Below are 258018 nucleotides of genomic sequence, written 5' to 3'. Positions count from 1 at the left end.
ATTAAGAGAAGAAAACATAGCTGCAGACATGAAAGTCTCAAGCAATATAATTATATTCCTTATCTACCATCCACCTGAACCATATTCCTCTCTTCTCAAGGAATTTAGTAACTTTATAACTGATTTAATCATGACTCATGACAAAATCCTTTTCATGGGTGATTTTAATATTCATATAGACGTGTTGTTGGATACTCTTGCTAATAGTTAAATGTCTCTCTTAAACTCCGTTGGTTTTACTCAAGTTGTTAACGGTCCTACTCATTCACATAACCTCATCTTAACCTTCGGCCTCGATGTTCATCTTGTAAATATGATTTCTTTAAATGAGACTATTTCCAATCATTGCTTATTAGCCTTTGATCTATACCTGCAGGTGCCGTCTGACAACAGTAAGCCCAAAACCAGGTGGTACGGTGGCACCGTGAGTAGCGCTGCTGTCTCACAGCACCTGGGTGGTGTGAGAGAATGTGAGTTCAACCCCTGCTCAGTCTGTGTGTAGTTTGCATGTTGTCTGTGTGGGTTTCCTCCTGCAGTCCAAAGACATGCTGTTCAGGTGTGTGAGTGACACAGAGGTAGTATGTTTCACTAATGTATGGATGTGTGACCCCTTGTAAGTAGTGTATCTAGCAGCGTAAGTCACCTTGGTGAATAAGGTGTGTGGGCTGATTACACTACATAGTATCCTTTGTAAGTTGCTTTGGAAAAAAGTGTCTGCTAAGAGAATAAATGTAAATTGTGTGACATGTTGATGAAAATTATTGATTACATTAGAAACTCTGGTAGGGGGTGCAGTGGCGCAGCGGCTTTGATCGGGTCCTGCTCTCCGGTGGGTCTGGGGTTCGAGTCCCGCTTGGGGTGCCTTGCGATGGACTGGCATCCTGTCCTGGGTGTGTCCCCTCCCTCTCCAGCCTTACGCCCTGTGCTGCTGGGTTAGGCTCTGACTCCCCGTGACCCTGCATGGGACAAGTGGTTTCAGATAATGTGTGTGTGTGTGTGTGTGTGATTAGAAACTCTGATTTTGGAACTAGCACAAATATTGATCAGATGGCTTTTGAGTATAATTCAGTGGTGAAATTCACCTTAAATTCTTCAGCTCCACCAAAAACTAAACTTATCTGAACTGTAAGAAACTCGCCGTGGTTTAATGCATCAACTCGTGCAATAAAGTTAGAATGTCATAAATTAGCGCGTAAATGGCATTCAACTAAACTGAAAGTTTATTATATAGCCTGGTTTGATTATAGAAAACCACTTTTTCATGCCAGATCCGAATATTAGGCAAAATTAATTGATGAAAATCAGAAAAAGCTTTGTTTCGTGCTTAATACGCTTACTTAACTGGTAAACACAAAGATAAACAATGCATTTCTGTTCCCATTACTGATGATGACTTTGTCATTTTCCAATAACAAAATTACAGAATGTACAATCATCCATAGTGCCCTCTAGTTCAGTCTTAGCTAGTGTAAGCACTTCTGACGATGATAATATTAGTTGTCCGTACCATCTCAGTAGCTTCAACGGAATGACTGTAGAGGAAATTATCATGGTAATTCGCTCTATGAAAGGTACAAGCTGTCCTTTAGACTCAATCCCCGCTAAATTACTGAAAGCCACAGTTTCCGTGATTGCAGAACCTATTGTTAATATTGTTAATATGTCGTTACTTAATGGCTGTGTTCCAAAAGCTTCTAAAGTCGCCGTTATTAGCCCCCTACTAAAGAAATCAGATCTGGATCGTTATAAGCCAAGTAATTATCGACCCATCTCCAATGTACCCTTTTTTTCCTAAATTGTGAAAAAACTTAATCATCATAATATATTTGAAAATTTTCACTCTGGTTTCTGCACTGGTCACAGCACTGAAATGACGCTCACACGTGTTAATGATATTTCTGTCTTCTCTGATGCTGGTAATAGCTTTGTTGTTATGTTGTTGAACTTGAGTCCTGCATTCGATACTATAGACCATCATATCCTACTGAGTTAACTTGAAAACCTGGTTAGGCTAAGAGGTACCGTTCTGAAGTGGTTTGACTCGTATTTAGCTAACCGTGAACAATATGTACTGAAACCTGATGACTGCACCCCCTCCATCTCAACTACGGTTCAATATGGTGTGCTACAGGGCTCTGTGTTGGGGCCATTACTGTTCTCACTCTATATGTTACCATCCATCCATCCATCTTCCTCCGCTTTTTTCCGGGGCCGGGTCGCGGGGGCAGCAGTCCGAGCAGAGTCCTCCAGACTTCACTCTCCCTGCACACCTCCTCCAGTTCCTCTGGGGGAACCCCAAGGCGTTCCCAGGCCAGCCGAGAGACATAGTCTCTCCAACGTGTCCTGGGTCTGCCCCGAGGCCTCCTCCCAGTGGGACAAGCCCGGAACACCTCCCCAGGGAGACGTCCAGGAGGCATCCGGAACAGATGCCCGAGCCACCTCAACTGGCTCCTCTCAATGCGGAGGAGCAGCGACTCTACTCCGAGCTCCTCCCGGGTGACTGAGCTCCTCACCCTATCCCTAAGGGTGCGCCCAGCCACTCTGCGGAGGAAACTCATTTCTGCCGCTTGTATCCGCGATCTCATTCTTTCGGTCATGATCCAGAGTTCACGAGCATAGGTGAGGGTAGGAACGTAGATCGACCGGTAAATTGAGAGCTTCGCCTTACGACTCAGCTCCCTCTTCACCACAACAGACCGGTACAATGACCGCATTACTGCGGACGCCGCACTGATCCGTCCGTCAACCTGCCGCTCCATTTTTCCCTCACTCGTGAACAAGACCCCAAGATACTTAAACTCCTCCACTTGAGGGAGCAACTCCCCCCTAACCCGGAGGGGGCAATCCACCTTTTTCCGACTGAGAACCATGGCCTCGGATTTGAAGGTGCTGATTCTCATCCCCACCGCTTCGCACTCGGCTGCAAACCTCCCCAGTGCACGCTGCAAGTCTTGACTTGATGCAGCCAACAGGACCACATCGTCCGCAAAAAGCAGAGATGAGATCTCGCGGCCACCAAAACAGACACTCTCCGTTCCCTGGTTGCGCCTAGAAATTCTGTCCATAAAGATAATGAACAGAATCGGTGACAAAGGGCAGCCCTGGTGGAGTCCAACATGCACCGGGAACAGGTTTGACTTACTGCCAGCAATGCGAACCAAGCTCCTGCTCCGTTCATACAGGGAACGAACAGCCCGTAGCAACGAGCCCCGAACCCCATAATCCCAAAGTACCCCCCACAGGATCCCACGAGGGACACGATTGAATGCCTTCTCCAGGTCCACAAAACACATATGGACTGGTTGGGCAAACTCCCACGAACCCTCCAACACCCTAGTGAGGGTATAGAGCTGGTCCAGTGTTCCACGGCCAGGGCGAAAACCACATTGCTCCTCCTGAATCTGAGGTTCAACTATCGGTCGGATTCTCCTTTCCAGTACCCTGGCATAGACTTTCCCAGGGAGGCTAAGGAGTGTGATCCCCCTGTAGTTGGAACACAATCTCCGGTCCCCCTTCTTAAAAAGAGGGACCACCACCCCGGTCTGCCAGTCCAGAGGCACCGTTCCCGAACTCCACGCGATGCTGCAGAGGCGTGTCAGCCAAGACAGCCCCACAACATCCAGAGACTTGAGAAACTCGGGGCGGATCTCATCCACCCCCGGAGCCTTGCCACCGAGAAGTTTTTTGACTACCTCAGCAACTTCAGCCAGGGTAATGGACGAGTCCCCCTCCAAGTCCGCAGCCTCAGCTTCCTCTACGGAAGGCGTGTCGGAGGGATTGAGGAGATCCTCAAAGTACTCCTTCCACCGCCCGAGGACATCCTCAGCTGAGGTCAGCAGCGCACCACTTCCACTGTAAACAGTGTTTGTGGAACACCGCTTCCCCCCTCCGAGTCGCCGGACGGTTTGCCAGAATCTCTTTGAGGCCGACCGAAAGTCTTCCTCCATGGCCTCACCGAACTCCTCCCAAGCCCGAGTTTTTGCCGCGGCGACTGCCAGAGCCGCGCTCCGTTTGGCCCGTCGGTACCCGTCAGCTGCTTCAGGAGTCCCATGAGCCAGCCAGGCCCGATAGAACACCTTCTTCAGCTTGACGGCATCCCTTACCTCCGGTGTCCACCACCGTGTTCAGGGATTGCCGCCGCAACAGGCGCCGGAGACTTTATGGCCGCAGCTCCGAACCGCCGCCCCGACCCGACAATGGAGGTGTGGAACATAGTCCATTCGGACTCAATGTCCCCAGTCTCCTTCGGGACCTGGTTGAAGCTCTGTCGGAGATGGGAGTTGAAGACCTCTCTGACAGGGGCCTCCGCCAAACGTTCCCAACAGACCCTCACTATGCGTTCGGGCCTGCCAGGTCTGTCCAGCTTTTTCCCCCGCCATCGAATCCAACTCACCACCAGGTGGTGATCAGTTGACAGCTCAGCCCCTCTCTTCACCCGAGTGTCCAAGACATATGGCCGAAGGTCAGAAGAAACGACTACAAAGTCGATCATCGACCTCCAACCTAGGGTGTCCTGGTGCCACGTGCGCTGATGAACACCCTTATGCATGAACATGGTGTTCGTTATGGATAAACCGTGACTAGCACAGAAATCCAATAACAACTCACCACTCAGGTTCAGATCAGGAAGGCCGTTCCTCCCAATCACGCCCCTCCAGGTGTCACTGTCGCTGCCCACGTGGGCGTTGAAGTCCCCCAGTAGAACGACAGAGTCCCCAGTGGGAGCGTTTTCCAGCACGCCCCCCAGGGACTCTAAAAAGGCCGGGTACTCTACACTGCCACTAGGCGCACAAGCACAAACGACAGTGAGAGACCGTTCCCTGACCCGAAGGCGTAGGGAGACGACCTGGCGCCCGAGGTTTGGGTCGGCCGGGCACTCGGCCCCGACCAACGCCCAAATCACAATGCACCGGCTCCTTACGGTCTCTCCGGCAGGTGGTGAGCCCACCGAAGAGCGGCTCCACGTTATCGTTTTCGGCTGAGCCCGGCCAGGCCCCGTGGGCATAGACCTGGCCACCAGGCGCTCGCATGCGAGCCCCCCCCGGGGCCTGACTCCAGGGTGGGGCCCCGGTGACCCCATACCGGGCGGGGTAAACGAAAGCCTTGATTTTATTTTCTTCATAAGGGGTTTTTGAACCGCACTTTGTCTCGTCTGTCATCCGGTTATTGACCTGGATGTGTGGTTCCCAATTCTAACAGACTGGGGTCTGCCCGTTAGAAAGTCCAGGACTCAGTTGCAGAGGGTGGGTGGCACACCAAGATTGTGAAGCCTGTTGACAAGCTTCGATGGTATCACTGTTTTGAATGCTGAGCTATAATCAATAAACAGCATTGGAACATAGCTGTCCTTGTTTTCCAGGTGGGTAAGGGCAGTGTGTATTGTTGTGCTCTGTTATTTGTCTGTGTGGATCTGTTACGTCTGTATATGAACTGGAGAGGGTCCAGAGTGTCCGGAATGATGGTCTGGATATAACTCATGACAGTTCTCTCGAAGCACTTCATCACTATTGGAGTCAGTGGAACGGGTCGGTGGTCATAGAGGCAGGATCCTTTATTGTCTTTTGGCAGCGTAGGATGGTGGTCCTCTTTAAGCAGGTGGGGATTGGGAATGCAAAAACAGCCTTACAAGACCCAAAAATTGAAGACACTCAGCATGATGAGTTGCTTTGGGGAGGAGTGTCAGGAAACAAATGTTTATAAATTGTACTTGTGTGTCCACAGTAACACTGCACACAGCCTTTCTCTAAATGAGTTGCCTTCAGGTCGAGTGTACTAAGTAACCTGATGTTTTCAGTAATGAAAAATTAATTTTGTCAACCTGGATATTTTAAATTAGTGCAAATCAGTCTTATTAGTCACGTAAGGAGATGAACAGTTTTGAGTTTAATGTTCCTTCTGCTTGTGATCAGTTTTTGTAAACAAGTTTTAGGTCAATCCTGCAGTAGTGGGCTTGCCAGAAAAGATAAGCATGCTTCTGGGAAGACAGTTGGCGTCAGGTACGGGAAATGCCATGAACCCACATTAACCCTTGCGTTTTGGGATCCCTGACAAAACTCTTGTCAAAGTGCACAGCGGGGCGGTAAGATGGCGATTTGAACAGCGCAGCCCCAGTGTCATCTTCCTGTGAAAGTCGCTCTTCTTCCTGCAAGCTGGTCAAGTTCACAGAAGAAATCCCACCTTGTATGCCCACATCTCACTTTATCAAACCCCTGTCACTAGGAGACCTTGTTCTCTCAGAGCAGTTCTGAGGGTCCAGGATGTTTCGGGAGAGATCAGATGTGTTGACACTGGATCTGCACTCTGACTGAAATGTATATGTAAGTCCATATTGTGTCTAAGAGCTGCCAGGTTCTTCTTAGAGGAGGCCACGGAGACAGGATCACCGAACTCACACTTTGTCCCACTCAGATGGGGCCCAAAATCAAAACTGTGTAGGTTCTCACTTTTGACCTCCAAGTGGTGGAATGAGCTCCCTGTATTCCTCAAAGCTGCTGAATCCCTCCCAGCATTCAAGAAGGGCCAATCTCTTTCAAACCCATTTCTCCTCAAATCTCCTGACAGCTCCATCAATGAGTCCAACACCATCTGCTGTGATTATCTATGTATTTGCTATTTGAATGTCACTTCTGTAGGAGCTACGGAGGGATGTGAACCAGCAACATGGTGGTGTCACACACACACAAGCTGTGCATCAATAATCCCAAGGCTCTTTGTTGTGAAATCGCTTCTGTCTGCTCCAAGTTGTACATCACTTTGGAGAAACGAGTCTGCCGAAAGACTAAATGTATGGTCAGCATAATGGAAGCAGAACTCTGTGTCTCGTGTAGAATGGCTGTCGCTCTATTAGCTACATGTGTCACCAAAAAAAATCTCGGCATTGTGCTGCATGATTGATGAACAGCTTTTGCCCTGGAAAAAATCACCGGGTTGTTGAACAAGAGCCTGGCTGTCTGCTCACTTTCAAGTTTTGCACAGGCGTAGTTTGCAGGCCCAGACGATCCAGGACTAAATAGATAGATAGATAGATAGATAGATAGATAGATAGATAGATAGATAGATAGATAGATAGATATACTTTATTGATCCCACAAGGGAAATTATTATGTTACAGCAGCAGAATACAAGTCTGAAAATACTTGCAATATAAAAAATATAAAAACAAGTGGAAAAATACAGGATAAAAGTATGTACAATTATAATGCAGTAGTACAATGCAATTAAATTCGGGAATTCGGCCTCTTTCACAATTTCTAGTGGGATAGGGCACATCGGGGGTGGGGCTGTTTGCCCAGTGAGGTGGTCATATGGAGGGTCTCGGGGAGGGGAGCACGGTGATAAAAGAGTGCGCTCGGCGAGGACGAGCACTTCGACGCCATCGGGGAGCCGAGATGTGCCTGAAGATGGAGTTCCTTTGGCTGGCAGCCCTGGTGCTATCGCTCCCTGCGCTTTCTCTGTGCAGCCCACTGTGAGTACGTCGCACTGTCCGCAAACACACACTGATTCACGCAGGAAGACGAGGGCCTTAAACTCGCCAGCTGAGTCTTTATTTGTTTGCATCATTTCTTTCTCACCTCGAGCGCGGATGAGAAATTGCATGAGGAATGTGTTTAATGCTTCGTTCGCCATGCGGAGCGGAGCTGGGCGTTCATGTACTTGGGAAGGTCCACCACCTTTGAGTCTGTGGCTAAAACACAAAGCAACTGAAAGAAGCCAGTTATCGATGTGTGTTGTGCAGTTTTGAAAAGTGACGCAGTGCTTTGGAGCACAGGACCAGAGCAAGAGCAAAGTTCAGTGCTCAAAACGCTGAGGCGCCCTCCACGCTGATGGACTGGTCAAGAACTCCAAACACAGTCAGTAAAGGAGTGCAGTCTTCACCAAAAAGAGTTAGTGGTTTCATGAATGCAGTCTGGATATGGAAAGCAATTTAGTCACAGCTTATGTCACAGAGCTTTCGTGAATCTCCACGCATGTTTGACTGGATAAGAACTTATTTCTGCAGTCACTGAAACCAAAATCCTTCAATGTACATGTGCAGTGGACTGTAATACTACTGTGCAACTCAGGATTTCTCCTCACACCTTGGCTTTCTGACACTCTTCTATTAAGAACAAAACAGTGGAGATGACAAAAAAAATTAGCATTGCTCCTCATCAGTCCTCCCTCTGTCCTCGCGCTTTGACGGCTTTTCGATCGTCTTTCGCACTCTTCCTTCGGTCAGTCGGCACCCTCTACTCCACCGTGAGCGTGTCTCTCGTTTCTTTCCACAGCTACATCATGAGTGCGCCGAACGCGCTGCGAGTGGGCAGCAAGGAGAACGTGTTTGTGGAGGCACAGGAGTACACTGGCGCACCCGTTGAAGTTACCATCACGGCAAAAGAATTCCCGGCAAAACTACGGGAGTTTCTGAACCACAAAGTCACACTGAACTCTGACAACAGCTACCAGGCCCTGCAGGAGATCATGGTACACATTCCCACTTTTACCACACTTTCACTACATGGAAGGAGACATGTCCAGTTAATTCTCCAGCTTCCAGTTTGTCATCACATGGTTTGTTTTGTAGTGATTTCCCATATAGCACTTTTAGTGAGGCTTCTGTGTTCAAGTGCGCTCCTTCCCGTTTTTCTTAACACTTCTCGCTCTCTCTTTAGCTCAAAGAAGATTTCTTTGACAAGGATTCCAATAAAAAGCAGTTTGTCTACCTGGAAGCAAAGTTCCCGCAACATACGCTGCAGAAAGTTGCTCTCCTCTCTTTCCAATCGGGATTCATTTTTGTTCAGACTGATAAGACCATCTACACACCCACCAGCAAAGGTTGGACTGTCTGCTAAATAGACCTCAATAAACAGAAATCACTGACATGTTTGTGTGCGGAAGCATTAATCTGAATGTGTGTGTGTTCCAGTTCATTACAGACTCTTCACCACAAACCCCAGCATTGAGCCTATTGAAAATGGTGTTTCTGTCGAGATGATGGTAAGAGATCCATATTCTGTGTTATGGACGTGACACGAGTCCAGGTTACGTTACTGATGATGAGTCCAGAAGAATCGCAAGCATGATATAAACCTGGATTCATCTGAACCTTAATAAAAGGGATCATTAGTGATTTGAATTTTCGCATTAATGATTTACAATATGTGCTTGTAAACTGGGTGTCACAGAAAACAAATGTAATGTAGAGAGAAGGAGATGGTGAGTTGGATGGATTCCACATGTATTTACTGGGACAAGCCAACTGAGGCTCCTCATGACAGAAAGAATGGCAAAAGTTGGATCTGCGACCTTTTAGCACACGTCCCCGAACGCAAAATGATCCAGTAGCTTTTCTCTGTGGACTTTTTCCTTTTTCTGTCCTGAAAAACCCTCTTCTTGTTGTCATTTAGACCCCAGATGGAATAATAGTTTTCAGAGACCAAGTGTTTCCAAATAAAGGAGTTCAGTCTGGAGTGTATGAGCTGCCGGAGGTCGTCAGGTCTGTTCTGGAAGCCACAGACGCATTTTATTTATAAGGATGAATCACAACAATTTTGATTATCGTCATTTTAATTAAATTTTTCAAGCAAAATGAATTCCTTCATCATCTGCTTGTGCTGCCTACTGCAGTGACACCTGACCTCTGTCCTGTTGTAGTGTGGGAACATGGAAGGTGGTGGCCAAATTCCAAAAAACACCACAAGAAACTTCACTTATGAATTTGAAGTCAAGGAATATGGTGAGACTGTAGTCATTCCCATGTGCTGTACATTTATTCAGCTCTCACCTTTGCTCATTTAAAATGTTAGGTTTGTACACTTGTATCTTACTTGCAATGATTTACCTATTTATACTGCAAGGCCGTTTTCATCGTACCTGTTCAAGATATGTACCTTGGCCAAGGGGTCTACAGTAGAAGCAGAGATTCCTCCGATTTTACTGTAAAGACTACACTACCTGATGACCCCAGCTGGTGCATGAAACACAAGAGTGCATAATATAAGAAAAGATTTTTAAAAAGTAAATACAAAATACTTTTAGTAATTGGTGGTAAACAGTGGCTGCTTTAGTCACATGAGCTCTGTCTTTCTCTAAATATTGTAGTGCTGCCAACCTTTGAAATCAAACTGATACCAAGACAGTCCTTCTTCTACGTAGACGACAGAGAACTGACTGTCGACATCACTGCCAAGTAAGCTAAGATTGTACATTTTTTCCTTTTCTGTCAGTTAGTCTATACCCTCGCGCTATTATGACAACTTGCTTTCAATCTCCTCATGTGTCCGAAGGTACCTGTATGGGAAGGACGTGACTGGGAAAGCATTTGTGGTGTTCGGTGTGATGACTCAAGAAGGCAAGAAGAGTTTCCCAGGTTCTCTTCAGAGAGTGGATGTGAGTTTTTCTCTTCCTCCCATTATCCGTATCCATCCACAGCCGTACAGTCCCCAGTAACACCCCCTGCCAGTTGCCTTGAACATACTGTACTTGGTCATGCAAGAGGACAAACTGGAGGAGGGGAAAATCTTTCTGAGCTAACTGCTGAAAGCTTGCAGACAAACTGGAGGTGCCTGTGAGAAGACTGCGTATTGGTCAGCTAAGGAAGCTGGGTCGCCTGCAGCCCACCCTCCTTGGTAAATCAAGGTTAGTTGTGAAATGTCAGCCCTGTTGAGAATCTTGAGTTTCCTTTCTTATGTATGCAGATCATCGAAGGGAAGGGCACGGCTACCCTGAAACGAGAGCACATTGTGCAGATCAGTCCAGACATCAACCAGCTTCTAGGGCTACCCATCTATGTGACAGTCAACGTTTTGACAAGAACCGGTAAGACCGCAGTTCCCCCACACAGTAGGTTCTTTTTCTAAATAGCATTACTTCTGTTGTGAAATCTAAATGAAGAGCGACATTACTACACTAGAAATAATGGGCTTTGAGAGGAAGGCAGCCACTGGTCTGAACCGCTTGTCCAATATGGGGTCGCGGAGAGCCGGAGCCTAATCCGGCAACAGAGGGCGTAAGGGGACACATCAAGGACAGGACGCCAGTCCGTCTCAATGCACCCCAAGCGGGACTTGAACCCCAGACCCACCGGAGAGCAGGACCCAGTCCAACCCACTGCGCCAGCAGCCACTGGCGAACCGCAACGTTTATTTGTTCTCTCAGCTTCTTTCCATGGGGTTTTTTTCTTTTGTTTTCCTCTCCTCAGCTGACACATGGCTTACCTGAGAAAATTGCCTTAGCAAACTTCCTTTTTCATTTTGACTTTGCTCTCAACTGTATTTGCTTCATTGTTCAGCACTTTCTGTCACTTAGTGGAGAAGAACATGTTATAAAAAATGAGTTCAACTGAATTGACTGATGTTGCATTTTGATTGCACAGTTGACCAGGTCCTGACTGTAATTTGAAAGCATGCAGTCTCCATCCATGTCGGTTGTTGTCACATGATGACTATGTAGGGAGCTCTGCCATTGGAGCCTGCTATGAGAAGGGATTGTACTTTACCCGTATTGTGGGTCACGTGATGAAAGACATCTTCCTTCTGTGTCAAAGGCACTGAAATGGTGGAGGGGGAGAAGACAGGAATCCTTATAGTGACCTCACCCTACACCATTCACTTCAAGAAAACTCCCAAGTTCTTCAAACCAGGGATGCCATTTGACATTACGGTACTCTTGCCATGATATCCGTAATAGCTTGAAGTTTCTAGCTCTTATAATAATTCTAGCAGCTGTAATTTACCTAATACCGGACAATGAGATGGTTTTGCACAGGGTAATGACCTCTCCTCTTGTTTGCCTTGAAAGGTCTATGTGACAAATCCAGATGACAGTCCTGCTGCAGGCATCAGACTAAAGGCAACGCCTGGACCTGTGCATGGTGTTACTAAGGCCAATGGTATGGCCAGGCTAACTGTAAATACTGGTGGCCAGGTTGCAGACCTGCAAATCACAGTGAGTCTGAGACGCTTTAATCCAGGTTAACAGTTAGATTCAAAACTAGCCAACACAACTATCGATAACCACATAAGGATTGATGCTGATAATATTAATGAGTTGAGGACCACTTACAACACTCATTGTTTTTGCAGTTGTTACACAGCACTTGAGACCAGAGGTGAAAATTGTAATAAAATCTTATAGGAAGTATTTTCTATTTTTTTCAGATTCAAACTGAGATGCCAGCTCTGTCACCCAATCGTCAAGCTCAGCAGACAATGGTTGCCAAACCCTACCAGACATACAAGAACACAAAGAACTACCTGCACATTGGGATCCAGGCAACTGAGCTGGAAATTGGAGACAATTTGCAGGTCAATCTGAATTTGGCAAATGACAATCCAGGGGTCCAGAATGAAATCACCCAGTTCACATACCTGGTACGTAGTTGAGTTGTTTCCTTCACTGAGCTATACATGAGACATGTGCATGTTCATTTTTCCATCTAAATTCTGTGACCCACATACACACGTCTACACATTTCTTACCCATGCATTTATGACTATCCCAACAGAGCTGGTCTTCTGCACGTACACTGACTGGATAATGATGTTTGTCCTTACATGAACAGGTTGTGAACAAAGGGCAGATTGTCCTTGCAAACAGACAAGAAAGGAAGCAAGGTCAGTCCCTGGTGACCTTGACACTGCCGGTGACAAAGGACATGGTTCCTTCATTCCGCTTTGTGGCGTATTACCATCTGGGAGCTGACCAAGTGGTCTCCGACGCAGTCTGGGTGGATGTGAAGGATACCTGCATGGGGAAGGTAATCTTTACATTAACATTTATTAAAATTAATTTAGCAGATGCTTTTCTCCAAAGAAGCACACATCTTTGAGAACAATACATAAAGTGAATCACATCAACAGAAGGAGAAATTTGAATGTAGAGAGCTGATTCTCAGAGTCGTTTATTTGTCATTTGCACAGTTATACTGGGTACGCTGGCAATTCAAGTGCTTGTGAAGAGACTCCTATTAGACAGGAACAGACATGAACAAACACATATTTGAACAAACACTTATTTATACAAGGATGTGATGATGGCATTCTTGAGTACAATTTGTCACATACCACAGTATAAACCATTGTGTATTACACAAATAGCTGCATGTAAGGTTTTTTTAATTTTTATACAGATACAACATAGTATGCATCTATGGAGCACATTGGAGATCAGGGGAGAAAGAGTCTGAAAAAGGTTGCAAAGTTATGGGAAAATGATGTACATTTGTGAACTGACTCAACCTCAGTTCAGGCATTTCAGTTGCATCACTAATTTCTCATTTCTGCCATTAATTCTCATTTATTGCTTCTTTCACAGCTCAAAGTCACATCCACCAGGTCTCAGTATGAGCCACGTAAGAGCTTCACGCTGAGTATCGAAGGTGACCCTGGAGCGAAGGTGGGGTTGGTCGCTGTGGACAAGGGTGTCTATGTGCTGAACAGCAAACACAGACTGAGTCAGTCCAAGGTAAGGAGGGACGTTTCTCTGTGTCTCCGAAATGCAGAGGTGAAGGGAATGTCCTCAGAGTCCAGAAGCTGCAGTGCTGACATCAGATGCACTGTGTCACTGCACATACAGATCTGGGACATAGTTGAGAAGCACGATGTCGGCTGCACAGCTGGAAGCGGACAAAACAGCATGGAGGTGTTCTACGATGCTGGGCTCATGTTTCTGTCCAATGGAAATGTGGAGACCAGATCCCGATCAGGTATGAAGCGTTAAAGTTAACGTGCATTCAGTAATCATTTATTGGACTAGTGCTCTGGTGATCCAGGGGGCCAGAACCAATCCGCACGGCACTTCGGACGAGCGATGACCCGAGTCCATTGCAGAGCACTTACATTCAACGAACCACCATATGTATTTTATATTCATATTAGACTTGAACTCCATATTTAATTCTTCCCATCTCATGAATAATAAAATATAACACACTGATCTTCCACATTTGTTTTTGTTCTCTGTTCACTTCCAGAGCCCGAGTGCCCAGCAGTTGCAAAGAGACGACGACGCTCGCTGACCTTGATTGACATCAAAAACTCACTGGGTAGGGAGGCTAAGCCCCCCTCTTTCAGCCATGTCCCACATCTTCATGTACTGTACGTCTTTACAGTATAAATGACAACAGCAATATAGAGAACTGCCTGTACCTGTAACTGGGCACCATTTAACAAATGATTGTGTTCATGTTAATGTTGGCTGCTTCCCTACTGCTCTGCATTTTGGACAGCCAGAAGTCACTGTAAGTGGGAATGTAAGACTCAGGAAAGCTGTAGGATTACTAACATGGTAAAATTGTTTCAATCCCCCCAGAAAGCCAATACTCGGTGCCCCTCATGAAAGAGTGCTGTATGGACGGCATGAGGGACAATCTGATGGACCTCTCCTGCGAACGGCGCTCCCAGTACATCATCGATGGAGCGGACTGTGTGAAGGCCTTCCTGCACTGCTGCTCTGAGGTGACCAAGAAGCGCGAGGAAGCAGCCAAAGAAACCGATGTATTCAGTCGCTGTAAGACCCCCCCTTCCCTTTAACTAATGGCTCATGAGAATGGTGTTCTTTATTCTTACTTGTTGTAGTGGCTGGATGTGCGCATAAACAAGTTCTGAACATTCTTGGGGTCCCACTTGTGTTGTTAACATGACGAGCCGGAGGCGCGCGCTGTGCGAACTGCTTGATCAGCATGGCCAGACGCATGGCGAATGCCAGCGTCATTCTTACTGAGTTCCAGAGTGCTGTGAAACATCGCAATTTGGAGATCGGATGTAAAGAGACTCCATTTTATTTCATGAGTCATGCTGAGGTATTAGTACAAGTACACGTTTTTGGCATGACTTCCACAGTATTTCAATCTGCCTTCCGTGTGTGTGCGCGTGTTTGTGTGTCCGCAGCGAGCGACGACGACAACTACATCTCGGACAGAGACATTGTGTCCCGCACTCAGTTCCCCGAGAGCTGGCTGTGGCAGGAGTTGATGCTGCCAAACTGCCCCCCACAGAACCCACGCTGGTAGGAGCTGTGTGACATTCGGACCCATACACCCCTTGTGCAGCTTGTGTAGTTCCTCCACACGGTTGTCTACACGCTGTGTATCCAGCCTGTCTTCTCATGTCTCCTGTCATTCTCCAGCACCTCCACATCACACGAGATCAAAAGTTTCCAGAAGGACACCATCACCACCTGGGAGGTCACCGCTATCGGCCTCTCCGGAACTCACGGTGCTTGTCCCTGCGTCGCTCTCTTTCTCACCCGACCCAGAATCACTGTGTTCCGTGCGTTTCCCATTAACTGGAATACAGGGAGGGGGAAGCAGCCTGTATGTTGGGGAAAGAGCCAAAGAGCTGGACCTGCCAACAACTCATCACTGCTTTTTTTGCTGTTCTATCTGCAACACGCTGAATGCAGTTTGATTAGAAGAAAAGTCCAAAGACATGCTGTTCAGGTTCACCTATAATGTATGAATGACAGAGAGTGTATGTTCCACTGGTGTATAAATGAGTGACCCATTGTAAGTAGTGTGTCTAACAGTGTAAGTCACCACGGTGAATAAGGTGTGTGGGCTGATAACACTACATAGAGTTCATTGGAAGTCCTTTTGGAGAAAAGCATCTGATAAAAAATTAATGTAAATGTAAGCAACTAATGCCATGGCAGTGTGTGAGCCCTGGCCCACAGTCCAATTACATTTACTATCATGAAGGTCTGTGGTTTCTACCACCCTGGAGAGCTGTGTTTGTCCTGCAGTTTTACCTTTAAATGCACCCTTGGAGCACACACTGAACACTCATTATTAGCAAAACCCAGGAGGATCTAACCCTCACCCTAAGGTTCTGACTGATCCTATGAAACACTCATCGTGAAGCTGAAAAAAACTGCAAGTCTTTGAATGAAAGGATCATCTAAGCAGCTTTGTTATTCTTAATTGTTTACGTGGCACTTTTCTCCAGAGCAACTTACAACGTTAGGTTTGTACATGAACCAACTTACGATTATTTACCCATTTATCCAGCCTGGTAATTTACCTCGTTCGAGGGTCCTACAGTAGGAGTAGGGGATTTGAACCCAGATCCTTTGAGTGCAAGACAGCGGCTGTAACTACTATGCCACCTGCTGTTTCAGCAAAAGTAGTGAAATTGTAATAGTGGAACAGGGGTGAACATTATATTATTTACTATGTAGTTATGGGTGCAGCACCCTTATTCCCAAATTTCATTTCATTGTGTTTTTGAGGTGTCCCGGGGACATGGCTCTCCCCCCAACCTCTGGCCTTTTACTGCAACCCTTTGTCACAACTCACTGTCTTTTCCAACAACACTACTGTCTCTCAATTCATGGATACAGACGCAGATAAAAATGTGTAGAGACGCGTGTCCTTCAGCAAGTGCAACACCTAAAGTCTCTTCCCTTCTCCTGTCTGTGTGCAGGAATCTGCATGGCTGATCCCTTTGAAATGACCGTGATGAAGAACTTCTTCATCGACCTCAAGTTGCCGTACTCTGCGGTGCGGAACGAGCAGCTTGAGATCAAAGCTGTGCTTTACAACTACGTAGAAGATAATTTGAAGGTATGAGGTCTTGCGGTTCCCGTGGATCTTCTGCTGCTCCATCCTCCTGGCCTTGAGTGTAACATCCTCCCGTCACATTCTCCTCTACAGGTGCGTGTAGACTTGATGGAGACAGAGAGTGTGTGTAGTGCAGCCAGCAAGAAGAGAAGGTACCGGGAGGAGGTGGAGGTACCTCCCATGTCCTCAGTGTCCGTCCCTTTTGTCATCATCCCCATGGCTACTGGAGAACACTCTATTGAGGTGAAGGCTGCTGTCTACGATTCTTTCCTCACCGACGGTGTGAAGAAGAACCTGCGGGTAGTGGTCAGTGTCTTTCTTCTTCTCTGCATATTTACATTCCAATGCATTTGAAGAACTTGAGAAACTGACAAAGAAAAAGACCGTTTTTCAGGGGTTTCTTTGTTAAAAAAAAGATGTCACCAACCTCTGTTCCCATGTTTTACCTCAGTCTGAAGGAATGCAGGTCAAAAAGGAGATCAAAACAATTGTTCTGGATCCAACGAAACACAGTAAGTCTCTCAAATGGCCAAATAATCATCCGTGCAAACTCTCAAACTCAACTGTCAGTTGCATTACGAGATGCGATATTACTGTGTTGCTCTGTCCTGTCAGATGGAAAACAGTTTGAGACGATCAAGGGTGTAGAGCCAAAGAACAGAGTGCCAGGTTCACCTGCTGAGACCTACATCAGTGTCACTGGTCAGTACTCCAGAAGCTGCACAAAGCAATTTTCTCTGAACTTTCAAGGGAATGTATGAGGAATGATACCGTTGGGTATGCTGTATGCTACAGTCATTTGGCGTGGACGGAGTGCCCTGAGAGTCTCTGTTCACCTTATTGTGCTTGTTGGATTAGTTTACGATCATTGTATGTGATTTTTGACTTTGTAAGACACAACTGAATACTTTATCTAACACTCTGAGATGTGAAATAGGGCTGAAAAGTGTGCTACGTTGATGTACACCATACAATAACTTATACATACAACTTTGTCCACTCAGGTGAGCAGCTGAGTCAGACCATCCAGGCAGCCATCAGTGGCTCACCACTAGGGAACCTGATCACGCAACCATCTGGCTGTGGTGAGCAGAACATGGTTGGCCTCACAGGACCTGTAATCGCCACACACTATCTGGACAACACAGGCCAATGGGAGAAAGCTGGGGTGGAGAAGCGAGAGACGGCCATCAAGTACATTCACCAAGGTGAGAACCCACAACCAGATGCACTATAGTGTATACAGAGCATTGGCGTGGGTCGATGACCAACTGGAATGAATGCAGTATTCCAACAAACTACCCTACAAAGATAGCCTGAACATCAAAAAACAACCAGAAAAATGTCCACACCATGCAACCATTTTTTCTGCTACCTTGATGTGCAGGGTACACCCAGGAGCTGACATTTCGCAAAACTGATGGTTCATACGCTGCCTGGCTAAAGAGACCTAGCAGCACCTGGTAAGTGGTTTCTCATTGAAGGCAGACCTTGTGTCTTCAACTTGACATCTAAGGCTTCCTGTAAAAGTTCTGCTTTATGATACTACACCCCTCCAGGTTAACTGCCTACGTGACGAAGGTGTTTTCAATGGCGTACAAACTCATCAGCATTGAGGAGGATGTGATCTGTAGTGCTGCCAAGTGGTTGATCCTGAACGCACAGCAGCCTGATGGCATCTTCAGAGAAGATGCTCCAGTCTCTCATGCAGGGATGGTGGTATGTGTTCATGAGTCCCTTCTCTCAGTCCAGACATCTATGTGAAGAAAAGTCTGGGAGAAAAATAAAAAAGGACTGGAAATTACTCTTAAGCTAATTACAAAAAAACTTCTGGCGCTCCAAGCTCAGCTGTTCACCGACCCCAGAACTTGACTCCTCCCTTATAATGCTAATTATGCAGTGCACTGACAATAAAGTGTGTGTGAGGCAGTGTGCTTATATGTAAGCACTACAGAGATACTACACTGTGCTCTGGAGAAGAAAGACATCCACTGGGTTCTGTCTCTCACTCACAGGGCAATGTGAGAGGGAAGGACGCCGATGCTTCCCTGACTGCCTTCGTCCTCATCGCGCTGCAGGAAGCGCAGCCCATCTGCGGAGTGGAGAGAGTCGCTGTAAGTACATTTTCCTGGATTAAAGTAATTAAATGAACCCCCGGCTCATCAGAACACTTTTTGTAAATCAGTTTATTCACCAAGACATGTTCAGTTTCAGCACAAAGTCATAATGAATCAAAGGTCAATAATGTCGACCCCTTCAGCTTATTTACAAATGTCATTTTTAGCAATGAAAATAACAGCATTCTTTTTAGTTTTATATTTTTTATTTACGTGATGCTACATTAAAATAAATACAAATTTAAAATGACTGAAAATAAAAATGTGCCCTTTGCAAGCTTTTATTCATTGCCAATCATTAAACACCAACATGCAGTTTACTTTCTGTAAAAATCTCAGGTGTTGTTATTACAAATAGTAAACACTCTGTGAAATTTTTTGTTCACTATTTGCTTAATAGTGTGAATGTTTAGCGGGAGGAAATGAAATCTAAAGAAAATGTTTGAAAACAAAAACATACCGTCTCCACAAACTCGAATTCAGTATGCCATAAACGTGCTTCATCTCTCACCTGGTTTGCGAGTGTTGTGATCAGTGACACCAGACCGGATCTTCTGAACAAGGTAGAACTGAGATGAATGAAGGCGGTCCCAGAATCCTGCTCTGTTTGGGTGCTCTTTACCGCAGTCTATGAGCTTTGTGGCAAGGACCAGTAACGTTTGCTCTGTTACTGTCAGAAATTTTAGAAAACTTTGAGGGATGAAAATGCAATTGAAATAATCACATTAAGTAGAAAACATTTCTACTTTCAAACATTTATATCTCGATTGCTTGAAGCACAAGGAGCCTACTGTATGTCCAGTGTCACGGCGACTGTATGTCCAGGCACACGTTTGGACACTCTTGGGACGCTGCTTTCTTCTTTGTAGAGCCTTCCAGACAGCATAAAGAAAGCCCGGGAGTTCCTGTCACGCAGGATCAACAGCCTCACTGACTCCTATGCCGTGGCAATAACATCTTACGCGCTGGCCAACGAGGGGCAGCACAAGCTGGATATCTTGCTCAGGTTCGCCTCCCCAGGTAAGAGAGCTCATCGGAGCAACGCTGCCATTTTAACTTTGTGTTTTTACAGCAGCTGGTGGGGAGCCTTTCAACTCACACACACACACACACACACACACACACACACACACACAATTTGAAACCGCTTTCCCCAAACGGGGTCGCGGTGAGCCAGAGCCTAACCCCACAACACAGGGCGAAAGGCTGGAGGAGGAGGGGACACACCCTGGACAGAATGCCAGTCTGTTGCAAGGCACCCTAAACAGGACTTGGACCCCAGGCCCACCGGAGAGCAGGACCCGGTGCAACCCACTGTGCCACCATGCTACCGCACCCCCTGCCTTTCAACTCTACATTTACATTTATTCATTTAGCAGACACTTTTGTCCAAAGTGACATACATCTCAGCAAAAGTACAATTTATGCATTACATTAAGAGAAAGAGACATCGCTGCAGACATGTGATTCAAGTAAACCTAGTTTGTTACCTACCACTTACTGCACCGAGGTTCATTGTTTAAGTAGATGCGTAAAACACAGGATAGATAAATCCTGAGGGGGTCCCGTGGGAATGCTTTGGCAAATCAAACACAGCTCATGCAGCAGCATTTTGTAGAAGCTGCAGAGGTTTGATGGCAGTAGCAGGAAGGCCACACAGGAGACAGTTTCAGTAGTCCAGACGGGAAGTCACCATGGCCTGGACAAGTAGTTGGGCAGAGTCAATTGTGAGGTAGAGATGGATTCTACAAATATTATGCAGGATGAATCTGCAGGAGCGTGTTGTGGCTTCGATGTGCTGAGAGAAAGACAGACTCGCGTCAGTCGTTACTCCCAGACTCTTAGCCAAAGATTTAGGCGAGATGAGTGAGTTGTCCATGAAGATGGGCCAGCTGGGAGGTAAAGAACCTCTGTTTTGGAGAGGTTGAGTTGGAGGTGGTGATCATACATCCATGAAGAGATGTCCGACAGGCAGGCGGCAGTGTGTGCGGAGATGTCTGACGCACCAGGTGGAAAGTAGAGGAAGAGCTGAGTATCATCAGCATAGCAGTGGTATTTGGGAGGCTATGACTGGACTGAGGGAAGAGGTGTAGATCGAGAAAAGAAGAGGACCCAATACCGAGCCCTGTGGGACACCGGTTGAGAGAGGCAGAGGAGAAGAACGAGAGCTCCTCCAGACCACTTGATAGGATCTGTCAGATAGGTAGGACTCAAACCATCTTAGTACCCCACCTTTGATCCCAAGCTGGTTAAGAGAAGAGAGTAAAATCCGGTGGTTGACTGTGTCGAATGCCGCAGACAGATCAAGGAGGATGAGGACTGAGGAGAGGGAGGTGGCTCTAGTGGCTTGGAGAGCATCAGACACTGCCAGAAGGGCCATCTCAGTGGAGTAACCAACTTTGAAACCAGACTGAACCATCAAAGAGACAGTTCCGAGTGAGGAAATCAGACAGTTGATCACAGGCTGCCCGCTCAAGTGTTTTGGACAGGAAGGAGAGGAGAGAGACCAGTCTGTAATTTTCAACCAGATTGGGATCCAGGGAGGGTTTTTATTAACCGAGGTGAAACTAGAATGGTTTTGAAGGCAGCTGGGAAACAGCCAGAGGAGAGCGAGGAGTTGGTGATCTTAGAGATGAAGGTGGAGAGTTGCGGGGAAATGTTCTGTAGGAGTAACAATGGGATTGGGTCAAGCGAGCAGGTGGTGGCTCTGTGCAGTATCATGAGGTCAGAGATTTCAGATTCAGAGAGCGGCTTGAATTTGAAGAGGATAGCTTCACAGGGAGGTCTGGCGTGAACCAGGCAGGTTGATGCTGAGAACTTGTCATTGATTACTTTGACTTTGTTTCGGAAAAACAAAGCAAAGTCGTCAGCAATGAGAGAAGAGGGAGGAGGAGGAGGAGGCGGGGGACACAGAAGGGATGAGAAGGTCACAAAGAGTCTGTGTGGTTTTTTTTAGATGCAGACTGTATTTTGTTGTGGAAGAAGGATGTTTTAGCTGAAGAGACAGCGGATTGAAAAGCAGCTAACAGAGACTGGTAGGCATCCAGGTCCGATGGAGTTTTGGATTTGTGCCATCTTCACTCTGCAGCCCACAGTTTGGTCCTGTTAGCACGTAATGTATTAAACAGCCATGGGGTAGCAGTGGGGCGTGCTGGTCTAGAAGACAGAGGACAGAGAGAATCAAAGGAGGAGGATAGGGTAGAAAGGAAAGTGTTAGTGGCATCATCTGTAGATAGATTTGAGAACTGCGCAGCAGAAGGAAGAGTGGCCAGAGTAGCAGAAGCAAAGCAGGAAGGTAAGAGAGATTTTAAGTTGCGGTGAAAGGTGACAACGGGAGCAGAAAGAGGCAAGGAGTTAGTGGTGAGGCAAGGTTGAAAGGAAATGAAGAAGTGGTCAGAGACATGCAGCGGAGTGACAGAGAGGACGGGACAGCCACAGTTGTGGGAAAATACAAGATCAAGACAGTTGCCCGCTTTGTGAGTAGCAGGGAATTGGGACAGGGAGAGATCAAAGGACTGCAGGAGTAACAGAAGGCCGCTTGCATAAATGTCATCGACATGCAGGTTGAAGTCACCCAGGAGAATCAACGGAGCATTGTCCCCTGGCAGAGAGCTCAACAAGATGTCAAGGTCATCCAAGAAACGGCCAAGAAGGCCAGGAGAGCGATAAAGAACAACCACAACAAGAGTGATTGGAGCAGTGATAGAGACAGCATGCCATTCAAATGAGAACAAATCATGCAAGTGAAGAGGAAGAATAGAGAATTCCCACTGGGGAGAGATGAGCAGGCCTGTGCCTCCACCTCTGCTGGAGGAATGAGAGGTGTGAGAGAAGAAATAGTTAGTGGAGAGTGCTGCAGGTGTGGCTGAGTTGTCTGGGGTGATCCAGGTTTCAGTTAGGGCCAGGAGGTCCAGTGAGGGATGAGAGGCGTAGGCTGGTATGAAGTCAGCCTTTCTCACAGCAGACTGGTAGTTCCAGAGTCCCATGGAGAAAGTAAAGCAAGATGGAAGGTTTGACAGGTGAGGATAGACCAGGTTACTGTAGCAGCGAAAGCGCCCAGGTCTCCAGCGGTGGCAAAATTGCACAGCTCGCTTACCATAGAAGACCTTGATGGTTGACATGTTGGGCGCATGATCCCTTGTGGATGAATGTGCCGGTGGCCTTCCTCGGTGGACTCCCACAGGTAGACTTCTTTGTCTTAGCACCCCGAGTCCTTGCACCAAGAGGCAGCCGCTACCGCTGCGCTAAGGATCACCAGTCCCTATTTAAACCAGACTACTGCCTATCAGCTGAGGTTCGTAGTCGAAACCGAAACTACTCCAACAATGGCAACTAAAACAAACAACCAACCAGACGCGATTAATCGAAGTCACGGAGTCACGCCCACTCCCGCTACAGGACATAGAAATGATCCGGAGAACGTTCGCCCAACAAACCACTACATATTATTTAACAAACTAATTAATTACAGTTCCACACAACACTATACACACAACTGCTTGTGTCTATCCGGACAGCTAAACAATACGAATGCACGTTGGGAAAAAAGCAGTAGCAAAACAGCTACACTTACCTGAAACACCACAAACAGCAGCAACGTACCTCCAACACAGAATATAATGCACAATAACTCTATACTGCATGCTTTTCACTAACATTGACATCATCACACATATTCTAGCAGGTTACTAAAAATTACTCTGGAAAGTAACATTGCCACAGAAATTTACTTAAAATAAAGGTAACAGTTTATGTGACTCAGTTCTTCTCACCTCTGAATAATCATGATATTGAAGATGGGACAGGGACAGCTGCTAGCATAGTGGTTAAAGTTACTGCCTTTCGGTTCAAAGATTGCAGGTTTGATCTTCACCTCTGGCTGTTGTACTCTTGAGCAAGGTGTTTAACCTGAAAATTGTTCTAATGAAAAGAAAAGAAACCTTGTGTATAAATGGGTAGATAGTTGTAAGCTTGTAACTGTAATGATTGTAACCTTAACATTGTAAGTTGCTTTGGAGAAACATATCAGCTAGATGAATTCATTTAAGTTACTCAAGAGATTTTTTAGAAATCAAGTTTTTCTGATATTACAAGTCTTTTTGTTTTCTTGCAGACAAATCCCACTGGCCGGTCACAGGCAGCCATCTCTTCACCCTGGAGGCCACAGGGTATGCACTGCTGGCCCTGGTCAAGGCTAAGGAGTTTGACAAGGCAGGCAAAGTGGTGGAGTGGCTGACACAACAGCGCTTCTACGGTGGTGGATACGGCTCTACCCAGGTACGGAGGACAGGGGACCTGGCCTTGGAGCTGTTGGGATTGGAGCAGGTCAAAGTTCGACATAAAGACCAGATTTTTGCAACATACAGCAAAGACAAAAAGAATAAGAAGAATAAGACTTTGAATGTAATCAGCTACCAAAAAATTAAATTTTATTCTCTGCTGATGCCTACAGGCCACCATCATAGTTTTCCAGGCAGTGGCTCAGTACCACATGGATGTGGGTCCTGTAAAGGACATCGACCTTCTTGTGGATATCAGTGTGGCCGGTCGCAGCAGACCCATTGCGTACACTTTCAACAAGAACAACGCCTTCCTCACCCGTTCTCTCAAGGTGAGCTGCAGATGCTGGAGCAGTTGAGGAAGCTGGATTTAACAAGTTGTCAAATAGCGTGCTGCCTCATGACACATTTATTATTTGCTAGTGAGAAGGTTAAACTGTCTGAGCAAAGGTGAAAAAGAGTGTGCCAGGTACATAGAATTCAACGTGCAACCAGACAGTGCACAAAAAAATTGTCCAAATTTGTTCCAACAGACCCGAGTGGATCAGGACCTCAACGTCACAGCCACAGGAGTGGGCCAGGGGACCGTTTCGGTGAGCGAAAATACCCTTCTGGTTCATCAGGGGGCACAAAGATTCTCCAATTAGCTTTATGACACAAAAACCTTACTGAGTGAACTAAAGGGGTTCATTTGTTCAATGAAGGTGTCATTGGGAGGAGATGAAATCCTCATTGTTTCTTATGGGGAAACAAGTAGTAAAGACCAAGGGTCTACAGAAGAGTGAATCATTTCAGGCCATCAGTGACGCCCTCCAATTTGGACACGAGCAGTTTCTGAGCTCTGCGGTGGAAGGTTCAGGGGCAAGAGCAGTTGCAGAGACGGCTTTACGTCATTTTCCGTGGGGCTCTTTTCCTTGTGTGTCCTTTCTTGTAATTTTTCTTCATAATAAAAAGCTTTATCAGTAGCAGAACTAGCTAAACGTTCAATAATGTCTTTCTGCTTTTAACCATGTGTAATGCATATGATGATTTCCAACTTGTATTTTATATGCCAATGTTTTCTTATTTTGCAAAAATGTACTGAGTAAAGAGGATGTTGACAGGAGACTTGGAGGTCTGTCCCAGGTGGAGCAGGTGGTCTCCCTGAAATGCATCAAACCCTCTAATATTCAGAGAAGATGCATCTGTTCAGAGAATATTTTAAGGTGTAAACATCTGTTATTAAAAGCAATGCAGCAAAATTAAAGAGACATTTTCTTGCAGGTCATGACCCTGTACAACGCCATTCCTACTGAAGAGAAGCAAGACTGTAAAAACTTTGAACTGGCTGTGAAACTGACAAGAATCCCAGGTATCTATTAATGTCCTGGCAAGGAAGTGAAAACAGTTCTGCATATCACACATATCATACACACAGAACAAAACAGACTTTCCGTCAACCTGGAGTTTTGATCAACCACAATTATACACATTATTTTCCACTTGCTTTTACAGCTAAAAATGAGGATGTCTTAGAAACATACAAACTTGAGATTGACGTTGGGTAAGTAATTAACTTTTAAAAAGAGCAAAAATTAAAAATGGCACATTTATACTTTCAATGTTGTGAACAATTTTGGGAATTAAAATTGGTTTGCCTTGTTTGTGCATCACTCAGTTTATGTGGTGTTTATTGAGTCATGTTTGCTTTCTTACCAGGTTCCTGTCCACTGAGAGGGACGCCACCATGTCGATTCTGGACATCACTCTCCTCACAGGCTTTGTGGCAGATGAGGAAGACCTGAGAGCGGTAACGTGCTCGTCTGCTTGAAACTGAACTCCAAAAGACGTCAGTACAGTGACACAGAAGACGAGACAAGGAGGCGAAATAGGAGCTAAGAAAGAATTCAGATTGACAAGTGCTTTGGCCTGGGATTTAACAGTCTTGCTTTCCACACCTCTCCAACAGTTAACCAGAGGAAAGGACAGGTACGTTCAGAAGTTTGAGATGGACAAGCAGCTGTCTGAGAAGGGCTCCCTCATCCTCTACATGGACAAGGTACCTTTTAACAGCGGTTACTCCTTAGCTGTTGCTCGCTTCTGCTTAGTCCTACAGAGTGACAGTCTCCTCTCCTCAAATTCTTATCCTTCTCAGGTCTCTCGCAACTTACCTGACAGAGTGGTCTTCAGAATGCACAAGATGCAGAAAATTGGCCTGATCCAGCCTGCAGCAGTTACTGTATATGAGTACTACGCCATGGGTCAGTTACAGCCTTGTATGTTTGGAGTCAAATGAACCACAGAGTTTCTTCTGTTCGTGGACTCTGCTTTCACACAGATAGATATTTAAGTAATTTAAGGTCCTCAATATAACTTTCAACAATGATGGCAGTCATTAACCAACGCAGTGTCTACCACACATTTTGTGTTTCGGGAAGCGATACGTAGTTGATGTCACACCTTGCAAAGAAAAAAAAAAAAAGATCAGGCCTGAATCACACTCCTCCTGTAGCACCTGTGAGGACGTTTCTTTCTCACAAAGTGATACAACAGAAATGACCAGGCCACAGAAATGGATACATCATTATCAGGAGTTTAATACACAAGCTAACATTCTAGAAAAATGTCAGAGAAATGAAGGAAGGTACAACCTGCTGTTTTTGTTGCAGAAAATCGCTGCACAAAGTTCTACCATCCAGAGAAGAAGGATGGAGCCCTCAACCGCATTTGCCACGATGATGTCTGTCGTTGTGCCGAAGGTGAGGCAGAGGCCTCCTTGTGCCCGGAAGATCAAAATACAGAATTGAATCGCATCAGACCTGCCATATTTCTCAAAACAATATTTGCTTTTTTTACCTGCACAGAGAACTGCAGCATGCAGAAGAAGCTTGGGAAGGAAGGGGACCTGGACCGCTTTACAGAAGCCTGCACAGCAGAAGTGGACTACGGTACAGGCCTTCTTTCTTATCAAAACCCTAAGAGTTGTTGTTGAAATAGTCATCAATGTTTTTTGTAGAATAATGCGAAAAGAAGCTGAAACAGAGGTGCCAACAACTGTGTTTGACCTTCTTCCTTTTTCTTCAGTTTACAAAGTTCAGGTGGTTCATGCAGACCTGAGTCCCACTTTGGATCGGTTTACCATCAAGATAGTGGAACTGATTAAAGAAGGTACAGTCCACCCATATCCACATATCCTGTGGAGGTGCTTCTTTATCCAAAAAATCCACCACCATCTCATTCTCTCACTGTGTTTCTGGCAGGCACTGACACTGGAGTGCAGGGAAAGGAGCGCATGTTCATATCCCATCCCTACTGTAGGGAGGCAATCAATCTGCTTGAGAAGAAAACGTACCTACTTATGGGCAAGTCTGCTCACCTCATCAAGGAAGAGGGCAAGAGGTAAGTACTCCATGCTGCTTTGGCCTTGTGGTCAGCATGTTATGAAATGAGCTGATTTGGTCACCCAGTTTCTCTACCACAGGCACTACAGAAAAAATTCAGTCACAACCACCAGACGCTTAAAACAGACATCACTCATTTTATCCCCCGTTCAATTCTGTAAAAATCAAAGACGTGGTCAGAATAAATAACAAAACCTTAGTAAACTTTATAAGAAGTAATACTTTTGTCAGCTTCAGGCTGCTTTATTGAACTGAATTGAATTGGAGACTTTATTGTCATTGTACTGCTGTGCAATAGAACAAAATTATTGTAGTGGTACTCCCTGAGTTTAAAAGTCAAAGAATTTTAACTGAAGGAAAATTGAAATATGCGATCTCTACAAACATCCCATAAACATGTAAAAGTTTCATTGTTTTACTGACTCCCAACACTCAAGGATTCCAAAACCTATAAGAACTGTGGAAGTGAGTTGAATAAAGGTGCTCCCACAATTTCTCCCACCTTTTCTCTGAGGGTGATTTAACTGCAATCTGCCTGTTCAGTGGTTAAACACTTATGTGTGCTTCCCAACAAGCAAAGGAATTTTTATAAAATCAACAAGAAGAAATTGCAGTTAAAAACAAATAAAGTACTTATTGCTAAAAAAATCATAACTCCGTTGTTCGTAACATGAGTAGCCATTGCAGTCACCCTTACTGGAGTATCTCTGTTGCAGCATGATGTACATGGTGGGAGGTGGTACCTGGATTGAGTACTGGCCAACACCTGAAGAGTGCCAGATGGAGAAATACCGACAGACTTGCCTTGAAATCACAGATTTCACCACTGACCTGTTTAACTTTGGATGCCCCAACTGAGCTGCAATCTGTTTTTTTGTACTTCCAGGTTTTGCCTTTTGTTCATTCACATTGTCAGGTATTCCATTAGTGTCACATGCTGTTGTTTTCTTACAATGAACATGATGTAAAAGCATTCTAGTAAAATCAGCATCTTGTACATTATTCTACTGCACTGTACAGGGAGGATTTATTTTGTTTTCAGACAACTTTCACAATTTTCTTTCTTGCCCACCAAAGTTGGTACAAAGTTAGCAGAAGAGAATAAGGATGCAATTTAAATATGCTGGAACTTTTTCTTCTGTTGGACAACAGAATTGTTCTGGCTAATATATTGGCCTGTTTTGTAACAGCCTTTCACCCAAGAAGTAGAAAACACAGCATGGTGTTTTAAAAAAGGACAGATCGCAGAAGAATACAGATTAAAGTTCTTCAAACATTGTGTCAAGTTATCTCCTTATCTGCTCATCCTTTAAAAGACCCTCCTCAGCACCCATACCTTTGCGGAATCCTGTCAGAGACAACCGCCCTTCCTCGTGACGTCTCATTCACACACATCTCTAGTGCACAGTTCACGTTCTCCAGTTTTCGACCCCTCACTTTGTTTCCCGTCCACGTCCACGGATCCTTGTTCCAACGCTGATCGCCACTCAACCGACCCTTCATTTCGTCCCCTGACCACATGCATGGATCTTCACTCTGACCCTGACCACCGATCGACCGACCCTTCGCCTGTCCCCGACACCGAGAACTTGCCTGTTTACTGACTGGGAGTTTTACTTCTGGATTAAACCAGGTCGTGTGGGACATTGGTTCCAACGTTTTGTTTCGTTCTCCTGTTGGAAGCATCGTCAGGGAGCTGCGACATCTTGAAAGGTTAGATGTGAAATGGAGTGTTTGACGAGGGTGTATTTATATGCGGGAACGGGGTCGGAGGTCTTAGCGGGTGGTCCTGATACGTGGTGCCCCCGCTGTGTTTTCCCCTTGCGCTGTTACTTTCACATTACAGGTTGGCTTGCTGAACTGAGTTTTAATGAGAGGCAGTGGGGTTGTTGCGGAACTGGCGCGGAGACTCGAGATGAGAGGTGTCCAGGTTCTAGATAAATTGAAGCCCTCCTCCCGATTGAAATTGTTGGGGTGCTTCTCTATTTCCTGGGAGGATGAAAAACGAACACTTCTGAAAGCGCTCTCAGAGAACGGTTATGAGCGCAACCATGTCATGAACATCATTCGTTGGCACAAAAACCGGAAAACTCCAGATAACACGATACATACTACGATCGAACCAGCCAGAATTGCCTACCTCCCATACATAAAAGGCACGACCGACAAATCTCTCTGCCCGATGTATGTTTTAACTTGCCTATTTCCTTGACTCCAGACGAACGACTCTGCAGTTGGGTCCAGCGGTCCCGGCTCTCTCAGTTTCGCGTGACAGACAGTGAGTAATGCAATGGCAATAACAATAAATAATGGTAACAGTAATAACAATAATACCAGTTGACAGCCAGAGAACTCAGAACATGAGAATGCTTAAAGTGATAGTGTAATCTACCAATGTCCTTGGAAGGAACAGTCCAACTCTAGTTACTAAAGGTGACACATTGGTGAGTGCTGTATACTCTTACAGCAGTGGGGTGAAAGCTGTTCCTGTACCTAGCTGTGCGTGTTCGAATAGACCTGGGCCACCTTGCAGATGGCAGAGAAGAGAAAAGTGCCCGTGCGGGGTGACTATGATCTCTCATGATGCGCATCGTCTTCCTGAGGGAGCGTGTGGTGTATGTGTCCTCGACTGCTGGTAGCTGTGTGCTGATGATTTCCTCAGCTGTTTTGACCACCCTCTGTAGGGCTTTCTTGTCCTGTATGGAGCAGCTGCCACCCCAGGATGTAATACACCCTGTGAGGACAGACTCCACGGCACATCTGTAGAAAGTGGTGAGGAATGTAGTGGACATCCTGGCTTTCTTTAGACGCCTGAAGAAGTAAAGACGTTGATGGGCCTTTTTGATGGTTGATGCTGTGTGCTCAGTCCATGTGAGTTTGGCAGTGAGGGTGACCCCGAGGAATTTGAAGCTGTTGACCCTCTCTACAACATCCCCTCGTATGTAGATGGGTGCATGAACTGTATCCTGTTTCCTGAAGTCAATCACCAGCTCCTTAGTTTTACTGACACTGAGAGACCGGTTGTTGTCCTGGCACCACTCTGCCAGGAGCCTCACCTCCTCTCTGTAGGCCGTCTCATCATTGTTGGTGATCAGACCCACAACGGTGGTATCGTCAGCAAACTTTATGATGGTGTTGGAGCTGTGCCTGGCCTCACAGTCATGTGTGAACAAAGAATACAGCACCGGGCACAGGACGCTTCCCTGTGGCGTGCGAGTGTTGAGGATTAGTGGGGAGGAGATATTTCTGCCAATTCACACACGCTGGGGTCTGTTGGTGAGGAAATCCAGAATCCAGTTGCACAATGTGGCACTCAGTCCCAGACCTAGTAGTTTCTGGATCAGCTTGGTTGGGATCACAGTGTTAAATGCTGAGCTATAGTCCACAAATAATAGCCTTGCATTGTAGTTTTTATTGTCCAGGTGAGCCAGAGTGGTGTGAAGTATGTGTGATATGGCGCCTTCAGTGGATCTGTTGTGGCGGTAGGCAAACTACAGCGGGTCCAAAGTGTCTGGGATGGTGTCCTTAGTGTGTCCGAGCACCAGCCTCTCAAAGCATTTCATTGCAATGGGGGTCAGTGCCACTGGGCGATAGTCATTAAGGCAGCTCACTTTGTTTTTCTTAAGAACAGGGATACCGGTGGTATTTTTGAAGCGGGTGGATACAGCTGAGCTTTTTAAGGAGGTGTTAAATATGTCCGTGAAGACAGTAGCCAGTTGCTCACTGCATGTTTTTAAAACTCGCCCTTAAATTCCGTCTGGACCAACAGCTTTGCAGATGTTGACCCGGCTGAAAGTTTTTCTCAATTGTGCCACAGAGACGGTGAGACTGGAGTCATGCAGCGCTGTGGGAACTCTCACCGGGGGGTGTCTTTTGTGATCTCGAAACGGCCATGAAACGCGTTCAGCTCGTTGGGGAGAGACGCAGCGGCACCTGTCAATGTTCACGTCTGTGGTTTATAATCTGTTAAAGTTTGGATTCCCTGCCACAACCTACGTGCATCTTGAGTGCAGTTAAACCGTGATCCTATCTTCCTGCTGTATTCCTGTTTCGCGCTGACGATGGCTTTGCAGAGCTCGTACTTGCACTTCTTGTACGCATCCGTATCTCCGGACTGAAACGCGCAGATTCGAGCGCGGATCTTATTTCGGATTTCAGCGGTAATCCACGGTTTTTGCTTAGGAAATGAGCGGACTGTTATGGGGTGTGAGGACATTTACACAGTACCAGGTGAAGTCCGTGACCACTGTGATGTGGCATACTCGTCCAGACTGGAGGATGAGTTCCTGAACATGTCCCAGTCCACGGAGTCGAAGCAGTCCTGGAGCCTTTCCTCCGCTTCTGGTGTCCAGCGCTGTACAGTGCGCGTCACAGGCTCCTCTTGCTTCAGTTTCTGCTTGTAGACCGGGAGCAGTAGAATTGAGGCGTGATCTGATTACCCAAGGTGTGAACGCAGTAGGGAGCGGTACCCGCCTTTGTGTGAAGTGTAGCAGTGGTCGAGGGTGTTTGAGCCTCTGGTGGGACAGGAGATGTGCTGGTGGTACTTTGGGTACACGTTCCTGAAGTCAGCTTGGTTAAAGTCCCTGGAAATAATGAACAGGCCGTCTAGGTGCTTCTTCTCATCCTTACTGACAACGTGGTCCAGTTCGTTCAGAGCGCTGTGTGTGTTCCCTTGGGGTGAGATGTAAACTGCGGCCATGAGCGCAGCCGAGAACTTCCTGGGCAGGTAGAACGGTCGGCATTTGATCAGTAGGTATTCAAGGTCCGGAGTGCAGTTCTATGAAATCACTTCCACATTCCACATTCTCCAACTCGCTAAAAGAAAAAAAATACAAACTCTGAAAGCAGAGTCTAAAAAAAGATTATTTTGCAAAGTTCATGTGTCGATGATGAGCAACTGTCTCTTGGTCCTAAACAATTGTGATTGGACCATGGCTGCTGTAATATTGGAGAACTTCTATGCATTTTCAGAATCAGAGCTGTGGCTGCTGGCTCGCAATTGTCAAAGCAAAGTCAGTTTTACATTTACATTTATTCATTTAGCAGACGCTTTTGTCCAAAGTGACGTACATCTCAGCAAAAGTACAATGTATGCATTACATTAAGAGAAGAAAACATAGCTGCAGACATGAAAGTCTCAAGCAATATAATTATATTCCTTATCTACCATCCACCTGAACCATATTCCTCTCTTCTCAAGGAATTTAGTAACTTTATAACTGATTTAATCATGACTCATGACAAAATCCTTTTCATGGGTGATTTTAATATTCATATAGACGTGTTGTTGGATACTCTTGCTAATAGTTAAATGTCTCTCTTAAACTCCGTTGGTTTTACTCAAGTTGTTAACGGTCCTACTCATTCACATAACCTCATCTTAACCTTCGGCCTCGATGTTCATCTTGTAAATATGATTTCTTTAAATGAGACTATTTCCAATCATTGCTTATTAGCCTTTGATCTATACCTGCAGGTGCCGTCTGACAACAGTAAGCCCAAAACCAGGTGGTACGGTGGCACCGTGAGTAGCGCTGCTGTCTCACAGCACCTGGGTGGTGTGAGAGAATGTGAGTTCAACCCCTGCTCAGTCTGTGTGTAGTTTGCATGTTGTCTGTGTGGGTTTCCTCCTGCAGTCCAAAGACATGCTGTTCAGGTGTGTGAGTGACACAGAGGTAGTATGTTTCACTAATGTATGGATGTGTGACCCCTTGTAAGTAGTGTATCTAGCAGCGTAAGTCACCTTGGTGAATAAGGTGTGTGGGCTGATTACACTACATAGTATCCTTTGTAAGTTGCTTTGGAAAAAAGTGTCTGCTAAGAGAATAAATGTAAATTGTGTGACATGTTGATGAAAATTATTGATTACATTAGAAACTCTGGTAGGGGGTGCAGTGGCGCAGCGGCTTTGATCGGGTCCTGCTCTCCGGTGGGTCTGGGGTTCGAGTCCCGCTTGGGGTGCCTTGCGATGGACTGGCATCCTGTCCTGGGTGTGTCCCCTCCCTCTCCAGCCTTACGCCCTGTGCTGCTGGGTTAGGCTCTGACTCCCCGTGACCCTGCATGGGACAAGTGGTTTCAGATAATGTGTGTGTGTGTGTGTGTGTGATTAGAAACTCTGATTTTGGAACTAGCACAAATATTGATCAGATGGCTTTTGAGTATAATTCAGTGGTGAAATTCACCTTAAATTCTTCAGCTCCACCAAAAACTAAACTTATCTGAACTGTAAGAAACTCGCCGTGGTTTAATGCATCAACTCGTGCAATAAAGTTAGAATGTCATAAATTAGCGCGTAAATGGCATTCAACTAAACTGAAAGTTTATTATATAGCCTGGTTTGATTATAGAAAACCACTTTTTCATGCCAGATCCGAATATTAGGCAAAATTAATTGATGAAAATCAGAAAAAGCTTTGTTTCGTGCTTAATACGCTTACTTAACTGGTAAACACAAAGATAAACAATGCATTTCTGTTCCCATTACTGATGATGACTTTGTCATTTTCCAATAACAAAATTACAGAATGTACAATCATCCATAGTGCCCTCTAGTTCAGTCTTAGCTAGTGTAAGCACTTCTGACGATGATAATATTAGTTGTCCGTACCATCTCAGTAGCTTCAACGGAATGACTGTAGAGGAAATTATCATGGTAATTCGCTCTATGAAAGGTACAAGCTGTCCTTTAGACTCAATCCCCGCTAAATTACTGAAAGCCACAGTTTCCGTGATTGCAGAACCTATTGTTAATATTGTTAATATGTCGTTACTTAATGGCTGTGTTCCAAAAGCTTCTAAAGTCGCCGTTATTAGCCCCCTACTAAAGAAATCAGATCTGGATCGTTATAAGCCAAGTAATTATCGACCCATCTCCAATGTACCCTTTTTTTCCTAAATTGTGAAAAAACTTAATCATCATAATATATTTGAAAATTTTCACTCTGGTTTCTGCACTGGTCACAGCACTGAAATGACGCTCACACGTGTTAATGATATTTCTGTCTTCTCTGATGCTGGTAATAGCTTTGTTGTTATGTTGTTGAACTTGAGTCCTGCATTCGATACTATAGACCATCATATCCTACTGAGTTAACTTGAAAACCTGGTTAGGCTAAGAGGTACTGTTCTGAAGTGGTTTGACTCGTATTTAGCTAACCGTGAACAATATGTACTGAAACCTGATGACTGCACCCCCTCCATCTCAACTACGGTTCAATATGGTGTGCTACAGGGCTCTGTGTTGGGGCCATTACTGTTCTCACTCTATATGTTACCACTGTGTGATATTATTCGCAGTCACAATGTGAGTTTCCATTTGCATGCCGATGACACACAGCTGTATGTTTTGTTTAAAGCTGATAACCCATCACATGTGGTGTCTTTAGCTAATTGTTTTGGCAATAAAACTATGAATAAATTTTTTTTTTATCTCTAAATGCCAGTAAAACTTGTGGTGGGTGGTGATGCCAAAACCCTTGACACATCACTCCAGTCTTTACCACAAATGCTATTACCTTCAAGCATACAGCTTGTGTCAAGGATTGGGGTGTCCTGCTATATGGGAAGCATCCTATGTAAATGGTTTGACGAAGTCGTCCTTCCTTTAGTTAAGCTAAATTACGACGATTCCTATGTAGGCAGGATGCTGAGAAATTGGTTCATGCTTTTGTTTCAAGCAGGCTGGACTGTTGTAATGCTTTATTATCGTGTTGTCCATAACAGACTGTATCCAGGCTACATTTGATACAAAATGCTGCTGTGAGAATTGCCACTAGGAAGTTTGACCGTATAACACCGGTACTTAAATCGCTACATTGGCTCCCAGTCGCATTTAGAATTGACTATAAAATCCTACTTTTGACCTATAATGCAGTACTTGGCATTGCTCCAGCTTACCTTTGTGAGATTATTGATTCTTATATCCCAGGATGATATCTTTGATATCTTTGTTCATTAGATACAAGTTACCTTCAAGTACCTGTGATCAAGAAGACCTCAGTAGAAGGTCGTACGTTTACAGAGCACCTAAACCATGGAATAGTCTACCAGGTACTGTCAGAAATGTCCCATCTGTATCAGTCTTCAAATTCAGACTAAAGGCTTACACATTCACTCGAGCATTCCACCTCAAAATGTAATTTCACCTGTCTGTGTTTGTTTTGTCCACCCCTATACGAAATCATATTAAATTAGCTTGTTTAAGTTGCAAATTCTTACTTTTTTCTTGTTGACCTGGTGGTCAGACACATCCCATGCCAATCGAAGATGATGGCAACTGCCATGAGGGATGAACCGTACCTTGCTGACCTGGGAAATCAAGCTACCATTCAGCAACAATATCATTATTGCTTGTGAACTGGCTTAGAATTGTTACTTAATCTAGAATGCCTGGGAGGGGTGGGGGGCAGTCACTGGCCCTTGGACCCCCAGAGGTTTTTTCTCCCTCGATTTCCATTTGGGAGTTTTTGCTACTTTCTTCCATAGCCAGAAGGCATACTAGTAGTTCCATAAAAGCATTATATCATGATAGTCGGTAGTCAACTGTTTTTTATATGATGTATTTGTTTTTCTTGCCTTATATCTGAGTTAAAGCGCTCTGTGCCACTGTGTGAGAAGAGTGCTCTGTAAAATTGAATTGAACTGAAGTGTTTTAAGGCAGGTGCAGTGGGTTTGGCTGGGTCCTGCTCTCTGGTGGGTCTTGGAGTTTAGTCCCACTTAGGGTACCTTGCGACAGACTGGTGTCCCATCCTGGGTGTGTCCCCTCCCCTTCAAGCCTTGTGCCCTCTGTTGCCAGGTTACGCTCCAGTTTGCCGCAACCCCACTCAGGGCATGTGGTTTCAGAGAGTGTGCGTGAGAACCGTTTTAAGTAACAGTTAACATAGGGATTAAAGGGTATATTTGAACATGAGCTTTATTTACTTTTTGTGGTCAGTTCAGTCCAGATTGGTCATTCTGGGAAATGTGTATAGGATATATTGACAGGATCTCTAAAGTGTTCACCAGTAGTTCACATCAGGGTTGACCGCTCCTTTAATTGTACTGTGTGACTGTCATACAAAAGAGATTTCATCTCCGCCCCTGAAACTGACAGGTCTCTTTTCAGATAAATTACTCAGTTGCGACTGGGATTAAGACTGAAGTGTTTTCAAACATAATAATTTAAAACATGTGTAAGCTAATCGGCAGAGAAACCCTGGTACGGGGTGGGGTAGAGGGTTATGGACTAATTTTGACGTTCCAGGTCTGGTTTGTGAGCCCAAACAATCCAGTCCTTGTCACGTTCCTGGTCATAACTCTCTGCTTGGTGGCTCTACTGAAAGAACAGAACACGGAGACCAGCCCTGGATTCACAGTCCTTGCTATAAAGGTGACACCTGTTCTTGCTAATACTCGCACTTGCTCCAGTTGAACCTGCTCAGTTCTGGCATTCTGTTAGTGTTCTTAGAGTTTTCAAAATACACTGAGTGAAAGTGATCTTGCACAACTTCATGAAGGTACCCTCCCTCCCGACAAACAGCACCAAACATTTCTCTTCTGTCTCAGTATGTTTTGCTGCCAGCTCACGGCAGGAAGAGAAAACACAGGAAATTTTCACTTTGCAATGGAGAAGTTTTAGAAAATAGAAGTTACACAAATACCTTGTGTATTGACCATTAAATTGTATCAGTGTATTGTCTATGTGCACTTGCTTCACTGTAAATTATTGCACTTGGATCCACCATCCTGCCTTTGTCAATGACATTACAGCACCTCCCCGAATGATTTCAGAAACTATGTTTTTTTCACAACCGCTCTACTGGAAACAGGGACATCACGGGGTTGGGAATGTTTATCCAGACAGACAGTAGCAGAGGTGGTTGGAAAGGAGTGTGTGGGTATAAAACACTGTCCTCAGAGGAACACAAGCACTGCAAAGCCACCAGGGAGGCAAGATGCCTGTGAAGATGGAAGTCCTTTGGGTGATGACCTTCTCTTTATCGCTTCCTGCACTTTCACTGTGCAACCCGCTGTAAGTACACTGCGTAATCTGGAAACGCACACGTTTACACACACATTAAAATCATGGTTTCACACACGTGGAGACGGGCCTTCAAATAATTTGTGTAGTCTGGATTTCACATTGTTCACTGATGAGAAATTTGCTGCTGTTTAGTGCAACAGATCTGGAATAGAAAGGCAGGCTTTGTGAAACCAAGCAAGACACTTGGTTGGTGTAAAACACACATAGTTTGTAGTCATGCCTTATCCAGACTGCACGCATAAAAACAAACTCTCTGCCTTAAAAGTCAGTGAAAAAAAGCTTTGTGACAATTATATTGCTGAGTTGATGTCACGTTCTCCGCATCTGGCACATCTGCGACACCTGCTGTTCCCTGATGGGAGTGACAATAAAGAGGGAAGCCGAGGAAGCCCAGATGCGGAACCTTGTTTTGCCTCCTTGTTTCCCTGCAAACCGTGTTACCAAGAAACCCATCCCGACTTCGACCCTTTGCTTGATTCTTCCTGACCACGTTCTGTGCCTAGCCCTTTGTACTCCGTTTGCCGATCGCCTGACCCTCGCCTGCCCCTCGACTCTGATTATGGATTCTGATTTGGCTTCCGTGCACATCGATCCGAGAACTCTGCACTTGAGTCCGTCCGCGCTACGCGCAACTGTGACAGTTGACTGTATTTGGAGTTGTTAATGATCCACCACTCTGGATAGTGCTGTAGTGTTTTGGGCTTTGACCTTTGGTCTCGTTACAAACACTAAACTGTGTTCCAAAACACGAAGTGATAGATTTCAAAACACCCATCCATTTTTGGATCCAACATCTATGAGTATCTAATAGTTTAAGTACTGAGGAACAGCTCATGAACATTTTCAACAAATGGAGGAAGAGGGTTAAATCAGGCAATATTCATAAATTGCACAAACTGCACGTACACCCTAAGTCAATGTTTGAAACAAGTATTAATCAACATATCTGGGGACTTATTAAAGGTGAACGATTTAAAGATTGACCATAAATTGCTTTCCATACTGCAGTATTGCAATGTCCAGTTAGTAGTGTTGCACTGAAGATTTTCCCTCACACCTTGACTTCTTCACTCGCTCATTCTGTCACTCCTAATAATAATAATAATAATAATAATAATAATAATGTCACACATCTCCACAGTAATACAAGACCACAGTCACTTCAGGCACATTAGTGTTTTGGTTGATACTGTGTCTTCACTTCACTTTACACTATGAAATAAATAAAACACCTGCATGTGGATTCGCCCTTGCCCTGGGCGTTATGTTACACATGTTAAACTAAATAATAATAAAAAAAAAAAAAAACTACGAAAATAATTTAAAAATTAGCATTGTTCCTCATCTGTCCTCCCTCTGTCCTTGCGCTTTGACGGCTTTTCGATCGTCTTTCGCACTCTTCCTTCGGTCAGTCGGCACCCTCTACTCCACCGTGAGCGTGTCTCTCGTTTCTTTCCACAGCTACATCATGAGTGCGCCGAACGCGCTGCGAGTGGGCAGCAAGGAGAACGTGTTTGTGGAGGCACAGGAGTACACTGGCGCACCCGTTGAAGTTACCATCACGGCAAAAGAATTCCCGGCAAAACTACGGGAGTTTCTGAACCACAAAGTCACACTGAACTCTGACAACAGCTACCAGGCCCTGCAGGAGATCATGGTACACATTCCCACTTTTACCACACTTTCACTACATGGAAGGAGACATGTCCAGTTAATTCTCCAGCTTCCAGTTTGTCATCACATGGTTTGTTTTGTAGTGATTTCCCATATAGCACTTTTAGTGAGGCTTCTGTGTTCAAGTGCGCTCCTTCCCGTTTTTCTCAACACTTCTCGCTCTCTCTTTAGCTCAAAGAAGATTTCTTTGACAAGGATTCCAATAAAAAGCAGTTTGTCTACCTGGAAGCAAAGTTCCCGCAACATACGCTGCAGAAAGTTGTTCTCCTCTCTTTCCAATCGGGATTCATTTTTGTTCAGACTGATAAGACCATCTACACACCCACCAGCAAAGGTTGGACTGTCTGCTAAATAGACCTCAATAAACAGAAATCACTGACATGTTTGTGTGCGGAAGCATTAATCTGAATGTGTGTGTGTTCCAGTTCATTACAGACTCTTCGCCACAAACCCCAGCATTGAGCCTATTGAAAATGATATTTCTGTCGAGATGATGGTAAGAGATCCATATTCTGTGTTATGGACGTGACACGAGTCCAGGTTACGTTACTGATGATGCGTTCAGATGAATCACAAGCGTGATATAAACCTGGATTCATCTGAACCTTAATAAAAGGGATCATTAGTGATTTGAATTTTCACATTAATGATTTGCAATGATGTGCTTGTAAAATGGGTGTCACATAAAATTAATGTAATGTGGAGAGAAGGAGATGGTGAGTTGGATGGATTCCACATGTATTTACTGGGACAAGCCAACTGAGGCTCCTCATGACAGAAAGAATGGCAAAAGTTGGATCTGCGACCTTTTAGCACACGTCCCTGAACGCAAAATGATCCAGTAGCTTTTCTCTGTGGACTTTTTCCTTTTTCTGTCCTGAAAAATCCTCTTCTTGTTGTCATTTAGACCCCAGATGGAATAATAGTTTTCAGAGACCAAGTGTTTCCAAATAAAGGAGTTCAGTCTGGAGTGTACGAGCTGCCGGAGGTCGTCAGGTCTGTTCTGGAAACCACAGATGTATTTTATTCATAATAATAAATCACAATAATTTTGATTATCATCATTTTAATTAAATTTTTCAAGCAAAATTAATTCATTCATCATCTGCTTGTGGGTCTGGGGTTTGAGTCCAGCTTGGGGTGCCTTGCGACAGACTGACATCCCGTCCTGAGTGTGTCCCCTCCCCCTCCACCCTTGCGCCTTGTTTTGCCGGGTTAGGCTACGGTTCGCTGCAACCCCACTTGGGACAAACAGTTTCAGTCAGTGTGTGTGTGTGTGTGTGTGTGTGTGTGTGTGTGTGTGTGTGTGTGTGTAATCATCTGCTTGTGTTGCATACTGCAGTAACACCTGACCTCTGTCCTGTTGTAGTGTGGGAACATGGAAGGTGGTGGCCAAATTCCAAAAAACACCACAAAGAAACTTCACTTATGAATTTGAAGTCAAGGAATATGGTGAGACTGTAGTCATTCCCATGCGCTGTACATTTATTCCGCTCTCACCTTTGCTCATTTAAAATGTTAGGTTTGTACACTTGTATCTTACTTGCAATGATTTACCTATTTATACTGCAAGGCCGTTTTCATCGTACCTGTTCAAGATATGTACCTTGGCCAAGGAGTCTACAGTAGAAGCAGAGATTCCTCCGATTTTACTGTAAAGACTACACTACCTGATGACCCCAGCTGGTGTATGAAACACAAGAGTGCATAATATAAGAAAAGATTTTTAAAAAGTAAATACAAAATACTTTTAGTAGTTGGTGGTAAACAGTGGCTGCTTTAGTCACATGAGCTCTGTCTTTCTCTAAATATTGTAGTGCTGCCAACCTTTGAAGTCAAACTGATACCAAGACAGTCCTTCTTCTACGTAGACGACAGAGAACTGACTGTCGACATCACTGCCAAGTAAGCTAAGATTGTACATTTTTTCTTTTTCTGTCAGTTAGTCTATACCCTCGCGCTATTATGACAACTTGCTTTCAATCTCCTCATGTGTCCGAAGGTACCTGTATGGGAAGGACGTGACTGGGAAAGCATTTGTGGTGTTCGGTGTGATGACTCAAGAAGGCAAGAAGAGTTTCCCAGGTTCTCTTCAGAGAGTGGATGTGAGTTTTTCTCTTCCTCCCATTATCCGTATCCATCCACAGCCGTACAGTCCCCAGTAACACCCCCTGCCAGTTGCCTTGAACATACTGTACTTGGTCATGCAAGAGGACAAACTGGAGGAGGGGAAAATCTTTCTGAGCTAACTGCTGAAAGCTTGCAGACAAACTGGAGGTGCCTGTGAGAAGACTGCGTATTGGTCAGCTAAGGAAGCTGGGTCGCCTGCAGCCCACCCTCCTTGGTAAATCAAGGTTAGTTGTGAAATGTCAGCCCTGTTGAGAATCTTGAGTTTCCTTTCTTATGTATGCAGATCATCGAAGGGAAGGGCACGGCTACCCTGAAACGAGAGCACATTGTGCAGATCAGTCCAGACATCAACCAGCTTCTAGGGCTACCCATCTATGTGACAGTCAATGTTTTGACAAGAACCGGTAAGACCGCAGCTAATCGACATCCTTTTTCTCAACAACATAATTTCTGTAAATGGAGATTTTCATGGGGATTTTTGGATCGTGTTAGTCTGGATCTTCCCTCCAGACCTGTTTGCCTTGGAAGACCCTACCAGGAGCATATTGCTCCGAGCAATATAGCTCTGGAGATGCCTAGATTACGCAAGCCCTTCTGCCACAAGAAGACCCTAATCTAATCCCCATGCAAGAGATTAAGAGTACAGTGTGTACCCTGCCCGAAATAGGGTCACCGGGACCTACCCCTGGAGCCTGTTCCTGGGTGAGCGCCTGGTGTCCAGGCAGCTCATGTAACCCAGTCAGGCTGAGCCTGAAATGGTAATGTGGGGTGGCCATGTGGGCCCACCACCTTCAAGGTCTAGCATGGGAGTTGGGTGCAATACCTTTCAGGCTTTAGGAGGGGGCAGCTTGGTGCATGGCGTCACGGACCCTAGCAGCAGAAACTGGCTCTTGGTATGCGGAATGTCACTTCACTGGGCAGAAAGGAGTTGGAACTGGTGTGGGAGGTTGAGAGATACCAACTAGATATAGTTAGGCTCACCTCCACTCACGGTGTTGGCTCTGGAACCAAACTTCTCGATAAGGGGTGGTGTCTCTCCTACTCAGGAGTTGCACAAGGTAAGAGGCACTGGGTTGGTGTGGGGATACTCACAAGCCCCCAGCTGGTGGCAGCACAGTTGGAGATTCTCCCAGTGGATGAGAGGGTCGCCTCAATGTTGAGGTCACAGAGAGGAAAACTCTGACTGTTGTGTGTGTGCTTATGCACAAAACAGCAGTTCAGAATATTCAACCTTCTTGGAGACAGTAGGTGGAGTTCTGGACAGGGCCCCACCTACAGACTCTATAGTCCTGCTGGGGGACTTCAACACTCACGTTGGCAATGACTGGGAAACCTGGAAGGGGGTAATTGGGCAAGCCGTTCTTCCCAATCTAAACCCGAATGGTGAAATGTTATTTGACTTCTGTGCTAGTCATGGTTTGTCCATAACAAACACCATGTTTGAACACAAGGAACTCTGGTACCAGAGTTCCTTGGGCCACAGGTCAATGATTGACTTTGTAGCCTTTTCATCAGACTTGAGGCCACATATTCTGGACACTTAGGTGGAAAGAGGTGCTGAATTGTCAACCGATCACTGTCTGGTGGTGAGCTGGTTCAGATGGTGGGGAAAACTGATGGACAGACCCAGTAGACCCAAGCCTATAGTGAGGTTGTGCTGGGAACGAGTGTCAGAGAACCCTGTCCGGAATTATTTTGTAACTCCCACCTCCGTGAGAACTTCTCTTAGGTCCCAGAGCAGGTAAGAGACATGGAGTCTGAATGAACTCTGCTCAAAAACTCCATTGTGGAAGCAGCAAAGTACAGCTGTGGCCAAAAGCTTGCGGGTGCCAGTCACAGAGGCAACCCAAGAACCTGCTGGTGGACACTGGTGGTGAGGGAAGCTGTGAAGCTAAAGAAGGAGGTCTTTAGGGCCTGGTTGGCTCTGAGGACTCCTGACGCAGGAGCTAGGTACCGGCAGACAAAAAGGCAGTAGCAGCAGTGGTTGCAGAAGCAAAATCTGGAGCATAGGAGGAGTTTGGAGAGGCCATGGAAAATGACTTTCGGTCGGCCTCAAAGAGGTTCTGGAGAACCATCTGGTAGCTCAGGAGAAGTCGGAGGAGTGTCGATTGAGCTTTGCTCAGCAAAGAAGAGAAACTCTGACCTCAAGTGACGATATTGTCGGGAGGTGAAGGAATACTTTGAGGAACTCCTAAACCCGATAGATATGCCTCCTTTATAGAATTCAGGGCCAGAGGCTTCCAGGGTATTGGAGTCCATTTCCCTGGTGGAAGTCACTGAAGTAGTTGAGAAGCTGCACAGTGGCAATGCACCAGGGGTGGATGAGATTTACTCGGAACTGCTTAAAACTCTGGATTTTGTGGGGCTGTCATGGCTGATACTCCTCTGCAAATATGCATGGACCTCAGGGACAGTGCCTTTGGATTGACAAACTGGGGTGGTGGTACCTATCTTTAAGAAAGGGGACCAGAGAGTGTTTGCCAAACTATCGGGGTATCACACTTCTCATCCTCCCTGAGAAAGTCTGTGCCAGGGTGCTGGAAAGGAGGATCTGGGTGATAGCTGAACCTCAGATTCAAGAGAAAGAATGTGGATTCCATCCTGGCTGTGGAACAGTGGACCAGCTTTTTACCCTCTCACAGATAATTGAGGGGGTATGGGAGTTCGCTAATCCAGTATACCTGTCTTTTGTGGCCATGGAGAAGGCATATGACTGTGTTCCCTGAGAAATTCTGTGGGAAGTGCTTAGGGAGTATGGGGTGCCAGGGCCACTACTGCAGGCCATTCGGTCTCTGTACACACGGAGCGAGAGCTGTGTCCACATACTCCGCATTAAATCAAGCCCGTTCACTGTGGGTTTTGGACTCCACCAAGGTTGTGCCTTGTCTCCTGTTTGTACTTTTCATGGACAAGATATCAAGGGAGAACTGAGGTCAGGAAGGGATTCTATGTGGGGCCCGGTGTCTCTGCTTTTTGTGGATCCAGACTAACACAGTTCTTTGGCACCATCATATGGATGCCTTCAGAATGCACTGGAATGGTTTGCAGCTGAGTGTGAAATGATTGGTATGAGGATCAGCACCTCCAAGTCTGAATGCATGGTTCTTTCACAGAAAAGGATGGGATGCCCCCTTCAGGGAAAGGGAGAGAATTTTCCCCAGGTGGAGGAGTTTAAGTATCTTGGGGTCTTGTTCATGAGTAAAGGGAGAGTGAGATTGGCTGCAGGCTAGGAGCAGTGACAGCAGTAATGTGGTCGCTGTACCGGAGTGTAGTGGTGAAGAGGGAGCTGAGCCATAAGGCATAGCTCTCTTTTAACTGATTGGTCTACGTCCATACCCTCACCTATAGTCATGAACTCTGGGTAATGACCGAAGGAATAAGATCGCAAATATAAGCCACTGAAATGAGTTTTTCCACAGGGTGGTGGGACTCACTCTTCGTAACAGGGTGAGGGGTTCAGCCATCCGGGAGAAACTCAGAGTAGAGCCGCTACTCCTCCAAAGTGGGAGGAGCCAGTTGAGGTGGTTCAGGCATTTGGTAAAGATGTCCCCTGGGTGCTTTGTTTAGGAGGTATACCAGACACGGCCAACTGGAACTAGGGCCTGAGGTTGGCCCAGAACCCAATGGAGAGATTATATCTCTCACTTGACCTGGAAGCAGCTAGGGGTCCCCTGGGTTGAGCTGGAAAAAGTTGCGAGGGAGAGGACTGTCTGGTCTTCTCTGCTCTCCCTGTTGCCACAGCAACCATAGCTGGGCAAGCAGTCTAGAAAATGGATGGATGGATGGATGGATGGATGGATAATTTCTGTTGTGAAATCTAAATGAAGAGACATTACTACACTAAAACTAATGGGCTCTGAGAGGAAGGCAGTCACTGATGAACCGTAAAAGTTCATTTGCTCTCTGAGATTCTTTCCATGGGTTTTTTCTTCTGCTTTCCTCTCCTCAGCTGACAAATGGCTTACCTGAGAATATTGCATTAGCAAACTGCCTTTTTCATTTTGACTTTGCTCTCAACTGTATTTGCTTCATTGTTCAGAACTTTCTGTCACTTTGTGGAGAAGAGCACATTATAAAAATGAGTTCAACTGAACTAAACTGATGTTGCGTTTTGATTGCACAGTTGACCAGGTTGTGAGTGTAATTTGAAAGCAGGCAGTCTCCATCCATGTCGTTTTTCTCAGATGATGAATATATAGGGGGCTCTGCCATTAGAGCCTGCTATGGGAAGGAATTGTACTCGACCTGTATTGTGGGTCACGTGATGAAAGACATCTTCCTCCTGTGTCAAAGGCACTGAAATGGTGGAGGCGGAGAAGACAGGAATCCTTATAGTGACCTCACCCTACACCATTCACTTCAAGAAAACTCCCAAGTTCTTCAAACCAGGGATGCCATTTGTCACTATGGTAGTATTACAGTTCAGCCTATAACAGTTTGAAGTTTCTAGCTCTTATAATAGTTCTAGCAGCTGTAATTTACCTAATATTGGACAGTGAAATGCTCATGCACAGGGTAATGACCTCTCCTCTTGTTTGCCCTGAAAGGTCTATGTGACAAATCCAGATGACAGTCCTGCTGCAGGCATCAGACTAAAGGCAACGCCTGGACCTGTGCATGGTGTTACTAAGGCCAATGGTATGGCCAGGCTAACTGTAAATACTGGTGGCCAGGTTGCAGACCTGCGAATCACAGTGAGTCTGAGACGCTTTAATCCAGGTTAACAGTTAGATTCAAAACTAGCCATCATAACTACCGATAACCACATAAGGATTGATGCTGAGAATGTTAATAAGCTGAAGATCACTTAAAACACTTATTGTTGTTGCAGTTGTCACACACCACTTGAGACCAGAGGTGAAAATTGTAATAAAATCTTATAGGAAGTATTTTCTATTTTTTCTGTTCTTTTTTTTTCAGATTCAAACTGAGATGCCAGCTCTGTCACCCAATCGTCAAGCTCAGCAGACAATGGTTGCCAAACCCTACCAGACATACAAGAACACAAAGAACTACCTGCACATTGGGATCCAGGCAACTGAGCTGGAAATTGGAGACATCTTTGAAGTCAATCTGAATTTGGCAAATGACAATCCAGGGGTCCAGAATGAAATCACCCAGTTCACATACCTGGTACGTAGTTGAGTTGTTTCCTTCACTGAGCTATACATGAGACATGTGCATGTTCATTTTTCCATCTAAATTCTGTGACCCACATACACACGTCTACACATTTCTTACCCATGCATTTATGACTATCCCAACAGAGCTGGTCTTCTGCACGTACACTGACTGGATAATGATGTTTGTCCTTACATGAACAGGTTGTGAACAAAGGGCAGATTGTCCTTGCAAAGAGACAAGAAAGGAAGCAAGGTCAGTCCCTGGTGACCTTGACACTGCCGGTGACAAAGGACATGGTTCCTTCATTCCGCTTTGTGGCGTATTACCATCTGGGAGCTGACCAAGTGGTCTCCGACTCAGTCTGGGTGGATGTGAAGGATACCTGTGTGGGGAAGGTAATTTTCTTGCTTCATGCAGTGTGAATTTCCTTCTCTCATTGTAATGTTGTCCTGTATACTGATGTCAAAAATGGGCTCATTTAATCATTAAGTTATGTTGAGGGACTCTTGGTATGATTTGTGCTCAGACTGTGTAGGTCAAAGAGACAAAATGAATATCGTTGTATAAGTAAATATTGTAACGACCCGCATTACTGTTCTGAGGGGGAAATGCGTTTATTGTTATTGCTTAGCTTTTGGTGACGTACAGGGAATATAAGGGGGGATTGTACCTGCCTGAGAGAAAAAGAATTGAGCCTGGGGGTGCTCAGCAGGCTGGGAAGACTGGCTAGATGTGCAGGTCTTGAAGAAAATGGGGTCCTTGAACCGAGAGCATTATTGCCCTGTGTGCCGGTTTTCGAATAAACCATTCGAGATAAACGCTGCCTCTGCAACCTTCTTCGCCCAACCCAAACCCACGGCACTGCACGCCACAATATCAAATGTAAAAGTCACATTGACATTTGTTGTTTTGACTAATCGTGCTCTTTTGAACAAATGAATACCCTTATTGTGAAGTTCTGTAAACTTCTGACACAAACATTTTAAGCTTTAGTTGTTTTCCTTTGTGTTTCTGTTTTTCAACTTTCATACACTTCAGTTTGTTGCAGAGAGAACATAATGTGTTTAGCCTCCAGGCAGGGGGATGGCAATGAAGATCACCCACACAGCGCAGGAATGTGGGACTGTCTTAATTCCGTTGTGTTTATAATAGCGTTCCCCACTCTAGTAATCAATTAAAAGATAGGGAATGTTGCACTTGTTTTATGGTATGAAGTAGTCAGTCTGCATTGAAAACGAGATGTTTTTTTTTCAGTCATTTTAAATTTCTGCAATCGACTGGCTTCCCTGCACAGGTGTACACTGCCTCATGTCTTATGCAGTCTATGCACTGCACTTACTGATAATAATTAAGAGAATTTTAAACATAGTCAAAATGTTAAATATTCTTACAGTATATACTATATTAATTAAGGAAATATCTAAGTTTTTTTATAACCTCTTTAAAGGGACTATTACTATAAAGCTTTTACTGGTGTCGAATTAGCAGCTGAAATTAATTTAGCTTTACTACTTAATTCAACAGCCTTCCACTCAGTGAACAGACTGCTGTTTATAGCTGACTCCACTGTCAAAAGTGACATGCTATATGAAGTTTTGTTCATATATGGGAGCAGTTCCATTCCCTTCATGTACTAAATGAAAACACGAGTTCTGATGTTTCATTTGCATCACTAATTTCTCATTTCTGCCATTAATTCTCATTTATTGCTTCTTTCACAGCTCAAAGTCACATCCACCAGGTCTCAGTATGAGCCACGTAAGAGCTTCACGCTGAGTATCGAAGGTGACCCTGGAGCGAAGGTGGGGTTGGTCGCTGTGGACAAGGGTGTCTATGTGCTGAACAGCAAACACAGACTGAGTCAGTCCAAGGTAAGGAGGGACGTTTCTCTGTGTCTCCGAAATGCAGAGGTGAAGGGAATGTCCTCAGAGTCCAGAAGCTGCAGTGCTGACATCAGATGCACTGTGTCACTGCACATACAGATCTGGGACATAGTTGAGAAGCACGATGTCGGCTGCACAGCTGGAAGCGGACAAAACAGCATGGAGGTGTTCTACGATGCTGGGCTCATGTTTCTGTCCAATGGAAATGTGGAGACCAGATCCCGATCAGGTATGAAGCGTTAAAGTTAACGTGCATTCAGTAATCATTTATTGGACTAGTGCTCTGGTGATCCAGAGGGCCAGAACCAATCCGCACGGCACTTTGGACGAGTGATGACCCGAGTCCATTGCAGAGCACCCGTACACATATTCACTGTCACATACACAGGGAAGTGTAAGGTAAAAAAAAATCATGGCAGCACCATTCCTAAGGAGAGGTGGTAGAAGACAGGAGTTGCAGACAGATCCCACATGGAGAACATGTGTAAATAGCCATACTGCTGAACGTCAAATTGCAATATGGTACCCTACTATGTTTTCTATACTCATATTAAATTTATATTTTATCATTTATCTGACACTTTTCTTCAGAGCGACTTGAAATGTTCAGGTATTCACAACTATTTACCCATTTGTACAGTTGAGTTGTTTTACTGGAGCAATTTGAGGTAAGTACCTTGCTCAAGGGTACGGCAGTGAACAGTAGGATTCAGACCTGCAACCTTTGGCACTCAAAGGCTGTAGCTGTAACCATCTGTCTCACAGAACAGAGGATGCGGGGAGGGTTAGACCCAAGTGTAGGAAAGATTATCTGAAATCGAGGGATCAGACGAGTTCTCTTTGTTGGGCACGGGTGAAGAGTCAGGCGGTTGGCAGTCAGAGTGAGAGCAGAAATCTGTAGACAAAGTCAGAGGGTGCGGCGAATGGTCAGAAGCCAGGGAATGAGGAACAGGAACCAGGGATGATGGAGTGTAGGACGTAAACCCAAGGAGGACAGTTGTCTCTATGAGATTCCGTACTAGGTGAGTCAGCACAGCTTCTTTTAAGTCCTGCTGCTCTGATTCATGGCAGGTGTGGTCGTTTGGGTCGAGGGTGGTGGCATGACACCATTACTGTACCAGCTCCCCTTTGCCTATGAATATACTACCTATCTTTCAGATAATAAAATATAACATACATTTATATTTCCATAATTTAAAGCCTCACTGGCATGTGAAGATTTTCCACATTCATTCCTTTTCTGTGTTCACTTCCAGAGCCTGACTGCCCTTCACTTGCAAAGAGACGACGTCGTGGCTCAGAGGGTAAGGGTAACCATTCTTTATTCAGAATACGGCTCATCTCCTTGTTTGGGCCATCAACTAAAATATGTTTTAATGGTATAAATTGCAAAAGACATACACTATACTGCCCACAATTCTCACCACACATCTGAACCGCTTGTCCCATACGGAGTCGCGGGGAGCCTAACCAGGCAACACAGGGCATAAGGCTGGAGGGGGAGGGGACACACCCAGGACGGGATGCCAGTCCGTCGCAAGGCACCCCAAACGGGACTTGAACCCGAGACCCACCAGAGAGCAGGACCTGGTCCGACCCGGTCCAACCCACTGCGCCACTGCGCCACCGCGCCACCACGCCCCCCTCCCCTTCAATTTTCACCATTACATGGAATCAACATACTAGTACTGGTCACTTTTTCATATTTAATCCTTTGTGTTTGAATGGCCACTAACTGAACATGTTATGATAAATCACAGTTTGTATTACTGTATATGGGAAGCTGAAATGAAATCCACCATTGCATGTAATAGAAAGGTACTGAAATGGAACTGAACCAATATTTGTGGCTTAAGGCTGTTGTTCAGTGTCGTGACAAGTAGCGATAAAAATGCTTTTGTACACAGACTCCTTGTGGTACCAAGTGTTTCTTTGCTGTTACAAAAGGTGTAATTCATCTGTGTAGTGCTGTATTTTGCATTGTTTTGTGAGCACACAGTTTTCAAGATACAGAGGAAAGTGCGAGTGAGTGTAGAATCCTGTTGGACACAGAGAACAAACCAAAGACATTGCGCACACCTCTGGCCAATATGACATCACCTGCAAACCGCAAAAGTCCTCACTACCTCCTTCCTACCCAGCGTCTTGTAAATAAAAGAATAAGGGAAAAAAATCAAAAACTCCATTTGACACACCAACCTCAAGCAGCTGTCCTTGATCTTGTCTCTCTGAGGGATCTCATATTACATGCATATAAATATTTTTTAATGACCCGCGTTACTGTTAGTTTGAGCGGGAAAACAAGAGTATTGTAAATAGCTGGATTGTGGGGAAAATTGGAATTAAGTATTCAATCACTGGGGGGACGCACAGGGAATATAATGGGGTGACTGTGTTTGCCAAGAGACAAAGGGATAAAGTCTAGGGGTGTTAGGCAGACTGGGAAGGCTGGAAAGGGTCGCTTGAGGTGCAGATCCACAACAAAAAAGGTCCTCGGACCAAGAGAATTATTTTCTTGTGTGCCGGTGTTGAAATAAACTTTCGCAATGAATGCTGTGTGAACTTCTTTGCCCCATCCAAATCTTAGCACTGCATGCCATAATGTCTTAGGACATTAACCTATTACAGAACATGTCCAGTATTAATGACCTCTTACAGCGCTGCTTCAGTTCTTTTCGTAGAGAACACTAATGGAGGGATTAGCTTAATTATAAATATGAAACACAACATAACTGGGTTGATAATATTCACCCCTTTACTGTTACATGCCTAAGTTAGCTGTATTGCAGCAGACGGGAGTGCAAACAACGGGGAGGGGTACCGAAAATTTTTTTCGGTACTGTATGCTAGCTGTCAGGTACAAAATTACATACTTTGAAATTCTGGAGAAAGAAGTCTTTGTTTTACTTTTGTTATACCTTCTGTGTGTGTTTCCGCAGCGAGTGACGACGACTACTTCTCGGACAGAGACACTGTGTCCCACATTCAGCTCCCCGAGAGCTGGCTGTGGCAGGAGTTGATGCTGCCAAACTGCCCCCCACAGAACCCACGCTGGTAGGAGCTGTGTGACATTCGGACCCATACACCCCTTGTGCAGCTTGTGTAGTTCCTCCACACGGTTGTCTACACGCTGTGTATCCAGCCTGTCTTCTCATGTCTCCTGTCATTCTCCAGCACCTCCACATCACACGAGATCAAAAGTTTCCAGAAGGACACCATCACCACCTGGGAGGTCACCGCTATCGGCCTCTCCGGAACTCACGGTGCTTGTCCCTGCGTCGCTCTCTTTCTCACCCGACCCAGAATCACTGTGTTCCGTGCGTTTCCCATTAACTGGAATACAGGGAGCGGGAAGCAGCCTGTATGTTGGGGAAAGAGCCAAAGAGCTGGACCCGCCAACAACTCATCACTGCTTTTTTTGCTGTTCTATCTGCAACATGCTGAATCCAATGCTGCAGTGGGAATTAATGGTACCTCACAGCTCCTGGGCTGGTCCCAGACATGGATTCACCTTGGACTCAGACTGTGAGGCGTTTGCATGTTCTCTCTGTGTTCACATGGGGTTGCTCCAGGAGGCATTCTAAGGTCACCTTGAATAAAGGTCACAGATGAAAAAATATAAGTACAAGTTAAAAGAGACTCCATATGGTCTCATTAGAAGTATTGTCTCATCTGTATTACTGGGTCTGTGGCCTCATGCCATGTTGCTGGGATTGCACCATTCAATGAAACCTTCTTATCATCATTGTTACCACATTTCTGGAATATCAACTTTTGAACTGATCCAGCAAAATATTATGCTCTTTAAATTTCCATATAGCAAAACATTGACACTTTTGAAAGTGTTGAAGAGAAAATCACTCCCCCTCCACCTCTGGCCTTTTACTGCAACCCTTTGTCACAGCTCACTGTCTTTACCAACAACACTACTGTCTCTCAATTCATGGATACAGACGCAGATAAAAATGTGTAGAGACGCGTGTCCTTCAGCAAGTGCAACACCTAAAGTCTCTTCCCTTCTCCTGTCTGTGTGCAGGAATCTGCATGGCTGATCCCTTTGAAATGACCGTGATGAAGAACTTCTTCATCGACCTCAAGTTGCCGTACTCTGCGGTGCGGAACGAGCAGCTTGAGATCAAAGCTGTGCTTTACAACTACGTAGAAGATAATTTGAAGGTATGAGGTCTTGCGGTTCCCGTGGATCTTCTGCTGCTCCATCCTCCTGGCCTTGAGTGTAACATCCTCCCGTCACATTCTCCTCTACAGGTGCGTGTAGACTTGATGGAGACAGAGAATGTGTGTAGTGCAGCCAGCAAGAAGAGAAGGTACCGGGAAGAGGTGGAGGTGCCTCCCATGTCCTCAGTGTCCGTCCCTTTTGTCATCATCCCCATGGCTATTGGAGAACACTCTATTGAGGTGAACGCTACCATCTACGATTCTGACATCACTGACGGTGTGAAGAAGAACCTGCGGGTAGTGGTCAGTGTCTTTCTTCTTCTCTGCATATTTACATTCCAATGCATTTGTAGAACTTGAGAAACTGACAAATTGTGAAATAATAAGAAAAAGACCATTTTTCAGGGGTTCCTTTGTTAAAAAAAAGATGCCACCAACCTCTGTTCCCATGTTTTACCTCAGTCTGAAGGAATGCGGGTCAAAAAGGAGATCAAAACAATTGTTCTAGATCCAACGAAACACAGTAAGTCTCTCACAGGGTTATGCCATGGTCTTTATTTGATTAAAAGACACATCTTTTTAAATTGCCAGACTGGGCCATGGATTTAACAAGAGGCTTAACTGTTTTGCATGGTTCTGTCAGATGGCAAGCAGTTTGAGATGATCAAGGGGACTAACCCACATAACCAAGTGCCAGGTTCACCTGCTGAGACCTACATTACTGTCACAGGTCAGCAGTCCAGCACCGACATAACAGGACAACATTTTATAGCTATTTCAAGGGGGAGAAATGACAGATGATTTATGTACTCCATGTGTCCTTTCACTAAACACAAACTGTCTCTGCTCCACACACTGGGTTGTTTGACTTTTTTCAGAAGTAATTTAGTCTTCACATATTTAGTCTAAAAGAGAAGTGATATACTTGCCAAGGCTGAATGCTGCATATTAATACATGAAATAGTGACTTTCATGTATAACTTTTGACACTCAGGTGAGCTACTGCATCAGACCATCCAGGAAGCCATCAGCGGCTCACCTCTGGGGAATCTAATCATGCAACCATCTGGAAGTGGTGAGCAGAACATGATTGGCCTCACAGGACCTGTAATCGCCACACACTATCTGGACAACACAGGCCAATGGGAGAAAGCTGGGGTGGAGAAGCGAGAGACGGCCATCAAGTACATTGGCCAAGGTGAGAACCCACAACCAGATGCATTATAGTGTATACAGAGCATTGGCATGGGTCGATGAGCACCTGGAATGAATGCAGTATTCCAACAAACTACCCTATACAGATAGCCTGAACATCAAAAAACAACCAGAAAAATGTCCACACCATACAACCATATTTTTTGCTACCTTGATGTGCAGGGTACGTCCAGGAGTTGACATATCGCAAAACTGATGGGTCATACGCTCCCTGGAAAGGCAGGCCGAGCAGCACCTGGTAAGTGGTTTCTTATCGAAGGCAGACCTTGCATCTTCAACTTGACATCTAAGACTTCTTGTAAACGTTCTGCTTTATGACACCACACCCTCCAGGTTAACTGCCTACGTGACCAAGGTGTTTTCAATGGCGTACAAACTCATTAGCATCGAGGAAGATGTGATCTGTAGTGCCGCCAAGTGGTTGATCCTGAACGCACAGCAGGCCGATGGTTCCTTCAAAGAAGATGCTCCAGGCTATCATACAGAGATGATGGTATGTGTTTACGAGTCCCTTCTTTCAGTCAAGACATCTATGTGAAGATAAGTCTGGGAGAAAAATAAAGAATGCAACAAAGGAATGATAACATCTAACTCAGAACCCTTTACTACCAGTGCATACCATACCAGAATTTGACATGAACCCAAGACAATAGCAATATACAAGACGGCAAAGGAAAAGACGATAACGATGTAAAAAACAGTCACTATGTGCAAGAACAAAAAAAATCAGACAGCGACAGGATTGCAAACACTAGCAGTAGTGCAACTAACGTACTACAGTGCAACTGACAGCAGGCTGCAAATGACTACTGTGTGCAAACGAGAGCGGTAGTGCAAGGACATACAAGGTTTAGGTCATGATCAGAAGTGGTTGAGGGGGTAGGTACACCTGGGTGGTTTTACTGAGGAGATGGATGTCCTTAAGAAAGAAGCTGAAGTGAAGTCTGTGTTATGATGGATTTCTACTACCTCTAAGATGACAGTTTGGTGAAGAGGTCACTGATGGGATTCATGGAATCTGCAGAAATCTTGCCAATTCTCTTCTTCATTCTGGCACTGAAAAGGTCTTTTATTGATAGTGTCAGCCAGTAATCTTCTTAGCAGAGTAGACCACTTGCTGCAGCATTGTCTTTGAGAAAGATGAGGCAGAGGAAACAAGATTGTGATGGAGGAAGTTCAAACATTCACAATAGTGGTTGGGTAGATGTTCATCAAGTTGTGCTGTGAGAATCTGAGCTTCCTGACCTGACCTGGCAGGAAGACCAGTCTCATCCGGCTTTCTTGATAAGAGATATGCTTGTCGCACTAGTCCCACTTCAAGCTGTTGGTAAAGGTGGTCCCCAAGAATTTAAATGATTTGACCACAGATACAGTCTGGATTTTGATTTCCAAAGGGGAGGCTGTCTGCAGGAGTCGAGCAGCATCTTCAGTGTCTTAATATCATTGAGCTCAAGGTTAAACACTAGACAGTAGCAGGTCTACCTCACTATGGCAACTGGTCTCGTAATTGTTGGAGTTGAGGCCTTTTATTGTCATATCGTCTGCAGATCTTACAACCTTCATAACCACAGATGTCAGACAGACTGGCCTTTAGTGCAGAGATCCAATGTAACCGAATCTTCTATGTTTATGAGCTCCTCGCAGTCATCCCCGTTTTCGATGAAAAACATGTATTTAACCGTACAATATAAACAAAGGATGGGAGCACCAGAGAACCTTGAGCTAACTGCAGAAAAAATTCAGAAGAACAGCTGAGAATTTAAAGTGAAAACAGCAGCTCTTACAAACCCGGCTATACAGAGCACTGACAATAAAGTGTGTGTGAGGCAGTGTGCTTATATGTAAGCACTACAGAGATACAACACTGTGCTCTGGAGAAGAAAGACATTCGCTGGGTTCTGTCTCTCACCCACAGGGCAATGTGAGAGGGAAGGACGCCGATGCTTCCCTGACTGCCTTCGTCCTCATCGCGCTGCAGGAAGCGCAGCCCATCTGCGGAGTGGAGAGAGTCGCTGTAAGTACATTTTCCTGGTTTCCCAAAGGCTCCACAAGCTAAGTCCCCCATGCTGAGTTAATGCAGATTGCCATAACCTACGTAACACTTCACATCTAGGTTATAACACTTACAAGTAATGGATTGAATATCGACTATAAATTCAGATGGCAAACACTGTTCATGTTCACTCTGATACAGCCAGAAAATGTAGAAATTAGGAAGGTGATGAAAATATGATTAAAAACAAATTTTTTTAACAAAGAAACATTTGTGTTTTCAAAACTTTATGTCTAGTACCACAAGGAACCGTGATACTGACTATTGTATATCCAAGCACACTTGCAGGCTATACAGGAGACACTCTTGGGACGCTGCTTTCTTCTTTGTAGAGCCTTCCAGACGGCATAAAGAAAGCCCAGGAGTTCCTGTCACGCAGGATCAACAGCCTCACTAACTCCTATGCCGTGGCAATGACATCTTATGCCCTGGCCAACGAGGGACAGAACCAGCTGGATATCTTGTTCAAGTTTGCCTCCCCAGGTAAGACGCTGCTATAGGGGCAGAAAGTAAAATAGTGGTGATGGTGTTTGCCTTGAGATGAAAAATAATATTTGGTCAGGTTACTCAAGAGAATTTTGCAGACATTCAAGCTGTTTCTGCAGACAAATCCCACTGGCCTGACATGAACAGCCATCTCTTCACCCTGGAGGCCACAGGATATGCACTGCTGACTCTGGTCAAGGCTAAGGAGTTTGACAAGGCAGGCAAAGTGGTGGAGTGGCTGACACAACAGCGCTTCTACGGTGGTGGATACGGCTCTACCCAGGTACGGAGGACAGGGCACCTGGCCTTGGAGCTGTTGGGATTGGAGCAGGTCAAAGTTCGACATAAAGATCAGATTTTTGCAACATACAGCAAAGACAAAAAGGATAAGAAGAATAAGACTTTGAATGTAATCAGCTACCAAAAAACTAAATTTTATTCTCTGCTGATGCCTACAGGCCACCATCATAGTTTTCCAGGCAGTGGCTCAGTACCACATGGATGTGGGTCCTGTAAAGGACATCGACCTTTTTGTGGATATCAGTGTGGCCGGTCGCAGCAGACCCATTGCGTACACTTTCAACAAGAACAACGCCTTCCTCACCCGTTCTCTCAAGGTGAGCTGCAGATGCTGGAGCAGTTGAGGAAGCTGGATTTAAGAAGTTGTCAAATAGCGTGCTGCCTCATGACACATTTATTATTTGCTAGTGAGAAGGTTAAACTGTCTGAGCAAAGGTGAAAAAGAGTGTGCCAGGTACATAGAATTCAACGTGCAACCAGACAGTGCACAAAAAAACTGTCCAAATTTGTTCCAACAGACCCGAGTGGATCAGGACCTCAACATCACAGCCACAGGAGTGGGCCAGGGGACCGTTTCGGTGAGCGAAAATACCCTTCTGGTTCATCAGGGGGCACAAAGATTCTCCAATTAGCTTTATGACACAAAAACCTTACTGAGTGAACTAAAGGGGTTCATTTGTTCAATGAAGGTGTCATTGGGAGGAGATGAAATCCCCATTGTTTCTTATGGGGAAACAAGTAGTAAAGACCAAGGGTCTACAGAAGAGTGAATCATTTCAGGCCATCAGTGACGCCCTCCAATTTGGACACGAGCAGTTTCTGAGCTCTGCGGTGGAAGGTTCAGGGGCAAGAGCAGTTGCAGAGACGGCTTTACGTCATTTTCCGTGGGGCTCTTTTCCTTGTGTGTCCTTTCTTGTAATTTTTCTTCATAATAAAAAGCTTTATCAGTAGCAGAACTAGCTAAACGTTCAATAATGTCTTTCTGCTTTTAACCATGTGTAATGCATATGATGATTTCCAACTTGTATTTTATATGCCAATGTTTTCTTATTTTGCAAAAATGTACTGAGTAAAGAGGATGTTGACAGGAGACTTGGAGGTCTGTCCCAGGTGGAGCAGGTGGTCTCCCTGAAATGCATCAAACCCTCTAATATTCAGAGAAGATGCATCTGTTCAGAGAATATATTAAGGTGTAAACATCTGTTATTAAAAGCAATGCAGCAAAATTAAAGAGACATTTTCTTGCAGGTCATGACCCTGTACAACACCATTCCTACTGAAGAGAAGCAAAACTGTAAAAACTTTGAACTGGCTGTGAAACTGACAAGAATCCCAGGTATCTATTAATGTCCTGGCAAGGAAGTGAAAACAGTTCTGCATATCACACATATCATACACACAGAACAAAACAGACTTTCTGTCAACCTGGAGTTTTGATCAACCACAATTATACACATTATTTTCCACTTGCTTTTACAGCTAAAAATGAGGATGTCTTAGAAACATACAAACTTGAGATTGACGTTGGGTAAGTAATTAACTTTTAAAAAGAGCAAAAATTAAAAATGGCACATTTATACTTTCAATGTTGTGAACAATTTTGGGAATTAAAATTGGTTTGCCTTGTTTGTGCATCACTCAGTTTATGTGGTGTTTATTGAGTCATGTTTGCTTTCTTACCAGGTTCCTGTCCACTGAGAGGGACGCCACCATGTCGATTCTGGACATCACTCTCCTCACAGGCTTTGTGGCAGATGAGGAAGACCTGAGAGCGGTAACGTGCTCGTCTGCTTGAAACTGAACTCCAAAAGACGTCAGTACAGTGACACAGAAGACGAGACAAGGAGGCGAAATAGGAGCTAAGAAAGAATTCAGATTGACAAGTGCTTTGGCCTGGGATTTAACAGTCTTGCTTTCCACACCTCTCCAACAGTTAACCAGAGGAAAGGACAGGTACGTTCAGAAGTTTGAGATGGACAAGCAGCTGTCTGAGAAGGGCTCCCTCATCCTCTACATGGACAAGGTACCTTTTAACAGCGGTTACTCCTTAGCTGTTGCTCGCTTCTGCTTAGTCCTACAGAGTGACAGTCTCCTCTCCTCAAATTCTTATCCTTCTCAGGTCTCTCGCAACTTACCTGACAGAGTGGTCTTCAGAATGCACAAGATGCAGAAAATTGGCCTGATCCAGCCTGCAGCAGTTACTGTATATGAGTACTACGCCATGGGTCAGTTACAGCCTTGTATGTTTGGAGTCAAATGAACCACAGAGTTTCTTCTGTTCGTGGACTCTGCTTTCACACAGATAGATATTTAAGTAATTTAAGGTCCTCAATATAACTTTCAACAATGATGGCAGTCATTAACCAACGCAGTGTCTACCACACATTTTGTGTTTCGGGAAGCGATACGTAGTTGATGTCACACCTTGCAAAGAAAAAAAAAAAAGATCAGGCCTGAATCACACTCCTCCTGTAGCACCTGTGAGGAAGTTTCTTTCTCCAAAATGATACAATGGAAATGACCAGGCTGCAGAAACAGATAAATCATTTTAATGAGTTTAATACAGAAGCTAACATTCTAGAAAAGTGTCAGAAGAATTAAGGAAGGTACAACCTGCTATTTTTGTTGCAGAAAATCGCTGCACAAAGTTCTACCATCCAGAGAAGAAGGATGGAGCCCTCAACCGCATTTGCCACGATGATGTCTGTCGTTGTGCCGAAGGTGAGGCAGAGGCCTCCTTGTGCCCGGAAGATCAAAATACAGAATTGAATCGCATCGGACCTGCCAGATTTCTCAAAAAAAAAAAAATTTCCTTTTTTTACTTGCACAGAGAACTGCAGCATGCAGAAGAAACTTGGGAAGAACAGGGACCTGGACCGCATTACAGAAGCCTGCACAGCAGAAGTAGACTATGGTACAGGCCTTCTTTCTCACCAGAACCCCAAGTGTCGTTGAAATAGTCATCAAGGTTTTTGATGCTGAATAAAGCAAAAACAAGCTGAAACAAAGGTGCCAACAAATGAGCTTAACCTTCTTCTTTCAGTTTACAAAGTTCAGGTGGTTCGTGCAGAAGTGAGTGACTCCTTGGATCGGTTCACCATCAAGATACTGGAAGTGATTAAAGAAGGTACAGTCCGCCCATTTCCACATAACCTATGGAGGTCCTTCTTTATCCAGAAAATCCACCACCATCTCATTCTCTCGCTGTGTTTCCGGCAGGCACTGACACTGAAGTGCAGTGGAAGGAGCGCATGTTTATATCCCATCCCTACTGTAGGGAGGCAATCAATCTGCTTGAGAAGAAAATGTACCTACTTATGGGCAAGTCTGCTCACCTCATCATGGGAGAGGGCAAGAGGTAAGAACTCTGTGTTGTGGGACAGTTACAAAGAACACTGAAATCCAGCTCAGGCTGTGAGTTTACAAGGTCTCCCTCTGTCCATGTGGGATTCCTCTCAGCACTCTGGTTTTCTCCCACAGTCCAAAGACATGCGTTTCAGGTGGATTAGTGATTCCAAATGGCTTGTACTGTGTGATTATGCAAGTGCCTGTCTGTGTGTGTGGCTAGTCTGCAGTGGACTAGTGCCTCGTCCAAAGGTTACCCTGCTTAGCTTTGTACCCAGTGCTTCTGGGATAGGCTCTGGACCACTGCAATTCTGACTTGGACAGGCACTTCAGGAAAGTGAGTGAGTGAGTGAGAGAGAGAGAGAGAGAGAGATCATTGCTTTCCAGTTGGGATCATTGTCCAGTTCATCCCATAAATATGAGCAACATTCAAGACCATCACAGATAAGCTATAAACTGCACGTGAGTTTATTTAAGACAGTCCCACATTTCTGTTCCATCAAATCAGAAGTAATATCATCTATTGCAGTGTTTTCAGTGTAAGCAGTGGTTATTATCGGAACCGCTTGTCCCATACGGGGTCACAGGGAACCAGAGCCTGCCCGGTAACACAGGGCGTAAGGCCGGAGTGGGAGGGGACAAACCCAGGACGGGACACCAGTTCACCACAAGGCACCCCAAGTGGGACTCAAACCCCAGACCCACTGAAGAGCAGGACCAGGTCCAACCCACTGCGCCACTGCAACCCCTTCAGTGATTATGTCTGCTTTGAAATAAGCATACATTTAGAAAAAGAGACATGAAGACATTGCAACTGAATTTAAATGAATAAAAAAAAATTTTCATACAGTTGACAAAACACAAACATTTGTCACACAAGAAGTCAGTGCATTTGCCTTTTAAGGAGTCTCTCTCTTGCAGCATGACGTACATGGTGGGAGATGGTACCTGGATTGAGTACTGGCCAACACCTGAAGAGTGCCAGATGGAGAAATACCAACAGACTTGCCTTGAAATCACAAATTTCACCAATGACCTGTTTAACTTTGGATGCCCCAACTGAGCTGCAGTCTGACATTAGTTTGTTTCTTTAGTTCCAGGTTTTGCCTTCTGTCCATTCACATTGTCAGATATTCCAGTAGTGTCACATGCTGTTGTTTTCTTACAGGGAACATGATGTAAAAGCATAAACACACACACACACACACACACACACACACACACACACACACACACACACACACACACACACACACACACACACACAGTCTGAAACCACTTGTCCTGAGCAGGGTCACAGCAAGCTGGAACCTAACCCAGCAACACAGAGCATAAGGCCAGAGAAGGAGGGGACACACCCAGGATGGGACGCCAGTCTTTCACAAGGCTCCCCAGGCAGGACTCGAACCCCAGACCCACTAGAGAGCCAGCCCTGGCCAAATCCACTGCACCACCGCACCCCCTTCATGATGTAAAAGCATTCTAGTAAAATCAGGATTTTGTAGATTTCTGCCCCACCAAAGCTGGTACACAGCTAGCAAAAGAGAATAAAGATGCAATTTAAATATGCTGGAACTTTTTCTTCTGCTGGACAACAGAATTGTTCTGGCTCATATATTGGCCTGTTTTGTAACAGCCTTTCACCCAAAAAGTATAAAATACACAGCATGGTGTTTTAAAAAAGAACAGATCGCAGAAGAATACAAATTAAAGTTCTTAAAACATTGTGTCACGTTATCTTATTACACTTCCATGTATTAATTTAGCAGATGCTTTTCTCCAAAGTGCCATACAACTCAGAGTTAAAACTCATCTAACTCTTCCCCAACTCGGTAAAAGAAAAAAAAATGCAACCTCTGAAAGCACAGTCTAAAAAAAGATCATCTTGCAGAGTCCATGTGTCGACGATGAGCAACTGTCCCTTAGTCCTAAACAATTGTGATTGGACCATGGCTGCTGTAATATTTGGAGAACTTCTATGCATTTTCAGAATCAGACCTGTAGCTGCTGACCCACAATTGTCGAAGCACAGTCAGTTTCTCCAATACCACCTTTTTTCCAGGGTGCATTATATTAGTACCTACCATAAAAATTTCTCGGAAATAAAAAGGTGATAAGCAATTCAAGAGAGGTGTGGTTTCAAAGGAGATCCAGAACCTTCTGGAATCTACAAAGGAATTCAGCAGGCTTGAAGAAGACAGGACGTTCATTCCACCACATCGGGGCTCTCATTGATAACTCCGAGGTGGGATTGTGATTGGAGCCAAGTGCAGAATTTAAATAAGCCAGGAGTGACTGAGTTCTGGATGCATTTGGCCTAAGGCAGTGTTGGGAATTTTGCAGAGAGGAGACCAGGAGACTTGGATATATCTTCAGCAGGATTCTTTTACTGCTGACAAGAGCATCAGTCCACAACATCAGAACGTGCCGTTTCGCGCTGTAGTCATCAAGTCTAAGGGAGACATACATTGTGATTTTATAGGCATTCAGTGGGCAGTCCTAAAAGGTGTGACCTTACACAAAGCTTTAGAGATGATACCCTCAAATAAAGCATCAAAGGCAAGGAAGCCTTCACAAGAACCAACCCCCGACTGCTAGCCACCCCAAACTTCCTCATCACCAAATGGTCTGACCACTATCCAGTAACAAGAACTGGGATATGTCAGCATTCTCACACAGTTTCATTAAGATGCAAACAATCACAAGCAATCACTGTGATCACATCAACAGGCAGACCCATTCAGCTATAAGTTTGTTCTGATTATTCAACAGATGTTGTCTTGAATGCCCACAAGCAATGTGTATTACCCTGATGTTATCACATGGGACAACATGGGACAGACAGAGGATCAAATGATCTCAGAGTGACCCTGAATTGTGGATTCCTACAGCAGGAACTGGTCCAGCCCACTTGGGCAGGTTAAAATAGCTACATAGGTACTGGCCAATTTAATGATTCTGTCGTTCCACTTGTCTGTTTGCCTGTGAATAATATGTCAGGCGACCCCACTTGGAACAAGCAGTTTCAGACACTGTGTGTGTGTGTGTGTGTGTGTGTGTGTGTGTATGTATGTGTGTGTGCTAACAGACACCCTCCATCTCTCCCTGAAGGCCTTCCATACCCAAGAAGTAAATTGGGGTCTTCTGTTGGAGACTATATCCTTGAGTAGGCTGTATAATTTAAAGACATGGTGGCATAACAATTCTGTGGACTGCAGCATGGTGGCTAACTGATATAAAGGGATTAAAAAAAAGCCTTAGAAAATCTGTCTATGACAACAAGGATGGTGGTATTCCCTTCTAATTTGCTGGGTCCCTGAAGAAATCAATAGCTACGCTGGACAAAAGTGGACAGGGATTCTAGTAAGCCTATAGGTCTTTGATGATGAAGGTGTTTTTGATTGTGAACATATCTCACATGATGCAAATGCCCTGATACCGTCTGTAAGATTTGGCCAACAAATTTTCTGATATATCGGCTGAAGTGTCTTACCAGCTCTGGGTGTCCAGTGCCTGTGGAATCATGGATCCAAAGATGCAGGAAGATCTGCATGGATGCAGGTACGTGTTCCTTATCCTTTTGTTGGTTGGCTGATCTGGGGTCCCATGTCTGTGCTATCTTGAGCTCTTTTAGAAATTGCCGTTTAACTAGAGCTGCGAAACAGAAGGCAGGGAGGATGATGTCAGGAGGGGAAGGATTTTGACTTCTCTTGCATTGCCTAGGAAGAGGATCTGTATCATGATCCTCAGAGATAATACCACTACAGGCTAGAGGAGACATCACTCCATGCTGCTAGCCCAGACCCATGCACCTGTTCCCAATCTGGTAGCCGCTGAGGTATAAAAGGAGCAAGCTGCAGAGGATAGATTGCGGGTTCTTAATCATCGCTTCTATTGTGCTCTTTTGGCAATCACTAGTTACCTGTTTCCTCAGTTTGTTCCATGGGTGTTTATATTCCAGTCCCGAGTACCCTGTTTACTCCTGCCTCTTGTTCTCCAGTCCTGGTCCAGTGTTCCAGTCCAGTATTTCGTTACGCCTCCGTGTTCAAGTCGTATTCAGAGATTCATGTTTCACTTTTCACCTCTCTGCAAATACATTGTGTCTCTCTTTGTCCTGCGTTCATTGTTTCACCTCTACCCAGTACTTTACAGTTTGCACTGTGCACTTCCAAATACACTCTGGACTTGGGGTCATTTTACTTTTCATCTGTGTTCAGACATAACAACAACGCTTGTCCATGTCGTACTTCCGTCCGGACACTACAGTCTACCTTGCTGTTCTTGGAACCAGGGTGGTAGGAGAATAAACCAGAAACAGATGAAGGACAAACCCCATTGCACTTGCTGAAGCTTTTATCCTTGAGCCTTCTACAGGTATTCAAAGTTCCATTGGTCTGTGAACATTACAAAAGGATGAGTGCCCCTGTCTCCATTCTTCCAGTGAGAGCTTAATAGTCAATAATTATCAACTACCTATATTATAATTACTTTCTGTAGCGCAGCTCATGTGAGAAATATGCACGTGGATATAATCTTGGAGGGATACCCTGATGTCCAGATTAAACTGCTCCTATCACTACCATGGAGTCATCTACATCCACAACAAGATAGCAAAACCCAAAAACACCACTAAAATTCCATTACCATTTTGGGTTGCAGCCAATTTACGACCACCTGAGCTTTCCATGAGTTCATCTCCACCCCCTGCTTGTTGAGAATGAAACACAAGAATTGCACTTGTTCTTTGCGGAACGGACACTTTTCACCTTTAACTTACAATCCATTATTCAATAACCGTTTGAAGACCTGCTGAACATGTGCCATTTGCGCCTCCACTCATTGAGAGAAAATGAAGATATCTAGGTAGACTAACACAAAATGCATTCTCTGAGAATGTCATTGACAGGTTGGAAGACGAGGGTGCATTAACCAAGCCAAAAGGCATCGCAAGATATTCATAGTGTCCTAAAGAGGACAGCTTATTCTCCTGGTGATATCATACTTGGTGAGAGATCAATAGCACAATTCATTTAGAAGCATGGAATTGGTCATTGTTCCCGCAGTAAAAACATAAGCTCCCCTGAAGCTTCCACTGTCCGCGGTTTCAACCCCTTCAATCCTTGTTTTAAGTAACAGTTAACATAGGGATTAAAGGGTATATTTGATCATATGCTCTATTTATTTTTGTGGTCAGTTCAGTTCAGCTCAGTCATTCTGGGAAATGTGTATAGGATGTATTGATGGGATCTCCGAAGTGTTGACCGCTGGTGGACCCGTCTTTAACTGTCCTGTGTGACTGTCATACAGAAGACATTCCATCTCCTCTCCTGAGACACACAGGTCTCTTTTCAGATAAATTACTCAGTTGTGGCTGGGATTAAGACCGAGGTGTTTTCAAACATAATAATTTAAAATGTGTAAACTAGTGGGCAGAGAAACCCTGGTACGGGGTGGGGGGAAGGGTTATGGACTAATTTTGATGTTCCAGGTCTGGTTTGTGAGCCCAAACAATCCAGTCCTTGTCACGTTCCTGGTTATAACTCTCTGCTTGGTGGATCTACTGCAAGAACAGAACACGGAGACCAGCCCTGGATTCACAGTCCTTGCTATAAAAGTGACACCTGTTCTTGCTAATACTCGCTGTGGGGGTATGGATGACGGATTGAGGCAGCAGTGGAGAATTGAAGTGGTTGGACCAAAAAGGGTTTATTTTTCTTTACTAAAAGGTATTCTTCAAAAGACATTAACCCCTGCCAAGTACAAAACAAACATTAAGTTACAAAGAACATGAGGCCTATGAACCCTGGGCTTAACCCCTTGCATCAACAGCAATGCATAGGTCTCCTGTTTACTGCATGAGAGTCTGTCTGCATAAGTTTGCATCAATTGGCCACCTCCTCTAGTGCCGTAATACAAACTTATATAGCAGTAACTCCACCCTTCTGGTTATACCATAACAGCCTCAACTATTCCAAAGTACATTTCCCCAAAAATCACACACACACACACACACATTTTCTGAACTGCTTGTCCCATACGGGGTCGCTGGGAACCGGAGCCTAACCAGGCAGCACAGGGCGTAAGGCCAGAGGGGGAGGGGACGCACCCAGGACAGGACACCAGTAAGTCACAAGGCACCCCAGGCGGGACTCAAACCCCAGACCCACCGGAGAGCAGGACCCGGTCCAACCCACCGTGACCCCCCCCCCAAAAAAAAATTACATCCAACATAAATACTAAAACATACAAACAATACAAAACATTTTCTACTATAAATTTCCCTACGTTACAACTTATAAAAACATTCATCACATTACACAATAAAACACCCCTGTCTAGTTGGTTGTGCCCAAGGACTCCCACCTAGATATACCCCAAATGGTTCACTCCATCTGGTTTGCAATACAAGGTACCAAACACCACAGAATGCCAGATAGCTGTATGGTAAGCAAAAAGTTTACAGAAATGATTTTTAAAAACACACACACACACACATTTTCAGAACCGCTTGTCCCATACGGGGTCACGGGGAACCGGAGCCTAACCCGGCAACTCAGGGCGTAAGGCTGGAGGGGGAGGGGACACACCCAGGACGGGACGCCAGTCCGTCGCAAGGCACCCCAAGCGGGACTCGAACCCCAGACCCACCGGAGAGCAGGACTGTGGTCCAACCCACTGCGCCACCGCACCCCCTCTATTTTTAAAAACAGTAAATGCATTTACTTTTCACAACCAATTAGATGTACTTGTCATACGTTGATGAAAGAAATGTTATTAATTAATGACAAACAGACAGATACCGGTAGGCCTTTCCCAGCACCCAATCTAGTTCAAACAGAAAGTGCTAAATAGAATACTAAACCAGAACAAGCAATGTAGCAGTACAAAATGAAATGCATGTGACAGGCAACAACAGCAACAAGGTTCAGCACTTCATTGATGGTATTTTGCCGGCATCTTACTGATTCCTTGCAACCAACTTGCCTGTCACAGCTCAGTCTGTGACACTCGCACTTGCTCCAGTTGAACCTGCTCAGTTCTGGCATTCTGTTAGTGTTCTTAGAGTTTTCAAAATACACTGAGTGAAAGTGATCTTGCACAACTTCATGAAGGTACCCTCCCTCCCGACAAACAGCACCAAACATTTCTCTTCTGTCTCAGTATGTTTTGCTGCCAGCTCACGGCAGGAAGAGAAAACACAGGAAATTTTCACTTTGCAATGGAGAAGTTTTAGAAAATAGAAGTTACACAAATACCTTGTGTATTGACCATTAAATTGTATCAGTGTATTGTCTATGTGCACTTGCTTCACTGTAAATTATTGCACTTGGATCCACCATCCTGCCTTTGTCAATGACATTACAGCACCTCCCCGAATGATTTCAGAAACTATGTTTTTTTCACAACCGCTCTACTGGAAACAGGGACATCACGGGGTTGGGAATGTTTATCCAGACAGACAGTAGCAGAGGTGGTTGGAAAGGAGTGTGTGGGTATAAAACACTGTCCTCAGAGGAACACAAGCACTGCAAAGCCACCAGGGAGGCAAGATGCCTGTGAAGATGGAAGTCCTTTGGGTGATGACCTTCTCTTTATTGCTTCCTGCACTTTCACTGTGCAACCCGCTGTAAGTACACTGCGTAATCTGGAAACGCACACGTTTACACACACATTAAAATCATGGTTTCACACACGTGGAGACGGGCCTTCAAATAATTTGTGTAGTCTGGATTTCACATTGTTCACTGATGAGAAATTTGCTGCTGTTTAGTGCAACAGATCTGGAATAGAAAGGCAGGCTTTGTGAAACCAAGCAAGACACTTGGTTGGTGTAAAACACACATAGTTTGTAGTCATGCCTTTGTGCAATTTATGAATATTGCCTGATTTAACCCTCTTCCTCCATTTGTTGAAAATGTTCATGAGCTGTTCCTCAGTACTTAAACTATTAGATACTCATAGATGTTGGATCCAAAAATGGATGGGTGTTTTGAAATCTATCACTTCGTGTTTTGGAACACAGTTTAGTGTTTGTAACGAGACCAAAGGTCAAAGCCCAAAACACTACAGCACTATCCAGAGTGGTGGATCATTAACAACTCCAAATACAGTCAACTGTCACAGTTGCGCGTAGCGCGGACGGACTCAAGTGCAGAGTTCTCGGATCGACGTGCACGGAAGCCAAATCAGAATCCATAATCAGAGTCGAGGGGCAGGCGAGGGTCAGGCGATCGGCAAACGGAGTACAAAGGGCTAGGCACAGAACGTGGTCAGGAAGAATCAAGCAAAGGGTCGAAGTCGGGATGGGTTTCTTGGTAACACGGTTTGCAGGGAAACAAGGAGGCAAAACAAGGTTCCGCATCTGGGCTTCCTCGGCTTCCCTCTTTATTGTCACTCCCATCAGGGAACAGCAGGTGTCGCAGATGTGCCAGATGCGGAGAACGTGACATCAGCTCAGCAATATAATTGTCACAAAGCTTTTTTTCACTGACTTTTAAGGCAGAGAGTTTGTTTTTATGCGTGCAGTCTGGATATGGAAAGCAATTTATGGTCAATCTTTAAATCGTTCACCTTTAATAAGTCCCCAGATACGTTGATGAATACTTGTTTCAGACATTGACTTAAGGTGTACGTTCAGAGGGGGGTGCGGTGGTGCAGTGGGTTGGACCGCAGTCCTGCTCTCCAGTGAGTCTGGGGTTCGAGTCCCGCTTGGGGTGCCTTGTGACGGACTGGCGTCCCGTCCTGGGTGCGTCCCCTTCCCCCTCCGGCCTTACGCCCTGTGTTACCGGGTAGGCTCTGGTTCCCCGTGACCCCGTAAGGGACGAGCGGTTCTGAAAATGTGTGTGTGTGTGTGTGTGTGTGTGTGTGTGTGTGTGTGTGTGTGTGTACGTTCAGTATTGCAATGTGCAGTTAGTACTGTTGCTGTCATGCTCCCTGCTTCCACACAACCAGAGACACCTGCGGCTGATCAAGGAACTGAAGTATAAAGGGCTGCCCCGGACGCGGAACCTACCATTCAGCATACTACGTCCACTATGTACAACTGTTCTCCTTGGCTCCCTCTGTGTTCCCTGTTCCTTTGTTTGTCTGCCTCCGTGTCATTGTCTCCCTGGTTTTCTGACTCTCGGCTCATTTCCTGACTACGTCTTCTGGATCTTCCCTGAAACCTCGTTTGCTTCTCGGTGACCCTTTTCCTGTTTTTCGGACTTCAAAATTTCACCTGCCCCTTTGAATCAACACTTGAGCACCTGCAATTGGATCCATCACTTCTCTCCATGGGGAAACCATGACAGAAGGTTCTGCCTCTCCTTCGGACCCAGCAATGCTGGAGCATATACAGCGCGCACTCACTGACCAGGGCACGTTGCTGGAATCACATGATCAAGGACTGAACCGTCTCACTGAGGCTTTCCAGGAGCTGGTTCAGGCATTACAGGAAAAAGGAGTGGTAACTCTGACGGAGCCTGACAGCGCCGAAGGAGCAGCTGTGCCACCCGCCCCACCCCTCCTTCTATCCCAGAACAGGACCCTCCCTGGCAACTCTACAACAGTATGATGGTTCTCTGTATCACTGTCAGGGGTTCCTTATGCAGTGCAAACTTATCTTTGCCAGCCTGCCCCAGGTATATCAATCTGATCAGAGCAAGATAACTTATCCCCTCGCACTCTTGACCGGTCCGGCACTGCTGTGGGCAATGGCTGCATGGGAGAATTGCTCCCAGACCACGTATGCCGATTTTAAAAAAAGCTTCCAAGGGGTGTTCGGCCACCCCTTGTCAGCACGTGCTGCTGGTGATTGCCTGATGGAGCTCAGAGAAGGTAACCGCTCTGTGGCTGAGTATTCTCTAGAATTTTGGACTCTGGCAGAACAAAGCGGTTGGAATGAGGCATCCATCCTGGCAAGCTTGTGGCATGGGTTGAGCCCCAGGATGAGAGCAGAACTCACGTATAGAGGGGAGTACTGGAAGTTGGACTTCTTCTCTGAAACAGCAGTGGCTATTGATGACCTAGCCTGCAACAGGAATCCTCGCAGCAAGCAGCCCTCTCCCGTCGCCCCTACCCAGGATGAGGAGTAGGAGCCGATGCAACTCAGGCACGGACAACTGACTCCTGGGGAGCAACAACACCGGCTCCAGAATCACCTGTGTTTGTACTGTGGCAGCCCAGAACACTTTTGGGCTGACTGCCCGGCTCTTCCGGAATCTAAAGTGAGTGGGACCCATCAAATCCACTCATAGTTCCGATAATCCTGTTAAGGGGAGAGTGCATGGTTCGCTCACTTGCCCTAGTAGACTCGGGCTGCTGGTTGCTTCATGGACAATGGGTATGTGGAGGTGCACCATGTCCCCAGGCGCCCGTGCGAGTTGACATTGCCAGTCAGCACCCTCGATGGACAGCCATTGAGGAAGGGGGTTGTGGATGCCTGAATAGAACCCTTGCTCTTGGGTGTGGGGGCCTGCCATAAAGAACAACTGAGGTTCTATATTATTACTTCACCAGAAGTCCTTATTATCCTTAGTTTCCCTTGGCTGTCCCTGCATAACCCTGTTTTCTCTTGGAGTAAGGGGAATTTGTCCAATGGGGGTCCCAATGCGGCAAGTGGTGTTTGTTGTGACCTTGCAGAGCCACCTCGGTTGAGAGCTCAGACAGGCCTCAACAGATGGAGATTCCTTTAGAGTATCAAGACTTGTCAGAAGTATTTGGAAAGAAGCAGGCTACCACACTGCCACCTCATAGGCCTTGGGATTGCACTGTCGACCTCCTCCTGAGGGCAATGCTGCCCAGAGGACAAGTGTACCCCTTCTCTTTGCCCGAGCAAAGGGCAATGCAACAGTATATTAACGAAGCTCTGGCAGCGGGGATAATTTGACCATCCACGTCACCTGTCTCGACCAGGTTCTTTGTTGTTGAGAAAAAGGATGGAGGCTTCCGTCCATGCATTGATTAGAGAGGCCTGAATCGCATCACGATCCGATATCCGTATCCCTTACTCCTGATCATAGTTGCTCTAAAGCAGGTCAACCACGCAAAGATCTTCACTAAATTAAATCTTTGCTGTGCGTAAAAGCTGATCAGGCTCTGGGAGGGGGATGAGTGGAAGACGGCTTTTAGCACCACCCTTGGCCACTATGAATATCTGGTGATGCAATGTGGCTTTGCTAATGCACCCATTGTATTCCAAGCTTTTATCAAGTATGTTTTAGGTGATCTGGTGAACAATGGTGTTCTGGTCTACCTGGATGACATTCTGGTCGATTCCCAGTCAAAAGAACAACACGGACTGCTGCTGCCTAGCTGGGAGCTAGGGTTCGGACTGAAGATCAGGTCAAGGCCGCAGCCTGGGCTATACCTGGAGGTCGGGTTAAGGCTGGAGCAAGGGTTAGGGTTCGGGCTAGGGCAAGTGCTGGAGCCCGCCTAAGGGTTTCAGCTTTCTGCGGGGCCGGCGCTGTGGCTTGCGCAGCAGCCAGACTTCAGCTGGGAGCTAGGGTTCGGGCTGGAGATAGGGTCAAGGCCGGATCCTGGGCTATACCTGGAGGTAGGGTTAAGGCTGGAGCTAGGGTTAGGGTTCGGGCTAGGGCAAGTGCTGGAGCCCACCTAAGGGTTTCAGCTTTCTGCGGGGCCGGCGCTGTGGCTTGCGCAGCAGCCAGAGTTCAGCTGGGAGCTAGGGTTCGGGCTGGAGATAGGGTCAAGGCCGGAGCCTGGGCTATGGCTGGAGGTAGGGTTAAGGCTGGAGCTAGGGTTAGGGTTCGGGCTAGGGCAAGTGCTGGAGCCCGCCTAAGGGTTTCAGCTTTCTGCGGGGCCGGCGCTGTGGCTTGCGCAGCAGCCAGAGTTCAGCTGGGAGCTAGGGTTCGGGCTGGAGATAGGGTCAAGGCCGGAGCCTGGGCTATGGCTGGAGGTAGGGTTAAGGCTGGAGCTAGGGTTAGGGTTCGGGCTAGGGCAAGTGCTGGAGCCCGCCTAAGGGTTTCAGCTCTCTGCGGGGCCGGCGCTGTGGCTTGCGCAGCAGCCAGAGTTCAGCTGGGAGCTAGGGTTCGGGCTGGAGATAGGGTCAAGGCCGGAGCCTGGGCTATGGCTGGAGGTAGGGTTAAGGCTGGAGCTAGGGTTAGGGTTCGGGCTAGGGCAAGTGCTGGAGCCCGCCTAAGGGTTTCAGCTTGTCTGCGGGGCCGGCGCTGTGGCTTGCGCAGCAGCCAGAGTTCAGCTGGGAGCTAGGGTTCGGGCTGGAGATAGGGCTCAAGGCCGGAGCCTGGGCTATGGCTGGAGGTAGGGTTAAGGCTGGAGCTAGGGTTAGGGTTCGGGCTAGGGCAAGCTGCTGGAGCCCGCTAAGGGTTTCAGCTTGCTGCGGGGCCGGCGCTGTGGCTTGCGCAGCAGCCAGAGTTCAGCTGGGAGCTAGGGTTCGGGCTGGAGATAGGGCTCAAGGCCGGAGCCTGGGCTATGGCTGGAGTAGGGTTAAGGCTGGAGCTAGGGTTAGGGTTCGGGCTAGGGCAAGCTGCTGGAGCCCGCCTAAGGGTTTCAGCTTTCTGCGGGGCCGGCGCTGTGGCTTGCGCAGCAGCCAGAGTTCAGCTGGGAGCTAGGGTTCGGGCTGGAGATAGGCTCAAGGCCGGAGCCTGGGCTATGGCTGGAGGTAGGGTCAAGGCCGGAGCCTGGGCTATGGCTGGAGGTAGGGTTAAGGCTGGAGCTAGGGTTAGGGTTCGGGCTAGGGCAAGTGCTGGAGCCCGCCTAAGGGTTTCAGCTTTCTGCGGGGCCGGCGCTGTGGCTTGCGCAGCAGCCAGAGTTCAGCTGGGAGCTAGGGTTCGGGCTGGAGATAGGGTCAAGGCCGGAGCCTGGGCTATGGCTGGAGGTAGGGTTAAGGCTGGAGCTAGGGTTAGGGTTCGGGCTAGGGCAAGTGCTGGAGCCCGCCTAAGGGTTTCAGCTTTCTGCGGGGCCGGCGCTGTGGCTTGCGCAGCAGCCAGAGTTCAGCTGGGAGCTAGGGTTCGGGCTGGAGATAGGGTCAAGGCCGGAGCCTGGGCTATGGCTGGAGGTAGGGTTAAGGCTGGAGCTAGGGTTAGGGTTCGGGCTAGGGCAAGTGCTGGAGCCCGCCTAAGGGTTTCAGCTTTCTGCGGGGCCGGCGCTGTGGCTTGCGCAGCAGCCAGAGTTCAGCTGGGAGCTAGGGTTCGGGCTGGAGATAGGGTCAAGGCCGGAGCCTGGGCTATGGCTGGAGGTAGGGTTAAGGCTGGAGCTAGGGTTAGGGTTCGGGCTAGCACAGGTGCTGGAGCCCGCCGAAGGGTTTCAGCTTTCTGCGGGGCCGACACTGTGGCTTGCGCAGCAGTTAGAGTTCAGCTGGGAGCTAGGGTTCGGGCTGGAGATAGGGTCAAGGCCGGAGCCTGGGCTATGGCTGGAGGTAGGGTTAAGGCTGGAGCTAGGGTTAGGGTTCGGGCTAGGGCAAGTGCTGGAGCCCGCCTAAGGGTTTCAGCTTTCTGCGGGGCCGGCGCTGTGGCTTGCGCAGCAGCCAGAGTTCAGCTGGGAGCTAGGGTTCGGGCTGGAGATAGGGTCAAGGCCGGAGCCTGGGCTATGGCTGGAGGTAGGGTTAAGGCTGGAGCTAGGGTTAGGGTTCGGGCTAGGGCAACTGCTGGAGCCCGCCTAAGGGTTTCAGCTTTCTGCGGGGCCGGCGCTGTGGCTTGCGCAGCAGCCAGAGTTCAGCTGGGAGCTAGGGTTCGGGCTGGAGATAGGGTCAAGGCCGGAGCCTGGGCTATGGCTGGAGGTAGGGTTAAGGCTGGAGCTAGGGTTAGGGTTCGGGCTAGGGCAAGTGCTGGAGCCCGCCTAAGGGTTTCAGCTTTCTGCGGGGCCGGCGCTGTGGCTTGCGCAGCAGCCAGAGTTCAGCTGGGAGCTAGGGTTCGGGCTGGAGATAGGGTCAAGGCCGGAGCCTGGGCTATGGCTGGAGGTAGGGTTAAGGCTGGAGCTAGGGTTAGGGTTCGGGCTAGGGCAAGTGCTGGAGCCCGCCTAAGGGTTTCAGCTTTCTGCGGGGCCGGCGCTGTGGCTTGCGCAGCAGCCAGAGTTCAGCTGGGAGCTAGGGTTCGGGCTGGAGATAGGGTCAAGGCCGGAGCCTGGGCTATGGCTGGAGGTAGGGTTAAGGCTGGAGCTAGGGTTAGGGTTCGGGCTAGGGCAAGTGCTGGAGCCCGCCTAAGGGTTTCAGCTTTCTGCGGGGCCGGCGCTGTGGCTTGCGCAGCAGCCAGAGTTCAGCTGGGAGCTAGGGTTCGGGCTGGAGATAGGGTCAAGGCCGGAGCCTGGGCTATGGCTGGAGGTAGGGTTAAGGCTGGAGCTAGGGTTAGGGTTCGGGCTAGGGCAAGTGCTGGAGCCCGCCTAAGGGTTTCAGCTTTCTGCGGGGCCGGCGCTGTGGCTTGCGCAGCAGCCAGAGTTCAGCTGGGAGCTAGGGTTCGGGCTGGAGATAGGGTCAAGGCCGGAGCCTGGGCTATGGCTGGAGGTAGGGTTAAGGCTGGAGCTAGGGTTAGGGTTCGTGCTAGGGCAAGTGCTGGAGCCCGCCTAAGGGTTTCAGCTTTCTGCGGGGCCGGCGCTGTGGCTTGCGCAGCAGCCAGAGTTCAGCTGGGAGCTAGGGTTCGGGCTGGAGATAGGGTCAAGGCCGGAGCCTGGGCTATGGCTGGAGGTAGGGTTAAGGCTGGAGCTAGGGTTAGGGTTCGGGCTAGGGCAAGTGCTGGAGCCCGCCTAAGGGTTTCAGCTTTCTGCGGGGCCGGCGCTGTGGCTTGCGCAGCAGCCAGAGTTCAGCTGGGAGCTAGGGTTCGGGCTGGAGATAGGGTCAAGGCCGGAGCCTGGGCTATGGCTGGAGGTAGGGTTAAGGCCGGAGCTAGGGTTAGGGTTCGGGCTAGGGCAAGTGCTGGAGCCCGCCTAAGGGTTTCAGCTTTCTGCGGGGCCGGCGCTGTGGCTTGCGCAGCAGCCAGAGTTCAGCTGGGAGCTAGGGTTCGGGCTGGAGATAGGGTCAAGGCCGGAGCCTGGGCTATGGCTGGAGGTAGGGTTAAGGCTGGAGCTAGGGTTAGGGTTCGGGCTAGGGCAAGTGCTGGAGCCCGCCTAAGGGTTTCAGCTTTCTGCGGGGCCGGCGCTGTGGCTTGCGCAGCAGCCAGAGTTCAGCTGGGAGCTAGGGTTCGGGCTGGAGATAGGGTCAAGGCCGGAGCCTGGGCTATGGCTGGAGGTAGGGTTAATGCTGGAGCTAGGGTTAGGGTTCGGGCTAGGGCAAGTGCTGGAGCCCGCCTAAGGGTTTCAGCTTTCTGCGGGGCCGGCGCTGTGGCTTGCGCAGCAGCCAGAGTTCAGCTGGGAGCTAGGGTTCGGGCTGGAGATAGGGTCAAGGCCGGAGCCTGGGCTATGGCTGGAGGTAGGGTTAAGGCTGGAGCTAGGGTTAGGGTTCGGGCTAGGGCAAGTGCTGGAGCCCGCCTAAGGGTTTCAGCTTTCTGCGGGGCCGGCGCTGTGGCTTGCGCAGCAGCCAGAGTTCAGCTGGGAGCTAGGGTTCGGGCTGGAGATAGGGTCAAGGCCGGAGCCTGGGCTATGGCTGGAGGTAGGGTTAAGGCTGGAGCTAGGGTTAGGGTTCGGGCTAGGGCAAGTGCTGGAGCCCGCCTAAGGGTTTCAGCTTTCTGCGGGGCCGGCGCTGTGGCTTGCGCAGCAGCCAGAGTTCAGCTGGGAGCTAGGGTTCGGGCTGGAGATAGGGTCAAGGCCGGAGCCTGGGCTATGGCTGGAGGTAGGGTTAAGGCTGGAGCTAGGGTTAGGGTTCGGGCTAGGGCAAGTGCTGGAGCCCGCCTAAGGGTTTCAGCTTTCTGCGGGGCCGGCGCTGTGGCTTGCGCAGCAGCCAGAGTTCAGCTGGGAGCTAGGGTTCGGGCTGGAGATAGGGTCAAGGCCGGAGCCTGGGCTATGGCTGGAGGTAGGGTTAAGGCTGGAGCTAGGGTTAGGGTTCGGGCTAGGGCAAGTGCTGGAGCCCGCCTAAGGGTTTCAGCTTTCTGCGGGGCCGGCGCTGTGGCTTGCGCAGCAGCCAGAGTTCAGCTGGGAGCTAGGGTTCGGGCTGGAGATAGGGTCAAGGCCGGAGCCTGGGCTATGGCTGGAGGTAGGGTTAAGGCTGGAGCTAGGGTTAGGGTTCGGGCTAGGGCAAGTGCTGGAGCCCGCCTAAGGGTTTCAGCTTTCTGCGGGGCCGGCGCTGTGGCTTGCGCAGCAGCCAGAGTTCAGCTGGGAGCTAGGGTTCGGGCTGGAGATAGGGTCAAGGCCGGAGCCTGGGCTATGGCTGGAGGTAGGGTTAAGGCTGGAGCTAGGGTTAGGGTTCGGGCTAGGGCAAGTGCTGGAGCCCGCCTAAGGGTTTCAGCTTTCTGCGGGGCCGGCGCTGTGGCTTGCGCAGCAGCCAGAGTTCAGCTGGGAGCTAGGGTTCGGGCTGGAGATAGGGTCAAGGCCGGAGCCTGGGCTATGGCTGGAGGTAGGGTTAAGGCTGGAGCTAGGGTTAGGGTTCGGGCTAGGGCAAGTGCTGGAGCCCGCCTAAGGGTTTCAGCTTTCTGCGGGGCCGGCGCTGTGGCTTGCGCAGCAGCCAGAGTTCAGCTGGGAGCTAGGGTTCGGGCTGGAGATAGGGTCAAGGCCGGAGCCTGGGCTATGGCTGGAGGTAGGGTTAAGGCTGGAGCTAGGGTTAGGGTTCGGGCTAGGGCAAGTGCTGGAGCCCGCCTAAGGGTTTCAGCTTTCTGCGGGGCCGGCGCTGTGGCTTGCGCAGCAGCCAGAGTTCAGCTGGGAGCTACGGTTTGGGCTGGAGATAGGGTCAAGGCCGGAGCCTGGGCTATGGCTGGAGGTAGGGTTAAGGCTGGAGCTAGGGTTAGGGTTCGGGCTAGGGCAAGTGCTGGAGCCCGCCTAAGGGTTTCAGCTTTCTGCGGGGCCGGCGCTGTGGCTTGCGCAGCAGCCAGAGTTCAGCTGGGAGCTAGGGTTCGGGCTGGAGATAGGGTCAAGGCCGGAGCCTGGGCTATGGCTGGAGGTAGGGTTAAGGCTGGAGCTAGGGTTAGGGTTCGGGCTAGGGCAAGTGCTGGAGCCCGCCTAAGGGTTTCAGCTTTCTGCGGGGCCGGCGCTGTGGCTTGCGCAGCAGCCAGAGTTCAGCTGGGAGCTAGGGTTCGGGCTGGAGATAGGGTCAAGGCCGGAGCCTGGGCTATGGCTGGAGGTAGGGTTAAGGCTGGAGCTAGGGTTAGGGTTCGGGCTAGGGCAAGTGCTGGAGCCCGCCTAAGGGTTTCAGCTTTCTGCGGGGCCGGCGCTGTGGCTTGCGCAGCAGCCAGAGTTCAGCTGGGAGCTTGGGTTCGGGCTGGAGATAGGGTCAAGGCCGGAGCCTGGGCTATGGCTGGAGGTAGGGTTAAGGCTGGAGCTAGGGTTAGGGTTCGGGCTAGGGCAAGTGCTGGAGCCCGCCTAAGGGTTTCAGCTTTCTGCGGGGCCGGCGCTGTGGCTTGCGCAGCAGCCAGAGTTCAGCTGGGAGCTAGGGTTCGGGCTGGAGATAGGGTCAAGGCCGGAGCCTGGGCTATGGCTGGAGGTAGGGTTAAGGCTGGAGCTAGGGTTAGGGTTCGGGCTAGGGCAAGTGCTGGAGCCCGCCTAAGGGTTTCAGCTTTCTGCGGGGCCGGCGCTGTGGCTTGCGCAGCAGCCAGAGTTCAGCTGGGAGCTAGGGTTCGGGCTGGAGATAGGGTCAAGGCCGGAGCCTGGGCTATGGCTGGAGGTAGGGTTAAGGCTGGAGCTAGGGTTAGGGTTCGGGCTAGGGCAAGTGCTGGAGCCCGCCTAAGGGTTTCAGCTTTCTGCGGGGCCGGCGCTGTGGCTTGCGCAGCAGCCAGAGTTCAGCTGGGAGCTAGGGTTCGGGCTGGAGATAGGGTCAAGGCCGGAGCCTGGGCTATGGCTGGAGGTAGGGTTAAGGCTGGAGCTAGGGTTAGGGTTCGGCCTAGGGCAAGTGCTGGAGCCCGCCTAAGGGTTTCAGCTTTCTGCGGGGCCGGCGCTGTGGCTTGCGCAGCAGCCAGAGTTCAGCTGGGAGCTAGGGTTCGGGCTGGAGATAGGGTCAAGGCCGGAGCCTGGGCTATGGCTGGAGGTAGGGTTAAGGCTGGAGCTAGGGTTAGGGTTCGGGCTAGGGCAAGTGCTGGAGCCCGCCTAAGGGTTTCAGCTTTCTGCGGGGCCGGCGCTGTGGCTTGCGCAGCAGCCAGAGTTCAGCTGGGAGCTAGGGTTCGGGCTGGAGATAGGGTCAAGGCCGGAGCCTGGGCTATGGCTGGAGGTAGGGTTAAGGCTGGAGCTAGGGTTAGGGTTCGGGCTAGGGCAAGTGCTGGAGCCCGCCTAAGGGTTTCAGCTTTCTGCGGGGCCGGCGCTGTGGCTTGCGCAGCAGCCAGAGTTCAGCTGGGAGCTAGGGTTCGGGCTGGAGATAGGGTCAAGGCCGGAGCCTGGGCTATGGCTGGAGGTAGGGTTAAGGCTGGAGCTAGGGTTAGGGTTCGGGCTAGGGCAAGTGCTGGAGCCCGCCTAAGGGTTTCAGCTTTCTGCGGGGCCGGCGCTGTGGCTTGCGCAGCAGCCAGAGTTCAGCTGGGAGCTAGGGTTCGGGCTGGAGATAGGGTCAAGGCCGGAGCCTGGGCTATGGCTGGAGGTAGGGTTAAGGCTGGAGCTAGGGTTAGGGTTCGGGCTAGGGCAAGTGCTGGAGCCCGCCGAAGGGTTTCAGCTTTCTGCGGGGCCGGCGCTGTGGCTTGCGCAGCAGCCAGAGTTCAGCTGGGAGCTAGGGTTCGGGCTGGAGATAGGGTCAAGGCCGGAGCCTGGGCTATGGCTGGAGGTAGGGTTAAGGCTGGAGCTAGGGTTAGAGTTCGGGCTCGGGCAAGTGCTGGAGCCCGCCTAAGGGTTTCAGCTTTCTGCGGGGCCGGCGCTGTGGCTTGCGCAGCAGCCAGAGTTCAGCTGGGAGCTAGGGTTCGGGCTGGAGATAGGGTCAAGGCCGGAGCCTGGGCTATGGCTGGAGGTAGGGTTAAGGCTGGAGCTAGGGTTAGGGTTCGGGCTCGGGCAAGTGCTGGAGCCCGCCTAAGGGTTTCAGCTTTCTGCGGGGCCGGCGCTGTGGCTTGCGCAGCAGCCAGAGTTCAGCTGGGAGCTAGGGTTCGGGCTGGAGATAGGGTCAAGGCCGGAGCCTGGGCTATGGCTGGAGGTAGGGTTAAGGCTGGAGCTAGGGTTAGGGTTCGGGCTAGGGCAAGTGCTGGAGCCCGCCTAAGGGTTTCAGCTTTCTGCGGGGCCGGCGCTGTGGCTTGCGCAGCAGCCAGAGTTCAGCTGGGAGCTAGGGTTCGGGCTGGAGATAGGGTCAAGGCCGGAGCCTGGGCTATGGCTGGAGGTGGGGTTAAGGCTGGAGCTAGGGTTAGGGTTCGGGCTAGGGCAAGTGCTGGAGCCCGCCTAAGGGTTTCAGCTTTCTGCGGGGCCGGCGCTGTGGCTTGCGCAGCAGCCAGAGTTCAGCTGGGAGCTAGGGTTCGGGCTGGAGATAGGGTCAAGGCCGGAGCCTGGGCTATGGCTGGAGGTGGGGTTAAGGCTGGAGCTAGGGTTAGGGTTCGGGCTAGGGCAAGTGCTGGAGCCCGCCTAAGGGTTTCAGCTTTCTGCGGGGCCGGCGCTGTGGCTTGCGCAGCAGCCAGAGTTCAGCTGGGAGCTAGGGTTCGGGCTGGAGATAGGGTCAAGGCCGGAGCCTGGGCTATGGCTGGAGGTAGGGTTAAGGCTGGAGCTAGGGTTAGGGTTCGGGCTAGGGCAAGTGCTGGAGCCCGCCTAAGGGTTTCAGCTTTCTGCGGGGCCGGCGCTGTGGCTTGCGCAGCAGCCAGAGTTCAGCTGGGAGCTAGGGTTCGGGCTGGAGATAGGGTCAAGGCCGGAGCCTGGGCTATGGCTGGAGGTAGGGTTAAGGCTGGAGCTAGGGTTAGGGTTCGGGCTAGGGCAAGTGCTGGAGCCCGCCTAAGGGTTTCAGCTTTCTGCGGGGCCGGCGCTGTGGCTTGCGCAGCAGCCAGAGTTCAGCTGGGAGCTAGGGTTCGGGCTGGAGATAGGGTCAAGGCCCGAGCCTGGGCTATGGCTGGAGGTAGGGTTAAGGCTGGAGCTAGGGTTAGGGTTCGGGCTAGGGCAAGTGCTGGAGCCCGCCTAAGGGTTTCAGCTTTCTGCGGGGCCGGCGCTGTGGCTTGCGCAGCAGCCAGAGTTCAGCTGGGAGCTAGGGTTCGGGCTGGAGATAGGGTCAAGGCCCGAGCCTGGGCTATGGCTGGAGGTAGGGTTAAGGCTGGAGCTAGGGTTAGGGTTCGGTCTAGGGCAAGTGCTGGAGCCCGCCTAAGGGTTTCAGCTTTCTGCGGGGCCGGCGCTGTGGCTTGCGCAGCAGCCAGAGTTCAGCTGGGAGCTAGGGTTCGGGCTGGAGATAGGGTCAAGGCCGGAGCCTGGGCTATGGCTGGAGGTAGGGTTAAGGCTGGAGCTAGGGTTAGGGTTCGGGCTAGGGCAAGTGCTGGAGCCCGCCTAAGGGTTTCAGCTTTCTGCGGGGCCGGCGCTGTGGCTTGCGCAGCAGCCAGAGTTCAGCTGGGAGCTAGGGTTCGGGCTGGAGATAGGGTCAAGGCCGGAGCCTGGGCTATGGCTGGAGGTAGGGTTAAGGCTGGAGCTAGGGTTAGGGTTCGGGCTAGGGCAAGTGCTGGAGCCCGCCTAAGGGTTTCAGCTTTCTGCGGGGCCGGCGCTGTGGCTTGCGCAGCAGCCAGAGTTCAGCTGGGACCCAGGGTTCGGGCTGGAGATAGGGTCAAGGCCCGAGCCTGGGCTATGGCTGGAGGTAGGGTTAAGGCTGGAGCTAGGGTTAGGGTTCGGGCTAGGGCAAGTGCTGGAGCCCGCCTAAGGGTTTCAGCTTTCTGCGGGGCCGGCGCTGTGGCTTGCGCAGCAGCCAGAGTTCAGCTGGGAGCTAGGGTTCGGGCTGGAGATAGGGTCAAGGCCGGAGCCTGGGCTATGGCTGGAGGTAGGGTTAAGGCTGGAGCTAGGGTTAGGGTTCGGGCTAGGGCAAGTGCTGGAGCCCGCCTAAGGGTTTCAGCTTTTTGCGGGGCCGGCGCTGTGGCTTGCGCAGCAGCCAGAGTTCAGCTGGGAGCTAGGGTTCGGGCTGGAGATAGGGTCAAGGCCGGAGCCTGGGCTATGGCTGGAGGTAGGGTTAAGGCTGGAGCTAGGGTTAGGGTTCGGGCTAGGGCAACTGCTGGAGCCCGCCTAAGGGTTTCAGCTTTCTGCGGGGCCGGCGCTGTGGCTTGCGCAGCAGCCAGAGTTCAGCTGGGAGCTAGGGTTCGGGCTGGAGATAGGGTCAAGGCCGGAGCCTGGGCTATGGCTGGAGGTAGGGTTAAGGCTGGAGCTAGGGTTAGGGTTCGGGCTAGGGCAAGTGCTGGAGCCCGCCTAAGGGTTTCAGCATTCTGCGGGGCCGGCGCTGTGGCGTGCGCAGCTGCCAGAGTTCAGCTGGGAGCTACGGTTCGGGCTGGAGATAGGGTCAATGCCGGAGCCTGGGCTATGGCTGGAGGTAGGGTTAAGGCTGGAGCTAGGGTTAGGGTTCGGGCTAGGGCAACTGCTGGAGCCCGCCTAAAGGTTTCAGCTTTCTGCGGGGCCGGCGCTGTGGCTTGCGCAGCAGCCAGAGTTCAGCTGGGAGCTAGGGTTCGGGCTGGAGATAGGGTCAAGGCCGGAGCCTGGGCTATGGCTGGAGGTAGGGTTAAGGCTGGAGCTAGGGTTAGGGTTCGGGCTAGGGCAAGTGCTGGAGCCCGCCTAAGGGTTTCAGCTTTCTGCGGGGCCGGCGCTGTGGCTTGCGCAGCAGCCAGAGTTCAGCTGGGAGCTAGGGTTCGGGCTGGAGATAGGGTCAAGGCCGGAGCCTGGGCTATGGCTGGAGGTAGGGTTAAGGCTGGAGCTAGGGTTAGGGTTCGGGCTAGGGCAAGTGCTGGAGCCCGCCTAAGGGTTTCAGCTTTCTGCGGGGCCGGCGCTGTGGCTTGCGCAGCTGCCAGAGTTCAGCTGGGAGCTAGGGTTCGGGCTGGAGATAGGGTCAAGGCCGGAGCCTGGGCTATGGCTGGAGGTAGGGTTAAGGCTGGAGCTAGGGTTAGGGTTCGGGCTAGGGCAAGTGCTGGAGCCCGCCTAAGGGTTTCAGCTTTTTGCGGGGCCGGCGCTGTGGCTTGCGCAGCAGCCAGAGTTCAGCTGGGAGCTAGGGTTCGGGCTGGAGATAGGGTCAAGGCCGGAGCCTGGGCTATGGCTGGAGGTAGGGTTAAGGCTGGAGCTAGGGTTAGGGTTCGGGCTAGGGCAAGTGCTGGAGCCCGCCTAAGGGTTTCAGCTTTTTGCGGGGCCGGCGCTGTGGCTTGCGCAGCAGCCAGAGTTCAGCTGGGAGCTAGGGTTCGGGCTGGAGATAGGGTCAAGGCCGGAGCCTGGGCTATGGCTGGAGGTAGGGTTAAGGCTGGAGCTAGGGTTAGGGTTCGGGCTAGGGCAAGTGCTGGAGCCCGCCTAAGGGTTTCAGCTTTCTGCGGGGCCGGCGCTGTGGCTTGCGCAGCAGCCAGAGTTCAGCTGGGAGCTAGGGTTCGGGCTGGAGATAGGGTCAAGGCCGGAGCCTGGGCTATGGCTGGAGGTAGGGTTAAGGCTGGAGCTAGGGTTAGGGTTCGGGCTAGGGCAAGTGCTGGAGCCCGCCTAAGGGTTTCAGCTTTCTGCGGGGCCGGCGCTGTGGCTTGCGCAGCAGCCAGAGTTCAGCTGGGAGCAAGGGTTCGGGCTGGAGATAGGGTCAAGGCCGGAGCCTGGGCTATGGCTGGAGGTAGGGTTAAGGCTGGAGCTAGGGTTAGGGTTCGGGCTAGGGCAAGTGCTGGAGCCCGCCTAAGGGTTTCAGCTTTCTGCGGGGCCGGCGCTGTGGCTTGCGCAGCAGCCAGAGTTCAGCTGGGAGCTAGGGTTCGGGCTGGAGATAGGGTCAAGGCCGGAGCCTGGGCTATGGCTGGAGGTAGGGTTAAGGCTGGAGCTAGGGTTAGGGTTCGGGCTAGGGCAAGTGCTGGAGCCCGCCTAAGGGTTTCAGCTTTCTGCGGGGCCGGCGCTGTGGCTTGCGCAGCAGCCAGAGTTCAGCTGGGAGCTAGGGTTCGGGCTGGAGATAGGGTCAAGGCCGGAGCCTGGGCTATGGCTGGAGGTAGGGTTAAGGCTGGAGCTAGGGTTAGGGTTCGGGCTAGGGCAAGTGCTGGAGCCCGCCTAAGGGTTTCAGCTTTCTGCGGGGCCGGCGCTGTGGCTTGCGCAGCAGCCAGAGTTCAGCTGGGAGCTAGGGTTCGGGCTGGAGATAGGGTCAAGGCCGGAGCCTGGGCTATGGCTGGAGGTAGGGTTAAGGCTGGAGCTAGGGTTAGGGTTCGGGCTAGGGCAAGTGCTGGAGCCCGCCTAAGGGTTTCAGCTTTCTGCGGGGCCGGCGCTGTGGCTTGCGCAGCAGCCAGAGTTCAGCTGGGAGCTACGGTTCGGGCTGGAGATAGGGTCAAGGCCGGAGCCTGGGCTATGGCTGGAGGTAGGGTTAAGGCTGGAGCTAGGGTTAGGGTTCGGGCTAGGGCAAGTGCTGGAGCCCGCCTAAGGGTTTCAGCTTTCTGCGGGGCCGGCGCTGTGGCTTGCGCAGCAGCCAGAGTTCAGCTGGGAGCTTGGCTTCGGGCTGGAGATAGGGTCAAGGCCGGAGCCTGGGCTATGGCTGGAGGTAGGGTTAAGGCTGGAGCTAGGGTTAGGGTTCGGGCTAGGGCAAGTGCTGGAGCCCGCCTAAGGGTTTCAGCTTTCTGCGGGGCCGGCGCTGTGGCTTGCGCAGCAGCCAGAGTTCAGCTGGGAGCTAGGGTTCGGGCTGGAGATAGGGTCAAGGCCGGAGCCTGGGCTATGGCTGGAGGTAGGGTTAAGGCTGGAGCTAGGGTTAGGGTTCGGGCTAGGGCAAGTGCTGGAGCCCGCCTAAGGGTTTCAGCTTTCTGCGGGGCCGGCGCTGTGGCTTGCGCAGCAGCCAGAGTTCAGCTGGGAGCTTGGGTTCGGGCTGGAGATAGGGTCAAGGCCGGAGCCTGGGCTATGGCTGGAGGTAGGGTTAAGGCTGGAGCTAGGGTTAGGGTTCGGGCTAGGGCAAGTGCTGGAGCCCGCCTAAGGGTTTCAGCTTTCTGCGGGGCCGGCGCTGTGGCTTGCGCAGCAGCCAGAGTTCAGCTGGGAGCTAGGGTTCGGGCTGGAGATAGGGTCAAGGCCGGAGCCTGGGCTATGGCTGGAGGTAGGGTTAAGGCTGGAGCTAGGGTTAGGGTTCGGGCTAGGGCAAGTGCTGGAGCCCGCCTAAGGGTTTCAGCATTCTGCGGGGCCGGCGCTGTGGCTTGCGCAGCAGCCAGAGTTCAGCTGGGAGCTAGGGTTCGGGCTGGAGATAGGGTCAAGGCCGGAGCCTGGGCTATGGCTGGAGGTAGGGTTAAGGCTGGAGCTAGGGTTAGGGTTCGGGCTAGGGCAAGTGCTGGAGCCCGCCTAAGGGTTTCAGCTTTCTGCGGGGCCGGCGCTGTGGCTTGCGCAGCAGCCAGAGTTCAGCTGGGAGCTAGGGTTCGGGCTGGAGATAGGGTCAAGGCCGGAGCCTGGGCTATGGCTGGAGGTAGGGTTAAGGCTGGAGCTAGGGTTAGGGTTCGGGCTAGGGCAAGTGCTGGAGCCCGCCTAAGGGTTTCAGCTTTTTGCGGGGCCGGCGCTGTGGCTTGCGCAGCAGCCAGAGTTCAGCTGGGAGCTAGGGTTCGGGCTGGAGATAGGGTCAAGGCCGGAGCCTGGGCTATGGCTGGAGGTAGGGTTAAGGCTGGAGCTAGGGTTAGGGTTCGGGCAAGGGCAAGTGCTGGAGCCCGCCTAAGGGTTTCAGCTTTTTGCGGGGCCGGCGCTGTGGCTTGCGCAGCAGCCAGAGTTCAGCTGGGAGCTAGGGTTCGGGCTGGAGATAGGGTCAAGGCCGGAGCCTGGGCTATGGCTGGAGGTAGGGTTAAGGCTGGAGCTAGGGTTAGGGTTCGGGCTAGGGCAAGTGCTGGAGCCCGCCTAAGGGTTTCAGCTTTCTGCGGGGCCGGCGCTGTGGCTTGCGCAGCAGCCAGAGTTCAGCTGGGAGCTAGGGTTCGGGCTGGAGATAGGGTCAAGGCCGGAGCCTGGGCTATGGCTGGAGGTAGGGTTAAGGCTGGAGCTAGGGTTAGGGTTCGGGCTAGGGCAAGTGCTGGAGCCCGCCTAAGGGTTTCAGCTTTTTGCGGGGCCGGCGCTGTGGCTTGCGCAGCAGCCAGAGTTCAGCTGGGAGCTAGGGTTCGGGCTGGAGATAGGGTCAAGGCCGGAGCCTGGGCTATGGCTGGAGGTAGGGTTAAGGCTGGAGCTAGGGTTAGGGTTCGGGCTAGGGCAAGTGCTGGAGCCCGCCTAAGGGTTTCAGCTTTCTGCGGGGCCGGCGCTGTGGCTTGCGCAGCAGCCAGAGTTCAGCTGGGAGCTAGGGTTCGGGCTGGAGATAGGGTCAAGGCCGGAGCCTGGGCTATGGCTGGAGGTAGGGTTAAGGCTGGAGCTAGGGTTAGGGTTCGGGCTAGGGCAAGTGCTGGAGCCCGCCTAAGGGTTTCAGCTTTCTGCGGGGCCGGCGCTGTGCCTTGCACAGCAGCCAGAGTTCAGCTGGGAGCTAGGGTTCGGGGTGGAGATAGGGTCAAGGCCGGAGCCTGGGCTATGGCTGGAGGTAGGGTTAAGGCTGGAGCTAGGGTTAGGGTTCGGGCTAGGGCAAGTGCTGGAGCCCGCCTAAGGGTTTCAGCTTTCTGCGGGGCCGGCGCTGTGGCTTGCGCAGCAGCCAGAGTTCAGCTGGGAGCTAGGGTTCGGGCTGGAGATAGGGTCAAGGCCGAGCCTGGGCTATGGCTGGAGTAGGGTTAAGGCTGGAGCTAGGGTTAGGGTTCGGGCTAGGGCAAGTGCTGGAGCCCGCCTAAGGGTTTCAGCTTGCTGCGGGGCCGGCGCTGTGGCTTGCGCAGCAGCCAGAGTTCAGCTGGGAGCTAGGGTTCGGGCTGGAGATAGGGTCAAGGCCGGAGCCTGGGCTATGGCTGGAGCTAGGGTTAAGGCTGGAGCTAGGGTTAGGGTTCGGGCTAGGGCAAGTGCTGGAGCCCGCCTAAGGGTTTCAGCTTTCTGCGGGGCCGGCGCTGTGGCTTGCGCAGCAGCCAGACTTCAGCTGGGAGCTAGGGTTCGGGCTGGAGATAGGGTCAAGGCCGGAGCCTGGGCTATGGCTGGAGGTAGGGTGATGGCCGAGCTAGGGTTAGGGTTCGGGCTAGGGCAAATTCTGGAGCCCACCTATGGGTTTCAGCTTTCTGCGGGGCCGGCGCTGTGGCTTGCGCAGCAGCCAGACTTCAGCTGGGAGCGAGGGTTCGGGCTGGAGATAGGGTCAAGGCCGAAGCCTGCGCTATGGCTGGATCTTGGGTTAAGGCTGGATCTAGGGTTAGGGTTCGGGCTTTGGGCAAGTGCTGGAGCCCACCTAAGGGTTTCAGCTTTCTGCGGGGCCGGCGCTGTGGCTTGCGCAGCAGCCAGACTTCAGCTGGGAGCTAGGGTTCGGGCTGGAGATAGGGTCAAGGCCGGAGGCTGGGCTATGGCTGGAGGTAGGGTTAAGGCTGGAGCTAGGGTTAGGGTTTGGGCTTTGGCAATTGCTGGAGCCCACCTAAGGGTTTCAGCTTTCTGCGGGGCCGGCGCTGTGGCTTGCGCAGCAGCCAGAGTTCAGCTGGGAGCTAGGGTTCGGGCTGGAGATAGGGTCAAGGCCGGAGCCTGGGCTATGGCTGGAGGTAGGGTTAAGGCTGGAGCTAGGGTTAGGGTTCGGGCTAGGGCAAGTGCTGGAGCCCGCCTAAGGGTTTCAGCTTTCTGCGGGGCCGGCGCTGTGGCTTGCGCAGCAGCCAGAGTTCAGCTGGGAGCTAGGGTTCGGGCTGGAGATAGGGTCAAGGCCGGAGCCTGGGCTATGGCTGGAGGTAGGGTTAAGGCTGGAGCTAGGGTTAGGGTTCGGGCTAGGGCAAGTGCTGGAGCCCGCCTAAGGGTTTCAGCTTTCTGCGGGGCCGGCGCTGTGGCTTGCGCAGCAGCCAGAGTTCAGCTGGGAGCTAGGGTTCGGGCTGGAGATAGGGTCAAGGCCGGAGCCTGGGCTATGGCTGGAGGTAGGGTTAAGGCTGGAGCTAGGGTTAGGGTTCGGGCTTGGGAAAGTGCTGGACCCCGCCTAAGGGTTTCAGCTTTCTGCGGGGCCGGCGCTGTGGCTTCCGCAGCAGCCAGAGTTCAGCTGGGAGCCAGGGTTCGGGCTGGAGATAGGGTCAAGGCCCGAGCCTGGGCTATGGCTGGACGTAGGGTTAAGGCTGGCGCTAGGGTTAGGGTTCGGGCTTGGGCAAGTGCTGGAGCCCACCTAAGGGTTTCAGCTTTCTGCGGGGCCGGCGCTGTGGATTGCGCAGCAGCCAGACTTCAGCTGGGAGCTAGGATTCGAGCTGGAGATAGGGTCAAGGCCGGAGCCTGGGCTATACCTGGAGCTCGGGTTATGGCTGGAGCTAGGGTTAGGGTTCGGACTAGGGCAAGTGCTGGAGCCCACCTAAGGGTTTCAGCTTTCTGCGGGGCCGGCGCTGTGGCTTGCGCAGCAGCCAGACTTCAGCTGGGAGCTAGGGTTCGGGCTGGAGATAGGGTCAAGGCCGGAGCCTGGGCTATGGCTGGAGGTAGGGTTAAGGCTGGAGCTAGGGTTAGGGTTCGGGCTAGGGCAAGTGCTGGAGCCCGCCTAAGGGTTTCAGCTTTCTGCGGGGCCGGCGCTGTGGCTTGCGCAGCAGCCAGAGTTCAGCTGGGAGCTAGGGTTCGGGCTGGAGATAGGGTCAAGGCCGGAGCCTGGGCTATGGCTGGAGGTAGGGTTAAGGCTGGAGCTAGGGTTAGGGTTCGGGCTAGGGCAAGTGCTGGAGCCCACCTATGGGTTTCAGCTTTCTGCGGGGCCGGCGCTGTGGCTTGCGCAGCAGCCAGAGTTCAGCTGGGAGCTAGGGTTCGGGCTGGAGATAGGGTCAAGGCCGGAGCCTGGGCTATGGCTGGAGGTAGGGTTAAGGCTGGAGCTAGGGTTAGGGTTCGGGCTCGGGCAAGTGCTGGAGCCCGCCTAAGGGTTTCAGCTTTCTGCGGGGCCGGCGCTGTGGCTTGCGCAGCAGCCAGAGTTCAGCTGGGAGCTAGGGTTCGGGCTGGAGATAGGGTCAAGGCCGGAGCCTGGGCTATGGCTGGAGGTAGGGTTAAGGCTGGAGCTAGGGTTAGGGTTCGGGCTAGGGCAAGTGCTGGAGCCCGCCTAAGGGTTTCAGCTTTCTGCGGGGCCGGCGCTGTGGCTTGCGCAGCAGCCAGAGTTCAGCTGGGAGCTAGGGTTCGGGCTGGAGATAGGGTCAAGGCCGGAGCCTGGGCTATGGCTGGAGGTAGGGTTAAGGCTGGAGCTAGGGTTAGGGTTCGGGCTAGGGCAAGTGCTGGAGCCCGCCCAAGGGTTTCAGCTTTCTGCGGGGCCGGCGCTGTGGCTTGCGCAGCAGCCAGAGTTCAGCTGGGAGCTAGGGTTCGGGCTGGAGATAGGGTCAAGGCCGGAGCCTGGGCTATGGCTGGAGGTAGGGTTAAGGCTGGAGCTAGGGTTAGGGTTCGGGCTAGGGCAAGTGCTGGAGCCCGCCTAAGGGTTTCAGCTTTCTGCGGGGCCGGCGCTGTGGCTTGCGCAGCAGCCAGAGTTCAGCTGGGAGCTAGGGTTCGGGCTGGAGATAGGGTCAAGGCCGGAGCCTGGGCTATGGCTGGAGGTAGGGTTAAGGCTGGAGCTAGGGTTAGGGTTCGGCTAGGGCAAGTGCTGGAGCCCGCCTAAGGGTTTCAGCTTTCTGCGGGGCCGGCGCTGTGGCTTGCGCAGCAGCCAGAGTTCAGCTGGGAGCTTGGGTTCGGGCTGGAGATAGGGTCAAGGCCGGAGCCTGGGCTATGGCTGGAGGTAGGGTTAAGGCTGGAGCTAGGGTTAGGGTTCGGGCTAGGGCAAGTGCTGGAGCCCGCCTAAGGGTTTCAGCTTTCTGCGGGGCCGGCGCTGTGGCTTGCGCAGCAGCCAGAGTTCAGCTGGGAGCTTGGGTTCGGGCTGGAGATAGGGTCAAGGCCGGAGCCTGGGCTATGGCTGGAGGTAGGGTTAAGGCTGGAGCTAGGGTTAGGGTTCGGGCTAGGGCAAGTGCTGGAGCCCGCCTAAGGGTTTCAGCTTTCTGCGGGGCCGGCGCTGTGGCTTGCGCAGCAGCCAGAGTTCAGCTGGGAGCTAGGGTTCGGGCTGGAGATAGGGTCAAGGCCGGAGCCTGGGCTATGGCTGGAGGTAGGGTTAAGGCTGGAGCTAGGGTTAGGGTTCGGGCTAGGGCAAGTGCTGGAGCCCGCCTAAGGGTTTCAGCTTTCTGCGGGGCCGGCGCTGTGGCTTGCGCAGCAGCCAGAGTTCAGCTGGGAGCTAGGGTTCGGGCTGGAGATAGGGTCAAGGCCGGAGCCTGGGCTATGGCTGGAGGTAGGGTTAAGGCTGGAGCTAGGGTTAGGGTTCGGGCTAGGGCAAGTGCTGGAGCCCGCCTAAGGGTTTCAGCTTTCTGCGGGGCCGGCGCTGTGGCTTGCGCAGCAGCCAGAGTTCAGCTGGGAGCTAGGGTTCGGGCTGGAGATAGGGTCAAGGCCGGAGCCTGGGCTATGGCTGGAGGTAGGGTTAAGGCTGGAGCTAGGGTTAGGGTTCGGGCTAGGGCAAGTGCTGGAGCCCGCCTAAGGGTTTCAGCTTTCTGCGGGGCCGGCGCTGTGGCTTGCGCAGCAGCCAGAGTTCAGCTGGGAGCTAGGGTTCGGGCTGGAGATAGGGTCAAGGCCGGAGCCTGGGCTATGGCTGGAGGTAGGGTTAAGGCTGGAGCTAGGGTTAGGGTTCGGGCTAGGGCAAGTGCTGGAGCCCGCCTAAGGGTTTCAGCTTTCTGCGGGGCCGGCGCTGTGGCTTGCGCAGCAGCCAGAGTTCAGCTGGGAGCTAGGGTTCGGGCTGGAGATAGGGTCAAGGCCGGAGCCTGGGCTATGGCTGGAGGTAGGGTTAAGGCTGGAGCTAGGGTTAGGGTTCGGGCTAGGGCAAGTGCTGGAGCCCGCCTAAGGGTTTCAGCTTTCTGCGGGGCCGGCGCTGTGGCTTGCGCAGCAGCCAGAGTTCAGCTGGGAGCTAGGGTTCGGGCTGGAGATAGGGTCAAGGCCGGAGCCTGGGCTATGGCTGGAGGTAGGGTTAAGGCTGGAGCTAGGGTTAGGGTTCGGGCTAGGGCAAGTGCTGGAGCCCGCCTAAGGGTTTCAGCTTTCTGCGGGGCCGGCGCTGTGGCTTGCGCAGCAGCCAGAGTTCAGCTGGGAGCTAGGGTTCGGGCTGGAGATAGGGTCAAGGCCGGAGCCTGGGCTATGGCTGGAGGTAGGGTTAAGGCTGGAGCTAGGGTTAGGGTTCGGGCTAGGGCAAGTGCTGGAGCCCGCCTAAGGGTTTCAGCTTTCTGCGGGGCCGGCGCTGTGGCTTGCGCAGCAGCCAGAGTTCAGCTGGGAGCTAGGGTTCGGGCTGGAGATAGGGTCAAGGCCGGAGCCTGGGCTATGGCTGGAGGTAGGGTTAAGGCTGGAGCTAGGGTTAGGGTTCGGGCTAGGGCAAGTGCTGGAGCCCGCCTAAGGGTTTCAGCTTTCTGCGGGGCCGGCGCTGTGGCTTGCGCAGCAGCCAGAGTTCAGCTGGGAGCTAGGGTTCGGGCTGGAGATAGGGTCAAGGCCGGAGCCTGGGCTATGGCTGGAGGTAGGGTTAAGGCTGGAGCTAGGGTTAGGGTTCGGGCTAGGGCAAGTGCTGGAGCCCGCCTAAGGGTTTCAGCTTTCTGCGGGGCCGGCGCTGTGGCTTGCGCAGCAGCCAGAGTTCAGCTGGGAGCTAGGGTTCGGGCTGGAGATAGGGTCAAGGCCGGAGCCTGGGCTATGGCTGGAGGTAGGGTTAAGGCTGGAGCTAGGGTTAGGGTTCGGGCTAGGGCAAGTGCTGGAGCCCGCCTAAGGGTTTCAGCTTTCTGCGGGGCCGGCGCTGTGGCTTGCGCAGCAGCCAGAGTTCAGCTGGGAGCTAGGGTTCGGGCTGGAGATAGGGTCAAGGCCGGAGCCTGGGCTATGGCTGGAGGTAGGGTTAAGGCTGGAGCTAGGGTTAGGGTTCGGGCTAGGGCAAGTGCTGGAGCCCGCCTAAGGGTTTCAGCTTTCTGCGGGGCCGGCGCTGTGGCTTGCGCAGCAGCCAGAGTTCAGCTGGGAGCTAGGGTTCGGGCTGGAGATAGGGTCAAGGCCGGAGCCTGGGCTATGGCTGGAGGTAGGGTTAAGGCTGGAGCTAGGGTTAGGGTTCGGGCTAGGGCAAGTGCTGGAGCCCGCCTAAGGGTTTCAGCTTTCTGCGGGGCCGGCGCTGTGGCTTGCGCAGCAGCCAGAGTTCAGCTGGGAGCTAGGGTTCGGGCTGGAGATAGGGTCAAGGCCGGAGCCTGGGCTATGGCTGGAGGTAGGGTTAAGGCTGGAGCTAGGGTTAGGGTTCGGGCTAGGGCAAGTGCTGGAGCCCGCCTAAGGGTTTCAGCTTTCTGCGGGGCCGGCGCTGTGGCTTGCGCAGCAGCCAGAGTTCAGCTGGGAGCTAGGGTTCGGGCTGGAGATAGGGTCAAGGCCGGAGCCTGGGCTATGGCTGGAGGTAGGGTTAAGGCTGGAGCTAGGGTTAGGGTTCGGGCTAGGGCAAGTGCTGGAGCCCGCCTAAGGGTTTCAGCTTTCTGCGGGGCCGGCGCTGTGGCTTGCGCAGCAGCCAGAGTTCAGCTGGGAGCTAGGGTTTGGGCTGGAGATAGGGTCAAGGCCGGAGCCTGGGCTATGGCTGGAGGTAGGGTTAAGGCTGGAGCTAGGGTTAGGGTTCGGGCTAGGGCAAGTGCTGGAGCCCGCCTAAGGGTTTCAGCTTTCTGCGGGGCCGGCGCTGTGGCTTGCGCAGCAGCCAGAGTTCAGCTGGGAGCTAGGGTTCGGGCTGGAGATAGGGTCAAGGCCGGAGCCTGGGCTATGGCTGGAGGTAGGGTTAAGGCTGGAGCTAGGGTTAGGGTTCGGTCTAGGGCAAGTGCTGGAGCCCGCCTAAGGGTTTCAGCTTTCTGCGGGGCCGGCGCTGTGGCTTGCGCAGCAGCCAGAGTTCAGCTGGGAGCTAGGGTTCGGGCTGGAGATAGGGTCAAGGCCGGAGCCTGGGCTATGGCTGGAGGTAGGGTTAAGGCCGGAGCTAGGGTTAGGGTTCGGGCTAGGGCAAGTGCTGGAGCCCGCCTAAGGGTTTCAGCTTTCTGCGGGGCCGGCGCTGTGGCTTGCGCAGCAGCCAGAGTTCAGCTGGGAGCTAGGGTTCGGGCTGGAGATAGGGTCAAGGCCGGAGCCTGGGCTATGGCTGGAGGTAGGGTTAAGGCTGGAGCTAGGGTTAGGGTTCGGGCTAGGGCAAGTGCTGGAGCCCACCTAAGGGTTTCAGCTTTCTGCGGGGCCGGCGCTGTGGCTTGCGCAGCAGCCAGAGTTCAGCTGGGAGCTAGGGTTCGGGCTGGAGATAGGGTCAAGGCCGGAGCCTGGCTATGGCTGGAGGTAGGGTTAAGGCTGGAGCTAGGGTTAGGGTTCGGGCTAGGGCAAGTGCTGGAGCCCGCCTAAGGGTTTCAGCTTTCTGCGGGGCCGGCGCTGTGGCTTGCGCAGCAGCCAGAGTTCAGCTGGGAGCTAGGATTCGAGCTGGAGATAGGGTCAAGGCCGGATCCTGGGCTATACCTGGAGCTCGGGTTATGGCTGGAGCTAGGGTTAGGGTTCGGACTAGGGCAAGTGCTGGAGCCCACCTAAGGGGTTCAGCTTTCTGCGGGGCCGGCGCTGTGGCTTGCGCAGCAGCCAGACTTCAGCTGGGAGCTTGGGTTCGGGCTGGGGATAGGGTCAAGGCCGGAGGCTGGGCTATGGCTAGAGGTAGGGTTATGGCCGAGCTAGGGTTAGGGTTCGGGCTAGGGCAAGTGCTGGAGCCCACCTAAGCGTTTCAGCTTTCTGCAGGGCCGGCGCTGTGGCTTGCGCAGCAGCCAGACTTCAGCTGGGAGCTAGGGGTCGGGCTGGAGATAGGGTCAAGGCCACAGCCTGGGCTACACCTGGAGGTAGGGTTCAGGCTGGAGCTAGGGTTAGGGTTTGGGCTTGGGAAAGTGCTGGAGCCCACCTAAATGTTTCAGCTTTCTGCGGGGGCGGCGCTGTGGCTTGCGCAGCAGCCAGAGTTCAGCTGGGAGCTAGGGTTCGGGCTGGAGATAGGGTCAAGGCCGGAGCCTGGGCTATGGCTGGAGGTAGGGTTAAGGCTGGAGCTAGGGTTAGGGTTCGGGCTAGGGCAAGTGCTGGAGCCCGCCTAAGGGTTTCAGCTTTCTGCGGGGCCGGCGCTGTGGCTTGCGCAGCAGCCAGAGTTCAGCTGGGAGCTAGGGTTCGGGCTGGAGATAGGGTCAAGGCCGGAGCCTGGGCTATGGCTGGAGGTAGGGTTAAGGCTGGAGCTAGGGTTAGGGTTCGGGCTAGGGCAAGTGCTGGAGCCCGCCTAAGGGTTTCAGCTTTCTGCGGGGCCGGCGCTGTGGCTTGCGCAGCAGCCAGAGTTCAGCTGGGAGCTAGGGTTCGGGCTGGAGATAGGGTCAAGGCCGGAGCCTGGGCTATGGCTGGAGGTAGGGTTAAGGCTGGAGCTAGGGTTAGGGTTCGGGCTAGGGCAAGTGCTGGAGCCCACCTAAATGTTTCAGCTTTCTGCGGGGTCGGCGCTGTGGCTTGCGCAGCAGCCAGACTTCAGCTGGGAGCTAGGGTTCGGGCTGGAGATAGGGTCAAGGCCGGAGCCTGGGCTATACCTGGAGGTAGGGTTAAGGCTGGAGCTAGGGTTAGGGTTCGGGCTCGGGCAAATGCTGGAGCCCACCTATGGGTTTCAGCTTTCTGCGGGGCCGGCGCTGTGGCTTGCGCAGCAGCCAGACTTCAGCTGGGAGCGAGGGTTCGGGCTGGAGATAGGGTCAAGGCCGAAGCCTGGGCTATGGCTGGAGGTAGGGTTATGGCTGTAGCTAGGGTTAGGGTTCGGGTTAGGGCAAGTCCTGGAGCCCACCTAAGGGTTTCAGCTTTCTGCGGGGCTGGCGCTGTGGCTTGCGCAGCAGCCAGACTTCAGCTGGGAGCTAGGGTTCGGGCTGGAGATAGGGTCAAGGCCGGTGCCTGGGCTATGGCTTTAGGTAGGGTTAAGGCTGGAGCTAGGGTTAGGGTTCGGGCTCGGGCAAATCCTGGAGCCCACCTAAGAGTTTCAGCTGTCTGCGGGGCTGGCGCTGTGGCTTGCGCAGCAGCCAGACTTCCGCTGGGAGCTAGGGTTTGTGCTGGAGATAGGGTGAAGGCCGCAGCCTGGGCTATACCTGGAGCTAGGGTTAAGGCTGGAGCAAGGGTTAGGGTTTGGGCTAGAGCAAGTGCTGGAGCCCACCTAAGGGTTTCAGCTTGCTGCGGGGCCGGCGCTGTGGCTTGCACAGCAGCCAGACTTCAGCTGGGAGCTAGGGTTCGGGCTGGAGATAGGGTCAAGGCCGGAGCCTGGGCTATGGCTGGAGGTAGGATTAAGGCTGGAGCTAGGGTTAGGGTTTGGGCTCGGGCAAGTGCTGGAGCCCGCCTAAGGGTTTCAGCTTTCTGCGGGGCCGGCGTTGTGGCTTGCGCAGCAGCCAGAGTTCAGCTGGGAGCTAGGGTTCTTGCTGCAGATAGGGTCAAGGCCGGAGCCTGGGCTATACCTGGAGGTAGGTTGATGGCCGAGCTAGGGTTAGGGTTCGGGCTAGGGCAAGTGCTGGAGCCCGCCTAAGGGTTTCAGCTTTCTGCGGGGCCGGCGCTGTGGCTTGCGCAGCAGCCAGAGTTCAGCTGGGAGCTAGGGTTCGGGCTGGAGATAGGGTCAAGGCCGGAGCCTGGGCTATGGCTGGAGGTAGGGTTAAGGCTGGAGCTAGGGTTAGGGTTCGGGCTAGGGCAAGTGCTGGAGCCCGCCTAAGGGTTTCAGCTTTCTGCGGGGCCGGCGCTGTGGCTTGCGCAGCAGCCAGAGTTCAGCTGGGAGCTAGGGTTCGGGCTGGAGATAGGGTCAAGGCCGGAGCCTGGGCTATGGCTGGAGGTAGGGTTAAGGCTGGAGCTAGGGTTAGGGTTCAGGCTAGGGCAAGTGCTGGAGCCCGCCTAAGGGTTTCAGCTTTCTGCGGGGCCGGCGCTGTGGCTTGCGCAGCAGCCAGAGTTCAGCTGGGAGCTAGGGTTCGGGCTGGAGATAGGGTCAAGGCCGGAGCCTGGGCTATGGCTGGAGGTAGGGTTAAGGCTGGAGCTAGGGTTAGGGTTCGGGCTAGGGCAAGTGCTGGAGCCCGCCTAAGGGTTTCAGCTTTCTGCGGGGCCGGCGCTGTGCCTTGCACAGCAGCCAGAGTTCAGCTGGGAGCTAGGGTTCGGGGTGGAGATAGGGTCAAGGCCGGAGCCTGGGCTATGGCTGGAGGTAGGGTTAAGGCTGGAGCTAGGGTTAGGGTTCGGGCTAGGGCAAGTGCTGGAGCCCGCCTAAGGGTTTCAGCTTTCTGCGGGGCCGGCGCTGTGGCTTGCGCAGCAGCCAGAGTTCAGCTGGGAGCTAGGGTTCGGGCTGGAGATAGGGTCAAGGCCGGAGCCTGGGCTATGGCTGGAGGTAGGGTTAAGGCTGGAGCTAGGGTTAGGGTTCGGGCTAGGGCAAGTGCTGGAGCCCGCCTAAGGGTTTCAGCTTGCTGCGGGGCCGGCGCTGTGGCTTGCGCAGCAGCCAGACTTCAGCTGGGAGCGAGGGTTCGGGCTGGAGATAGGGTCAAGGCCGAAGCCTGCGCTATGGCTGGATCTGGGGTTAAGGCTGGATCTAGGGTTAGGGTTTGGGCTAGGGCAAGTGCTGGAGCCCGCCTAAGGGTTTCAGCTTTCTGCGGGGCCGGCGTTGTGGCTTGCGCAGCAGCCAGAGTTCAGCTGGGAGCTAGGGTTCTTGCTGCAGATAGGGTCATGGCCGGAGCCTGGGCTATGGCTGGAGGTAGGGTTAAGGCTGCAGCTAGGGTTAGGGTTCGGGCTTGGGCAAATGCTGGAGCCCACCTAAGAGTTTCCGCTTTCTGCGGGGCTGGCGCTGTGGCTTGCGCAGCAGCCAGACTTCCGCTGGGAGCTAGGGTTTGTGCTGGAGATAGGGTGAAGGCCGCAGCCTTGGCTATACTTGGAGCTAGGGTTAAGGCTGGATCTAGGGTTCGGGTTTGGGCTAGGGCAAGTGCTGGAGCCCGCCTAAGGGTTTCAGCTTTCTGCGGGGCCGGCGCTGTGGCTTGCGCAGCAGCCAGAGTTCAGCTGGGAGCTAGGGTTCGGGCTGGAGATAGGGTCAAGGCCGGAGCCTGGGCTATGGCTGGAGGTAGGGTTAAGGCTGGAGCTAGGGTTAGGGTTCGGGCTAGGGCAAGTGCTGGAGCCCGCCTAAGGGTTTCAGCTTTCTGCGGGGCCGGCGCTGTGGCTTGCGCAGCAGCCAGAGTTCAGCTGGGAGCTAGGGTTCGGGCTGGAGATAGGGTCAAGGCCGGAGCCTGGGCTATGGCTGGAGGTAGGGTTAAGGCTGGAGCTAGGGTTAGGGTTCGGGCTAGGGCAAGTGCTGGAGCCCGCCTAAGGGTTTCAGCTTGCTGCGGGGCCGGCGCTGTGGCTTGCGCAGCAGCCAGAGTTCAGCTGGGAGCTAGGGTTCGGGCTGGAGATAGGGTCAAGGCCGAGCCTGGGCTATGGCTGGAGGTAGGGTTAAGGCCGGAGCTAGGGTTAGGGTTCGGGCTAGGGCAAGTGCTGGAGCCCGCCTAAGGGTTTCAGCTTTCTGCGGGGCCGGCGCTGTGGCTTGCGCAGCAGCCAGAGTTCAGCTGGGAGCTAGGGTTCGGGCTGGAGATAGGGTCAAGGCCCGAGCCTGGGCTATGGCTGGAGGTAGGGTTAAGGCTGGAGCTAGGGTTAGGGTTCGGGCTAGGGCAAGTGCTGGAGCCCGCCTAAGGGTTTCAGCTTTCTGCGGGGCCGGCGCTGTGGCTTGCGCAGCAGCCAGAGTTCAGCTGGGAGCTAGGGTTCGGGCTGGAGATAGGGTCAAGGCCGGAGCCTGGGCTATGGCTGGAGGTAGGGTTAAGGCTGGAGCTAGGGTTAGGGTTCGGGCTAGGGCAAGTGCTGGAGCCCGCCTAAGGGTTTCAGCTTTCTGCGGGGCCGGCGCTGTGGCTTGCGCAGCAGCCAGAGTTCAGCTGGGAGCTAGGGTTCGGGCTGGAGATAGGGTCAAGGCCGGAGCCTGGGCTATGGCTGGAGGTAGGGTTAAGGCTGGAGCTAGGGTTAGGGTTCGGGCTAGGGCAAGTGCTGGAGCCCGCCTAAGGGTTTCAGCTTTCTGCGGGGCCGGCGCTGTGGCTTGCGCAGCAGCCAGAGTTCAGCTGGGAGCTAGGGTTCGGGCTGGAGATAGGGTCAAGGCCGGAGCCTGGGCTATGGCTGGAGGTAGGGTTAAGGCTGGAGCTAGGGTTAGGGTTCGGCTAGGGCAAGTGCTGGAGCCCGCCTAAGGGTTTCAGCTTTCTGCGGGGCCGGCGCTGTGGCTTGCGCAGCAGCCAGAGTTCAGCTGGGAGCTAGGGTTCGGGCTGGAGATAGGGTCAAGGCCGGAGCCTGGGCTATGGCTGGAGGTAGGGTTAAGGCTGGAGCTAGGGTTAGGGTTCGGGCTAGGGCAAGTGCTGGAGCCCGCCTAAGGGTTTCAGCTTTCTGCGGGGCCGGCGCTGTGGCTTGCGCAGCAGCCAGACTTCAGCTGGGAGCTAGGGTTCGGGCTGGAGATAGGGTCAAGGCCGGAGCCTGGGCTATGGCTTTAGGTAGGGTTAAGGCTGTAGCTAGGGTTAGGGTTCGGGTTAGGGCAAGTCCTGGAGCCCACCTAAGGGTTTCAGCTTTCTGCGGGGCTGGCGCTGTGGCTTGCGCAGCAGCCAGACTTCCGCTGGGAGCGAGGGTTTGTGCTGGAGATAGGGTGAAGGCCGCAGCCTGGGCTATACCTGGAGCTAGGGTTAAGGCTGGAGCAAGGGTTAGGGTTTGGGCTAGGGCAAGTGCTGGAGCCCACCTAAGGGTTTCAGCTTGCTGCGGGGCCGGCGCTGTGGCTTGCGCAGCAGCCAGACTTCAGCTGGGAGCGAGGGTTCGGGCTGGAGATAGGGTCAAGGCCGAAGCCTGCGCTATGGCTGGATCTGGGGTTAAGGCTGGATCTAGGGTTAGGGTTTGGGCTAGGGCAAGTGCTGGAGCCCGCCTAAGGGTTTCAGCTTTCTGCGGGGCCGGCGTTGTGGCTTGCGCAGCAGCCAGAGTTCAGCTGGGAGCTAGGGTTCGGGCTGCAGATAGGGTCATGGCCGGAGCCTGGGCTATGGCTGGAGGTAGGGTTAAGGCTGCAGCTAGGGTTAGGGTTCGGGCTTAGGGCAAAGTGCTGGAGCCCACCTAAGAGTTTCCGCTTTCTGCGGGGCTGGCGCTGTGGCTTGCGCAGCAGCCAGAGTTCAGCTGGGAGCTAGGGTTCGGGCTGGAGATAGGGTCAAGGCCGGAGCCTGGGCTATAGCTTGGAGCTAGGGTTAAGGCTGGATCTAGGGTTAGGGTTCGGGCTAGGGCAAGTGCTGGAGCCCGCCTAAGGGTGTCAGCTTTCTGCGGGGCCGGCGCTGTGGATTGCCGCAGCAGCCAGAGTTCAGCTGGGAGCTAGGGTTCGGGCTGGAGATAGGGTCAAGGCCGGAGCCTGGGCTATGGCTGGAGGTAGGGTTAAGGCTGGAGCTAGGGTTAGGGTTCGGGCTCGGGCAAATGCTGGAGCCCACCTAAGGGTTTCAGCTTTCTGCGGGGCCGGCGCTGTGGCTTGCGCAGCAGCCAGACTTCAGCTGGGAGCGAGGGTTCGGGCTGGAGATACGGTGAAGGCTGGAGCCTGGGCTATGGCTGGAGGTAGGGTTAAGGCTGGAGCTAGGGTTAGGGTTCGGGCTCGGGCAAATGCTGGAGCCCACCTATGGGTTTCAGCTTGCTGCGGGGCCGGCGCTGTGGATTGCGCAGCAGCCAGACTGCAGCTGGGAGCTAGGGTTCGGGCTGGAGATAGGGTCAAGGCCGCAGCCTGGGCTTTTCCTGGAGGTAGGGTTAAGGCTGGAGCTAGGGTTAGGGTTCGGGCTTGGGCAAATGCTGGAGCCCACCTAAGAGTTTCAGCATTCTGCGGGGCCGGCGCTGTGGCTTGCGCAGCAGCCAGACTTCAGCTGGGAGCTAGGGTTTGGGCTGGAGATAGGGTCAAGGCCCGAGCCTTGGCTGTACCCGAATGTAGGGTTATGTCTGGAGCTAGGGTTAGGGTTCGGGTTAGGGCAAGTCCTGGAGCCCGCCTAAGGGTTTCAGCTTTCTGCGGGGCCGGCGCTGTGGCTTGCGCAGCAGCCAGACTTCAGCTGGGTGCTAGGATTCGGGATGGAGATAGGGTCAAGGCCGGAGGCTGGGCTATGGCTGGAGGTAGGGTTACGATTCGGGCTCGGGCAAATGCTGGAGCCCACCTAAATGTTTCAGCTTTCTGCGGGGCCGGCGCTGTGGCTTGCGCAGCAGCCAGACTTCAGCTGGGAGCTAGGGTTCTTGCTGGAGATACGGTCAAGGCCGGAGCCTGGGCTATTGCTGGAGCCTGGGCTATACCTGGAGCTAGGGTTAAGGCTGGAGCAAGGGTTAGGGTTCGAGCTCTGGCAAATGCTGGAGCCCACCTAAATGTTTCAGCTTTCTGCGGGGCCGGCGCTGTGGCTTGCGCAGCAGCCAGAGTTCAGCTGGGAGCTAGGGTTCGGGCTGGAGATAGGGTCAAGGCCGGAGCCTGGGCTATGGCTGGAGGTAGGGTTAAGGCTGGAGCTAGGGTTAGGGTTCGGGCTTGGGAAAGTGCTGGAGCCCGCCTAAGGGTTTCAGCTTTCTGCGGGGCCGGCGCTGTGGCTTGCGCAGCAGCCAGAGTTCAGCTGGGAGCTAGGGTTCGGGCTGGAGATAGGGTCAAGGCCGGAGCCTGGGCTATGGCTGGAGGTAGGGTTAAGGCTGGAGCTAGGGTTAGGGTTCGGGCTAGGGCAAGTGCTGGAGCCCGCCTAAGGGTTTCAGCTTTCTGCGGGGCCGGCGCTGTGGCTTGCGCAGCAGCCAGAGTTCAGCTGGGAGCTAGGGTTCGGGCTGGAGATAGGGTCAAGGCCGGAGCCTGGGCTATGGCTGGAGGTAGGGTTAAGGCTGGAGCTAGGGTTAGGGTTCGGGCTAGGGCAAGTGCTGGAGCCCGCCTAAGGGTTTCAGCTTTTTGCGGGGCCGGCGCTGTGGCTTGCGCAGCAGCCAGAGTTCAGCTGGGAGCTAGGGTTCGGGCTGGAGATAGGGTCAAGGCTGGAGCCTGGGCTATGGCTGGAGGTAGGGTTAAGGCTGGAGCTAGGGTTAGGGTTCGGGCTAGGGCAAGTGCTGGAGCCCGCCTAAGGGTTTCAGCTTTTTGCGGGGCCGGCGCTGTGGCTTGCGCAGCAGCCAGAGTTCAGCTGGGAGCTAGGGTTCGGGCTGGAGATAGGGTCAAGGCCGGAGCCTGGGCTATGGCTGGAGGTAGGGTTAAGGCTGGAGCTAGGGTTAGGGTTCGGGCTAGGGCAAGTGCTGGAGCCCGCCTAAGGGTTTCAGCTTTCTGCGGGGCCGGCGCTGTGGCTTGCGCAGCAGCCAGAGTTCAGCTGGGAGCTAGGGTTCGGGCTGGAGATAGGGTCAAGGCCGGAGCCTGGGCTATGGCTGGAGGTAGGGTTAAGGCTGGAGCTAGGGTTAGGGTTCGGGCTAGGGCAAATGCTGGAGCCGTCCTAAATGTTTCAGCTTTCTGCGGGGCCGGCGCTGTGGCTTGCGCAGCAGCCAGAGTTCAGCTGGGAGCTAGGGTTCGGGCTGGAGATAGGGTCAAGGCCACAGCCTGGGCTATACCTGGAGCTAGGGTTAAGGCTGGATCTACGGTTAGGGTTCGGGCTTGGGAAAGTGCTGGAGCCCGCCTAAGGGTTTCAGCTTTCTGCGGGGCCGGCGCTGTGCCTTGCGCAGCAGCCAGAGTTCAGCTGGGAGCTAGGGTTCGGGGTGGAGATAGGGTCAAGGCCGGAGCCTGGGCTATGGCTGGAGGTAGGGTTAAGGCTGGAGCTAGGGTTAGGGTTCGGGCTTGGGCAAATGCTGGAGCCCACCTAAGAGTTTCCGCTTTCTGCGGGGCCGGCGCTGTGGCTTGCGCAGCAGCCAGACTTCAGCTGGGAGCTAGGGTTTGTGCTGGAGATAGGGTCAAGGCCGCAGCCTTGGCTATACCTGGAGCTAGGGTTAAGGCTGGATCTAGGGTTAGGGTTTGGGCTAGGACTAGTGCTGGAGCCCGCCTAAGGGTGTCAGCTTTCTGCGGGGCCGGCGCTGTGGATTCCGCAGCAGCCAGAGTTCAGCTGGGAGCCAGGGTTCGGGCTGGAGATAGGGTCAAGGCCGGAGCCTGGGCTATGGCTGGAGGTAAGGTTAAGGCTGGAGCTAGGGTTAGGGTTCGGGCTCGGGCAAGTGCTGGAGCCCGCCTAAGGGTTTCAGCTTGCTAGCGGGGCCGGCGCTGTGGCTTGCGCAGCAGCCAGACTTCAGCTGGGAGCTAGGGTTCGGGCTGGAGATAGGGTCAAGGCCGGAGCCTGGGCTATGGCTGGAGGTAGGGTTAAGGCTGGAGCTAGGGTTAGGGTTCGGGCTAGGGCAAGTGCTGGAGCCCGCCTAAGGGTTTCAGCTTGCTGCGGGGCCGGCGCTGTGGCTTGCGCAGCAGCCAGACTTCAGCTGGGAGCTAGGGTTTGGGCTGAAGGTAGGGTCAAGGCCGGAGCCTTGGCTGTACCCGAATGTAGGGTTAAGGCTGGAGATAGGGTTAGGGTTCGGGCTAGGGCAAGTGCTGGAGCCCGCCTAAGGGTTTCAGCTTTCTGCGGGGCTGGCGCTGTGGCTTGCGCAGCAGCCAGACTTCAGCTGGGAGCTAGGGTTCGGGATGGAGCCTGGGCTATGGCTTTAGGTAGGGTTAAGGCTGGAGCAAGGGTTAGGGTTCGGGCTAGGGCAAATGCTGGAGCCCACCTATGGGTTTCAGCTTTCTGCGGGGCCGGCGCTGTGGATTGCGCAGCAGCCAGACTTCAGCTGGGAGCTTGGGTTCGGGCTGGAGATAGGGTCAAGGCCGGAGCCTGGGCTATGGCTGGAGGTAGGGTCAAGGCTGGATCTAGGGTTAGGGGTTGGGTTCGGGCAAATGCTGGAGCCCACCTAAGGGTTTCAGCTTTCTGCGGGGCCGGCGCTGTGGCTTGTGCAGCAGCCAGACTTCAGCTGGGAGCTAGGGTTCGGGCTGGAGATAGGGTCAAGGCCGGAGCCTTGGCTGTACCCGAATGTAGGGTTATGGCTGGAGCTAGGGTTAGGGTTCGGTCTAGGGCGAGTGCTGGAGCCCGCCTAAGGGTTTCAGCTTTCTGCGGGGCCGGCGCTGTGGCTTGCGCAGCAGCCAGACTTCAGCTGGGAGCTAGGGTTCGGGCTGGAGATAGGGTCAAGGCCGGAGCCTGGGCTATGGCTTTAGGTAGGGTTAAGGCTGGAGCTAGGGTTAGGGTTCGGGCTAGGGCAAGTGCTGGAGCCCGCCTAAGGGTTTCAGCTTTCTGCGGGGCTGGCGCTGTTTCTTGCGCAGTAGCCAGAGTTCAGCTGGGAGCTAGTCTGCGGGGTGCTGGTTCGGCAGGTGTTGCACCGGTTATTGCGTCACCACCTGTTTGTGAAAACGGAAAAATGCCTGTTCCACCAGGACCAGGTCTTGTTCTTGGGATTTGTCCTGAGCAAAGAAGGAGTGGCCAGGGAGATGGGTAAGGTACGGGCCGTAACCCAATGGCCCCATCAAACCACAGTGAAAGCCTTACAGAGGTTCTTGGGGTTTACTAATTTTACCGTTGCTTCATATGGAATTACAGTACCATTGCTGCCCCGCTTACACCTTTGACCACAGGTAAGAGCCCCCATCTCATCTGGATGGACATTGCCCAGCAGGCCTTTGAATCCCTGAAGAGGCACTTCACCTCAATGCCCGTCCTCTGACATTCAGATCCAACTCTACATTCGTCGCGGAGTTGGACACTTCGGAGAGGAGGGTAGATGCGGTGTTATTTCAACGACAGGGGAACCCTGCCAAATTATACCCATGCACATTTTTTTTCACGGAAAATGTCCCAAGCCAAGTGGAATTATGACATTGGCAACTGGAATTACTGGCTATCAAGTTGGCCCTTGAGGAATGGAGACATTAGCTCGAGGGGGTTGTGCATCCTTTCGTTATGCTGACAGATCATAAGAATTTAGAATACCTCCAAACGGCTCCGTGCCTAAATCCCCTTCAAGCCAGGTGGGCCCTTTTCTTTACTAGGTTTAATGTCACTGTGACTTACAGACCCAGCAATAAAAACACGAAGGCAGATGCCCTGTCCCGGATGCATGAACGAGTCCCTGTCCCTTAGGCCACTGAGGCCATCTTGCCCAAGCCTTGTGTAATAGCCCCCATCCAATGGCACTTTCTCCAAGACCTCCACTGAGCCCAAGAAACAGAGCTGGGACTTCCTGAGAAGCCTGCAGGGAAACTGTACGTCCCAACTAGCATGCAACCCACTTTCCTACAGTGGGCGCATGACCACCCTGCTTCCAGACACCCAGGCATCAGCAAGACCCAGTCCCTCCTCCAAAAACAATTCTGGTGGCTTTCCCTCTGAGAAGATGTCATGGACTTCATCCAAGCTTGTGCAACCTGTGCCCAAGTCAAATCCTCAACCCAGAAATCTGCAAGGCTCTTCAAACCCTTGCCCTTGCCAACCCATCCCTGGTCCCATATCACCATAGATTTTCTTGTAGACCTTCCAAGTTCGGACAGTAAGGCCACAGTACTCACCATAATTGACCGGCTCTCCAAGGTGTGTCATCTTGTTCCTCATCGCAAACTCACTACAGCCCTATAAACTGCAGAACTTCTCTTCCACCCCATCTTCCTCCTCTCTGGCTTACCAGGAGACATCATGTCAGACCACGGGCCACAATTCATATCCTGAGTATGGAGGGCCTTCTAGCAAAGGTTAGGGGCATTGGTGAGTCTAATGTCATGCTATCATCCTCAGGCGAATGAGCAAGTTGAGTGCCTCCATCAGGACATCAGCCAACAAACAACAACAATGGATGAGGTACTTACCATGGGCTGAATATGCCCACAACTCACTGACCCATACGTCCACAGGGCTCTGTCCTTTCTGGTGTGTCCGAGGGTATCAACCCCCTTTTTTTCTGTGGCATCCCAACTCAAGTGATGTACCAGCAGTCGATGCCTGGTAGCAGGAAGGTGTAGAGACCTAGCAGACAGTTCAAGCGCATCTAGTAAGGAGCAGCAAAGGGGTCAAGCAACAAGCGGATCGCTACTGGTGTCCCCTCTCCTTCATGCTAGAACAGAAGGTCTGATTTTCTGCGAAAGTCTCCGGTTGAACTCCCAGCAAAGAAACTCAGTCCTAGATCCATTGGTCCCTTTTAAGGTTCTCCGACGTGTCACCCTTGTGTTCTGTCGACTCCAGCTGCACCCACACCTACACGTGCACCCAACCTTTCACATTTCCCTCCTCAAGCTCTGTACCACATCCTTGCACCAACCCTCAGACACCACGCTACCGCATCCCATACAGGCCTATGCGGTACATGAACTCCTGGACTCCCACCAGGGGGGGATTGCAGTATTTGGTTGACTACCATTATGGCGGTTATGGGCCTGAGGAAAGGTGTTGGGTGCCTGCCCATGACATCTTGGACCCGGTGTTGATCTCATCGTTTCACGGGGACCACCCAGATCAATCAACACCCAGGCCCTGGGGGCGTCCTCCTAACCATCATGGAGTGGCCAGTGCCACTCGTGGAGGTGGGGTACTGTCACGCCCCCCGCTCCCACACAACCAGAGATGTCTGTGGCTGATCAAGGAACGGGAGTATTAAGGGCTACTCCGGACACAACGGATCGCGGAACCTACCGTTCAGTGTACTACGACCACTGCGTGCAACCCCGTCCTCCTTGACTCCCTCCGTGTTCCTTCTTCCTTTGCTCATCTGCCTCTGTCTCATCTCCCCGGTTTTCTGACTCTCAGCTCATTTCCTGACGATGTCTTTTGGATCTTCCCTGAAACCACGTTTGCTCCTTGGTGACCCTTTGCCTGTTTTTCGGACTACAAGATTTCGCCTGCCCCTTTGAATAAACACTTGAGCACCTGCAATTGGGTCCGTCACCTCTCTCCATGGGGAAATCAGGGCAGTTGCACTCAAGATTTTCCCTCACACCTTGACTTCTTCATTCGCTCATTCTATCACTCAATAATAATAATAATAATAACAATAATAATAATAGTGATAATGATGATACTTCCGCGCCCGCACCACAATCAGTGCTTTGGGTGATACTGAGTATTCACTTCACTTTACACTGTGAAATAAATAAAACACCTGCATGGGGATTCACCCTTGCCCTGGGTGTGTAATCATCTCTCACACACACATTGACTGAAACCGCTTGACCCAAGCAAGGTCACAGCGAGCCAGAGCCTAACCAGGCAATTTAGGGCATAAGGGGACACACCCCCCGGTGTGTAATCATGTTACACATAATTAACTAACTAAAAAAACAATTCAAATAATTTAAAAATTGGCATTGTTCCTGCGGGGGGTGCGGTGGTGCAGTGGGTTGGACCAGGTCCTGCTCTCCAGTGGGTCTGGGGTTCGAGTCCCGCTTGGGGTGCCTTGCGACGGACTGGCGTCCCATCCTGGGTGTGTCCCCTCCCCCTTCAGCCTTATGCCCTGTGTTGCCGGGTTAGGCTCCGGTTCCCCGCGACCCCGTCTGGGACAAGCGGTTCAGAGAGTGTGTGTGTGTGTGTGTGCATTGTTCCTAATTTGTCCTCTCGTGGTTTGAGGGCTCCTCGATCATCTTTCGCATGCTTCCTTCATTCAGTCGACACCCTCTACTCCACGGTGAGTATGTCTCATTTCTTTCAACAGCTACATCATGAGTGCGCCGAACATGCTGCGAGTGGGCAGCAAGGAGAACGTGTTTGTGGAGGCACAGGAGTACACTGGAGCACCCGTTGAAGTTACCATCACGGCAAAAGAATTCCCGGCAAAACTACTAGAGTTTCTGAACCACAAAGTCACACTGAACTCTGACAACAGCTACCAGGCCCTGCAGGAGATCATGGTACACATTCCCACTTTTACCACACTTTCACTACATGGAAGGAGACATGTCCAGTTAATTCTCCAGCTTCCAGTTTGTCATAACATGGTTTGTTTTGTAGTGATTTCCCATGTAACACTTTTAGTGAGGCTTCTGTGTTCAAGTGCGCTCCTTCCTGTTTTTCTTAACACTTCTCGCTCTCTCTTTAGCTCAAAGAAGATTTCTTTGACAAGGATTCCAATAAAAAGCAGTTTGTCTACCTGGAAGCAAAGTTCCCGCAACATACGCTGCAGAAAGTTGTTCTCCTCTCTTTCCAATCGGGATTCATTTTTGTTCAGACTGATAAGACCATCTACACACCCACCAGCAAAGGTTGGACTGTCTGCTAAATAGACCTCGATAAACAGAAATCACTGACACGTTTGTGTGCGGAAGCATTAATCTGAATGTGTGTGTGTTCCAGTTCATTACAGACTCTTCACCACAAACCCCAGCATTGAGCCTATTGAAAATGGTGTTTCTGTCGAGATGATGGTAAGAGATCCATATTCTGTGTTATGGACGTGACACGAGTCCAGGTTACGTTACTGATGATGCGTTCAGATGAATCACAAGCGTGATATAAACCTGGATTCATCTGAACCTTAATAAAAGGGATCATTAGTGATTTGAATTTTCGCATTAATGATATACAATATGTACTTGTAAACTGGGTGTCACAGAAAACAAATGTAATGTGGAGAGAAGGAGATGGTGAGTTGGATGGATTCCACATGTATTTACTGGGACAAGCCAACTGAGGCTCCTCATGACAGAAAGAATGGCAAAAGTTGGATCTGCGACCTTTTAGCACACGTCCCCGAACGCAAAATGATCCAGTAGCTTTTCTCTGTGGACTTTTTCCTTTTTCTGTCCTGAAAAACCCTCTTCTTGTTGTCATTTAGACCCCAGATGGAATAATAGTTTTCAGAGACCAAGTGTTTCCAAATAAAGGAGTTCAGTCTGGAGTGTATGAGCTGCCGGAGGTCGTCAGGTCTGTTCTGGAAGCCACAGACGCATTTTATTTATAAGGATGAATCACAACAATTTTGATTATCGTCATTTTAATTAAATTTTTCAAGCAAAATGAATTCCTTCATCATCTGCTTGTGCTGCCTACTGCAGTGACACCTGACCTCTGTCCTGTTGTAGTGTGGGAACATGGAAGGTGGTGGCCAAATTCCAAAAAACACCACAAAGAAACTTCACTTATGAATTTGAAGTCAAGGAATATGGTGAGACTGTAGTCATTCCCATGCGCTGTACATTTATTCCGCTCTCACCTTTGCTCATTTAAAATGTTAGGTTTGTACACTTGTATCTTACTTGCAATGATTTACCTATTTATACTGCAAGGCCGTTTTCATCGTACCTGTTCAAGATATGTACCTTGGCCAAGGGGTCTACAGTAGAAGCAGAGATTCCTCCGATTTTACTGTAAAGACTACACTACCTGATGACCCCAGCTGGTGCATGAAACACAAGAGTGCATAATATAAGAAAAGATTTTTAAAAAGTAAATACAAAATACTTTTAGTAGTTGGTGGTAAACAGTGGCTGCTTTAGTCACATGAGCTCTGTCTTTCTCTAAATATTGTAGTGCTGCCAACCTTTGAAATCAAACTGATACCAAGACAGTCCTTCTTCTACGTAGACGACAGAGAACTGACTGTCGACATCACTGCCAAGTAAGCTAAGATTGTACATTTTTTCCTTTTCTGTCAGTTAGTCTATACCCTCGCGCTATTATGACAACTTGCTTTCAATCTCCTCATGTGTCCGAAGGTACCTGTATGGGAAGGACGTGACTGGGAAAGCATTTGTGGTGTTCGGCGTGATGACTCAAGAAGGCAAGAAGAGTTTCCCAGGTTCTCTTCAGAGAGTGGATGTGAGTTTTTCTCTTCCTCCCATTATCCGTATCCATCCACAGCCGTACAGTCCCCAGTAACACCCCCTGCCAGTTGCCTTGAACATACTGTACTTGGTCATGCAAGAGGACAAACTGGAGGAGGGGAAAATCTTTCTGAGCTAACTGCTGAAAGCTTGCAGACAAACTGGAGGTGCCTGTGAGAAGATTGCGTATTGGTCAGCTAAGGAAGCTGGGTCGCCTGCAGCCCACCCTCCTTGGTAAATCAAGGTTAGTTGTGAAATGTCAGCCCTGTTGAGAATCTTGAGTTTCCTTTCTTATGTATGCAGATCATCGAAGGGAAGGGCACGGCTACCCTGAAACGAGAGCACATTGTGCAGATCAGTCCAGACATCAACCAGCTTCTAGGGCTACCCATCTATGTGACAGTCAACGTTTTGACAAGAACCGGTAAGACCGCAGTTCCCCCACACAGTAGGTTCTTTTTCTAAATAGCATTACTTCTGTTGTGAAATCTAAATGAAGAGCGACATTACTACACTAGAAATAATGGGCTTTGAGAGGAAGGCAGCCACTGGTCTGAACCGCTTGTCCAATACGGGGTCGCGGAGAGCCGGAGCCTAATCCGGCAACAGAGGGCGTAAGGGGGAGGGGACACATCAAGGACAGGACGCCAGTCCGTCTCAATGCACCCCAAGCGGGACTTGAACCCCAGACCCACCGGAGAGCAGGACCCAGTCCAACCCACTGCGCCAGCAGCCACTGGCGAACCGCAAAGTTTATTTGTTCTCTCAGCTTCTTTCCATGGGGTTTTTTTCTTTTGTTTTCCTCTCCTCAGCTGACACATGGCTTACCTGAGAAAATTGCCTTAGCAAACTTCCTTTTTCATTTTGACTTTGCTCTCAACTGTATTTGCTTCATTGTTCAGCACTTTCTGTCACTTAGTGGAGAAGAGCATGTTATAAAAAATGAGTTCAACTGAATTGACTGATGTTGCATTTTGATTGCACAGTTGACCAGGTCCTGACTGTAATTTGAAAGCATGCAGTCTCCATCCATGTCGGTTGTTGTCACATGATGACTATGTAGGGAGCTCTGCCATTGGAGCCTGCTATGAGAAGGGATTGTACTTTACCCGTATTGTGGGTCACGTGATGAAAGACATCTTCCTCCTGTGTCAAAGGCACTGAAATGGTGGAGGGGGAGAAGACAGGAATCCTTATAGTGACCTCACCCTACACCATTCACTTCAAGAAAACTCCCAAGTTCTTCAAACCAGGGATGCCATTTGACATTGCGGTACTCTTGCCATGATATCCGTAATAGCTTGAAGTTTCTAGCTCTTATAATAATTCTAGCAGCTGTAATTTACCTAATACCGGACAATGAGATGGTTTTGCACAGGGTAATGACCTCTCCTCTTGTTTGCCTTGAAAGGTCTATGTGACAAATCCAGATGACAGTCCTGCTGCAGGCATCAGACTAAAGGCAACGCCTGGACCTGTGCATGGTGTTACTAAGGCCAATGGTATGGCCAGGCTAACTGTAAATACTGGTGGCCAGGTTGCAGACCTGCAAATCACAGTGAGTCTGAGACGCTTTAATCCAGGTTAACAGTTAGATTCAAAACTAGCCAACACAACTATCGATAACCACATAAGGATTGATGCTGATAATATTAATGAGTTGAGGACCACTTACAACACTCATTGTTTTTGCAGTTGTTACACAGCACTTGAGACCAGAGGTGAAAATTGTAATAAAATCTTATAGGAAGTATTTTCTATTTTTTTCAGATTCAAACTGAGATGCCAGCTCTGTCACCCAATCGTCAAGCTCAGCAGACAATGGTTGCCAAACCCTACCAGACATACAAGAACACAAAGAACTACCTGCACATTGGGATCCAGGCAACTGAGCTGGAAATTGGAGACAATTTGCAGGTCAATCTGAATTTGGCAAATGACAATCCAGGGGTCCAGAATGAAATCACCCAGTTCACATACCTGGTACGTAGTTGAGTTGTTTCCTTCACTGAGCTATACATGAGACATGTGCATGTTCATTTTTCCATCTAAATTCTGTGACCCACATACACACGTCTACACATTTCTTACCCATGCATTTATGACTATCCCAACAGAGCTGGTCTTCTGCACGTACACTGACTGGATAATGATGTTTGTCCTTACATGAACAGGTTGTGAACAAAGGGCAGATTGTCCTTGCAAAGAGACAAGAAAGGAAGCAAGGTCAGTCCCTGGTGACCTTGACACTGCCGGTGACAAAGGACATGGTTCCTTCATTCCGCTTTGTGGCGTATTACCATCTGGGAGCTGACCAAGTGGTCTCCGACGCAGTCTGGGTGGATGTGAAGGATACCTGCATGGGGAAGGTAATCTTTACATTAACATTTATTAAAATTAATTTAGCAGATGCTTTTCTCCAAAGAAGCACACATCTTTGAGAACAATACATAAAGTGAATCACATCAACAGAAGGAGAAATTTGAATGTAGAGAGCTGATTCTCAGAGTCGTTTATTTGTCATTTGCACAGTTATACTGGGTACGCTGGCAATTCAAGTGCTTGTGAAGAGACTCCTATTAGACAGGAACAGACATGAACAAACACATATTTGAACAAACACTTATTTATACAAGGATGTGATGATGGCATTCTTGAGTACAATTTGTCACATACCACAGTATAAACCATTGTGTATTACACAAATAGCTGCATGTAAGGTTTTTTTAATTTTTATACAGATACAACATAGTATGCATCTATGGAGCACATTGGAGATCAGGGGAGAAAGAGTCTGAAAAAGGTTGCAAAGTTATGGGAAAATGATGTACATTTGTGAACTGACTCAACCTCAGTTCAGGCATTTCAGTTGCATCACTAATTTCTCATTTCTGCCATTAATTCTCATTTATTGCTTCTTTCACAGCTCAAAGTCACATCCACCAGGTCTCAGTATGAGCCACGTAAGAGCTTCACGCTGAGTATCGAAGGTGACCCTGGAGCGAAGGTGGGGTTGGTCGCTGTGGACAAGGGTGTCTATGTGCTGAACAGCAAACACAGACTGAGTCAGTCCAAGGTAAGGAGGGACGTTTCTCTGTGTCTCCGAAATGCAGAGGTGAAGGGAATGTCCTCAGAGTCCAGAAGCTGCAGTGCTGACATCAGATGCACTGTGTTACTGCACATACAGATCTGGGACATAGTTGAGAAGCACGATGTCGGCTGCACAGCTGGAAGCGGACAAAACAGCATGGAGGTGTTCTACGATGCTGGGCTCATGTTTCTGTCCAATGGAAATGTGGAGATCAGATCCCGATCAGGTATGAAGCGTTAACGTTAACGTGCATTCAGTAATCATTTATTGGACTAGTGCTCTGGTGATCCAGGGGGCCAGAACCAATCCGCACGGCACTTCGGACGAGCGATGACCCGAGTCCATTGCAGAGCACTTACATTCAACGAACCACCATATGTATTCTATATTCATATTAGACTTGAACTCCATATTTAATTCTTCCCATCTCATGAATAATAAAATATAACACACTGATCTTCCACATTTGTTTTTGTTCTCTGTTCACTTCCAGAGCCCGAGTGCCCAGCAGTTGCAAAGAGACGACGACGCTCGCTGACCTTGATTGACATCAAAAACTCACTGGGTAGGGAGGCTAAGCCCCCCCTCTTTCAGCCATGTCCCACATCTTCATGTACTGTACGTCTTTACAGTATAAATGACAACAGCAATATAGAGAACTGCCTGTACCTGTAACTGGGCACCATTTAACAAATGATTGTGTTCATGTTAATGTTGGCTGCTTCCCTACTGCTCTGCATTTTGGACAGCCAGAAGTCACTGTAAGTGGGAATGTAAGACTCAGGAAAGCTGTAGGATTACTAACATGGTAAAATTGTTTCAATCCCCCCAGAAAGCCAATACTCGGTGCCCCTCATGAAAGAGTGCTGTATGGACGGCATGAGGGACAATCTGATGGACCTCTCCTGCGAACGGCGCTCCCAGTACATCATCGATGGAGCGGACTGTGTGAAGGCCTTCCTGCACTGCTGCTCTGAGGTGACCAAGAAGCGCGAGGAAGCAGCCAAAGAAACCGATGTATTCAGTCGCTGTAAGACCCCCCTTCCCTTTAACTAATGGCTCATGAGAATGGTGTTCTTTATTCTTACTTGTTGTAGTGGCTGGATGTGCGCATAAACAAGTTCTGAACATTCTTGGGGTCCCACTTGTGTTGTTAACATGACGAGCCGGAGGCACGCGCTGTGCGAACTGCTTGATCAGCATGGCCAGACGCATGGCGAATGCCAGCGTCATTCTTACTGAGTTCCAGAGTGCTGTGAAACATCGCAATTTGGAGATCGGATGTAAAGAGACTCCATTTTATTTCATGAGTCATGCTGAGGTATTAGTACAAGTACACGTTTTTGGCATGACTTCCACAGTATTTCAATCTGCCTTCCGTGTGTGTGCGCGTGTTTGTGTGTCCGCAGCGAGCGACGACGACAACTACATCTCGGACAGAGACATTGTGTCCCGCACTCAGTTCCCCGAGAGCTGGCTGTGGCAGGAGTTGATGCTGCCAAACTGCCCCCCACAGAACCCACGCTGGTAGGAGCTGTGTGACATTCGGACCCATACACCCCTTGTGCAGCTTGTGTAGTTCCTCCACACGGTTGTCTACACGCTGTGTATCCAGCCTGTCTTCTCATGTCTCCTGTCATTCTCCAGCACCTCCACATCACACGAGATCAAAAGTTTCCAGAAGGACACCATCACCACCTGGGAGGTCACCGCTATCGGCCTCTCCGGAACTCACGGTGCTTGTCCCTGCGTCGCTCTCTTTCTCACCCGACCCAGAATCACTGTGTTCCGTGCGTTTCCCATTAACTGGAATACAGGGAGGGGGAAGCAGCCTGTATGTTGGGGAAAGAGCCAAAGAGCTGGACCTGCCAACAACTCATCACTGCTTTTTTTGCTGTTCTATCTGCAACACGCTGAATGCAGTTTGATTAGAAGAAAAGTCCAAAGACATGCTGTTCAGGTTCACCTATAATGTATGAATGACAGAGAGTGTATGTTCCACTTGTGTATAAATGAGTGACCCATTGTAAGTAGTGTGTCTAACAGTGTAAGTCACCACGGTGAATAAGGTGTGTGGGCTGATAACACTACATAGAGTTCATTGGAAGTCCTTTTGGAGAAAAGCATCTGATAAAAAATTAATGTAAATGTAAGCAACTAATGCCATGGCAGTGTGTGAGCCCTGGCCCACAGTCCAATTACATTTACTATCATGAAGGTCTGTGGTTTCTACCACCCTGGAGAGCTGTGTTTGTCCTGCAGTTTTACCTTTAAATGCACCCTTGGAGCACACACTGAACACTCATTATTAGCAAAACCCAGGAGGATCTAACCCTCACCCTAAGGTTCTGACTGATCCTATGAAACACTCATCGTGAAGCTGAAAAAACTGCAAGTCTTTGAATGAAAGGATCATCTAAGCAGCTTTGTTATTCTTAATTGTTTACGTGACACTTTTCTCCAGAGCAACTTACAACGTTAGGTTTGTACATGAACCAACTTACGATTATTTACCCATTTATCCAGCCTGGTAATTTACCTTGTTCGAGGGTCCTACAGTAGGAGTAGGGGATTTGAACCCAGATCCTTTGAGTGCAAGACAGCGGCTGTAACTACTATGCCACCTGCTGTTTCAGCAAAAGTAGTGAAATTGTAATAGTGGAACAGGGGTGAACATTATATTATTTACTATGTAGTTATGGGTGCAGCACCCTTATTCCCAAATTTCATTTCATTGTGTTTTTGAGGTGTTCCAGGGACATGGCTCTCCCCCCAACCTCTGGCCTTTTACTGCAACCCTTTGTCACAACTCACTGTCTTTTCCAACAACACTACTGTCTCTCAATTCATGGATACAGACGCAGATAAAAATGTGTAGAGACGCGTGTCCTTCAGCAAGTGCAACACCTAAAGTCTCTTCCCTTCTCCTGTCTGTGTGCAGGAATCTGCATGGCTGATCCCTTTGAAATGACCGTGATGAAGAACTTCTTCATCGACCTCAAGTTGCCGTACTCTGCGGTGCGGAACGAGCAGCTTGAGATCAAAGCTGTGCTTTACAACTACGTAGAAGATAATTTGAAGGTATGAGGTCTTGCGGTTCCCGTGGATCTTCTGCTGCTCCATCCTCCTGGCCTTGAGTGTAACATCCTCCCGTCACATTCTCCTCTAAAGGTGCGTGTAGACTTGATGGAGACAGAGAGTGTGTGTAGTGCAGCCAGCAAGAAGAGAAGGTACCGGGAGGAGGTGGAGGTACCTCCCATGTCCTCAGTGTCCATCCCTTTCGTCATCATCCCCATGGCTATTGGAGAACACTCTATTGAGGTGAAGGCTGCTGTCTACGATTCTGTCCTCACCGACGGTGTGAAGAAGAACCTGCGGGTAGTGGTCAGTGTCTTTCTTCTTCTCTGCATATTTACATTCCAATGCATTTGTAGAAGAGGGGGTGCGGTGGCGCAGTGGGTTGGGCCACGGTCCTGCTCTCAGGTGGGTCTGGGGTTCGAGTCTCGCTTGGGGTGCCTTGCGACGGACTGGCGTCCCGTCCTGGGTGTGTCCCCTCCCCCTCCAGCCTTACGCCCTGTGTTACCGGGTAGGCTCCGGTTCCCCGTGACCCCGTATGGGACAAGCGGTTCTGAAAATGTGTGTGTGTGTGTGTGTGTGTGTGTGTGCATTTGTAGAACTTGAGAAATTGACAAAGAAAAAGACCATTTTTCAGGGGTTCCTTTGTTAAAAAAAAGATGTCACCAACCTCTGTTCCCATGTTTTACCTCAGTCTGAAGGAATGCGGGTCAAAAAGGAGATCAAAACAATTGTTCTGGATCCAACGAAACACAGTAAGTCTCTCAAATGGCCAAATAATCATCCATGCAAACTCTCAAACTCAACTGTCAGTTGCATTACGAGATGCGATATTACTGTGTTGCTCTGTCCTGTCAGATGGAAAACAGTTTGAGACGATCAAGGGTGTAGAGCCAAAGAACAGAGTGCCAGGTTCACCTGCTGAGACCTACATCAGTGTCATTGGTCAGTACTCCAGAAGCTGCACAAAGCAATTTTCTCTGAACTTTCAAGGGGATGTACGAGGAATGATACCGTTGGGTATGCTGTATGCTACAGTCATTTGGCGTGGACGGAGTGTCCTGAGAGTCTCTGTTCACCTTATTGTGCTTGTTGGATTAGTTTACGATCATTGTATGTGATTTTTGACTTTGTAAGACACAACTGAATACTTTATCTAACACTCTGAGATGTGAAATAGGGCTGAAAAGTGTGCTACGTTGATGTACACCATACAATAACTTATACATACAACTTTGTCCACTCAGGTGAACAGCTGAGTCAGACCATCCAGGCAGCCATCAGTGGCTCACCACTAGGGAACCTGATCACGCAACCATCTGGCTGTGGTGAGCAGAACATGATTGGCCTCACAGGACCTGTAATCTCCACACACTATCTGGACAACACGGGCGAATGGGAGAAAGCTGGGGTGGAGAAGCGAGAGACGGCCATCAAGTACGTTCACCAAGGTGAGAACCCACAACCAGATGCATTATAGTGTATACAGAGCATTGGCGTGGGTCGATGACCAACTGGAATGAATGCAGTCTTCCAACAAACTACCCTACAAAGGTAGCCTGAACATCAAAAAACAACCAGAAAAATGTCCACACCATACAGCTATGTTTTTTGCTACCTTGATGTGCAGGGTACACCCAGGAGTTGACATATCGCAAAACTGATGGTTCATACGCTGCCTGGAAAGACAGACCTAGCAGCACCTGGTAAGTGGTTTCTTACTGAAGCCAGACCTTGTATCTGCAACTTGACATCCAAGGCTTTTTGTGAAAGTTCTGCTTTATGATACTACACCCCTCCAGGTTAACTGCTTACGTGACGAAGGTGTTTTCAATGGCGTACAAACTCATCAGCATTGAGGAGGATGTGATCTGTAGTGCTGCCAAGTGGTTGATCCTGAACGCACAGCAAGCCGATGGTACCTTCAAAGAAGATGCTCCAGTCTATCACGCAGAGATGGTTGTATGTCTTTATGAGTCCCTTCTCTCAGTCCAGACATCTATGTGAAGAAAAGTCTGGGAGAAAAATAAAAAAGGACTGGAAATTACTCGGGGGGTGCGGTGGCGCAGTGGGTTGGACCGCAGTCCTGCTCTCCAGTGGGTCTGGGGTTCAAGTCCCGCTTGGGGTGCCTTGCGGTGGACTGGCGTCCCGTCCTGGGTGTGTCCCCTTCCCCCTCCGGCCTTACGCCCTGTGTTGCCGGGTAGGCTCCGGTTCCCCGTGACCCCGTAAGGGACAAGCGGTTCTGAAAATGTGTGTGTGTGTGTGTGTGGAAATTACTCTTAAGCTAATTACAAAAAAGCTTCTGGAGCTCCAAGCTCAGCTGTTCACCGACCCCAGAACTTGACTCCTCCCTTATAATGCTAATTATGCAGTGCACTGACAATAAAGTGTGTGTGTGGGGCAGTGTGCTTATATGTAAGCACTACAGAGATACTACACTGTGCTCTGGAGAAGAAAGACATCCACTGGGTTCTGTCTCTCGCCCACAGGGCAATGTGAGAGGGAAGGACGCAGATGCTTCCCTGACTGCCTTCGTCTTCATCGCGCTACAGGAAGCACATCCCACCTGCGGAGTGGAGAGAGTCGCTGTAAGTACATTTTCCTTGATTAAAGAAATAAAATAAGCCCCTGGCTCATCAGAACAGTTTCTCTAAATCAATTTATTTGCCAATACATGTTCACTTTTACCATTAAGTCACAACGAATCAAAGCTTAATAATGTACACACGCACACACACGCACACACATTGTCTGAACCGCTTGTCCCATACAGGGTCGCGGGGAGCCAGAGCCTAACCTGGAAACACAGGGCGTAGGGCTGGAGAGGGAGGGGACACACCCAGGACAGGACGCCAGTCTGTTGCAAGGCACCCCAAGCGGGACTCAAACCCCAGACCCACCGGAGAGCAGGACCCAGTCCAACCCATTGCGCTACCGTGCCCCCCCCCTTAATGATGTAGATGCCATCAATTTACAAATGTCAGGTTTAATAATACAATATGCATTAGGGATGCAAATGCAATTTAAATAATCACATTAAGTAGAAAACATTTCTGCTTTCAAACATTTATATTTCGATTGCTCGAAGCACGAGGAGCCTACTGTATGTCCAGCGTCATGGTGACTGTACATCCAGGCACACATTTGGACACTCTTGGGACGCTGCTTTCTTCTTTGTAGAGCCTTCCAGACAGCATAAAGAAAGCCCGGGAGTTCCTGTCACGCAGGATCAACAGCCTCACTAACTCCTATGCCGTGGCAATGACATCTTACGCCCTGGCCAACGAGGAGCAGCACAAGCTAGATATCTTGCTCAGGTTCGCCTCCCCAGGTAAGACATCTCATCAGAGCAATACTGCCATTTTAACTTTTTGCTTTTACAGCAGCCAGTGAGGAGCCTTTGAACTCTAAACTGCATGCTTTTCACTAACGTTGAGATTTTCAGACATACATACAATAAGACACAGGGAAAGATGTTCAAACCCTTGTGCCAAAATTAAGGGGGCTGGACACAAGCACAAACCAACCATGCCACCAGTACTCCATCCCTCCTAAGACCCTGTATACCACCCAACCCACCTCAGAATGTCTCCCTCCACCTACAAATCAGCCCACATCATGAACAGGTACTACCTTCCTCACCTGGGGCCATCGCAAGCACTTCACTAGGGTCGTCAAGTGGGCACCTTCCTTCGCTGATGTTTCATTGAATTGAGCCCACGACACCTCCAGAAGGCTCAATGGCAATATCTGGCATCCCAGATTCCCCCCCCATTGCTCGTGGCGCAGTCCCGGTGACTCCACCCACCAAGAAACCTCCCACTCCAGCCATTCATTAACCACCAACAAACCAATACCCAACCAACACACCACATCAGCACATGGAGGTGACAACAAGACTTACCATTTGATATTCACATAAGCGAATACCCCCAACTCAAGTCTGCTTCCCCCAAACATTCTGCTGCCTCCTTATCCACAACTACTGACTGGATCTTTCTGTTACCTCCGACAAGTTTTTAACCGGTGCTTTTAACAACCGACCCTTGAAACCAAAATTCAACAGCAGCGACGTGGTTGATTTTGCAACAAACCTTCTTGCACCAACCTCCACCAGTCTAATAGAGCACCGCCAGCGGCCAACTCAGCGTACTTCAGTTTCTTCCTCTCAAAGGCATCCTCCATTGCGTCTTCGAAAGGTATTGTTAACTCAATGAAGTACACTACCCGTACGCCCTCAAGTACAGTACAAGATCGGGTCTCAGTGCTGTGACTGCAACGCACTGCGGCATCTGAAGCTGTTTTCCCAGGTCCGCTACCATCTTCCAGTCTCATACTTCACCCCACTTAGAACCCATATCACCGCGCCCATGTGCGTAACATGCAACGCTCTCCCCCTCCGCAGAAAAGAAATTACCTTATTTCTCTCGCAATGTGGGAAAGAGTTGACCTCAGTCCATTTTTTCCTCCAACAAGCTTGCCAAGGATTTTAACACTTCATTGTGCCTTCATGCATATCTTCCCTGAGGTAAACTAACCTTGCACACAGACAGAATATGCCTCAAAGAGGCTATACTACCACACAAGCTGCAAGTCGGTTCCATACCTACTCAGCGACTAAGATTCTGTTGAGTAGGAAGAACATCATAGGTGGCTCCAATGATAAACTTAATACGACCAGTGTCTATCACCCACAGATCACACCAGCCGGTCTTCCGTTTCTCCACATGCTCTCAAGCCAAACATCGCCCCTGCATTCCGTGCAACGTTGCAATTTCCCGCCTCGTCTCCTCTTCCTGTTCGCAGATAAAGCCAGTAACCATCTTCCTCCTCTCCAGCAACTTAGCTTTACTGCACAACTTTATTGGATCGCCGACACCAAGCCCCGCCCTACCTACATGCACTTGACGAGCCACATCTCTGGGCTCCAGCGCGCTCTGAGCATGCGCAACAGCTTCCTGTGGATTCCACTTACGTCTTGTTTTTAATCTTACAGGAACCAAACTCACCACTGGGTCCCTTGTGCCTGACAATGTCAATTCCAAGCCAACCTTGGCACACTTGAATTCTTCTACTACATTAGTCAATAGCAACTCCAAGCACCCTTTCTGTACAAAGCCACACTACTCAAACAATGAGGAACTCCCAACCATCTCCTTATAGCTTTGCTCATAACACATTCCAATCTTTCCACCTCTGATATAGAAACCTCATATACAGTTAGCGGCCACCTAATACGAGGCGATATACCAAACTGCAAGCACCAAACCTTCAGTTTCCCAGGTAAAAAATATTTCCATCCATCCATCCATCCATCCATCCATCCATTTTCTATCCCGCTTGTCCTAGTAGGGTCACGGTGGCAGCAGGGAGAGCAGAAAGGCCCAGCTGCCCCTGTCCCCCACAACTTCCTCCATCTCAGCCTGGGGGATCCTCAGTCGTTCCCTGTCCAACTGTGATCTATAATCCTTCCAGCGGGTCCTGGGTCGACCTCAGGGCCTCATCCCAGTTGGCCGTGCCTGGTATACCTCCAAAGGGAGGCGCCCAGGGGCCATCCTTTTCAGATGGCTGAACTACCTCAACTGGCTCCTCTCAATGTGGAGGAGTAGCGGCTCTACTCTGAGTTCCCGGATGTCCAAACTCCTCACCCTATCATGGAGAGTGAGTCCCAACACCCTGTGGAGAAAATTCATTTCAGCCACTTGTATCCACGATCTTACTCTTTCAGTCATTACCCAAAGTTCATGACCATAAGTGAGGGTAACTCAGCTCCCCCTTCACCTCTACAGTCCGCTACAGCAATCGCATTACTGCTGCCACTGCTCCCAGTCTGCGGCCGATCTCACACTCCCTTCTCCCCTCACTCGTGAACAAGACCCCAAGATACCTGAACTCCTCCACCTGGGGCAAATTCTCTCCCCTTACCTGGAGGGGGCATGCCATCCTTTTCTGTGAGAGAACCATGGACTCAGACTTTGAAGTGCTGATTCCAACCACTTCACACTCAGCTGGAAACTGTTCTAGTGCGTGCAGGAGGCATCCGTGTGATGGTGCCAAAAGGACAACATCATCCGCAAAAAGCAGAGACATCACCTTCCGACTCCCCCACTGAATGCCCTCCTGACCTTGACTGCGCCTTGATATCCTGTCCATGATGACCACAAACAGGAGTGGAGACAAGGCACAACCTTGCCGGAGTACAACACCCACACTGAACAAGCTTGACTTAATGCCGAGTATGCGGACACAGCTTTCACTCTGTATATACAGAGACCGAATGGCCTGCAGTATTGGCCCTGGTACCCCATACTCCCTAAGCACCTCCCACGGAATTTTCCGGGGAACACAGTCATAGGTCTTCTCCAAGTCCACAAAACACATGTAGACTGGATTAGCGAACTCTCATGCCCCTTCAATTATCTATGAGAGGGTAAAAAGCTGGTCCACTGTTCCACTGCCAGGTCGGAATCCGCATTGTTCCTCTTTAATTTGAGGTTCAACTATCAGCCAGAGCCTCGTTTCCAGCACTCTGGCATAGACTTCCCAGGGAGGCTGAGAAGTGTGATACCCTGATAGTTGGCACATACTCTCCAGTCCCCTTTCTTAAAGATAGGGACCACCACCCTATCTTGCCAGATAGGATCCAGATTAACACAATCCAAAACCTCCATGAAAAAAGTAAACTGGAGAACGTTTACTCTCCTTGAAATAGGGTCACCGAGACCTACCCCTGGAGTAAGGCCTGGGGGTAGTGTTCCTAGGCAAGCGTCTGATGACCGGGCAGCCCACGTAACCTGGCCGGGCTCAGCCCAAAAACGCAACGTGGGGGAGCCATGCAGGCCCACCACCCGCAAGGTCCATCATGGGGGTTGGGCGCAATGTATACCAGGTGACAGGAGAGGGTGGAGTGGCGGGTGGCGTCGTGGCCCCTCGCGACAGAAGCTACAAAAGATTTATCAGTCTCATTAATTGCCTGCACTACGTCCTCTCTTAATCCTTGTACCTAGCAGGTTACTAAAAATTACTCTGAAAAGCAACATTTCCACAGAAATTTACTTAAATAAAGGTAACAATTTATGTGACTCAGTTCTTCCCACCTCTGAATAATCATGATATTGAAGTTGGGACAGGGACAGCTGGTGGGATCTTTGGTTAAAGTTACTGCCTTTGGATTCAAAGGTTTGTAAGTTTGATCCTTTCCTCTGGCTGTAGTACCCTTGAGCAAGGTGTTTAACCAGAAAAATGCTGCAGTAATTAAAAAAAATAAACCCTGTGTTTCTCTTTTTTTTGGGGGGGGGGGGGGGTGAGGTCTGGGCCAGACATCCCACTCACCTAGGGAAAGTGCACACGCAATACATCACCTCTCCTTCCTGGTGTAGTGATCACCGCGTAGCTACAGTTTGGCTCACCAGGGCAACACCTTCTTGTCGGTCCTCCCGTTTTCACAGAGCTTGCTACGCCATAGCGCAACCAAGTGTCTGGCAGTATAAGTGGATGGGTAGGGAGGATTCGTTAGTCTTGGTTGTCAGCCAGCCTACAAGAAGGACAACTCTGATTCCAAACCCAGGCAGATGAGCTCGTTAGCCCTGTCAGGCCATCCGTTTAGGAGAAGGACACTCCGACATAACACTTACAACTCGGGAACCTTGCTGTCACCGTCACATCATCATCAAGCCTTGCAGCAATGGGAAAGGGGTGAAATGGCAGGTGGAAGATGACACTGGAAGCCACAGTTCCGATCCTGCATGCAGGCGGTCCAGGTGTAAGGATCGTCTGATGCTGACCCTGGAGATGATGACATCATTTGGCAGCACGTGGAACAACTAAGCAGCCTTCTCTAGGGACAGCACTGCTTACTCCACGTGGATAGGTGCCTAGAAAAGGTGGCCTAACCAAAGCTCGTTTCCATTTCCCCCAGTTGGCTAGCAGTGGTCAATGGGCATCTTCAAACACGGTCGAACAACAAAGAAGAAAAGGCATACACCTGTCTACACGTGCTAAGACTAAAGTTCGCATGTTGGAAGATCAGAACCATGCTTGATACAGTAGACAGTGGTCACCCAGAATGACGCTCCACTCTAGTTGCCCATGAACTTTCAAGGATAAATGTCGATATCGCTGCTTTCAGCAAAGTCCACATCCCTGAGGAAGGCAGCCTTCAAGAACATGGCACAGGCTACATCCCCTACTGGTCAGGCAAACCGGACACTGAGAGATGCCTTTCTAGTGTTGGTTTTATGGTCAGGAACTCCAATACCTCTAAACTTGAAAACTTGTCAATGAGTAACTCAGACCGCATCATCTCCATGCACCGCCGACCTTGAAACAAGCAGCATGCCACACTCTTTAGCATGTACATCTCAACGCTCCAAGCGAACCCTGCAGTAAAGGACAAGTTTTACACTGATCTGCACAACCTTGTACAAAACACCCCTGCAGACGACAAGGTTATCATCCTTGGCAACTTCAATGCCAGAGTAGGCAAAGACTCAGAAGCCTTGAAAGGAGTACTTGTCAAACATGGTGTTGAAAACTGCAATGAAACCGGGCGCCTTCTGTTAGAGTTTTGCACAAAGCAACAACTCACTATTACCTATTACCAACACCATTTTCAGGCAAAAAGACAGTTTGAAGGCAACCTGGATGCACCCATGGTCCAAGTATTAGCAAATCATAGACTACATCTTGGTGCACCAGTGAGACCTTTGACACGTCTTACTCACCCAAGTAATACGCAGCGCAGAGTGTCAGACAAACCATCGTCTTGTAGGCTGCAAACTTTGTCTCCACTTTAAACCCAAGCCAAAGAGGGGGGGGGGCTCCAAGGAAGAAGTTTCAGGTTGGCAACCTCCAGTAAGCTGAAGTGAAATCTGACTTCCAGGCAAACCTCCAATCGAAACTTGACGGTCCTGGTTGCCCCACAGACCCCTCTTCAGAAGTGCCACCATTCTGCAGACCTCTGAAGAAGTCTTAGGGTTGTCCACAAAGAAGAACAAAGACTGATTTGATGAAAACAATCAGGAGATCCAAGAGTTGCTGGCGAAGAAGAGACGCGCCCACCAAACACACCTTGCTCAGCCATCCTGTCCTGATAAGAAAGCAGCCTTCCACTTTGCATGTAGCAACCTCCAGTGGAAGCTTTGAGAGATTCAAAACAATTGGTGGCCCAACCTTGCAGAGAGAACTCAGCTGTGTGTGGACATTGTTGACTACAGAGGCTTTTATAAAGCCCTGAAGGCTGTGTACAGCCATTTACACCAGGTCCAGAGTCCCTTGTGCAGTGCAGACAGCCAAACGCTCTTCACGGACAGGACATCCATCCTAAACCGGTGGTCTGAACATTTTGAGACTCTCTTCACTGCCAACCGCATAGTCCAAGACTCAGCAATCCGTTGCATCCCACGACAGCCAGAGAGAACAGAACTGGGCGAGACCACCACCCTAAAAGAGACTGTCAAGGCCATTAAGCAGCTGAAAATCGGCAAGGCAGCAGGAGTCGATGGAATTCCACCTGAAATTTGGAAGCATGGGAGCCCAGCACTACACACCAAACTCCACAAAGCTCTTTGTCTGTTGCTGGGACCAAGGCAAACTACCTCAGGACCTCCATGATGCAGTCATTGTCCCCCTGTACAAGAACAAGGGGGAAAAATCAGACTGCTCCAATTATTGGAGGATAACTCTGCTTCTGTCGCAGGGAAAATCGTTGCAAGAGTACTCCTGAACAGACTGGTACCCACCATTGCAGAAGAACTCCTCCCAGAGAGCCAGTATGGCTTTAGAGCCAACAGGAGCACCACTGACATGGTATTTGTTCTCAGACAGCGCCAAGAGAAATGTAGGGAACAAAACAAGGGACTGTATGAGACATTTGTCAACCTTGTCAAAGCGTTCGACACTGTGAGCAGAAAAGGCCTGTGATAAATCATGGAATGACTAGGATGTCCTTCAGAATTCCTCAACATGATCATCAAGCTAACCAGCGTGGCCAAGTCAGACACAGCAATGACCTCTCAGAGCCCTTTCCAATAGGCAACATTGTAAAGCAAGGCTGCATTCTCGCGCCAACTCTCTTCACAATCTTCTTCAGCATGATGCTTCAAAGGGCCACAGTAGACCTTGATGACGAGGATGGTGTGTATATCCAATACCGCACTGAGGGCAGCCTGTTCAACTTGAAGTGACTAACGGCCCACATCAAGACAGTGGATCTTATCCAAGAGCTACTCTTTGCCAATGATGCTGCCTTGATTCCCACACAGTGACAGCTCTGCAGCATATAACATCCTAGCCTTTGGGCTAGAAGTCAACTTGAACAAGACAGAAGTTCTCCACCAGCCTACACCTCAGAAAGATTACGATCCTCCCGGAATCACCATCAGTGAGTCACAGCTGAAGAAGGTCCACCAGTTCAGCTTCTGTACCTGGAGTGCATTATCTCCTCGGACGCCAAGGTCGACAAAGAGATTGACAACAGACTGGCAAAGGTAAACAGTGCATTCGGCAGACTATACAAAAGGGTCTGGAACAACAAACATCCGAAGAAAGGCACAAAGATCAGTGTGTACAGAGCCGTTGTACCACCATACTCTACGGCTGTGAGTCGGGGGTCACCTAGTGTCCCCACCTGCAACTTCTTGAGCGCTTCCACCAACATTGCCTCTGCACCATCCTCAACATTCACTGGAATGACTTCATCACCAACACTGAAGTCCTTGAACAGGCAGAGGTCACCAGCATAGAGGCCATGCTGATGAAGACGCAGCTGCGCTGGACAGGGCACATCTCCAGGATGGAGGATCATTGCCTGCCTAAGATTGTGCTGTATGGCGAACTTACCACTGGCCACCGCAACAGAGGGGCACCGAAGAAGAGGTACAACGACTCTGAAGAAATCCCTTGGTGCCTGTTACATTGACTACCACCAGTGGTCTGTTCTAGCCTCCGACCGTGAGGCCTGGAGACACACCATTTACCAGGCTGTCTCCTCCTTCGAGAATGCATGCAGGGGAGGTCTTGAGGACAACAGGAGATAGAGGAAGAAATGTGACCCCAAACCCAGAGGAGTCTTTCCCTTGCAGTCGCTGCGGCCAGACCTACCTGTCCCGCATTGGCCTTTTCAGCCACCAGCATGCTTGCAGCAGACGTGGGCAGCCCCCATCCTAAATCTTAGTTAGCAAAGTCAAGCCATGGTGAATTGTAAGCTTGTAGCTGTAATGATTGTAAGCATAACATTGTAAGTCGCTTTGGAGAAAAATATCAGCTAAATGAAACCATGTAAGTTACTCAACTTACATGAATCAGTGTGGCCGGTAAGTTTTAAAAATCAAGTGATTCTGATATTGCAAGCCTCTTGGTTTTCTTGTAGACAAATCCCACTGGCCGGTCACAGGCAGCCATCTCTTCACCCTGGAGGCCACAGGGTATGCACTGCTGGCCCTGGTCAAGGCTAAGGAGTTTGACAAGGCAGGCAAAGTGGTGGAGTGGCTGACACAGCAGCGCTTCTATGGTGGTGGATATGCCTCTACCCAGGTATGGAGGACAGGGGGCTTGACCTCGGAGCTGTTCAGATTGGAGTAGGTTCAAGTTCAACATAAAGACGAGATTTTTGCAGCATACAGCAAAAAAAAAAAGAAGAAGAAGACTTTGAATGTAATCAGCTACCAAAAAACTAAATTTTATTCTCTGCTGATGCCTACAGGCCACCATCATAGTTTTCCAGGCAGTGGCTCAGTACCACATGGATGTGGGTCCTGTAAAGGACATCGACCTTCTTGTGGATATCGGTGTGGCCGGTCGCAGCAGACCCATTGCGTACACTTTCAACAAGAACAACGCCTTCCTCACCCGTTCTCTCAAGGTGAGCTGCAGATGCTGGAGCAGTTGAGGAAGCTGGATTTAAGAAGTTGTCAAATAGCGTGCTGCCTCATGACACATTTATTATTTGCTAGTGAGAAGGTTAAACTGTCTGAGCAAAGGTGAAAAAGAGTGTGCCAGGTACATAGAATTCAACGTGCAACCAGACAGTGCACAAAAAAACTGTCCAAATTTGTTCCAACAGACCCGAGTGGATCAGGACCTCAACATCACAGCCACAGGAGTGGGCCAGGGGACCGTTTCGGTGAGCGAAAATACCCTTCTGGTTCATCAGGGGGCACAAAGATTCTCCAATTAGCTTTATGACACAAAAACCTTACTGAGTGAACTAAAGGGGTTCATTTGTTCAATGAAGGTGTCATTGGGAGGAGATGAAATCCCCATTGTTTCTTATGGGGAAACAAGTAGTAAAGACCAAGGGTCTACAGAAGAGTGAATCATTTCAGGCCATCAGTGACGCCCTCCAATTTGGACACGAGCAGTTTCTGAGCTCTGCGGTGGAAGGTTCAGGGGCAAGAGCAGTTGCAGAGACGGCTTTACGTCATTTTCCGTGGGGCTCTTTTCCTTGTGTGTCCTTTCTTGTAATTTTTCTTCATAATAAAAAGCTTTATCAGTAGCAGAACTAGCTAAACGTTCAATAATGTCTTTCTGCTTTTAACCATGTGTAATGCATATGATGATTTCCAACTTGTATTTTATATGCCAATGTTTTCTTATTTTGCAAAAATGTACTGAGTAAAGAGGATGTTGACAGGAGACTTGGAGGTCTGTCCCAGGTGGAGCAGGTGGTCTCCCTGAAATGCATCAAACCCTCTAATATTCAGAGAAGATGCATCTGTTCAGAGAATATATTAAGGTGTAAACATCTGTTATTAAAAGCAATGCAGCAAAATTAAAGAGACATTTTCTTGCAGGTCATGACCCTGTACAACGCCATTCCTACTGAAGAGAAGCAAGACTGTAAAAACTTTGAACTGGCTGTGAAACTGACAAGAATCCCAGGTATCTATTAATGTCCTGGCAAGGAAGTGAAAACAGTTCTGCATATCACACATATCATACACACAGAACAAAACAGACTTTCCGTCAACCTGGAGTTTTGATCAACCACAATTATACACATTATTTTCCACTTGCTTTTACAGCTAAAAATGAGGATGTCTTAGAAACATACAAACTTGAGATTGACGTTGGGTAAGTAATTAACTTTTAAAAAGAGCAAAAATTAAAAATGGCACATTTATACTTTCAATGTTGTGAACAATTTTGGGAATTAAAATTGGTTTGCCTTGTTTGTGCATCACTCAGTTTATGTGGTGTTTATTGAGTCATGTTTGCTTTCTTACCAGGTTCCTGTCCACTGAGAGGGACGCCACCATGTCGATTCTGGACATCACTCTCCTCACAGGCTTTGTGGCAGATGAGGAAGACCTGAGAGCGGTAACGTGCTCGTCTGCTTGAAACTGAACTCCAAAAGACGTCAGTACAGTGACACAGAAGACGAGACAAGGAGGCGAAATAGGAGCTAAGAAAGAATTCAGATTGACAAGTGCTTTGGCCTGGGATTTAACAGTCTTGCTTTCCACACCTCTCCAACAGTTAACCAGAGGAAAGGACAGGTACGTTCAGAAGTTTGAGATGGACAAGCAGCTGTCTGAGAAGGGCTCCCTCATCCTCTACATGGACAAGGTACCTTTTAACAGCGGTTACTCCTTAGCTGTTGCTCGCTTCTGCTTAGTCCTACAGAGTGACAGTCTCCTCTCCTCAAATTCTTATCCTTCTCAGGTCTCTCGCAACTTACCTGACAGAGTGGTCTTCAGAATGCACAAGATGCTGAATGTGGGCCTGATCCAGCCTGCAGTAGTTACTATATATGAGTACTACGCCATGGGTCAGTTACAGCCTTGTATGTTTGGAGTCAAATTTACTATAGAGACCTTTTACATTCATACAGGTTTATACTTCAGTCATTTAAAATCCTGAATAGAACAGCAACAGACATTTAGGCAGATCTTTGACCAAGAATCTTTGAACAACAATAATAGTCATGGAACAACACAGGATCTACCACACACTCTGCGTCGGTTGGAGAATGTTTTTGGTTGAAGTCAAAAGATCAGGCCTGAATCACACTCCTCCTGTAGCACCTGTGAGGAAGTTTCTTTCTCCAAAATGATACAATGGAAATGACCAGGCTGCAGAAACAGATAAATCATTTTAATGAGTTTAATACAGAAGCTAACATTCTAGAAAAGTGTCAGAAGAATTAAGGAAGGTACAACCTGCTATTTTTGTTGCAGAAAATCGCTGCACAAAGTTCTACCATCCAGAGAAGAAGGATGGAGCCCTCAACCGCATTTGCCACGATGAAGTCTGTCGCTGTGCCGAAGGTGAGGCAGAGACCTTCTTGTGCCTGGAAAATCAAAGTACAGAATTGAATGGCATCGGACCTGCCAGATTTCTCAAAAAAAAAAAAAAATTTCCTTTTTTTACTTGCACAGAGAACTGCAGCATGCAGAAGAAACTTGGGAAGAACAGGGACCTGGACCGCATTACAGAAGCCTGCACAGCAGAAGTAGACTATGGTACAGGCCTTCTTTCTCACCAGAACCCCAAGTGTCGTTGAAATAGTCATCAAGGTTTTTGATGCTGAATAAAGCAAAAACAAGCTGAAACAAAGGTGCCAACAAATGAACTTAACCTTCTTCTTTCAGTTTACAAAGTTCAGGTGGTTCGTGCAGAAGTGAGTGACTCCTTGGATCGGTTCACCATCAAGATACTGGAAGTGATTAAAGAAGGTACAGTCCGCCCATTTCCACATAACCTATGGAGGTCCTTCTTTATCCAGAAAATCCACCACCATCTCATTCTCTCGCTGTGTTTCCGGCAGGCACTGACACTGAAGTGCAGTGGAAGGAGCGCATGTTTATATCCCATCCCTACTGTAGGGAGGCAATCAATCTGCTTGAGAAGAAAATGTACCTACTTATGGGCAAGTCTGCTCACCTCATCATGGGAGAGGGCAAGAGGTAAGAACTCTGTGTTGTGGGACAGTTACAAAGAACACTGAAATCCAGCTCAGGCTGTGAGTTTACAAGGTCTCCCTCTGTCCATGTGGGATTCCTCTCAGCACTCTGGTTTTCTCCCACAGTCCAAAGACATGCGTTTCAGGTGGATTAGTGATTCCAAATGGCTTGTACTGTGTGATTATGCAAGTGCCTGTCTGTGTGTGTGGCTAGTCTGCAGTGGACTAGTGCCTCGTCCAAAGGTTACCCTGCTTAGCTTTGTACCCAGTGCTTCTGGGATAGGCTCTGGACCACTGCAATTCTGACTTGGACAGGCACTTCAGGAAAGTGAATGAGTGAGTGAGTGAGTGAGTGAGTGAGTGAGTGAGTGAGAGAGAGAGAGAGAGAGAGAGAGAGAGAGAGAGAGAGAGAGAGAGAGAGAGAGAGAGAGAGAGAGAGAGAGAGAGAGAGAGAGATCATTGCTTTCCAGTTGGGATCATTGTCCAGTTCATCCCATAAATATGAGCAACATTCAAGACCATCACAGATAAGCTATAAACTGCACGTGAGTTTATTTAAGACAGTCCCACATTTCTTTTCCATCAGATCAGAGGTAATGTCATCTATTGCAGTGTTTTCAGTTTAAACAGTGGTTATGCCTGCTTTGAAATAAGCATACATTTAGAAAAAGAGAAGCAAAGACAGTGCAACTGAATTTCAATAAATACACACACACACACACATTTTCAGAACCGCTTGTCCCAGACGGGGTCGCGGGGAACCGGAGCCTACCCGGTAACACAGGGCGTAAGGCCGGAGGGGGAGGGGACACACCCAGGACGGGATGCCAGTCCGCCGCAAGGCACCCCAAGCGGGACTCGAACCCCAGACCCACCGGAGAGCAAGACTGCGGTCCAACCCACTGCACCACCGCACCCCCCCTTTTCAATAAATACATTTACATTTATTTATTTAGTAGATGCTTTTCTCCAAAGGGGGGGAACAGTGGCACAGCGGGCTTTCAGTTTCAGTCAGTGTGTGTGTGTGTGTTTTCTCCAAAGCAGCTTCGAATGAATTCTATTTAGTGTTATAATGTAAGTCCACACACCTTATTCACCAAGGTGACTTACACTGCTAGATACACTACTGAATACCAAATAAAAAAAATGTTCATACAGTTGAGAAAACACAAACATTTGCCACACACGGAGCCAGTTGATTCGCCTTTTCAGGAGTCTCTCTCCTGCAGCATGATGTACATGGTGGGAGATGGTACCTGGATTGAGTACTGGCCAACACCTGAAGAGTGCCAGATGGAGGAATACCGAAAGACCTGCGAGGAAATTTCAACCGGTGTCACTGACCTGTTAACCCTCGGATGCCATGACTAAGCCACAGTCTGACATCAGTTTGTTTTTGTACTTCCAGCTTTGGCCTTTTGTCCATCCACATTGTCAAATATTCCAGTAATGTCACGTGCTGTTGTTTTCTTACAGTGAACATGATGTAAAAGCATTCTAGTAAAATCAGCATCTTGTAGATGTTTGTAACAGGCTTTCCCCCAAGAAGTAGAAAACACACAGCATGGTGTTTTACAAAAGGAACAGGTTGCAGAACAATACAAATTAAAGTTTTTCAAATAATGTGTCAAATTATCTCATTATTATATTTCCATGTATTAATTTAGCAGACGCTTTTCTCCAAAGTACCACACAACTCAGAGTTAAAATAACACATTTCTCATCTTTCCTCATTTCTCATCAGACCAAGAGCTGTAGTTGAAGACACGCAATTGTCAAAACACAGTTTCTCCAATGTCACCAGTTTTGCCAGAGCACATTACATGAGTCCCTACCATTAGGAATTGATAGGAAATAGAAGGCTTATTGTGGCAGATGAAAAAATGAAAGTTTATGAAGCAGTTAGGAGTTCAGCATAGAAGTGATTCTGAAACTATTCCGAAACCCTCACTGAATCTTTAAAGAGGACCGTTCCACTACGTTGGAGTCAGAATGGGAAGTTATGAAGCGGTAGACAAATGTAGCTAGTGGTCTTACTGGGGTATAGTGACTATCAGGCCTTGTAGCTTTTGGAGTGGAGATCTTTTTACCATCTTAAAGGCCATAACCAGAGTTGACTCATACTCTCAGGCTGTTGAACAGCGAAGAGAGACTGTGCTACATTGTTGTTATTATTATTGTTGTTAGAGACATACGGCTCAGGTTTTTCCCCTGGCTGCTTATTGCAGAGTACAAACCAAGAATGAGCTCCCCACTTTTCTCTGCCACCTACAGTAGATTGTGGAGAAGGACAGTGCGTTCAGTCAGGTTGAATAAATTGAATATACTGTACCGAGAGCAGTGTTGTACTGTATGTTGTCAGTACGTGTTCAGAGACTTTCTCAGAGACATAAGTCATTTTTACAGTCATAAATTACAAAAATCCAACAAATACTTTCAAGCAATAGCCAGTGAATTATGCAAAATGATAAATATATAAATATACGCTAAAAGGAACACAGGAATCACATATTCTGTAATTCGGCTCATTCACATGTTGTCTTTGCTGTTTCTTTTTTATTAACACAAATCTCAAAAATAATGAACTCAATCGATTTTTTTAAAGAACAAAAAGCCAGGGAATACAAATACAAGTTACAATTTTACTGAAAACACTGCAAATTGCGTTTTTATTGGTGGAGTCTTCAGCTCTTGTAGAGCGCTGTTTTATTTCTTCCAGTGTTATAAAGTCTTTTCTTGCGCTACAAAGTCGTTACTTCGCCTTTCTTTACTAAGACGCGCTGGAACGACAGACATAAAATTGGAGCCAATCCCAACGTACGGAGGGTGCGCGCATGCGTACATCGTCAGTCATCGAAACGTACCAAAGATTCAGCAGACGTTGGGCGTAAAACGGGCCAATCGTAACGGCCGGAACTGGAGCCACCTTCGCGTTTCTCCAGCCAATCAGAGCGGAGCACGGTTTTCGCGGTGTTCCGCCTTGGTTCTCTCTCTGAACAGTCTGGCGGGAGCGGGACGGAGAGGTTCCTCCGTTATTTGCGGCTAAATGGCGCTGAGCGACACTCAGGGACTAAACAAGCTCTTAGCGACTCTCGGCTGAGTCCATTTGTCGAAGTCAAGAGAGACGGAGGCCAGGACGGCGACGTCGCGCAGCCCTCTCAGCAGCAGCAGCAGCAGCAGGTAGCTGTTAGCTGTTAGCTAACTTAGTCCAGGAGCGCCACCATGGCCAAGGTGCAGGTGCTGAACGTGGCCGTGCTGGACAACCCAAGTCACTTCGGCAACCCGTTCCAGTTCGAGATCACTTTCGAGTGCATGGAGGATCTCCCCGAAGGTGTGAGGAGCGCCGGTCTCTCTCTCTCTCCGTCACTCACTCATTCATTCTCACACACACAGACACACACACAGAGTGAGGTCACTGAGCAGTTCCCCTTTCGTTTTTGAATCGTAACTTTACAACACGTTTTACCCTTTCATTGCTTTGCCGGACCTCGGATCACAGTGTTAAGTCTGGGTTTCCGAAGTTGAAGCTTCCCGAGTCGCTGCCTAAGACTTAGTTGAGGACAACGCCACGGCCGGTCGCCATGGTTCCCACTTTTGGCGCCAAACCAGACAAACAAAAGTTAGTTACTCAATCAATTCGCAGTCTTTTCCCCAAAATTACTGAGGGTGCTTGATGTATTTCTGCACATGAGTCAGTGTTTTACTGTTGCACTTCAGGGTACAACATTCAATTTGCTGGGGTCCCACATGCGGCCTGGCACAAGTTGAACTAATAACTTTCTGTCTCCTTAACTTAGCACCTCCCCCGCTGCTCCCTCGCACGTTACACGGATATGTGACGACATGGGCACCATCACTGACAGACTCTGCATTGACATTTATTCCTTCATTGGATGCTTTTGTTGAGTGATCAGAAGTGCATTCATCCATTCTCAGCATCATTTGTGCCTGGGCATCGACCCCATCTCTTAGTCCCTGCAAATCAGTTCCTGGCTGGGACAATTCGCCTTTCCACTGTGCCCCTGTCATCTCGCTTTGCATAGCTGTCCGTACATCTGTCTCTGCGGAACCCACCCACACACCGGGACAAGCATTGCGAACAGTGCTGTATTGCACAAGCAGCGTAACTGAGTAAAACATGGTAATTTTTTAGCTGGATGATGCACAATAAGTCAGTCGTCGTCTTCCAGGTGGTGCAGCTGCCTCTTCACTGGATGATTCAGCTATCCTGTTTACTAGCAGAGTGTGTGTTTGAGACTGAGGGAGCGAGTTGCCCATTTCCTGTATCGTCTCCCAGACTTGGAGTGGAAGATCATCTACGTGGGCTCGGCGGAGAGCGAGGAGTATGACCAGACCCTGGACTCGGTTCTGGTGGGCCCCGTACCGGCCGGGAGGCATATGTTTGTGTTCCAGGTGAGTTGTGGTGGTCTGTGCCTGTAAACACGTCCGGCTCCTCATAGTCTACATGCCTCCGAACTGATACGCTCCTCTAACTGTTCTATGCGGATGTGTGTTCAGTCTGAGCACTTCCGGGGGGTTAACTGTAGTAACTTAGGGCGCTGGAGGCTTTACTCAACCAAATGGGAGTAGATCCTCTGTTCAAGTTGCTCATCTCACTACAGTTTTTCCTAGTGCCGCACCCTCCAGGTGTGGTTTATTGTACTCATTTCCATTTATTTGTTCAGCTGGCGCTTTTCTCCAAAGCAGTCTAACGACGTTGAGTTACTTGCAATTATTTACCCATTTATGCTGCTGTGCAATTTGACTGCTTGCTCAAGGGAACTACAACTGGATGTGGGATTTGAACCTGCAACCTTTGGGTCCAAGGGCAGCAGCTCGAGCTACTGCAGAACTCCAGAGCAAAAATTAATTCATTCATTCATGAATGTTAAAAACACATTCAATTTTATTCAGTCATGTCTTTGACACTTTTCTCCAAGTGACTCTACAGCAGCTACTTGCAGGGATTTACCAACGATTTACAGCTGGCTAATTTTTACTGTGTTAATTCAGGGTAAGTACCTTGATCAGAGTATTACAGCAGGGGGTTGGATTTGAACCTGGGTCCTTTGATTGCTGTGTGACAGCGGTAACCACTGCACTGCTTAGTCTGAACTTAGATTACTTCCCTTAGCAGACATGTCCAATGAATGCTATGTAGTGTTACCAGCCCATACCTTATTCACCACGGTGACTTACACTGCTAGATAGACTACTAATCCATGCATCAGTGGAACACACTCTGTCACTCACACACCGACCTACCTGAACAGCATGTCTTTGGACTGTAGGAGGAAACCCGCGCAGACATGGGGAGAACATACAAACTCCACGCAGACTGAGTGGGGATCGAACCTACATCCTCTCACGCCACCCACGCACTGTGCGACAGCAGCACCACCTGTGACCCACAGACAATGAGGTTCTTAAGTATTGCGTTGTCCGGTGCCGTTTCCCCCTCATCTCTTCCGCCCCCCTTGTCCGGCAGGCTGATGCCCCAGACACACACTTGATCCCAGAGACGGATGCGGTGGGCGTGACTGTGGTCTTGATCACATGCACGTACCGTGGACAGGAGTTCATCCGCATCGGCTACTACGTGAACAACGAGTACACGGACCCAGAGCTGCGTGAGAATCCGCCCCTCAAACCAGACTATTCGCAGGTAAACGCATCTTGTGAGAAAGGTGAAAACCCCCTTCTGCATATGTGCATGCGTGTGCGCACACACACCCTGCTGGATACTGAATATGACTGACTACCTGAGTACATCAGTACATCACCGAAGAAGGCAGAGCAACGCAGCCTTGTCGGTTCAAGTGGGTCAGACTCGACATGGCACAGAGAGTGGTGTAACTGGCCAGGGGTGTGTTTTTGCTGAGCAGAGGCTTATTCATGGAGAGGGGAGCATGCCATGTTAGCACAAAAACTAAAAAAAAAAAAAAAACCATGTGTGCTTTCTTCTTACACTTCCAGAGATAGAGAAACATTGGTTTAGTTAATAGGTAACTGGTAGTTAGTAGCAGGGTCATGTCCACGTGCAGTACAGCCATCCTTTTGAAAACCAGGGTATTTACATTGATCTGACACTTTACATACAGTGTGATGTTTGTGCACTAAGCTGCTCACTTATTTATTGACAATTTGGGATAAGTCTTGAAGGATACTACAGCCCAAGCAGGGATTCGAATCTGGGTCCTTCAGATGTATAATAATAATCGCTACACTACCTGCTGTTCCAGTAAAGGCAGGGTAAGGTGTGCATGCATCCCTCAGTGGGCTGAGAACCCAGTGGATAAATCAGTATAAATCATCTGTTTGCAGGTTTTGGAGACTGAAGGTTTTTTTTATTTTCTGGCTGAACACTCAGTTCATGATTTCCCAGCTCTTAACTTGCAAGCAGTTCTTCTGTAAGAACAGAACCACGTCATGCAGTTTTCAGAAGTGATTGGCAGTGATTTTTATGGGAGCACCTAATCATCTGTTCTCATTTGAAACTTCTAGTGAAATTAACAAAAATGTTGTTTTTGAAGAACCTGCCTTAGATCATTGGGCATTATCAGCATGTCTACTGAATTCTGGTGGGAAGTGAGAAACAAGTAGCACGTTTTTTAAATCCATTTAAACTTAAATTCAAATCTGTGGAGAGCCTTTGCTGTGGCACTCCTCAGCGAAGTACCTAGTCTGGATTGGTCTGCTACTTCAAGTAACAAAGGTTTTAATAACACTAGTGGGGACCCTGGGAAGTTGGCTGGATGGAACCTGTGCTTCCCCTCTTCAGTGCATGTGTGGCTCGGAGTTGACGCTCCTGACCCAAAGGTCTTTCTTCCAGCTTCAAAGAAACATTCTGGCCTCCAACCCAAGAGTGACACGCTTTCACATCAACTGGGAGGGCTGCACGGAGAAGATGGAGGACTCAGAAAACGTGGATCCTGCCCCCAATGCTGTGGTGGCTCCACCCTGCCCGGCTGGCAAAGCCCCGATCCTCGGCTTCCTTCCCGAGAACTCCATGGATTGTCTGTAGAAACGGATCAGAGAGTGTACCATACAAACTTATGCACTTAGTGTAGCTGGCAAAGGAACTGTCCTGTCATTGAACATCTTTGACACACACACACACACCATAGCCTTACAGCACTTACCACTGCTCTTACTGTTGGTATTTCCATAAGTTGGGCCTCCGTACCTCCAGGGGGCACCATGTCCCAGACTGCAAAACATCTCATTTGGACAAACCTGCCTGGTACCTGATGGGAACTTTGCGTTCTTTGCATTGCCTCATGTTTTTGAATCCTCTTTTGATATGAAAACTGCAGTGTTTCTGGGGAGAGCCCATGGGAATGGAGAAGGGCAATCATGGTGCTCTGATGCCTCTGCTAAGCCTGTAGGGACTGTATATATTTTTTGTGATTTTTTCTTTTGAGAATAAAGTTTTTTTCTTTTTGTAGCTATTTGTCTTGTTGCGGTTATTCTGTTTTCCGCGTAGGGGGTCGCGAGGATAGGTGTTGCTTGTCGTTCATTCATAAAACACTGCGGTGGGTCGACAAAGCGTTGCTAGGCAACAGCAGCCTGTCTACGGTAGCTCGTCTCCAACCGTCGTTGCGTCTGAGACCCCCTGCGGACTTTACCTCCTTTTCCCAGCCCTGTTCTGCACTAAAAAATTTACGTAGAAGATGGTAGCTCTACAGCAGCCTACGTTAAAGTGCGTCTGTCTTACAGACTATCAATTTCCATGCTTCATCGCTCCGAGTTTTTCGCAGCGACGTGACTGATTAATGTGTCGTTCGCTGAGTAGCCGCGTGTTTTAGATTGACCAACTTTCCAAAAATAGCTTCCCGGTAACGTCACTCGACCAATCAGGAAGGAGCGGGAGGGAGGAAGTGCGAGAAGGAGCCACTGGAAATTCTGCTAATGGGGCGGTCTCTGGGTAGGACTGCCCGTGAATCCGCCTCGTGCGGCCAGCCAAACACCGCGAGACACACGAGGTGTCGGACAAATGGGAGCTAAATAACGAGTGACGTTATTCACCGATACGAGGGGGCGGGATTTAGAGGAAGCTGTTGACCGAAGAGAATTGGCTAATGACAGTAGCGCAAAGTGAAGCACCAATCAGGTGCGAAGAGACCCTGTCTGTCACCTTCGGTTTAGCCAATGGGCTTTTGAAAGAGGCGTGACGGTGTTGAGGCCGGAGTTGCGAGCGCTCGCTTGTAAGGATTAAGGGACTGTTGATCTGGGCCGCCGTTCCTCGGTACTGGACTCCGGACCGATCCCGACCGGACAGCACCGGGCTGGGAGCAGCCCCAGCTCGGCGGGGAACGGGGACTCGAGCTGGGCGCCACCGGTGGAGAGAAGGAGCGCGGAAGGGAAGAACGAAGAGGAGAGGAGAGGAGAGGAGAGGAGAGGGAAGGGGGCCTCGCGGACCCGCACTGTCCCCGCATCATGTCCCCGCAATAGACTAGAGGAGTTGGTGGTGCGCGACTCGAACCTGCACAGAAGGAGTGTAGCTGAGAAGAGGAGAGAGGGACAGCAGCGTCGCCATGGGCAACGCGCCCGCGGCCAGGAGAGGCAGCGACATGGAGAGCGGTGTGTGTGTGTGTGTGTGTGTGTGTGTGTGTCGATCGTCCCTCGTCATCATGCTGCTGATGACAGTTGTGTGTGTGTGTGTGTGTGTGTGTGTGTGTGTGTGTCGATCGTCCCTCGTCATCATGCTGCTGATGACAGTTGTGTGTGTGTGTGTGTGTGTGTGTGTGTGTGTGTGTGTGTTGTGGATCAAAGCTGGAGAAGCTCAGACTGATATCGAAGTGTTCTTTCACACGCACACTTGTTAACCTTAGGGTTACAGTTGTGATGGCACCCACCCACTGAACCCCTTCTTCCTCTAGGGTCCCCGTGCTGCATGGCATGCTGGGAACACACCACCTTCAGCATTGGGCACAAGTCTGAAAGTCTGACAACCCACGTTGAGTGGGAAGGGTTGTTGGTTTGACTCCCATCGGCTACTGGCACCGTTTACCTCCTTGAGGTTTCCTGCGCTGTGCGTCATGTCCCAGGGTCGCGTGTGTGTGCGTACCTTCACGCTCAACCCCCTCTCTGCTTGAGGTGGCAGGAGGCATGGTGCAACCGCCTTGCACTTGAGTAACACAGGTTAAAATCTCACCGGCTGCTCCAACACCCTTGATCGAGTAGACAGTTAAAAAAATACGGAGTTGTACACATCGGTAAATTGTGGTATTTCTGCTGACGTTCATCTCCTGAGCAACTGACTCATGCAGTTTGAATGGTTCAAACTGACCTTTAGGTCCTTGTTCAAGAGCCAGGAATCTGGGGTTCGAACAGACGACCCTCTGGCGTCAAGTGCGGTTCTTGTGGGTCCTGACAGGAATGTACTAATAAGCGCCCCTGCATTCAGCCTGGGTTCATGGGCAGCTGGGGATTGTGGGACGGTGGTGTGAGAAGAACCTTGAATGATACCTTCCTGTACTGTGTAATCATGGTAAATGTGATAAAACTGAGTAGGAGCGTGGTAGTAAGTAAGGCCTGTGAATATGTGGTGGGGGGGGGTGGTCTGTGGTGTCAACCTGTTAGTGAGTGTCTCACACGCACATTGTCTGAAACCACTTGTTCCAAGTGTGGTCGCAGCAAACCGGAGCCTAACTCGGTAAGGCTGGAGAGAGGAGTGACACACCCAGGATGGGACGCCAGTCCGTAGCAAGGCACCCCAGGCGGGACTCGAACCCCAGACCCACCGGAGAGCGGGACCTGGCCAAGTCTGCTGCGCCACCATCCCCCCTTAGTGACTGTCACTCGGTCCTAAAGTGGCCTTGGAGTTACGAACAAAAGAAGTTATGAACATATGAACTGCTCTCACTGGTATTTGTAAGTCGAGGAGCTGTTGTTAAAATGATGCGCATCATGAGAGATCAGTCACCCCGCACAGGCACTTTTATCTTCTCTGCCGTCTGCAAAGTAGCTCAGGTCTATTCGAACCCGCACAGCTAGGTACAGGAACAGCTTTTACCCCGCTGCTGTAAGAGTGTACAACACTCACCAGTGTGCCACCTTAGGTAACTAGAGTTGGACTGTTCCTTCCAAGGACATTGGTAGATGACACTGCCACTTTAAGCATCCGCATTCTCGCTCTCACGTTCTGAGTTCTCTGGCTGTCTACTGGTATTATTGTTACTGTTATTTGTCATTGCTATCAGCATTACTCACTGTCATTTTTTTGTTTGTACAGTATTTGTATTGTCTCTGTCTTGTCCATAGTCTGTGGAGAAGCATTCAAGAAGAATTTCATGATACTTGTACCTACGACAACAAACTTGATGTGGTGCAAGGGAGGGAGAGATACACACACACACACACACACACACACACACACACACACACACACACACACAGAGCTAGCTTGATCTTGGAGCTGTGTGAGGTCACTGCCATTCTCACTGAGCTGCAGTGTGTGCGGAAGCAGGTTTTTAAAAAAATCCCAGTGTCCAGAGCATTTACATGGCTGCTTTTGGCTGAATGATCACGAACGTGGTAAATATAGAAGGTGTCAGAAAAACGTTAACACTGTTACCTCCTGAATTCCTGAAAAATATTTTTGAGCTATGAACAAAATGAGTTACAAACAGATTTCTGGGCTCGGCGCTGTTTGTGAGTTGAGGAGCCGCTTCACACTGTAATGTGCGTGTGTCTCTCCAGCGTAGTACGTGTGTGTTCCCCTCATGTCTCTTCTTGCACTTTTGGCCCAAGGTTCCATTCGAGAGCTCTGTGGTCTGTCGGGACCTTGACCGCTGCTGTCCTCATTCTTCAGGATGGACAGTTGGACACCATGGACACCGACATGTGACCTGGTCCTTCTGTGTCTTTGTCTTCTGCAGTGAAGGAGTTTCTCACAAGGGCCAAGGAGGACTTCCTCAGGAAATGGGAGAACCCAGCACAGGTATATTTTATTTATTTTATATATTTTTTTAATGCATTTATACAGCAGCATAATTTTTACTGTAGCAATTTAGGGTAAATACCTTGATCAAGGTGGGATTTGAACCTGCGATCTCTGAATCCTGAGCAAATGGCTCTAACCACCCTGCCACCTGGCGCCTGTTGAATTATAGTTGCTGCACTGCTGGCTTTTGAACACGGACGCTTTGGGCTCCCAAAAGAGTTCCTTAGCCACTTTGTGCTCCAGCACCTTACTGTGGCCACAGCTGAAGTTGGATTATTGATAAGGGCCAGCAAGTGGCGCAGTGGTTAGAGCCACTCACTCGTGCCATCTCCAGTCCCTTATCGGTCACTCGTTCTATCCAGAGCACTCTTAAAATGCAAAATTCGCACACTCCTGCAGTTGGTTCTGCTTCCTGAAAGGCTCAGGTTCAAATCCCCCCCTCCCACTGTGTGAATAGGTAAGTCGTGGTATGTACCTGTAATATACGTGAGTGTGAGAAACACCCGCGTCGAGGGAACCTTAGCTGAAGCACGGAGCCCAGCTGCAAGAGGGACGGGTTCGAGCTCGGTACCTTCTGGCTGCGAGGGGGACGGGTTCAAGCCCGTCATGCTGATCTTCTCCCAGAGGCGCACAGATGATTTCGTGTCGAAATGAAATGCAAACCCACCTCGCCGTGGTTCCCAGGCCCTCGTTTATGTTGCTGTAAGTATGTGTCGCTGTGAAGAAAGGGAAGGATGTGACATGAAGGATGGAGAGAGACGCATACACACTCGCATTCGTATGGCATCATGTAGTGTGGGTTGACCTTAGGAAGCTGCATGGCCCCCCAGTGGCTGCAGTAAGAGTCCCTCCCCCTCCCCTAAGGCTGTGTTACCAAGCTTTCACTGCATTTCAGCAAATGGTACCCTGTCACCCCCCCCCCCCCCCAACAGAACACGGCGGCGCTGGAGCACTTTGAGCGCATAAAGACCTTGGGCACGGGCTCCTTTGGCCGTGTCATGCTGGTGCGACACAGAGAGACGGGTCAGCACTACGCCATGAAGATCCTGGACAAGCAGAAGGTTGGGTCGTGAGCTTTGGGGGTGGGGGGTGCTCTCTGCCAGGGGTGACATTGCACTCACTTCACTGGTCTCCTTCCGCTCCCCCCTCAAGGTGGTGAAGCTGAAGCAGATCGAACACACGCTGAACGAGAAGCGCATCCTGCAAGCGGTCAGCTTCCCCTTCCTCGTTCGAGTGGAGTTCTCCTTCAAGGTGAGCGCGCGCGCCTCTGACGTACCTTGCAAATTTCTATCTGTACTGGGCTGAATTTACCCTGTGTCTACCCTCCAAGCCTATAGGTGGCAGTAGAGTGCACAAGAGAGTGTAGGACCACTGTGATTCAACTCGCGTCCACAGTGTTTACAGCTCCTCGGTGTCGCTGGTCGTTAATGGAAGAGGAACGTTTTTACGGGACGTCCGTCAGCCAATGGTCACCGTAGAATATGACGCATGTTCATTTTGCGGCATCATAAATTAGCTTTGACTTTGCAAGTTAATAAAGTGTTACAAAGTTGAGCAGCTTGTTAATTTACTTTAATTGAGTGGGGAACAAAATGAGTTGTAACCGACCGCACTTCTGGTGCCGTGTGAGTGGAGAAGCAGGGGACCCAAACCGATGTCCACCTGGCCTCCGTGTCTCTTACATGTGTCCCGCCCTCAGGACAACACGAACCTGTACATGGTGATGGAGTACGTCCCGGGGGGCGAGATGTTCTCTCACCTGCGCAGAATCGGCCGCTTCAGGTGAGAGCAGCAGAGCCCCGGTGCCTGATGGGTAAGGCGGCGTCACCAGAGTCGGGTTTCCTCCCACTTGAGGAAGCTGTTAAATGTGCAGAACCAAAAAAAAAAAGTCAATGAGGGGTTTGGGATGTAGGTCAGCCTTCTGTGGCATGTTGACAAACAGCTGATTGCTTCCCCACAGTCATGAACAAAACAGAGTAAAGTACCCGACGGGGCACAACTGGACATAGCTGTGGGGCAGTAGGTGGCGCAGCGTAGCATTAGAGCTGCTCTCTTCAGAGCCGAAGGATGACAGTTCGAATCGAACCTCCTGCCGTACTACTCTGGAGCAAGGTACTTGCCCTAGATGTCCCCGGTAAAAATTACCTAGCTCAGCATTTTAAGTCAAGAAAAAAATGGAGGCAAACGAATAGATATAAAACAAATGTAAATGACCACGGTAAAAAATGTAGTGTAAGTGCAATACACTGTTTATCGAAAGGACTCTCGTTCGAATTCCACGTCCTGCCCTAGTACCCTGGATGGATACAGTAAAAACTACCCTGTGACCTGAGTGCTGATCTCATTTGTTGTCAAGTGCAGTCTCTTAAGTGCTGCTCCACCTGCTGCCCTAGCCTGGCACTGCAGCAAGTGGTAAGAAGGGGAGGGATTCGACCTTGGCCCACCCGGATACAAGGGCCTGGTTGCTGGAGTGCACCCGGAGCCCTGGCAGTAGGATCCGTGTGCGCTGTACGCCCCCTAGTGGCTGCTGCGCTCACCTGCCATCTCCCGCTGTCCACAGCGAGCCGCATGCCCGCTTCTACGCCGCCCAGATAGTTCTCACCTTCGAGTACCTTCACTACCTGGACCTCATCTACCGAGACCTGAAACCAGAGAACCTGCTCATCGACCAGCAGGGCTACATACAGGTGAGGTGACCTGGTCGCGACCCGCAGGCCGCTGGAGCTCGGCGCATTGCCGGAACACGGGCGCCTCGACCGCCCTTCTCAGTGACGTGGCTCCGCCCACTTGCTGTCGCCGACGCTTTCTGTCGTGCAGGTGACGGATTTTGGATTCGCCAAGCGAGTCAAGGGCAGGACATGGACCCTGTGCGGCACTCCGGAGTACCTGGCTCCTGAAATCATACTCAGCAAGGTAAAAACAGCGGGTGGGGGTGGGGTGGGGGGGTGTCATCAGCGCTGTCACCATGAAACTCCAAAAATTGCCTGTTCTATCCTTCAGTTGTTGAGTTGATCGTTTGGAAAACAGGGAGCCGGTGTACGCGAGCACTTACCGCAGTACAGCTTAGCCAACACACGATGACGGCAGGCGAACCCGATGTCATTTCACAGTTGTGGGATGTCTCCAGTGAGCTGCTGATGGTTGCTGTGTACAAACTCCCGATGTGTCGCCCTTTCTCTGTCTGCGTGTGTGTGTCCGGCTACCTCCTAGGGGTACAACAAAGCGGTGGACTGGTGGGCTCTCGGGGTGCTCATCTACGAGATGGCGGCCGGTTACCCCCCGTTCTTCGCCGACCAGCCCATCCAGATCTACGAGAAGATCGTTTCGGGGAAGGTTCGTTCATGCCTTTCGTTTTGACATTTTCTCGCTACAGAGTGGCCCAAAAGTGTCCGTTTCATTGGCGGAAACACTGCCGGCAGCTGCGGGGGCGACGTCACATGACCCCTCGTTCTCCTGCTTCCTGTACGGTCGCGGTGCCTTGCAGAAGTATTCACACCCCCCGACAAATTGGCACTTTGATATTCCTGTACATGTTACGTTTTAATCCAAGAAAATGATGCTACTCAAAAGCAATTATTGTAAGTCAACTTTTTTTCTTTTTTTTTTTTTTTTTTTTTTAAATCAATACTGTAGTAATGCTGTTTGCATAAGTATTCAAACCCTTGAACTCAATATTTGGAGCAAGAACTTTTTGCAGCCCTTTTGGATAAGTGTGTACCAGTGGATTTTTTTTTTTTTTTTTTTTTTTTTTTTTAAATTTTAATTTACAAGCTTTATTGTCACATCATCATCAACATAACATGTAGAGAAGAGTGAAAAATCTTGAGTGCAGCTCCAGAAAGTGCAGTATTAAGAGTATGTCATAAGTTACGTTAAACCCAGTGTATATACCAATTGTGTTCGCAGATTATACAACAGAAGAATAAATAAATAAATAAATAAATAAAAATAAATAAATAAATAAAAAATAGAGACATAAAAAACAAACTATCTATATGTATGTACAGAGAATATGGGGAAATAAAACAGCGGATTTGAATTTTAGTCTCAGTCCTGCGTATTTAACAGTCTAATGGCCTGAGGAAAGAAACTGTCCCTCAGCCGACTTCTGCGGGCCCGGATGCTCCGGTACCGTCTACCTGAGGGGAGTAGGTGGAACAGTCCGTGACTAGGGTGGCTGGGGTCGTTAATGATCCTTTGTGCCTTCCTCACACACCGCCTGTTGTAGATATCCTGGAGGGAGGGAAGCTCAACCCCCACAATGTGTCTGGCTGTCCTCACCACCCTCTGGAGAGACCTGTGGTTGAGGCCAGTGCTGTTACCATACCAGGAGGTGATACAGCCAATAATGATCCTCTCCACTGCGCAGGTGTAGAAGGTTTTGAGGATGTTCTGGTTCATCCTCAACTTCCTCAGCCGTCTAAGGAAGAAGAGGCGCTGATGGGCCTTCTTCACTACTGCATCAGTGTGACTGGTCCATGCGAGATCCTCGGTGATATGGACAGCGAGAAACTTAAAGCTGGTGACCCGCTCCACCGGTGTCCCGCTGATGGTGATGGGGGTGTGTTCCCTCTCCTGCCTCCTGAAGTCCACGATGATCTCCTTGGTCTTGGTGGTGTTGAGTAAGAGGTGGTTCTCCTGACACCAATGTGTCAGAGTGTGCACCTCCTCCCTGTAGGCCGCCTCATCGCCGTCAGTGATCAGGCCTACAACCGTCGTGTCATCGGCAAACTTCACGATGGCATTGGTGCTGTGCGTAGCTAATACCGTGGTGCGGTGCGGTCCTGGTAAATCCCATCAGTCATTGAAATTGCTTCACTGTAATGTCTTTGCGTTAAATTTGCATTTCAAACAAAAAAGTGAAACACGGGAACAATAAACTTCTGAGTTGAGCTCCTGCTCATGAAAAGGTATTTAAGTTCTCTGTACAGCCTCATGGAGGGGGAGGGGGAGGTCATCAAATCTCAGTATGGTCATGGGGGGGGGGGGGGTGTTAAAAGCCAAAGTTATACAGTGGAAAAAATGTTTGCCTCCCTTTCCTGGTTTTGGGGGTTCCTTTTTTCTGATGGCACTTTTCACCAAGAAAATGGTGTGGAAACAACGGCAGCGTCGCCGTTTCTCCTGAAGCGACACAAAGACATGATTTAGTTTCTGTGAGAACGCTGCAAAGGACAGAGAGCTGAGACGGGGGCGAATACTTCGTCACAGCGCCGCACACAAACAATTTTGTGCTCGTTCTTTCGTTCGGTTTGTTCTGTCACATCGTAGTGTCACTCGGACCTTATAAACACCTGTTTTTTCTTTGTAGGACGTATTGGAAAACTCTTCGAAGATGTGATCAAAGATTCCAGCCGATCTGACTTCGAGTCCCTGGACACCCAGCATAGGAGTCTTGACCTCTCTGCTCTTTGTTTACCACCCCCCCAACCCCCTACAGGTGAGGTTCCCCTCCCACTTCAGCTCGGATCTGAAAGACCTCTTGAGGAACCTGCTCCAGGTGGACCTGACCAAGCGCTTTGGGAACCTCAAGAACGGTGTTAACGACATCAAGGGGCACAAGTGGTTTGCCACCACCGACTGGATTGCCATCTACCAGAGGAAGGTCAGTGGCTGCGGGGGGGACGTTGTGGTGGTGGTTCTGCTCCTCTGTCCCCTCTTAATGCATCAGTAATCCTGTGTCTGTGTCTAAAGCTCTTTGTCTGTTGATATATACATAATTAAGTAGTAGAGTAGAGCAGTAAAATGTAGTGAAACTTAAGGAAGGTCTGGCACTAGATGGAGCAGTGTCCTGGGTGCGGAGCCGGTGGGGGGCGCAGTGCAAGTGCATCCAAGTGCCGTTTACTAATATGCCGATAATGCGGCTTTGCGCGCAGGTGGAAGCGCCCTTCATCCCCAAGTGCAAAGGCCCCGGTGACACCAGCAACTTCGACGACTACGAGGAGGAGGAAATCCGCATCTCGTTCACCGAGAAGTGTGGAAAGGAGTTCGCCGAGTTCTAGACGCATCCTGGAAGAGCAGGTGGAACGAGGGAGAGAGGACCAGGACCAGGACCATGACCATGACGATGATGATGACCATGATGATGATGATGATGAGCGGGAGTTGTCTGCTATACCATAAGACCACCAGCAGCCAAAAAGTGAAACGGCACCTGAGCAGCTCTGCAGTGTTGCCTGTGGGTTTCTTACTCCTTTTTATTTAGTCTTGTTCAGCTGACACCCTCCTGTAGTCATGGGTCTGTAGCGGGGGGGTGACATCATCCCAGCACTGCAATTGGTTGGTGGAGGGTGAGGTGAGGCCTTGTCTCATAGTCCACGATGAGTCCATTCAGCCCCTTGCCTCTGAAGTGGGCTCTTCAAGCAATAGAGTTGGCAACACAAAGCATTGTGGGTAGAAAAGGTGGGGATGGGGGCTCTGTGCTTCGCGGCGGCAGACGGGTGATTTGGAGGGAAGGTGCGCGTGTGGCACACAGGGTGAAACCCTGGACAGAGACACACACGACCCCACCCCAGCGAGAACAAAACATCTTTCTGCCATCTTGGATGACGGAGAGACAGCCTTCGCTCCCGCTTTTTGCATCACTCTCGGAGGGATGTGGAACGCGGTGCTTCTTCTGCTGAAGAGGTGGGCGCAGTCATCCGTCCCCACCATTTAGCTAGTCGTGGATGGGCCGCAGGCTTGACGGGACTGTTTCTCGGACGGGTCGCAACGGCATGGACTCGCACTTGGACTCGGTTCTTCGTGTGGTTGAGCTCCAGCTGCTGGTACGAAAACTTGTGGAATATTAACTGCTGTAAAAATTACTTGCTGTATTTTTTTTTTTTTTTAAATGGGTCAGTACACGTGTAACGCTAACAGCGGCGGAATCAACTCTATAAGCTGAGGGTATGATCACCGCTTGTCCAAATAATGAAAATTGTGATGCGAAGACACAGCGGCCGCAGTGTGATGTCTGGTATCCCAGAGTCACGGTGCAAACGCACACCGTTGTTACCGATCACCAAGGGCGAAAGTAGGCCCCGGCACTCTATCCTGTTTGAGCAAATCGGCCAAGGGCCGAACGCAGCCGGCGGCTGCAGCCCCGCACCGTGGCGTCTGTTTCCGCTCCCTGGTCCACTGTGCTTGAGCGTATTTCCCGCCAAAACGCCACCATGGCCGAGCCGCCTCAGGGCCTGTTGCACCGCAGCGGTAACCATGGCAACGGCAGTCCCTACAGTTACACTCCAGCGGGCAACCAGTTCGCCAGACAATAATTTATTTTCCGTTCCCAGATCGGATGTCTTGCTTCTATTTGTTTTAATAAAACTGATTTACTGCTGTGACGTCAGCAGCAGCAGCCGTCTACTGCGCGCGCACACGAGACAGAGCCGTACCAGTGCACAGAGGCTGCGAAGAGGGGGTTGGGCTCTTTCATCCCTCTGTGACGTCGACACGAAGCAGCCTCTTTTGCACGGGCGTCGGACACGATCGGGAGCAGCCGCGGCACCGTTCGTGTGCTTTTCATTTTAATTCGTGTCACTCTGACGTTCACCAGCAAAATGAGCTGTTTTGAAATAGACGTCTTGTGCGTATCGCAGCACGTGGCGCCGCGTGCGACGCCTTCGATCTCGCAGCGGTTCTGAGTGTCTGACCCATGGGCGCTGAAGAGGCGTGCGGCGCGTGCCGAGGAGGCTCGTGTGCGTGCGGGGGCGGGGGTAATCACGCAGATGGGCTCGCGGAACAGTACGGAAGTGGGTAGGGCCACTCACCGCTGAAGGAGACGGGGCACCCGCAGGCGATGCTGTGGGAAGCGGACCCTGCCACACCCCCCCGTTTTTGGTTTTTTGGTTATGGGTGTGTGTATAAAATATTCATATATGTATGTATATAAATGCCAGTGTCGCAATAAATAACACGCGACGGCGCCACTGCTGTGAGGATTTTTGATCACCGTGATGGTGATGATGCTGTTAATGATGACTGTTTCCATGGCCACGCCCCCGCCCCTTCCAGGTGCGTTTCGGCAGTGGTGGGGTCTGCGCGCGTCCGGACACGGCCGTCTCAATTAATAAATAAAACATTTTTTATTTAAATATATATTATTTTAGAGGCTAGCGTCTTCAAAATGTCCTTTTCAATAAAGATATGCGGAGCAGCGCTGCTCTGCTCCCTTCATACGATTATCATTGTATGAGTGCCCCCCCCAACCACACACGCACACACACCTACACATACACAGAGCTGGGCGGGGACCGTCGGGACACCGGGACGTCTTAACCCTGCTAAAAGTATCATATTCTGCAAGAGAGCCGTCATCCGAGTAAAAATGTACTTGTCAACACGTTCATTGTACCACATTTACTTGACACGTGTGCGAAACAGCTGCAGCGCCGCCACGGCTACAAATATTAGTCGCGTTATGAAGTGATCAATACAGTGGTATACGGAAAGGATACAGAAAGGCGAGGCACGCGCTTGCCCAGGAGGGCGGGACGGCGCGCGCGGACGGTCGGGCGGCGACGAACTCCTCCGTGCCACCTTAAGCGCGTGCGCACCCGGCGCCATCGCCCCGGCAGTCCACCTTAAGCGCTTGCTGCAGCCGACGCACGCGTACGGTGGGGCTTCCGCCTCGCGCAGCGCCGGGGTTCGGAGCTGATCGCAGTAGCGCGTCGCAGGCGGTGGCGGCGTCACCGACACCGTCACCCCGAATCCGCAGCCAGGAACGCGCCCAGCGCCGGCAGCATGTCGGAACCGCGCTACCGCGACTGGATCCTTGAGACCATCGACTCGCTGCGCTCGCGCAAGGCGCGCCCGGACCTCGAGCGAATATGTCGCATGGTGCGCCGGCGCTACGGCTGGGACGCGGATCGCACCTGTGCCGAGCTCGAGAAGCTCATCCAGGAGCAGACGGTGCTGCGCGTGAGCTACAAGGGCTCCATCTCGTACCGCAACGCGGCCAAGGTGCAGCGCAAGAGCCGTAAGAAGCCCGAGCCGCCGCCACCGCCGCTGCCGGGGGAGCCACGCGCACTTCCCGCAGAGACACAGGGCGGCTGCGTTGGTGATGGTGGCGGCGGTGGCGCACACGGACCCGGGGACTCGGAGGACGCGCGGGAGCCCCGTTGCTTCCCCGAGCGGACCGAGGCCGCCCGCTGCCCGGACCCCCCGGAGCACCCGCAGCAGCCCGAGCGGAGCGGCGGGACCGGCGAGACGCCTCCGCAACGTGAGCCCGACCCGAACTCTAACCCGAGTCCGAACAACAACTGCCCGAGCCCGAGTCCGAGCGCGAGCTCCCCCGCGAGCGGAAACGGCGGCGCGAGGAGCCCGGCGAGGGACCGGCGGCAGGAGCGCCAGAAAGGGGGCAGTGCCGCGGGCAAGACGAGGGCGGCGCGAGGCGCCGAGGGAGGCTCCGCCGCGCACGAGGGCTCCGGCGACAAGAGCGGAAAAAGCTGCGCGCTCGCGCACCCCGGCAGTGGCCATCCGCCGCGGCACAAGCAGCACGCGACCCTCAAGCCCGGCGCGGTGCGGCTCGCGGCGAAAGGCGGGCGGCGCGGGGGTGCGGAACCCGACGGCGCGGACCTCGGCGATCGTCTGGTGGCCTCCGTTCGGACCCTGGCCGAGAAGAGCCGCGGGGGGGGCGCCGCCACCACCGCCGCCGCCGCCGCCGCCGCCGCACGGGGCCACGCGCCGCTCGGGCTCAAGGAGATTCTGGGCTTCCTGAGCTCGCAGGAGCGCCTCGCTCAGGAGAAGCTCACGCGCAGCAGGGTGAAGGTGGTGCTGGAGCGCGAGGTGGCCCGCGGGCGGCTGCGCAGGACGCGCTTCGGCAACATCACTCTGCCCGTGTCCGCGCGCCCCCGTCCCATCGCGCCGGGGGCGCCCAAGTCGTCCGCGCGCGCGCTGAAGAGCGCGCCGCGGGAGCGGCCCGCGACGGAAAAGGTGAGAAAGACGAGCATGTCGGACACGTCCTGCATCCCGCGCACTGCCGCTGCGGTTGGGGCTGCGTGGGTCGGGGGGGGTGTCCCCGGCGCGGGACGCCGACATGGACTGTAACGGGCTCGCGCGAACACTCGCGTCCACATTAAATATGACACATTTCGGTGCTCTGAGCTCCTCCTACCCGCTGTAGCCTGGTGATATTAGACTGCTCACTTTCCCGCCCGTCGTGTGTCTCTTACACACACACACACACACGCACACGCGTGTGCGCGCGCGCAAAGTGACAGAGAGGACGCACGGAGCTGGAGGTGCAACCCAGACCGTTATTTCCTGGTCTGTTGAGGGTGTTTCACTTTCTGTCATAAAGTATCTTTATTATCAGTCTTAGAGCTCATTAAACATGAGTCATGTGGAAAACATTTACACACACACACACATATATGTTTGGGACAAAACAGAGTGGAGGGGGGGCCACTGGACTGGGGGGGGTTTCTCTTCACATCGCTGTTGCCTTAACCGCTCCGCCACCTGCTGGCCGATCCATCACGTGCATCACTTTGTCTTCGTTGTCCATCCAGGTGGAGCTGAGGGAGGAGGAGCCCATGGAGACACACAATGCCGAGGAAGAGGGGGGCAAATGCTCACGGAGGGGCCACGATGGGGGCAACGAGACCCCCTGCTCCCTAGACAGTCCGTCCATGGACGCACCTGACCCCACTCCTATCCCTCCCCCACTCCTCCCTTGCCCCACTGTCCAGAGTGACATGGCAGACGCACACCCTGGGCCCACGGGGACGTCCCAGCCTCCGTCGTCGTCCTCCTCCTCACCTTCATCCTCCTCCTCCTTGTTCTCCTCGTCCTCGAGCTGCGTGGCGCCAAAGCAGGAAGGGGGCGCTGTGGAGATGTGTCCCGGTTCCAGCTGTCCCGCTGAGCACGAGCAGCAGGAGCTCCAGGCTGACACAGGTGTGTGTGTGTGTGTGTGTGTGTGTGTGTGTGTGTGTGTGTGTGTGTGAGAGATTGAGATTGAGATTGATGCTGGAGGCCCATCGTGCTGAGCATTTATTTGCTTCTCTGGCTGTTCTCCTCACAAGCACTTGGGCAATTTCTCAAGATTCATTTTCCAGTGTGTTTAATTTTTTTTATTTCCATTTTAAATCACATCTCTTCAGTCAGGTGTTTCCTAAAATTCCAATTTGGACTCAGCCTGTTTACCTTCTGCGCCGACAGCTGGCAGTGCAGCTCACTGGCACAGAGCAGCAGTTTGGGAGCCACTGCAGTTCAACTCACCTCCACAGTGTTTACTGCTGCTGCATGGTGTTGCTTAGGGCGTCCAATCAGTAACAGGGCGGGGGGAGGCAGGCAGGGTGCGCGTGTGTGTCCTTCCTCTCCGGTCACCTGGCTCAAATGTGTCCTCTCTCTCCCAGCAGGGGGCGCCGAGGGGGGGCTGCCGCTCAGGGCTGTGTGCCCATCGACAGGTGGCACAGAGCTAGGGGTGGAGGAGAATGCAGTGACACCTGACCAGCTGGCATCCAATGCACAGGTAACACCAGGGTCCCTCTGCCGGGGGTCTCTGTTCTGGGTGTGTGAGGTGTTTCTTGACCCCCATCTCTTCCCCCCCCCCCCCCCAGGACCAGGTGATGGCGGAGCCTGAGGAAGAACTGCAGACTTCCTGTGTTCCAGCCAATGGCTGTGAGTTTCTCCTTTACGTTATTACACTGTGTGTGTGTGTTTGGAGAGTGTAATGTGACTGCATGTTTGTACAAATTTGTGGTTGTTGTTGTTGTTGTTGTTCTCAAACCCCCCCCCCCCCCCCCCCTTATACCCCCCTCCCCAGGCTCGGACTTTAAGGTGGAAGGGGGCGTGGCCTCCTGCCTACTGACCCCCACGTCTTCCCCGCAGGATCTGGGTGCCGCCACGAAGGAGCAGAGGCTCAACGGGGAAGTGTAAGGGTCCCTGGGTGATCGTGGAGGGTCGGGGCTAGATGGGGCCGGGTCTTCCAGAGCCAGGCAAATGGAAACGCAGGCTGTGGGTTGTGGAACACTATGGTTTCTCTCTGTGGCTTCCCCGGCGCTGCTACTGTCCAGTTGTTTTCGATGAATAAATGCAACCTTCTTTGCCCTGTGACTCCGCCCCCACAGCATGGTGAAGATGGAGAAGAGCGCACAGAACCCTGTGGAGTGGACCGTGTCCGACGTGGTCAGCTACTTTGTTGCTGCTGGCTTTCCCGAGCAAGCTGCCGCCTTCCGCACGCAGGTGAGCTCCCCATCGCACGGAGTCACGGTGTGTGTGTGTGTGTGTGTGTGTGTGTGTGTGTGAGAGTGAGCGAGTGAGTTCAGGGCAGCTTAATGTAAACTGGACAGAGTGACAGTCCAGTGTATGTTTCTTTGCACTCGGGACACATACGCTAAATCCATGGGTAGTCTGCTTTCGCATCTTCTCACTCGTTTCACCTGCTGACTGTTGACTTGTTTCCATGGCATCACTTGAGCCAATGGGAATTGCTCCTTCGCCCGTACACTTTTCCCCTGGTAACGGTCCACATTCATTTTGAGATCAGTGTGAATATACTGTATAAAGAGCAGATAATAAAATGGCTTAGTTAACCATTTCCTATTGAGGCAAAGACGCAGTTTGTTCTGTGTCCATCGTTAAGTCACCCACAATCACCCCAAACGAGGAAAAAGTTTTGTAACATGAGCTGTTTTTGGAATTGCATGCAGTTGCAGCAAAAATGGGTCTGTATATTAATTTCTTCACCATTCCATGTCTGAAGGCCCCTGCGGTTCCAATGAATTTTCTTTTCATGTCATTCCATTTTAACTTTTTTTCTGTTCCTTTATGAATAAATGCAGAAATTAGCTTGGCTGACTAAGTAAGGTGAGCCAGTATAACAGTGAGCTACTCTGGAGTACTGGAGCTTGTCTACTGGAGCCAGGTCTGGAGGTAGTGTTCCTAGGCAAGCGCCTGGTGGCTGGGCAGCCCACGTAACCCGGCCGGGCTCAGCCCGGAAAGGTAACATGGGGGGACCGTGTGGGCCCACCACCTGCAAGGTTCGGCATGGGGTCGGTGGTAATACCTTTCAGGCAGTAGGAGGGGACAGCTTGGTGCATGGCATCACGGACCCCCGAGGCAGAAACTGGTGGCTCTTGGCACGTGGAATGTAACCTCACTGGGTGGAAAAGGAGCTGGAACTGGTGTGGGAGGTTGAGAGATACCAAGTAGATAGTTGGGCTCACCTCTACTCACAGTGTTGGCTCTAGAATGAAACTCCTCGATAGAGGGTGGTGTCTCTCCTACTCAGCAGCTGCATAGGGTGAGAGGCTCCGGGTGGGTGTGCAGATACTCACAAGCCCCTGGTTGGCTGCCAGACAGTTTGAGTTTGTCCCAGTGGGCGAGAGGGTCGCCTCAGTGCGATTTAAGGTCTCAGAGAGGAGAACTCTTGTTGTACGGCAGTTCAGAGTATTCAACCTTCTTGGAGAGAGTAGGTGGGGTTCTGGACAGGGCTCCACCTACAGACTCCATAGTCCTGCTGGGGGACTTCAACGCTCACGTTGGCAATGACTGGGAAATCTGGAGTGGGGTGATGAGGAAGAACGGCTTGCCCGATTGTAAGACGAGACAGGAGATGCAGTCGCCTGTAGCTATGGGCTTTTATTTGCCTAGACAGCGGAGAAGAACGGAGATGGGAAAGGGGGAACAGGTAGGGAAAGGTTTCGTGCTGGCTGGGAGAGTCGGGTCGATCAGGACGTGGGCTTCGTGTCAGGGATCGGGTCTGCGGTCGTCTCAGTCTGGTTCTCCTCCTCGGTCTCTTCTCTCTACTGCTGGGCACCGGGGAAGAAATACGGGATGAAATCAGCCCCAGCTGTGGCTGCTTTAACCCCGTCTCCGCCCCCTTCCCGGGCGGCCTCGGCGTGCTACACCGATCTAAACCCGAATATTGAAATGTTTTTGGACTTCTGTGCTACTCATGGTTTGTCCATAACAAACACCATGTTCGAACACAAGGATGCTCATAAGTGTACTTGGTACCAGAGCTCCTTGGGCCAAAGGTCAATGATTGACTTTGTAGTCGTTTCATCTGACTTGAGGCCACGTATTTTGGACACTCAGGTGAAGAGAGGTTCTGAGCTGTCAACCTGTCACTATCTGGTGGTGAGCTGGATCAGATGGCGAGGAAAAATGATGGACAGACCCGGTAGGCCCAAGCGTTTAGTGAGGGTGTGCTGGGAACGACTGTCGAAGGACCCTGTCCGGAATGATTTTAACTCCCACCTCCGTGAGAACTTCTCCCATGTCCCGGGGGAGGTAGGGGACATGGAGTCTGAATGGACCCTGTTCAAAACCTCCAGGAAGCAGCCAGGCACAGCTGTGGCCAAAAGCTTGTTGGTGCTAGTCACGGTGGCAACCCAAGAACCTGCTGGTGAGGGAAGCCGTCAAGCTGAAGAAGGAGGCCTTTAGGGTCTGGTTGGCTCTGGGGACTCCTGACTCAGCAGGTAGGTACCAGCAGGCAAAAAGGCAGCTGTGGTTGCAGAAGCAAAATTCAGAGCATGGGAGGAGTATGGAGAGGCCATGGAAAGTGAGTTTTGGTCGGTGTCAAAATCATTCTGGAGAACCATCCGGCAGCTCGGGAGGGGTTGGAGGAGCTTAACTCAAGCTGTGCTCAGGAAAGGTAGAGAACCTCTGACTTCAAGCAAGGATGTTGTTGGGAGGTGGAAGGAGCACTTTGAGGAACTCCTAAACCCGAGAGATATGCCTCCCTTACAGGAGTCAGGGCCAGAGGCTTCCGGGGTATCGTGGTTCATTTCGCTGGTGGAAGTCACTGAGTTAGGTGGAAAGCTTCACAGTGGCAAAGCACCGGATGTGGATGAAATTCGCCCGGAACTGCTTAAGGCCCTGGATTTTGTAGGGTTGTCATGGCTGACACGCCTCTGCAATGTTGCATGGACCTCAGAGACAGTGCCTTTGGATTGGTAAACTGGGGTGGTGGTCCCTATCTTTAAAAAAGGGGACTGGAGAGTGTGTGCCAACTATCGGGGTATCACACTTCTCAGCCTCCCTGAGAAAGTCTATTCCAGGGTGCTGGAAAGGAGGCTCTGGCCAATAGTTGAACCTCGGATTGAAAAGGAACAATGCGGATTCTGTCCTGGCCATGGAACAGCGGACCAGCTTTTTACCCTCTCACAGATAATTGAAGGGGCATGGGAGTTCGCTAATCCAGTCTACACGTGTTTTGTGGACTTGGAGAAGGCTTACGATCATGTTCCCTGAGAAATTCTGTGGGAGGTGCTTCGGGAGTATGGGGGGCCGGGGCCACTACTGTGGGCCATTCAGTCTCTGTACACACGGAGCGAGAGCTGTCCCCACATACTCGGCATTAAGTCAAGCCCATTCAGTGTGGGTGTTTGACTCCGTCAAGGTTGTGCCTTGTCCCCACTCCTGTATGTGGTTTTCATGGACAGGATATCAAGGCACAGCCGAGGTCAGGAGGGCATTCTGTGTGGGGGCCGAATGGTGACGTCTCTGCTTTTTGCGGATGATGTTGTCCTTTTGGCACCATCACATGGATGCCTCCAACACGCACTGGAACGGTTTGCAGCCGAGTGTGAAGCGGTTGGGATGAGGATCAGCACCTCCAAGTCTGAGTCCATGGTTCTCTCACGGAAAAGGATAGTATGCCCCCTCCAGGTAAGGGGAGAGAATTTGCCCCAGGTGGAGGAGTTCAAGTATCTTGGGGTCTTGTTCACGAGTGAGGGGAGAAGGGAGCGCGAGATCGGCCGCAGACCGGGAGCAGCGGCAGCAGTAATGCGGTCGCTGTACCGGACTGTAGTGGTGAAGGGGGAGCTGAGCCATAAGGCGAAGCTCTCCATTTACCGGTCGATCTACGTCCCTACTCTCACCTATAGAAAACTCTGGGTGATGACCGAAAGAATAAGATCATGGATGCAAGCAGCTAAAATGAGTTTTCTCCACAGGGTGCTGGGACTCACTCTCCGTGACAGGGTGAGGAGTTCGGACATCCGGGAGGAACTCAGATTAGAGCCGTGACTCCTCCACATTGAGAGGAGCCAGTTGAGGTGGTTCGGGCATCTGGTAAGGATGCCCCCTGGGTGCCTCCCTTTGGAGGTATACCAGACACGGCCAACTGGGACGAGGCCCCGAGGTCGGCCCAGGACCCGCTGGAGAGATTATATCTCTGTTGTCCTGGGAACGGCTGGGGATCCTCCGGGTTGAGCTGGAGGAAGTTGCCGGGGACAGGGGCAGCTTGGGCCTCTCTGCTTTCCGTATTGCCTCCGCAACTCTAGAAGGACTAAGCGGCTAAGAAAATGCATGCATGGATGGATGGACGAATACTCTCAGAAATCTAATTTTTGTTCACCAAACATGAAGAGTCTCGGCTACATAAAATAATTTGATAAAGCCCTCTGTGAAGGGTCCAATTGCTTAATGTGTATCCCACGTGCAAGAATGTAGCTGTATCAGGTGAGCCACAAGTGTGCTTAAATTGGGAACATCCTGGAGTGTGTGTGTGTGTGTGTGTGTGTGTGTGTGTGTGTGTGTGTGTGTGTGTGTGTGTGTGTGTGCTCTGTTACGGAGCACGTGCGCCTACAAAATGAAAATGGGAAAATCACGATCAGCTGTAGGGTGAGGTCTCCTTGTGTTCCTGTGCATTATCCTGGGAGACTCTTCCTAAGCTCTGAGCGGAGGCCTGAAGCGGTCTAGTCCCATCCTGCGCCGATCATCACATGTTCCAGTCCTTTCCTCCCTTCTGGGAAGCAGCGCAGGGCAAGGAGAACGGGACAACAAAGCACAAAAACGGCCTTTTCTCTCAAGCTGTGTCCCTTGTGATCCTCTGAAGTGCACATTGTGCTCCATGTCCGCTGTCGGCTTCCAGTCCCAGAACGAATTTAACTTGTCTGAAATTTGAGCTGCTGCCGTGGTGTGTCACCTCAGTGTTACCGATGACACCCACTCGTTTAATTCCCGCTGCCATTTCCACCCTCGCGCTTGTATTGCCGAGATACGCACTTGCTCGTCTCTGTAAACAGTCGTACTTGTTGTATGGTATTGATTTGTCAGACAGCCGTTGCCCATTTGCATTTCGTTCGCTGACCCTACTTGAGCTGACGAGCCGTTCCCTTGCATTTACGAGGTCCGAATGTGCATTTTGACGCACCTTCTGGTGTAATGAATGCGTGACCACTGAGTGTCATTTGAGCATAATTGGTCAGATGACCTCTGACTTGCATATTGCTGCAGTGCAGTGCGATATGGTCAGCGTGAGGCCAAACAGTCTTCTTTCCCCCCACCTTCTGCTCCACGCTTAGCCCCGTTACATTGCTATACTGTACAGTGTGCAAATGTCCGTGACTGTTTATCTATAGCCGCAAGGTGTTCATGGGAAGTGTAGTCCAGTGTGTGAAACCATCACCACATCACCTTGGGCACCCATGCCACCAGCTGCTGGGTGGTTTGACACTCTGTCTGCCTTTGTCCGCAGGAAATAGACGGGAAGTCCCTCCTCCTCATGCAGCGCAACGACGTGCTCACGGGTCTCTCCATTAGGCTTGGCCCTGCCCTCAAGATCTACGAGCGCCACGTAAAGGTGCTGCAGCGAAGCCACTTCCAGGACGACAGCGCGCTCTGCTGATGCGCTGTGGGAAGGGCGCACGTGCTTGGACGTAACCGCGTGCATACGCATACGTGGACACGCAACTGTTACGTGATGCTACACATGCAGTCACACGTATCCGTGCACTTGTACATGCAGAGAGATCCACTCTCGCTCTCTCTCTCGCTCGCACGCACACACCCACGGGCTCGAGGCAGTCTGCCGACCCGGTCCCGCCGTTGACCGGGATGAGGAGCACAGCAGTAGGACCGCCCGCGCCACGACCCCACCCTCAGAGACCATACCACTCTGCAGTGACATCGCAGCTCCGCCCCCGAGCTCAGGCGACGAGGCGTCCTTAGTTGCCGCATCTGCAACCCAGTCAGCCTCCTGCCAGGTGGCCACCAGCAAGCGCCTCACCTGTCTCCATGGCAACCGAGGAATATTCCACCCCACCGCCGTGCACCCTGTAGACTACATCCGAGTCACGGGGACAGAGGAGAAGAGAACCCATTCATCCACCTTTATACTAGTGCTGTTTTTCTCCGGGCAACTTTGTCGGCAGAGGGCGTCCCTGAGGGGGCGGGGGGTGCAACAAAGGCAAGAAGACAATGTCCAGAGGAACTTTGCCATCGCTCGTCCCCTGTGCGCCGCTGCCAAGCTTTGGACCAGCAGCTTTTAACACAAGATGAGTGCAGCGCAAGGCCTGGCCACGGAGGGGCGCCACCTTGCCTGTGTGCAGCAGAGCAAACGGATGGGCAATGGGGACAGACAGCCCTTGACCGAATGCCCACTGGCCAACCCAAGAGTAGCAATACTGTGCCTCCAGTAGAGGGAGCCCTGGAGCTCTGCACCCTGTTTGTTTGACCCTCGCTTTTTAAGTATTTTACCAGCTTTCTACCGACTACAAATAATCGTTCATTTTTTTTTTTCATTCCTTTCTGTTCACACCCGTCTTCTCTGCTTTTTACCTTCTGTGAGTGAACAGGGTGTGAGAGGTAGACAAACGTCGTGTTACGGAGGTGAAATGTTCGATTCGCTCGAAAGGCCCCTCGATTTCATCAACCTCCTGGTATTTGACCTCACCTTTACCCTGAAGCGAAGGGCCTCGGCCGGCGTCGCGAAGCCTGTTTCAGGCGTACAGTAATGTGCGGTTTGTGAGCTGTAAGATGCATTTCTCATGCCGATAAAGACATTTTGCAAAAAAGAGGTGAGCGCAGCTCTAGCCGCTTTGAGTGTCGCCTTCCCAGTGTTCTCCTGTCTTACTTCTGCTTCCCATCAATTGCGATTCATGGGTCAAGGTTCTTTTGGTAACGTTTTTTTCGATGCAGTTTTATTTAAAAGAACCCCTCGTCCGTCTGTTACGGAGTTGACCGTGACTTCTTGCCTGGTGGCTCAGTGAGAAATGGCACAACGAGCTCATCCCCCTCCTGCAATAGTCGGATGATGTGTATATACTACGGTATTAATCATTTTTTTTTAAGTCACAGTTGAAATGTTATTGCTTGTTTTCAAGTTTTTTAAAGAATTTTTTAAAATAAAAATATTAAAGTGTGATGTGGTTCCTTTTAATTTAGGTTAAATTGTAACATGTTCAGGCGGTATAAATTTTCACGTCAGTTGTTATAAAGCAGCAAATTATTTTCCATTAAAGATTTATCGATTGACCCACAATGGTAAAAGCTAGACAAAGTAACGCTGTCCAAAGAGCCCAGTAGGTTCAGAGGTTCCAGATCGAGAAAAAGGAGAAACCCGGTGGGCTCAGCCACTTCTTCTGGACTTGCTTTATTCACTCAGCGGTCGTGCTGGCTTCACCGTTACCTACCTGGGCAGTGAGTTGGATAGCGCCGAACCCCCGCCATGGTAAATGTACATTGCACAGCTCGTTCGTTACCACATTTCGTAGCTTAAAAATCATCACTGCTCTCCAACTTGGCCATTGAAGTGGCGTTCCGCTGCAGATGGTGACATTGAAAGTCTGGATAAACACCTGATTAATTAGCACTGCTGACCATCACAGTCTTCAGTTTACAAGGCATGGGCAACTGGCATGAATCAGCAAAACGATTAAGTATTTCATAACTCTGCAAACAGTTCTACAATTCAGTAGGACTCACTTAAAAACCAAGACCTGTTTAGTTATCAGTTAACTGCTAACACACACACGTGTATTGTCTGAAACCGCTTGTCCCATAACTACTACCAGTTGCTAATGAAATTCAGTACAGACATCAGGTAATGCAGTGAAAGTAATGTCAGCTGCTTTTATGGAGAGAAAGTTAAAACATCACAGGTGAAAAATTGCGCTTGTCCACTAAGTCGCTAGGGGTGTGTAGAACAGGCTCACTGAGACACCTTCTATGCACCATGTTGATCCATCTCTAACCAAAGTGGTGCCTCTGTGTGATGACTCCAGTCAAGTCCTTATCATTTCTCTGTCACCTGCCCATCATTTTGGTTTTCTGTTCCAATCCTCAACATTGCTTCAAGAATGAACAAGTCATCTGCTGGGTGGGTGAACAAGTGTCCGCCAGTCATGGCACCAGCAGGGTTACTTAACTCCGTAACTCCACATCTATATACCATCGCATGGAGTCCTGCTGGAGCAATAAGACTGACCCATACCTGCCCTGTTGCTGTAGACGTTGTCCTTCTGAAGGACTCAATGCCCAACAGAAAAGGAATGCTGCATTATGGGTAGAAGGTCATCATTCAGCAGCACTTACCGTCAAAGAGAGCTGCATGGAAGTGCAAGTCTGTGCAAGTCATGTACCTGAGTTTAGAAGGTCATATGAGCAACTCCTGCATACGGCACATCAAAGGATCTTTCCATAAGTTCAGGTGACGGATGTCATCTTATAGCATGAAACTCAATAAGCCATGGTGGGATTAGACTAGATATAAATGGCTTGTTTATACTTTGAAACAACATCTTAGTGGTTTGCTTATGTTGGCCAGGATTTATGACAGAAATGCCATTCTCTGCATACAATTGAAACAGATCACTATACCTGCATGGATGGATGGATGGATGGACTTAATATGCCTAACAATGTGTGCTATATTGGACAAAAAGCATCAGAAAAAGGTGAAGATTTTTCATTCTACCGTGTAGTGCATTTGGCTTTTCTCTGAAGCTGTATAGGTCAACACCTTGTTCAAGAGTGTGAGCGCACAGCTTCTGATCCTGAGACCTTGCAAGTCAATTTCCTTACCCCCTGTATGACATCCCATACACCGAGAGTAAACCTCCTCTTTGTGGATTTGGTAGATGAGAAGAGTACGAGCTGAAAGCGGCGACTGATGACGCATGCTGTCCACCTGGAGGCCAAGTTTATTCAGCTAGCTGGGAGATCAAAGGTTGTGACCTTGGCAATGACCTGCAAGTCCCATATCTGACACTTGGTTCACTACGGTACATGCATTACCTGGCTGACCTGATGCACCTAAGTAGTAAAATGAGCAGCAAAGTGGTATTTCTGCCAAAGAGTTTTTTCTCTGTCTACATTCATGCATGTTTTTGACGTTCACATAATATTTCACGTCACAACAACCTTGTTGGCTGAGTTTACTTTTTCAGAAATTTGTTCAGGAAAAAGCAGTATCCTGTTCTTGGACGAAGTCTGGTAATATCTATGAACAGTTTATTTACGCAGATTTTGTTTACCTTGCTCTCTAGCTGTCCGTCTAACAAACGATAAATGTAGCAGCGAGTGGTTAATGGTCCAATTGTGTTGACCGAGATGAAGTTGCAGGAGCTCGGGCAAACATGTAGAGACATCTTCTCACTGTTTCATATAACATCTTGTCCTTCATCTGACATTCGTTGTTCTCATTATTTCAGAATGACAGCTTTTGGTTTTATTCTACATCTCAGAACTTGCCAGCGGGGATCCAAGAGACCACCCAACTGTAGGTGAAAGAAGTCAAGCGAGACCTGGGGAGAGAACAAAGCACGAGGTCACCTTCAGCGTGCTCCTCTGGTCCAGTGGGATCTACTCGATAATTCATACCAGCGTGTGCTATGTGAGCTGTGCTTGGTGGGAGCCTCCTGTGATCTGACTCACAAAGAACCCAAGTTGAATTGTTCAGCTTCCATTGCTGCTTCACTGCTCGATGTGGCATCTTCTGTCACTCCAAACAGGACGACGGTATCTCACACACACAAGAGCATCACGAGTGACAGCTGTGCAGAAACTGTGTGAAGTGGTGCAGAAAACATGTGTAAAACTCCTAGCCCTAATCCACGTTTCCCAGCAACCATAGAGATGATTGCTACAGTTTTTAAAAACAGTGTTTCATGGCAGGAAGTGGTTATTTCCAGTGTCACGCATCCTTCTGCAGTTCCAGCTGAGCCAGGTAATGAAGACAAAAGTCTCCCAGAAAAATATCCAGCCGTGCATTTGAAATTGTGCATAATTATGTCACTTGGATGGAGCCTTGCAGAAGGAACGAATGAAGCAGAGCTCAACTGAAAGCACAAATGATGAGACCAAGGTTGTCGTGCTCTGGACACATCACGAGAAGGTTGGTTGCTCAAAACGACTGAAATGTTGGCAGAAGCTGAAGGAGCGAGAGGAAGAGGATGAGCAGCAAACGGATGGACGGACTCAACCAGTGGACGCGCACCCTTCGACACGTCAGACACAAGCTGGGGACATAATTTTCAGGAGGAATTCTGTCTATGTGGTCAGCAAGAGCCGACACTGACTCAGCGAAAACAAGAACCAGCACAATAAGCAACGAAACAATACACACCTGTGCAATAATGATTTGCATATTCAGGCTTTCAAGCCATGTGCTGTCTCCAAACAAAGATACTCTGTGGAGTAAATATATAGTGTGGAGTTAACAGTTCTGCTTGATTGTCCTGGTTTGCGTTTGTGTGTGTGTGTGTGTGTGAGAGAGAGAGAGAGAAACTATCTTCCGGTGTAGACCAGTAAAATATTGTGGTGTATCAATCACTGTAAATGACCTTGGATAGAGCTGTCAGGAAAATTCCAGTGAACAGTCAATGTACTGTTCTTTGGAGAAAAGTACTTGGTAAATTAAAACACATAAATGTCAATAAATGAAGGACGAAACCCCTACGTAAGTAAATAATAAGACTTTATCGTGTGCCCTAAATCTTGCTGGGATCCAGAGCCGGGATCTAAGAACAGGTGTAACATCATGGTCGTGTTTCGTGTTCATTCTTTTCCCATTGTTCTACTTGGTGTGTGTTTTAGTGTGTGTGTCAGCATGCGTTGTATTTTTTAGTTGTTGCTAATGTGTGTCTCTGTGTATCTTCTCAGTATGTGTCCGTGTGTGTGTTTGAGACCCAGGGAGCAGGTGCAGGTGGTTTGGGAGCTGTGTGTGGAATGTGCCAGATGATCATTTTGGCTGTAACCCCCTCACCCCAACACAGGGTGCTTCTGGGCCTTTGTGTCCCTGCTGGAAAGTTCTGTGTGAGCCAACTAACAGGCGAGTGAGTGAGCTGGAAAGAGAGAGACTGTGTGTGTGTGGGGGTGGGTGAGGCAGTGGGGTGATACCCTATCTGTGCTGCGCTTGGCCAGGGGGTTGGTGAAGCATTCCCGCTGCCAGCATGGGCTGGGCACCCAACGAGCACACACGCACTGCGAGTACTGCCATCTCCACCTCAAAGCAGGCTGTAGCACCAAGGTCTGGGCCTCTCCGCCCCGGTGCTCGAACCCTGTGCCAGTGTGTGGTCGCCACTGCGCAAGGAGCGGCCTGAGAAATGCCAGCCTCTGGGAGGACAGAGTGAGTGGGAAGTTTGTGTCTTATTCTTTCTGTTTGTTGGGACTCATGTTTGCAGAGGTCTGCTGGTGTGTGTGTGTGTGTGTGTTATTACATTTGAATACAGTGCACTTGCATGTGCAGTGTAAACACTGTAAATGTACATTTGACCCAGAACCCTGTTCATCATATTACAAAATCTGTGAAGGCCGTTGAGCTTTGATTGTTGTTTCAGGCTTACATTGGTGTGTCGAGCCTTGATGTGTTGAGCTTTGTCTGATGCGCTGACCTTTGATTGATTGATGTATTGAACTTTGATGTGTTCAGCTTTCATTGATGGGCTGAACTCTGATATTTTGACCTTTCATTCATGTGTTGAGTTTTGTTTGATTAATGTGTTGAGCTTTGATATGTTGACCTTTCATTGATTGTCGAGCTTTGATTGATGTGTTGAGCTTTGACATGTTGTGGATTCATTGACGTGTTGCTCTTTCATTAATATGTTCATGTTTGATGTGTTGAACTTTGATATGTTGACCTTTCATTGATTGTAGAGCCTGAAATTTAAGTGTTGAGCTTTGATGTTTTCAGTTCCACTGGTGTGTCGAGTTCTGATTATCATAAAGACAGATGAAGGAGAAAGTTGTTGCATTGTGGACAGTCAAAGGCCTGGCGAACCCATGGGCTCCTGGTGCTGGTCTATCTTGGGGGTAAACAGAGCTGTGCACAGGGCTAAATTCAGACTCTCAATCACATGACGTAACAGGAGCCCCCTGCACCGCGGTGAGCCTGACCGAACGGGGTACTGTGTGCATATGAGGGTCTCGCTCACTCAGTTTGCTTTTTTGTGTGTGTGTGAATGTACGTGTAGGATTTTGAGTTTGGGTGTGTTCAGGGGAGCAGTTAGAGTTTTTGTCTTGTAGTCGTAAGCACCTTGGGCTTCAATCCCCGCTCTCGCTGTAGGAGCCTTGATCATGGTTCTCACCCTGAACTGCTAGAGTGAAGAATTACCCTGCCGTCTGATATTGTGGTAACTGCTGTACATGGGTGAATGCATAAGGGAGTGACTGAGTGGCATCGTGAATGAGTCACCGAGGTCTTTTGGAGCGCGCGGACCGACGCACTCGTGGAGTCATGTGGGATGCGGACACACATTGTGCGTTTCCTCATCTTCGCAAAAACAGGCCGCACACATTCGGAGTGTCAGAGTGGATTCAGAAAATCCGCTGCATGTGCCTTCATTCTCTTGCCAGGACATCTGTCTCTCAGACGAAAAGGAGCAGTGTGTCCCTCTGTTGTTCCCACCTGTTCCTCGTTCCTCTGTCTCACGCCGTCATCTCTGCCAAACGCATTGCTCGCATCGGCGGCTCTTTGGCGAAATACTTCCAAAAGCTGTTTGTGGGGGGCTTGGGGATCACCACCCGGTGTTTGGTGGGCCGTCACAGCCGCTGCTGTTGTCGTTCTCCCCAGCCCCAAGGGGGAGGACTACTCCACCGCCATCCTGAAACAGAAGCATAGACCCAACCGACTCATTGTGGACGAAGCTCTCAATGAAGACAACAGCATCGTGTGCCTCTCTCAGGTGTGTGTTCACCTGTGTTCCCGTCTCCGGTCAGGTGTACTTCTGATCTGTCCCAGCCGTACACTCTCCTGCCATTTTATTAGGTACACCTGGCTAAAAATGTGCGGGACCTTGTTTTGCCTTCAGAACCGCAAGAATTCAGCAACAAGGTGCTGGACACTTTGCAAAAGGTTCTTGTGCCTTCTGGAACCCTCCTGAGATGATGCATGCTTTGTGACATGGCACATTGTTCTACTGGAAGGATCAGCCTGAGAAAGGCTGGGATGGCCTGGAAAGGATGATAACACAATGCTCAGCTGATATTAAAAAAAAACGTGATGTTTGCCAAGAAACATTCCTTACATCACTGACATCACACAGATGTACTACCACCACCGATCTGTACCGTTGACACCAGGCAGGATGCAAAATGGCTGATGAGTGTGTGCTGTATGTGTTACCTGAACCTCTCAGAGGGGTTTGGATTTACTTGAAAACCCTTCTTCATTGGACCCTCCCTTCTCCAGCAAAAGATGGAAGAGCTGCAGCTCTTCCGGGGCGACACAGTCATCCTCCGTGGCCGCAAGCGGAGGCAGACCGTCTGCATCGTGCTGACAGACGACACCTGCGCCGATGAACGAGTGCGGATGAATCGCGTCACACGCAACAATCTGCGCGTTCGTCTTGGTGATGTCATCAGGTATTGGGGGATGGGCTTGGCACCACTGATTTCCTCAGGCACTTCGCACATCTGGTGGAGGGTGATTTCTCCACCGCACTAGAGAAAAAAGTGTTACAGGGAGCGTTCATCAGGTCCTTGGTGATACCAGGGTGATCTCCTTGGGTCAGTCGAGATGCTGAAGTGTGCATGTGTGTGTGCTCTCAGCATCCAGGCATGTCCAGATGTGAAGTACGGCAAGCGGATCCACGTGTTGCCCATCGACGACACCATTGAGGGGCTGACAGGAAACCTGTTCGAAGTGTTCCTCAAACCCTATTTCCTGGAAGCCTATCGACCTGTACACAAAGGCAAGGGAGCACAACTGTAACATCACAACAGCTTGAGGAACCGTTCCAATTCATAGTAAAACCATTTAACAGATAATTCTTATATACACTGGCTCCTCAGCTTATAAATACAGTTGGGACCATCAATCATTTTGTTTGTAGCTCCAAAGTCACTTTCACCACAAAGTCTTTTTGCTTTGTAAAGGTGTCTGCTAAATGAAGTAATGTAACTGACAATTAAAATTATAATCCAGACATTAAAGATAAAATGATCACAAATAAACATGTGTTATATCCTCAAACTCCTATTTAGTGCCATTGTCGATCGATTCATCCCATAAGCACGTGCAACGATTCTCATCTTGTTATCGATCACCAACACTCAGGAACACCAGGCGTGAGCTGTAAACACTGTGAAGGTGAGCGGAATTGAGGTGGTCCCGCACCCCTATTATATTTTGGTGCTCTATACTGTCATCAGTCGTTTGGGTATGTAAATACCTTTTCAGACTGACATTTCAGACAAAATCAAGTGAAGAAAATGCAATTAATAAAAACTAAACTGGAAGAATATTCCTATCTTGTAAAAAGTTATTTGACCAATGATGACAAGGAGCCATTGTATATAAATATGTTGACAAAGTATGAGTGAATGGTTCAACTATGAGTCGTGTTCTCATCTGTTTACTGGTTAGCACAGCTAATATCGGTCATCACCGATCATCTGGCCATTTTAAATTTTTAATGTTATGAAATAAAAAGTTAAATACAGTACGTGCTCACTCCAAATGATCTTGTTATTGTTATGAACAATGTGCCTTACATATAGTGTACAGGCGTAGGATTGCATTTAAAAATCTCATAAGGCAGCCATGCTAATCAACTTTGGGATAAAGGCATGGAAACATCCACGTTGTGTCGCATGACCCACTCCTGTAGGCTTTCATTATATCGTTCGAATGGAGCCTGTGCTGTGCCGCTGCAGGAGGCTCACAGCTACCCTCTGCTCCATCTGCAGGGGACATCTTCCTGGTGCGGGGGGGCATGCGAGCGGTGGAGTTCAAGGTGGTGGAGACGGATCCCACCCCGCACTGCATCGTCGCCCCCGACACCATCATTCACTGTGAGGGCGAGCCAATCAAGAGAGAGGTGGGGAGAAGAGGAAGTGTGTTTCTGTGGAACAGCATTGGTTTTGTCTCACTGATGTACTCTTCGCTCCTTCATCAGTCAACAAACCCTCTCGATTTTTATCACTGACTTCATGAGAAAATGTTCCACTGCAGTCTAGAAAAATCTTCAAACAGTGCAGAGTTAATTCATGAAGTCATCAGGGAGGTAAACGATGAGGTCATTTCATAAATGTACCTTCTGCTCGACTCAAGGACGAGGAGGAGAGCCTCAATGATGTTGGCTATGACGACATCGGCGGTTGCCGAAAGCAGCTGGCCCAAATCAAGGAGATGGTGGAGCTCCCCCTGCGACACCCTGGTCTCTTCAAAACTATTGGCGTGAAGGTGATTGAATCAAGCACACAATTCATTATTTCATCAACCGATCATGTGATCACAAAGGTGGACTCAGGCTCTCAGCTGCTAGTATGGACTTTGTCTAGTATAGATAGGAGAGAAGGATTGACTTGGACTCATAGGTCATGAGGTCATAGTGGTGAACATATCTAAAGCAACCTTTTTTAAACAGATCATTAACTCGAGGTCTTCCTTCAATGCCTAAGTCAGAATTGCACTTCCCTCCTTCTCTTTACCCCTAACACGGCCCAACCTCCAGCCGCCACGAGGGATCCTATTATATGGCCCCCCAGGAACCGGAAAAACCCTGGTGGCCCGCGCTGTCGCCAATGAGACTGGAGCTTTTTTCTTCCTCATCAATGGTTAGTCAGTGATCATGACCTCAGTCTTTATGGATACACTAGTAAGCTCCTTCAGCCATTTGTGTTGCGTCCATTAACATTCCCTCAGGTCACTTTGGTGTTGAACTTCCTCTGTTGCCACAAGTTGCCCTGCTCTGCTCCTACATTTAATCACTGAAGTGTGCTCAGATGCTGTAAGCCCTGGCACCTCTGTCGCTCTCCAGGGCCTGAGATCATGAGCAAACTGGCAGGAGAGTCAGAGAGCAACCTCCGCAAAGCCTTTGAAGAAGCTGAGAAGAATGCACCCGCTATCATCTTCATAGACGAGCTGGATGCCATCGCACCCAAGAGAGAGAAAGTGAGAAGGACTCTCATCCCATGTTTTATCAAACAGCTGTGTGTCCCGTCTCTCCTTTGTCACACTGTGCATTTGGTAAAATTCCCGAGTGAGGTTGCTAACATTGGAGCGCTTGGTCTCACAGACACATGGGGAGGTGGAGAGGAGAATCGTCTCTCAGCTCTTGACCTTGATGGATGGCTTGAAGCAGCGCTCTCACGTCATCGTCATGGCGGCCACCAACCGGCCCAACAGCGTGGACCCTGCCCTGCGACGCTTCGGTGAGAGAGGCTCCAACAGATACTAGGAATAGCAGTCACAGACATCACGAAACATAAACCAATCACATGTTTAATGTAGTTGGCTAAATGTGTAAAACAAATGGGTCGTAGCCTACGTTGATGCACTGAGGATCTCGTCTGTGCTTTTGTGTGTGGATCTTTGTGACCCTGAGTGTCTCTGACCATCTCTCCGCCACAGGGAGGTTTGACCGGGAAATTGACATTGGCATCCCCGACTCCACCGGACGTCTAGAGATCCTACAGATCCACACAAAGAACATGAAGCTGTCCGACGATGTGGATTTGGAGAGGGTGAGGAACAGGCCAGGTACAGATGAAGGAAGAGGGCTCTGGGTAGCAACAAAGAAAACGGAGGAGCTTTGATGAGCAAAATGTGAGAAATTTGTCAAATTGGGCATCATTTGGGCAGCAGATGGAGTTGATGACGAAGCCGAGATGTACTTAATTTGAACTACTTCAGTGGTGGATCCAGCTGTAAGTGAGAGCTAAAGCTACGCACTCAGAGACTGCAGATGGAGAAGATAATATAAGATAATGTGGCTGTAACAGAAACTCGGTACATGAAGGTGGTTTCAAATGCAGAGTATATTTACAGCGATGATGGTGCAGGTCTTCAAGCGCAAAGGAAACCTCAGTCTCCAAAAGGGAGAAGGTAATCATGGGTGGGGTCAAGACAAGTAAAAACACATTGGGCTTTCATACTGGAGCAGATCTGTGTAGACATGGTGTGTAAAGTAAAAAACACAGTCAAGACTCAGCAAGGAAGCGGGATCTACTGGGTTCCCTTCCAAAGAGTTCTCATTGGCAGGTGCAGGTCAGGGGTGCAGAAAGGCTGCTAGGACTCTGCAGAGGGGGATCTCTGGTCTCCTCCCACCGGAGATCGTGACAGCGGTTGTGAGGCCCGTGTCTGTGTGTGACCTCACCTGGTTTTTGTTTCAGATCTCCACGGAGACACACGGTCACGTCGGGGCCGACCTGGCAGCTCTGTGCTCGGAAGCTGCTCTGCAAGCCATCCGTAAAAAGATGATCCTCATCGATCTGGAGGATGACACCATCGACGCAGATGTGCTCAACTCTCTTGCTGTCACCATGGACGACTTCCGGGTCAGTTGCCCTCTCTATGCACCCAAGGGTCATCTGTGATGACCTGCAGCAGTTTAACACTCTCATGGTACACGTTCATAACAACCATGTTCATACATTCCTGTCTGTGTGCCTGTGCCATTCTCCTACACGTCCATGGCAGTGGGCTCTGGGGCAGAGCAACCCCTCTGCCCTGAGGGAGACGGTGGTGGAGGTTCCCCAGGTCAACTGGGAGGATATCGGTGGTCTGGACGATGTGAAGCGGGAACTTCAAGAGTTGGTGCAGGTAACTCAACCTTTTCCTCTCTGTATTGATAGTGTGTTTTCTCACAGCTCAACCTTCAACTTGTTTGTCTACAGCTGATGTCCAAATCCTGAGCTTATAAATATTACAACATCTGTGTCTGTTTACAAGTCTTCGGTGATGATGATGATAATTTCAACTTTTGGCACTCAAACTGGCCAAAGCTCCACAACTTTCAGATGCACTCACTCCAAACACTCCTCTCTCTTTCCTGACAGTACCCGGTGGAGTATCCAGACAAATTCCTGAAGTTTGGGATGACCCCATCTCGTGGTGTATTATTCTATGGTCCCCCTGGCTGTGGCAAAACCCTGCTGGCCAAGGCTATTGCCAATGAGTGCCAGGCCAACTTTGTGTCCATCAAGGGTCCCGAGCTGCTGACCATGTGGTTTGGCGAGTCTGAAGCCAATGTCCGAGATGTTTTTGACAAGGTGAGAACTAAGGCTGGTAGTCTATCGTGGTTCAAAGGAAGTTGGCGTTGATGTGGTCCAAATGATGGAAATGATGGAAGGTTATGGGTGCAGAAAGTTACAGACAGAGAACTTGAACTGAATGTGTTACTGACCACACAGCTGGGTGATGCCTATACTGCTGGTTAAGGCAGCAGCGGTCAGTTGCTGAACCTTTTCTCCAGGCTCGACAAGCTGCCCCCTGCATTCTCTTCTTCGATGAGTTGGACTCCATCGCTAAAGCCCGTGGGGGTGGAGCTGGAGATGCAGGGGGTGCAGCAGACCGGGTCATCAACCAGATCCTGACCGAAATGGATGGCATGACCAACAAGAAGAATGTTTTCATCATCGGTGCCACCAACAGGTGAGGCTCCTGCTGGAAAGCTAACGAGTCACAGTAAGTGGTTCATGCAGATGTGGCTACGTGCAAGTGTGTGTGAGTGATGAGTGTTCCTCCCTGTGCCCCCAGGCCCGACATCATTGACCCTGCCATCCTGCGCCCAGGCCGTCTGGACCAACTGATCTACATCCCCCTGCCCGACCTGCCGTCCCGCAGTGCTATTCTTTCTGCCAACCTGCGCAAGTCACCTATCGCCCGCGTCAGTGTCCTGCTGTGTCCCACCGTTTTAACTAAAACACACAGGTCTTCAACACACAGTCGCCTACGCAACCACGGCACTGGGTGACCTTCAGTCTTTAGCCTTTAACCTCCGCAAATTGAAACAGCTACGGTTGATTATGCGTCAGCTAAATTTGTCCACTGTAGCCAAGGATTGGAGGTCATTCAAAGTGATCTACAGGTTGGTTTGAGATCATTAAGTATGGAAGCAAAAGTGTCACTGTGGATGACATCTACATGGAGTAAAAACAGCCATTTTACCCTCCCTTTACTCCAGGATGTGGACCTGGAGTACATCGCCCGCATCACAGAGGGCTTCTCTGGAGCAGACCTAACGGAGATCTGCCAACGCGCATGCAAGCTGGCCATCCGGGAAGCCATCGAGGCAGAGATCCGCATGGAGCGGCAACGGCAGACTCATCCAGACACCGCCATGGTCAGAGCGCCGCCTAGTGCATACCACATGTAAAATCCGGCAATCGTACCAACTCGTAGGAGCAGAATGACTTACGTTTACCTTTGACGTTTACATATATTCGTCCATTAGACATTTGTCTTCAAAGCAACGTTCACATCAGAGTACACAGAAGTGCATTCAGCAGCAGGTGAAGAACTTTCGGTACCAACACAAGAGCTTGACGCTGAGGGAATCGGTGAATGAACAAAGCGTGTGAATGTATGAGGGGGAGCGAGTGTGTTACATCAAGGGGAAATGGATGAGTGAGTCAGTGGGCATCATTGCACTGGCAGATTAATACAGGATTATTTACTGAGATTAATGACCGAGCAAATGAATGTCGGTTAGCGAGTGAATGAACTGCATGTGAAAGAATGAGCAAATTAATGGATAAATGAAAGTGAGAGAGAATAACTTAACAACAGGAGCACTGAGGCCATTGTAATGTATGAGTGAAGATGAAACTGACAGCTGCAGTGAGAGGCTGGGGCAGCAATGGTGTGTGAACTAGTCAATGAGTGAAGAAAACAATAGAGTGTGGAGCAACGTATTGGCGACAGGGATGGATGGATGGATGGATGGAAATTGAGAGGAACTCTGACAGTCAGTGCCACCGAGCAGGAAGGTGTGAGTGAATCCAGCCTACTGCGCTGTGCTCTTGTGTCGAGCTGGGGATGCTGGATGTTTTCACAGGCTGCGGAAGATGATGGGTTCCCTAAAGGGCGACTGCGTGCTCTGTGACTCACAGCCTTTGGAGTGGGAACACACACAGAGCATGCAGTGAGAACACGTACACACACGGATACGGAGTGGCAAAAACTGAAATAAAACTGGATTCTCCCATCTCACCTGGAGCAGTCAGTTCTGGGTTTTGGGCCTGAATGGGTCCTCCCCTCCCTTCCCCTCTCTGTCTCAAGGATGAAGACTACGACCCGGTCCCAGAAATCCGGAAGGATCATTTTGAGGAAGCCATGCGCTTTGCCCGTCGCTCCGTCAGTGACAATGACATCCGCAAATACGAGATGTTCGCCCAGACACTGCAGCAGAGTCGAGGCTTCGGCAACTTCAGGTTCAAACGCAACCTCACGCTGACTCTGAAACACACCTGTGCCAGCCGCCACTCGCACACATGTCATTTCGCAGAGCGCTCTTGTATCGGAACCAGCGATCCACCGACACTGTAGGGTTACGGAAGGAGTGTGACTTTCACGCTTTAAACAAGAACTTGCAACGGGGTGTCATATAGAAGTCCTGGTCACAAACTGACGCTGCCCTTCAATAAAGGCTTTGCTGTGATCTCTGGGGAGAATGTAGTGAGGACCAGACCCACGCAGCCATCTGTAGGTCAGGATGGGAGGCGGGAACCAGATGCCAGAACCATCAGCGCATCGACAGAGGGGCCGGAGCAGAGGAATGGGTCGTGTTGCAATTTAGATACATATTGCTCCAACTCATATCAGTATTTAGCTGCGTGATCTATAGTTTGTCCCAGACAAGCGTAACTCAGGTTTGCAATGTTTCGCTGGTACCAGACATATGCAATTTACACAGCTGCTGTACTGTTATGCTGTTTTACTCTATTAAAATGTTTACACTCATGTACCTACGACAGGTTCCCTTCGGGGTCACAGCCCAGCGGTGGTCAAGGGTCTGGGCAGGGCGGCAGGGATCCTGGTAACTTGTACAGGGACAACGGAGATGACGACCTTTACCAGTGAGCGGAGGCGACGGCCGACTCGGGACGAGATCCCCTCCGTCGACGGCCTGCTGTCCCCGGGCAGCAAATCCTTGTTCGGGGTGTTAATCGGCCCACACACGAGTAGCGTAGGCGCCACAAGAGTATTTAGACAACTGCAAAAATTACAGTTACCATAATGACCTTGCAGCTTCCGGTGTGTGAGTGTGTGTGTTAGGGGTGGTCATCATAACTGAGTCTCCACCCTCTCCCTCCCTGCAAACAGTTATTGTTTTCTCACTGTACACAGTACACCAGCACACGCCATCTGCGTTGCACTTTATCTTTATTGTATCACAATTTAGGCTTTTTCTCTTTATTGCTGTAAGAGATTAACAAAGTATGAAGCAAAATATGCAGATGCTCAGGTCTGAAGAGCAGAGCAGTAACGAAAGGCGCTCTGGACTTACACCGATTGAGGTTCAGTGGAACGTGAAGTGGCCCTGTGCTCATCATGGGACGCTGACGTGAGACACTGAGTACAGTGACAGGTGTAGATGGGAAGATGGGAAGATGCCGTTGTTACCAATAGTCTCACAATAAAGGGATTTCAAACTGGGCTAACTCATGTTTATTTTGTGCTCTTTAAGAAAACCTTCCTTCCTTTTGCCTGTTATGTTATTTTTCTTTATTATGTCATTTATCTGGCATCTTTCTCCAAAGTTCCTTAAAATGTTATGTTTTTACCGTACGCTACCAACACGTTTGCCCATTTCTACAGGAGGGTCATTTTTACTCGATCAGTTCAGAGTTAAGCGCCTTCATCAAGGGGATTCAAACCCAAATAGTTCAGTTGTAAGGTGGCAGTTCAAACCACTGCACCACCTGCTGCCCTTTTTTGTGTGACCGCAATGAGCTCCTGTCTTTAGGAAGGACCATGAAAGGTATGATTCTCCAGAACTGAATCCAACAGGTTCAGAATGACGTCGACGATGAGCCGCCAGAACTCCTTATGTCTCGGCTCACTTTGGACTGCACGTAAATGCCACGATGTAACGGAGCTGAATTATACTTCGACAACACTGAACCTCTTTACTGAGCGTTTCCTTTAAAGAAACATTAAGGCGAAACGTTTTTAATGTTTTGTATAAATTCGGGAGGGCCCCCGAGAATTACGGGGGGAACCAAAGGACGCGTGTTTCAGGGGGGCGGAATTAAGCGTCGGACCGCCGGAGGTAGACTTCCGGTGCGGAGCGGAAGAGGGTGAGTGCCTAAGGACAGGGCTGCGTAGAGGTTACCGCCGAGTGTCGAGGGAGCTTCGGGCGAACAGCAGAGTGTTTGTGTGCGGACTGAGGCAGCGAAGCGCCGAGGAGCCGCCATGGGAGCCCACCTCGCCCGCAGATACGTCACGTCGCCCGACACGGAGCCGGACCCGCTGAAGTCGTCAGCCTTCGACCCGCAGCTCGGCTTCAGGGAGCGGAAGGAGAGAGGTGTCTCACTCACTGTCTGTCTGTCTGTCTGTCTGTCTGTCTGTGTGTGTCTGTGCGCGCGCGAGTATGCCCTGCTGCAGGCTGCAATGGAGTAGCATCCCATCCAGGATTTACCCTGCCTCATATCCTGTGTTCCTGAGATACACTGACTGTGGACCACTGAGCCCCCATTGGGCAAGTGGCTGTTGGTAGTAGATGGGTGTGTAACAACGAGGTGCACTGGAAAGGTGACATGCTCTCTCTCTCTGTGTGTGTGTGTGTGTGTGTGTGTGTGTGTGAGAGAGAGTGTGAGTGATGACATCTCCTCCTCCTCTCCCTTACAGAGATGGTGGCGACACAGGAGCAGATGAACCTGGCCCAGTTGCCCCTGGGGCAGCGCGACTACTGCGCTCACCACCTCATGAAGCTCCTGAAGTGCAAGCGCGACAACTGGCCCAACTTCCTGGCCTGCAAACACGAGCGGCACGACTGGGACTACTGTGAGCACCAAGAGTGAGTGGCGCACTTACCGTACCTGTACCGTGGTACGCAGCCGCGTTCGAGTGCACGCGAGCTCTAGTGTGACACTCAGCCCTGTGCGTATGTAGCCTGGTAAATCGGGGTAAATTAAGAGGTGTACTCAGAGAACTGAAATCACCTGTTGTATGTGTTATTTCAACATGATGACTCTACACAGTGGAGTTGCAAATGACTTGTTGGGGCTTTTGAGGTTTACATAACGCATGATGCTGAAAGTCACGTGTAACTGGTTCACCACGCATCCATCGTGGGACGTGGCACCGTAAGCTTGAGCGTACAACTAGTAATGGGACGTACAAAGGGTGGACCACGTAACGCACTGTTAGGTGTTTCTGTTATCGAGGACCTGCTAAGGGGTAGAGCTGCCCTTTGTCTCCAGAAGTGCTCCAGCCCTTCGTGGAATAATGTTATGTAAATCCTGAGCTCTGTGTGTGTGTGTGTGTGTGTGTGTGTGTGTGTGTGTAGAGGCATTTTACACTCTTCCTCAAGGAGAAAACATTGCAGTTCATTGTGGGATGGAGGAGGTGGAAAGCCGGTGCTTCATACTCTGTGCTCCGGAACTTCCAGTAAATGTTCAGTTATGTTTAGATCTGGTGACGGGAGGCCCTGAAAGGCCGTGACTTATGTTTCAGTTTTGTATGGGGCCATCAAGAGGGAACAGTGTTTGCACCATAGGGTGGACCCGGTCCAACATGGCCTCGTTCTTCGGCAACTGCATGCGATCGTTGCGCCTCATGACTCCCACAAAATTTCTGCCGATACTGTTATGGATCCCCACCAATGTTTAACAGTTTGAAACCGACATTGTGGGTGGAAGGCAGTTTTTGTCTTTCTCCAGCCGTGAACTTATCTGGATGTGGTACACAGGGGGAAAGATGACTCATCAGACCTTTTTTTCTATTACTCAGGGTTTCAGGTTTTGTGCTGCTTACACCAGTTATGTGTCTTTGTTGGCCTTGGATACAAGCGACTTCCAAATGGCAGCGCTGCCACAAGTTCCAGCTTTGTGAAACTCGTGACGTTCCATTCGTGTTGAGACTCGATCACAAAGACGCCAATTCACACACACACACACACATTTTCTGAACCGCTTGTCCCATACGGGGTCGCGGGGAACCGGAGCCTAACTATTGTGCCATTTACCAGTTGTCCTCTGAAGTGTGTCTGTCCTGTCTCGGGGAGCTTCAACTTGCGGCCGCTGTTCTTCTTCGGCGAGGTAGTTTGTCCATGTTTGCCGTATGCTGTCATTTTTCACTCTGTTCCCCCGACACTTTAAATAATTTTGCAGGATTTGTGAGTGATGCACCGGCAATTAGGGCACCAACTATTTGACCACTTTTGTCTTTGTTAGTTTCCTCATGTTGCTTTGAATACTCGCATATCAAAGTGCTAATTGTCGGAGCTATTTCATAGCTTTCTCTGTCTCTCTCTCACACACACAGACAGAGAGCGAGAGAGCGAGCTAATTGCTCACCCCCCCCTTTTGATTCTCTTCCACCTTCTCTCACTGAGATGCTGAGGGGTATCTGAGGTTTTGTGAGTCACCCAGCACAGGGTTGATTTAGGGTCACTAGTATCTCAGTGTGTGGAGAGAAGCGTTCAGAAACATCATTGAATTCAAATGAACATCAAATGAATTTTTCTATATGTTAAAAACGGGGGATATCCATGTAAAGTTGAGACCACAAATGCACATATGTGGCAACTGCAGTGTATTAACAAGGTAAAGAACACCTAACAGTGTTTAGTGGTAACTAGAGAGAAATTCACTAGGTTATTAAAATTTTGTAATGAGGGAAATGTGCTACAAGGCTGCTAAAAATGTACATATTACTGGTGAGTAGCAAATGGTATTTCCATATTTCTATTGATGTGTGATGGTGACCCTCACCAGCACTACAAACAGCTTTTATTTGCAGAGTGAGCAGAATAAATAATGAAAGGGAGTATAAATGACACAACACCAACCTAATTAAAGGTTTTGTTGAGCTGTTTCCTTTTGTCCTGCCCTGGTTTTTCCTGAAGCTACGTGATGCGGATGAAAGAGTATGAGAGGGAGCGTCGGCTGCTGATGAGGAAGAAGAGGATTGAGGAAGCTCGGGCTGCGTGATCTTTCTCCTGCGGTTCATGTACATACCTTTTGCCCACAATAAACCTTTATTGTACCATCACTGCACTGGAGTTTTGTGTTATGTCCATTCAGACTTCATGTCTGTGGCTTCACTCTGATGGTTAATGTGTGCTCTGCTGGACAATTAGTTTATGTAGTTCAGTGTGACCGGTGAAGGACTGCATTCCGTCTGCATTGATAGCTGGCTGGGGGTTACATTATTACATATCATGAAAGTCATGCTGTTTAAGAGAACTGCTGCAAGACAGAACACCTTTGTCTCTTTTGAAAAGTGGTTTTTGTGCCATAACCTGTTATGCTTGAGAAATTGATCAGAGTTAACATCTGACCAGGATTTAAAACTTTTACATCTTCCAGCTCCATTTTCCAAGTTGACCCAATATGTGAAACATTGGCCTCTTAGGGATGACCAAAACCTAACGCTGAAGTAAAATAGTTTGTAAAGGACAATGTCAGTATGTTATATTTGTGTAATTAAGTCTAAGATGAGGTTTATTCTGTCAGGACAGCCCTTCTCTCCACTATGAAGTACTGTCACTGAACTTAGTATCCAAAACAAATTCAAAAGATCCAAGGAGATGGGAGAAAAAAATACAGAGCAGTTAAGTTCCTGTGGTAAATTCTGTGATCTTTATTTTTATAACATTTTAAACTTGCTTTGAATGGCAGTTGAAGAAAAATGTTGCGCTTTTCTCCACTGGGGAAATCCTGCACCAACAGTGGAGGAAAGCAGCATCCTTTTAAACTTTAAGCTCATTTATATTTTAGTGTTTCGAAGAAAGCCGCTTATCTAAGCTTAGCCACCTTTTCACCTGTGAGGCTCTCTTGTTGAGGAAGTGCTTCACCATTGAGTTTTCTGGTTTTGGAATTAAAAACTAAAAGGGTCCTTTTCTGCAGTAGTGGGTAGAGTATCATGTCTTTCATCTGGTTTCTAAACACACAGAAGTACCAAAACGTTGCATCTGAATGGAATCAAGTTTCAGTACGATAAACTGAGTTCAGTTTTTGTAGAAATATTTATGGACAGTTTGCTAGGAATGTGGCCTTAACATTTTCTTTCTTCCAGATTCTTAAAGGGGTCTTCAAGGTTAAAAGCTTCTGCCCTAAAGTGAAATGGTTGTAGACAAACATTTTAAAATGATTTGACATGTATATGAAAAATGGTCCAGTGTCACAAAGTAAATTTAAACATCAATTTAATCTCACAATCAAAAAAAAAAAAAAAAAACCTCAGAAATCAGCTCCAACTGGACCGTTTCCAAATGCTGCAGAGCAAATTTAAATGAGGTTTTTGCATGTGGTAGGACCTTGATTTTTAACTTTCATCCATTTAAACAAAGATCTCAACCGTTCAGCACACTGAAGAGGAAGTCAACGTGCAACGAACCCAACATAAAGCCGTTCACCACCGTGCTACAAGGGTGTGCTGGGCTCCCGGACCTCTACAGGATGAAGGGCAGTATGGGCGAGCGCAGCGTCGGGTAGTCCCGGAACTCCTTCAGGTAGCTGCGGTGCTTGCCCTTGGCCCACACGGTCATCTGCACGAAGCCCACAAAGGTGAAGAAGGCGACAGGCAAGCACTGCGTCATCATGGTGAAGCCCAGCCAGGAGCCCAGCTGCAGGGAGGAAAGGGGACAACGGTGCACATTCAGTAACTCCTGCAGGAGGTGCCACCACACTTCAGAGCAGCTGATGGCACTCGGACTCCAGAAGACTCCATCCACCTCCAGGGAGAAGCCGAGCCTTACGTTCTCTGCTCCTGCGACGCATCTACTATGCACGGGGGTGCCGTCACCATACTTAGAGGGCCACAGAGGTCCGTAACTCAGTCGTGTTCTTTTGCTCATATTGCAAGGCATTGTAAGCAGCCACTGCTCGGGGTGGACACATTTGACCCTGGGTGCCACTCCACTCGCTGCCCTTTTCCTGTTAATGTAGATCAGTCTGGAATCATGCTGCGTCAGGTAGTCTCGGAACTCCGTCAGGTGGTTTAAGGAGTTCCGAGACTAACCCACGCAGCATGGTTCCAGACTGATCTACATTACTACTGTAGCTACTGTTCTCCCTGAAACGCCTGGCAATATCAAAGTGCACTACTGTAACGAGTAGTTTTCTACATTGTTCGTGATTTAACTTCTTATGAAGTAGGACATCCTGCAGCTGACACGCAACCTCTGGAGACAAAAATCACCGCTCCACCCCTTAGTGGTCTGATGGGGGGGGGGGGGGGAGAAAAAAAAAAAAAAAAAAAAAAAAAGCCGTTTCTTTTAAAACATGAAGTGCCACTTCTCTAGTCTTCAGGGGGGTGACAGGTCTGCGTCACATCCCTGAGCACCGCCATCATGGGGCATGAAGAGGGACGAACCTCCGTGATCTCACCTCGTACGTGTAGTTGGGACAGGACACGAGCAGGAAGACCCATGTGAAAGGGTTCTTGGTAGGGTATGGGATCTTCCTTGTTTTAGAGCCTTCAATGGAAAGGAGGGAGACAAGGAGAACAAATATAAAAAACAAACTTCCACATCTGTTAGTTTAGACACTTTTCTTCACAGCGCGTACAACTCGGAGCAAACAAGTGATTCAGCAACAGAGGAAGAGCTTTAGACACGGACACAGGATTATGGACACACAGCTTGTGTGCGTGACACCAGCATGTTGTTGGTTCATATCCCTCCAGTAGCTACTTTTGAAGGGACTTTCAAATAGCAAATACATAGATAATCACAGCAGATGGTGTTTCTGGGAGGGATTCGGCAGCTCTGAGGGATAGAGAAAGCTCATTTCATCATGTCACGGGCAAAACTGAGAACTGAATGGTTTTACAGGTTTTATCAAGGAAGGTACAGATCCTGACAGCTCAGTAATGAGCAGAGGAGTTTTGGAAGGTGTTCGGAAGTGACTATTCCTCCATGCGGCGGACAAAGTGAGCTCAGCTGTAGCGGGGAACACAGGTCCCGCAAGGATGTCAGCTATGTTTGTTCTGCGTTCGGCTGTGTTCAAAAAACAGGATAAGATACACGTCCAATTAATTTGCGTGCACTTCTGTCGGTAACAGCAGCTCAAGTACTGCTTTACACAGCAGGTGCCAGGTGGAGGCTGCGGTATGGCAGAAAATGCTCACCTGGGGGTCGCAGGTTGCGGAGGGCAATGTGGATGGAGAAATTACCGATCTGGCAGAACTGCAAAGAAAAACAGTTTGTGTTCGGTGTGCACGTACAAAGTGATACGATCGGGAAATGATGCAGAGTCTCTAGGACTAAACCTTACCAGGAAAATCATGAGCGCTATGGTCACCTGCTGCTCGCCGTACACTGCAAACATACAAAGAGACACACGCTATACAGTGCATACGCAGCACAGGGTCAGCTCATCTTATTTGTGTGTGCTTTGCAGGGTGTGTCTACGGCATGCGGAACACACTCACTGGGAGGTGTGTACAGCGGGTGGTTGATGTAGTAGGCCATCCACGCCGCAAAGCCCCAGTAGTACGTGCAGTTCTGTAAGAAAAGATGTTACGTCGCCGATAAATGACGTCTCGCATAGATGTCGACGGCTTTCCGAGACCCTCCCCTGGGGTCAAAGTAATGCGCCAAAGCCCATCGCAGTTCCTAGCCAGGTGTACGCACGTCTGGCCTCACCTTGAAGATGTTGCGCAGGGGCATGGTGCCATGGGAGAAGCGGTGGACGAACAGGGTCTCCAGAAGCCTCTTGACATAGTGGAACGAGTGACACATGCAAGCCAAGCTGGAAAAAGAAAGCCATGCTTATTTGAACACAGCAAGAGCCATGCTTATGTACACGTCTGCTGCCTTTAAGGACCCGGTGGCTCGCGAAGCTCACTTTTGGTTCGTTGACGCACAGCCTCATAATTGGTAAGGCTCCCGTTTGATGCTGAACGTTGATCAATTTACCCCGTAAACATGCAGAATTTTCTTATTGATCGCCAACACCCAGGAAGAAGAGACAGTCCTGTGCAATTATTGCGTTCAAGAGCTCTTTACTGCCACCTATTGGATCGGCACATAACTACAGGTAGCGTTCGCTCTACTGCCAACAGAAAGTTTACGGTGCGTTCTAGTCCTGTCGTGAACTCATTAAAAGTGACAGTTTCGTTACGGTCCACTCTGGAGTGAACCACGTGATCACGGTCAATGTAAAGATGACACGCCAACAACAAAAGAGGAGGGAAATGCCTCCATTGTTTCCCATGAGCTACAAGTTGTCCTTACCCCAAACCCTCCGGTGCCACAGCAAATCAGCATGTCTTACCAGCATCTTGACTGTTCCTAACTCCACTTTAAGTTGTGCAAAGATACACTACTCTGTTAATGTGACATAGCGGACACCCAACCAGAGAGAGCACAACAAGCAGAGGTCCCACCACAGGAGATACTCACTGCACAACCCAGTGCTTGCTGGTGGTGAAGTCGTACTTGGGCGCGTAGATGAAAGGCACCCGGAAGTAGAAGAGCAGGTAGATGATCAGTGGTCCCGTGTATTCGGTGAGGAAGACCTGCAGACAATGGGGGAAGCTTTGGTGGCGCGACGCAACTCGGATTCTTGCACACATCTTAACTCAGCATATGGCCCCTGAGCTTTGGAGACGCATAAATAAAGCCCCTGCAGCACCACACACACACACACACACACACACACACACACACACACACGTGGATGAGTGAATGAAAGGCAGCCAGCAGGGATCATATGACAGCACACACACGCGGCAGCAATGAAGGAAGTCACTGTGTATAAACATCTCTGCCAGGGACATCTCCAGCGCTAGGGAGCTGCGTGACCTTAAAGGGAGGCAAATATAGCCTCGACTGATCCCTCTGGATGCCCTTTTTGTGGTACCCCTTTATTGGGCACTCCCTCCCCCCCAAAACTCTCTCTCAGCCACTGTTACCTCAAATCCCAAAATGTGTAAAAAACTGCTAACAGGACCTGATCGCCCCCTACAACCCAGCGAGAGCAAGGAGAATGCTGTCCTCCTCCCCCTTTGGCTGCTTGGTGCTTCCACTTACAGAGGGTCCAAAACTAGTCTGCTGGAATAAGCTCCTTATGTCCCTCAGAGCTGCTGAATCCTTCCTTCTACATTGAGGAAGGGTCTCAAACCCATCTCTTTGAGCGCCATTTCTCTCCTGACAGAGTCCAACACCATCTGCTATGAATATACGTATTTACCATCTGAATCCAACCTCCGTAGGTGGGATACAATGACCTCCCACTGTCCCTCAGAGCTGCTGAATCCCTCCTTTCAACACTATTTGCTATGATTACCTATATTTGCTGTTCAAATGCCACTATTATAGGTGCTACTGGAGGGATGTGAACCAGCAGATTTCAACTGGTTAAACAACTTGACTGGTTCATGTACAAGATGAACAAGCTGCCTTCATCACCACATGGGCTTCTCTATGCTTCAGAACAACCACCTTACCATCACACACACACACACACACACACACACACACACACACACACACACACACACACACACACACACCGTGACCCAGCTGATCTGGGCTCCAAGGTCCCGGAAGTAGAACGTGGCCGTGGTCCCAACGGGGAGCTGCTGCAGGACATCCTCGTCCTTCAGAGACTTTCCCTCTGGAGTATAAAAAGTACAGCGTGTTGTTTACCCCATTAATGGCTAATGGTACATGAGCTGTTTCCACTCTGTTATGCTTATCGGACGACACGTAGCTCACCCTGCGTCAACTACACCCTGCAACAGGCTGACACACACAAATACACTACGCACACCTTACACACATTATCGTGGTGTACTGTACACAAGTGAAGCTAGTGTCTGTCCGTCTCTGTCTGTCCATGTCCAGAGAGACGGGTGTTTTGCACTAAAGAAGACATGCAGCTGGATGGTGTCACAGTGTCAGGGCACCTATGGGTATTGACCCCAAGCCAGCGTGTGCGTGCAGCGTGAGGGCAGTGCCGACGGGGGTCATACTGGGGTCGAGGCGAATGGACTGCCGGGCCGGGTACCACTGCGGGTCTGTAGACAAACAGAGACGGCAAGACGTCACTGCAGGACATCCACAGCGCTCCGCTGCACGACGCCCCATCTCAAGCTCTACTTTCTTGGCCATGATGAACGAGGTATATTTTGTATTAAATTCATATTCAAAGTGCTCGTACCATTAACCCTTTACGCCCTACTTACGGGATTTGTGGAACATGGACTTGATCTCTCCAATCGTAGCGTTGGGCTCCACCTGGCAACAGAAAGCTCTTATTGGGCGGTGCCAGCATGCCGCAGAGCGACGAGACACAGCTCCTGCCCCACGTTTAGGTTCGTGTTACGATTCCCACAATCGAAGTCCTGAACCCAGAAGTAACCCCAACCCCTACTGGAATACTGACGTCGGTGCGAGTTAATGTAAATTGCTTCTTATAAGTGAAACACAGTCGGCCACACACACATTTCCTCTAGGCACACAATTTGGTGTGCACGCGCGCACACACACCCGGGGAGGGGGCCTCACCTTGTCCAGGAAGCAGAGCTTGTCCTTGGTCTTGGCGTCCAGGATCTCGACCTCAAAGAAAACCACAGCTTTTTTAGCCTTCTTGGCAGGTTTGGGCCGCTTGACCGGCACCGGCGGCAGAATCACTGGGGGGGGTGCAGCCCTTTTGGGCAACGCCGCCTCCAGAGCCAGGGCATCCATGACCTCCCGCTCCACGCTCTCTCGCCACGGTGCGGGCCCCGACCCGATCCCACATGCCGCTCGGGGAGTGGGCGGGACCCAGGGTGCCGTCAGCTGCTCGCATAAATCTCGAGCCCCCACCCGAAAGCTTTATTTAACACACAGCCCCTCCAGGTTCCAACTTCCCCTTCTCTCAGCCGGCCCCTGTTTGAACCAACAACCATCCCCTCTCAGGAGTATTAGGGCAGTAGAAGGGACCGTAAGGTGAAGGAGGGTTCCGGAAACCTGAAATACAGGAATTGTACCAACTTCCCCAAGTGCCCCTCCCCCACCAAGGACTCCTCCACTTCACAGCTCCTCTTTTAGCAGAGAGAGTCAGTTATGGAGACCACAATTAGTGACGCACGCTGATTACTGTCAATGTGCAGCCACACACAAACAAAACGGAGCAGTGATAATCCAGCAGGCTCTCACACATTAGCCAGGACAGCCTCCCATTACTCTGCCCCGTGTAGTTTCTTAGCAAGTGCTTTATTCACAACAGCTTCCGCAGCTCACCGTGACCTGGTCACCTACGTTCACAGCGCAGTACCGTGACCCAACGACCGCAGCTTTTGGCCAGCATGCGAACACTTTGGGCTGAAAAGCAAACAATTTGACACATCAACCAGACTAAAAATGAAATTTTTTGTTGGAGAAAAATTCCATTTGGTTCCAAGTCTGTCTCACATTCACCCCAACTCACATAATGATGCCAGATATCACAAGGTAAAAGTAGTGCAACAGCTTAATTTACACACGTTTACCTTTTCACATTTCATTCCTGACAAATAATTCATTTTTTTTTTTTTTTTTTTTAAATTCATCACTTCTACAAAGCCTTTCTGACCATACACACAGAGCATCAAACTTACGCCCGTCTCCAAAAAGCTTCCTCACCCCTCTGTGTGAGTTTTACGTAGAAGTCTACATTTGAAATACAGGTAAGAACACCTTTTAATGTCACTGCCTTTTATGTTTTACACCTTTATTATAAAAATAATGATGAATGAACTGTGATGCTACACAGAGCGCAGGAACACACTTCCCACAATGCAGTGAGTCTCAGTCTTGCTCACACAGCTGTCTGGCAGTTCTCTAGTTTTCGGTGTTAGTTTATTGTGTTGGACCACACGTCAGACGGGGGGGGGAACGGGACAATTTAGACCAATTATCGATAACTGGTATTCGTAATTTCAGAGCGGATATCGGGAAATCCACATGTCAGGAGACAAATGACATGCAGAACAACCTCTACGCTCAACACGTCATGTTTTCTCACAAAACGGGTGGGGTGGGACACACTATTTCCATGACAACTTGGGGGGGGCGGTGGACCGGGACATGGAGAGGGTTAGAGAGCACGCCCAGTGCCGACAGAGCTGTGGAAAGGTCAGAGTGCAGCCACGGCATGGCTGGAATTACTGGGATAACAGCAGTGCTGGAAATACCCCACACACACAGGGAGGAGATAAAAATAATCAAAAGGAACCCTAAAGGACACACACATCTATAACACACACGCCATCAGCCTACCCTGCAGGACCGCGTGAGACTGGTCATCCATCTCATCTATCTCTTCAAATCTGATGAGAACCAGAGGAGAGAGTAAGCTGGGAACTCGCACCCTCCCCGTGCAGTTGCGACCAGCGAGTGAGCGCCGATACACACACTTGTGCCGTATGGGGCTGCCTACTCCGAGCCGTGTGCTGGAGCTCAGACACCCGACAGCAGCCCACCGGTGTCCCGAGAGCCCGGACCGAAGCAGCGTCACCAGGTCAGTGGCGGTAGCCCGGTAAGACTGACGCTCCCCTGTGTGCGAGAACACTGAGGGAAAAGCACCTGGCTCGTGGTTACCGATACACACGTATGCTGAAGGTTGCAGGTTCGAGGAGGAACCTGGCCATTGGCCTTCGGAAGTGAGCTTAATCTGAAACGACTCGCTTAAGTACGTAATTTAAAGAACCTAGTAATAGTGGCAATAATAATATTATTATTAATACTTTGTTCTTGCTACGAGTGAAAAGTCATAATGAAGAAAACCCATCAGATATGAGCGTATAGAGTCGGTGCAAAAGGAGCTCATACTAAAGGTGTACAGTGCAACTTTAAATACTGTATTCTGTTTTTAACTTTTGTACAGGACTGGACAGAAGTCTGTTCAGAATTCCATTAGATTCACTCGCAAATGCAACCAATGAGCTGCACCCAGTAAAAATCAAAACAGACATCCCCGAAGGCGGGTTCCTAAAACACCACAATGTAGCTGGAATGCATTTAAAATTCACTGTAAGGTTTCCATTTATACTGAGACTGTCAGTCGCAGCAAGGAACTGACTAAGAGACTTTCATTTGTTCCGTTACATTTATTCCACAACCACTTGTTTCCACAATTACGGATTTTATTAATTTAACCAAATCCAACTAGTTCTGCCTTTATTCTTACAGTATAATAAAAATCCGGGCAGTTTAGATGCGCGTTTCGGCTTTGTCACCACTAGAGGGCAGCACCTCACTGACTATAATTACCAGGTGCTGCCCCCTATTGGTGAGAAAGTATAAATTTGCAACACTCTGACCATAAAAATTTAATCTCAGCAGCTAAAAAGACTAAGAAATGTTTTGCAGATACTGTATTACTGAAAGATATAGTGGCTCCACCAGTTATTGAAAAGGAATTAAACTAGCTTTACCCTTAATACTTACAGCAACAACTAAATATTAATTACTACAGCTGAGGGAATGAGATATTTGCTAAGCAAGCCACTGAGCTGAGAGTGATACCTCCACTTCTACATCCACCGCTAGATCCCCCGGCGTCCTACTTGTGCTTGTCGTGGTGAAGAATCTGTTGATTATTGTGCACATACAATATTGCCACGTGTACTCACACTTTACACCGGTACTGCATGGTGAACATCGACACTCGGTCAGATCCCTTTTCTTTGGGCTCCAGGCAAAGGTGTATTTATAACTGCGATAATGTGCCATAAGCTGCTTTGCAGGACACGTGTGAGAGTGCGAGCGCATCGCTGTGACTGTCCATCTTCGTTACACATCACTTCACCGCTCTAAACTGTTCCATTTCCCTGTGCGGCGACACTGATGGCTGGTATGGGGGCACGGCGGTGCTACATGGGTTCCTTGTCCATGCTCTGGTTTCCTCTCACAGTCCAAAGACACATCTCCAGTGTGGCTTTGGTATGTGCGCGCACGTGTGTGTGTATGTATATACACCCACCCTGCCTTGCACCCTGTACTTCCAGGATTGGCCCTAGACCACCACGGTAACTAAGAATGGAATTGTGGTCCCTTCACTGGGGAGCAAATATTAATAACATCACACACAGCTTCAATGTACGACAATACTGAACTGGGGATGAACCGCAACTAAACCCGACCGTGTTTCCAAACATTTACGGACATCTCCATATATTCATTTGTCATCATAGAAAATACAACAATGTGTCCATTACAGTGGCAGAAAGCAAAGTGACTGTGTCTCAAACCTGCAAAGGTTTCCATAGTTACACACTGCCTACATGTGATACTTTTCACGTTTCCATGATGCTGGTGTGTCTTTCACTGAACTGAGCGCTCTGGTAAATCGCAACCACACACACACACACACACACACACACACACACACACACAGAGCGTACAGTCCACAGTCCACGCACACAGTTAAAGACACATTCAGTTTCCTCAAGCAAGAGACCCAGATCAAATGTGGAGAAGATGAGCGGCCGACACACACACACACACACACACACACCACTCACCTGTACTGATCTCACTAATAACTGAAACCATCATGATTTGTTACTATTTCATCACCTACTAAAACACACGCAGAAAATCATCATCATCATCATCATCATTATATTGGTAAAAACGAAAATAATGGGATTTTAGCCATACTCTGCACTTTATGATTTGATTTATTGTCGTTGTAATCACATAGCACAGGTGGTGTGTAATTACCTATCTCTCTCTCACACACACACTGCTCCTGTCACTGTGACCCGGTCTTTAATACCTATAAACGGCGTGCTCCCATTGTACAACACCGATGATGTACGGACACTGCGCTGTGATTTAGACCCACACACACACACAATTTGACAACACGCGCTCGGCCTCCACACTCACATTCATTGTGTTCACGCTGACAAAATCGCGCCGCTCGACCGCACACGAACACCGTCTCGTTTCATACCGTTACTCTATTTCACCTTTGGAGAGGACAGCGAAAACCGCTGCAACACGTGTGTATCGTATGTCCACGGTGGACGCGAACACACACTTATCGTCGTTTTCACAGCATTTCTTACCTCGTAGTGCTTCATCGTTGCAGTTTGAACTGCCCTTGGTACGCACGGTCTGACGAGCGCGCTGTCCAATCAGAGCGGAAGAAGAAGCAGGCGACGTCCAATAGGGAGCGAGGGGGAGGGGCTAACCTGTGCCGAGTTCCTGGGCCTCGTAGGCGGATACATTGTGTTCTGTGTACGTTGTGTGTGGGCTGCGGATACATTATTATTACTATTATTATTATTAGTAGTATTATTATTACACATGGCGAACACTGTTACCAGTGTTTTATACTTAGTTCATTTTACTATATACATTCTTTATACATGGAGCGCCTACACACTGACTGTGGCGGGGGGCGGAGCCTGGCCCCCTATGGAGTGATGCACTATATGTGCAATAATGGCAATGCGGACATAAACCTCCAACATAAAGAGACCTCACAGTGCACTGACATCCCCCTCACCCAGGGCTCCCAGCCAACAGACCCACCCGGAGAACTGGTACAGAAGATCAGCGCTCTTGAAGGCGCACAATGGACTTCTCACTACGGCAAGATGTTCAGGAAGGGTCAGGAGGTCTAACAGCGAGAACCTGTCTAGTCGGTTCCTCGTCTTTCCTGTGCAGGCCGACAGGTTCTTCCAGAATTTCTCGACAGCGGTTCATTGCTGCAGGTACATTACACTTATTTCACTGCGCTCAGTGTGGTTCTTTGACGGACGTTCGGCCGGGTCCTTCCAAGTAACCCTGTGCACAGGAACTCGCTGCACACACTACAGCTACACACACAGTTTTCCATAGAACGAAGCACAACAGAAAGAACAACACATTTTAAAATATGCTCCTTTGGATTAAAAACCGGCAGCGTGAGAGTCCGGGATTCCTATCAGCCTTTCGGGGGCTGCTCTTCTGCTGCTTTACTGGAAACTTTGAACACAGCCCAACATTTCCATTCATGCTTTTCCACAAAGTGACTTACCACACTTACTTACCACACTTACCTGCTGGTGATTATTTATCCATTTACACAGCTGGGTCATTGTACTTGTGTCCTTTATTGGTATGAGTACTTTGATCAAGGATACGACTGCAGGAGGTGGGATTCAGCGCTGTGACCATCGGATTTGAAAGTGGCAGCTCTAACCACTACGTCACCTGCTGCCCCTTCAGACACTTTGTTCAGCACCGCTGGAGTGTTGGCTGACTGCAGTGTTGGCCTTCTCTACTGCTTTTATTATTAGTAGTAGTATTATTAGACTCCAACACTTCAGTTTTGTTGTGAGCACATGATGCTCAAGGCCAATGTACAAGGACATAAAGGAAACTTCTGCGGTATTTTCACAGAAGACAGACCTGCTGTTGGACACTTACTGGTAATATTAAAATTTCAGTACCACCTCCACATGACTTTATGCTGAAAGTATGTATGTTGTGGCCTTGAAAGGAAATTTCTTTCTGGGATTAATAAAGTCTCATTCATTCATTCAATGGGTGTTTTTTAATGATGTCTTTACATTTGTGTTTTGAACTGTTCAAACACCCAAATGTTCTGGACCAGGGAAGATTCGTTAATGTAATGGTCATTTGTGCTATGCCTTATTATGATTTAAATAATGGTGCCCATGATATCAATAGCAAGGGTTAAGAGTAGGCCTGCTGTTTGATTAATTTTATATGCATATTTCTTTATTACACCTAGCAGAATGTAAACTATAAATAGGTATAATATTAAACATATACTTACTTACATGTACTGGTTAAAATAACTCGTTGTTGTCTTTTGTTCTGTTTTGTTCTGTCTGTTCTGTTCCTGCTGTATATGTTTTCTATTAGTATCGTTAAGAATTTCATCATAAAACGTGGATTTTTTCGACACAAATTACGTGGTTACTCTTTCCAATTCAACAACGGGTCTCTGACGTCACGAATAAGGCGTGTCTTACACTGTGACGTCACACAGAGGGCGGGAGCTCGCAGACAGGCTCGCGTCAGTTGGTCGAAAGTGCCTGGAACGTTCCCGAGCCTGGAGGGTACTTCTCGAACTTTCTGCGCGGATAGAAAAAGCGCGCGGGCGCCAGGCGCGCCCTGCTTCCCGCGGAGTTTGTGCGTGTCCGTGACTACAGCCGCGTGAGACTTAGTTAGGCGACTAGCTGACTGAGTAAGTAAGTAGGTGAGTGACTGACTATGGGGAAGGACTACTACAGCGCGCTGGGCATCTCCAGGGGCGCCTCCGAGGAGGAGATCAAGAAGGCGTATCGTAAGCAGGCGCTGCGCTACCACCCCGACAAGAACAAGTCGCCGGACGCTGAGGAGAAGTTCAAGGAGGTGGCCGAGGCCTACGACGTGCTCAGCGACCCCAAGAAGAAAGACGTTTACGACCGCTACGGCGAGGAAGGTAGGCGCAGGGCTCGGGCCGGGGGACTTGGTTCTGCTCCTTCCCGGTGGTGTGGCCCGGACTGAGAGAAGCCCTCCCGTAAAAACCAGTAGTACTAGTATCGATCGGGGTAGAATGGCGCCGATGTGGACTGGTGGAAGGATACTCTGATCTTGTTTTGTCAAACTAAGTTCCAAAGGTGCGAGTCGGTTCTACTCTGGAGACGCTAGAAGCAGCTCACTCACTGGCGGTTGAACAGGAGTCTATTTTATTTATTTAAGCGCTGTGTGTGTAGTGTTGCCGAAAAGTGCTCGATAAGTTGCTGATTATAAGGGTTAAAGTACGTTCGCGGTTCTAGCAGACGCTTCGAGAAGCTACCGGCAGAGAGTGCTGAGGTAAACCGAGGTAAGCCGTGGTAAACTTGGAAACGAACGGCGCGCGCGTGCGTAAATTAATGCCCCTCCCCCCCGTCTCCTCCTGGCTTATTTTCCTAGCAATATATATTCAATATTGAAACGTGAAGAAATAATATTCTTAAATTAAGTAGTTTTATTAAAATGCTGTTGAAATGTATCACACTCTTAAAAAGGCTTGCAAGTTCGTTGTAACGCAAGCAGTACTGAGTACAACTCGATGAAACTACTGTCGCATTTGGAACATCATGCTGGAAGGGAGCTGACTCACTCACTGTCGGTTTTAACGCGGTCGCTTGCAGTCCCTGGCTGGATGAATGAATAGAACTAGGTTTTGAAAGAGATTTAATGTGTAAAAGCGGTGTTGTGTCACTTGGAGGACGAGCGGGGCTGTTCGGTAACGCTGAGGCGCTGAACTCTCCTCGCGCTGGAACTTTCTGTCTGGCGCCACGAACGGTTCCTCACCGCGCGCGCCGGGCTTGACGGACGTCTTCTATGCGCGGAACGCGCGTGCTCAGTCTTACGGGACAGCAGGCTGTTAGTTTCAGTCAAGATGAGCCATTCGTAAATAATACGGACTTTGGCTTTTTGCTTTTCCTGAGCTCGGATGGTTTCACGTTCCTTTTACCCAAGTGACCAGCTGCTTTCCCCTGCAGGGCTGAAGGGAGGTGCCTCTGGTGCAGGTGGCACCAACTTCAACTACACCTTCCATGGAGACCCCCATGCCATGTTTGCAGAGTTCTTTGGGGGCCGCAGCCCCTTTGACATCTTCTTTTCCCGCAACGGCGGCACGGATGATGACATGGACATCGATGACCCATTTGCGAACTTTGGCATGGGTGGCTTCGGCCGATCATTTAGCGGGCGGCCAGGGGGCATCAGCGGTGGCTTACAGAAGAAACAAGACCCCCCTGTTGTTCATGACCTCCAAGTGAGCCTGGAGGAGGTCTTCTCGGGTTGCACAAAAAAGATGAAGATCTCTCACCGGCGGCTTAACCCCGATGGCCGCACCACACGCACCGAGGACAAGATCCTCACGGTGGAGATAAAGCGTGGCTGGAAGGAGGGCACAAAGATCACCTTCCCCAGAGAGGGTGACGAGACGCCCACCAACATCCCGGCTGACATCGTGTTCGTGGTCAAGGACAAGCCGCACAAGGTCTTCAAGAGGGACGGCTCTGACATCATCTACCCAGCAAAGATTTCTCTCAGAGATGTAAGTCCTTCGCCATGTAGTAGTTTTACACATTTAATTTGTCCTGAAGGTTATTGCTTAAAATGTTATATATTTATGCAGATGGGGTTTTCCCAAACAATCAAGTGTGACATTTACGTATGTTAGTGACAGACCCTTGGTCTCCTGCTGCACACTGGGTTCTAACCTTGATTTGCTGTTTCCTCAGGCACTATGTGGCTGCACAGTCAAAGCTCTCACTCTGGATGGCCGGACGGTCACTGTAACGATGCAGGACATTGTGCGCCCAGGGATGAAGAGGCGGGTCACAGGGGAAGGACTGCCCTTGCCAAAATGTCCTGAGAAGCGAGGTGACCTGGTGGTGGAGTTTGAGGTGAAGTTCCCTGACAAGCTGAGCCAAAGCGCCCGCGAGTCGCTGAGCCGCGTGCTGCCAGCTTGAACGTGGACTGCAGTGTGTGGATGGTTTTATTTGGAAATGTAGTCCAGACCCACTGCAGGGCCCTGTGACCTGGGGGCTGCAACTCAGACTCTAACAAAGCCTCTGAGCTCAGGCATTAAATATTGGAAATGCCGTATATGACTATATAATTTACGACTCCTCTCTTAGTCTATGCATTGTCTCAAGACTTGAGAATTCCCCACAACCTGTCTCCAAGATGAGCTTCCTGCTGATGGAGCTGTGTAAACAGCTGAAAGCATGGTTAGCTTTTGCTTTTCTTGTTGCTGCAGATGTGCATACTTTTTTTTTTTTTTTTTCTCTTCCCCCCCCTGCTGTTTTCCTGTTTGACAAGGTTAGTATTACTCCAAGTGGGACTTTGTCATTTTACACCCTGCTGCATGAGCGGGTGTTTCCAGGTAGATCATGGAGTGTCTAAGGACAGTAATCACTGCCGTGGCCTCTTACGGGAAGCCGCAGTTCAGGTGAACATCTCTCTGTTACCTGTGTGGGGAAATGGAGTCTGCTGCTTAACACCTCTTCCAAGATCCCAGGGGTTTATCACAGTTCTGTGTATCCTCTGTGAGAACTGAGTGGATGTTGGCGGTATAACCTCTCACCAGGTGTACATTGGTGTCCATCTTCATGTATTGTTAATGCTTCGCTTATCTTGGATGATGTTGACATCACCTTGACTGGGGACTAAATCCTTGCAGATGGTGCTGGGGCCCAGTCAGTTCAACTTGCTCCCCTCCAGGCAACTGCATGTGCATTGTGTTGCATGACTCAACATGTGTAGTGAGGTGACAGCTTGTCATGACTCATCCCATTCATGCATCACGTGGACATGTAGGTGTCTTCTTGTAAAGTTTCTGGGTTGGAGGGAACAGAACACTTCTTCTTTGTAAGCAATTTATTTTTGCACTTATGTAGAAACTTGTTTTGGGGGGGTTGGTTAAAGCACTCAGTTACATAGTGGACCAATGTTTGTATATAATGCTACTATTTGGGACAGATTCTGTCCCATAGAAGTGTAATTTGGAGTGATAACTATATGGGTATGTAAGCTAATGGACTTTTGAACTTGTTTGGTATTCCAGCAATGGGAAGAGAACTTTCCAGTATATATATATATATATATATTTTTTTTTTTTTTTTTATAAATAAACAGATGGGTTCATATGCCTGTGGTGACCTGCTTTAGTTCCAGTACCATTCCTTACCATTATAGAAGGTGAAAAAGATTGTGTCCAGATCCTGATCTGGACTCCTCCACAAAATGTTTAGCAGGTTTTTGTACTTGCTCTAAAAACTCAATGTATCCCAAGGGTTTTAACTGCTAATGGACAAGCAACAGCCATTCTGGAAATTTTCATGTTGTAACTTGTAAATTTGGCAATGGTCACACATGGGTTTTCATTAGTTTTTTTTTTTCTAGAAATAAAGAGTAATAAAGAATGTTGTCTGGTCTTTTTAATACCAGAAGGTTTATCATTAGAGCTGTTTAATGTGATGTGGCCCAAAAACCTTAATCAGAACTGTTGGTAGTGTAGTGGTTACAGCTGCTGCCTTTTAAACCAAAGGGTTGAGGTTCTAGCCTCACCTCCAGCTGTAGTACCATGGAGCAAGGTTCTTACCTGAAATTGCTTCAGTGAAATTACCCAGCTGTATAAGTGAGTCAATAGTTGTAAGTCTCCTTGGAGAGAAAGCATTAGATAAATGAATAAATGTATTCTCTTTAGATGTGCTATTGTTCCAGTAAATATTTTTGAGGGTGCTAAATGGCAGTTGAGAATTAAAATTACTTGGCTTTACCTGAATATTACAGTACTAGGTTTGTCATTACAGTAATTTACCCATTTATATGGTAAGGTCAATCCTATCAATTCTGACAAAAGTACCTTGATTGTAGGCCTACCACTGCAGGATGTGAGATTTGATCTTGGCATCATTTGCATGGTAAGTTAATGGTTCAAACCACTGTGGCACCTGCTGCTCACTTTGCTTTTATGAGTCTAAGTATCGGGGGGGGGGGGGACTGAAATTATACAACTCAAGTCATTCAGGTGAGAAATTGTTCACATTCCAGAAGGGACCATTTTTAAGGATGTTTCCAGAGGGCAAAATGACAAGCAACACTGGGTTCTGGTGTGGCCTTTGTCTAAACTCTCTCCCTTTCCAGGGTAACTGTTCAGATATGGCTCATGAGTGCAGTGGTTTGTACCTATTTTATCATGCTTTCATTTGAAGTGACAAGAAGCTACTTTACAGTTTTTTTGCAACACAGCAGTTCTTCCTGTATCACTTTACAGTAGGTTCCTTAAAGGTACCACAGGAGGAGGTGGGATTCAGACTAGGGTCATTTGAGGGCAAGGTAGCAGCTCTAACCAGTACACCATGTAGGTGACAGCGATGGGGCACTTCAATTGTCTCATCTGCAACACTGATTACTTTCACATTTCAGGTTATGTAGGCATTTAGTGCCTTTGTCATCAAATCTTCATTAATGAAGGGTTCAAAAGTGTCAATGTAAGGTTTTGTACAGCTGGTATGCAAAACTTTTTAAAATAAAACTGAAAGGACCGTTAATCCTCCGTGTTGTCATTGTGTACCAGCAATGCCAATTTCTGCTGCAGCTTCACTCTTCATTGCACTTAAATATGCTGGTAACAAAGTATCATGTGTAATATAGTAAACCAGACTCCTGATTTTTGGTCAACTTTTAAAGCATGCAGACACTGGGTATTGACCCTACCATGTTTTTTTTTTTTTTTTTTTTTTGACCAAGCAAATGGTCCTTGCAGTGCTTAATGTTAACCACAGAAAACTCTGGAAACTGCGGTAAAACCCGTGTGAATGGTTCTGTATGATCAGCATAGACAAGTGTGCTCATACACAATGGTCAAAACACACAAGCGAGCGGACACACCCCAGCGAGCCGCTCTGCTCCATATTGACTGACCCTAAACCTTTTAGTCAGCATGTGTGATAGAGAGATCTGTATAAATTAGATGACTAATACATTTAAACCCCCCACCAATGGGTCCTAATGCATTCCTGAAAAGTTTCAGAATATTGGAAAATGGGATAATGACATTACCTACAAACATTGTTTCTCCTGGGGAAAAAATCCAGTTCTTTCTGAGCCCTTCAGAAGTTCACTCTAAATGATGCAATCATACAGAAGAAGTTGTGACTTCATTAAAAACAGAATAGGAACATTTTTTTCTTCCATGTCATCTGCAAAACTTTTTTGAATCACACACATAGTTACAGCATCAAACATGAGCATGAATATAAAAAGCCTTGTTGCTATTCTACACCCAAGTTTATCAATAGAATCTTCAAAATTGGGCCAAATGTTCCAACTTAATGATTTTAAAAATAAGCTTTCAGCGGTAAGCTGTGTGGAATAACCTGATTGATGTCATATTTAATTTCAGCAGAATATTTAAGTAAAGTGGTGTATAACATTAGGTGCAAACACAAATGTGAATAGCAGGCAAGACCACAGAGTACCACAATGCAACTGAGAGCGTGGGTACACACTTCCCACAATGCAGTGCGTCTCTCAGTATTTCGCGCTGCCCGGTCACCAGGCATAGTTTTCGAAATGGGTCTCAATTTATCGCTTGGGACCAAATGCTGTGGGTTGAATATATGAACATACAGACCAACTAATGACATGTTGTATTAATAATTATGGGCCAGATGCGTGAAAAACCAAGTATCAGTCCATCCATTCATTTTCATTAACCGCATCTCCTGGTTAAGGATTGTGGGGGACTGGACCCTATCCTGGAGTCTCCGGGGGTGTACTAATGTTATTACTGTCCATTGCTAACACTTGGAGGAGGAATACCCAGGGAGTCAGAGATACCTCAGCACCGTTACCCCACGTGTTCTGACGGGGATCGTTTCCTTTCCCTTTCCCTCGTGCGCCTCCCAGCAAAGGATATGGCTTGCTGGGGGTCGCACCTGCACACACCCCATTTCCTCTCATGGGTCCAGGAAGACAGGGTCAGCGCTTGTTGCGCTCGAAGGTCCTGAGCAGCCTTGTACTGCTGTAATGGTGGGTTAGCGCCCTCGCACTGGGCGACCACGACCGAGAAGTCAGTCACTGGTGCACGTGACATGGAATCACGCCCCCCCCCGCGGTGTAATGATAAGTGCTTTTTAAAACTGAATTGCGAGCATAATGGGTTCATGAGAAGTGCTCTCCGAAGCCGATGTCTCACCGGGTGGACCAAAAATTAACGGTAAAGAGGCGGTACTGTCTCACAGCGCCTCGGTGGTGCGAGAGGACGTGGGTTCGATCCCCGCTCGGTCTGTGTGGAGTTTGCATGTTCTCCCCGTTTCTGCGTGGGTTTCCTCCCACAGTCCAGAGAAATGCTGTTCAGGTTCCCCCATAGTGTGTGAGTGACAGAGAGAGAGTGTGTGTTCCACTGATGTATGGATGAGCGACCCAGTGTAAGTAGTGTATCTAGCAGTGTAAGTCACCTTGGTGAGTAAGGTGTGTGAGCTGATAACACTGCACAGTTCATTGAAAGTTGCTTTGGAGAAAACCCCACGGTAACACCACGGTACGACCGTCCATCAACTGCGCACCTGACAGTCACGTGGCGTTCTTGACACATTTCCATCGGACATCAATTTAATGAAACACAGACACGGTGGTCAGATGGGAAAAAGAGGCAAATATTGCGGGACAAGTGAAGTGAGACAGAATCAAGCAACGATGTCAAAATGTGAATCCAAACGACACGTGACGTCACACGGACTCCGAGGGGGAAACAACACACGCCGCCGGGCAATAGCTTTTTAAGGCTCACAACTGGAATGAAAGCAAACAGCCGTGATTCTGGCTCCCGCTCCAGTCAGTCACTCAGCGTCGCACTGTGACCGTGACTGTTCTGCTGCGGTCGTGTTTTCTTGCCGAACTTCACTTGTCCGCACTGACGGACTCAGGATGGAGCCCGGCCGGGGAGTAAGTGCATCGCTCTGGAAACCACTGTAAGTAAGGCACGCAATACAACAATGTACTGCCACGCCACAGCTCAGGCTTTAACAACGTTTGAGACGTTTATCTTGAATCATCATCTTTTCGTCGGATACACATCAAATTCCCGCGAACTGTAATCGTGTAAGCCGTCAAAAGAAATCCTCGCCATTTCCGGTGATTGACGGGGCGACGAGAACGCGGTGCCGCCCAAACCCCGACCACTTCCTGTGACCGTCTGGTGGGCGTTTCTGATTGGAGGTCCGCGACGAAGTCCCACCCTCACCGGAAACGGCGCATTCAGCCCCACACGCAGAGTTTGTGACGGAAGAGCTCGCGCTGTGCCCCTCCGTTTCGTGTGTTTAAAGGTAGTTCGTTCGTCAGGCCCTCGAATTTCGCACCTTCGATGGAGAAAATGCTCAGCTGAGGACACAGACTGTGCTGGAGCCGCTTCTCCTGGGAACACGGGTCTGTTGGGGTCTAACATGAGGCGCTTCGTCGTCGGCTCTGCGTTTAAATTACTACAACTAGTAGATGTAGTAAAATATTTCATTTGCCTCACCGACCCCGACCAGTCTCTTGCATGGTGCTCATAGCGGTGTGTTATTGCCTGTAGACTAGTCTAGTGTCTTCACACACACTCACTGGTAACACACACCACCACTGCGTACCACTACCAGTTTTGGGAACATACTTGATGTTACTAGTATTCACATTCAGTGAGTACTCTGTAAGTGGACTCGTGTGTCTGTTCACTTATTAAACTTGTTCAGTTTTCTCCGCGGTAACTCAACATGATCATGTTATCATAACAGTTATGCTTGTACATGATGAAGGAGCTTACCCTGATTTACCCCTTATACAACTGGGGAATGAATGTCAATGTCAGTTGAGGGTAACTAGTACCTGGATCAGGGTTCCACAGCAGGTGGGATTCAAACCTGGAGCCTTCAGGTGGTGCCTCTAACTAACTGCTGTCTGCTGATCGTGCTCTTTTCGTGCTGAAAATGAAAAAAGTAATTTATTAATAATTATAGGGGCAGTGATTAGCTTGGAAAACTAGTTGGCATCTTGAGCTGCTCTTCTTGCATTTGCAGCCTCTAGCTGTTGCGGTCGAGTGCCGTCGAGTCCGTGCCGACTCTCGTTGACCGCACACAGAGTCCTTCCAGAAGGTTCCGTCCTCCACTTGTGTGTTCACTGCTGGAAGGGCTGTCTGTACACACTCAGAGGATGGTTAGTGAGATGTGTCCAAAGTATGGTAACCTCACCGTCGTCATTCGTGCTTGCGAACGCAGTCGTGGCTTCCTTTGAACGTCCAGCCCGCCTTTGTTTGTCCTGCTTGTCCACGCTGTTCTGATAAAGTCTCCTCGAGGAGAAAGTTCCCAGGAGTCCATGTGTGTCCCATCCTGTGCCTTCAGTGTCCACATTTCACGTCCATACAGCATTGTGGAAAAAAGCTACAAATCTCACTAAACTGGCATGTTTGAGGGCCTTCTCCAGACCTTTTGTTGCCTCTACAGCCACAGTATATTGGTTACCTGTTGTACTCCTTGTAATATTAATGAAAAAATGGTGTCAGGTTCAAGTACGTCCAGACTCCGTGCACCAAGTGACCTGCTGCCATCTCTCTTTGTATAACTTGTTTGTCACTTCAGCCTCCGTGTCCGTTCCTCACTGCAGCTGTGGCGCAGTATGTCCCAGGCGCTCAGGACTTGAGTTGTGCCCAATCCCAGGGGGCTCTGCTACGTTTGGTCACGGAACTGTGATGCGTGTTAATATTGAATGAAGGACAAAACTGTCTTGCTGCGTGTTGCTCTCAGCTGTCAGAAGAGCGGGCGCAGTGGTCGCCGGTTCTAATGTACCGTCAGTCCGCTCTGCAGCTTTAGGTTTCTTGTGTCGCTGCAGGCTCTGGGTGGGACACACTCCTGCCAGAGAGACATGGGTACTAAAACAGTCTCGTCCCTCCCAGCTCACCATGAATGGGGTACTTTTCCAGAGTGGTGCCTGGGTCCCCCTGTAAACTTCTAAACAAACACGTTTCCCCCTGTTATGTGGATTATGTATGTCTGTTTTCTGTGACCTTTGGACTGTAAAGTTGCAGGTTTGAATCCCACCCACTGCTGTATTATTTGTGATCAAGGTACTTTACACTGATCCAATACAGTGAAAATTACCCAGCTGTGTAAATCGGTATATCAGTGCAAGTATCTTAATGCTGTAAGTTGCTTTGGAGGAGTGCAAGGTAAGGTGAGTTAATGTAAATGCTCACCTCATTTCATGGTGTTCCTGAGGTCAACAGGGGTGGGCAGCCAGTGGCCCTGAGGACCCCCAGGGGGTTTCCTCCCATTCCAGCCTTAGGAGTTTTACTTCCTCTGTTACTCTTTGGCTTCTTCTGCTCCTGTTGAATGTGTATCGTTGTGGAGGCTCTGTTCTCATTTTAACATTTGTCACTATACTCTTGGAGCTCTTTTATATTTTATTTATTTTTACTTTTCATACCCCTTGTGAAAGGCTCTATGCAGACAAAATGAGCTGAAGTGGAGTCCAGTTTGTGTCTTACAGGCAGTCAGCGAAAAATATTACTCTTACATTTATGATGTATTCATTGATGCTTGATATTTTATGTTTTACATCCTCGTATTGCTCAGTAACAAATAGCATATAGGTTAACTTTGTAAATCTTTATTTGTACACTTCTCATGAGAGGACTTGTATGCATCTGCACAAAACGGAACACAAAGGCTCTTTGTTAGCTTGTTTTGTAATAACGCTGTTAATGACCTTCCGCAAACTGGCAGGAACAGCTTGAGCGGCAAATTGGTGTGTTCTCGGGCAGCACCACCACACCCACGACTTTATTTTCCTGCAACAGAGGGGACGGAGAGTAGGGACGGACGTCCTCTGCCACGTGCCGGGTGTCATGCTCTCCGTGACTCTGCTCTCTTTGCCACTCCTACCTTTTCAGGTGAGGACCGGTACCATCGCTGGCTGTGCTCTGGGCTATCTGAGCCACAGCCCATCACACCAGGACAGTAGGACACCCCACCCTCGTGTGGACGATGCCCCTGGGGCTGGGGAGAAGGAAAAAGGCTCCTCCGCTAGTGGAGAATGAGGAGGCGGAGCCAGTCCGGGAGGGGCTGAATGTGACTGGAATGGAAAGCGCAGATGGACTTACCGGCGGAGGTAGCATTGTACAGGGCTCTGGGCTGCCCCCCCCTCCGGCCAGCCTCCGACCTCGTCTCATCTTCCATACCCAGCTGGCCCATGGCAGTCCCACAGGGCGAATTGAGGGCTTCAGCAATGTACGGGAGCTCTACACCAAGATTGGTGAGGCCTTTGCCATCACCCCATCGGAGGTGGGTTGCGAGGTAGAGCAGGAGTGGCCTGAGATACAGATGTGTTTTATTAGTGTTGTTGTTGTTGTTGTTGTTGTTAGTAGCCTGAATGATCACAGGCATGTAATAGTGGTGATGTTACTTAGTCTCCAGTGATTATAAACAATTGCTTATCATTCTTTAGCCATTCATTAATTTTTAATAGTATTTTTTCCACTCATCCCTTCTTGAAAATTACTGTCTGTCACAGAGGGATTGCAGTGAGCCAGTAGGTGGCAGAGTAGCAGGTAGACATCACCTTAAATCAATTAACTTCCACAATGTTTACAGCTCATGTTTGATGTTCCAGAGTGCTGCACATGATTAACAAGATGTGGAACGATGTGAGCATTCAATAGCAGTTTGTGGAGACGACGTATTTTTACTTTGTCATTAACTTAAACGTACCGTAGCTCAAAGCTAATTGAAACTTTACAATAAAAGGGGCTTTTTCAATTTATTCTTGCTCACTTCTGTGGAAACTATTCAGCTAATACATGTACTGTTGACAGATTGTGACTTTGCTTTGACAAATGGGTGGGTTTACTATAGTATGCACATTTTTTTTGGTCTCTTGTCATAGTGTGGCAAGGGGCTTGTGTATTTTGCAAGTGTTGAAGCCAAAAACAGTTATTTTATTGAATTAGTCACATGTGAGTTGTGATGGCTAACAATTCAAAGCAAATGTTTTGAAGTGGGGGGGGGCAGCGGCTTTGGCTGGGTCCTGCTTGGGGTGCCTTGTGACGGACTGGCATCCCGTCCTGGGTGTGTCCCCTCCCCCTCCAGCCTTGCACCTTGTGTTGCCGGGTTAGGCTCCGGTTCGCCGTGACCCCGCTCGGGACAAGCGGTTTAAGCCTGTGTGTGGGGCTAATTGTACACATTTGGGGAAAAAACTGCCCAGTATTTTAGTATATAACATAATTGTCAGAAAAATTGTTTTGCCCAGTCATGTAACCACTAAATACACTGGTGGTGTCTTTCTTCTCCCCCCTCCTGTGCACAGATCCTGTTCTGCACTCTGAATACACACAAGGTGGACATGGACAAGTTGCTCGGAGGGCAGATTGGGCTCGAAGACTTCATTTTTGCCCACGTTAAAGGTCAGAAGAAGGAGGTGGAAGTGTTTAAGGGCGAGGACGCTTTGGGGCTCACCATCACTGACAATGGAGCCGGATACGCCTTCATCAAGGTGGGTGTGTTTGCATGCTCTTAGGGGCAGAAGAAGTGTGTGAGAAACGCTTGTGGACCTCCTTTAAACGGCCAGAAAATGCATCACAGGTTAGCTGTGAAAGCTGGTATGTTTGTGGAGCTGGCGACCAAAAGTCATACCGATGTGCATGCGCCTCCCTGTTTTAGAGAATACGGGAAGGCAGTGTCATAGATCGCATCCAGGTGATCAGCGTCGGGGACATGATTGAGTCCATCAATGGGAAGATTCTCATTGGCTGTCGACACTACGAAGTTGCTAAGATGCTGAAGGAGCTGCCCAAAGGGCGGAACTTCCTGCTCAAGCTGGTGGAGCCCATGAAGGCTTTTGGTAAGTGTGTTTTTGTGAGCAACATTTAAAGTTAAACTGAAATAAGTGATGAATATCTACATGAAAACTTTCATGTTTCTGTATTTTTTATAAACGGTTTTACTCTTTTTCCTTTCTTCCTCTTCTCAGTGAAATAATTATTTTAAAAAATTGCTTTGGGGGCGCGGTGGCGGAGCGGGTTTGGCCAGGTCCTGCTCTCTGGCAGGTCTGGGGTTCGAGTCCTGCTTGGGGTGCCTTGTGACGGACTGGCGTCCCGTTCTGGGTGTGTCCCCTCCAGCCTTGCACCTTGTGTTGCTGGGTTAGGCTCCGATTCGCTGTGACCCCTCTCGAGACAAGCGGCTTCAGCCAGTGTGTGTGTGCTTTGGCACCATAAGGAGAAAAAGACTCAATGCAATGTTACAATGTTTTTTAAAAATCCTTGTCACCTTTATCTGTCTGAGACTTTTAAAGTTTACATGTGGAAGTGAGGTAAAAACAATTAATTTATTTCATTATTGCAGAATATATATGTTTAAGATAAAAATTTTCACTGTCTGTAGAGTAATGGCAAGCTATCTCCAGTAATTTTTTTTTTTTTTTTATTCGCAGTAAAATTTGTGCCCTGAACCTCCTAAACATGAAGGGTCTAGGGTGTGTGTATGAAAGATAAGCTGGTCATATGTGGTACAGGTGCATCCTATCCCAAGAGCTATGGAGAATGTGTGACTCTGGGTATTTACGTATAGTAAATGCAGAAAACCCAGATGAATAACACACTTTAAGTGTTTACACTTAAAACTTAACTTTTTCTCCTTAAATACCTGGACCTTTTGCTTGGGGTCTAAACCCATGCAGTATTTTTATAGTGTTATTTAAAGTGAGAATCGTTGTGAAGTCGCCACCAGTGACAGGTAAACGATGTGTGAGAGAACCTCCTGTAGTACAAATTCAGTGTGTTCTTAGAGTTGTACTGGCACATACGCTTATACTACGGTAACTGATTACCAGTGCACCTCTCTTGTTCTTGGGTCTCAAGGGAGCACAGTGGTTAAGGAGACAGACTGAGAAAGGTACTTGACTGCTGGTGTTTCAGTAACATACTCAGCAGGGGGCCTAGAGCTCTTCTTGCAGTCAGAGGACCTGGGTTCAAATCCCACACCTGCTGTAGGAGCCTTGAGGTACTTAGCCTGAAATGATGCAGTAAGAATACCCTGCTGTGTAAGGGGGGGGGGGGTGTTTATAAAGTTCACTGTCTAACATTGCATGTCATCAGAGATTAAAAGTGTCAGATAAATAATAGTTAATGATGGTGATGATGCTGCTTAGCTGCGAAACTGAGTGAAGTAGCTTGTATGTTGCCATGTGGTAAAGTTGAAACCATCTTTGTGTGGTTATCTTTTTTCCTTCGCTTTCTGGCAGACATGATCAGCCAGCGAGGTGGCGGGGGCCGGGGGGCTGTGCTGCTGGGGACAGGGCGGGGCACTCTGCGCCTGCGGTCCAAAGGGCCCGCTACGGTCGAGGAACTGGTGTGTTTCCATGATCACGTTCTCTCCCATTTGCATGCTGCCTTATCGGCACATTTGTGCGGTTTAACGGAGACACGTGTTCCATGAAGCAGTTTGATAGTGAGCACTGTGTTTCCACAACATTTTCGTAAGGCTAAGATAGGTGTGGGGTGTGGGTGGCATAAATGTGCTCTTCCCTGTCTAGCCCACAGCGTTTGAGGAAAAGGCCATTGAGAAGGTGGATGACCTCCTGGAGAGCTACATGGGGATCAGGGACAGTGAACTGGGTGAGCACCTGCTGACACGTGACACGTTCCTTGTCTGCACATGTTCAGTCCTTTCACACGCGTAAAAGCGCCTATGCTTCCCGTATTGCGTGCAACTGGCTCGGTCTTCTGTCTTGCACAGCGGCCACCATGGTGGAGCTGGGGAAGGACAAGCGGAACCCCGACGAGTTTGCGGAAGCCCTGGACGAGACACTGGGGGACTTTGCCTTCCCGGACGAGTTCGTGTTCGACGTCTGGGGTGCAATCGGTGATGCGAAGGTCGGCCGGCTGTAGCTGTGGCAGTAGCAGGGCGCAGAAGGGCAGCGTGTTTCAGTACCTGCATCCAAGGGCAGGTACCAACAGCTAGCACTGGTGCAAACATGCCTCTAGATGTCACCCCGAATCCCTCGTTGGGTGTAACTGGGTTTTGTTGCATTCTTTTTGCTGGGAGACAAAGAAGCTGAAGATGGAGCGAGTGTCTTATTTTCTAAGAGTAAGAGTCCAGCCAAGTGTCTACGTCACTGCACACAGAAGGCAGACATAGTGTTACTGATGGGACTTTGCTTTACACTAGAGACCGCATTATTTACAAGGGCAGAGAAGCCGCTCCATAACTGTGTGTGTGTCCATCAGCACAGGGCTCCATGTGCGTCACCTGTTGGACCTGGAAGGCGGTTCTGAGGTGGATGCGCACAGGCTGCCCTATAGTGCATTCTATCATACTCTTCCCCGGCAATGGTTGTACAAATGACTATATTCTGTGTTTTTGACCATGGTGAGATGCTGAAGGGATGGTGTGGAAGACCCACAGAGACAGTTCATTTAGAGAGACACGATTTTGACTGCACTTTCTTCAGAAACACTGATGGACAATCAGTTTAGACCGTGACCTAGTCTGAGACCCAACTGAGACAAAATACCTCAAGCATGACCACAAACATAGACTGAAGAGCCACACTAATAAATCTTGGTCCTCACTGTGCTGTGCTGTACTGTACTGTGTTGTGGTGTGCTGCACACATGGTTTTTCGTATGGAACTGAAAATGAATCTCAAAATCCCTTTGTCTATTGTGTTGTTTTCCTGCTCTGCGGATGGAATTGAAGAAACACCCAAACAAGGTGGCCTCCGTTACTGTACGTTCAGACATACTAACCAAACGCAAGACCCTGTGATGCGTTGGTCACGTTTTTAAAATTTAAATATCTCAATAGTCCACACAGTTTTCTATCTTTATAATGGGCTTGTTACAATTCTTTTGAAATTTGTGAAATTATCAATTATTTCTTGTAGTAGAGATCATGTTTCAGCTGGTGACTGAATCTCATGCAGACTGTGGCAGATGGTGGTTTTGATAGGTGACAGTATTAATTACATTTATATTTACAGCACTGTTTCCATAATGTGATATTTTTTCTTAATGGTGAACAGAGACGTTTTTCTTAGGGAGGAAAAAATAATAAATGCTAAATTAACTAAGTGTGTGTGTGTGTGTGTGTGTGTGTGTGTGTGTGTGTGTGTGTGTGTGTAACTAAGTGTTGTATGAGGCATGTGTTCAGCTGAGATTGTTCAATGTCTGTAATGCAGCCCATGAATTTTTCCTTATTCATTTATCTAATTTCTCTAAGGTGACATTTTACGGGTTCATTGTTTGGCTCTGCTTTATTGTGTTTTCTTCACCCACTTTTTTCTAAAAAGGATGTTTTAAAGTGGCATATGTGACCTATATTTACCCTCCGAGCAGAGAGATGGCAGTAAAGTACATCAAAACAGAATAGCAATGTGTGATGAATCGGTAAACAATTGGCGTTTGTTACGTCATTTAGCGGGTGAGTTGAATAGTTTGTGGAGACATTTTCAATTTAAAATTTTATTGTTGGTCAAAGTTAGTGAAAATATTATCATACATTTTCATGGATGTATTCAAGATTTTTACTGAACCTAGTCTAGGGATATCTATATAAAGCTTTCATTCATTGTAACTTAAGGGTAAAAGTGGACAAAACATTACACTAGTAACATGTTCCATTTATTTATGAAGTGAAACAAAAGATGAGTCATTTAGTTTTGCTTTAAGTTGTGAATGATTCAGATCTTAATACACTAATGCTTTGATTTGGAGTTTCATTTATACATTTATTCATTTAGTCTGGTTTTGCAGTGGGTATTTAGCTGGTACTTTTCTCAAAGCTGACTTGCAAGGCTAGACTCACTTTAGTAAACTAACTTATTCACACATCTATAGACCAGAACAATGTAAAACACACATACGCATGTAATGCTTTTGTTCAGAATGTTGAATAGAAGCGGCCAGCAAATTTTAATTGAATCTGTGTATTACAAGACTCCACACTGGTTTGTAGCTGAAAATCATATGTACTAGGTGTATAGAGATCACTGGCTCTCATTCCCAAGGTTAATGTTAGCTCAGGTACATGCATTTTTGTCCTGTCAGTAGAAGGTGCATGCAGCAATCAAGCACACTTTTGCACACATTAGTACTAAATACTAATTGATTTGCATTGCAGTAAAAAGGCTTTTGAAGCACAAGTGACTTCCTGTGTCCAAGCTGTCACTTTGTAGCTCACACTGGTTGGTTCTTGGGCCTGTGCCCACGAGCTCAGTGATTGAGTCTAGGATTCTTACATCCGAAAAACACAAGAATAGTGTATGGGGCATTTTCAGTGTGACCCCCATTACATTTGGCTGTCCAAGCATCTTGCACACTGCCTCTCTGCCACTGCAGTGCAACCATTAGAGACCATGTTTAAGGGTTCTTGACAGTGACACTTGCTGTTGAGCTCATGGAGGTGGAAGTGTAGTCCAGAATTTCCTTGGAGAAGCAGAATTTCTCAAGCCACCTCCTGTACTGCACCTGCACCTGCAACATCAGCACAGGTAAAGTGGGCCAGGTGTGATGGACAAGGCTAAGCTGGGGGTGTCAATCATACCCTAGGGGGATATGCAGAGTGAAGCAAATATGTGAGTTTGGGAGTTAAGTTGCTCATGTTATGAAAGTAAAACAAGCGCTTCAGCTGATTGTGGGATTGATCTCTCCTTCAGTTGAACATCAACTGGTCTCACAAATCTGAATTACATACTGCAGTTCAGGGTCATGTGGCTGAAATTCTGAAATGCCTAAAGCAAAGAGCAGTGGGGAGAAAAGTCTCAGGAGTGATATGAAACTGTGAGAGAAGGCCTCCTTTGGCCAAGCGTCTTTGCTGTGACTTTACAGTATGAGGAGACCATAGACTCACCTCTTTATTGAGAGCGCAGTGGACAATGAAGATGAAGGTGCCCTGCTGGGAGCTGAAGAACAGAAATAGCAGCTCCAGTATTCTGCTGTCACTGGCCAAGAAACCCAGTATCCAAGAGCATCCAAGGATGAAAAACTGTAGCATTGCCTTGAGCACCATGATTCTACAGGGAGAGAAGATGAAGTAATCAAAAGAGAAGAATAAGCAGAAAGTAGGCAGAATGTCACATCATCTGATTCTTTCAGCTGTCTATCAGCTACAAATTAAAATTCAATAATGTAATAAAATTTCTCTAAATTAGTTTTGAGACCCAGAGCTTTAGGCTACTGTGCCTGTCGGCTCTTACCTGGTGTCCCTCATTTGAGAGATGTCACTGTGGAGGTCAGCAAATGTAGCGCTCAGGTATCCAATGATGCCCATAAAGAGGATCGAGTTGCACTAGGAATGTGAGACAGAGGTACACGTGCCCATCAAGAGTTTGCAGAGAGAAACGCCTGTTCGTGAAAATTTGTTCAGCATTTACTCACTGCTAAAACGTAGCCAGCGGGTGCCAGAAAACTCCACCGGAATCCCTTTTCTGTTTTCAGCCAACATCTAATGTGAAAGAGTAGTTAGAACTGCTTTCAAAGGACTTTGATTTGAATCCCTGCTTTTTCTGTCATCCCCTTGGTCAAGGTATGTACTTGAACTAATATGGTACAAATTACCAAGCTATATATAATAGGTACTACTCTTTCTAAGTAGCTCGATGTCTATCGTAGCAACTTACTTTGGATAAACGCACCAGTTAAAGAGATAAAAATTCAAATGAATAATTAAATTTGCCTTTAAAGTATTTCAGGTATTTAGCTTTTAAAAACATCCTTTATTCTCAGCTAAACTTGCCAACATATCTATACCAATAACTTAGTCCTCAAGAGTCAAAACTGAGTCCTATTTGTCCATTGCCCATCATTTGCAGTTAACTGTTGTCCTCATACTCAGCCCATATACCGCCCTGCTCTCTCTACTCACTCTTCATTGCCGTAGCCTTCAGGAAACACAGCAGCTGACACCATGACCACCAGGCAGGGGAATCCATAGCCAACAAAAAGCAGGAGACCCCAATGTAGGCCTTCCTTCTTGATGACCTTGACATCTCGAAGGTTTCGCACCAGCAGGAACAGCTGCAGAGCTTCAAGGTTCATCCATACAAAGCTGGCGAGGAAGAGGTAGTGCAGAACCCCAGAGACCACTGCACATGCCAGCTGAAGAAGAGAGTTCATCATAATTGTCATCGTCATCATGACTCTAGTTATCCTTGTACCTGAACAGTCAGGTACGCAAGCTGTGTCTGTATCCTCAAGCACCTTAAAACATTTTCAGGTTGTGGAGGCTGAACTGCAAAAGAGCTGAAATGTAAAAATGTCCTGGACATAAGTTGGTCCATAAAAGTTCGTTGTCTTCGGAACTGAAGTCTATACAAAATACAGTGATCTAAATTGTCAGATCATGGTATTCTACATCAATGTCTAGTGGAAGATCTACATGGGATTCTACATCACTCTTCCTCTTGTGGAAGGTAATTTATCCTGCACTTACAGAAGTTCTATACGGGATTCTACATCACTTTCGTTCTCTACCAAAAGTTTACCTGGCTTCTGCCTCTTTATACAGCTGCTTAGAAATCATCGTCACTGCACTAGTTTTCTGTCCTTTCTGTATCTACGCAAACCGATGGGACCACCTGGCACTGGCGTATTTGGCTGAGGAAGGTCTGCACCAGCTGGAAGAGTAAGTGTGCCAGGAAGAGGCAGAGGCACAGGTTGAGGCGTGCAGTGTTGTTCACTTTAGGGTTCCAGTGGCAGCAGATAAAGGTCAGCAGAGTCAAGGCCAAAAACACAAGGCCCACAGAGATGCCAACAGTGCCCAGCAGCTTAATGAAGCTGTTGTCCTGTAAATGGAGCAAGGAGAAAACAGGATGACAAATAATGGGACAGTTTTTCAGAAGAATTCTGATGATTCCCATCATTTGCTCCCGCAGGCTGCCTTCAGCATTTTCTCACTTCACGGGGTCGTTCTGTCTGCATGATGAGGGCGAAGGTGGACAGGTGGCTGCAGGTACACACGGTGTGGGTAGCATTGCTCTCAGACACACTACATCCATCTATGACCCATGCGCTTCTGTTCCAGTACACACAGGTGAGCTCACTGTTGTTGACAAACACCTAGAGGAGGAGACACGATGACCTTTACGTTAGAATGGTGGTCATCTGTAATTGTTTAAAAAAAAAAAAACACCAAAAAGCCACATGGAATGGATGAAATTTCTTTAAACCTGGAATTGTGAAAAATAACCGGATACTTAAGGATGCAAGTCACATGATCTCTAATGTCCCCCGCAGAATGACAAACCTGAACCGCTACGGACCACACGTTAAGCAATCCAGCCCACTGTCTCCCCTTGGAGACGTACTCATGCAAAACTCTGGTTTTTGCTGATAATTTCTTTTTGTCTCACCATTTTAATCCAAATCCTCAGTGCAGCGGTTCCTGATTTCCAGCCTCACTTGACTTTGCCATAATGGCTGATCTTGTTTGTTGGAGAACAGGACTGTGATCCACATCACATGTTTGGAGGTCACGAGAACCCCTTTTCTTTTTATAGCCCAAGTGAGTAGCTGGTTTTACATTCGATCAATTAAACAACTATGTAGCCAGATTAAATGTATAGAAATTGGACACAACATTATCTGAGAATGTGTTCATTATTATTGCTATTGTTTAATTGAAACTTTTGTCCTAGGGGACTCGTGGGGATGAACGTACCGGAAAGCCTGAACTTTCCTCTGAGACCAAGCCTACGTGTCGATAAAATGTTGCGGAAATGCCTCGGCAAAGTTGGTGTTCGGCGGGAATTGGTGAGGCAGTGAGGGAATTTGGGAGGGACCCACAGAGGTATGTTTCAGTGTGAAGTTGACCGGTGCCGTCAGCTCCGCGTTAGGGGTCATGGGCAGGGAGGCGGAGACCACACTGGACATCATGGTCTTGACGGTGTCGCCCTCCGTGGAGAAGAGGTTAGGACCCAGTGCTCTCTCCATGTTGCTGTAGGTCACGAAGACCACTGCTGCTTCACCTGTGGGCAGACAAGAAGAACTTTTACCCCGCCCAGAACCACGTTCCAAACAGGTATCCTGCAGAATTACCTACATATTGAGCCTTTGTGTGTGTTCAGCGTGTGACTGGAGAACACAGCAAAAGTAGAGTTAGTTATACTAAACTTACATTCCATTTGTAGCTAAAGTGACTTATTATATTAATATACTAATATTAGCAATCTCCCTCCGAGTACATGGAAGTGCACAAAGCTTTCTGCAACCTGACTTATAATCAGTAAACATTTTATACAAACCGCTGTTTTTCTCTGCAATCCCCATGAGGTCGATGTCTATGAAGTTGTCTTTGGCTTGTAGCTGCAGTGTTTTACTCAGGTTGGCTCCAGGAAGAACCACAAATGCGCACAGTTCTGACAGAAACATAAGTAGAAAGCTGTTAAACTGGAGATCATTTCCTTCTGTAATCATGTAACCCGTGTGGATAAGAAAAGATGAACTCAAAACTGACAAAATAAAAGTGTCATTTTAAGAGATCTACACTGGATTTTGTTGGTACCTTGAACTGACCTCACAGCTCAATGATTTGTCAAGGTGAAGCGTGGATTTACCACATGGTTTCGAACACCTGCTATATATGCCGCCTGCCTAGTTTTTCCTCCCTGAAATGCGTATACCGGCTCCTCGACTTATTGAATAAAGGAGACAAGAGGTTCCCAAGATGCCAGTTTTGTTGCGACTAGTGCTGTGCAGTTTGATATTCAAATTGGTTTTAACAAATGGAGTCCGATCGACTGGGGAAAGAAACGGCATGGTTCGATTCGTGTTTTGTTTTAAACCAACGGGATTTTTCCCAAACCACTGTCTGGTTAAAAGCAATTTTTACACCGGGTCAGTGAATTAATTATATATTTTATTTCCAAGGACTCCCCCCTCTTCTGTAACGATGATTAGCCGTATGCGTTACCAAATTGTGCCCCCGGGCTGGAGTGGGACTCACTTTCAGCCCTGGAGTGAGTCCTGCAGACGAGCCCTTAGTGGTACCTAACGGCGAAGCACTATAGCTCATTTAACTGTCCTGGTACCAAACAACAGCAACAAACAGGCTGTTCCATTATTTATAATTTAACAGTGACACATTTTTTGAAAGAAAAAAAAAGAACACTAATGCAAAAATCAATGCCTGGGTAGTGGCACAGGACATGGGTTTGATCTCTCTTGGTCTGCGTGGATTTCCTTCAAATGCTCTGGTTTCCTCCCACAGTCCAAAGACATGCAGTTCAAGTAGATTAGTGATTAAATTGCCCGTACTGTGTGCGTGTGTGTGTGTGTGGCTACCCTGCAATAACCTGGCCTACAAACAATACATAAGTAGAGAAAATAAACTTAAAAGTAGAATGTAAAATGTTAGTATCTTTGAAAATTGTTACCATTTGTCTCAGGTGAAACCAGAGTGTTTATTTTATGGAATGTTACATTTCCATGTGTGCTAATATAAGGTCTCCCAAAGTACAGCAATTAAGCGTTGACGATACCGCTAACTGCTAGACAACGTACTTACCCATGGTATTAATACTGATCGTGATTTTGTTGGTGGGCATGGAGCTCACAACTAGAGCCGCCAGCTTCTCGGTTGATTGGAGCACAGCATTTCCAGCCTTAGCAATTTCCGTGCTGTTGACGCTGTTACTCTCAGTCAGTGATCCCAAGGTACTCAGAGTGACGTTCAGCAGAGTTGTTGCTGCCTGCAGATCAGCGTAGGGAGAGTTTGGTTTGGGCACCAAATCAGCAATGAATCCAACAAGTCCGTAGGAATTTAAACAAAAAAAGCTGAGCATATTTTTAAAAGGATAGAAAAATATCAATTAAAGACTTCAAATATATAACACGCCGAGGCGGCTGGGGAAGGGGGCGCGGGTGGAGACGGGGACAGGGACAGGGCAGCCGCAGCTGGGGCTAATTATTGCCACTATTTCTTCCCCCGGACCTGACAGTGAGAGAGAGAGAGAGAGAGGGAGAGAGAGAGATGGAGGAAGCGAACACAACCGAGAAAACGAGCACGACCCCGAGCCGGTGGACGACGCGGCCGAGACCGAGTCGAATCCCCTTTCTACCCGTTCTCGGTTCCCCCCTTTTCCCCCTTTGCCTCCTCCCAGACGACAGAATAAATAAAAGACGCCAACAGGCGAGCGCTGCGCCTACTGTCCGGCCTCGTCTGTTGCAAAATAATAAAATCTCCAGAAAAAGAGAGCAACCTTACGCCCTTATTAGACATCTAGTACACGGTCCCTCGTGCACCACCATCAACCCCAAACGAGTTATTAATTCACTGCAATGTCTGCGTATCCCTGGCTACTGATGTTCTAAGCTCACCTCCAGAGGAAGGACCGCAGATGTGATGTTCTCTATCATGGAATTCAGAGAATTCAGGATGCACAGGTCCTCAAATTCATTCTGGAACACGCAAACAATCAAATTAGATAATATGGGACACACCTTGGCCTTGACAGAGAAGTATTGGTTAGGAGGAAGCTCTGCAGGAGCTCGGAGGAGACCCTTTCAACTGGCTACATCAGAATATATTAAGAATCCTCCCTCTTGGTTGGCGGAGCCACAGAATACAGAATTCCTGATGACTGTACTTTTCCGTGCGAAGGCAACGACTGCACAATGCAGCCGTGGGCCCGGACAACAAACGTTTACCTTCCATAATCTATAGCTTCGTCTTGACAGTTTTACCAGGCTTTTTGGACTTTAGTTTTTAGATGTATGCACACAGGTCCCATGTCACCACAGTAGATTGCTCAGGAGGGGTGGCCAGCCACTGGGACTTGGACACCCACAAGTTTTTCTTTTCCCCTGTTGTGTAGATCGGGAGTTTATTTTGTTTTCCTCTCCTCCAATGCCAGCTCTCTTACTCTTACGTTTTTATCAATATGTTATGCTGCAAAACTGATCGCTTGCAACAACTTTGTTCGGCTCTCTGTGTTACTGGTGAGAAGAGCACTCTATAAAAATAAACTTACCTGGATTCCTCCCAGATTTTCACCTTACCTGACAGGAGGGTGAAAAGGCGTCAGTCACACCTAGAAAACATGCAGACTTCTTACGGACGAATAACAGATGGGAATCGAAGCTAAAAGGGGGATGGTACAGAAAGAGTGTGACAATTTTCATGAAGAGGGTACTGCCCTGAGTTGCTCCAGTAAAAAAACACCTGGTTCCATAAATGAGTGAACTGAAATTCAAACAACTTACAGTTGCAAACAAAACTTTAAGCTGCTGTAAGTGTCTGCAAAACAAATAAATGCTAATTTACCTAAACAGAGGTATACTTCTGTTATTGTACTTTTTTTATTACAAGCACAAAACGTCCAGATGCTGATAAATGTTTGCATAATGAATCAGCCGCTTCCACGTGGCCAGTAAAAAATGAGACACGTGGTCGGTATTTGACATCACACACTTTTTAATACATTCTCCCCATGTTATTGTCCATCTGATGCACAGGAGGTACATGGGACTATCATGAATGTGTAAAACAGAATACGACACAATTAATAGGAGGTTATAGATGTAGTTGTTACCAATCATTTTAAAGTAGACAATCTTAGTGTTGCTTTAAGTCAACAAAACATAATGAAACTAATGTCCCGCAACTGACTGGCATCCCTTCCATGATGTTCCCTGCCTCATGCCCTGTGTTTCTACCACAGGTTCTGAAAGACTGAGACCATGCATTTTATGAGATATTGATAAAAACAGAACGAAAAAATACAGGACTGACAGTAAACTTTTCATTTATTGTTTGATGCTTTTAACAGAACCTAAATCATGAATTTTGGGATGTCTGAATTATTAAGCTTTTACTGCTTGTAATAAAGTGGTTAAACAGTTTAGCTTATGGTCAGAGTTCCGGTAGCAGTTGTGTTTATGAGCTGAGAGCCCAATATTTTAAAGTCTTAAAATGATTTTACCCTCTTAACAATAACCGTTTCACACATATTTGTCTAGCAGCTGCTTTTCTCCTGAGTAGCACACAGCTCTTTTCCGGATGACTTAAGCATTCACATTTTCGTTGGCTTTTCAATAACTCTTCAGACATCAGGAACGATACCCCGCTTGCAAAACAGAGGTCCCACATAACGAAAATTTGATTTAAATCTATGGAAACGGCTACTTTTTGGATCCACGCAGTGGGATTCTTTCCTGGAAGGTGGATCAATTTTATTGATTCTATTATTGTAATCGAGTTCTTTTGCCCTTACAGTCAGATTCATGCAGACCCAACACAGCAAGCTGAAGGAACAGGAGCAGCCTTCCCAACATCCAAACCCACTGACCTTTACACACGGTGACGTTGATCTGCCAGTCGACGCTCGGCCAGGGTATGAGGTTGCCTTGGCACGTGCAAATGAAACTGCCTGCGGTGTTAGTGCAGTTGGCATTGTTTCCACAGATCTGTGGCGTTTCCTCACACTCGTTGATATCTGAAAAGCATTGAGAAATGAAGGTGTTGAGGGTCTGGGGGGGGGGTCGCTGCAAAGGCACAAAGCCAGCACCCTCTTTGGTTGCAAATGGATCCCACTAGGAATGAACATTTGTCCAGATGTTTTTGCAAGTTAAATTCTGTGCAGTTACTCATATAGCACCAGTGTTTCTTTTGCAGCCGAAACAGGCATTTACTGTATATCTGCCTTAAATAGCCAGAGTCACAACACCAGAGCTGTTTGCTGTCGGTGAAACTGACGAACCTGCTCTTTATTGTGAAACCAAAGGGAGGAATGGCATGAAAGTGCGCAAAAAACAAAAATATTCATCGATCACCTTTGCAGGGTTGAGAACTGTTGGTCAGAGTGACCCCTGGGGGTGCTCGGTATCCCTGGTGGCAGGAGCATTTGTACTCCCCCCAGAGTGTCAGTGCACTTTGCACTGGGTCCATGACAGCGGGGTTCTCTGAGCACTCATTTATATCTGAGGGGAGAAGTTGCACACTCGGCAACCCAGCGTACCACTTTAAACAGCCGGTAGTGTAGCGCTTAGTCCTGTTGCCTTCGAATCCAAAGGTCACAGGTTCAAGCCTAGCTGTAGTAACCTTGAGCAAGGTACTTACCCTAAAATTGCTCCAGTAACATGACCCAAATGAGTGAACATTGTAAGTTGTTTTGGATGAAAGCGTCAGCTGAATGAATAAATGCAAACATTGACATGACTGTAGTTCCAATAGTAGTGTGTAGACAAGCACCTGTGGTACGTGTGACTGTGTCAAATCTAACATGTAATGACCACTTGTATAGTTACCATGGGTTGGGAGGGTATGGAAATGACTTCTATACGTGTCTTTGGCTTTCGAGCACAGAATATTCAAATGCCCTTAGACAGATTCAAATCTGCCCCAGACCACAAAACTCAGGCACCTTGAAGCGCCAGCGTTACTGCTGCACCACTGTGCCATCCCAACACACAGCACAGACTCACCTTCCCATACTCACCTGTGCATCCATAGGAGATGCCAGTGGGAAGGTGTCCAGAAGGAATCCTGAACCCTGGGCTGCAGATACAGCCTCCGTTATCAGTGCACTGTGCACACGGTCCACAAGAAGATGCTGTGCAATTGCTGTGACCTGCACAACACCGCATATCGGGTTACCAAAAAGTAAATGGGGACAAAACTTGAAGTTTCTGACAAGAGGATTAGTTACTCACGGACAACAAAGGACTGACTGCAGCTTGGTTGTCCTAAGTAGTAGACGTAATAACCCTCAGGGCAGGCCAGAACATTCATCATAAAGGTCCCAGAGCAGCACTTGTCTTGAGAAGTGCTGCAGACATTGATGCCTCTCACCCCCACACCAAGCGGTGGGTGTGAATCATTCAACCAGAGGGGAGTGTCAGTGCCACCCCTGTTTGAGAGGACACAGCTCTCAGGCAGGACGTCCCCGCCAATCCCAGTGAAGCGATACCAATCCTCAGCCAGTCCGTGGTCACATTTCGGGTAACCGGAGAAGCTGGTGAGGTCGAAGGCGACGTTACGCCAAGGGTCGGACAGTGTGATGTGGGACAGGCAGACATCTGGGTAGAGCAAGGAGACATCACAAGTGAGTACCAGTAGACACCCACTCCATGTAAAGTTCTGAAGACGCATGCCTAGAAGTATAATATTGAATTTGTATTTACACTTGTACTTTATTTGTAATAAATTATCAGTATGAAAGCCTTACGTTAAGAGCACCATGTCCAGCCAAAATAGCTGAATACAGGACATGGAAGACATCGACTCATATGTGAAAAATTCATCTCGTTTTGTGTCAGGTCCTCTTCCTTTTTTGTGTCTCATTTATTCAAGAGAAGAACACGGCTTGTTTGACAAGTTACGGCGCAATCACCTTGCTGAGGGCAGTTACCCCAGAGCTTGTGGACACTGTAGTCGTACTCAACGGAACACCACTCTCGGTCATGGTTGTTGGTGATGCATGCGTGGTAGGTATTACCTCTGTAGACAAAGGGGAACACACAGGCAGCTCCTCGGGCATTGCCCCCTACAGTAGCTAAGGTTGTGTGGAGGTGGGAAACACAAAGATGCAAGGAAACAGTTCTGACTTTGTGAAGGTCTGCTGCAGTTCAGGAATCTGATATGAACTCAGTACATGTCTCTTTATGCTTCGCCAGCTGGTGACGGTACGTGCGTTCTTTCGTCCTGGACCTGGTTGGCCAAACCAGGGCCTAGTGGATAGATCTTTTCTCCTGCTTACATTTCCTTACAGTCCATCGTATGTTTAATTATATTTCGGGAGTGAATTTGGTGCAGCCGCACACACCGAACACCATTCACTGCTGCTGCTGTAACGGTATTAGCCACAGTATAGTGTGAGCCAGGTCTCACCAATATCTGGGGAGAGGGAGCGTGTAATAACTCCACAATCAAGAGTAATTAACAAAAGCTTAAAATCCGAACAAACACTTATAAACTTTACCCCTAATACCCAATTCTCAACAGTTCTACACCAAGACCAAAACTGAAAGATCAACTTTGGGGCTACTGATAAACCCCTTCCCTCCAAGCGCTCCCTCATTCTGCTCATGGGCTCTCACTTTGACTATTCCAGTTGGCCACACTTGGTACTCGTTTCTTAGTAATGTGTCATTTCCAGCTGTAGGTCTGCAAGGAGAGGCACCTCCAAAAGACACTCACCATTGTAAGGATGTCCTTGACCCTTCCACAAAATGACTGCGATCCCTGCGCATGGAAAGAGGGTTAACATAGAGCAGTGATGTGAGTTCTGGCTTGTGAGCACTTGGCACACTGAGCAGCAAAGGAGAGTGGATAGAAAGAGGACCATTCTTTCAGTCAACATCACTGCTGAGAAGGGTCTTAGCATCTAGGAAAGTGGCCTTCTTCAGTTAGACTCGCACACATAGGGCGTTTCAAAAGTCCGCACTGGGTGACTGGGAAGCAGGTATTTGTCAGCCTCAGTGCATGAGGTTAACGCTCATCCATTTCTTTGTTTCTTTGGTGATGACTTTTAAGGGGAACGAAGACTGTCTAGGTCCCGGTAGAGTCAAAACAATGTGTGAAAAAACGGTACTAAAATGGATTTTTTTAAAAAAAAGTAAAGTCATGACGATTGACATAGCAATCCATGGGCACCAAATTAGTCACTGGAATATAGGAATACTCTATAGTCGCAAATTTTTGGATGTCTTGATGTGTAATATCTTATTTTGAATAGATATTTTGAAACTGAATAGAGTATATTTATATACACACACACACATTTTCAGAACCGCATGTCCCATACGGGGTTGCGGGGAACCGGAGCCTACCCGGCAACACAGGGCATAAGGCCGGAGGGGGAGGGGACACACCCAGGACGGGACGCCGGTCCGTCGCAAGGCACCCCAAGCGGGACTTGAACCCCAGACCCACCGGAGAGCAGGACCGTGGTCCAACCCACTGCGCCACCGCACCCCCTATTATTAATTACATATTCACATTAATTGAAATTTACCAAAAATACATTAAACACAGTGAAATAAGGTGATTATGTCATAGTGTCACTGTTACTATCAGCCCTAACTTTGCAAAATGTTCAAAATTACATTTCGTGTCTCAATGTAAATGTTCAAAGGCAAGAGTTCTGCAAACAGCTTTAATTCAGTATCACCAGAGTTCCGTAAAAGACTAAATGTAAGCTATTAACACACACGGTCTGAACCGCTTGTCCCATTTAGGGTCACGGGAGCCGGAGCCTAACCCAGCAACACAGGGTGCAAGGTTGGATGGGGAGGGGACACACCCAGGAGAGGAAGCCAGTCTGTCACAAGGCACCCCAAGCGGGACTCGAACCCCAGACCCACGGGAGAGCAGGACCTGGTCCAACCCACTGCGCTACCACACACCCTGTAAGCTATTAACAGTTATCAGAAATGATCTGAGACATTTCTGAAAAAAAAATAAAACTTAAGTAAACCTGAGCAGCACAAGATGTGAAAGCAGCCCGAGTTTTGACATATATTCTACAGTGAAGACAATATACATTCTAATACTGAAGACAACATACAGTCTGATGTTTGACGTCGTTGTGTCTCCAATATCGAGCGTCATGCTATTAAAATGGGGAAGAAGTAAAAACATTTGAAAAGAATACATGTCACAACAAAGACACACCGCGTACTTACATAGAAAGTAGAAGAGAAAATGAGTGTCCATGATAAATCCTCACAGACTGCTGTCCTTCACACACGGGGACACTGGACAACAGTACAATAAGAGCCTGAGGGCAACAAGACCGCAATGTGGCCTCAACGTCTGTTTGTTTTTAGATTTGCATCTCTTATATTTGCATGTAGGCGTACAATAACTTTAACCGGAGCACAAAAATATACACTCAAGAACTCATTATATGCAAAGATAGGTATTGACGACATACTTTATGCAGGATTTTTACATGTCTCCATCTCGTTTATCTACATTCTTTGGATGTTACTGTTTTTGGCCAGTCGTTCACACGTGAGTCAGAGGACAAACCGCAGTGTGTCAGTGCTGCACAACGCCACCTCTGTGAATGTGAGGGACTGACACTGATCGCTCAATGTGCTGTGTGTGATTGACCGTGAAAAGCCAAAAAGGACATCGACGTCCCGGGAGAGGAAGGTGTGGGGGCGATGCTCGAGTGGCCATGGGGAATGGCGGGGGGAGGGCAGGACTTTACCTCCTCCTTCAAAGGAGCTTTTCACCGAAGCTGTCAGTTGCCATAACCAGCCAACTGGAAACGAGTTCCTGATTTTGGCATTTGGCCTTGGTGCCAGATACACACACACAGAGATGTTCACAGCCAAAATTCACCATGCAGCCAAGTTGTTGAATTTAGGGCAGTGAGGCAAATCCCTCCCAATTTGGTAATGAGTGAGAAACCTTCTGTGTGTTTGGTTAAGCTGATGAGGAGGAGAAGACAGGAGAGGACAGGAGGGCTCAGGGAGCCATGGTGTAGGAATGAGGGATGACTGCGGACACATTCATTGCGCCGAGATGCGGGGCGGTGGTGTGTAGGGGTGACAAGCTGAGGGTCCTTCGTCAAACCGGGTGAAGAACCAGTCTAATAGTGACAACAGCCATAGTTTTTAAATCCCCTCGGGCTGCCATTCCTCACACGGTGGACAGGGACCAAAGAGGAGTTTTCTCTACCGTCGAGCCAGCGAGGGACAGCGGCGCTATTGTTTTGAGCCACTGATGGATTCGAGGCTCTTTCACACCTTGTCCTGCCCAACTTTTGCTCCACCGTCCTCCCGTCGGTTCTTGGTTTTCAGAATCCTCCTTCTCGGCTCCACGCGGCCCTGCTTCACCTCCAGTCTCCCGGCGGTCCTCACGGTCCTTGTCTTCTCGCTCAGAGAAGCCTTCAGGTCACTGGCGGTCCAGGGGTCATCGGTGGCCAAGAGGAGAACCAGGCTGCTGGGACCGGAGGTGCTGTGTCCGGCCTCAACCGCTCCCCTACATCCTCCCCACGTAAATAAGCGTGTTCCTCTCAAACTAAAGCTTCAAAATGGCTCATGAATTCACCGTGACAACGAGTGTTTTCATGCGATCAGTCTTAACTCGCCGTTTTCGCTCTTGCAGTCAGGGGCAGCGACGCTTCCGAACGTCGTTTCTACGGCCGATCGCGGCGCTGGAGGAGCGAAGGGCGCGAACCGCCAGGTGGCGCTGCGACTCCGTGCGAGCAGCACTTCGTCTTCGGCCAAAGGAGCGGAAGTAGAAGAAGAAGAAGAAGAAAAGAAAAGAAAAGAGGAGAGAAGAGAAACGCTTTCGTTTCTCACAGGTAACTTGAGTTCGTTGGGTTTCTCTCTGCTCCCTCTCATTATTATCGCTATTATTGTTATTATGTGTCTTTTACCGCACTCACTGTGTTCCCTCTATTATTGTAGCCCGTTGTGCCGTAATGCGCTTCGCAGCGCGGTACTTTTCCACTCCAGCAGCATTTAATTAATTGTCGCCTTTTAAAATTAAACAAACTCGTGTATCAGTCTGTTTTTTCTCTTCTTACCATTGACATAATAATAATTTCATATTTACCTAAAGGACTTTGCTCCTTAGGAAACACAGTCGAGTCTCTGCACTTCAGTCTTTAGTTTGTCATTTAAACCAAATGTTGTGCATTGAATGTCACTTTTCTGTGAAGAACTACAACTAGTCTCTTAATTTGGGACTTTTGACACAAGTGTCCACAGTGTTGAGTACCAGGCTGTGTTACTATTTACAGTGTCACTGTTAAACATGTTTGATATGAGCCTGTATGCAGGATATTGATGCTCCTTTTCCTCATCTGTCCTCCAGCCAGAGTACATGAATCCAGGAGCAGAGGAGGAGACACATGGACAGAAGAGGAAGTGGACATTGAGAGGAGACAAAGAGGATCTCCCTGCGCAGTACTGTAACGAAGCACAAGGAGGGAGAGAAGACTGGAGACGAGGATCATCATGATGGCGGAAACAGGAGCAGGAGCTGAACACCCTTCAGTGTCATTGCACAGCCTCCCATGTGAATCACACTGTTTTGGGGACACGGTGACCTCTTACTCTGAGGACTCAGCAGCACTCATGGATGTGTGTGTAAAAAGTGAGCCTGAAGATGAGCACATTTCCCACCCTGAATATTGTACTGAGGTTCAGGGTTTTGGTGCTGAAGAAATGGGCTCAGGGCTGCACCTGGATACCGAGCACATTAAATCTGAGATTGTCATGGTCAAAATAATGGAGGACAGTACTGATCAACAGCAGTACAGTACTTTCAATACGGTATCCATAGAGTGTAAATCAGAGACAGATGAAGTGAAGCTAGAACATTCTCAGATAGTAGGATCGTCCAGTACAGATATAGCAGTCAATGAAACCGAAGATGATGTTTTGCACAGGAATTCTGTAACCCTGGAGAACAGTTTAATTACTGTAGGAGATAATGGCAAATATTTTTGTATGCAGTGTGGAAAAAGTTTTTCTCAAATTTGTCAATTTAAACTCCACCAACTTACTCATTCTGGTTGGAAACCATATCAATGTAGTCAATGTGGAAAGAGCTTTTCCCAAAGGCGTCGCTTGAAACAGCACCAGATGACTCATTCTGGGAAAAAATTTAAGTGTATTCAATGTGAAAAAACCTTCTCTTCTCAACATTACTTAAAAAAGCATGAGTTTATTCACTCTGGAGATAAACCGTATGCATGTAGTGAATGTGGGAAGAGATTTTCTCAGTCTGGTAATTTAAAGCAGCACCAGCTTCTTCATTCTGGTGAGAAACCATATAAATGTAGTGAATGTGGGAAGAGTTTTTCCCAGAGACATACATTAAAACTCCACCAGCGCATACATTCTGGGGAGAAACCATACGCGTGTGGTCAATGTGGAAAGACTTTTTCACAGCGGGCTACCTTAAATGTTCACCGTCTTGTTCATTCTGGTAAGAAGCCGTATGAATGCGGTGAATGTGGGAAGTGTTTTTGTCGATCTAGCGACTTACGACAGCACCGCCTTGTTCACTCGGATGAGAAACCGTATAAATGTAGTGAGTGCGGAAAGTGCTTTTCCCAAAAAGGTGCCTTAAAACGGCACCAGGTTGTTCATTCTAGTGAGAAACTTCATAAATGCGGCGACTGTGGAAAGAGTTTCTCTCGTTCTAATCGCTTAAAGCTCCACCAGCTTGTTCATTCAGGTGAGAAACCATATCAATGTAGCGAATGTGGGAAGAGTTTTTGTCAAGTGCGCCACTTAAAAAAGCACCAGCTCATTCATTCTGGGAAGATATTTATATGCATTCAATGTGGGAAAAGATTTTCTTGCCAAAATTACTTAAAAAAGCACGAGGTTATTCATTCTGGTGTTAAACCGTACATATGCGGTGAATGTGGGAAGAGTTTTTCCCGAATCGATGCTGTGAAACAGCACCGGCTTATTCATTCTGGTGAGAAACCGTATAAATGCAGTCAGTGTGGAAAGAGTTTTGCTGTGAGGCAGTATTTAAAAGTTCATGAGAAAACACATTGTAGAATTTGATGTGTATTGGTCTAATATGAACTGTGTGAACCAACCACCAAACCCAAGTTGCTGAGATCGTATGTGGGGGAAAGAAAATTGAAAAATATCTACTCCATATTAAACTGGATTTACTGAAAGAATCTGAACTCAAAGGAATTCCTGGTGTGAGTGAGAAAGTTTGTACCGCATTTACACACTTTCCAAGGTCATAGAACCCAGATGAGGTTTGGCTGAGTTTGGGTCCCTGTTCAGTCTTACACAGAGTTCTTACTCTGAGTTCATCTGAATGCTGAATTCTGAACCCACTCCAAAATGACCCCAACAGCCATTGCTCAGGATGAAGAGACACGTTAATTTGCTGCACATGGACTCCACAGACAAATCTGTTTTCAGAGACTTTCCAGGCTTTTTATTTAATCTTCTTTTAGTCAATAAAGGATCAGTTTTGCATAGACTGACAGAACTACAGCCTGTTAGCCTTTTTTGAGACGTTCGCTTTAGGAATTACTGTAAGTGCTGAGATTTGTCATGTGCACGCTGGACCCAAAAATATACATTTTCACGTCGCAGATGTTCAAGACACTTGTCCTTCTTCCAGGAAACTATCTGTAATTCTCAATCTTCTGATGAACGTTCACTCACCATGGAAGGTTGTCATGTTGGGACACTCAATGTAACAAGATGAATTGATTCATTTATTGTATTCCTTCTTTATTTAAATGTGCTAAATCTTTAAAATGATTACATTTATTTGTAATTTAATTATAACATTTACTATTAGATGTTCTCCAGCACAGTGTAAAAAAGTCGCGTTGGTGCCTCAACTCCGGCACCTTGTTTCAAATGCGTCCTGGTCTCTGCTGAACTTGCATGTTCTCTCCGTGTTTGTGTGAATTTCTTGTGTGCGGTTGCTCTGCAGTGGACTGGCACTCCCATCATGGGTATATCCATCCTCTCGGGGAGGCCACACAAAACACTGACTTGTTTTCAGAACTTAAGAAATTCTTGTTACTTTTTATTATATCAGCATTTATTAGTTTATGTTCTGTTATGTAGTTTTTCCATGAACAAATAAACACATACTGCCCAGAAAAGTAGCCTTTAACACTTTTGTTGTTTGACCTTTGACTTTTGCACATGATTATTGATATTAATAACTGAAATGGTGACTGCTAACTATCTTGCCAGTACAGGTAAGTCTTTTTGAAAATTCATGAAAAATAGATTATTGTTGAAAAATCTGGAGCTGAACCTCTTCTTTCTTTCTAGAAGGCATCCTTTGGAAGTCAGTTTCCAAAGTACACTGGTCTACGATTTGAAAGCACCATGGGGTCCATCTGTCAAGATCTGGTGATGTGAATGAAGCTTTTAAAGAGAAACTGTAGAGTAATATTAGTGAGGAATACAGTAAAATACATAGACTCTAGTAGGAGGGTCCTTCCATCCATTGCTGAATTCTTTTTTGTTGCAACCGTTTTTTTTTTTTTTTTTGTCTGCAGCAGAGCCTATCCTGCAATAAATGGGTGCAAGGTTGAGGGAGGTACGCCGTGCATGGAGGACCAGTACATCAGAGTAAGCATGTATGCATACACACTTATTCACACACTACAGGCAATTTAGAGGTTCTTCCCCTTTTCTTGCTGACTGCAGCAATTTTTTTTTAGGATTACACCTTCTGTCTTTTTTAGTTTTTCACTCCCTGCTGCAGAGAAAAATCCCCACAGCATGATGCTGCCACCACTGTGTTTCACAGTAGATGAATGGAATGGTGGAACGGGGTTCTTAATATGATGTGCCATGTTAGGTTTATGTCATAATAAACTAAGTGCGTAGTATCAGGGTCCAAAAGTTTAATTCTGGTCTTTCACATGTCTTGGGGCGAACTCCAGCTGATGTGTGATATGGATTTTTTCAACAAAGGCTTTTTTGCTGCCCATGTACATAAGTCAGACTTATTGTGTGTGTTATGGTTTTCTCATGCGCAGTTAGTGCTCTCAAGTATGAAGTACTCAAAAGTCATTTAGAGCTGCAAGGGCCTCTCGGGGAGGCTCCCAGACACAGGTGTATTCATTCTGAAATCATGTGATAAACCTCAACTGGTCACAGGTGATCAAGCAATTATGTGATATTGAGAAGACAGTTGATTGCTTCAGAAGTAATTGATGTGTGTCTAAGGGGGTGAAAACTTAAAATCTCAAGTGTCTCAGTCTCATGAAGCAAGGAAAATCAAAGGCCAAAGAACAGTACACACTGACGTGATTGAAAAATACAACCGACAATTTGAGCCACGTGATATTTTATGTTCCCATTTGTTATATATTTTTCTGTACTGAAAGATGTGAAGTCATACTAGGTCCAGCTGTAATATTTTAAACAACAAACATCCAGACAAGGCCTAGTTATGTTACATTTACTCTGTTACATACTTATTGGAGAAAACTGTACTTTTCACAGTAGTTTTTAACAATACTTTTTTTTAGTTAGGTTCATTTGTAAACAAAACTATAATTTCAGTGTTACATTTTTGTCACCTTCTTAGTGAATCTTTCACATTTAGTGTTTCAACTTTCCTTAAAACTAATCAGGTCAGCATTACTGCAAAGCCTGGGGGGATTTCTGGGGGATTTAACTTGTTAATGTAAGAGTACACTACTTTGCTTGATGGTGCCAAAAGATGCAAACAGGTTCAGGACAAAGTAGACTATGAAAGTGAAGCTGCTTTCATCTACTGGAGAGATTCTGCAAGGAGGGAGGTCGTGGTGAAATGCCCAACCTTGGATCCATTTTGATAATCATCAAAGTGATCATTCTGGGCAAGAAATACAAATGACTGGCTACAGGTGAAGTGAATGAGTAAGAATTTAACATTTTAGCACTATATAAGAAAACATGCAGGAGTAAATGTCTTCAATAAATTCACGTTTTAAATGCATTTACCAAAAAAGTAATGCGTATATACACTTTTTACATTTTGGGTTGACCAATGTGTAGGACTCAACATTCTATGTGCACAAAACATCTATGAAAGAGTCTGTAAAGTCTCTAGACTTTTTGCAGAGAACAACCAGGTGTTTCTTCATCCCAGAAGACCAACACTGAGCGATGGCTCTTGTGGTCATTCTGGAGTGGGTTTGGAGAACTCTAGGATTCAGATGAAAAGCACTGAGTCAGATTGGACGGTGACTCAAGCCCAGCATCTGTGTTCTAAAGGGCGTTGAAGTGTCCTGTGACATTGATTTGGTGAACTTCCACAGTTGCCACATTTCTGTATTTTCTCTCAGTTAATAAGGTGGTGGTCTTTAACTCTTTCAACATTAAATACATTTACAGGACTACATTACATCACTGTTCCTTACCAGTTAACACCACAAATAATTTTTCCACATTTGCTACATTTATACTGTTTCTCACAAAAATGAATATACTTAGGTTTGTCATTTTAAATGCATTCAAATTTCTCTCCAGAATGAATGCACTGATGTGTTCTTAACAGATGTACTTGAGAAAAACTCTTCCCACAGTCACTGCATTTATATTGTTTCTCATCGGAGTGAAGAAGCTGGTGATCTTTTAAGTGACGACCACGAGTGAAACTTTTCCCACATTCGCTACATTTATACGGCTTCACGCCAGAATGAACAACCTGGTGGAGCTGTAAGGCCCCTCTTTGACAAAAACCCTTTCCACACTGAAGACATTTATATGGTTTCTCACCAGTGTGAATACGCTGGTGTGGTTTCAAGTTACTAGATCGAGAGAAACTTTTACCGCATTCGCCACATTTATATGGTTTCTCCCCAGAATGAACACGCTGATGTGTCTTTAACAGACCTCCTTGGGAAAAACACTTTCCACATTCACTGCATTTATATTGTTTCTCGCTAGAATGAATAAGCTGGTGCTCTTTTAAGTGACCACCACGTGTGAAACTTTTCCCACATTCACTACATTTGTATGGTTTCTCACCAGAATGAACAGCCTGGTGGAGCTGTAAGGCACTTCTCTGGGAAAAATTCTTCCCACACTGACCACACTTATATGGTTTCTCACCAGTATGAATACGCTCGTGCTGTTTTAAGTTACTAGATCGAGAGAAACTTTTTCCACATCCGCTACATTTATATGGTTTCTCACCAGAGTGAACAAGCTGGTGCTGTTTTAAGGTTCCTCCTTGGGAAAAACTCTTCCCACATTCACTACATTTGTATGGTTTCTCACCAGAATGAACAATCTGACAAGTTTGAGAAAGATGAGCTCCCCACTGCCTGCAACACTTTTCCCCTCCAATAATTAAACTGTTCTCTTGGGTTACAGAATTCTTCTCTAAAAGGTCACCTTCAGCTTCATTAGCTGTCAACTCTGTGTTGGGGGTCACTTTGAACTGAGAATGTTGTTCTTCTTTCACATCTGTCTCTGATTTATGTTTTACAAACAAACTAGAAATAGAGCTTAACTCATTCACCTGTAAATCAACACACTCTTCCTTTATGCCATAATGATCAGCTTCATGAAGATTCTCCTCCGTACAAGAAGGTACCTGTAACTGACATTTCTGCTCTATCTTGACTTCATCTGTCTCTGATTTATACTGTTTGGATAAAAAACAAGTAGAAGAGTTTAAGTGCTCTGATGTAGGGCAGAACCCCTCAGTAGTTCTGTACTGTAACTGTAGATCAGTACTGTCCTCCATTATTTTGACCGTGACAATCTCAGATTTAATGTGCTCGGTATCCAGGTGCAGCCCTGAGTCCATCTCTTGAACCTCAGTACAATATTCAGGGTGGGAAATGTGTTCATCTTCAGGCTCACTTTTTACACACACATCCATGAGTGCTGCTGAGTCCTCAGAGTAAGAGGTCACCGTGTCCCCAAAACAGTGTGATTCACATGGGAGGCTGTGCAATGACACTGAAGGGTGTTCAGCTCCTGCTCCTGTTTCTGCCATCATGATGATGATCCTCGTCTCCAGTCTTCTCTCCCTCCTTGTGCTTCGTTACAGTACTGCGCAGGGAGATCCTCTTTGTCTCCTCTCAATGTCCACTTCCTCTTCTGTCCATGTGTCTCCTCCTCTGCTCCTTGACTATATACAGTGAATGATGGATGATGGGGAAGAGCAACTGGCATCTCCTTTGCTCCTGGACTGGGATACCCTGAGGGACAGATGAGGAAGAAGAGGAATTACTAACAATATCTAACACAGAGACAAATATCGAAAGTGTTTACACTGAAAACAGTAACACAGTACTGTGCTGTGCTGTAGATACTCACACCAGAAGCGCCGAACAAGCAAACATCTTCATGCAAAAGTTACACTGAATCAATGAATGTAGAACATTTGGGTTGTCACAAATTCAGATCCAGATCATGCACTGCTATGTTTCCTTGTTGACCAAAGTATCTGTATAATAATACAGTCACAGTGAGTGTGGTGTGAGAGAGCAGAGAAGAGATAAACACACGTTACTTGCAGGAAGGGGACCGGAAAAGGTGGCGGAAGTAGAAAAGTCCTGCTCGCAGGGGGTCACAGCGCCACCTAGCGGTTCGCTCTCGTTCCTCCTCCACCGGAAACGACGGTCACACTTAAATATCGCATCGTGTGCTCCGGTCCAGAGACGAGGAATTACACTATGTCATCATGTTCATTTGTGCAGTACGAACGGTTACATGTTTGGTTTTTCATAGTAGTGGGCTTGAGTTCGCAATGGTGCGCTTACATTTGCGGACGTATGTGACGTTTACTCTGTGATCATTGTTTTCACCTTCTTTGGCTTGAAAAAGCAACACGTCAGTTTATCCTCAGTGGCTGTACTCTTCTGCTGCGTCGTGTTTTAGGAAATTTCGTGATGAGGAAAGCACGTTTATGTTCTCTCCATTACCAGCCGTCCCTACAATAATGACACGACGAGGTGATTTTTCTAACGCGATTTGAGCCTCTTGTCTTTCCGTACTTCTCCCGGGAGACCGGGTTTTTCGCGCCTCGCCGTAAAAGTCCGCAGGGCGATAGAAGGAGTTGGTCTGTCAGCAGCTGCATTTCAGTTAATTCTGCGTGAATTAACTCTTTTAAAGTGCTTTCGGACACCGTTTCTGTCAGGACTCTTCTGCACTGGAAATTGCGAAAATAAATAAGTGAAAGACGACGGCAACAGAGAGGGCTGTGTGGAGACACTGAACTCTTTCTTACCTCGTCGTTAGCATTCTCGAGAACTAGCTAGTAGTAGTAGTAGTAGTAGTAGTAGTAGTATCAGCAGCACAGACCTCAGTGTGTTTCTGGGTAAAATTAATTCAGCTAATTCATTCATGAAGGAAACACAGCAGTACATTGACACTGTAGTGTAATTTGTCATTAAACCCAAACCATTCACACTTAATGTAAGGATGTTTGTGTACAATTTTATGACATGATGAGCTTCTCTATGTTTATAAGCACATATTATTGGTGGTAATTCCTCCTCCACACTGTATTGCTCATCCTGTGGTTATTGCAGCAGCAGAGGAGGAGACACATGGACAGAAGAGGAAGTGGACATTGAGAGGAGACAAAGAGGATCTCGCTGAGCAGTACTGTAACGAAGCACAAGGAGGGAGAGAAGACTGGAGACGAGGATCATCATCATGATGGCAGAAACAGGAGCAGGAGCTGAACACCCTTCAGTGTCACTGCACAGCCTCCCATGTGAATCACAGTGTTTTGGGGACACGGTGACCTCTTACTCTGAGGACTCAGCAGCACTCGTGGATGTGTGTGTAAAAAGTGAGCCTGAAGATGAGCACATTTCCCACCCTGAATATTGTACTGAGGTTCAGGGCTTCGATGCTGAAGAGATGGGCTCAGGGCTGCATCTGAATGCTTAGACTAAAGGAAGACAAAGCAGATCTACACTTGTGTAGTACCCCTGAGGACCTCAGCCTTTCATCAGAGCAGCTAAACTCTTCTACTAGTTTTTTATTACACACACACACATTTTCAGAACCGCTTGTCCCTTACGGGGTCACGGGGAACCGGAGCCAACCCGGTAACACAGGGCGTAAGGCCGGAGGGGGAAGGGGACACACCCAGGACGGGACGCCAGTCCGTCGCAAGGCACCCCAAGCGGGACTCGAACCCCAGACCCACCGGAGAGTAGGACTGCGGTCCAACCCACTGCGCCACCGCACCCCCTATTAGGTTTTTTTTTTTTTTTTTTTTTTTTTTATTAATAGAGTATAAATCAGACATAGTTGATGCAAAGGCTGTTAAGTGTTCTTAGAAGGAAATAAATGAATCTGCTCATTGTGATTTAAAGGAAGAGCATGCTGATATAGAGGTAGATGATCTCACCTGTGTCCCTTGTTCATATCTATACAGTATAAATCAGAGACAGGTACAATTAAGGTAGCGTAGCATTCTCAGTTAGAGAGCCCTTCTAGTGCAGAGTTCACAGTTAATGATGCAGCAAATGGCCATTTACAGAATAATTCAGTGAAGATGGAGAGCAGTTTCATTAGACCGGGAGGTGATGTCCAATCAAAGGGTGCCTTGGGACAATCTCTGGGACTCGTCACCAGTGGCATACCTAAATAGGTCAGTAAACAACAATGTCATCAAAATGTTACCTATAAATCTTAGAATGTGCAATGCCTTCACTCTGGAAAGGTCTTTAAAAGTTAGTCACACATGAAAATAGATTTGCAGATTCACTCCATCTAATGTCATATGCAGCATGGAATTTCTCTCAGACTTGTTGCTTTGAAAATGACCAATTTATTAATTCTGGATTGGAACAATCTGCACTACTCAATATGGGGGCAAAAATTTACAAATAAGTAAATTAAAACAGCAGCAGCAGGTTCATTACAGATGTAGTCAATGTGGAAAGTTTTTTTCCAGTGGAAATAACTTCAAAAAGCACCAACATGTTAATTCAGGTGAGAAACAATGCAAATGTAGCAAATGTGAAAAGAGTTTTTCTCATGGAAATACTTTACGAAAGCACAATTTTGTTTACTTGGGGGAGAAACCATATAAATGTGGTGACTGGGGGAAATCTTTTGTTCTGAGGCAGCATTTAAACAACCATGAGAGAACACATTGAACACATGATGCAGCAAATGGCTCCTATCTTCACAAAGATCTTCAACAGATCACTGGAGATGTGCGAAGTTCCTTCCTGCTTCAAACGCTCCACCATCATCCCCATTCCGAAGAAACCCAAAATCACAGGACTTAATGACTACAGACCTGTCGCCTTAATGTCTGTGGTCATGAAGTCATTTGAAAGACTGGTGTTGGCCTACCTGAAGGACATCTCTGGACCCCCTGCAGTTTGCTTACCGAGCAAACAGGTCTGCGGATGATGCAGTCAACATGGGACTGCAGTACATCCTGCAACATCTGGATAAACCAGGGACTTATGCGAGAATCCTGTTTGTGGACTTCAGCTCAGCCTTCAACACCATCATCCCACACCTCCTCCTGTCCAAATTAACTCAACTCTCTGTGCCCACCTCCATCTGTCGGTGGATCACCAACTTTCTGACAGACAGGCAGCAGATAGTGAGGCTGGGAAAGTTCTCATCCAATACTCGCACGATCAGTACTGGCGCACCCCAGGGATGTGTGCTTTCCCCACTGCTCTTCTCCCTGTACACCAACGACTGCACCGCTAAAGACCCCTCTGTCAAACTCCTGAAGTTCGCAGACGACACCACAATCATTGGCCTCATCCGGGATGGTGACGAGTCTGCTTACAGACAGGAGGTCCAAGAGCTAGCTGTCTGGTGCAGTCATAACAACCTGGAGCTGAACACGCTCAAAACAGTGGAGATGATCGTAGACTTTAGGAGAAACACCACAGCACTATCCCCACTCGCCATCATGAACAGCATTGTGGCAACAGTGGAGTCATTCAGGTTCCTGGGCACCACCATCTCACGGACCTGAAGTGGGAGCCCCACATAGACTCCATTGTGAAGAAGGTCCAGCAGAGGTTGTACTTCCTTCGCCAGCTGAGGGAAGTTCAGCTTACCACAGGAGCTACTGATGCAGTTCTTCTCTGCAGTCGAGTCTGTCCTCTGCACTTCTATAACTGTCTGGTTTGGCTCAGCTACGAAATCAGACATCAGAAGATTACAGTGGATAGTCCGGGCGGCTGGAGGAATCATCGGCACACCCCCCTCAGCTCTCCAAGAACTGCACTCGTCCAGAGTCAGTAAAAGGGCTAGCAAAATCATTCTAGACCCCTCACATCCAGGCCACTTCCTCTTCGAACCTTTGCCATCTGGCCGGCGCTACAGAGCACTGAGCACCAGGACAGCCAGGCACAAGAAAAGTTTCTTTCCTCAGGCCATCTACCTCATGAACAGCTAAATCCCCCCTAGAGAATAAAGTAGTGCAATACACAACACTATTTATATTTATAACTATTTATCACATCATATAAGGGGGTGCGGTGGCACAGTGGGTTGGACCGGGGTCCTCCTCTCTGGTGGGTCTGGGGTTCAAGTCCCGCTTGGGGTGCCTTGTGGCGGACTGGCGTCCCATCCTGGGTGTGTCTCCTCCCCCTCTGGCCTTACGCCCTGTGTTGTCGGGTAGGCTCCTGTGACCCCATATGGGACAAGTGGTTCAGAAAATGTGTGTGTGTGTGTGTATCACATCATATCTCTTACTCATACTCCCTTGCATTTGTATCTAGTGACTATTTTTGTATATTAGGTACTTTATATTTTTATATATTTTTTATCCCTTATTCACATACTCTATCTTCTCATCTGTCTTGTCACTGTCATTCTGTCTGTAGTGTAGAAGTTCCTGTCACCAAGACAAATTCCTTGTATATGTGAACATACTTAGCAATAAAGCTTATTCTGATTGAAGGTTTTAATGTACTGTGATATGCAGCACTCTGGGTTCTAATGGGGCAAAAAAAGGACACACTGAGAAGATTCATTTTAAACATTTTATTAGAACACCAGCATACAGGGAAATAATGTGCTTGCTCGAAATACCCCTTTTCTATCAAGTACCTGTATACCAAGCTAGCCTACTTAGCACCCCTCAGATTTTCTCTCTTTTCCTACTGGCAAGCACTGTCACCCCTTTGTTTTCCCTGTAAGTCCCTCCAGTGGTTAAACACTTATTTATATTTTACCCACAATGCAACTATGTACAATAGCTCCATTTTCCCGCCCAAACTCACGTTAACGCAGGTCATTACATTGCCCCCCGTCCCTGCTTTTGCCTGCTCCAGAAACGTCCCACTGTCCAGTGCTGTCTCAAATGTGCCTCCAGTCAGGAGTGCAGGTCCCAGATGCTCAGCACTGGTTGTTGGGGTGGGGACAGTCGAAGTAGCCCACCATGGCGGTACACTTGGGGGCTGAGGCAGACATCCCCGTCAACTGTCTACCTAGTCTTGGTCCCAGCACAGCTCACTTGCATGCATGTGGCATATTGGGGGCGCTGACGTGATTCTTGCCAACTGCCTTATACTCCCCGCAGCTGACCGGGTTTCATAAAACTATTGGGTTAACACCCTACAAACGCTGTCCCGTTAACCTGCTTGTCACTTGCACTTCTGCTGCCACATTGTTTGTCAGACCAGCTGCTTCACTCTCGCTTTGCTGCCTCGCCCTTTAAGAAAACTTGGCGGGGCTTCAGGCAGGATGGGTGGTTTCTTCACAAACGAGGTAAAATCTTCAACCGTGAGCAAATTCATGTTTGAGGGTTCACTCATCTCAGCTACATTGCTGTGTCTGTCCGTTGAGGTATGCTGTTCCCTGCGATCCGGCACGTTGTTTGACCTCTTTGGGAAAGCGTCACTGTCCACGGGGCAACTTTCACTGCTGCTACTTGCCGCTTTTACCCCGGGCACACGGAGACCCCACTCAACCTGCTCACCCTTCTACAGCGGCACCTCGCAGCTCATCTCCTTTGCCAGTGTGCGCACTTCCCCAGGGTCCCCCGGACACCTGTGCTCTGCTGTTGTAGCTCTTTCGCCTCAACCCCCAAACTCATAGGTTCTTCTTCCCCTGAATGTTGTTCTTTCACCCCGCCGGCTTCTTTCTTTCGCTGCTTTCCCCTTCCTCATTTTTGGTGTTCAACTGCTCCCAAATGTAGCCTCTCATTGTCCTACCTCATCCCACACAAACATGGCACACGGCACTCTGGGTTCAGATGGGGCAAAGAAGGATGCACAGACAGCATTTATTTCAAATGTTTTATCAGAACATCAGTATACACGAAAATAATGCTCTCAGTCAGAAGACCCCTTTCCCTCTAGGATTTACACACCAAGCCAGCCTTCCAAGGCTACTTAGTACTCTCACTTCCTAGGCTTTCTCTTTCTCACTGTCAAATACTGCCACCCCTTTGTTTTCCCCATAAGTCCCCCCAGTGGTTAAACACTTAATTGCATTTTTTTCATCCAAACTTTATTTAATAAAGTTATCAATAATACACACAACCAAAACAAACATTAAAAATCCACAATCAAACAAACCCAAAACCATTTTCCTACAGTTGGTCAACAACATTACTAAACAGCCATTACATAAAATACATTGTCAAGACAGAGTCTTTCCCATAACAATCCCCTTTCTGGTTTCAAAAAAATATAACTGACCCATGTCTTCCCCACACCAACATACCCACAAAAGGACTGTCCCCCAATAGCAGCTCAACCAAAGTCATTGTATCATAATACATGCTTCCTTCAAAACACATGAAATACTTCTAAATTACAGTATAAAACTTGATCATACCCCTAAAAACAGACAAATAAATACAAAACAGACATAAACATGAATAGTCATCAATATAAAAAACTCAAAGTGCACAGAAGCACCTGATAAAACAAGGCCATTAAAATCTGTAGATAAAATGCTATACAAATAAAACCCACACAAGTTAAAAGAATGTTAGTTAAAAGTGCACAAACCCAACAACACAAAACTACTAAAATCTGTGAATAAATATTGTACAAATAAAAGCCACACAAACAAATATAAAAAAGGTTAAATATACAAAGGGGTAAGATACAAGAAAGTACAATATGTTTTAAAAGAATGCAGTTCCATAAAGCAGACGTCCATCCTCAGAGCTTCAGACACATTAATCCATGGGGCCTTTCCATCTGTCCTTTGCCTCATGGTAGCCCCAGGCAATCAGATCCCGCTTTATTCTGAACTTCAGTTCAGCTCGGATTTTCAAAAAGGCACCATAAGATCCCATTTTCAACCCCTTTCGGACAAGGTTAATGCGTGCATTCCACAATTCTTTCTTTGTCAAACTCACAATCAACCAAATCCTACCAGAGGTTGCTTTACTTACCTTGGGGGACAGTCCCTTCATGATATTATCAAAAGTCAATGCCATCTCGCCGTCTAACTCGCCGCACAAGGGCTCAACCAATGACTGTCCCGGCATAACCGCAATCCCAAAAAACGTGCTTAATCGTTCCCGCACCCAAATACTGGGGTCGTGGGCAGTCGGGATGTCCGGTCAACCCGTACCTGTAAAGTTTCTCCATTACAGGTAGTCTTTCGTGGAGGCACTGCCAGTTTAAATCCTGCAGCCTATTGTCAAGCCTCTTTGGCTGAATTCAGGCCCAAATGTCTTCTCCAAGGCCTAACATCACTCGCGTTCCCCTCTTCTCCAACAAGGCATTATATAACACTTTGTGCTTGAGGAGGGTATTTGCGTCAGTGTCTCTCGGAATGATCTTGCTCCATTTCACCATCTGTTTATAGTGAACTGGCAGAGACTCGGCCTTTGGTCCAGCATTGGACCACGAATTCACCAAATGCCGCAACGGGAAAGACAACCAGAGGGGAATAAAATGTTGGTGTGGGTGTTCTAGGGGAGCTGCCAGACGGAAACAGTGCTGCGCGAAAAAGAGGCAATCAAATTTTAGGGGGAAATCAGGAACCCCCCTTCCACCCCTGTCCTTCCCTAGGTACATCGCCTCCCTCCTCACGAACTCATGCTTCCCACCCCATACCAAGCCAAACACGTCTTTCACAAACCCTTTCCTTAAATTGCAAGGCATGGGGTAGACATGAGCCAAATAAAGTAAGGTCGGGAGGACGTCAACTTTCAAGATCAGTGTTTTACCCAGGAAAGACAGGGACCTTGCCTTCCACAGCCCCATCTTCTGCCTAGCTATTGCAAGATGCTCCTCCCAGTTGACCCAGGCTGCTCCTTTTGAAAGAAAACTCACACCCAGCACTCTGAGGGGACCGCTACAAAGCGAGAGACCACCAAAGGTGTCTTTTTGCGCTCCCCAGAATCCAAAGTACTTCACCTCTGTCTTCCCGAGGTTGAGCGCCGAACCCGAGGCCCTACCGAACGTCTGAGTCAGGCGCAGCGCCTGGGCGAGTGAGCGGTCGGAACATACAAACAGGACTGTATCATCTGCATATTGGGCCAACTTAACAGTCCTGCCCCCGCCTCCTGGAATGAGCAACCCATCTATTCCCGGGTGGGCCCGAATTGCTGCTGCCAACGGCTCCACATACAAAACGTAGAGGGGAGACAGCGGACACCCCTGTCTGACCCCACTCGTCTGGGGCAACCACTCCCAGAGAGAGCCGTTAATAAGAACCCGGCTACCAACCTCGTTATAAAGTGTTCAGACCCACCCGAGAAAGGTGGGGCCCAATCCCAATCTGCCCAAAACGTTAAACATAAAAGTATGGTCCACCCGATCAAACGCCTTCTCCTGGTCCAAGCTGACCAGCGCTAGGGGAATTTTTCGATCCTCCACCCAGGCGATCGCGTCTCTAATAAGATGTAAATTCCAGACTGCTGAGCGCCCAGGAACCCCGCACTTCTGGTCTTCATGGACCAGGAGAGTCATCACCTTCCTCAGACGCTCGGTTAGGATTTTAGCAATTAACTTTACATCAACACACAGCATGGTCAGCGGCCTCCAGTTGCTCAGATCGGCTCTATCGCCTTTCTTATGCAACAAGGATAAAACCCCCGACCTCATGCTGTCCGTTAACTTACCTCGGGTCAGCACTTCTTCCATAACCTCAAGGAAGACAGGGCCCAGGACATCCCAAAATGTGGAATAAAATTCCACCGGCAGTCCATCCAAGCCTGGGAATTTCCTCCGGTTCATTCTGGAGAGCACATCAGACAGTTCCCCCAGAGTGATGGGTGCCTCTAGGCAAGCCCGGGAATCAGCCGGGAGGGTCGCCCACAAATGCTGTAAGAAAGAATCCCCTGTGACAGGGTCAGTTTCCCTTCCCTTAAAAAGACTTTCGTAAAATTCTGTAGCAACCTCAATCATCCGTGCCGTATCCTTAACCAGCTCTCTTTGCCTAGTTCGCAAAGAAGTAAAACCCATATTATGCTGAAAGCCCCTCGTTTTATTAAAGAAGAAGGAGGAACATTTTTCATTTTCCTCCAATTCTCTTATTCGGGCTCTTGCAAGGAGAGCACTAGCTTACTGGTTGTATAGTAGCCTTAATTCCTCCTTTAATTCTGCTTCTCTGTCGCTGTTAAAATCTTTTCCATTATTATGGTGGGCATAGAGCTTTCCCAACTTTTTCTCCACTTTCCGCATGGCTCTGCGAGATCGAGCCCTCCTACGAACACAGTACTGCCTAGTAATGGTTCGCACCTTCGTTTTGGTGGCTTCCCACCAATCCGAGGCAGAGCTACAGAAGGATTTGAGCTCCTGCCATACCTTAAAATGCTCATAAAAAAGCTCCCTGTACTCTTTCTCTTTTAAAACATCTATGTCCAGTTTCCAATACCCAGGACCATGCAACGGGGCCTCTATGGAAACCGTAGCCTCTACTATCAAATGGTCCCGTCGGTCAATGAGGAGAGACATGAACCCGTTTAAAAACAACAGAGTCGGAAGCTAAAATATAATCCAGGCGACTTTGTGCTCCTCTACTATTAGACCAGGTAATGCCCGTATGACTGGGGTTGCATACTTTAAAACCATCAGAAAGACCAAATCTGAGCATAAAATTCTTAAAATGTTTGATGCTAACATCCTCTTTACCCTCCAGATATATATTAAAATCCCCCCCCAATTATTAAGTGTCTATTACAGACACAAAAGGGGGTCAACTCTTCTAAGAGAGATACGCGGAATGCGGCCTCTACCGGAGCATAGACACACATCGCACGGATGCGCTGTCCCCTCCAGGTGGCATCCACTCCCAATACTCTACCCTGTAGAACTGTAAACATGCTTACATTCTCAAAGCTTCGTTCACCAAAAAGAATGCCAACACCTGTTGAGTGGACGCCACCCACACTCCAGTATGATCTACCTTTCCTCCAACCCGAAGAGAAAACAGCCACATCCCGCTGGTCTCGAAGATGGACTTCTTGTAAAAAACATAGCTGGAAGGTAGAGGATGCAAGCCTATCAAACATTGCTGCTCTTTTCAAGACATTCTTCAGTCCTCTGACATTTAAGGTTAAAATTTTGAAATCAGCCATAAAAGGGGCAAATTAAATAATTAACCAATCATAAGAACAATAAAAACCCTACTAAAATTCATTAAAAACAAATTTAAAACAAAATCATTCCCCTCCCAACATTTCTATCATACTCTGGAAGTCTACAGCAACATATGGCTGCTCACTGAAATCATCATTCTGGTCTGAATAAAGAGGGGAACTCATCATACTGTAGAGGGGTGCAGACACAACTGGCCAATCTGTATGGCTTCCATCCCCTACCAGCAAACATTGATCTCGGTCTTCCTCCATCTTTGCTGCTGGCTTTTCCTCTTTCCTGCTCACCCCCTCCTCTTTTCTGCTCTTCTTATCTTCCTTTGGAGTAGGGCCTTCACTCCTTTTTCTATTTGTATCCTTTGGGGTACTCTGGGCTTTGGTGGGTGTGGTCCTTGGGGTCACAAACATCAGGTGTTCCTTCTCTACTGCCAACTCTGCATACACTTGCTCCTCAGCAACATCAGGTTGAGCCAACATTTCTTCTTCCCTTCTGCCAGACACCCTGCTCCTTAACACGGTTTGGCCTGTGCCTGCTCTCTGGTGGGTCTGGGGTTTGAGTCCTGCTTGGGGGGCCTTGTGACGGACTGGTGTCCTGTCTTGGGTGTCCCCCCTCCAGCCTTGGACCCAGTGTTGCCGGGTTAGGCTCCAGTTTGCCGCAACCCCGCTTGGGTCAAGCGGCTTCAGCAAGTGTGTGCGTGTGTGTTCTGATCCCACCATTTCTCTCAAGTTTCAAAACAGTTTGAGATCTCGTGTAGCATAGTCATGTGTCTGTCATTTTGATATGGACTTTGGAGCAGTATGATTAAATACTATGCTTCGAATTAGTGTTTTGAATCATAAGTCTGACAAATTACTGTAAATTGAATGAATACAAACACTAGTTTTTAAAGTGTATAAGAAACAGTAAATGTCTTTAATAAATTCAAGATTTAAATACAACACATTTAACAAAAACGTAATGCTTAAATACTTAAATTGTGTCACTCAGTGTAATAGGATTCACCCTTCTAACCCTTGGGGAACAGCCTCTGAACAGATTAGTTTCTACATTTATTTTTATTATGAATGACCATGTATCTCTTGCTCCAAGATGACCATGACTGAGCAGTGGCTCTTCTGGTAATTTTGGACGGAAAACACCGAGTCAGACTGGGCAGTGACCCAACCCCAGCATTTTGATTCAATGTGTGTTCATGAATGTCGTCACATGGATTCTCAAATACTGCCTCAGAGCAAAACTTTCCCCACATTCACTACACTTATATGATTTTGCACAGAATGAACGAGCTGGTGCTGTTTTAAGGTACTTTAACAGGAAAAGGCTTTTTGCACATTGCTACATTTACATGGGTTAACACCAGAATGGACAAGGCTGTGCTTTTTTAAATTGATAAGAAAATCCTTTTCTGCAATAAATTCATTCAGATTTTTCCAGAATGAACATGTTGATGTTTTCTTAACAGACGTCCTTGGGAAAAACTCTTTCCACATTCACTACATTTATATTGTTTCTCACCAGAATGGATGAGCTGGTGCTGTTTTAAGTTACTTCCACGAGTAAAACTTTTCCCACATTCACTACATTTATATGGTTTCTCACCAGAATGAACAAGCTGGTGCAGTTTCAGAGCACCTCTTTGGCAAAAACTCTTTGCACATTCACTACATTCATATGGTTTTACACCAAAATGGACAAGCTCATGTTTCTTTAAGTAATTCTGACAAGAAAATCCTTTTCCACAATGAATGCATTCAAATTTCTTGTCAGAATGAACACGCTGATGTTTTCTTAACAGACGTCCTTGAGAAAAACTCTTTCCACATTGAGTGCATTTATATTGTTTCTCACCAGAATGGATAAGCTGATGTTGTTTTAAGTTATTAGATTGAGAAAAACTTTTCCCACATTCACTACAAGTATAGGGTTTCTCCCCAGAATGAACAAGTTGGTGCAGTTTCAGGGCACCTCTTTGACAAAAACTCTTTCCACACTGACTACATTTATACGGTTTCTCACCGGTATGAATACGCTGGTGCTGTTTTAAATGACTCCCTTGGGAAAAACTCTTCCCACATTCACTACATTTATACGGCTTCTCACCAGAATGAAGAAGCTGGTGCTGCTTTAAAGTAGTAGATCGAGAGAAGCACTTCTCACATTGACTACATTTATATGGTTTCTCCCCAGAATGAACATGCTGGTGCCGCTTTAATTCACTTTCATAGAAAAAACTTTTTACACACTGACTACATTTATATGGTTTCTCTTCACAATAAACAGGCTGGCAGCATTTCAGGTGCCAAGTTTTAGAATTTTTGGGTAAACCATCACTTCCAACTTCAAGCGCTGTACTGGATGCCAATTCTAACTGAGGATGCTGCTTGACTTTAAACTCATCTGTCTCAGACTTATATTTCATGGACAGTGAACTAGGACTAGAGTTGAACTCATTTACCTTTACATCTGCATACTCTTCCTTTATGCCATAATGAGCAACTTCACTAATTTCATTTGCTGTCCTGGGAGGTTCCTGAAACTGAGAACGATGCTCTACCTTGATTTCATCTGTCTCTGTTTTACACTGCTTAGATAAAACACATGTGGGAGAGTTTAACTGCTCTGATGGAGGGCAGAAACCCTCAGCAGTATGGTACTGTCGCTGTAGATCAGTATTGTCCTCCATTATTTTCACCATGACAATCTCTTTTTTAATTTGGTCAGTGTTGGGATGCACACAATGAGCAGATTTATTTATTCCTTTCAGAGAACACTGATCAGTATTCACTTCAACTGCCTCTGATTTATACACTATTGATAAAGTACAAGAATTTAGCTGCTCTGATGAAAGGCTGAGGTCATCGGTGGTGCTGCACAGATGAAGATCTCCTTTGTCCTCCTTTATGTTGACCATTACAGTCGTAGTATCCAGGTGCATCCCTGAACCCATCTCTTCAGCACCAAAGCCCTGAACCTCAGTACAATATTCAGGGTGGGAAATGTGCTCATCTTCAGGCTCACTTTTTACACACACATCCATGAGTGCTGCTGAGTCCTCAGAGTAAGAGGTCACCGTGTCCCCAAAACACTGTGATTCACATGGGAGGCTGTGCAGTGACACTGAAGGGTGTTCAGCTCCTGCTCCTGTTTCTGCCATCATGATGATGATCCTCGTCTCCAGTCTTCTCTCCCTCCTTGTGCTTCGTTACAGTACTGCGCAGGGAGATCCTCTTTGTCTCCTCTCAATGTCCACTTCCTCTTCTGTCCATGTGTCTCCTCCTCTGCTCCTGGATTCATGTACTCTGGCTGGAGGACAGATGAGGAAAAGGAGCATCAATATCCTGCATACAGGCTCATATCAAACATGTTTAACAGTGACACTGTAAATAGTAACACAGCCTGGTACTCAGTACTGTGGACACTTGTGTCAAAAGTCCCAAATTAAGAGACTAGTTGTAGTTCTTCACAGAAAAGTGACATTTATTCAATGCACAACATGATTTGGGTTAAATGACAAACTAAAGTGCAGAGACACGACTGTGTTTCCTTAAGGAGAAAAGTCCTTTAGGTAAATATGAAATTATTATTATTAAGTCAATGGTAAGAACACAAAAAGCAGATTGAAACACGAGTCTGCTTCACTTAAAAGGCGACAATTTAAATGCTGTCCAGTGTGGAGTGGAAAAGTAGCGCTGTGAAGCGCATTACGGCACAACGCCGGGCTACAATAAATAAAATGAGGAAACACAGTGAGTGCAGTAAAAACCCACATAATCATAATAATAATAATAATAATGGGAGGGAGTAGAAAGAAGCACGACAAACACAAGTTACCCGCGAGAAACGAAAGCGCTTCTGTTCTCTTTTCTTCTTCTTGTCCCGTTCGGCCGAAGACAAAATGCTGCTCGCAGGGAGTCACAGCGCCATCTGGCGGTTTGCTGCCTTCGATCCTCCAACATACATTTTTTGCTGTTTTCGTTTAACACTTACATTGACAAACATATTGCGCCCTGGTGCAACACTGTATCCTATGGAGGACCGATAAGAGTGAGATTCGATATGGCAATGGTATGGAATTAAGTTTACGGTGCAGACTTTAAAAAAATGCCACTCATTCATACTGCAAGTTTCCAACGAGGAGTGGAATTTTCTAACGCGTTTTGAGCCATTTCACTCCCCGTACTGCTCCCGCGAGACCAACTTGGTGACGTTTCGACGTCACAACCTGCAGGACGGTTGAAGGAGCCGCTTGTTGAGCAGCAGCAGTTTTCTGCGCAAATGTATCCTTTTAAAGTGCTTTCCTACCCTCTTCTGTAAGTACTTTTTCACTAAATATTTAATTTTTTTTTCTGCGCTGCGACTGGACGAAACGTGTGATAAAACTTAAGTAGAGAAGCGAAATAGACTAGACTAGACTAGAGTAAGAAGTAAGTCGTTGTTCTCAGAGTCAGAACACGTCAGTCCGCCACACATGATCATGATGGATGGAGGGACAAACAGAGAACTTGAGCACTGCGGTAATATAACGTGTGTGAAGGAAGCTCCTTCACTAGTCTTCTCACATGCCATGGATGTACAACATGCTTCATCAGCCAGCCTCTGTCTGTAGGCACATATTCAATATTGGTGGTAATTCCTCCTCCACACTGTATATATTGCTCATTCTGTGGTTATTTATTGCAGCAGCAGAGGAGGAGACATGGAGAGAAGAGAAAGTGGACATTGAGAGGAGACAAAGAGGATCTCCCTGCACAGTACTGTACGAAGCACAAGGAGGGAGAGAAGACTGGAGACGAGGATCATCGTGATGGCAGGAGCAGGAGCTGAACACCCTTCAGTGTCACTGCACAGCCTCCCATGTGAATCACACTGTTTTGGGGACACGGTGACCTCTTACTCTGAGGACTCAGCAGCACTCGTGGATGTGTGTGTAAAAAGTGAGCCTGAAGATGAGCACATTTCCCACCCTGAATATTGTACTGAGGTTCAAGAGATGGGCTCAGGGCTGCACCTGGAGGCCGAGCACATTAAATCTGAGATTGTCACGGTCAAAATAATGGAGGACAGTACTGATCTACAGCTACAGTACAGAACTACTGAGGGGTTCTGCCCTACATCAGAGCACTTAAACTCTTCTACTTGTTTTTTATCCAAACAGTATAAATCAGAGACAGATGAAGTCAAGATAGAGCAGAAATGTCAGTTACAGGTACCTTCTTGTACGGAGGAGAATCTTCATGAAGCTGATTATTATGGCATAAAGGAAGAGTGTGTTGATTTCCGGGTGAATGAGTTAAGCTCTATTTCTAGTTTGTTTGTAAAACATAAATCAGAGACAGATGTGAAAGAAGAACAACATTGTCACTTCAAAGTGACCCCCAACACAGAGTTGACAGCTAATGAAGCTGAAGGTGACCTTTTAGAGAAGAATTCTGTAACCCAAGAGAACAGTTTAATTATTGGAGGGGAAAAGTGTTGCAGGCAGTGGGGAGCTCATCTTTCTCAAACTTGTCAGATTGTTCATTCTGGTGAGAAACCATACAAATGCAGTGAATGTGGGAAGAGTTTTTCCCAAGGAGGAACCTTAAAACAGCACCAGCTTGTTCACTCTGGCGAGAAACCATATAAATGTCATGAGTGTGGAAAGTGTTTCTCCCAAGGTAGTCACTTAACACAGCATCTGCTTATTCATTCTGGGGAGAAACCCTATAAATGTAGTCAATGTGAGAAGTGTTTTTCTCGATCTAGTACCTTAAAGCAGCACCAGCTTCTTCATTCTGGTGAGAAGCCGTATATATGTAGTGAATGTGGAAGTAGTTTTTCCCAAGGGAGTCACTTAAAACAGCACCAGCGTATTCATACCGGTGAGAAACCGTATAAATGTAGTCAGTGTGGAAAGAGTTTTTGTCAAAGAGGTGCCCTGAAACTGCACCAACTTGTTCATTCTGGGGAGAAACCCTATACTTGTAGTGAATGTGGGAAAAGTTTCACTCGTGGAGGAAACTTAAAAGATCACCTGCTTATCCATTCCGGTGAGAAACAATATAAATGCAGTGAATGTGGAAAGAGTTTTTCCCAAGGACGTCTGTTAAGAACACATCAGCGTGTTCATTCTGGGAAGAAATTTGAATGCATTCATTGTGGAAAAGGATTTTCTTGTCAGAATTACTTAAAGAAACATGAGCTTGTCCATTTTGGCGTGAAACCATATGAATGTAGTGAATGTGCAAAGAGTTTTTTCCGAGTCGATACCTTGAAACAGCATCAGCTCATTCATTCTTGCGAGAAAGCTTATAAATGTAGTGAATGTGGGAAGAGTTTCCACAGAGTGAATGCTCTGAAACAGCACCAGCTGATTCATTGTGTGCGAAATCATATAAATGTGGTGAATGTCAAAGAAGTTTTGCTCTGAGGCGGTACTTGAAAATTCATGTGAGGATACACTTCAACACCACTGCGGAGCACAGATGCTGGGCTTGGGTCGCTGTGTAGTCTGACTCGGCGCTTTTCATCTGAAACCTAAACTTCCCCAAACAGTTCCAGAATGACTACAAGAGCCACTGCTCAGTCTTGGTCCTCTTGGACCAAGAGAAATGTGGTCATTCATTGTTAAAGAACCTAGAAACTAATCTCTTTTAGGGACTGTTTTCCAGGGATCTTGTTCAAATGGAAAACTGAACCCTTTTACACTGACTTGAAATGTAAGAAGTCTTGACTGGGTTATGTCTGTATTAAAACCAGTATTTATTTGACATTTGGTGTTTTTTTTCCTTATGATACACCTTCCTCAGTGATGAACTTTGTGTCATGGAGAGTTTCAGGTCCTTCATCATCAAACACCCTTTGCCAAGTGACCTGACCAGGGTTGGTCATGCCCTGGACTACGTCTGGGTAGTGCGGTCTTGAACCCACAGTTCACTCCTCCTGATCCATAGCACTGTAGATAACCTCTCCATGGCCTGTAACAACCTTCATAGCCTCCCTCCTCTGTCAGCTGAGACGGTACTTACTATAGTACCTGCACATCAAGCTTACTGCAAAGCCACTGCAGCCTACTTCAGTGGGCACACCTTACACTGCTCTCTTCTCTTCTGTAGCCTCCTTCATCCGTTCTTTCCAGGAACTGTGAGCTCCAGCAAGATTACTTGCTTGGAAGCTTCTGTCTGCAGTATGTTGTTTGGCCTCAGAGATCTCTCTGTCATAGTGGCTAGATACTTAATCTCCTTATGCAAGTCAGCTATCACTTGCTGCTCCCATACCATCACCAGGGGCTCTGAACTGGGGTTGAGTGCTGATTTTGTGCTCTCACCTTCCTCGAGAATCGCTTTGCCAGCTGGCAGTTCCTACCGTGTTGTGTCCTCACATGGACAGACCTCCTCCGGTGGCGCTCTTTTCAAACACGATCTAAGTAGGCGTACGATGGAAAATCGCCCTGTACAGGTTGGGTGGACTAGGCAGCTTCCTCAACTACCTGGATCAAAAATATAGTGCAGTGGGGCTCTGCTCTCCGGATCTCTGCTCATGAGCCCTTACACTGTGGTAAACATTTTTACAGTGTAAATGTGTTTTTCAAACCACCTACTGATGATCTGTAAAATGTAGTCCTAACAGTAAAGAAATACAGTATAACCTCTTGTGGCAAACAAAACATATGGGGATTTAACTGTTATTTATTCAACCAGAAAAAGTGAACACGTAGAAGCCACATGTGTAAAATCGAGGAATAAGGTACAGCCCTGCTCACGTATTGACCACTTCCATGTTTTTAAAGCAAGACACTTTAATGGTTTCAACTGTAAAATAATTAGAATGAGGTGGGATGGTGGTGCAGCAGGTGGTGCTGGTGCTTCACGGTTCCTGGCGCCATGAGTGTGGTGAAGGGTTCGAGCCCAGCTCAGTGTGTATGCAGTGTTCATGTTCTGTCATTGTGTTCCGGGTCCATCGCTGCTTACACACCATCACCTTTGCATTCAAAGGACTTGGTCTGAGTCCCACCTTCTGTGGTAGAACCTTCGACCAGAGCATTTCCCCAGAGCTGATACCTTAAAAATTACGCTCCTGTGTAATTGGCTCAATCATAGATTATCAGTGAACATCAGCACAGTGAATTCGCCGTGTGTTCACCTTCAATCATATGGCAGTGAAGGACATCCAAGCAGTAGAGGTGTGTGGAACCCTGATCCAGTCTCAGCTCTTGTGGACACATCAGCATATCTGAGGACCTTCTCAGATCTTCCACTGCGGATCTGCTGAGTGCTGGTATTCAGCGGATCTCTGAACTTCTCCAGTCCTCGTTGATCCCGTGAGCCAACGTCTCCACAACCAACTCTGAGTGTGCTGCTCACCACTGCTCTTTAGTTTTCAGCTTTCACTGTAGTTTTTATTCATTTTTGGTTGGGTGTGTAAAAACTTTTTTTCTTTGTCTTCCTCCTTTTTTTCTCAGGTTTTTGAATTTGCAAAAACTGGTGAGTTTTTCCTCCTCCTTTTCTGTTGCCAGATCCACAAGGTCCAGCAATTCTTTCTTCCTTTCCATCCCAGCTTTCACATTCCAGGCTCCAGTCACTTCCTAAAATCAGATTTCAGAATCAAAGTCATCTTTGGAGGGAAACAGACACTTTGGCGTAAACATGAGGGTGAAGCTTTGAAACAGGCTATAACCTTGAGTGGTAGAGTCAGGTTTTCAGATTCCAAAGTCCTTGTCACATGAGATGTGCCTTTACCATGGTCTCTGGACAGTATTTTTTCTGGTTCATGTTTGGTATCTAATAGGCAAGTAAGTCTTGCTGGAATTTGGGAACGTCTGTTTCACTTAAATATCACCTTTATGCTCCCTTGTGTTATTCTGGAGCGCTTTCTCTAAATCAACATCAGATATAAATTCTGGTGTCCTCTTTTGACTGACCCCCCCCCCCCCCCCCCACCACCCTGCACAGAGGAAGCTAAATGCAAAAAGCCATGAGGAAAGAAGTGCTGCTTTCAGCTTCTGCACAGATGATTTGCAACAAGGTAAAAATAGATATGTGAGTAAGATGAGGGAGCGATAAGACAACAGCAATAGCAGCTGGACCAGACGTGAGGAGCATCTGCTGGGGGTCACGGAGCTTGACACATCGTGGAAGAGGGTGTGAGGAGTGCAGAGTTCGGGGTAAAAACTGGGACTGACTAGGAACCGCAGATCAGCATGAGGAGCTTCCAGGGAGCTTCCAGTTAGTCTGTTTGTGCCTCTCAGGTGAGATGTGCCTCCTTTTCAGTGTCAGGTATTGTTTCCTGTAACCGTAGTAACCGGATGAGTCTGAGTGTACAGGGCAGCTTCTGAGATGTTTCACACAGAAGTTGTAACACACTGGTGTTTGTCCTCCTTACTGACAGCTTGGAGTGGTGTGAAGTTACCGAGTGAGGCTGCGAATGTTGGCGGAGAAGTGAGTGTCAGGTGCAACAGTACAGGTACGAAGGCAACAGTAAATATTTCTGGAGGGAACAGAGAGTCATTACCTGCGAAGACCAAGTAAAAACTGATGCGAAAAACAGACTGATGAAAGAGTCGTTCTGTGAGAACTCGAATGAGGGATTTTTCACAGTGAAAATAACGCGGGTGGAATTAGAGGATGCTGGGAAATACTGGTGCGCAGTAGATAAACCGCTTTTTCCGGACAAATACGCTGATGTCCAGCTGAAGGTTGTGGACGCTGAGAGACCGAAAATGGGACCGTTTGTCCTTCCACTGACTCCTGCAGCGCTAAGAGGCTTTGTTAGCACTTGTAATCAGGACACCACCCAGGCACACAGAGTACCAGTCAAAAGTTTGAGTACACACCGTATGTCGCCCCACGACATGTGAACTGATTTTCTGCTCAAATATCAGCTAAAAAATTAAAAACTAGCTACTGGCAAATGTTGTTTTTTATTATTATTATTGGTAGCAGTGGTATTGTCCATAGGGCAGTTTCTCCTTTTTACACAGCAACTATTTCACCGACTTGGTGAAACCAAAGAAACTTTTTACACACACACACACACACACACATTTTCGGAACCGCTTGTCCCATACGGGGTCACGGGGAACCGGAGCCTAACCCGGCAACACAGGGCATAAGGCTGGAGGGGGAGGGGACACACCCAGGACGGGACGCCAGTCTGCCGCAAAGCACCCCAAGCGGGACTCGAACCCCAGACCCACCGGAGAGCAGGACTGTGGTCCAACCCACTGCCCCACCGCACCCCCAACTTTTTACACTTTTGTCAGTAAACAGAATCGACTGTGTAAATCATAGTCATTAATTTTATCAGTTTAAAATGTAGATTTTCGAAGTTTATTTTACTATTTTACAAGAATAATGACTATCCCTGTACTGCTCACACACTCTCCAGCAGCGCTGTATTTCGTGACCAGAGAGACCTTTTCTTTGGTGATATAGTTGTCCTCTCCTCTCATCGCTCTTAAGATGCTGCGATTCCAGACATCGGAGTGGAGCCTTATTTCATACTAAATCAGGAATGACTGAATGTACTTTATTTCTAAACAGTTTTCAGCTGCTTTTCCATACTCTGATTACCAGTAGCAAGACAGTCTTTTCTACAGTGTCTACAACAGCACTGGAACAGCACAGATGAGAAGCAGCAGAGCAGCACTGACAGTAACTACAGTGAAGAAAAGAACAACAGAGAGCCCAGTGAAAACAGAAAGATCAACAGTGATAGAAGTTACAATAACACACATGGGGAATGATACAGAACCATCATCTGGCAAGTACATGTTGCTTTCATACTTCATGAATCACAGCATTTACATTCTCTTCCAAGAGGGGCTTCACAGCTGGAAGCCCCCGTGTCTCACAGCTCCCAGGCTGTGGGTTTGTATGTTATTAAAAATGCAGCTCAGTCTGTGTGGAGCTTGCATGTTTTCCTTGTTTCGTCCTCGAGTTTCCTCCAGGTGCTCTGCTTTCCTCGCACAGTCCAAAGACATGTGTTTCTGGGGACTGGTCACTCTAAATTGCCCAGTGTGTTTGGTTGCCCTGTAATGGACTGGTGTCCTGTCTAAGGTGCATCCTGCCTCATACCCTGTGCCTCTGGGATAGACTGTGCACCAGCACAGCTTGGAGACTCGGTGACTGATAACAGGTCGATGGATGAATGGACCTTTTCCGAGATGTACAAGAGCTGTTTGCCAAATTTGGACTTTGCTGCACAAACACGTTAGCAGTTGGATGCACTGTACAGTGATACAACTTTCAGTTTCTCTTGCAATGGTTATAACTGCAATCTCTCTTGTGCTTCCAGAGGGGATTACGGCAGCAGTCACCACCTTGGGGCTGAGCGTGCTGCTCTTGGGACTGCTTCTGCTCATAATCTATAGACTGGCGACAAAAGAAAGGAAAAGAGGTGAACGTCTAAATGTACAGTAATAATGGGAAATGTGTAATTAGTCCACCGATTTTCTGTTTCTCCGTGTGGCTGTACTGCTGACTCTGCTATTAAAGCACCGAACTGAAGCCAAAGTACATTTACACCACTTGTATACCTACGGGGCACATTTAACTTCTGGAGCAAAGCTATTTACAGTTCCAACACAAGTCACGTGACACAAGAAGGGATGAATTTACCAGTGTTGCCACTTCCCTGTCATGCAGCTGTGTCGCTGTTCTTTTGTACATGTACATTCCGGTACAGGAACAGACACACATGAACGGTACGGGACATAAACACTGGGAGATCCACGTTGAAGCTGAAGCTCGGGGCCGAAGCCCAGGGAATGTGTGTATGGAGGGGGGCTGAACTCTGATGTGTGTTTCTCTGCAGCGAGCGATTCCCAGTCCAGCAGGAGAAACACAGAGATGGGAGACGTGGTGCCGGTGAATATTCTTCATTCATCTTTGTCACATGATCGTTTCCTCATAATACAGTTGGGCGATTGTGTTCAGTGCTGCTGGATTTATGTGTTTTAGGAGCAGTCTAAGTATGAAGAAATAAAGCAATCAAGCCTTGATCCACACCCTGGAATCACCACTCTTTACTGCACCGTGACCTCACCCAAAGAGGCTACCGGTTCGCCGACGTACTCCACCGTTGCCCCTCCCAAAGACCGTTCCCCTTCAAACCTGTACTCCACTGTTTACTCAGTGGAGCTCAGTCATCACACTGAGCATTAACTCCACACAAGTCTCACACTACGCCGCAGTAAACCTCCAGTAAAAGCATCTTTCGCTCTTCACGCCAAGAGCTCACTCGGAGTTCCAGCTCAGCGCATGACTTAATGCCACTTTTGACGTACAGTGACCTTATATTGAATTTGCTTGCAATGCTTATGTAACGACATGAACATAGCAGATGATGGTGAATCCAAGCGCGGAGTCTATTTACAGTGACGATGGTGCGGACCAGACTAAAAACGTTTGTTATGTTCAGGGCATTCGTACCATGCTGATGCACCTTTGCTACAAATTTCTTTTAAATATACTATATAAATGATAGCTGTGCACGGCCTTCTGCAGTGAGCACAGAACTGATTTGCATAAATGCTGTGGTTACTGGTTGTGGGAAATAGCTGGGGTGGACTGGAAATGCAAATGCCTTGAAAGAAGAGATGCGTTCTCATCTTTTACTGCTCTGCCTTTGCGCTATTCACTGGCATATTGTTTTAATTATTACTTTCAGACTCCTTTAGAACTACAGTCTAAGGACTTAATGTAGCACTTTGCAGTATGACTTTTCACTGTAGGGGCGGATAATGTAGGTGAAGTTTATTCTCATCAACTTTTACCGAAAAGGGTTTTGGTGCATCCCCAGGTGCCATGTGCAGATGTATTTATGTGGCCTCCTGTACTTGTACAGCTTTTACCAGGTGGCTCAGTCTACAGAAGGACTTGACTTGAGTCGGTCATCGCAAAGTCTTGTTCACCTGCCCGTTCGGCTACTGGTTTGGGATTGCAACGTAAATGTTTATATATTTTAAAACAATGATTACTTGGAAGGTGACTTGGAATCGTCGATGTTTGGATAAAGTTTTATGCAGCTACTCGTGCGGTGAACATTGGTTGATATGGTGGAAAAATCTAACTGTACTTTAGAATCATGTGTCTATATGTAAGTCACTAATGTGATGAACACATTGTGTTTTCTATGAGATGTACGTCGCTTTGGAGAAAAACATCTGATAAATGAATAAATGTAAATGTAAATATTTTTGTATTGTGTTGCGAGTCCCCTGTCCTGTGAATTATTCTTCTTGTCCTTTGTTCCTGTTCTCTGTCTCAATACTGTAAACCAAACAGCATCTAGGCAAACTGGCCTTGTGTTCCTGTTGCGATGGAATGAAACATTACCGTTACTGAGCTGGGAATTTAAACATTTCTCATCAGGATGTGTCCTTTTCCACTCATATGATCTGTTTTCAAAATCATATGAATATTGTAAAATAAAGCAGATCTCTTGTTGATTTAGGACACCTTACAGTTAGGGTTAGTACATGCAGTACAACACTTAGTTCACACATCTGTTGACATTACACCAGTAAATGATGGTATTTGGGCAGTGCGCTGGCTCCCAGTAAAACTGAGACTTAAAGATTTAATTCTTTACGTACAAAGTAACAAGAGTAAAGTAACAATATCAAGTATAGCAGAAAGTATGTATGTGAGGCCCCCGCCAAGTGTCGTCTGAGATGACTGAGAGGTGCAGCGTACGTATCTCATAGACCACAGAAATCTTCATCTGAGCTCTTGCAACCGTCGACTTCGACAGGAGGGAGGAGTGGTTCATGACCCAGTGTAATTCATTGGTAATTATAGTATCTGTTGTGTTTAGGGAAGTGAGACTTCAGCTTGTTGCAGATGATATAACAATGACTTCCTTCCACTACAGAGCTCACGTTGCACTGCACGTTCCGGCATCGGCTCCGGGTCACGGCAACACGTTCAGCAGATAGGGCTCCCGACGTTTCGTAGCCTTTCCGCGTGTTGGAGCTGCGTTGGGTGTTTGGGGTCAACTGTACTGCACAGTCCAAAGTTCAGCATTAGCAGAGCATGAATGCAGTGGTGTAAAAGTGGGTGAAATAGCTGAACGTGACGGTGTACGTGACCGGTTCCTGCAGCTCCAGGAACATGATTTGAATGTAAACTTGGTTCTATGTGTTATAAATGGCCAAGCTTCAAATTTTTGGAGATTCAAACGTTTGACTTTTTTTTTAAATTTTAAATTCCGCTTTCTTATGTGTTTCTACAATTTCTGTTGGAGGAGCAAATGTGACCTGTGTTTACCCCCCCCAGCCAACAGATGCCAGTAAAGAGCCCCCACACAGAGCAGGAGGCTGGGACCACGTCATTTCAACTCACTTCCACAGTGTTTAGCGGGTGTTCCAGAGTGTCGGTGACCAACGACAAGACGAAGAGCACCGATCACGTTCATGGGCTCAAAGAGTCAACTGTTGGGGCTGAACAGGAGTTTGTGGGGACGACTCTTAGCACTTGTTTTAAAAAGAAGACCACAGATGGGAGCTGGATGGACCCGGATATGGTCTGAACAAAAAACATTTATTCACACAAATGTTCTTACAGCGAACGATGCCACAGTGCAATGTGATTGCAGCACGTTTCCACGGTTTCGGCACAGCTTGAGCTGCTTTGGTTTTTCAGAGAGCGAGGAATGACCCCCCCCCCCTCATTTCTCAACACCTGTGCTGTTTCAGCACTATAAGGAGAAGTTAACATTAACCAGAACTGACACAGAGGAAACAGCAAATGGCAGAAAAGAGGAAACACACGCACACACACACACACAAAAAGCAGGCCCTGGCCAAACCCACTGCATCCCCAAAGAGGAAATAAAAAGACTTTAATCCCGTGAAGGTGTTTGTAAACTGCTTTTTTCCACCCAGCCTGTCGAGAGCCACGTCCATCATAACTCCTGTATGAAGAGGAGAAAGGTTTGAACAAAACATTGTTTTAACTGAATGAAAACGACGACACCCGGTACCACGAGTCCCTGTCTTGCCCGCATGTTAATGTCGCACTGTTTCCACCCCTTCCACCTTCGGAGCCGTTTCTCGAATCCATTGTCACAGCATTTAGTCTTCAGCAGGTTCCAGACAACTTTAGCGGAGGACTTTGCCCTCCTTTGGCAGGGACGTGGCCAGTCACAGCGCAGAGTGTGGATTCTGTCTCAACTCTCCATTTCAACATGCTCTGCAACAAGGAAGAGCAGCAAAGTGCCAACAATCATTGTGGCGTCAAAGTGGAATTTCATTGAAATGACCTCCAGACGTTTACAGCCACATGTAAGGAAACAGAGCAAGCAAAAGACGGACAAACTAGTCCCTTGTGATTCCAACGGCCTGACTCCTGCACGGCACGAACGGTTAAAGTGGAAAAAACTTGCCCATATTTATGTAGAATGTTAATTAAACAAGGTGTGACGAACATTACCGGACAGCAGCATGAAACCTGCAGAGGAAAGTGATTGACTCATCTTTCCCTTCGCGATCAAGTGACGTGTTTAGAAATATCATCTTCTACGGCACTGCTGTTCTTCAGTGAACGCTGACCTTTCTGAGATCGGGGAGGAAGGAAGCCCTCGATCATTGCGAAGATAAAAATATTAAACGAAAAAGGAACAAAATGTACAAAATGTCTCCGATCAAATCCAGCGCCAATAAGAGCCGTGTGTGACACCATCCTCCTGGCTCCATGGAGACAGAAAGTTGGTCCATCTGAGAGGTTTTTCCCTACTTTCCTCTTTGTGCCAGATGGCAGCCAGTCTGAATGTGAAAATGGAGCTCGAAAAGCAGTTCACGTGTTCATAGTGAGATGGCATCAGGTTCCTCCAAACGCCTCTTTCTCGATTCATGGTCCTCCACGGTCCTCCACGGTCCTCCCTCATCCTGTTGCTGTGGTCACACTTTTCACACTGGCTTTCTTTCCAGCCAAACTCTTCTTGAATTGTCCTTGTTTTTTCACACTTCATGAACATGTTTTGACATATAAAAGTTTTTCATGTTGATCAATGCTACTGTAGTCAATAAAAAAGGTGAAGCTGCAGAAGATGTTAATCAGATGGTAAGTTCACACTGGAGTATAGCACTGAGTTCGAGCTTCTGGTGGCATCTCCTGGCGTTTCGCAGACCTTTCTGGTTCGGATGACGTTGGAGTAGATTGGACATTCTTGACTTCGGAGAAATTCGACAGAGGAATAATTCAGCGTGTCTGGAGGGTCTTCATATATGGCAGGGGCTCCACCTGGCTGCTGGTCCAAATTCTTCATTTCAGTATTGTTGTACTCAGTGTGGGGAATCTGACAAAGAGAGAGATTAATTGAAAGTAATTCTTGTAACTGGTAAAAAACCTCATCGAGGAAGTGGAGTGAATGAGGTCGAGTTCAGATGTCATGTCTGTCACAGGGTCATGACACATTTCAAACATTCGCCCGTCCTTCACTCATCCTTCACCCAGCATTCACCAGCACTGAGCCCTCATCCTTACCTCCCCCGGTCCAGCTGTGTCTGCCGGCTGCCAGCTGGAGGTGGGACCAGACTCTGTGGAACGTACACAAAGGTGTGTTCAGGGTTCGTCAGCCAGGTGACGCAATGACAGACATTAACAGCCGACATTCACACAACGTGACAATTTAAATCAAGTAAGTGATCAAATGATTAAAATAGTGGTTAGATGAAGCAATCTAATTTAAAGAACGTTTTTGGATACGTGATGGAAAGGCAGAAAGCAAGTTAGAGGAAATCTTTAGCAAAGGCTTTCTTCATGGAACCGAGGAAGAACCAAATGTGTGTGTGCGCGCGCACGCATGAGGAGAGAGAGATACGCACCCTGTGACTTCCTGGATCTGAGCCGCAGCTTGACGAATACACACATAGCGAGCACCAGCAGCATCACCATGGCAACCAGACCACCCGTGAGGAAAAGCAGCTGATCTGCTGCACAGAGATGGACAGGAAGTGGTCAAGATGTGGTTGAAAGAAATCTTTGTGCTCCAGTCTTATTGGAGAGTGAGTGTGAACCATGACATGCTATATCCTGCCACACACCCTATGCTTCTGCAATAGGCTCTGGACCCCCCAGATCCTGCACTGGAGAAGTGGCGATTGACAATGATGAGCGGAAGAGTTCAACAGATGATGTGACCCCAGGGATGGATCCTATGGTATGAAGTGTGTCCATTCTTACCCGAAGTTCTTGCTCCTAGACTTGTCCTTGACGGTGTGGTTTCTGCTGAAGGTATTTTTTGATCTGAAACTAAAGAAATAAGAGGCAGAAATTAACTGTGAACTTGGATGCACTTGGCTAATTTGGTGAGATGTGGATCTGTGTAAGAAAATACCACAAAATGTTACTGATGCAGTTTGATCAAGGCAGAGTTTCATGGCCAAAGACATCTTCTGGAAAACACAAGTGTACTGCTGATAACTGGGCAGTTCAGGATTTGTACTCATGGGCAGGGTAAAAGGAGGGCAAAAATGAGTTCTCTTATCCACTGCTTTTCTACCCTCCAAAAACATCACATCTGTCACATTAATAACAGCTGCACACAATGAGAGCTGAACAAGTGTGAGCTCCGCCTGGAGGAGGAAGAGGACAGCGAGGTGGTGGGTCTACAAGGGCTTATTGTGTCCTTGACTAATGCAGTGGCAGAAACACATTTCCAGTGCAAGTGCACAAATAGGAACAACAACGAGGCAGAAGCATAATCACCCGTATCTCCAAAAATGTTTCGCAAAGTGCCAAAATGAGTCGGAAATATCTCTGTAATTCGGCCAACGACAACCTCAACAGAACGACTAGTCAACTGCCATGTCAAGCAGCCGACCAACCAACCACAGCCAGCGACCATCTCACCCTAAAAACTACCCCCGGCCAAACATTTACGCCTGAAATACCGTACAGCAGTGCACTGTAAAAGCATGTAAGCACTCAGCCCCCCCCACAGTATTCCACTTCACGTTATAGTTAGTTAACTCTTCCCTGTGTGTACAAAAAAAATACAAAATATTACAAAAATATCTCATTTCTCCCTGCAATGAACAACGTGGAGTAGCAGTCACTGATGTACACTTCTTACTGTGGTACACCTGTCTGTCACTGTGCTACACCTGTTGCTGTACACAGTACAGGAACCAGGTACCTGTAGTCTGTCCTCCAACCTGGCTGGATCTAGTGGTTTCAGGTGGGGCTGCTGTGGACTGAGGAGCTGTGGGGGTGACGGTTGGTGTAGAACCAGGATGAGGAGCTGTGGATGAGACAGTGAGGTTTACCACGGTGAGGAGCAGTGTCAGTAACACACTTCTTTACTGTAGTACGTGAGGTGGAGCAGTGTGACAAACCGTACCATCGAGTACCGTTAGAGACACCTCTGTGAAAGTGTCTGCAATGATGGACCGTTTCACTGCACACCAGTATGTCCCAGTGTCCGTCTTCTTCAGTCCAGTGATGGTCACCCAGAAGGTTCCCGTTCCATTGTCATACAGTGAGAGCCTCCCAATCTTCTTATTCCTTTGTCCTTCTTCAGTTTTAATGAGAACATCAGCATCTCTGGAACAGTGTCCCTTACAGAAGTACTTCCCATTACTTCGTGCCAAAGTGTGAGAGCACTGGACAGTGACGTCCTGTCCTACATGTCCAGTCACTTCCATTTTTCCTGAGCAACAAAGAGCTGAAATATAAAACAGTTATTAATTCCAGAGAAGTTGTGTGTGCAGACTGTCAGGGTTGCTGTGTGTGACAATGATGGGACAGCACACACTCCAGCTGCTCTCCACACCATCATTCACTGCGAGTCCTCAAGAGAACCTTCACACTGGGAGGACAAGTAAACGCACTTCACCCTTTGTGTCTCTACACCGTCACGTACGTGTGTGTGTTTTGGGGGGGATTTACTGTACAAATGCGTTGAGACACAAAGAGTAGGAGGTCTCTCTAACTGCTTGCTCGTCTCTAAGGTGTGGATGTGACTTGAGGATTTACCTCGTGCTGCGCAGTAAAACAGAGTAGAGACACACAGATGTTTGAGACAGTGTTCAGTGGGACTGAGATCAGGGAGAACGTACCTGGTAGCAGACAGAAGGTGACCGTGAGGATCTTCATGTTGCTCCTTGGTGTCCAGAACCTCCAGATGGATCCTCTGAGAGACAATAAATATCTCCCAGAATCCTTCACTTTACGTAGTTTTTTCAGTTAATCTCTTGCTCTGATCGCTGTGTTCAACTGGTCTTCACTGTGAGTCACACTTTGCATTTTTCTTCTTGTCTCCACTTCTGTTCCTCTGCTGCTCACTTTTCCTGTATTTATTAAACTTTGTCTCTCAGCTCTTCAGTTTCCTCTTTACCACAGTTTGTGCAAGAGGGTTTTTCAACACCAGCTTGCAGAGAGCAGCAGGACCAACTTCTGTTATTCAGATGTCCAAACTGTCGTAGTGTCCCCGTTGGACATCCAGGATCACTGACCCAGTGATGAGTTGCAGTGATGAGGAAAGACGTCCCTTTTTTTATACTGTATGGACAGTTTCTCCTATAGTGCCTGTTTGACTGATGGGAACAGTATGAAGCAGTTCAGCAAAATTTTTTTACACTGTTCACTGATCCATTGTGCATGAATTATTGTCCATGTGTTTAGCAGGCAGTCCAATAAAGCCGAAGATGAAAGAGGATCAGAGTCCACAGGGTAAGAACAAAGTGATCCAGACTGGCGAAGTGATTTCGGCTGTGAATTAGGGTGGTTTGGCTTTTCTGAGGGGGGCACGGTGGAGCAGTGGGCTGGACCGGGTCTTGCTCTCCGGTGGGTCTGGGATTCGAGTCCCGCTTGGGGTGCCTTGGACAGACTAGCATCCAGTCCTGGGTGTGTCCCCTCCCCCTCCAGCCTTACGCCCTGTGTTGCCGGGTTAGGCTCCGGCT

The 258018-nt window shown here is 48.6% G+C and overlaps 16 protein-coding genes and 1 pseudogene across 26 annotated transcripts; 13 read left to right on the top strand and 4 right to left on the bottom strand.

The window, feature by feature from the left end:
- Nucleotides 1–7332: 7332 nt before the first annotated feature.
- Nucleotides 7333–28598, top strand: LOC108933269 (complement C3-like; annotated as a pseudogene).
- A 10161-nt stretch (nucleotides 28599–38759) lies between these two features.
- On the top strand, nucleotides 38760–60932 carry LOC108933268 (complement C3-like). The gene is made up of 39 exons (XM_029252816.1): nucleotides 38760–38991; nucleotides 39180–39342; nucleotides 39434–39504; nucleotides 39916–40004; nucleotides 40378–40460; nucleotides 40826–40913; nucleotides 41011–41113; nucleotides 41422–41542; nucleotides 45432–45547; nucleotides 45686–45832; nucleotides 46059–46271; nucleotides 46463–46657; nucleotides 47984–48133; nucleotides 48245–48374; nucleotides 49402–49449; nucleotides 51085–51199; nucleotides 51320–51408; nucleotides 52182–52321; nucleotides 52412–52624; nucleotides 52784–52844; nucleotides 52965–53051; nucleotides 53316–53519; nucleotides 53699–53774; nucleotides 53870–54029; nucleotides 55452–55550; nucleotides 55922–56072; nucleotides 56195–56358; nucleotides 56534–56692; nucleotides 56894–56953; nucleotides 57624–57711; nucleotides 57855–57903; nucleotides 58059–58149; nucleotides 58309–58398; nucleotides 58495–58600; nucleotides 59007–59096; nucleotides 59206–59289; nucleotides 59419–59502; nucleotides 59595–59733; nucleotides 60642–60932. Exons 1-39 carry the CDS (start codon nucleotides 38803–38805, stop codon nucleotides 60781–60783), a joined length of 4647 nt encoding a protein of 1548 aa, XP_029108649.1. The 5' UTR covers nucleotides 38760–38802; the 3' UTR covers nucleotides 60784–60932.
- Nucleotides 60933–67255: 6323 nt separating this feature from the next.
- Nucleotides 67256–117045, top strand: LOC114911050 (complement C3-like). The gene is made up of 29 exons (XM_029254015.1): nucleotides 67256–67347; nucleotides 105528–105723; nucleotides 105912–106074; nucleotides 106166–106236; nucleotides 106647–106735; nucleotides 106894–106976; nucleotides 107342–107429; nucleotides 107527–107629; nucleotides 107938–108058; nucleotides 108792–108907; nucleotides 109046–109192; nucleotides 109405–109617; nucleotides 109809–110003; nucleotides 110561–110710; nucleotides 110822–110951; nucleotides 111219–111290; nucleotides 111558–111755; nucleotides 112135–112252; nucleotides 112373–112461; nucleotides 113667–113806; nucleotides 113897–114109; nucleotides 114495–114555; nucleotides 114659–114745; nucleotides 115048–115251; nucleotides 115431–115506; nucleotides 115603–115762; nucleotides 116290–116388; nucleotides 116574–116604; nucleotides 116981–117045. Exons 1-29 carry the CDS (start codon nucleotides 67271–67273, stop codon nucleotides 117043–117045), a joined length of 3555 nt encoding a protein of 1184 aa, XP_029109848.1. The 5' UTR covers nucleotides 67256–67270.
- On the top strand, nucleotides 117016–129951 carry LOC108919753 (complement C3-like). The gene is made up of 14 exons (XM_029252453.1): nucleotides 117016–117131; nucleotides 125169–125332; nucleotides 125502–125660; nucleotides 125862–125921; nucleotides 126592–126679; nucleotides 126823–126871; nucleotides 127027–127117; nucleotides 127277–127366; nucleotides 127463–127568; nucleotides 127978–128067; nucleotides 128179–128262; nucleotides 128392–128475; nucleotides 128568–128706; nucleotides 129915–129951. Exons 1-14 carry the CDS (start codon nucleotides 117062–117064, stop codon nucleotides 129934–129936), a joined length of 1296 nt encoding a protein of 431 aa, XP_029108286.1. The 5' UTR covers nucleotides 117016–117061; the 3' UTR covers nucleotides 129937–129951.
- A 1716-nt stretch (nucleotides 129952–131667) lies between these two features.
- On the top strand, nucleotides 131668–136219 carry LOC108919745 (histone chaperone asf1b-A-like). The gene is made up of 4 exons (XM_018727983.2): nucleotides 131668–132033; nucleotides 133000–133115; nucleotides 134191–134367; nucleotides 135535–136219. Exons 1-4 carry the CDS (start codon nucleotides 131925–131927, stop codon nucleotides 135724–135726), a joined length of 594 nt encoding a protein of 197 aa, XP_018583499.1. The 5' UTR covers nucleotides 131668–131924; the 3' UTR covers nucleotides 135727–136219.
- Nucleotides 136220–136880: 661 nt separating this feature from the next.
- On the top strand, nucleotides 136881–145895 carry LOC108919757 (cAMP-dependent protein kinase catalytic subunit alpha-like). The gene is made up of 10 exons (XM_018728009.2): nucleotides 136881–137285; nucleotides 139586–139647; nucleotides 140583–140711; nucleotides 140803–140901; nucleotides 141350–141432; nucleotides 142211–142337; nucleotides 142468–142563; nucleotides 142861–142983; nucleotides 145088–145252; nucleotides 145524–145895. Exons 1-10 carry the CDS (start codon nucleotides 137240–137242, stop codon nucleotides 145647–145649), a joined length of 1056 nt encoding a protein of 351 aa, XP_018583525.1. The 5' UTR covers nucleotides 136881–137239; the 3' UTR covers nucleotides 145650–145895.
- A 2312-nt stretch (nucleotides 145896–148207) lies between these two features.
- Nucleotides 148208–158726, top strand: samd1b (sterile alpha motif domain containing 1b). Of its 2 annotated transcripts, none has more exons than XM_029252155.1 (7): nucleotides 148208–149562; nucleotides 150141–150525; nucleotides 150990–151102; nucleotides 151191–151251; nucleotides 151397–151505; nucleotides 151701–151815; nucleotides 157061–158726. In XM_029252155.1, exons 1-7 carry the CDS (start codon nucleotides 148372–148374, stop codon nucleotides 157208–157210), a joined length of 2124 nt encoding a protein of 707 aa, XP_029107988.1. In that variant the 5' UTR covers nucleotides 148208–148371; the 3' UTR covers nucleotides 157211–158726. The 2 variants fall into 2 exon arrangements, with proteins under 2 accessions (XP_029107988.1, XP_029107986.1); XM_029252153.1 differs by having other exon boundaries at nucleotides 150987–151102.
- Nucleotides 158727–162743: 4017 nt separating this feature from the next.
- On the top strand, nucleotides 162744–173193 carry LOC108919758 (transitional endoplasmic reticulum ATPase). The gene is made up of 18 exons (XM_018728011.1): nucleotides 162744–162931; nucleotides 164378–164489; nucleotides 164996–165168; nucleotides 165355–165497; nucleotides 166495–166625; nucleotides 166859–166990; nucleotides 167262–167364; nucleotides 167568–167701; nucleotides 167826–167961; nucleotides 168161–168273; nucleotides 168922–169086; nucleotides 169229–169351; nucleotides 169588–169800; nucleotides 170004–170182; nucleotides 170288–170417; nucleotides 170715–170873; nucleotides 171812–171963; nucleotides 172507–173193. Exons 1-18 carry the CDS (start codon nucleotides 162909–162911, stop codon nucleotides 172610–172612), a joined length of 2427 nt encoding a protein of 808 aa, XP_018583527.1. The 5' UTR covers nucleotides 162744–162908; the 3' UTR covers nucleotides 172613–173193.
- Nucleotides 173194–173655: 462 nt separating this feature from the next.
- On the top strand, nucleotides 173656–176749 carry ndufb7 (NADH:ubiquinone oxidoreductase subunit B7). The gene is made up of 3 exons (XM_018728012.2): nucleotides 173656–174059; nucleotides 174383–174551; nucleotides 176604–176749. Exons 1-3 carry the CDS (start codon nucleotides 173948–173950, stop codon nucleotides 176686–176688), a joined length of 366 nt encoding a protein of 121 aa, XP_018583528.1. The 5' UTR covers nucleotides 173656–173947; the 3' UTR covers nucleotides 176689–176749.
- An 878-nt stretch (nucleotides 176750–177627) lies between these two features.
- tecrb (trans-2,3-enoyl-CoA reductase b) lies at nucleotides 177628–189540 on the bottom strand. 5 transcript variants are annotated; one of them, XM_018728000.2, is made up of 12 exons: nucleotides 189469–189540; nucleotides 183216–183266; nucleotides 182894–182945; nucleotides 182681–182725; nucleotides 182219–182322; nucleotides 181107–181222; nucleotides 180348–180453; nucleotides 180134–180206; nucleotides 179977–180020; nucleotides 179831–179888; nucleotides 179089–179177; nucleotides 177628–178325 (listed from the first exon to the last, which is right to left on the bottom strand). In XM_018728000.2, exons 3-12 carry the CDS (start codon nucleotides 182907–182909, stop codon nucleotides 178152–178154), a joined length of 825 nt encoding a protein of 274 aa, XP_018583516.1. In that variant the 5' UTR covers nucleotides 182910–182945; nucleotides 183216–183266; nucleotides 189469–189540; the 3' UTR covers nucleotides 177628–178151. The 5 variants fall into 5 exon arrangements, with proteins under 5 accessions (XP_018583516.1, XP_018583513.1, XP_018583515.1 ...); XM_018727997.2 differs by having other exon boundaries at nucleotides 183216–187935; nucleotides 189473–189539; XM_018727999.2 differs by lacking the exon at nucleotides 189469–189540 and adding an exon at nucleotides 187566–189446.
- Nucleotides 189541–189750: 210 nt separating this feature from the next.
- Nucleotides 189751–193804, top strand: dnajb1b (DnaJ heat shock protein family (Hsp40) member B1b). Its single transcript, XM_018728001.2, has 3 exons — nucleotides 189751–190119; nucleotides 191168–191727; nucleotides 191915–193804. The coding sequence occupies exons 1-3, from the start codon at nucleotides 189909–189911 to the stop codon at nucleotides 192143–192145; spliced, it is 1002 nt and encodes a 333-aa protein (XP_018583517.1). The 5' UTR covers nucleotides 189751–189908; the 3' UTR covers nucleotides 192146–193804.
- A 3046-nt stretch (nucleotides 193805–196850) lies between these two features.
- Nucleotides 196851–205287, top strand: LOC108919692 (PDZ domain-containing protein GIPC1). Of its 4 annotated transcripts, none has more exons than XM_018727908.2 (7): nucleotides 196851–197155; nucleotides 200107–200497; nucleotides 201519–201704; nucleotides 201872–202052; nucleotides 203451–203557; nucleotides 203742–203823; nucleotides 203945–205287. In XM_018727908.2, exons 2-7 carry the CDS (start codon nucleotides 200201–200203, stop codon nucleotides 204094–204096), a joined length of 1005 nt encoding a protein of 334 aa, XP_018583424.1. In that variant the 5' UTR covers nucleotides 196851–197155; nucleotides 200107–200200; the 3' UTR covers nucleotides 204097–205287. The 4 variants fall into 4 exon arrangements, with proteins under 4 accessions (XP_018583424.1, XP_018583422.1, XP_018583420.1 ...); XM_018727906.1 differs by lacking the exon at nucleotides 196851–197155 and adding an exon at nucleotides 197443–197509; XM_018727904.1 differs by lacking the exon at nucleotides 196851–197155 and adding an exon at nucleotides 197469–197609.
- Nucleotides 205288–206228: 941 nt separating this feature from the next.
- LOC108919698 (adhesion G protein-coupled receptor E3-like) lies at nucleotides 206229–211742 on the bottom strand. Its single transcript, XM_029252460.1, has 10 exons — nucleotides 211712–211742; nucleotides 210450–210563; nucleotides 209992–210173; nucleotides 209104–209265; nucleotides 208785–208991; nucleotides 208073–208305; nucleotides 207586–207652; nucleotides 207405–207496; nucleotides 207059–207221; nucleotides 206229–206682 (listed from the first exon to the last, which is right to left on the bottom strand). The coding sequence occupies exons 1-10, from the start codon at nucleotides 211713–211715 to the stop codon at nucleotides 206569–206571; spliced, it is 1338 nt and encodes a 445-aa protein (XP_029108293.1). The 5' UTR covers nucleotides 211716–211742; the 3' UTR covers nucleotides 206229–206568.
- Nucleotides 211743–220384: 8642 nt separating this feature from the next.
- LOC108919700 (zinc finger protein 501-like) lies at nucleotides 220385–223757 on the top strand. Its single transcript, XM_029252341.1, has 2 exons — nucleotides 220385–220463; nucleotides 220979–223757. Exon 2 carries the CDS (start codon nucleotides 221122–221124, stop codon nucleotides 222688–222690), a length of 1569 nt encoding a protein of 522 aa, XP_029108174.1. The 5' UTR covers nucleotides 220385–220463; nucleotides 220979–221121; the 3' UTR covers nucleotides 222691–223757.
- Nucleotides 223758–224962: 1205 nt separating this feature from the next.
- Nucleotides 224963–241524, bottom strand: LOC108919720 (zinc finger protein 501-like). Of its 2 annotated transcripts, none has more exons than XM_018727951.2 (2): nucleotides 239575–241524; nucleotides 224963–226903 (listed from the first exon to the last, which is right to left on the bottom strand). In XM_018727951.2, exons 1-2 carry the CDS (start codon nucleotides 241288–241290, stop codon nucleotides 226112–226114), a joined length of 2508 nt encoding a protein of 835 aa, XP_018583467.2. In that variant the 5' UTR covers nucleotides 241291–241524; the 3' UTR covers nucleotides 224963–226111. The 2 variants fall into 2 exon arrangements, with proteins under 2 accessions (XP_018583467.2, XP_018583465.1); XM_018727949.2 differs by having other exon boundaries at nucleotides 224963–227434; nucleotides 241105–241524.
- On the top strand, nucleotides 229166–244801 carry LOC114909078 (zinc finger protein 2 homolog). Its single transcript, XM_029252336.1, has 2 exons — nucleotides 229166–229470; nucleotides 243115–244801. The coding sequence occupies exons 1-2, from the start codon at nucleotides 229285–229287 to the stop codon at nucleotides 244540–244542; spliced, it is 1614 nt and encodes a 537-aa protein (XP_029108169.1). The 5' UTR covers nucleotides 229166–229284; the 3' UTR covers nucleotides 244543–244801.
- Nucleotides 244802–252917: 8116 nt separating this feature from the next.
- On the bottom strand, nucleotides 252918–257395 carry LOC108919728 (CMRF35-like molecule 5). Of its 2 annotated transcripts, XR_001964949.2 has the most exons (8): nucleotides 257176–257395; nucleotides 256458–256781; nucleotides 256254–256358; nucleotides 255299–255367; nucleotides 254941–255048; nucleotides 254600–254652; nucleotides 253547–254411; nucleotides 252918–253306 (listed from the first exon to the last, which is right to left on the bottom strand). XR_001964949.2 is itself a non-coding variant. In XM_018727962.2 (7 exons), the coding sequence occupies exons 1-7, from the start codon at nucleotides 257210–257212 to the stop codon at nucleotides 254166–254168; spliced, it is 942 nt and encodes a 313-aa protein (XP_018583478.2). In that variant the 5' UTR covers nucleotides 257213–257395; the 3' UTR covers nucleotides 252918–254165. The 2 variants fall into 2 exon arrangements, 1 of the variants encoding a protein (XP_018583478.2); XM_018727962.2 differs by having other exon boundaries at nucleotides 252918–254411.
- Between the last annotated feature and the right edge of the window lie 623 nt (nucleotides 257396–258018).

This window comes from Scleropages formosus, chromosome 1 (genome assembly GCF_900964775.1).
Source record: "Scleropages formosus chromosome 1, fSclFor1.1, whole genome shotgun sequence".
Taxonomy (NCBI): Eukaryota; Metazoa; Chordata; class Actinopteri; order Osteoglossiformes; family Osteoglossidae; genus Scleropages; species Scleropages formosus.
This window is presented reverse-complemented; position numbering and strand designations above follow the sequence as displayed.

Bases quoted from the DNA above. Each gene is read 5' to 3' on its own strand.
- LOC108933268 (XM_029252816.1), top strand. From the start codon at position 38,803: ATGAGTGCGCCGAACGCGCTGCGAGTGGGCAGCAAGGAGAACGTGTTT. The intron at 56,073-56,194 runs GTAAGACGCTGC...CTGTTTCTGCAG, and splicing joins GTTCAAGTTTGCCTCCCCAG to ACAAATCCCACTGGCCTGAC. The intron at 57,712-57,854 runs GTATCTATTAAT...TTGCTTTTACAG, and splicing joins GAAACTGACAAGAATCCCAG to CTAAAAATGAGGATGTCTTA.
- LOC114911050 (XM_029254015.1), top strand. From the start codon at position 67,271: ATGCCTGTGAAGATGGAAGTCCTTTGGGTGATGACCTTCTCTTTATTG. The intron at 111,291-111,557 runs GTAGGGAGGCTA...CAATCCCCCCAG, and splicing joins TGACATCAAAAACTCACTGG to AAAGCCAATACTCGGTGCCC. The intron at 116,389-116,573 runs GTAAGTACATTT...TGTCCCATACAG, and splicing joins GCGGAGTGGAGAGAGTCGCT to GGTCGCGGGGAGCCAGAGCC.
- LOC108919753 (XM_029252453.1), top strand. From the start codon at position 117,062: ATGACATCTTACGCCCTGGCCAACGAGGAGCAGCACAAGCTAGATATC. The intron at 126,680-126,822 runs GTATCTATTAAT...TTGCTTTTACAG, and splicing joins GAAACTGACAAGAATCCCAG to CTAAAAATGAGGATGTCTTA. The intron at 126,872-127,026 runs GTAAGTAATTAA...CTTTCTTACCAG, and splicing joins AAACTTGAGATTGACGTTGG to GTTCCTGTCCACTGAGAGGG.
- LOC108919745 (XM_018727983.2), top strand. From the start codon at position 131,925: ATGGCCAAGGTGCAGGTGCTGAACGTGGCCGTGCTGGACAACCCAAGT. The intron at 132,034-132,999 runs GTGTGAGGAGCG...ATCGTCTCCCAG, and splicing joins CATGGAGGATCTCCCCGAAG to ACTTGGAGTGGAAGATCATC. The intron at 133,116-134,190 runs GTGAGTTGTGGT...CTTGTCCGGCAG, and splicing joins GGCATATGTTTGTGTTCCAG to GCTGATGCCCCAGACACACA.
- LOC108919757 (XM_018728009.2), top strand. From the start codon at position 137,240: ATGGGCAACGCGCCCGCGGCCAGGAGAGGCAGCGACATGGAGAGCG. The intron at 140,712-140,802 runs GTTGGGTCGTGA...TCCCCCCTCAAG, and splicing joins AGATCCTGGACAAGCAGAAG to GTGGTGAAGCTGAAGCAGAT. The intron at 145,253-145,523 runs GTCAGTGGCTGC...CTTTGCGCGCAG, and splicing joins TTGCCATCTACCAGAGGAAG to GTGGAAGCGCCCTTCATCCC.
- samd1b (XM_029252153.1), top strand. From the start codon at position 148,372: ATGTCGGAACCGCGCTACCGCGACTGGATCCTTGAGACCATCGACTCG. The intron at 151,252-151,396 runs GTGAGTTTCTCC...CCCCCTCCCCAG, and splicing joins CTGTGTTCCAGCCAATGGCT to GCTCGGACTTTAAGGTGGAA. The intron at 151,506-151,700 runs GTAAGGGTCCCT...CCGCCCCCACAG, and splicing joins CAGAGGCTCAACGGGGAAGT to CATGGTGAAGATGGAGAAGA.
- LOC108919758 (XM_018728011.1), top strand. From the start codon at position 162,909: ATGCCAGCCTCTGGGAGGACAGA. The intron at 165,169-165,354 runs GTATTGGGGGAT...GTGTGCTCTCAG, and splicing joins CGTCTTGGTGATGTCATCAG to CATCCAGGCATGTCCAGATG. The intron at 170,183-170,287 runs GTGAGGCTCCTG...CTGTGCCCCCAG, and splicing joins ATCATCGGTGCCACCAACAG to GCCCGACATCATTGACCCTG.
- ndufb7 (XM_018728012.2), top strand. From the start codon at position 173,948: ATGGGAGCCCACCTCGCCCGCAGATACGTCACGTCGCCCGACACGGAG. The intron at 174,060-174,382 runs GTGTCTCACTCA...TCTCCCTTACAG, and splicing joins CAGGGAGCGGAAGGAGAGAG to AGATGGTGGCGACACAGGAG. The intron at 174,552-176,603 runs GTGAGTGGCGCA...TTTTTCCTGAAG, and splicing joins GACTACTGTGAGCACCAAGA to CTACGTGATGCGGATGAAAG.
- tecrb (XM_018727997.2), bottom strand. From the start codon at position 183,395: ATGGATGCCCTGGCTCTGGAGGCGGCGTTGCCCAAAAGGGCTGCACCC. The intron at 182,323-182,680 runs GTATGACCCCCG...TTTATACTCCAG, and splicing joins GTCCATTCGCCTCGACCCCA to AGGGAAAGTCTCTGAAGGAC. The intron at 180,207-180,347 runs GTGAGGCCAGAC...CTTTTCTTACAG, and splicing joins CCCTGCGCAACATCTTCAAG to AACTGCACGTACTACTGGGG.
- dnajb1b (XM_018728001.2), top strand. From the start codon at position 189,909: ATGGGGAAGGACTACTACAGCGCGCTGGGCATCTCCAGGGGCGCCTCC. The intron at 190,120-191,167 runs GTAGGCGCAGGG...TTTCCCCTGCAG, and splicing joins CGACCGCTACGGCGAGGAAG to GGCTGAAGGGAGGTGCCTCT. The intron at 191,728-191,914 runs GTAAGTCCTTCG...CTGTTTCCTCAG, and splicing joins CAAAGATTTCTCTCAGAGAT to GCACTATGTGGCTGCACAGT.
- LOC108919692 (XM_018727908.2), top strand. From the start codon at position 200,201: ATGCCCCTGGGGCTGGGGAGAAGGAAAAAGGCTCCTCCGCTAGTGGAG. The intron at 201,705-201,871 runs GTGGGTGTGTTT...TCCCTGTTTTAG, and splicing joins CCGGATACGCCTTCATCAAG to AGAATACGGGAAGGCAGTGT. The intron at 203,824-203,944 runs GTGAGCACCTGC...TGTCTTGCACAG, and splicing joins GATCAGGGACAGTGAACTGG to CGGCCACCATGGTGGAGCTG.
- LOC108919698 (XM_029252460.1), bottom strand. The intron at 210,174-210,449 runs GTTTGTATAAAA...GTCTGCCCACAG, and splicing joins GATTGCAGAGAAAAACAGCG to GTGAAGCAGCAGTGGTCTTC. The intron at 209,266-209,991 runs GTGGGTCCCTCC...CTCCTCCTCTAG, and splicing joins TCACACTGAAACATACCTCT to GTGTTTGTCAACAACAGTGA.
- LOC108919700 (XM_029252341.1), top strand. From the start codon at position 221,122: ATGATGGCGGAAACAGGAGCAGGAGCTGAACACCCTTCAGTGTCATTG.
- LOC114909078 (XM_029252336.1), top strand. From the start codon at position 229,285: ATGATGGCAGAAACAGGAGCAGGAGCTGAACACCCTTCAGTGTCACTG. The intron at 229,471-243,114 runs GTTCAGGGCTTC...TATTGTACTGAG, and splicing joins ACCCTGAATATTGTACTGAG to GTTCAAGAGATGGGCTCAGG.
- LOC108919720 (XM_018727951.2), bottom strand. From the start codon at position 241,290: ATGATGGCAGAAACAGGAGCAGGAGCTGAACACCCTTCAGTGTCACTG. The intron at 226,904-239,574 runs GTTCATTCTGGA...CAAACTTGTCAG, and splicing joins TGTTAAGAAAACATCAACAT to ATTGTTCATTCTGGTGAGAA.
- LOC108919728 (XM_018727962.2), bottom strand. From the start codon at position 257,212: ATGAAGATCCTCACGGTCACCTTCTGTCTGCTACCAG. The intron at 256,782-257,175 runs GTACGTTCTCCC...TTTATATTTCAG, and splicing joins CACCTTCTGTCTGCTACCAG to CTCTTTGTTGCTCAGGAAAA. The intron at 254,412-254,599 runs GTAAGGATGAGG...TCTCTTTGTCAG, and splicing joins ACACAGCTGGACCGGGGGAG to ATTCCCCACACTGAGTACAA.